General features: G+C 42.2%; 1 protein-coding gene across 3 annotated transcripts; it reads right to left on the bottom strand.

Annotated features, from left to right (window-relative positions):
- Nucleotides 1-52016: 52016 nt before the first annotated feature.
- On the bottom strand, nt 52017-198490 carry tafa1b (TAFA chemokine like family member 1b). Of its 3 annotated transcripts, none has more exons than XR_004501695.2 (6): nt 197834-198487; nt 195327-195463; nt 82467-82607; nt 61903-62027; nt 60127-60218; nt 52017-53406 (listed from the first exon to the last, which is right to left on the bottom strand). XR_004501695.2 is itself a non-coding variant. In XM_033627567.2 (5 exons), exons 2-5 carry the CDS (start codon nt 195448-195450, stop codon nt 53389-53391), a joined length of 408 nt encoding a protein of 135 aa, XP_033483458.1. In that variant the 5' UTR covers nt 195451-195463; nt 197834-198490; the 3' UTR covers nt 52017-53388. The 3 variants fall into 3 exon arrangements, 1 of the variants encoding a protein (XP_033483458.1); XR_004501696.2 differs by lacking the exon at nt 52017-53406 and adding an exon at nt 55739-58930 and having other exon boundaries at nt 197834-198488; XM_033627567.2 differs by lacking the exon at nt 60127-60218 and having other exon boundaries at nt 197834-198490.
- Between the last annotated feature and the right edge of the window lie 40003 nt (nt 198491-238493).

Genomic DNA, 238493 nt, shown 5'->3' with positions numbered 1-238493 from the left:
GACGAGCTCCCTTAAAGAAAAAACAGAGATAGAGAGGTATAACTATAGTGTGTGCGAGAGGGGGAGCGTGTGAAGAGTATTTTAAGTATGTCTTTGTTTATGCGCTAAGCCTGGGTGACTCCCGAGAGGCCACTTGCATCGTCAAACCAAACGCCTCCAATAGTCCATCATCACACTCGTCGGCAATTCACACAATCGGTACCTAGAGAGGGAGAAATAAAGGGATGAAACACTGTTGACTTGGCTTATGCATCATCTTTTGTCAAGTCCAATTTGTATTAGCCTCCAGCCATATCCAGGAAATATGGGTTCAGGATTCATGTTCAGTGAGAATGGTAATCTTCAGATGAAGTGAGTCTGTCAGAGGCAGAGAGATGTGTGACAACTTGAGTCAGCTCTCGGAAAAAGAGAGCTTTTGCCATTGTGGAGGAAAACGGGCTCCACCTCCTGCTGTCTGGAGCTGACATTGATTTAATATAAGTCAGAGGGAGATTAGCTGATGAAGAAGATCTGATCGGTGTTATCAGTGGAGGATGGCAGTCGCTGGTCTTGTCGCTGTCACTTCAGAGGGAACAAATCAGCTCAAGCCAAAATGTTTCCTTCAACAGATCAAATCTTTTTAGTGCAGTAAGCGTGACATATAATTAGTCAGTTGTGTGCACAAAACCTCTCAAAAATACATTATTGAAATCTCATCTAATTGCACTGGGGCCTTTTATCGTCACTCAACACAATGCAGTCAGACCCCCCTCACTCAGTATTCTGGTGCGCACGTTAGATTAGTGCAACATGGTCACGTGAATTTATTGGCTACCACAGCTGGTTAGCCGTCAGGTGATGGTGTGGGGATTAATTGCATTAGCTCCACTCTCTTACCCAGCATAGAATATGTGACAAAACACCACAACACAGCCCATTAAAATTCAATGAAACCCAGCGAGGAAAAAAAAAAGGCAAACAATCAAAAGTGTCTTTAATATTCATTTTGCGGCAGGCCTGCGACGGGCCGATATTGACGGTGGAGTAAACCGGGGAATTCATTAACATCTTCTCCCTCACTGCTTCCTCTCACTGAGCCGTTCCTTGCTGCGTCGTCAAACTCACTTATCTCTCTGAAGCAATTAGCCACTGGAGGCTCCATTGACCTGAGCCTTTGTTAGACTAACGGGCTACATTAGCATGGCCGTAGCCTGGCAGTCTTGGCAATGCATGTGTCGGTGCCAATGTGAGGAGCACTGATAAAGAGGAGCCCCGGGGTGTGCATGTGCATGTGTGTGCACGTGTGTGTTTGGGACAACACAGGAGCTACATGCATGTATATTAACTGACCGCTACCACTGAGCCATGTGTACTGAGCACCTATATACTCCTCGTGTATGTGTGTGTGTGTGTGTGTGTATGTGTGTGGTTGTTGTTTGCACAAGGGGGGTGAGAATAACCAAATGGTCAATGTAAGCATTTCATTTCTGTGTGTAAATGGAATATTGTCTGCCTTTATGCTGCGACATGCAAAAAATCCAAGAGCTGAATCCACAGTAACACTATAATGTAGACAGCAGCTATCAGACACCAGCAATATACATTTCGATACACAATATCTCCATTGTATTGCACGCTATGTTACGCACACACACACAAGACAGAAGTGATAGATTTCATTTTGCCTACTGAAGCTGTAAGATTACACACACATATACAAATGAGAATACGATGAGTTGCAGTGCTTGCAGGGGAGAAGCGTTGCTTGCTGGCACCGCCGAGCTTATGATTATAGAGACCGTGTTGTGCGTGGCCTGTGGCACTCAGCTGGCAAATATGGTATGGTAACAGTGCTATTTAAAGCCTGTTTCTAATTTGGAGAAATTGCATTTACTTTACTGTCACACTGTATTACTGTCAGCCATGTGGAGAGTGCCCTGACATGTGAGAACACAACAACAGAGAGAATCCACATTAAGACAGCGCATAAATATGAATCTAACCGTCAGACAAACAACCCCCATTTATGCTAAGCAGAGAAATAGCCTACTAGTAAGTGTTTCGGTGTTTACACCAATGACAACAACAGCTAAGTATGCATGCATTATTCATAATTAATTATCCAAATGTGCTACTCCTTCCTTATTTACCAAATTAATGATTTGTTTTCCTGAGAAATGTCTCCTGCCTGGTACGTTGGGTGGAGACACCACGTCCTCATAAATTTCCCTGGCAGGTGAGGTATGGAGAGAGTGATGAAACAGAACAAGGGAGGTTCAAACACACAGAAAAACCATTAGTTCCACCGTCTCCTTGGCCCTCTGCTACAAATGTAAAAATCATTACAGACAGAGACCTTACAAGTTCTACAACGTTGTGGCACTTGTAGGGCAATGTGATCTCATTCCTACTTTGTCATATTTTCAGGCTTGGGTAGAGGCCCTCGGCTTTAGTGACACTGGGGGCAGAGTTTTGCGTTGTATCTTGACGTTGCCCTGGAAGTTTAAGAATGATGTGGACAGGCACGTCCCACTGGTAGGAGGCCCAGGGTAGAACATGCTGGAAGTATTACATGTCTCATCTGGCCTGGGAACGCCCTGGGGTCTCCTGTGAGGAGCTGGACAGCGTCGCCGGGGAGAGGGACGTATGGGGTGCTTTGCTTGGCCTGCTGCCCCCGCAAGCAGGCCTGGGATAAGCGCACGAAAATAAAATGATGAATGACTGGATGGGTTTACATTGGAGTTGGTTGAAACACCAGTGCATCTCATACAGACACCAGGAGGTGCATTGTGCGTCCATATCTGACGCCAAGGGCCACAACCCAAGCAGCGTTTTGGATGCCCTGGGAGTGAGACCATGCTTTCTAATAAAATCAACAGCCAAACTCCTTCCCCCTCTGCTAGCTACAGTAGCATCTGTTCCAGCTAGCATCTCCACGTCAGTAACTTGGTCTTTGATTTGTCTTTCCGCAACACTGAAACACCTATGGTTTTGCATCTGCATTATAACCTAAACTGGCATCTGCTGCTGTACTGGGTAGTACATCCTGAGTGCCTTGTCACTGTCAAATACTAAAACATGTTGTTATTTTTCACTGCGATGGTTAGCTTAAAGCGTCTCTTCCTCTTATAGTTCTTGTTAGCTTGCAACAAATAGAGCTCCTACAGCGAGCCAAATTGAAACCAGTGTTGTGTTGAAGTGTGTTTTCCTTTACTTAAACCTGAGCCCAACCTATCCCTAGCCGCAGTTGCTTATCTTTTCCATGCCTTATCAGAGTCTGTACAAAAATCATTGGATGTAGCTTCTGTGATGTCACCCATTGGTATGTGGACTCCCATTTTCAAAGCCTCAAGAATTTTGGCCATCACCATCAAGGCACATTTGTGGAACCAGAGGTCACCATATTTGGGCGAGAGGGTGGAGCTGACTCATAGACTGTGGTGCTGCACACAGTGACCATGCCCTAAATTGTGTGTAGCTTTAAGAAAATTTGAATAAGTGAGTTATCTAAAAATTCACCCCCTGTACAGTTGCCATGATTTGGGAATTAGCTTTACAGACCAGACTGTTTTTTGTACCAGGCTATAAACATGTTTATTTCTGTTGCAAAGTTGGGCATTTTAACATGGGGGTCTATGGGGACTGGGTCACGTTTGGAGCCAGCCTCAAGTGGCCATTAGAGGACTGCAGTTGGCACTTCCGTGTTGGCTTCATTTTTCAGTGCAAAACCATAATCTAGCATAAGTCCAAACATCACTGCTGAGAGGACACTATGGAAAAAGGAGGGAAACACTAGTGAAGGGGAAAACAGACTTTGACAAAAACAGAAACCTTTGGATTTTATTTCAGAAGAAAGAAAACGTGAAGAAAAACGTAATTTGCCAGTGTCTTTCATACATTTGTCTATACCAGGTGTAGGCAACCTGCAGCTCTGGATCCACATGTGACTCTTAAGACCCTCTTCATCGGCCCTGTGGCTTTGACATAAAATTAAATTAGAATGAATGACGTTTTTTTTAACATTCAGACTTTTATTTGTCATTGTTGTAGGCTTAAAGTGATTATTGCATCCTACAACTGTAAAAATGTGCAGCCTTTACATCTAATCAGAAAATATTTTAATGTTTCAGCAACTAAAATGTAGACAAAAATACGTCTACGACCTGGTGCCTTTACTCTAAATTTTGCTGAACTTTAGAAGCGGTGGCTAGTCTGGAGTCTCTCTATAGGCTATCGATTCCAAAATCCAAAAAAAAGGCAGAAAATGGAGGAAAATAGATGATTTAATAGTGTCTGGAAAGATTAATTTGCTTTCACCACCCACACTGCAAAGTTAAAGTTCTAAATAATTATAAACAGTCCACTGCAGACTAGCCACCTTGTACTAAATCATATTAATGAATGCTGATTTACCTGTTTGTAATGTTGATGGGCTAATTTGGACTTAATAGGCTGTTATCTTTTGAAATATGTTTTGCAGCTCTAGACAGATTTTTTTTTCCTTTTTTGGCCAATAATGGCTCTTTTAATAGTAAAGGTTGCTGACCCTTGGTCTATACAGAAAGCGTACATTTTTGAAAACAACAAAAAGCAAAGCAATGCCATTGTTTATTAAATGTTTATGTTTCTGATGGCATTTAACATACTGAGAAGACTCCAGTGATGATCTGTGAGAATGGACAGGGCCGAGGCTGGATCAATGCAAAGCTTATAACTGCCCCAGAAACCCCATGAAGTTAAGTCCATTAATTTTTTAGTTAATTCCATTAACTGCAAATTTACTTCAGAAGTTGAACCAGCCAGTGTGGTACCCAATCAACGTCACCCTGTGTTATCCTGTAAACCCCTGTTTATATTATGCTCATGTGGTACTGTGCATTTTGCTAAATGAAGTTTGGTTTTTAATAGATTTGTACAATTTAACTGGCATACAGAAAACCTGAGGCTAAACAGTATATCAATAAATGAGCACAGGTTTGTTTCTGGGTTTCTGTGCAACATAATGAAGCTGCAATCTATATAGTTTATATCAGCTATGGACAGGGCCAAGAGCAGTTTTTTTCCACAGTGATAAAGCCGTAGAAATGACATGGTGTTTGTAGATATAAAATCAAATTTTCAAGGGAGCTGTAGTTTTGTATATGCAGGGAAAATGAATTATTATTTTTGTTAAAATGAGTCGCTTAGAAAACCAGATGAAAGAAACCCTCAGTAAGAGATTGCATTACACAGCCATTACAGAGGCTGGTGGAACAACAGCTAGCCTGGATATGACATCAAGGCTTAAGCTGCCTTTGAGGTTTTTGCAGTGAGCCACCAGCTATAGAATACGATGCACACAAAAGAACAAGTGAGCTTTGAAAATAATGGCTACTCAAAGTTCAATATCCAGTAGATATACATTTAGCTTAGAGTACGGACAGAGGAACATGTCTGAGCTTCTCAGAAAAGACCCACTATAAGAGGGAGCTATAGGGAGACAGAACAGAGCGGGTGGAACATTTCATTAAAGGCATGCATGGAGAAATGACACTCATATTTTCTGTCCACCAGCTACACTGCTGGTGCTGTAGAGCAGACTGATATTCAGGCACATATTTTCAGAGCCTCCTGAGCGTGGCTGCACATCTGCCGGGACTGGCAGCCAGATGCCGTGCCCTCAGCCAGACCTCAGCCCTGCCGACAAGCTCCACGGGTGGTGACTGGCGTCTCTCATCCCGCTCTCTACCCTGTTTGCCCTCAGAGCTCAGGGCTATCCGCCTCTACGGCTGCCTCTGTGCCAGGCTGACAGATGCCCTGTCAGCGCAGATGGGGGGGTGGCGGGGGATGGCAGAATAGAGCTAAATCACTGTGTAATCAACGTGTGTGGTTGGGAGGTGATGGGGGCTCAGCGGGCACACAAACATTTACAATTGGCCAGGCAGTCCTTGTAAACAGGAGTGGTTGTACAAAAGAGGCAGGTTGAATAATTGATAGGATGTAAGAGGATCTGGCTTTGGGGGATTTTGGAGCATTGATTCTGGCTGAGAGAGAGTGAGCAGGGGGTAGAGAGAAAGGCTTTCCTGGTGCTAACCTTTATAAATGCTTTTCTCTTTCCTTTAGCCCTTACCTCGCCCAGCCGTGGTGATTCTATGCATGCCAGGTATAGTTTTTCCTCTCTACCTCCATTCCTTTTCAGCCTCTCTCTGTGTTCTCCTTTTGTAATGCTTTTCTGTTGTGAAATGGTGGGTAAGCCATCATGCCAGTGCATGACAACAACATAACCAGGGAGAAACAAAAGAGCAGATGGCCGCAAAGAGCGAGAGAGAGAGAGAAAGAAAGGAAGAAGTGATAGAATGGGAAAGATGAAGGACAAATTGCATGAGGAAAAGCAGAGGGAAACAAAACAGACAAACAAGAAGAGCAGAGCGAGATAGCGAGAGGAGAAAAAATGATAGTGTGTCAGTAAAAGGGTAGAGAGAGGAACACTGTCATAGCAAAACATTTCATTCTGTCTGCCTCTGGCGCAAAATGTCAGAAAACAACTAATATAAGTGTGTGAGATTTCCCCACTTCACCTGGATGAAAGTCATTAATAATCCGCTCTCCCACACGCCGAAACATACATACATGCACACACACACACACACCCTGCCGATGCTGTGGTAACCCTTTCATCTCGCCAGCTGCAGGGCTCATGAAACGAGCTGATATAAATAAATTCACCAGCCTGGTTTCAAGCCATACTCTGCCAACAAACACACACACACACACACACACACAAATGCGCAGAAACACACATGCGCACAAACACAAGCACGCACTGTTTCCCAGCGTCTTTTGACTTTGCACACTTCACATTCGCATCATGTCCGCAGACTGAGAAACAAGCTTATCTGTGGTTGTTTCACTTGAGCTGTACTTTGCAGAAGTAGGAGAAAATGTCTTGAAGTCTTATTCTCGTCTCATCAAACAGACGAGGTATCAAGATGTGACATTTCACAACACTGGTCACTGGTAAAAGCGCTGCTGCCTTATTATTGTTGTGGAAGTGATGGGCACTCGCTCCATTCAAATGCAAATTTCTCTTTGAACCAAGTCGTACAGCTGTACCATAAGGTGCTTTCACTGTATATTGCCTGTTTTTTTTCTATCTATCAGAATACATCACAAACATTGCACTTGAATATTGTACAGTACAACACTAGAATAATTTCTACTTCAAAGTCATACACATTCACATTTTTCTTCAGACCCGACTGACTGCAGTTGCCGCAGTAATTCAAAGCCCTGGTCTTGCCTTACCGTAAGACTTTGCAATTAGCTATGATAGCTATGCTAATGCTTTCCCTCCTCTTGGCAACTCTTTGGTTTCCTACAGAGCTCGTGTGTCTGGGGAAAGTGAATAGAGACGAAGCCCTTTTTTTTTTGGACTTCATCTTGCTCTGGGATTTGCTTTATCTTTACTTCAAATGAGGCCCATTTCGTGCATGAAGTAACTGAGAGCAGTGGGTGGCCTCTCCCAGACAAGAGACATGTGTTTGTTTGGCATTGGGTGGGTGGGTTACATCATCTAGCTGTCCGCCTCATGGCCATGCGCTCCTCTGTGCCGACACAAAGACAACGCGCTAAGACCATCATCAGAGGAAATTAGCTCAGTAGCGTTGAAAGCGCTCGCTTCTCACAATAGCCAGTGGCCATGCTAAATCATTAGCCTGTCACTTCGTTGGGGTTGAGTCCAATTATTCTCTCAATCCGCCTCCAAACCAAATTGCATTATTGCAATTATATCCATTGCATGACATATTGTCGTGGCGAGGGTGTATGAGATGGGGAAAGGAGGAGAGGGACTGAAAGAAAAAAAGGGAGGGAGATGGAGGGGGAAAATAATTTTGGTGGCATTATCAAGCACCAGGGAACGTCTCACTGTTTGCAAGCTGGCTCTATAAAAGGGCATATTGATTATGTTTTCTGCTGTAATGGACGTTTGTATTTACCACATAAACATCTCTCCCAATCACCATTTCTCTCTTTTTTTTTCTCATGCTTCCACGTCACACTGTGTTATGGGACCTATTCTCGTTACTTGTTACATACTTCCTCCACTTCTTCCTCTTCACTCTCTCTGCGTCTACCTCACTCTCCCCCCTTGGGTCTCTCACCACAGCTTTTGCTGTCATAGCACTCTTGTCATCAGGCTGTCAGTGCTAATCATGGCGCTGCTGATCGTTGGGCATCAGATCATTATCCAGACCTTCCACACTGATGAAGTCCGAGGTGTGATACAGCGTGGTCCTGTCAAAACCAGCCACCGGTTCTGTTGGTGTCACCTGCTTGAACTGGAGATCATAGTTCCTGCCAAGAGAGTCAGCGCTGCCACTGGGATGTGAGAGCATCATAGTGAGATGTTCAGCCATTACACTGACTGACTTTATACCACTGCACTCCAATTTCTAGCTTGATACGCATATTAGCTCCCAGTTGCAACAGTGGACTCGGAATGATGTCAGAAAATAATATTTCTGCTTACTTACTATAAGATTAGTATCAGCACTCTGAGGGGAAGAAGAGTTAATATTTGTAGCAACAGCTTCACTCTGCAGCCTCCGATCATCCGACGGACAGTTTTTAAGTGAACTATTTTAACGACTGAGTGTAGTCGAGGCTTTTTTTCTGCCTGTTTCTTGCACTGGACAACTGTGTATGTGTGTTTGCAAGTGTGCCCTTGTGTGAGTGCCGGTGTCTGTCTGCAGTGAGACCTTGGACCCAAATGTAATTAGACTTGGTAATTATGTGGCCTGTTTACAGCTTAAGCCCTCTGCTAATGATAAATGCACTTGACATATGTAGTCCAGACTACACTTCAAAAAGAGTGTGTGGGACAAGCTCCATGTCAGTTAGTCAGCCAGCGGTAATGTATCATTCATTTACATCCTGGACCTCGTGCACAGAGACCTGTGTCCCTTAGAGAGGTTTTGGACTGACCATAGCTTTGACAGCTGACTAATCACTCTGGAAACATGCGAACTGCAGAAAACCTAAAACTTAGTGAGAAATCTGTTCTGAATGATACAGCTTTAATAAATGTTTCACTGCTGCTGCTGCTTCTTTTTTTTTGCTATGTTCATGACAGAGTAAATGTTCATAATTGTCCAGTATAGAAGCAAATGCTCTTTATGTTGTTGGTTTAAACTGTAATAAATAAAATTTTTCTCTTGGTGACACTGACATGTCCTTGAGACAAGTGTACTAATGGACTGTACATTTCACACTGGCAGAAAGCCAGGGGATGTATATATATATATATATATATATATATATATATGTGGCGTGTGTGTGTGTGGAAAGAGAGAGAGAGAGAGAGATAGAGAGAGAGAGAGATGCCACGCTATGCAGACCCCTGACCACCTGCTCTCCCTCCTTGCTCCCATCCTGCCTGGGGGTCACCGTGGACACACTCAGCAGACCTCCACTTAAACTCCTCGGAATCTGACTGAAACGCACGTTCCCCCTCATTAATCCACTCAGCATGTGTGTGTGTGTGTGTCTGTGTGGTAGTGTGTAGTAGGCAGTGCATGTATGGTCCCGTGTGTCCTTGTGTGTGTGTGTGAAGAAGCTGGTCTGGCCCCCCAGGGGGTGAGCTGGTGGGATGGTTGGGGCTAGGTGCGTGGTGATGTGACAGCACTAGGGCAGAGCAGGGCCAGTTGGTGCAGCTCCATCTGTGGCCCTTCTGTTCCTTCACTGCCTGACCTTTGACTGTCTTTAGGTGTTACATGACAAGGATATCTGAGCCATGGCCCTTTAGGGCTGCTCGTGCTGCAGACTCAGTATACACAGAGGTTATCTCGGTGGTGTGAATGTGCATAAAGTGGCTCCAGAATAAATCACACCTCCCGCCAAAGGTCAAATGACTGTTGGATTAGGAGTTCATGTGTGTGTATGGATGGGTGTTTCTGCATAAAACTGTGAGGGGCTTTGATTCACACTTGACACTGTGCTAATGAGAGGAAAAACTGTCACTTCACAGCACTAATTTGGGTGTAATATCCCAAAGTCAGCCAATCCACTGAGGAGAGGAGAAAGAGAAAATTAAGCATCTGCTTCATTTCCCTAACTGGCCATAGCCAGACTCATTAACAAGAACTATGCTCATACAGAGAGGCTCCATTGAAGCTAGGGTCCTCATGGAAACATGCACACAGCCAGTTAAGTAAAGCACGTAGCAGACTATAAAGTCTGCATCACAGCTCACCTCCATTTACAGAGTCACAGAATCAGGTTCTCATAGGGAAATCACACTATGGCGGCAGATTAGTGACAACCAATGACATTAATGTGAAGGAACCCATCATTATATCAAAAGGACTGATGCTCCAGACATCACTGCTGATGTGTGTTTCCAATCAGTACGAACATCCTTCATTAACCTCTGTGGTGATGATGGTGAGATGCAAGGCCAGCTTAAACAAAGCTGCCTATCAGGCTGCTGAGCTGCCTGGAAACATTTCTGGGTCACTGAAAGTGAGAGCCGAGCTCATAACAAAATGGTGGCTGTTGTCGTTGTGGAGCTGTGGAACAGATGGGGTGCAAAGACTGTTTACGGCCACAGCAATGGCAATGTTTTCAGTTAAAGAGGTTAGTTAGAGTCAGATGAATCAATTAGCCTGTGATGAGGCGAAGTTCTTAAAATTCATTAGTGACAGCCTAATTACACAGGAACAATGGGCTGATAATTACATCTGCAATAATTAATACACTTATTGTAACAAAAGGAGCGTTGAGAACACAATCATCAGCTAATAGCTTATTACTGAGTTGATACAATCAGTAATTCTGTAATGAGAGAAGATGGAGCTAGGAAACTTAGGCCCAGTGTGGGACAAGAATACTGCCTCTTGTTGCAGGTATCTACCATCAGAACATAGTCTCAAGAGGCTGAATGTTGGAAAAGAAACACAAGGGCGTCCGGTAAGTACCATACTTACTTAAAGGGAGAGTTTGGATCTTTTGATATCGGGTTGTATGAGGTACTTAGCCATGATCATTGTATTACATATGGTAGATTAGGGCTGCCCCCAGCTAAGAATTTTCCTAGTCGACCAATAGTCGTCATTTAGGGCCATTAGTCGACTAGTCGCCTGCATGTTTATGATAATACTGTAATAATTAAATGATATATTTTAGGTGGGGCAACACAATGGTTTGAGTTCAAGGTGTGAGAAAGAATAGTATCAGTAACATTGTTAACACTGTGCTACATTGCAGAGAAATACAAAACCGTACTAATGAACCTTCATTAATATAGGTCTATATTTTATCTACAAGTGCATGTCACACACTGAGCGAGCCGTCTGTTAATGACGCTGTCGGCAAAGCAGTAATGATTGTGCTAAGTGGCTAATGGGCATATAGCTACTTACATGTTTCGGATGATAGGTCATGTTTAGTCGACAAATGAAGATGAGTTTACATATCACCTCGGGTTCGTCCTTCACCTTCTCAAAATGATCCCACACTTTGGATTTCCTGCCCGACATGTTATTAACTAGCCTGTAGAATAACTGCAGGTACCAGCCCTGGAAATTAACGTGACTCCTGTCTGACTACTGAGCGTGGTCACTTCCTGTGTCTGTCCTTTCAAATTAAATTCCCACATGGTCCAGTCATATAAATTTTGATATATTTTGACAAGGCACAGCTTCTCATAGACCTCTTTTTTTCTTTCTGTGACTTCAATCAATCAATCAATCAATCAATCAATCAATCAATCAATTTTATTTATAAAGGCCAGTATCACAAATCACAATTTGCCTCACAGGGCTTTACAGCATACAACATCCCTCTGTCCTTTGGACCCTCACAGCGGATAAGGAAACCCCCCCCCCCCCCCCCCCCCCCCCAAAAAAAAAAAAAACCTTTAACGAGGGAAAAAATGGTAGAAACCTCAGGAAGAGCAACTGAGGAGGGATCCCTCTTCCAGGGACAGACATGCAATAGATGTCGTACAGAACAGATCAGCATAATAAATTAACAGTAATCCGTATGACACAATGAGACAGAAAGAGAAACAGAGAGAGACAGAGAGAGAGAAGACGGTAATGACAGTAGCTTACAACAACATTAATGAAAGTAATAATATTATAGTTATAGTTCTGGCTACTGTGGTACAATACGTTGAAAGTATATATTAATATCTGGCAGTATACATGTGTGACAATAATCATATGTGTATAATAACAGTAGAAGTATGACTAATGACTAATGATAACAGCAGCAGCAGCAGGAGGCATCTGGTGCTATCCAGGCACCGCTGCAATATAAGTTAATCTGAGAGACAGTGGGGCACAAAGGCTCCGGAGAAGAAACCGAGTTAGTGACATCCAGAATGGCTGAGTTAGCAAGATGCAGTAATAGGATATGAGAGAGAGAGAGAGAGAGAGAGAGAAAAGGAGAGAAGGTGCCCGGTGTATTATAGGGGGGTCCTCCGGCAGACTAGGCCTAAGTCAGCCTAACTAGGGGCTGGTACAGGGCAAGCCTGAGCCAGCCCTAACTATAAGCTTTATCAAAGAGGAAAGTCTTAAGTCTAGTCTTAAATGTGGAGACGGTGTCTGCCTCCCGGACCGTAACAGGAAGATGATTCCACAGGAGAGGAGACTGATAGCTGAAGGCTCTGGCTCCTGATCTACTTTTGGAGACTTTAGGGACCACGAGTAACCCTGCGTTCTCAGAGCGCAGTGTTCTGGTGGGATAATAAGTCACTATGAGCTCTCTAAGATATAATAGATTTTATTTATAACGCACTTTACATTTGAATACAAATCTCAAAGTGCACAGTACAAAGGCAAATAAAAGCAACAATAACAGTAAAATCGAGCAACAGAACAAAACAATAAAAACAGTCAGCAGATAAAATCAGATAAGATTAGTCAGGATAGGCTTTCTGAAAAAGGAAGGTTTTGAGTCCTTTTTTAAAAGCATCCACCGACTGTGGAGCCCTGAGGTGGTTGGGGAGGGCGGAAGATATGACGGAGCCTGACCATTTAGAACTTTATAAGTTAACAGTAGGATTTTAAATTCAATTCTGGATTTTACAGGGAGCCAGTGCAGAGAAGCTAAAACAGGAGAAATATGATCTCGTTTCTTAGTTCCTGTTAGTACACATGCTGCTGCATTCTGAATTAGCTGGAGAGTTTTTAAGGACTTACTAGAGCTACCAGATAATAGAGAGTTACAGTAATCCAGCCTTGAGGTAACAAAAGCGTGGACCAATTTTTCTGCATCTTTTCGGGTCAGGATAGGCCTAATTTTCGCAATATTACGCAGATGAAAAAATGCAGTCCGTGTGGTTTGTTTTAAATGAGAATTAAAAGACAAATCTTGATCATCCAGGTTTTTATGTCTTTAAGGCAGTTATGGAGTTTAGTTAATTGATTACTTTCTTCTGGCTTCATCGATAAATACAACTGTGTATCATCCGCATAACAATGGAAATTTATAGAGTGATTTCTAATGATGATTACCTAAAGGAAGCATATATAGAGTAAATAGGATTGGTCCGAGCACAGAACCTTGCGGAACTCCAAAACAAACTTAGTACGTAGGGAGATTCATTATGAACGTCAACAAACTGAAAACGATCAGATAAATAAGATTTAAACCAGCTTAGTGCAGAACCTTTTAGGCCAATTAAGTGATCCAGTCTCTGCAGTAGAATTTGATGGTCAATTGTGTCAAACGCCGCACTAAGATCTAATAAAACAAGTACAGAGACGAGTCCTTTGTCTGAAGCAATCAGAAGATCATTTGTAATTTTAACTGATGATTAGAGACTAATGACCTTTCAAGGTCAACTAACGTTTGGTCAACTATTAGGGAGCAGTATGGAGAAGCAGGCAGGAGTACTGACACAAAGGCTAAGCAATGTACTGCTGTGAATGGGGGCAGCCGCAAGATATATTTCAGCCATCTAAAAAGTCCCACCTAGAAAAGTTAACATAAGTTTAAATGTACGCTATATTTAGAATATTTTCACCTCTTTACGTTGCTGTCAGACAGCAATGGGGAACTGAAGCTGTTATATCACGCTTTTCAAATAGCTGAACACAGGAGGTGCTGGTCTACCACTGCCTCGATGACTTAGGTTGTCTGTGTTACTGTGTGACTTTGGCCATAAAAGGTTCAGCTTCACCAAAGTCACCCAATTACACAAAGTAACTAACTAATGGAGGCAGACGTAGACCAGCAGCTCCTGTGTTCAGCAAGCTAAAATTACTTGTCAGTGGAGTCTGGTGGCTTTGACGAGAGAATAGATGGTGAACTGAAGCCGTTAAGAGCTTAGACAGAGAGTTAAGAGAGGGCTGTCTGCAGCAAGGTAAAACGTTCAAAATATTCTAAACATTGCATACACTTAAACTAACGTTATTTTTTTTAGGTGGGGCTTTTTCTGGGGGGCTAAAAATATTTTGCTGCCCCTGTTCACAGCAGTACATTGCTTAGCTCCTGTACTCCTGCCTGCTTTTCCAAACTGTGGGCATGTTGACTGACATTTACTATAATTAATGCACTGACTATAGATAAGTGCCTCATACAACCCCACTTCAAACTATCCCCTTACATTAGTTTGTGCCAGAAAAGTATTTGGCATTTATCACTTTTACTCAAAGCTAACACATCATTGTATCTAACAGGAATATGGGCACAGCTAACCTGAGCTAATACACTCAAGGATACTGAGGGCTGAGACGAAAACAAGATAGGAGACAAAGTTTAAAAGAATATTTGATATAATACTTTATTAAAGAAAGCACGACTGCCCTATACCTTCACAGTTCTGTCCTCTGATGATAGACAGGGAGCTGAAGGGGACAGTGGGGATGGCAAGGTCTGGAACAAGAGCTCCATGTACATCAGTGATCTTACACACCCTTAGAACCTTGTCAGGGAGGTCCCTGCCAAACTGAGGGAAGCGCTCATCAGTGCGATACCCTGGAGGCGCCTCTATGCTCACATGGGATCCCAAGTGAGTGTCATGCAAGACTTAGATAGCAGACAAGGTCATCCTTGGCTGCAGGTAAGTCATATAGCTGTTGCTATTTCAGCTGAAAACATTGTTGATCCCATCAGTAGGTGTTGCAGATGTTTACACAGCTGGTACTGGATGGAGTTTTGGTGGGTTTGTTCTGATTGGCCTAACAAGTACATGCAAATTGAAGTGGACTACAGGGTAAAGGCTGGGTGAGTTTAAAGTACAAAAAGCCTGTGGCAAAAGCACCATAAATGAAGTAGTTTTATGTGAGAGAGTTTATGTGTCAACCAAACTGTTGATCTGTTTGGTAGGACGCAGGCTCACATTGAGATCAGGTTGTGCCTTTAAAATATTTATTTTAATATTTGTATGCACATAAATAAGACAAAATAAACACCCAAAAATGTTCAGAATTGGCCATCATACACCTGTTCAGCCTTTTGTAAGTTTGACAGTTTGACATTGAAGAAATACAGCAGTTACACAAGTGGATGGAAGTACGAATTAGGCTACCTTTACTCTTGTTACTGTAACAAAGTCTTCATGTAGTTGTACTTGTTGGGGTATTTTTAAAACTTTTACTTTGACCTACATGTTTTATCACAAGCATTGTACCTTGCCACATTTCAAGTTGCTTCCATCACAGAGTAAAGGGAACAAAAGAAAATTAGTATTAAAGGCATCGATATATAAAGTCAGCACTCTGTTGACACCCCGGAGAAGACACTTGTTCAATACGCAAGTCCTTCACTGGCAGACTGTGCGTTCTGATATCCATACTCCCACACTATTTAGTATGACAGAAAAGGGTTTGGTATGTCCCCCAAAAAATCTGTACTTCCTTCTCTCCTCTTTATCAAACAAAACATGCAAAATTCACACATTTCAATAAAAGAAGTAAAACATTTTCAACCTATATGTGGTTCTGTTTATCTGTATCATGCCAGTCTGTCGCCACTTACACCGTCGCTGATACTTTGTTTAGTAGTGATACTTGAGTTGAGTTGAGCACAGAGTGTCGCCACACTACTCTGACCGACATCCACACGAGAGGACTCTCACCAGTAACGAGTTAGGTGCAGGTTATACTGGCTATGTCCTACTACTCATGTATGATAAGAGAACATAGTGCCGTGGAGATCTGGCATGAACAGTCCATGTTAAGCACTGTAGAATAAAGTAACAGTGTTGAAACCTCCATTTCATTGTTTGTCAGCTAATCGGCTATCCCGGAGCTTCTACTAACTAGTCCATGCTGCTAGCTCTCCTCACCTTCACCTCCCACATTACACTGACAGACAGAGGCAGCTGATTGACAGAGGTGGTACAGAACAGGCCAAGTGCCCTGTCTCAGTCAGTACCATGTCTTTCTCATACACACTAACATAAAAATAATAGACACGGCAGTCTACAGAACAATATCAGGCATATTCCAACAAAAAGCCAGAGACACACTCAGGTGCCCAGATGCAGGAAACATGGAGTAAAACAACACATTAATCTGATGTTCTGACTTCATCAGAACCAAAATGTGAGTTATTAAAGATGAATTATTTTTTCACTTACCAGTTTTTGTTACCTGCTCTGTCTGCTAGGGAACTCTGTCAGGGGGCCCCCCGCCCAGATAGTGACACTTCAACTAAATTAAGTGTCCCTGTTAAGCAGTTCCATCTGGTTTCACATGAAAAAGAGGTTCACAGTTCAGGGCGTAATGTTATGAAGACGTAGTATGTCCTGATTGTATCCATACTTCATGCAACAGTACGTACTTTTTTAAGACTATTTGATGAGGTGATATTGTAGAGGGAGGGGGCCGTGGGCTGGAATCAAGCCCGCAGCCATTGAGGCAAGGACATTGCCATTGTACATGGGGTGCCTGTTCTATTCACTGAGCTACTTGGCGCCCTCCAGTACAAACTTTTTCAGGACAGCTGAAGTACATTCTGAAAGTAAAAAGAAAATATTGCGATTAGAAACGCACCCACTATAAAACCTGATCAGATGCAGTAGAACATCCTGTTTTTTTTGGCATACTGCATTCTTCTCTGGCATACTAAATAGAGTAGTAGTATGGGTATTGGAATGCACAGTATGAATCCTAAATATCAAACATGCAGCTCGTGAGGTTTAAGACTGTAACTGTAAACTTGTCACAATATCAGAAAATCTGCAGAATTAATTGTTGCAATCAAATCTCAAGTACCTTAATTAATCTGCAAATAAAAACACTTGACCTTATAAACGTGTTTAAAGAAATGTTTTACAGAATACAGACATTAATTGCTCAACAGCTGTATTAAAAGTTACACAAAATGTGTGATCATTATATAGGCCTGGACACATTAGCATCTTTAAAATCATTATACCTTGAGTCAAGGGTCCCAACATACATTTTTAAAGGCTTAATTTCACATCATATGAAAATGCAAAAACGTACAGTTAAAGACGAATTCTTTCAGAATTTTATATTTCTATTATTATTTTCAATAAATAGAAGCCCATGCCAGTACTAAAGATCCAGCCTACAGAAATCGGATAAGTTAAGGCTAATGGATATTCAAACAACTCTTAAAATCTGAAATAAAGTTTAGATGAAACAATGGCCACCATTACAAAGGAAGGCCAAGGAAAGTGCTTGTTTTAACAGATGGATAGAAACCTGATAGAAATTACATTTAGTCATGGGATAGAGACTAATTTTGTCCATTTTGCCATCCAGTAGTCTGGAATAGGCGCTTGAAACATTACAGGGACAAAACAGGACCAGTATTGCACAGCAACAAATAAGTGAAGATGTTGGCCAGTCAGGTACGTAGCATGTTTTGTGAAATATTTCATTTAAAAGACGTATGAATGGCTGAACTAGTCATATGCCTGCACTCTAATATGAGTATATCATCATATCAGTGATGACCGTTGCCCTTCTCTGTCGAGATCTCAGAATTAACAATGGCTAAATCCAAATGTCCAGACTTCACCACAATTGCAGACTGGTGGACTTTGCGGGCGAGTGCTGTCCAAATCCACAATTCATCCAGTCAAGAAGGGGCCTCAAGCGGACTTTCTGGAGACTTCCAGAGTCTGCTTGGGACGCAGCCTTTAGCAGGCTTTAGCAGCCTTTACTGATTTGATTACCCACGATTCATTGTCATATGGATGTGACGTTGTGGTTCTTTCAATTGCCAAAAAAAAAAACCCATGAAAGTGTAAAATGGTTATTGATAGTTAGACCTACTAAAATGCTACTTGCATTGTGTAGGCAAGAAATAATATTCAACCACATCATGATACAGGAAAAATGTATAAGCATACGCTGTAGAAGGAATGAAAATGCATTGATATTGCAGCCTATCAGTCTAATAGGCCGGAAGGTCTTCTAATGTTAGTAATACCCAATTTATTGAGTTACAGTCCTGTCCTTATTTACAAACATTACTGGTTTTGAATGCGTGTAGCCTGTTATATAGAGATGTATGAACATATTTTTGTTCAGTCACAAAAAAGGCTATACATGGGATTTACATCTTGTTATCTGCAGGGACAGATAAGTAGGCACTGTTCATACACTTACACAACATATATATGAATATGACAGCAGTGACAGTTGACCGTTTCCATGGCAAAGATTAAAACAGTCTCGAGGACTGTTTACATTTGGATTCAGCCAATATGGTAACCTTCTCAGGTGTTGTTGTGTTTATTGTTTACATCATGTAAATCTGGAAGTTATATATGGTCTGATTTTTCTGGTGTGCACTCTCAGGGAATCCTCCAGTAACGTGTAGTGCATAGGCAACTTTGTCACATTCTGGATGCAGCCTTTCACCATGCAAATGCATGGTTAAAAAGCAACTATATCTCTGATCTAATTCATCACATCGCCGCAAACTATCAGTGCAAAAAAATCTCAGTCATTATTATTAAAGGTCAGAGGGATGATCAGTTATTCATTCATACTGCTCATGTTGAAACACAATTTACAAAGTGCTTCACACTTGATAGAAGATAATTTTAAACAATCATTAACAGGAAGATGTTGGCTCAAATGCTGATGAAAATAATCATGAAAAATTATAAATCCGCCTTTTATTGGTATTTTACACAACAGCCTGTAAACTGCAAAACTCCAGCACAATCAGTGAAAGTGGCCAACAACCTAAAACAGTGTTAATTGTCTCTGAATTTATAGCCTATTCACTCTCCTCCTCATCATATCACCCGCAGCTAAAACCATGTGTACGCCTGGTCTTAAGTATGCACACAGCACATTCTTAACACCAATTCATATGTGGAACAAGGCATACGCATGGTTTTTGTGCATACGAATCGTTTATATGTCTGGCCCCAGGGCTCATATTGCTCATGTTGTTACACTACATGTTGACATTTATGTATACATTTATTTTGTAGCCTAAAGTGGTTCTTTAATTTAATTCTAGCATCATATATCATAATAACAATATTTAGTAGTCTTTCCACCTCTGTGGCAAGAGGGATTTTTCTAGTTTATTGTTAATGCAGGGAAAGTGATTTGTTTCTCTTTTTTTTTTGGCATTATTTCTATTTTTTGAACCACACTCACAAACACACCCCACAAGAGTGCAGGAAAACTTGTTTGGAATAAAGATTCATCGGTGGAGTTAAAGCCAGGTCCATGTGCATTCTTCCCGACGCCCCACAGCGATCACAATCTAATTAACAGCTATTCCAGACAAGATTTTAAAGCCCACCTAACAGCATGACAGGAAGCCTTCTTGATGTCTCTATATGGAGTGGCAAAAATGAGTCCCATAATAGACACCACTAATTATCTTTGTATTTTTTTTTGCCATTTCTTCATGAATCCTGCCACTCTACTCTGCAGTATCCATCTTGCTGGTAATTTAAACCCACGAGAGGAGGGTCCTTTTTAATTGATTATTGTATGCTTGGCCGGTAATGCACAGGAAACCCTGGGCCATGATCAAGGGTACTATAACTTCTCATTAGATAGTGTAATAGCATAAGATGTCCACAGGGAAAGTCATAAACCATCTCCTCATTATTACCTCCGCACACCTTTGCTTGTGTGAAGAGGTGACTTCTGCTGCAGTGTAAATGCGTGAAAAGCCCATGAGATCAGACTGTCTGCCCCATTCTCAGCTGCCTTGACAGATGTCAACATGTGAACGATTGTCCTTGGGTAAACCTCCAGTGAGTTCGGGGATATGTGGCTCTATATGATGTAAGCTGTAGGAAATGAAGAGTCCTTGAGAGAACTTGAGGTTTTATTTGAAAAACTTGTCATGTTTGCTTGTGATCAATGTTAGTGCAGTTTTGGAAATTCAAGAGGCAAACACATCAATGTCTGAAATAAAACAGCACATTTAAAAAGAACGAAAATATCAAAAAGTATGTAAATTACAATAACCTTAACATTCACAACACAGAGGGGTAGAGTTTTAGTCAGTATTACTATGTGACATTTAGGGAATGCACTTCAAAGATTTTATTTTTGTATTCGCACATATAGGCTAAACTTTGATGTATTAACTGTGTAAACATCCACAGTTGCTCATTTTCATTCTCACCTGAGATGATGTTAGCCGCATATGTCTGTTTACATCGTCAAGGCTTTTTGAGCAGAGGACAAGCAGGTCATCTCTGTATATGTACTGTAAGATGATTCATATAAATAATCTTTGAAAAAATCTATGAAAATATTTTTTCAGTAGACACAAATGTCAAACTAATTTTACTGTCCATTAAAGAAATGCCAAACACCTTGCTGTTCACATATTTACAAAAGATTTCTGCCACAGCTGTAGTGAGAACAAGAAGCAGCAACGTACAGGAATGAAAAGGATGCGAAATGCAACATTCTTGTGAATTATGGTTTTACACACAGCGACTGAGAGTTTCAGTGTGCTCAGAGGCTTCATTCAAAACCTGAAAAACAACACTGTATTAAACAAAGTGTGTTGTGTGAATATGTAGAGTGTAGATCCTGGAATAAACTTTTAAAGGAGCTTTATGTGACACTCACAGCATTAATATAGCAGCAAACAAATATCCTCTGTGTGTGTAGTAATCCGAGCTTCTCTGTTTTTGTTGTGGTAGACAGTCCGGCCATGCGTGCATGTGAGTTCATGTGAGTGCATGTGAGTCTGTGTGTGCCCAGCTGGTCACCAACAGTGTTGATATTACAGTAGGTTGAATTTAGGCTGTAATATTGGATGACAAAAATTCATTATCAGGATGTAAATAAGTAAGTAAGTAAAATTTATTTGTATAGCACTTCTCACAGAGAGAACTCACAAAGTGCTTCACAGGATTAAAACACAAATCAAGAATACATACATACATACAAACATACAGAGACACACAATGAAATGTGTCCAATGCCAACGTCAATTTGACGTACAATACTGATGACGGATGACAATATTTTGTTGGTATGAAGTTGTGTTGTTAAGCAACCAAAATCCATCGTCTTCCAAGCTTCTCAAGCCAACATCATGTTGACGTAGAATAACAACATTAAGTCATGTGGTATTGAGACCGAAACCCAGCATTTGCAAAAAATCAAAATGTTAACATCAACACAACGTGAAATTCTAACATCGTTAGACATTTAAAATATTGTCAACTTGACTTTCATTCCTACCAAAATTTAATGGCTGTCAAGTGTAAAAGTCCCAACATCTTTCTGAAGACATATTGATGTCTCGTGCCAGCTGGGTGTGTATTCCAATGGCTAAGCTTACAGTTTGTGCTCTGCACTGCACTCATACAGTGTTTACCACTGATAACGGTGTCCCGACTCATGGTGTGGCGGACTAGCTGTGTCCCGGAAGTATAACGCCCACTCTCCAGTTCCCCCCTGGTTAACACTGTTAGCTTTGTCACCAATGTTTCCCTTGTTAGCACTGTTTGCACTGTTAGCACCATTAGCTGCTAGCCACCAGCTCAGCCACGTCCATGTTGAGAGCCATATGCAGAAAATCCTGGTTCAGGCTCTGAATCACAGATGTGCTCTGACTGTTGTGTTAAATTCCTGAGACATATACAAAATCAGTGTCTGTATATATGGACTTTATTCGAGTGGCCTCCCCCACTCCTTTGGTCTGGGTTCTGCACATTGTTGGATTCAATATTTCTGTCAAGGACACTTCAGTTTTCTCATTTATTTCCATAATAGTAACTGTCTAAAAGGTTTTCAAAGGTTAGCATTGGTCTTGAAAAACGGAGAAACAGGTGTGTGGCAGTAAGGGCCCTGCCAGCACTGTCACATCCCCCCACCCCATCTCTCTCACACTCATCTCAACTACTTGTACTGATAGTGGTGATAATAATACTTTACTCCTATAGCAGTGGTAGTGATTAGATAATATTCTCCATTCCCCTTCTTACTTCCTCCTTTACATATTAATAGATCTACAATTGCTTTCTTTCTATGTATACTTATGAATGTATGTCTGGTAGGCGATTTGAGGGGAGGACAAGATCCCCCTAGTTAGCAAAATTACCAATATATGTCCGCTATGTTAACCTGCCATCCCCCTCCACCTGGGTCCAGAGGCTGTTGTAAAGAAGAGATTCTAATGATATCAGTATTGTTTTTGTACTCCTAATATTAAGCAAAATAGGCCACATTACATTGTCACCGAGCCTTGAGTTTGAGACAAAGGCCTTGAAAATTTGTAGTATGGTGGCTACAAATATATTCATGACAGAGCCCAGTGGGCTGCTGTAGTACTCCAGGTGCTCTCCCGTAATGAAAAAAAAAAAAACCACAAAAAAAATGAAGGACACTTTTATTTTGTAGCCAACAAAGTAACAAAAACAAGCATACCCGACAACAAGCTGTAGAAGGATGAGAAAGGTTAGCACACACAGTTAGCAATGGACGTCACGTGAAATCTTTTGATCGGTGGACCCTTGTGGACTAAAGGAATTTAAATAATCAAGGACTGGATTCAGACTTTCTGACTGCTTCAAAGGTCGGGGGTTAGCGCATTTATCCTGCCTGTTTTGTTTACCATGTTGGTAAATGAATGAATAGCCCTTTTTAAACAGGAATTGTGCAAATTTGCAGGAAAGCCCTATCAGTCTTTTTTCAGCATTGGCAGTATAAAGGCAAAATTGAGGAGTGCAGCAAAATGCTGCCTACCTACTTTTGTTTATACAGAATGTGCCTTTTTTGGGGCAATGGGGGGCGTGAGCAAGTAACAAAACGTGTAGCTCAGCGTGTGACGTAACCAGTGACGTGGGAGGGTTCTTCACTGTTCCCGTCATCTGACGGTTAATGGCCTCTTCGTTTGGGAGGGCAAGGAGGGCGTGCAATTCCTTGTCTCCCCAGTTGCTCATCTTTACAGTGTTTGTCAGGTTTGCGTTTCCCTCTTTCTACTAGCTGCTCGCTAATTCCTGCTATCAGCTGTTTCCTGTTTATCCACGTCATCAGCAGCTCCTCCCACAAGTCTTCAACAGCCCCTACCATTGGGGAAGGGAAGTCTGTTTAAACTAAAAGGGTTCCGCCAATATGACTACCCTATGAGGCGGAAAATTGGGCACCTCGGATCAACTCGCCAGTCCAGCTCTGTGTGTCTAAACACTTGCAACTTGCCGGCAAAATGGCCCAACATTCGCCGAAAATCTGGCAGTGTAAAAGGGGCTAATGATACTTTAGTGCTCATGGTTTGAACAGTTGAATTGTGAAGAATCTAACCGAGCTAATGATGCATAGCATGTCCAAAGTCCATTTAACGCTGTATTTTGATGTGTGCCGCTAAGCTGCTTAGAACGAGCTCAGTGGTGAGCCACTGGGGTTTAAAAGATGTTAATATTCTGAAAGCCAAGACAAAACCTACTGTGCTGGGTCCTGCTTGTTGCTATAACGTTAAGGCTTTCATTCATAATTTAAGGGAGACATAGAGGGAGAGTGGTGCTGAGTAGGATCAGAGTGGAGCTGACAGGTGTTTGCCGCATCATGCCTTTACAAGCTTGAAAATTGTATTTATCAACTGAAAATGGCAATAAGAGTTTCATACTATGAAAGCCAAGACTTCATCTAAAACCTAATGAAACTCAAAATAACACAAAACCAAGGTGTTGACAGGAATCCTTGTTTATGGGCTGAAGAACCCTTTTATTTCTATCCTATGTCTCTTTCTTGCTTTTTCTAATGGCTGTTTATACGTCCCTGTCTTGACTTGTTCTGTTATAAATTTATATAACACTTAACAAAAAACAGAAGAGGAAAGAAAAACAATATCACAACCCATTCAGTAGGGGAAGAAAAAACATCTGAAATCGGGGAAACCCAGATACAACAGCGTGGAAGGTCAGAAAATAAAGAACAGAGAAGAACAAACATAAATAGTAAGAGTCTCTGACGAGGTCATGGCACAACATTCTCCTGAACAACATCACCAGTGTAATGATGCACAATCTGACAGGAGAAGGAACTTTTGTACACGTCAGTGAGGGCAACACCTGCAACTGCTGCCAGGAAGAGCGCTGTGCCGGTGAAGGGCTTCAGCTGGCGGCGCTGACCAAAGAGTCAATGGCAGCATCTGCATCCACTGCCAAGCGGCAGCACTGGTGTCCAGCATCTGGGAGAGGGGAAAAATAGACAGCACAGGCAGACACATTCAGCCCGGCACACAGTCACAGACTGCAGACGATCGGTGAATGTAGAAATACAGCAGCAGGGAGGACGCTTACCGTCAAAGGGGTTCAAACTGGTGCTGTCTTTTTGAATTATGGCTCCCTGTAATCATGAGGCTCCTCTGCCACCCAGGGAGTCTGGGGTGAAGTGGACGTGGCCTAAAGTTTAGTTTATTTTTCACTTCCTTACATACTTATTTGAAGCACCAGCACTCTCTGCTGCACTGAAATGAGTAGAAGTCATTACTTATATTGACCTTTTAGTTTCTGCCAGCACATCTTGTGCATCACTGCAGGAGGCTGTTGGAGGCAGCACACTGAGTCATGGATAGATCTGACTGTGTGTCTGCCAGTCTGTCTGTCTATCAGACAGGTGTATTGACTTTCATTCATGGGACATATCTCGCTGTTTGCTCAGGGTAAATGTTAGAGCTATGACTATGCTTGGCTGATGCTGTAGCTTTCCCTCAAACTAAAGTAAATATTCCCCTCATGAGCAGCCCATGGCCAGGTAGCTACTGGCTGTCAGCGGGACATTCATATCTCTATTACAACTGGCAGGGCACGACACAGCTCAGCCAGATAGCCTGACTGCTATTTACACCTACTCACATCCTACATGCTGTATTTCTGACAGCTAGACCTATTTCCACCTCCAGCTCCTTCCATTTCTTTGGGAAAATATGTGTACAGACTTACAGTGTGTATCATCATGTCCGGTCAATACAGTTAATTATGTCCATCATATTCTCATAACCTCACCCTTATTTTTTTCACAGTTCTTGCCATCATTTCTAGCCTGTCAAAGCCAGCCCACCCTTTTTCTGCCCCTGTCACTGAGGTCTGACAAGGCCATGGGTAAATTAGCTCAAGACAGATATTATTTCAAATGGGTTGTATAACAGTTGTACAACCACTTTCTGCTTTCACATAGACATCAACAAAAAACATTTCTACATGTGTTTGGGTAAAATAGGTTTTTGCTAGTCCTTGCATCCAATGTTGAAACTGGATATTCATGGTTTGGTGCCCTGGCATCTCTGTCAAATTTCTCCTGAAGCATCCATCGGACTCAATTTATGAATAAATTGAGACAGGAAATGGGCTATGCAGTTGCCGAATCAGGTTTCATTTTACATCTGAAATCAATCATCAATAATGACATAAGTCTTTCATATTTAAGGAAAATGCTAAATTTCTCCAACAGTGGCCTGTTACATGATTCTTTTTCATTTCATAGATTGCTCAGTTACTTTATGGAGAGCTCTGATTTATGATTCAATGACTACACTTCCTCTTTTGGTCACAGAAGGCTTTCATTCAACCTTGATAAATGTTCCCTCTATAAATACCCATGAATATGCAATTACAATGTGTCATAGCCATGTCTCAGCACATACATGACATCCTATAAATGAAATGGATAAAGAGCTGGTGTTGCCGTGCATAACGCTCTCTGCTTATGACATCTTAATTAGCAGCATCTGCGCTGGATCACCACAGTAGGTGTGTGTGACAAACTCCCCAAGTCAGCAAAGTCTACAGGGACTTGGTTTTAATGGCTGTGGACTATTTTGTCATTCTGAGGCTGGTCTCACTGCAGCCCTCGGGGGGTTGGTTCCCTCACGTGTACACCCCCCGGGTCAGGTCATGACCCTGTCAAGCATACCCACCTGGGAGATTAAACAGAGGGGGGACCGGTAGTTTGGCAACAATGGGGATACTCTAGCTCCTAGCAGAAAGTGTAATCATGTGTTTGGTCTTTATGAGTGTGTCAGTGTGTAAACATGCATGGGTTTGCAAATGGTTAATTGTTTTCATTGCATTTGCATCCATACCATGTGTTTGTGTTTGCCTGTATGCTATTGCATGTATATGACACATCCACCTTATTCCTTCCCCCATAACACCTTGCATGAGGGCTTTACAACATATGACATCCTCTGTCCTTGGACCCTCACAGCAGATAAGGACCCCCCCCCCCCCCCAAAAAAAAAAAAACCCTCTCCCAGGCCAGACAGACGTGCAGTAGATATGTTTAAAGAACAGACGAACATAATAAAAATCATGATAAAAATCATAATAAAATGTTGGGAATATAAAGCAGTAGTAAAATAAATAACTCAAGGCCTTCATAATATTACATTATATTATGTGATATGAAGGAAGTACAGGAAGTCAGCAACACTTTCTCAGCCTAGATGACTAAACACACAATTCAAGGTCTGCTGCTGAGTTTATTTTATAAAGGGTTATTCTCAAATGTAAGTTGAGAATGCAGTCAGACAGGGAGAGACGGATATATCACGTAGTGACATTGAGTGACAACAGACCTGTCATTCTAGGTGTCTTTGTTTTTCTGCGTAAGTTCTTCTCCGCTCTCAAAACTTTTTTGGTATTTATTATATCTTATGTCATTTCAAGCATGTGAAAACATGCATTAGAGTATGGTGTGCACAAAATACAGGACAAATCTCATCCCATATTGATTCAGTAAGAGATTGTGCATTTTATTTTTTAATACAGGACAATCTGGTATTATACGGGATGGATGGCAACCTTTTCCTAGGAAAACTGTACTGTCGGTTACACGAACAATACGTTTTTGTTCTGGGTGCATGTTCAACACACTATTGTGGAAGCCACAAATTTAGCGCAGTGGTTGTTCGTGATGTTGCAGGCAAGGACAGCACAAGTGCCAGAGCTCCACAAGGACATTTTATAAAATACTAATTCAGTGTTAGTTAAATACATAGACTGTAAACATAATGGGCACAGTAAGTGTGAAATCACCCACTGATTTGTCGACTCCCATTTTGAAGCCTCGAATTTGGCATTTTGGCCGTCGCCATCTTGTTTTTTGGAGCCAGAAGTGACCATACATGGACAACAAGCTGAAGCAGTGGAGCAGTGAGGGGCTGATCTGACTGAGCAGCCGAGGACACTTCAGGCAGACAGCTTGTCACTCAAAGCGGCCTGCCTTTAATTATGCATAACTTTAAGCCTTAATAAAATGTAAACAGTTGAGTTATAAAAAAAATGTCACCCACAAAAAGTTGTCATCAATTGGGAAAGTAGCTTTAGAGGAAAAAATCAGGCTGTAAACATGTTTATATGTGCTGTAAAGTTGGGCATTTTAACATGGGGGTCTTCGGGAATAACTGGCTTCCAGAGCCAGCCTCAACCGGCCATATAAAGAACTGTTTTTGGCACTTCTGTTTTGGCTTCATTTTTCAGCCCCAGAGGTTGCTGCTCGGTTAAATATCTGTTAAAAAACAAAGCAGTATTTGTTAAATTGAAGTCGAAAAACTTTTGAAAAGAACCAGCGTTGGCAGTGAGCCACCAACATTAGCCATTGGTCTATGGGACCAACTCACTTACTGCTACTTCAGCTGCACTGGAAGTTTCACCCACAATCATTTCTAGAGTAGTGCCCTCAGGAATAAGGTGGAGACATTTAATAATGCATTACATGTGATTGTAGTTGCTCCTGCATGCGTTCTATGTGCACATGCCGGTGATAGACACCATAACATCTGTATACACATGCTGTACCATTGCCTTTTAATTATTATTGAAGTGCGAGACATCTGTAAGGCAGAGGTGTTAAAGCTCAAAATCAAACATCATATGCTTCTCAAAGATAGAATTTAATATGAAACTAGGATTGCATCATATTATACAGGCGTTATTATGTTTATCCTCTGGAGGGGTAAACACAATAACAAACAATTTATACACCTCCCCTCCAACTTACCTGCCCAAATATAGGACAAATCAATTTGAACCCACAAGAGGAATAAAATACTGTTTGCTTGTACTCAGCTCCTCACTGACAATCACCTGGAGAGAGCAGGAGGTGTGCGGTGTCATATTACAATGACAGCATAGCAATAGACGGGGCATACCCTTCTTTTATAAACCTTAATCTCCATGCTTTTGGATGTCCTATGATTTGTGACCTTTCGAGCCATGGGCCAGGCTCTGTGTGTCTCTGAAAGGGGGATCGCACCACCCATCGTTCAATCCGGGGGCACAGTGATTAATGCCCTGCTCTCATCTTTTGCTCTTGTCCTGCTTTGATCCATCACACAGTGCTCTCAGCTTCTTAAAGTTCACATTGTGTCTGGAATATAGTTTGGTTTTACCTCGCCCTCACCTCCATAAGAGAGTATTATTTTTCTTTATTTATCTATAGAGGTGTTGAGCTCGATTATTCCAAAATAAGAATATTATAACATTGATATTAATTAACCTCCAGGCACCCCCCTGTCATTGACTTTGTCACAAGGCTATCTATCCAAAGTCTTCTTTAATCTGATCGCTTCATGTGGATTGCGAGTGGATTTTTGTTCCTCCCCGAGCCCCCACTATTCATGTTTTATTAATGTCATATGCTGTTGAACTGGGCTCTCCTAACTGACTTACCAAGTCATCCCTTTCCTTGTCACAAATCAAATTAGCCCAGGCTGTGATTAATCATCAGGCGGAGCACCCAGTGAAAGGGGGCTGGCACCTTATTAATTTCCTTAATTACATCTTGTATTAGGTTTCAGAATCGTCCCGTCTAATTATGCCGCCTTTGACTCCCAACTCTTTCAACCTGGCTACACAAATTATTTGTGCAACTAGGGGTATTTAAATGGATTTCATTTAATGTAGGTGAGTGTGATTAATGTAATAAAGAGGGGGTCAGTTCAGGTGGAAGGTTTTCACTCCTTTCATTTGCCACACAACACAAAGTTGGGGGCAGGCCTGAAAATTACACGCCATGTTACACACCATGGCTGAAATGGGCATGACATCATCTTGTGAAGTTGAGTCCGTATTACCAGGACTTTATTGATTACTGTAACCTTGACTTTTGCTTTAATAAATTGAATGAACCTCGGTAATAACAGCAGAAATATTCCAAGCTGTCTTAAAGCTCGATTTGAGCAATGTGCTACCTTGCTGGATATTAAAAAAAAGACAAAGATGATGTGCTTCAGACCTTATGTTGTGTGTTAGTGTCTCCACACAGCGACAAAACATCATGTTCTTTAAAGTACTACTGTGTCTTCAGAGGGTGTAATTTCATTGTCTTTAATATATACCCTGTGTAATAGCAACATAATGCTATTTAGCATGCAGTAAAACAAATATCTGACTGCTGCAGCTCAGAGCTGAGCTTCCGGGTAGCAAAAAATTATGAATCAGCCAAATGATCAACACACTTCATATGAGCTCGTGGATAGACTCACAGAGCTTTGCTGCCACCATCATTATTTGTGTTTAGAAGGCAATTCTGGAGGTGCTGAAATGAAAAAGAGAGATTATGTGGCTGAGTGCACACACCCTGCCTATGAATCATAGCAGAAGGACTGTGCTGTTTAATCGATGACACAGTCCAGGCATTCATTTACTAAGTTGTTCATTTGGGGAGCGGGTTTAAATAGTTTCGCTCTGAGCACTCCTGGAAAATGCACTGCAAGTGTTATGTGAAATGAGAGCAGTGGCAGGGGACATCCCCACGTCAGCCTGCTGTGCACTGTACCTGGGGAGCACAGTTTCACTCTAGTTGAACCTTTCACATTAAAGCTTTGCTATACTGAAAATTAAGCACACAGAACTGCTGTGCACTAGATGGCTTCAGTGAAGCAAAGCTGCTGCTGCTGTAAGTGCATTTTATATCACCATGATGCCCACTCTAATAGGCTATCAGTGCCTTTCATGTCAGGGGTCATTTGAGGGAGCAGCTCAAAATGTAGGTGGTCAGACAGAGTTGAAAGGTGCAACCCACTGACCACCATTGGGTCACGACAACAAGAGACACTATAGTAACTACAGTGTCTTTGCCTCAGGAATATATATATATTTTTGGGGGCTTTTTAGTCTTTAATGTATATTTTAGCCTTTAATGTACACAGACAAGTGTGAAGGGGGGAGAGAGAGGGGGAGTGACATGCAGCAAAGGGCCACAGGCTGGAGTCGAACCCGGGCCGCTGCGACAACAGCTTTGCACATGGGGCGCCTGCTCTACCACTAAGCCACCAGCGCCCCCGCCTCAGGAACATTTATTGGAAAATGAAAATGAACTGCACAACTTTGCAAAACAACATCTGGAGCATCGTGTTGAACACAAGGCTGAACACAAAGAGAAAGTGTTTCTGCGTTTGATATATCATTTCTCTTTAGTATAGTATCCCTAATTAAACATATTTATACTTTGAAACATAAGGCCATTGAGTAAAATATTTTCCAACAAAAAATAATTTCTTATGTCACACAAAACTCTACATTAGACACAGAAGTTTCATAATATTTGCTGAAACTCTCTGAGACAGATAATCTGTTAAAAAAAAAAAAAATCATTCCTCCGCCCATGCTATCACCTTGTAGCACTTCTGATTGCCTTACATAGATTCTAGTGAATGCCTTTGGATGCCTTTATCTGTTTCATTTCATGACATTACATAGTCCTAGGTTGTATGTATATGACATAGGTGTGGACATTTCCAATTACCTCTCTGTCACCTCTGCTGAATTTTTGCGAAATTTATGCTCTTATGTCTGTTTTGCAAGTGTTGGTGGTGCTTTTTGTGGTTGGCGTGAATGGTGGTGGTGTGTGGCTGAGAGTCACTCATCTGGATGAAGAAATCAGCTCACCAGCCTGTTCTCTGTTCTCTTTCTACTTCTGCTTGCTAGCCAGGTCAAGGTTTTCAAATTTACACATCAGTAAACAAACAAAAGATGGAGAAGATGAAGACAGACTAGCTGAACTAGCGTCATGCTGGCCATTGTGTAGGCATTGGAAAATGAACTGGACGACCTCTGAGCCGCACTGGTTTCCAACAGAATTCCAGGAACTGTAATATCCTATGATTCACTGAAACATGGCTGAATCCTGGATAGCTTCATTCAACCAGGCAACTCTTTTTCTGTATGCTGAGCTGACGGAGCAGAGGACTCTGGTAAGGGAAGGAGAGGAGATGTGTGCTGCACAGTGAAAAGGACTGGTGTGATGGTGGCAGTGACTACATTTACATGCACACCATATTCCAATTAAGGTCAATATTCTGGTTAAGGTAATATTCCGAATAAGGTGTTTGTATGTGCTGCAGCAACTGGAATATTCTGCTTACATGTTAATTTGTTAATTGACATATTCCTGTGTTTCAGCATATTCCAGAAAAGACCCTGGGCTACTGGCCTACCAGAAATGCTCTTATTTAATGCAACAATCAACCTGAGGGGGGCAGCGATTTGCCGATAGAAGAAGAAGAAGAAGAAGAAGAAGAGCCCCTCCATCCATGGTGCAATCTCCTCCAACACGCCCCTCCTCCATACATGGTGCCACTCCTTCCATGTCGTATCCTCCAACACGCCCCTCCTCCATCCATGGTGCCATCTTCTCCAACACGCCCCTCCTCCATCCATGGTGCCGTCTCCTCCAAGATGCCCCTCCATCCATGGTGCCGTTTCCTCCAACACGCCCCTCCATCCATGGAGCCGTCTCCTCCAAAATGCCCCCGCTCCATCTATCGTGCCGTCTCTTCCAACACTCCCCTTCTCCATCCATGGTGCCGTCTCCTCCAACACGCCCCTCCATCCATGGTGCCGTCTCCTCCAACACGCCCTTCTTCCATCCATGGTTATATGTCCTCCAACACGCCTCTCCTCAATCGATGGTGCCGTCTCCTCCAACATGCCCCTCCTCCATCCATGGTGTCGTCTCCTGCAACAAGCGGCTCCTCCATCCATGTTGCTGTCTCCTCCAACACGCCCCTCCATGCATGGTGCCGTCTCCTCCGACACGCCCCTCCTCCATCCATGGTGCCATCTACTCCAACACGCCTCTCCTCCATCCATGGTGCCGTCTCCTCCAACACGCCTCTCCTCCAAACATGGTGCCGTCTCCTCAAACACGCCCCTCCTCCATCCATGGTGTCGTCTACTCCAACACGCCCCCCTCCATCCATGCTGCCGTCTCCTCAAACACGCCCCTCCTCCATCCATGGTGCCGTCTCCTCCAACACGCCCCTCCATCCATGGTGCCGTCTCCTCCAACACGCCCTTCTTCCATCCATGGTTATATGTCCTCCAACACGCCTCTCCTCAATCGATGGTGCCGTCTCCTCCAACATGCCCCTCCTCCATCCATGGTGTCGTCTCCTGCAACAAGCGGCTCCTCCATCCATGTTGCTGTCTCCTCCAACACGCCCCTCCATGCATGGTGCCGTCTCCTCCGACACGCCCCTCCTCCATCCATGGTGCCATCTACTCCAACACGCCTCTCCTCCATCCATGGTGCCGTCTCCTCCAACACGCCTCTCCTCCAAACATGGTGCCGTCTCCTCAAACACGCCCCTCCTCCATCCATGGTGTCGTCTACTCCAACACGCCCCCCTCCATCCATGCTGCCGTCTCCTCAAACACGCCCCTCCTCCATCCATGGTGCCGTCTCCTCCAACACGCCCCTGTGCCCTCCATGATGCCGTCTCCTGCAACACGCCTGTCCTCCATCCATGGTGCCGCTTCCTCCAACATGCCCCTCCTCCATCCATGGTGCCATCTACTCCAACATGCCCCTCCTCCATCCATGGTGCCGTCTCCTCCAACACGCCCCAACATCCATGGTGCCCCTCCATCCATGCCGTCTCCTCCAAGATAACCCTCCATCCATGGTGCAGTCTCCTCAAACACGTCCCTCCTCCATGCATGGTGCCGTCTCCTCCGACACGCCCCTCCTCCATCCATCCATGGTGCCATCTACTCCAACATGCCCCTCCTCCGTGCATGGTGCCGTCTCCTCCGACACACCCCTCCTCCATCCATGGTGCCGTCTCCTCCGACACACCCCTCCTCCATCCATGGTGCCATCTTCTCCAACACACCCCTCCTCCATCCATGGTGCCATCTCCCCCAAGACGCCCCTCCTCCATCCATGGTGCCATCTACTCCAACACTCGATCATGCCCCTCTTCCATCCATCGTACCATTTCCTCCAACGCGCCCCTCCTCAATCCATGGTGCCGTCTCCTTTAACATGCCCCTCCTCCATCCATGGTGCCGTCTCCTCCAACACACACCACCTCCATCCATGGTGCCGTCTCCTCCAACACGCCGCTCCTCCATCCATGGCGCTGTCTCCTCCAACATGCCTCTCCATCCATGTTGCTCTCTCCTCCCACACATCCCTCCTCCATCCATGGTGCCGTCTCCTCCAACACGCCCCTCCATCCATGGTGCCCCTCCATCCATGCCATCTCCTCCAACATGCCCCTCCTCCATCCATGGTGCCATCTACTCCAATATGCCCCTCCTCCAACCATGGTGCCATCTCCTCCAACACACCCCTCCTCCATCCATGGTGCCATCTCCTCCAAGATGCCCCTCCTCCATCCATGGTGCCATCTACTCAAACACACCCCTCCTCCATCCATGGTGCCGTCTCCCCCAAGACGCCCCTCCTCCATCCATGGTGCCGTGTGCTCCAACACTTGCTGAAGTGTTGTCACTCCCACTAGACAGACAGCCAACCTCCATACAACCAACTCGAGAGTTAGGATGTAGCATTCTAGCTCCGCTTTTTTTTTTGCAGACCCAATGTGCATATAGTTGAGTATTAGCAGTGAAAAAGCAATGCTTTTGCTGGGAGGAACGACTAAATGACACCAGATTAACAAATGAACTCCAGCTACAAACTTTTAGCCTTCAACCTGACCATTGTTCACCAACTTCTGTTCTACACAGGAAGTGATGAAAACTTCCTACTTCCGGTATACACAGGAAGTGATGCAATCTGACTAAACAGTACAAAGCAGTAAACTATATGAAACACACAAAAAATATTTTAAAAACAAATTGCCTGAAAGGCAAAACACCGTCTCCTCCAACACGCCCCTACATCCATGGGGCCGTTTCCTACACAATTATAGGTTAAACAATCTTTGCTTTCTCTAATTTAGTTTGGATAACAGCAGTAGCCTCATAGTAGCTGCAGCAGCAACAGCGTTAGTCGCCAACAGCTGTCTTGTTTTTATTTCTTAATTACAGATATGTAACGTTATTTGGCCATGGTGATCACCGCTTGCTGTTGGTTTGCAGGACTTCTGTTTTTCTGCTGATGTTGGTTTTTTTTGTTTTATCTAGGCCCTATGTACACTGTCTTGGTTCGTCATGTCAGAGGTAGTGAGTTTTGGAGTATAGACACTTGTTTGTTTTTGCATCTTCAGCACCAAGGACAGTGCTCAAACTATGGTGGTTCTTGTCTTCTTTTGTCATGTGGTGAATTCTACTGTTGACGTCCTTATGGAAAAAATGTAATAAAATTTGCATTTGTTAGAACTTCTTAATGTTTAATTAGTGTGTAGCTTACGGCAGCCAGTCAGCAGCCTAGTGAGTGGTGATGTGTGATGCACTATACAGCAGGAAAAAAAATTACAATGATGTCACTCATTCATTCTTTCATATGGCAGTCCAGCCCCCCCCCCCCCCCCCCCTACTTATTTCGTATTTCTGTCCTTGCTTCTGTTTGTATCTGCCAGTACCTGCTTTTTCCAGTAACTGTTTTGATTACAATAAATGTACACCTTTAAATTAAGCTGTATATGTGTCTTTTTAAGGAAAAGGATAACTAGCCTATTTTAAAAACAATGAATCGCCTAACACATACATAACACAATAAAACAAGATTATTGTGGAACTCAAAATGTTAACTGTACTGTTATTAGTCTATGCACATTAGATCATTAGTAACATTAAATGTAACACAGTAAACCAAAGTATATCAGTAGGCGTTTCCTTAAGTCTTTCTGATAAAATCCTGAAATTTTGGCTTTTAGTTTTGGTGTGCCCCCCCAAGATTTTAAGTGGCCCCACCTGGCCACCCCTATGAAAATTTTCTGGAGGCGCCCCTGGTGTTGTCTCCAACATGCTCCTCTATGGTGTGGTCTCCAACATGCCCCTCCATGGTGTGGTCTCCAACATGCCCCTCAATGGTGTTGTCTCCAACATGCTCCTCTATGGTGTTGTCTGTAACATGCCCCTCCATGGTGTTGTCTCCAACATTCCTCTCCATGGTGTGTTCTCCAACATGCCCCTCAATGGTGTTGTCTCCAACATGCCCCTCCATGGTGTGGTCTCCAACATGCCCCTCCATGGTGTGGTCTGTAACATGCCCCTCAATGGTGTGCTCTCCAACATGCCCCTCCTTGGTGTGTTCTCCAACATGCCCCTCCATGGTGTTGTCTCCAACATGCCCCTCCATGGTGTGGTCTGTAACATGCCCCTCCATGGTGTGGTCTGTAACATGCCCCTCCATGGTGTTGTCTCCAACAGGCCCCTCCATGGTGTGATCTCCAATATGCCCCTCCATGGTGTGTTCTCCAACATGCCCCTCCTTGGTGTGGTCTCCAATATGCCCCTCCTTGGTGTGGTCTCGCCCTTGCTTCTGTTTGTATCTGCCAGTACCTGCTTTTTCCCAGTAATTGTTTTGATTACAATAAATGTACACCTTTAAATTAAGCTGTATATGCGTGTTTTTAAGGAAAAGGATAGCTAGCCTATTTTAAAAACAACGAATCACCTAAAACATACATAACACAATAAAACAAGATTATTGTGGAACTCAAAATGTTAACTGTACTGTTATTAGTCTATGCACGTTAGATCATTAGTATAAATGTAACACAATAAACCTAAGTATATCAGTAGGCGTTTCCTTAAGTCTTTCTGATAGTTTTTTACCAGCCTATACACTACAACAGTATATCAAAATCCTGAAATTATGGCTTTTAGTTTTGGTGTGCCACCTCAAGATTTTAAGTGGCCCCTATGAAAAATTTCTGGTATTGTCTCCAACATGCCCCTCCATGGTCTTGTATCCAAATAAGTAAGAAACTAAAGTTTATTTATATAGCACCTTTCACAGATATAACATCACAAAGTGCTTCACAATAAAAGCAAAACAGATAATAATATAATGAAAATACAACAGACAGCAGACAGAGGCAAGTATTAAAAAAAAAAAAAAAAAAAAATGGTCACAGATAAAACAAACCCATAAGAAGCAATAAAAGGAGGTAAAAACATTTAATCAGTCAGCCAAAGGCCTGTCTGAATAAAAATGTTTTAAGTTGCTTCATAAAAATAGTACAGGAATCTGTGGATCTCAGAGAGAAGGGGAGAGCGTTCCAGAGTTTGGGAGCAACAGCTTGAAAAGCACAGTCACCTCGGGTTTTAAAATGGGTCCAAGGGATGGTGAGTAAAATCTGGTCAGAGGACCTAAGAGTCAGATTGGGCAAGTACAGGAGAAGGAGGTCGGCAGTGTACTGTGGCATCTGACCATGTAAAGCTCTAAAAGTTAAAACCAAAATTTTAAAATTAATGCGGAATTTGATCAGTAGCCAGTGCAGAGAGGATAAAATTGGCATGATATGTGATCTCTTGTTACTACTGGTTAAAAGCCGAGCAGCTGCATTTTGGACAATTTGGAGCCGGTTCAAAGTGGTTTGGTTTAAACAGGTAAAAAGAGCATTACAATAATCTAAACGAGAGGAAATAAAAGCATGAATAATCATCTCCATCTCAACTCTGGTCACCACAGATCTTAATTTAGCAATATTCCTCAAATGGAAAAAAAGAGCTAATAAGCTGACTGACATGACTGTCTAGGGACAAGGACTGGTCAAGAATGACACCTAGATTTCTGACGGTACGCTGAGCATGAGCACTTAAAGGCCCCAAAGAATGCTTAATGACAGGAATGGAGTGTTCCGGGGCAATTATAAGTGATTCTGTCTTATTAAAATTTAACTGGAGGTAGTTGTCAGACACCCAGCTTTTAATAGCATCCAAACAATCATTTAAAATAGACAATTGGCTGGACTCATCAGTTTTATAAGAGCAGTATAGCTGAATATCATCAGCATAAAAATGATAAAAGATTCCACTGTACTGACTAATAATCTGTCCAAGAGGCAGCATATACAGGGAAAATAACATGCATGCATCCAACATGCCCCTCCATGGTGTTGTCTCCTTTTGCACCACAACTTAACTATAACTCTCCTGCTGATCCATTTTGTCCTTAACAATGGAAGACGAGAGCAAGAAGAAAACGAGTGTATGGACTTTTCCTTCTAGCTTATGCTGTAAACGCCAGCCAGAGCACCCCGGAGTCTGTGGATGAAGGTAGGAAGCCAGTTCTGCTGTTCTCCCTGCTTGCCATAACCATAACAACACTGACAACCCAGGATTTCTCGCGAATCGAGACATTACTGAATATTCCAGTAAGGGGCATCCAGTTAAGGTGTATACATGTTACAATGCCAGGGGTCTTATTTGGAATATTCTCCAACCAGAATATGACCTTTATCGGGTTATGCACGTGTTTACATGACTTGTGCACAACTGGAATATTGAGGATATTCCGAATAATACAGGAATATGGTGTGCATGTAAACGTAAAAAATAAAGAGATGATCCGCACACCAATTGAAGCTCCCATATAAAAATGTATTCAATCATAGTGTGATGTTTCGAGCCAGCAGGCTCTTCTTCAGACTTATGACAAGAACATTGGAAATGCCATCTTTAAATACCTATCATGCATTGTCCAGAAAGATATAATAAAATAAATAACTTGTGCAAATATAAAGACTAACAGACAGGTATAAGCAAGAAAAAAATATACAGAGAAAATATATATATTATATACATATGAGTGAATGTCCAATATATATATAAAGAGTGATCTCTAAAACACACATACATAGGAAAGTACACAGAGTCAGACATCCCTTTCCACATACAGTACAGGCCAAAAGTTTGGACACACCTTCTCATTCAATGCGTTTTCTTTATTTTCATGACTATTTACATTGTAGATTCTCACTGAAGGCATCAAAACTATGAATGAACACATGTGGAGTTATGTACTTAACAAAAAAAGGTGAAATAACTGAAAACATGTTTTATATTCTAGTTTCTTCAAAATAGCCACCCTTTGCTCTGATTACTGCTTTGCACACTCTTGGCATTCTCTCCATGAGCTTCAAGAGGTAGTCACCTGAAATGGTTTTCCAACAGTCTTGAAGGAGTTCCCAGAGGTGTTTAGCACTTGTTGGCCCCTTTGCCTTCACTCTGCAGTCCAGCTCACCCCAAACCATCTCGATTGGGTTCAGGTCCGGTGACTGTGGAGGCCAGGTCATCTGCCGCAGCACTCCATCACTCTCCTTCTTGGTCAAATAGCCCTTACACAGCCTGGAGGTGTGTTTGGGGTCATTGTCCTGTTGAAAAATAAATGATCGTCCAACTAAACGCAAACCGGATGGGATGGCATGTCGCTGCAGGATGCTGTGGTAGCCATGCTGGTTCAGTGTGCCTTCAATTTTGAATAAATCCCCAACAGTGTCACCAGCAAAACACCCCCACACCATCACACCTCCTCCTCCATGCTTCACAGTGGGAACCAGGCATGTGGAATCCATCCGTTCACCTTTTCTGCGTCTCATAAAGACACGGCGGTTGGAACCAAAGATCTCAAATTTGGACTCATCAGACCAAAGCACAGATTTCCACTGGTCTAATGTCCATTCCTTGTGTTTCTTGGCCCAAACAAATCTCTTCTGCTTGTTGCCTCTCCTTAGCAGTGGTTTCCTAGCAGCTATTTGACCATGAAGGCCTGATTGGTGCAGTCTCCTCTTAACAGTTGTTCTAGAGATGGGTCTGCTGCTAGAACTCTGTGTGGCATTCATCTGGTCTCTGATCTGAGCTGCTGTTAACTTGCGATTTCTGAGGCTGGTGACTCGGATGAACTTATCCTCAGAAGCAGAGGTGACTCTTGGTCTTCCTTTCCTGGGTCGGTCCTCATGTGTGCCAGTTTCGTTGTAGCGCTTGATGGTTTTTGCGACTCCACTTGGGGACACATTTAAAGTTTTTGCAATTTTCCAGACTGACTGACCTTCATTTCTTAAAGTAATGATGGCCACTGGTTTTTCTTTAGTTAGCTGATTGGTTCTTGCCATAATATGAATTTTAACAGTTGTCCAATAGGGCTGTCGGCTGTGTATTAACCTGACTTCTGCACAACACAACTGATGGTCCCAACCCCATTGATAAAGCAAGACATTCCACTAATTAACCCTGATAAGGCACACCTGTGAAGTGGAAACCATTTCAGGTGACTACCTCTTGAAGCTCATGGAGAGAATGCCAAGAGTGTGCAAAGCAGTAATCAGAGCAAAGGGTGGCTATTTTGAAGAAACTAGAATATAAAACATGTTTTCAGTTATTTCACCTTTTTTTGTTAAGTACATAACTCCACATGTGTTCATTCATAGTTTTGATGCCTTCAGTGAGAATCTACAATGTAAATAGTCATGAAAATAAAGAAAACGCATTGAATGAGAAGGTGTGTCCAAACTTTTGGCCTGTACTGTACATAAAAAAATCTATAACCTATACACATAGGGCTGGGTTTAAGACAAAAAAGAAGGTATTTACACTATCTATTATATCTCAATTTAATTCGTACTCCCAAAGTAGGACTCAGGCTAAGAGCCATCATAAAGTACTCATCTTAAAAAGAAGGCGTCTAATTTTGTAGGGAAATTTATATGCGCTCGCACATTTGAAAATTATTTTCAAAACATATATACAGAACAGGAAAAAGTCACAGAAAAGGTCTAATATCAAAATCCAATGAGTCCCTTAGGGGCCACAATGCCGAGTGCCCCCCCCCCCACCCCCCCACCCCCGATATGGATTCGATACCAGTGTTTCTGAGAGTAGAGATATGTGCCTCGCCTCTGAAAAATGTACAGCCATGGAGCCCGGGTTATGATACCATTCAATTTCATTTTCTTTCCTGTATGAGGATGAGAAAAAAAGTTTGTTTTCTGAGTAAAATGACATTGTTGGCAGTGACCACATGGATAGTTACCAGAAGTAAAGTCGCTGAGAAAGTGAGAAGGTGACTGGGGGGGGAGGTCCGCTCTCACCAGCATATTCTGTAGACTGGGGGGTCGTTTGTGTACCACTTGGGGAGGTCTGGGGAAACATTTCTTCAGGGCAGGATCAGTCTCCACAATATGCCAGTGATTTTTAGTAGTTTTTTCATAGCAAATGTAGTTCCATAGTCTGTTTTTTTAGATCAAGTTTAAGTAAGACATTCAGTTTATGTCATGTTGGAGACAGCTTATTAGGCATTGTGTATCCAGGTTTCCTTGTATCCCCTTTGTCTAAATCGTTTTTCAAGTTCTTTTGTTTGTGTTTTAAAATCCTCATCTGAGCTGCAGATCCATCTGATGTGATTAAATTGGGACATGGGGATACTCTTTTTAAGAAGAGTTGGATGGTATGAGTCCCCGTGTAGTAAAGAGTTTCTGTCTGTGGGTTTTCGATACAGGTCTGTTTTAAGCTTGTTGTTTTCCTTAATAACTAAAACGTCCAAAAAGTTCTTTTGTTATTGTCAGATGATAGTGTGAATTGAAGGTTTTTATTCTTGGAGTTAATGAAGTTATGAAACTCCTGCAGCATCATCTCTGGACCTGTCCATATGAAGAATATGTCATCCAAATACCTTTTCCAGTGAGAGATGTATTGAAGATAGGGGTTCTGCTGTGACGAGAAGATAAGTTCTTGTTCGAAGAAACCCATATACAAGGAAGCAAAGCTGGGAGACATCTTCGAACCCATAGTCACTCCTGAGACCTGGAGGAAATAGTCATTACCATAGAGGAAAAAGATAGCAGTATCAAAACAGATCTTTTGTCCAAAAAATGCTTTGTGGTGAGGAGACCCTCATCAAATGGAACATTGGTGTAAATGGATTCAATATCCATAGTGACCAGTATATGAGAGTCATCCACTTGTGAAATAGATTTGATATTGTTGATGAAGTCCATAGAGTCCTTGGTATATGAAGGTAATGTTGTGACCAAAGGTTGTAAGAAATGGTCTACAAATGCTGAGATTTTTTCTGTTAATGATCCAATAGCCGCGATAATGGGTCTGCCAGGTGGAGTGTCCACATAGGTTTTATGAATTTTTGGCAGAGTATAGAAAACTGGTGTAATGGGAGATTTAACAGTCATAAATGCATGTTCAGCAGTAGCGGCTAGCAGTATCACTATTGCTGAACATGCATTTATGACTATTACATCTCCCATTACACCAGTTTTCTATTATTTTCAAGAGCTCTGGTTCTTTGTCTGCTACTTTATATAGAAAAGAGACAGATAAAAACACACTTTTATTAGCCACCAGCACCCACCCCACACCATTGAAGAGAGGTCTTTCTAAAAGCCAGGATCTGTTATTCTACTGCAGACTTTATGGAAAAAGCGATTGATATGAAATCTAGATTTGTTCAGCGCAAATATCCTGAGTCTTGGGTTGACCAAGCCTACAACACAGCACTCCAGAAAACCCACACTGAACTATTATCTACCAGCAATAGAAACCAGAAAAAAGTTTTCTGTTACTTGTATGACTACTTAATCTCCCAATTCATGTCATCAAGTTAGTTTTTAAAAAACACTGGCATATTCTACAGACAGATCCTGACCTTTCCTCTATTTTTAAAGATCCCCCTCTATTTGTTTTTAAACGGGATCGTAATTTGAGAGATTTTTTGGTACATGCTAATTTTACATACAAGAACAGTCCTGAGCAACCTATATAGACTCTACTCAGTCCACTCCCAAATGGAAATTACTGTTGTGGAAATTGTGCACAATGTAACAATACCTCTAAAGGGACATACTTTTGTCATCCACATACAAGTAAAAAATTCCCTATCAAAAGTGTCATCACCTGCTCCTCTACTCACGTTGTTTATTTATTGCGTTGTCCGTGTGGATTATCTTATGTTGGTAAAACTACCAGAAAACTAAAACAACGCATTAGTGAACACAAGAGTGCTATTCGTAGGAATGACCAGGATTATCATGTTGCTGTTCACTTTAATGAGCTAAAACATGACATTTCTTCCTTAAGGTTTTATGGGATAGAAAAAGTTTTGTTACCACCTAGAGGTGGTGATCATGATCTGTTGCTAAAGAGACATGAAGCCTATTGGATCTTCACTTTACAAACTCTTTCTCCAAAAGGCCTTAATGATGAGTTGCTCCTCAATGTGATGCTCTGATTACTTGATGCTATGTTGCCCAGGGCTGCTTATTTCTTGTTGTATCCTAACCTTGTGACCATTTTGATGTACCTTAAAATAATGCTGTCTTTTTTATTATCCAGATATTGAAGATCCACTTGGCAGAGCATATTACACTGACTGGAACGTCTGGAGTTCTATTTGTAGATATGTTTACTATATTTTTTTCTAAATATTTACCTACTGTATAATCACTGCTCTTTTGTGATATATTTGTTCTGACAGCAGTTAGCCCTTTTTATTTTACTGCTGACATAATTTAGATTTGCTCCTAGACTTAGATTCTAGATCTGCACTTTTTTCTTCCATTTAAAATATTTTTCCTCCCTTTAATACTTCACATTGTATTGGCCTCTTTTGTAGCTTAGTTAGGTTTTATACAGTGTTACCTCTTATCGAGGTTGACATTTATATTTATGTTTTGTTCTTTATGAATTTTGAGTATTAAATGTATTTTTGATGTATCTTTTCTTTCTTTCAGCTGTCTTTGTTCACGGTGATAATTGTTTTCATGTCATCTGGATGGGTTGTATACCTTGCTGATTGCTCCCAATCACACACAGCTTGTGATGCTGATTACTTGGCTTGTGATTGGTTACTCCTGTTGAGTTGTTTATCATTTAAGCCTTGTACTCAGTGCTTCAACACTGCCTGACGAAGGTTGTAATGACCGAAACGTAGCTGCCTTGTCCCATTAAATATTTTGCAAGTTTGGCAACAGTGTGCGGGAATCTTTTTTCTTTCTTGACCTGCTGAAGATTTTTCCTACGCACCCGTTCAGGAGACTCTTCAAAGGTGTGCATGAGCCAGTTTTTTTTTTTATTTTTTAATTGGTGACTCTAAATTGCCTGTGGGTGTGAATGTGAGCGTGAATGGTTGTCTGTCTCTACTGTATGTGTCAGCCCTGTGATAGTCTGGCAACCTGTCCAGGGTGTACCCTGCCACTCACATAATGTCAGCTAGGATGGGCTCCAGCCCCTAGCGACCCCAATAGTATAAGCAGCTACAGAAAAATTAATGAATGAATGATGTTAAACACATGGGATCACATTTTACTGGAGCTGTACCTTGTATATTTCTGTGACAAATAATTGATTGATTTATTTGAGTGAGTTTCAGCAAATATCACACAAAGTTATTTTCATAAATGTAACCAGCTGTGGCTTTGATAGTGGAGAATGTGTGCTGACTGTCTCTTGATGAAACTCACCTTTTATAACAGTGCTTCTATTGAGTTTGTCAGCTTGCATAATGACAGCTTCATGTCACTCACAGGTATTATGTATGCACAGGCACACACATACACATATTTGTCTTCTATCAGCTGTCTGCTAGGGAAGGTAGGGTGGTTAACATCGTGGCAGCCAGCAGAAAAACTAATTAAGAAAAGCACTAATGCTCCACAAGTCACCTGATGGCCAAATGTACCAATTTTCAACCTCTAATGGCAGCTTTGCAGAACTACAGTCTATTTTGAAGCAACTGATCTTGGCATGGCTGATGTAAAGTTGTATGTGGGTGAGTGTAACTAGTTACGACTGTCAAAGTGGTGCAAGTATACATGGAATATGAAATTATTTGAGATAATAATGAGATGTGGACTGCATCTATCCAGAGGGCTGTCAACTATTTCTCCCTAATAGATCCATGAGGGACAAAGAGTGAACAGGGCACTGGCTTTCTGGATGTTTTGCATTGATTTTTATGCATCCATGTGTGCAGAAATACAATTTATTGGCAGCATTGCCATTCTGAATCAGTGTTAGCCTGATTTTCTGCAGTGGTCATGTGGTAGCCTGTGTCAAAACTGTGACCATAAAGGCTTGTCATACAGCATATTGCGATGCTATCATCCAAACTTTAGCTCTATTTGACATCAAAGAGAGTACCATACTCATGAGATGTGAGCCTTTATATTATAATTTATGTAGACTAATTCCAAATCATTTTATCCCTGTAAACATATAGTAAGGAGGAACAGGTTATGTGTAGAGCCGCTGCAATATAATGTAATGTGGCCCTGTCTGCTAGAAATTATTTTTATATACAACTTATGAGACAGCAAATGTGGAAAACATAAATTATAATTTCTATTAACATAATGAGGAAATGTTGCTCATTAATGTGTCTGGCAAATCGCAAAAGTGTATACAGTTCACATTACAGTACAATACAGTATCCACTCATAGTGACAAAACCATTATTTTTTTTAAGTAACATGTAACCCAAATCACAATCTTTCCCTTACCTTAACCAAAGTGCTTTTGTTGTCTAAACCTAAGACATGAGTCTGGACGCGAATCCAAGTTCTGGTGTCAAGATCCTGCACTTTGTACGCCCGCCAGCCTTGCCATCCACCTCATTCTGCAGCCTATGTGATAAATTACATTAATGTAGTGTTTCCTTACCTGAAAGCAATGTTGTCTCTGAACATAATCCAGGCAGCAATTTTGTTGCCACAACAACGTAATTAAGGAGGAAGATTAGTAACATACAAATGCAATTTCCAGGAGACGGGTTTGTTTAATGACATGGGTAATTTGCAGTCCTGAGCACAGCATCATGATGCATAGCAGCCATTTAAGTCATGTGTTACGGCAGGACTTTTTGTATGGTCTGTCTGTTCTAGTCGCACTCATCAATGTGGCCTTAGGAATAAAATGCATTGTGCTGATGGCTCAGGCAGTAGTATCTCACTTCCATTGTGGATCAATGGTCATCGCCTTGAGACACAGACACTATTCTATTTGGGATGATAGCTGGGGGAAAAACAAGGTGGGGAAGGTAATACGAAATAGAAATACCCTGGACAGTCATGCTGGGGCACTGTCATGGGAATGACATCTAAATTGATTTCTGCACCATGCTCATGTTAACATTACATTCTTGCAGCAAGGTTTGCTATAGTGGCTACTTAGATGAAGGAAGGTGTTCTGCCCTTTTGGCTGCCTGTGTGTCTGTGTGCTTGTTGCTGCGTTATGGTGATTTGTTAAGCAGCGTAGGCTGTCTGTGAGTTATATGCATTTAGGGCCTGGATAGCACATTATGGTAATTCGCACTAAATTGCGGTTTGATAGCCTAAACTAGACTTTCAAAACAACTACAGGTCACACACAATTGTCTCTATAGCTTATGCGAGGAAACGCCTGCTTGTGTTCTTGGCACTGTATGGAGTGCAAGCATGGCACTTAGATTTCACCTGCCTAAGTGAAATGATAGTGTTGAATCTAAATGAGGCATGCTTGGCCCTCCAGGGTAGCTCTGTCTCCTCCTGGTCCAAAGACTGTGTCCTTCACAATCCCTGCTTGCCCTTGCACCTCTCATTTGCATAGCAGGGAACGAAGCAGCTCATTGGCTGAGGGTGGAATTGGGGAAAGCGGTTCCATCCTGCACCCATTAGACAATCACCTTAACCATTAACCCAGACTAAACACTCTGCAGAGAGCTGTTTCTAACAGTGTGTTAATATGCCATTAATGGCTTTCTACATAGATAAAATCAATAAAATGCACAGGCAGTGCATTAAACTGTGCAATGTAGTTAACTGCTTAAATCCATTTCCAGATTCAATGAACCAGCTGCATTTTAGTCAGTCTGAAACTTATTGCAAAGCAAAATGACAGAACTCCAGCACTATGTTCAGCTGCTAATTATTGTATTATTATAAATGATCAATGCTGATGTCTCTCAACCCTCTCAAGTGGTATAATTTTATTTTTATTTCAAAGTTTGCCAGATGTCACAATATTTTGATCTTTAACGGTGTCATCTCAAAACAGTTTCTCTGATCTGGATTGTCTGTATTGTGTTAATTATCTTTCTGGGGAAAGTGAGGTTTCTAGTGATGTAAATCCACAAGTTTTTATGAATTATTGTGATTATGGTTTCATGCTTGCCGTTTTGTGATATATTCAATGACAAAGGACAGTGATTCAGTTTCAAAGGCAACAGAATGAAAAGGACTTTCATTGAGAAGTCCTTGAGCGGTGAGGGGCAGACGAGACAGAGCTGGATAATGAATGAACACAGACATTCATCTTAACAGTTTTTCGTGTGAAAAAGGTGGTGAGTTTAAATTCATTAAATGTTCCCTTTGTAGAAATATGTGAGCTGGAAAGTGTTTTTTTTCTCCTCTTTTCTCTTTTAAGCAGGCCAAAATGTCTCGACAACTTAAACTGGCAATCATGTGGGTGTCACTGGAGTCGCATAAAATAAAATATGAACTGTCGCTATACTGCGGCAAAACCTGTTGTAAGATAAAGACTGGGATACGACTTGAAGGTGTTATTAAATAGTGCTACTGGTTGAAAATGTTCTCGCATTTCAGAATAACATTTATGGAAGCTCAGGTACCTTACCAGAGAGTGAAAGAGATGTTGCGTGAACCCAGTGACATGGCAAAACTTTTTCAGTCAGTGTGTAGGCAAGACAAACGCACTACTTTTTTCCTTTCCATCGTCCAAACTTTAGATAAGTTCACCGCATCATACTGTGTGTGTGGGCAGGTTTGGACTGACGGCAGAGTGCTTTGTCTCTGGCAGGCAGCCTGAAGGCCAGGCTGTTGTTGTGAACTCTCCATACAAACTTGGACAGACAACATGAAATTTCATCTGACCTCCGCTAAGAAAAAATAAAAATAAAAAAGAACCAGTACAACCTGTCCCTGGTTATTATTATACCTGAACACATAACAAATGTAGTAATATACTAATGGGAGGAAATGTGCTTTTCCCAAATTACGCAGGCAGGTGATATTTTAAACATAATTTGAATATGAATAAATACATAAATAAATACACCCAGAGACCAGAAAAAAACACTAAATGCTAAGGCTAACAATATGATGTGATGCGATGCAATGCTAGGACACAAGGTGTGTTTTATTTGTGTCAGATTACAGTGCACCTGCACTTCTGGTCACTCAGTATATGTAAAAACACACATGCACGTCTTGGTTTTCACATATGAAATAGAACATTTCACAGGTAAAAGCTTCTTAAGCTTGAAGGTGTGTTTGTCCTCGTCCTGTTGTGTTATGGTCCCATTCTGACAACAGCAGACTGCTCACAGCATCGGCAGTGACTAGAGAGGCGTCCACATCCCCTGTGTACCACTATAAGAAGGTCATGAAAACAAATGACTGAAAGTGAGTGTTTCTGTACATTTCTGTAATGTTTGAGATGTATAGGTACAGTTGGAGTGGAATAAGACTAAATCTCAGTGACTTGAAATATACACTGCATGTTTGTATACTCCCCTCAGGCTGACAACAATGTATTATTAGCTCCCTTTCTCTACCTGGTCCCTCTTTCTTTTTTTTTTTAAACCCAGTTCTCATTCATTCCATCACAAGTGGCAAGAAATGGAAACCTGTGTGCTGACGTCAGTCCAGCTGCATGGATACACTGCTATTAAAATGCTCCCCGTTTAACAGGGCAGTGTTAAGTTTGAAATCTCCCAGTGAGGCTGGTCTGTGACGACATTGCCGTCCCCGACGGGGGCCAGTTGTTGCATTTGGGTCGAGACATAAGGGGAAATAAGGTAAAGAAAATGGTAAGACAGCAGAGAAATAAACTGTCATTATGGCAGCTGCTGACAATCATAGACTGCCAAGTCATTTCGCTGACAAGAGTAGTCGTGGTTGGCGGTCATGGCGCAGTGTCATGGGACCATGACAGTGATTTATTGTGTACCCGTCACTGTGTGTGTTCATTTGTCACAAACAATGGTGTTGCAGCAGAGGAGTGGTGTGCTGTTTGCTGTTTAGTTGCAGACTTTAGAGAAAGTGTAGTAGTGTGCTGCTTTGTATCAACTCTTTGATCTTTATAATGACTAAAGCCACGTTTTCACCAAGCTCTCCAGTTCAGTTCAGTTTTCTTGCATGTTACTCAGAGCTGATGTTGTGAATCATAGGGCTGGGCGATATTGACAAAAATTCACGTTATGGTATTTTCAGGCTGAATGGTGATACACGATGTATATCTCTGTATTTTCTATAAAAAGAGTTACATGTTCAGTTGCATGTTGCAAGCTGATCCACGGCTAAAGTCCCCTGTTATTTTTGCTGCATGTGTTTTCCACAACAGGCAGGTAAAAGAAGTTTACCTGTTGGAGTTGAACTGTTTTCAGAGGTGCAACTCTTCCTCCCTGTCACATTATCAGACTTGTCCTTATTGAAGAAAAGCTGCTAACAAGGTTCTGCTAATGATTCTTCAATAAAAGTCTCCAATTATTTTGTTATGTACAAATTTGTTTTCGAGCAGCAACTTCACACAACTTCTAATAGCGAACATAAACAGTAAAATAAAGCAGATATCTAAAGTAAAAGCAGGACAGAGAAGAGAAACTAAACTCTGAACCACAGCGATTCCGTTAGAAGCTACAAAAGTACTGAAAGCTGAACACACAGAGACTTTTCTCTCTGGTCTCCTGCAGACAGAGGTGAGTAGAATCTCACAACACACACGGCTTGCTTGAGGGGGAGAAGCGGGGTCGTCGGCGAGATATCACTGCTTTCAGCGCAGCATACTTGACTCGATATGGCCAAAAGTGACAGTGGAAAAGGACGTGTGTGTTGTACGTGTGCTACTGCGGTAATTTCATTCATCTCATAGACTGATTTAATGTAGCACATGCACCTTATAGACTGCAGATTAATTAACAGATTTAACAGAGGAGCAGCTCTGTGTCTCTTTCAGCGTTGCTGGAGAACTTTTGAGTGAGCGAATGGGGCGGAGCTGCGCGGAGAGTGTGAGAGAGGAGAGATGCACACTGGTATGCGTTTTATAATGCAACTTGACCCTATAACGATATAAACTGTGTTATCTAAATCTATATCCTGTTTGAAAATATATCGATATATTGCACATATATTGCCCAGCCCTAGTGAATCAATCAGCACATACTCAATCTCAATATGATAATTCTGACCATTCTGTTTATTTTAATTGACTCTTGTGCAGAACATATGGATTAGTGACGAGTGGATCTTCAAGCGCTTAAAAAATATATGAATTTAAACCAGTTTATGCAGATGGAAACTATTCTATTTCCTCCTCAGAAAAAACAGTGGCGGAGCATCGTCCCTGCTCTGCTCTAATCCCTCCAACCTGTCTTTTTTGTTCTGAAAGTGTCATGCGATCCCGTTCCATGGACGATCTGTAAGGTGCAAACATCATCTGTGAAAAGGAAATACAACAAGAGCTGGATGGAGCAGCAAGTAACAAGCCCGCCTGCATTGAGAGTACTTTCTACACTGCAAATGCAGAACCGGTGTAGGTACACATCCGCATGGGATATCTAAGGGTACTATACTGAAAGTGATTGGTGGAAACATGGCTTATGTAATCTTGAAAAGTATTATTCATCATTAACTTGCTAGTTAGCTTGTTAGCTGTAAGCTGTGTGTAATGATATGCAATTTTCCCAATTCTTATGTCCAGTGATTAAAATGATTAATCAGGAATTTAGTCTAAAATAAGATCGTCTAATATCATTACTTTTTATGGCAGATGAGCCTCTGGTAATAATGCCTGAAGTCGCTGAACAGCTTTCACTGAGACTAAGTTTGAGCGTAATGATGATTTTGAGATGCTCTTAGTTGTCCAGCATCAGTGGATGTTAATTGTAAATGCGACATTCACAGTGACTCATGCCCATAATGACTATAATTATAGACCGCAAAGCCCCCACAGGTAAGGAGTCTGCCCTTTCCACAAATTATAGGTTGCTATGCAAAATAATTAAAGAATATGGATGTGATAAAGTGCACAGGAAGTGGTGTCAAAGGGGAGTGGAGGCTCCCACTAAAAGCTCCTAAAAGCAACTGAGCATTTAACTTCAACGTCAGGCAAAAGTTTGTGTTTTACTTGAGATACCCTTGGAAGTTACTAATGCAAGTTTTATAAACAACACAGTCCGGCGTCTTCTGCACACGTCTTGGCTGTATGAAAAAGGTTGTCCTTGCTGTCAGGCGTTGATTAGCCGTCCAGTGTGATGTGGACATGGCTGTCTCTGTGTCTCGGTGGGAGGTCGGCAGGACTTGATGGATGTCTCTCTTCTGAGATTGCACAGCACCGCGGAGAGGGAGGAGGAACTGGCCCTTGTTATCTATTCATGCTGCGTTCCTTTCTGCTCTGCCTAAAATGGAGCAGGACCTCCCTCCACAGCACGACTCTATCATTGCTGGATAGAGCTAAGGAGTGCATAAAAGAGAATAAGAAAAAACACCTCTTCCATTTCTGATCCCCAAGCACCTTTTAAGCAAAAATCCACTTAGAACTTGCATAAGCAGGGAGGGAGAAATCCCTTGATTTTCTACACAAGCACTGAATTTGAGGATAATCTTCACAGTACGCCGTTGCAGGATGCCTGTCTCACAGACTGGGTACTCTCTCTGAAAATACACACAGAAGCATGGTAAAACAGACAAATGCACACACTCACATGCATTCATTTACAGCAACAAAAAAAACACCCAGAGACATTTTCATACACACACACACACACACACACACACACACAAACTCACTCCCTGACTCATTTTCTTTCGCACAAGCTCAATAAGACTGCAGGACAGTGAATCCTATTAGATATGAGAAAACAAAGACGGGAACGGCTCATTGAGGAGGAAAAAACACGCTTTTGCTCCCTCTCTCTTTGCATATTCCTTCACGATTCTGGCAAGACCGCTGGGAGATTGATGCGTCTGTCTTTTTCATACCTTCTGTGACTGCTCAGCGAGGCGCCGGGCTCCATGAAACTAGCCAAATTCCTAAATGATGAATGTACACTAGTGCGTCCACTGGGAGAAGAAACGAATCTCATATCAGCCGAGAGAGGAGGTTGATATTGAAAATCATCTGGAATTTTGCCTGCACTGATATTGGAAATCTTTATTCTAATTGCATGAATGAATTGAATGCGCTGTTCTGATAAATCCTCTGTGCCACAAAGGGAATTGTATAAATGAAGCACCACAGATTTGTTTGTGTGTTTACCACATGTGTGTGTGTGTCGTCTGCCCGTAAGTCATTTTCACACTCGCCTTGCGCTGTTGTTGATTGCTTGTTTACTCAAGCAAAAACTCCCTTCACAATGTTAACATATCATATAAATGAAACTCTGACAAGATCTTCCACCCACATATTACAACATATCAAATTGCCAAAAGAGGAATATTTTTCAGAATATCAGTTACCATATGAAGGAATGGGAGACAGCATATCAGTATAGAAAACCATTTTTATTTCTCATAAGGCTGTCCTGTAATGTACTTATATCTACTGGGGGATAACTGTATGTTTCTCCATTGTGACTAATACTTTCTCACTGTCATTTTGAATAAATCATCTCTCTCTGGTGTGTGAGAAGGAGATCTACACGACAGACACAGTCAAGCAGCTGCCCATGACCACTTTCCACAGCAGAAATGGACACTAACTGTCCGATTATGGTCCTAGTTTGTCCCGCTGTTGCTCTATCTCCCTGCTGCCCTAAGCTCAGAGGTTGTTGTTAGTGCCGCTTTCTTTTGTGAGGCAGTTCTATACAGTGTTTTCCTCATCTTTGCAAAAACTACAAGCGTTTTCTGGCTTAACCAAGGACATTGCTGAATGACAAAAGTGAACAATACTTATTTTAATGACTCTGTTGTGGCTTTTTCCAAAGCAAGCATACTGCAAAGCAGTCCTATACACACTGTACTTAGACACCAGCCTCTGAGTAAGTATGAACTGTACTTATATTCAGTGGCTGATCAATATTCCACCATGGGGCTCGAGCTCCTAATAGAGTCTTAAATATATTTTTCAGCTTCTTGGATCTGTCACCTTATATGTGATGTATTTATATATGTATATATACACAAATTATTTTATATACAAAGAAAAGGAGTGCTCATGAATTTACATCGGGCATGCCCACGAATAAAAGTCAAAATGTCCATTGTGAAGGATGAAGGTGAGGCCATGAGGATCCCAAAGCCTCACAAAGATTCTTCATTAACTCATCATAGGCTGCTAGTGGTGTCCGTCACTGATAATCCAGTGTTTTTCAACCAAACCTCTGCAGTGTTGTCACAGCCACGCTGTCCTGCTGGGGGTAGCGAGTCAAAAACAAATGTCTTCCACACAGAAATAAAAGGATATCAAGGTAATTTCCCTCCTTTTGCCCTCAGTTCTCTCGATCCCATGTTTAGGTCCATGTAAGCTCCTAAACTGGTTTACCTTCAGGCAGGGCGAATGTCTTCACATAATGTTTTAACAACCTCTAAATAACCCCTGCTAAGCTTTTTTTTTTTCAGTTTTCGAGAGGGAGACAGAGTGAGGGAAACGGAGGGAGAGTAGGTCGGAAACTGGCCACAGCTGTGTGGAAGAGGAGAGTCACCAACATGGGGCTCATTGATCAAACAGGGGATTAGTCTGGTTTCAAATCCTTGGCACCACGCGAGCAAAGCTGTTTTATCTGGGTGGATATCCTTTCTGTGGTCCCAGGTAATCCAGTCAGTAGCCGTGGATGTGATAGTTTTAGTCCGTTCGGTGGGAAGAGAAAGGGTAGATGAAGGGAAGAGCCTGGCACGCGGCCCTGCAATGGGAGCTCTCTGTTAGGTCCTGGGATGAATCTGCAACACAGAGGAGGAAGAGGAAGGGAGAGAAAACACACATACACTTAGATAGAACAAAGGCATACAAGTGTGCGAGGATTAGACCCAGAGGAATTGCTCCGTTCGCGTGTTTCAAAAACAAGGGGGAGTCTTTTGAACTGTGGAGGCTTTGTACAGCCCCGTCTCACCTCCCGGTTCCCGCTGCTACTAAAAACAGACAGCTTATATGAGTGGAAACAGCACCGAAAATGGAGGTGTGTTTGGCATTTATAGGTATACTGGGATATATCTGGAAAGCTCTTTGTACAAAAAATCCCTGGTGTGTTTCCATGCTGTGTATGTCTGATTCACAAATTGATATTTTTGACTTTATCTCAGACCATTTTAGCCACATCCCCAACACCCCCAGCTTGCCCAACCCACACCCACAACCACTCTTGGGTGCACCTTCGTACCAAGCCAGCCAATGACAACTGAAGATTTTCCTCCAACCCGATAAAATTACTTTGGCTTTGCTAAATGGGATCAGGGCTCCTGCTGTGGAGTCTGAGCTGTCTCTCTGTGACTCTGGTTCAGGGACACTTATTCAGCCTCAGCTGCAGACCAGGACACATTTCAAAGGTACATTGTGCAACCTTGAGACTGCTATTGAACATCCCTCTTTTCAGCATCCTGCTCAACCTAGAGCTTGATAAAAACTGTGTGCATGATGTCTACAACAGTTGAGTTCCTTGCCCCCTTATGATCGTCTATGCAGCAAAAGCATGTAATTGTTTTCCGGAATATTTCTTTACCTCACTTTCATCACATTTTCCACTTATTTACCTGCTTTAAGATTGAGCAGTTGGACTGGAAACCTAAGTTCCCAGCACACTGTGGGGCCAATTAGAAATCCCATAATCCTGTTCAACTAAGAAATACAGCCATGACATTTCCAGCAGGCTTGGCAGGTGGTAGCCAGGTGTGCGGATTTGACTGTATAGGATGATGCTTGGGACTGTGTGAGCTGTAGCACATAGAGAATCTCAGTGCGCCAATATGTTGGACATGCTGGCGAGAGCGCCAAATGAGTTTACTGACCACGCTCTGTGGGTACCGTGCGCACCTGTATTCACCCACTGTATTGTGTGTTACTGGGAGATTATGCTTCAAAGAACAATCAGAGAGGCAGGAGACTCTCATGCATTATAATTTGGGTTTAATTTAGCAATGAGCGTGTATGAAAACACAATGCAGTGCAGTTATAATGTTGTGAGACTGAGTCTGATTTGGCAGATTTATTTGATACACTACAAAAAGTTTTACTTTTGGCAAATTATGTAGGTCATTAACTCTTTTTTTTCTGCCAATGGGGTGCACTTCTTTCACCAGTTTTAAACTTAAATCAACATACGTAAAGATTTTTCTGAAATCATTTGTGGCTCTGCCTTTTCTCCTTCAAAGGGCACTTTGCTGATTTTCAACCAGCTTTGTATCATAACAATATGGACAGTTTGTGTAAATGAACTACAGTAAAGCGTCCCTCTGCAGCGTCCAGATATCCCTGCTCATCTCTTAGCTCAAATTGTCGCCATTGCTGGCTCTAGGGTTTCTTGAACTTCAAATTGGGCTTCTTTATTTTTGCCTGCCACCACGTACACACACAATATAGAAGCAGCTCAAGAAACATAAACATAAACTAAGATTCTGTTACTGCATTGCCTATTTTTCACCGAAAATGTTTTCAGAAACATATTTTAGTGCACTGTTTGGCAGTAAGATGAGAGTTTGTGAACAGAAAGTGGGCACCATATTGTTGCCTGTTGCCTGGTGCTGATCAACCAAGCCAAAATTCTGTTACTGCGTTGCCTATTTCTTGACTCAAGTGTTTTCAGAAACATATTTTAGCTCACTGTTTAACTGTAATTCAAGATCATTTGTTACCAGCCGGCTGCTATATTGTTCTTGGGGAAGCCTCTTGCATTACATCACCCACCAGTGGGAGCATTTACTGGTCTGGTGTAGTGCAGTGTATTCTAGTTGTTGTAGGTTTTCTACCTCTTGAGCAAAAGCAAATACTGCAGCCCTGTTCCTCTGTTTTCTCTGGTCATGTAGCACCAATTTAAAAAGTAATGTGAAAAAAAAGCATTCTCTTTGACATGATTCTGACATGTTTATATATATATATATTGCTGGAGGTGATCCTTTGTAAGCCCTATGAAGTTTTCCTGCCTTTTAATATTTAGCTTTAAATGTAACCCTACTGTCAAATCCTTTTGTGAGTTATTATGAGTTATACATACATACATACATACATACATATATATTCAATATTCTACAACAATTCTTATTTTATTTCACTGTTGTTTCCTTTTTATTTATTTGGCATTGAACTGTTTTTCTTGTTACAAACATGTTAATTATTTATAGTACATATGTGTTGTTGTTGTTTTTGTCTAGTAGGGCTATATCAATATATCATGTGACATGCATGACATGACCTCTTAAATTGCACTCCTGTTTCTAGTGCATTTTACACCCTGATGAAGACTCTGTAGTTGAAACCCGTTGCTTTATCAATGTATTGATAAAGGATTTTTAACTACAGTTGGAGTGCCTTGGATCCATTTTAGGACTGCCTGCCTGTACTTTGGAGTTTTACAGTTAGTGAGCTGGCCAGTCGTTGTTTTTTTTTTTTTGTTTTTTTTTACCAATTTATAAAAATATTTGTCTTTCTACTGCATAGGCAGCCCAATTTTAGGAAGGAACCATCTTTCCAGGAGTAAAATACTTCTTTAATCAAGGTGTGTCTTCAGTCATGTTAGTTTGTTAGCAGGACTGTTAGTATCTTAAAAACCTGCTGAAAGATTTCAAAGACATTTGAGGCCTTTGTGGAGGAGTTAAGTCTGGTGATATGTCAAGGACCAGAACACAGAACAGAAGTGAGTCCAGGTGCAGATTGAGGAATGTTGTCACATGAACGTCTGCACTTATTTGAATTAATTAATGAGATAATTGCCCATTATCATTTTTGTTTCTTTCTTTCTCATATCTTTTACACCAGTATTATGGACAGTAAACAATGACATATCTAAGATGTCAGAATGAAGTGGTCTATGAAGAGGCATACAAACAATAGGAACACAAATCAAATGAATTCTGTTAACTCCTCCAAGTTTGATGTAATCGAGAATCTACTTCGCCATCTCTTTTTTAGGGGGGGGGGGGGTAGCGCGCTTCTGCTTAAACAACTTGCTTTGTCAGTGGGAATTTGGTGCTGCAGGTAGTGGGGCTCCAGACAGCTGTCCTACAGTAAGTGTGTTAAATATCAGATGCCAGAAATCTATTAAATTTCGAAAAGGCCAGACTATGCGAGTGTGGTTAGTGGGCAACTACTTGCATATTATTTCTATTTTTGATGCAGATTAATAATTTCTAAACATTTCCTGTTACTAAAATAGATCTATCTTGTTTGATGATACGGATTCTAGAAAGTTCCTGAAACAATAGAAGCATCACTAGAAACAAGTGGAACCCCACTGGCAGCTTTCTATTCAAAGAATGTTTTTTTGAAGACAGAATGACTTGTTAAGACAGATGTCAAAATGAGCTGTCTCTCAGCCTGATGTTAAGGAAACCCTTAGCAGCACTGACGCACTCCCTTGCTGACTACATCATGCTTATTTAGTTAGGCTAGTTGTATGGCAGCTGTTCCCCGGTGTGCTCTAAATAGCTTCACAGTCTCCGATTTAACATGTTGATTTCACCTCCAGGTCTTTTGACAGTGTCTCTCTCTGTACGGATTGGGTCCCTTTTTCCCTTTGATCCTTAAACACAGTAATCCTCTGGGCTCATCTGTCCGGCATTTGCATCTGTATCATCTACTGTACAACGACATATCAGAATGTTATAGCAAAGAATGACCTCTGTCAGAACAAGAGCAGTAACAGGTTACACATTACGGCTCACTCTCCATCTCAGAAACAATCCACCAGAGGTTTGTTAGTGGGAGAAGAGGGGTTGTATGCAAATGCTGTCATTTCCACCCATGTGCGTGTGTGTGAGTGCGTGCGTGTGTGTGTGTGTGTGTGTGACTGAAAGTGTCCTCTGTTCTTTTTTGTCCTCTGTCTCTTCAAATGAACAGTGCAGCAGGTAGCAGCGGATTGCTCAAGGATTTCCTGCCTATCCCATCCTTGCTGGCAACTAAGCCGTCTGCATTCTAATTTTCTGGCTGCATTAAATTGCAATTTACTCAGTCTTCAGTTAGTAAAAGGAGCCAAGGACAATTGCCTTAGCAAAAGAATTTAGTGCAAACACAGCCTACCCTTTCCCCCCTTTCTTGTTTAGTGCTGAACAAATCAATCATGCCAGCTGAGAAACCTCTTCAAACAGCACTAAACAGCACCTTCTAAAAACAGAAGACTCAGACAACAAAATACATTAAGATCCATTTAATGTGACATTGACAATGGAAAAAGAAAATGGGTTTAAATTAATCAGTAGCACTCCTCCTCCCCCTAAAACTGTATAAAATGTCAACCTGGCCATTCTTAGCAGCGTGTTCTGCATCTGTCGGCTCATAATTTCATACGTTTTTAAAAAGCATTTTATTACTCATCTCAAATGACACACTGTTTACCATTTGTGTATGGTTTTATGTTTATCATTGTTATGACATTATACAGGACTGAAGGAGGAGGAGAGGTGTTGTCAAGCACAGAGATGGAACAGATGATTTGTCGGTGGAGTTGAACTGTCTGTGGCATGGCCGCTCTGAGTTCATTTTTGATCAACTGCAGCGTGCGGTCTCCCGATTTGACAAATTATAGATGGTGATGCGTCTGCTGGCAGGTCACTTTTGCTCTGAAACTGTCTCGCAGATGGGCTACATCCTGTCACAGTGTGTTATTTTGTTTGAAAAAGTGCCCCTCTGCTCCTTTTAATAAGGGACATGTGGATCTCTGAACAGCAAGTAAATCATGCCAGACAAGTTGAACGGAACACACACTGCAAAGTGTGAATGATGGTGGTGAGTTCAATGCTTAGCACTCACTGATTTGAACAATTACAGACTCCATAGTAGAAATGCTGTGGCCTTATGCAGTTTAAAAATACAATTGTACATGAGTTGCACTGTGAAACAACTAAAAAAAAAAAAAAAAGCCATTAAAATTCATTGAATGCCTGATGAGGATTGTATTACGTGTGTATGACATTCCTGCCTTGATGACAAATTCATATTCAATCTACCACACTAACAGTGAGGTTATCAAATGAGCATAATTCTTCTCGCTATCATGAAAAGCAGGGGAGAAGAACGAATAGGAGAGGCGATGTTTTCATTACAGCCCCGCTCGTTCTGCCTGTCTCTCTTAAGGTGTATAATTGTTCGGAGGGAGCAGAAATGGATTGATCTATTCAGTAAGCAGAGCGGGTAATGCAGATCTATGGTGGGCGAGTGTTTTTGGAAGATGCTCCCCAGTCTCGCTCTCACTGTGACTTCCACAAACAAAAGGGCCTGCCTTGTCTGCTGCTACAGAACAGGCAATGAAGGGCTCCCTCTCTGAAAGACATAAAGAAAGAAAAAGAAGAAACATGGGTGTCAGGCACTGGCTTTGTTTTGGCTTCTTACTTTTCATGCCCCTTTTTTATGAAAGATGGCAATGGAGTCTTTTTAACCGTGAACATGTGTGTGTGTGTGTGTGTGTGTGTGTGTCCGCCTGCCTTATTGTGCTTCACTGACACTTTTCAGAGCAAAATGAAAAACCTGCAGGTGAAATAAAAACGGCTGAGAATTAAAAGAACCCAAAAAAAACAAACAAAAACAATGCTGTGTTGTGAGCTTGCTGGCTTGTGACGGCACAAATACAAATGAGGCAATTTGGCCTGAGAGGCAGGTGAATGAGGAATGTTGATTAAAAAAGAGAGCAGAGTGCAGGATAAAAAGGCCTTTCATGTAGCCTGTGGGCTATGCTGTGCGCTGATAGCTGCTTCAACAAGACCTCAGAGGGGGGATCAGGATATCAAGTGGCCTCTGATAAGAAGCCACACAACGAAAAAGGGAAGAGACCTGCCCGGGGGTCTTGTGCACAAACGTGTGAGCACGCGCACACCAACACACACACAGACACACACACACACACACACACAGACATATCAAACACATCAAACATGTGTGTTCATACACGAGCACACACACAGAGGAGCAAGTAGCATGTCACAGATTAGCGACTAATGGGATTGGCAGACCTGCGTGAGGCACTGTAATCAAGCCCACACAGTGGCCGATAGCAAAAACAGGACATGGAACAAAGGAGGCAATGAAAGGAAGTGCAACTGATCCTGCCATTACACTGTTCACAGACAGCAGGGTTCTGCTAAGGGGTGGACCTGGCGCTGTGTGTGTGTGTGTGTTTCTACAGTACTCCATGAGTGCTGCAGCACATGCACGTTTACCCATCTAGGTATCTTTTACATGAAAATTTGTACTTTTTATTTATGCGTGCGCTGCCTGTGCGGAGTGATAAATATTTACAGTGGGTGGCGGTGCGTTCAGTATTTGTGTCACGCCTGCCTAATCATGCACAGCATGTAAACACACACTTGATTATTTCGCACATGAGTATTTGGGTTAATGAGAAGTCATTGAACATGAGTTGGTCCCACTTCTACCGCCCGACACTCAAGTGCAGTACAGTGATGTGTGTGAGAGAGAGACGGGAAAACAAAAACAAAGAACAGCTTGAGAAAAAGACTAACCTTTACAGAAGCAAGAATGCAGCTCAATTTCTGTTGACCCATCCTCTGCATTTTGCTTCCGGAAGCTAAAAAGGGGAGTATGGCTGGGTGTTCTGCAAAGAGAGGGTCAAGAAAAAAGGACACGTGTGTATTGGGTAGAAAAGCAGCTTCCGGCCTGACCTTTTGGCCCTCTTCTTTTCAGGTTTTAATAAAATTAGACCAAAGCCATTTTACTCATAGATATGCATTAATGCTCCTCCTCCACTTGTGTGCAGAAATGTACAATCTTGATTAATGTATCTTAAAAATATATATAATCTGTTATATAAAGAAAATCACGTTTTCAAGTTTACTTATTTCAAATTGTGCAAAGGACTGAATTGAGAATTAGAGATGCATTCTTTAGAGTGAACCAAGTACCACACCTTACCTTGACAGGATGGCAAGACCACATTCGATCAACTTCTTTCTGAAAATTTTGGGCCTGTGGTGTCTGTGAAGGGGTCCAGTGAAAGCTTTATGTCTATCTGCTGACATATAAATCTGCAGAACAACCTTGGGAAGCCCCGTGTGGTCTAACCTTCACTGGCTGCTCCCTCATTCCCTACCAGCACATTAGTCTCTGCTTCTATTCAAAGTCATTGTCACCAAGCTCTAAGAGAAGACAGGAGGTTTGCTGATCGCGAGCAGGTGTAGGGGGGTGAGTCAATTAAATGAATACAAATCGGGTGATCAACCTGTCACACAGTGCTGGACTGCTGGCTTCGAGGACTTAACTCCCCTTCATTATTTTTGCATGCCGCATTCGGAGTCAGTTTACAGAGCCAAAAGGCAGTGGAGAAGGAGAGTGGCAGTTAACTTTATCTCTGAGAGGAGTGTGGCCTGAGGCAGAGCCCACCTGTTTGTTTACTGCCTGCTTTATGTTTGTTCTTTACTACTATGGGCCCTTAGATAGGTTGCTTACACCTAACAGAGTCCACCTTGTTATATTGAGGGCACAGATGTGCTTTTTAAGTATTCTCTATACAGTGTGACACATCCTTTTAACCCGCAGCTTTGACACTGCGCTCGTTTGATTGTTACATGGCAGAAGATTAATTAAAAATTAAGCAGGCATTTGGCAGGGAAGCTTTGTTAAAGCATTTAATCAAAGTATTCAAACACAGCCGCCTGTTATTTCCAGTAATTTAAAGTCCAAGAAGAGAGGCTGAACTGTAAAGTGAAACCTGTCTGACATTTGGGCACATACTCTATGAAAATGTGTGCCTCTGTGAACACGTTGATATGTTTGTGTGTGCCTGGGTTAGGGCTGCACAATTAATCAAATTATTATCTAAATCATAATATGACCATGTGCAATATCCAAATCGCAGGAGCTGAAACTTTAGAGGTAAAATGTGTTACAATATACAAATTAAGCATTGTGGTGCTAGAGAGATGCCCTGGCCTACAAATCATACTTGTTTGGTACAGTCTCCAGCAAATAATGACATCATCATCATTTTTATATTATTTATTTTTAACATTTTCAGTGAAAATGAAACGCAAAATCTACCAGTCCCACTAAAATCATAACTCATATTGCAATCGCAATATCTGTCAGAATAATTTCAATATGATTGTTTTGGTTTTTTTTTTGGACACTGTGTAGCCATAGTCTGGTTTAAATGTGCATATACAGCACAGAGCATATACAGATCAGGCGTATGCATCTGTGCATTGCGAGTGTAGGTCTGTGCATGCAGGCTGAAGTGTGTGTGTGTGTGTGTGTGTGTGTGTGTGTGTGTGAGGTCTCACTCTTGTAGTCTTGATTTTGTTCCCAGAGGAGCACATCCATCCAGAGTTGTCAGGCAGAGTCTTACACTCCTCTCCCTCCAGACACGGTTCCATCTCACACCACCATTTCCCAATTACAATGGACGCTGGGGAAGGTGAGCACAGACATGTAACAAGGCAGGTTAGTTTATCACACAGACACATGTGTACACACTCTGTCAGAATCACAATAAGAATGGGCTTCATTGGCCAAGTATGTGTGTATGTGTGTATATATAGGTGTACAGAAATATTTATATTACGTTTTGTATTTAAACTACCAAAATATAATGTACTTGGTATTATAGTGTTATTTTATGTATGTATGTATGCATGTATGCACATACAGATGCCAATATAAATACTGATAATACTAACCAAAGAAAAAAAAGAAAAATTGTTTTTAAAACTGAACCTTAGATATATACTATAATTTAAATCCTTTTCAATCACAGTTACTTCACATAGAGGAGAAAATACACACTTACAAGTACAAGTATACATGTATATCTATTTACGGAGAGTGGGTAAAAGAAGGTTAACCTATCAAAATTAGTTTTTAGCAGCTGCTTAAACACACCATAAATTCAACAGATCTGATGCAATGAGGAAGGCTGGTCAAGTTTTGTAGCTTCAGCCACAAAAGAACTGTCACCTCTGGATTTAAGGATAAACTGTGGAAGATTTTCCCTAAAAAAAAAAAAAGTATAGACTCTCTCTCTCTCTCTCTATATATATATAGTATAGTATAGTATAGTAAAGTATATATATATATATATATATATATATATTATACATATACTATAGCAGAATTAACCCTTCTCAGTTATCACTTATGACCTACTAGAAGTGTGTGGTGGGGTATTTTTCTGCAGAGACTCTGTCCTCTGCCTGTATTTTCTTAGATTCTGTGTTTGGGACGTTTATGGGCGTGTACCCCCCACAGCGCTCAGGTGAGGTCGGGGCTTTATTAATAAGGTAGCAACCAGGTACCAGACAGTAAGCAGCAGCCATCCAATAGACACAGCGCCAAAAACACTCTAAATATAGCAAGCAAAACGCCAAATGAGAGTAAATCTGGGGTTTTACTTTCATTCTGGCAAGTGTTTTCACAAACGGTAACCAATAATCTTGCACAGCATACCTTTGAAAAGACGATCAGCATCAGTAGCTGACAGTTTAAATAAGGGCTCAACAACTATACTATATATACAAGGGCGAGGCCATGCAAGGCTTTTAAGTCACTAGAAAAAAATTAAAATCAATTCTGTATTTTACTAGAAGCCAATGAAGAGCGACAAGAATTGGGGTCATGTGGGACCAACGACTAGTTTCTGTTAAGAGCCTCGCCACTGCGTCTGCAACAACATATAATGAGCCGTGAAAGTAAAATAAACAATAAAAAAGCACAATTAAAAACATAAAGAGTAACCAGAGTTTAAAATGTAGGTGGAATCATCAAAAAAAAGTCGAACACATGCCCAAATCTCCCACGCAAGCATATTTTATGTACATATTCTACACAGGCACACATATGCGCACACATACACCAGCACCCACACACTATATTACAAGCTACTCCAGAGGAACACCCAGCCAAGTCTCTAAATGGATGTTTTTCTTCCTTCTTCGGCCTCAGAGCAATTGTATCGTTGCTGCATGGGTACTTTTTGCTGTCGACAATAATGTCTTATACCAACAGAAATTAATCATTATTTTGTTTTGATATAGCTACATTGCATGTAGGGGAGCAATCTCATTTTTAATCAAAACTAATTGCCTCTCATTAACATCGACTGAATTCTTCCTCCAGCTATCTGACAAAAACAAATATGTTCTCATCTTCTCGTCAAGATCTCCCTCCCTCCTCTCCTCTTCTCCACACGTCTCTGGGCGTACAGTGTGTGTGTGTGTGTGTGTGTGTGTGTGTGTGCATGTGTGTGTGTGCTTCTGGAAAAAACAAATCTGAAATGTGTTACAGGTGTTGGATGATAGCACAAAACACCTTTCATGATATGTGAGACGTCCCTACAGAAATCTTTTAAATATGTTTTCCTAATTAACTTACCATCGTCCATATGTTCAATTAATCACATGAGGAAATGCTTGATGCGTTTGTAATGAACAACTGTATTACGTGCTGGAGTATATACAGTAAGCAAGCTAAAAAGCACTGTTGCACAAATGCATTTCATGTAGTTCTCTGGTGTTTCATTCTTTTTGTTAAAACCAGACGTCTTGCATGGTGAAGCTCTCTTTGAATTAAATTATGGCACACAAATCTAAACCATTTCTGAAAGTTCTGTTTCATTTATTAAAGATGATGTCTGAAGAACTTTTTTGTCTCTCGCACTCCCTCTGAGGTTTCTGACAGCAAAAGTTCAAAGCAGTTTTTCAGGTGAGAAGTCATATTTTCCCCAAACAGATTTTTTTTCAGCATGTAGTATGTTTTCTTAAAATTTCCTTTCATCATGTTAACATAAAGAGGATATGAAGGTCAAATGACTGAATGCGATGAGTTTAGCCAGTATCATTTCATTTTCCAAACCCACTTTTTTTTAACCACTGGAAAAATATCTTCTCCCCTCCAGCTTGTGTTGCCAAGGTTACAGACCAACCACCAATCAATTGTGAGTATGAGCAACATGCCGTTTCCAACTGATGAAAGAAGACGGTTAAAGTGCAGTCCCTCACAGCACAGAGCGTGCTGCAGTCCTGTGTGAACAGACAGACAGACACAGACACACACACACACACACACACACACACACACACACACACAAACACACACACATGTGAATATGCCAGAGTGGACACAGAGCAACAACCCACTGCTGCTTAGTGAACTTGCTGCATTTCCTGACTTCCTCCTTCATTTTCCCCTCCATGAGCCCCGAGGATACTCACTGCCAGAATAAGAGCATCCACTAACAGGCTGTGAACCCGCCCTTTGGCTCCCCCCATGGCTGTTTACCTTATCCACTAATTACCACATGTTGGTCCATCATCCACTGTGCTCCCTCTCTCTCTCTTGCCTTCTCTCCCTCTGCCCTCATCCATGGGCTAAATATGCGTTTCACATCATTAATCATGTTTACATTCAGCTGTGGTTTAGGTGCAACACCACAACTAAGGGTTGCCACTTAACAGGACTTAGCAGTCTCCTTGTTAAGTGGCAAATTATGACTAGGCTTGAGGAGATGTGTTTAATCAGTTCCACCGAGTGATGATGATGTGCCGCGACACCACCACTCTGTTTAGCCCTGTCTCCTGGGTACACAGTGAGGAGGGGGTATGGAAAAGTTGTTTTTCATTATGCCACCAACTGAGGAGGATTTATATTTAACAATATGAATGAATCTGCTTGAAATTTAAAAATGGTAAAGTAATAACTGCAAAGCAAAAATCAGTTCCTTAAAATGGAAGCAGAGAGAAAGCAGGAAAAGAGTGAGAGAGAGGGAGAGGGAAGGAGGAAAAACAACGCAGGAGCTGCTTCACATGAGGTGCTGAGAGATGAGAGGCGCTTTGCATGAAAGATGAATGATATTTACTGTATTTCACAGAACTGAAATCACCTCAGCCTCTGTGCCCTGAAATGTGTGCATATGAAGCCTCAGTGATTTATACAAGGAGAGTCCAGGAAATGGCTGAATTACTTTGCATTACACATTTTTTCACAGTTACTGTGTTCACTATTTATTTCTATGTTTGCCAATATTACATTCCTGTACAGTGTTTGTCTTTAATAAGAAAGGAGCCACTCCACAACCTGGATTATTGATTTTTATCTCTACAAGGCATGGAGAGGTTCATGTGTTTGGTAGTGTGTGTTTGTGTGTGTGCGCATTTGTCTGCCTGGAGCTAATTGCACAAACTACTGGACCAGTCAGCCTAATATTTATTGTGCACTGACCTCTCATGGTTGCGGAGATTCAAAACTGTTGAAAAAACAGTTTTAATGACTGTTTTATGCCATCATTGACTGCTGACTCCTCACTCCTCTTAACCTGCCAGTTGGGTTCGTGATTCTTGCGGAAATCAGCTCAGCTTTTTTACCATCTGTTGCAGGCCACATTTTGGCCTTCATTGTGGCTCAAAAACTGTCATCTATAGAAAAGTTTGATCTCATTTTGAGCGACAGCATCTGCAGATTAATTCCATACCTGACATGTCATGACCCACTTTTATCTTTGATGACATCTTCACTGTGAAGGCCAAAACGCAGCACAATAGAAAATACACCCCTATTATTTTCAATGTACAACCTCACACTGGTGGCTAGACGTGCATTGACACTCCTGGACGCACTGCCTTGTGGCACTTTACACCACTGTCCTATTTCTAGCCTTGCCACCCCTGTAATTAAATGCATTTTTCCCCCACTGGGTCTCTGCTTGTACATACTGACTCCTGTAGCAGCTCTTTTTCTCTGCTCCTATGGCAGCTCAACTCCTCTCCTCACCACTGATGTATCCACCTTATTTTCAAACACGGAAGTAAATAGTGATCAACTTCCGTTTTTTTTGTGCGTGACTTCCGGTCAGCCGCTTTCCCTCATGCTTTCTCTTACCGGAGCTAACAGTGCAAGCTATTTTTTTTCAATTTTCAGTTGTTTATGTTAGTCAATCAGTTAGTTAGTTAGTCTGTGTATTTTATATAGATAACCGTGCCCATGGTTCCGTTATAACAGAAATTTATTCCCTCTAAACGTGAATAAATCGCACGTCAATCAAAAACTATGAACCAAAAAAGCACAATCTATCCCGAGTGAGACAAACTGCTTGATCCCCATCTCCAGTGTACCAGCAGAGAACCTGCAGAACCGAATCAGCGAAAAAACACACCAGGCTACACAGCCTCTCTACCTGAGCAGCTGAAGCTGCGGCTCGCACCCTCGACACACAGACACACAGACACACAGACAGTGCTTCTACATGCCAGCCAAACGTGTGCGCAACTGTGAGAAATAAATATGTGAGGTGTACGCTGCTTTTCTATCTTTTTTTTCCCTTTTCTTTCTTTCTTTCTTTCTGTCAGCGACATACACTCCTAACACAGGACGGGTTGTTTTAATTGACTGAGTTGATCATTAAGCCATAGTGATGTGCGGATCGGCTCTGATAGCACCCGAATCAGCATGTACGCATCAACCATCCAGCCGTTACAACATGATTGAGCTAGCAAAGCAGTTTTGTGTTGCTATGTGTGGTATTTATTCAGTTTTGGGAAATCACGATGTCTAGAAAGCATCAGTGGCTGCAGCTGACAGGGACAGCTAACGTTAACACTAGCAGCAAAGCTAACATCAGAACGTCATCTGTTAAAAGCCTCCCATTGTCGGATACGACATGCAACTACTCCAGTTAGCTCAATCATGTTGTAACTAAGACATCCGCTGGAAAAAATATTTTTTTCACGGACCGTTTATTGAGTTATTACAGACACCGCTAACGGCTAACCGTTAGCCAAACTAATCTACAATGACCATGTTAATTACTAAACGAGCACACAGAAATAGTAACGTTTGTTCAATCATTGTGTTTATATACTTTACAAACATCAGATTAGTCTAAACGGTGATATACTGACGTGAAAAAAGGTGGATATGATGGTGTGTTTTCAGCTTAAGGAAGCTAGGAGGGAGAGTTCCACCAGGCGCAGCTCTCCACGGTCCGGCTGGGACCTGGTTTTGTTCCATCTGCTGCACAGCCTCATATTGTACCACATCAGAAGCTTGTGGTGTTTTGCCTGCCCAATTTTGTAGACTTTGTGATTTTGTTGATATGGTTAATTTTTTCCTTGATATTTGTGCTTCTAGGCACATATTTTTATTAGCTCCTGGGACATTTCTAAAATGGGCTGCGCTGCTTCTGCTGGAATTACAAGAATTGTCTAGAGTGGCTGCAGTTAACCTCGGTGGGTGCCTGGCGGAGATCTGCACTCTACTGAGTGCACTTTTCTCTTTCAGTCAGACGACTAATGTTAAAAATGTTTATTACAGCAGCAGAACAGTTAGAGTATCGAACACAATAGTTACAATGTGGCATCTAGACTCTGGCCTCATTACTCCCCGCAGATATTTTTACATGAATTATTGGGGAGTGATGATTAAATATCTTCGCCCCCTAGCCTGGAGCCTGCAGGTGTATGCTGGGGTGGAAGTGGGGCTGAAATGGCAGGCAGCAATATTGATGCAGGGCAGCAGTGGGAGAGCAGGGAATTTTTCTGCATCTTAAATAAACCACTCAATTGGGAGAATGTGTTTTGTGGTTAACATATAGGGAGCAAGGTGTGATGCATGTGTATGAATCAGAACAGCTTGAGTCAACTGCATGAACAAGCTTGCGGGCGTCACTGTATTTATTGTTTGTTTTGACTGGTAACATGTTTCTGTGGTTTGTTTTGGCCATTAGAATATGTTAGAGTATTTTCCATGTTGTTAGCAGTATTTTAATGTCTATGATTTTAGCTCAAGATGGCAATGTGTTTGCTCAGTGGTTAGCGCTAATAACAGTGTGTTGTTCTATCAAATCATTATGATACGCAGTTTAATGAATTTTTAACTTGGTAATTAAACATGGTGTACCGTGCCACTTCAAATTATGTTTCTAAGCATTGTATTTTTGCATGTCTTAAAATATGTAGGGGGTGAACTTAAAAATGGTAGCACATAATGATGTGATATCAATAAAGTTGCCTAATGCCAACATTTTAAAAGAATGGACACTGTGTATTTATGAGGTTGTGCTGAAGTACCTGTCATGACTCTTTAGCTTGAAAATCAACTATCCAGCCACAGTAAGTGCTGCCTCCTTATTGACTACATATTATGCCCACAAGATTAAAGACAGATCACCAGAGTCTTGACAAATTGCAAATTATTAGTCATAAAATATGTCACCACCCAGAAATTGTGAACTAAAGCAAGGCTGCAGCATTATTCCCCAGCACAAACCAGATAATGTGACTAATGCACCATCTTTAAAAGAAAAAAGAAGCATTTTTGCACACCCCTAATTAATACCTTGACAGCTTCCCATCTTGTAGTAAAAGGAGAGTAAAACTTTAATGAGCAGTGGCTATGAAATATATTTTATAAATATTCATGTTAAAAAAATTTGATTCATGCCTTGAATATCTATTTCAGTCAGCCTGTGTGGAATACAGCAGGTCCATCTCAGAAAACTCGACCAAATACTGTTAATGGCATGTCTGGTTTGATGGCCAGGAGGAAAAAAAACAGACGAGTCTAATGTGAACACACACACTTCATGTCCGTGGCTGAGGCCAGGACATCTGGCTTCGACCTTGACCACTGGAGAAGAGCCATCTCTGGGCTGAGATCCATGCATCACTCTCTGGTGACCACTGACCTCCAACAGTCATTTTACTTTAACTACTCCCGCTGCAACCGTCAGCATAGAGGGTACAACCTTTGTTCCAACATCAGCAAACTTTACTCCTCCTCTGTGTCTGCTGCGGAGTGCATAAGGAGGTGGGAGTAAATGGCTGACAGTTGACCACCGTCCCAACTACCCCTTTTGGGTCAACTATTAATTTTCAGATCCATCTGTTTACAAGCTGAAAGCCTTTCGGTGTGATTTAAAGCACCAACACCAATTAACACGATCCTCACATGCTACCATAAAGTAGCTGCTGTATGCTGTCAAAGATGACAGATGGGCTTGGAATAATCAGCAAACAAGGACTGCAGGAGCGTTTGATTCAAGATGTTAGCCATGTAGCAGGCTGGAGTATTTAGCTTTGATGGACAAACAACCGAGAGTGGGACTTGAATTGATTGAAAAACATGAAGCGATGGACCTTTTACAAGTGCATCTGTCAGATCACTGGTGAGCGTGCACTGTGATGGATTGAACCCGCTGACACGTCCCTGCCAGGTAGCAGAATGTTTGAACACCTTGACGGATGAGGAAGTGAATTGATTTTTGTCTGTGTCAAAATGGGAATACGTGTCTGTGGGCTCAATGAATAGTTAATGTTTTTTAACTTGGAGCGGCCCGCGCAGCACTTGGTGGACTTAAATTAATCATAGCAAAAACGATGGCTTTCCAATGGTGTCAGTTGTAGCGTCTGTTTTTTGGTGACTCACTTAAATTGGTCGCTGTCAGCCAAGATCTGGAGCAGAAAGCAATTAGGCTTTAAATTCTCATGCCATTTTTTTGGGTTAAATTTACAGTTTGGGGTGGAGGATCGATGTTTTCCACATGGTAAACACTTCAGTTCTTTCTTTCTCTTTCTCTCATATTCAGGTCACTTTCTAAAAGAAGGTTATTTATTTCTTCCCTTTACCTGATTACCTAGTTTATATCAGTGCTCTGCAAGTGCCCTGATTACCCACTTATTAAGCAAACAAACAGCCAATCAATCATTCATTCACTTAATTTTACAAGTAAGCAAAAGAGTAACAGTGAACTGTACGATGAAAAAAAAAAAAAAAAAAGAAGCAGAGATTTCCATCTTAATGAGACAGAGGTATGAGTGCAAGCATTGTGCAACAGCAGTAAAGTATTGAAAGGGTCACAGGAGCATGAAGCAAATGTAGCGAGTGTATAATTACAGCAGGACTGAGACGTGGACCCTTGAACCTGAGGTCAGCTTCAGAGAGTCATTATTCTGCGTTAATCTTTGCCCCTCTCTGAAACGAGAGAGCCGTGGTTTGATTAGCTATTCAGAAAACATCGTTCGGCTTTCTAATCACACAGCTTTTCTGAATTTCTGAATTTGTAATGGACACTGGAGCACCTGCTGACTTACCACGTAAGTAAAAATTCCTGTGTTTTCGTTTTATTATTATCGGCTTAAGTTTTTTTTTTTTTTAAATCATTATTATTATTATTCAAATAAATTCATAAAAATGCCACAGATTTTCCTCCTGCATGGCCTCAGATTCATTCAGTAAAAACAGTAGTTTACAGACCCATAAAAAAACAGTGATGAAGCAAGTGGAGTAATTCTGGATCACAATTGTTACAACTTAAATATGTGATATAGTGGTAAATGCAATTACAGTATACAGTACAGTGCACTATAAAAGTAAGTATAAGAGTAGGTGTGTACCTATTAATGGTTGAACAATGCCTCCTTTTGTTGTGTGGTTATTTCCTTTCCTTTATGTGGGTACAAAAGAGATTTATGAAAATGTATCTCCCACACAGCTGCCTTATGTTTCTTTACTTCTCTCTCAGCTCAACCACAGGCTTTGTTACTCCAGTAGTGAGAGCAGAAAGAAAATATGATATTGCTTAAAAAAACAGAGACAGGGAGAAGGAGAGGAAAACTAAACTAAGATGACCTTTCAGCTCCAGCTGAGGGTCAGATCCTCTCCTTGCGGGTTAAAGGTTGAGAGTCTAATCACATCATCGATGCTGTGAGAGCTCGGTGGGATGTGACAAAATGGAGGAGAAAACCTGTTTCACAATCATTATCTCCAACTTTTCCAAAGACACAAACATCTTTTTTTTGACCCAGGAGAATTTCATTGTTTGTTAGTCTCTCCTTATGTCTGCCCGTGTGTGTTTGTCAGTAAGAGAATGGAGTTATTGTTTTCTATTGTACAGTATAATGTGCTCCTTCTGTCCATCCCCTCAGGCAGTATCTGCAGCAGGTTTGCCTCCTGCCAACTGCATACAGTAGCAGGGGGGCTGTAGAACAATGAGAGGCAAACTGTTGGAGGGCAGGGATTTTTAAAATAGGAAGACGAGATGTTTTCTTGGCTGTTCTTGGGTGTTATCAGTTTGGACCTTGCTCTCCATACAATCATGTATAGCAATGAATAAACCCTTGCAGATCAGATATGTAGCCTATCAAATGTTTTACATGTTTAACACTGGAAAAACCACATGTATGTGTGAATGCATCACACATGAAATGTCTGAATACCATGTGCCTCCAAATGCATCACATGTAAAAAGTCTGAAACCCACATGTGCCACCCGATCTCCTGTTTATATTCCCAGAGTGTCAAACACTGCTGCTTTGTCATGCCCCTTGGTGTGTGATATCCACGCTTAAGGCGCCCTTTAGCGTTTTTGAGATGCACTGGGCTTTCATGTGACATATTTATATCACGTGACCCAACAAATGTGTTTAGTGTGTTGCCTAAACCTAACCGCGATCGTTTCACAATATTAACCATGTGTCAAAATGTGTATCAGTTCTGCGTCACATAAGCCCTGTTTCCAACACAAACAGTACTCTTTCATGTGGGTGGGGTTGTTGTCACTCACTGCTCCATCCAGCACTCACTGTATTGCCTCCTTTATCAGTCTGCACCTTATTTATCATCCACAGAGCGAGGTTGCATGCTGACATTTTCAGAAAAAAACAAAAAACAAACAGGCTGCAGTGAGAGTCTCTCTCGATAGGATATTTAAAAATTGCAGGTATGTGCATTTAGTCCTTCTGAGGCAAGCTCAGGGGTTTAGTGTTGCCATAGCCCACAGGAATGATGCTCCACAATGCTTTTTTTTCTGAGGGTTGAGATAAACCCAGTTCACATAATCTGGTTGAAATTAATATATATTTCTAAATGCTTGAAGATCCACTCATCACTAAAAGTCTATGTCATCCAAGAGAGTTGATAAAAACGAATGGAATGGTCAAAGTTGTCATATTGAAATTTAAGGTGTGCTGATGGATTCACGTTGTCAGCTTATGCATTGAGTAACATTACAAGTAAATGTTCAACCTTAAAAGGTGCCGGCAGTTGGGGCGTCCGTGGCTTAGTGGATAGAGCAGGCACCCCGTATACAAAGGCATTGTCCTCGCTGCAGACGCTGCGGGTTCAGTTTCAGCTATTCGCGGGTTCAGTTTCAGCTATTCAGTCCTGTCCCTGCCTCCATACTTCACTGTCCTGTCCATTAAAGCCATAAAAGCCCCCAAAAAATAATCCTAAAAAAAAATAAGACTTGCTGGCAGTCGGCTCAGTGAATTAAGTTATTTTTTCTCAGACAACAGCTGCTGCAAGAGGCAGCAAAACATCCTTTATTTTTTAGTTACAGTTTACTAATGTATTAAAACTTGCAATGTATGAACAGTGGTTACATAAGCCACAACTAACGCCTACTATCAACCAATCAACAGACTGCAGACTGTTCATAGCTCAACCTTTTAGTACCAGATCTGTGTGCTAGGTACCCCAACAGGGGGGTGACCAAAAATGGGGATGGTACTGAACGGTTCCATTTGTACCATCCACAACTTTTCGCAGTGGAAACAGAAAAAAAGCGTACCTCACTGAACCGTACTGCTCAGTGGAAACAGGGCTATAGACACAGGAATGGCACCTCTGTCCATTGGTATGAGATGACGAGGGCTGTGACAATATTTAATAGTCTGGTAATGAGAACGGGTCATGTGAAATACTGTACATGTGATAGATCATATACTTTTCTTGTAATCGAAGGTTTGCCAGTAAAAATGAGCTCTGGGTGATCAACTACATTCCTGCTAATAACAGTTATTAAACAATAATCTTTAAAAGACTCCAGCACGCTTATGATATTCTGATTGCATCTGTTTGACCAGTAATGTATGTGGAAGATCTGCAGCACTTCTTGTCCCTCCCCTCAAGTAGCGTCCATGTGTGTCTCCCCCCCCTGGATGTATCTCAAATGTACCATGACAACCTGTCATGCTCGGCTATACACGCCTGCAGCCAAACAGAAGGGTTCATTCCCCATCAGTGATCAGCAGCGAGCGGGCATCTGCGTGCATCCCTTGTTGAAAGAGTTTACTGCTACAGCAGCTACATGACAACACAAAGTGGTAGCATGTGTGCATATTAGGGCATCTGCATGCATGTGTCGAGCAAATGAGTGCATATGTGTGTGTGTGTGTGTGTGTGTGTTTGTCCATACTGTGGCTGAGGGCTTACATGTCTCATACACTGGGATAAAGGCAGTGGTGCAGTGATGAGCGCCTAATCTGAGTGCATGTGATCGGCCCGGCGAGGCTGGAGAGATATGAGCGTTTGACTTGTTAAAAGGGATGTTCTTCACTAAGAGCCTTGTTGGCCCTGACATAACTGGGACATAGTTCTCCTTGTCAGAGCTAATAATCAATTCCCACTACAGGGATAATCTGACAGCAGACCCCCACTGAGCATGACACCTCCCAACGCAAGCTGTCGTCACATTCCCATATTTTAATAACAGCCCAAACAGTTACCAATAGCAACTGGAACAAGCCCACGAGGCCTGCATTCATAAGGTAGTAAACACTCGACAATGGGACTGATCCTCACTGTGTGCTTTGATGTTGGAGTTTGATGCTAATGACCGATAATACAGCACATCAGGGAGACAGCCTGTTCCTGCGAATTTGGCCAAAGATAAAGGAGTGTTCATTCCTCCAGGCTCTGTATGTGTGTCCAAACCAAATGACCTCTGAAGATATACTTTTGATTTGTTCTATCAGAGCACTGGCAATTCTTTATAATCTTTTATTTTTTCTTTTGTGGGAACATAACCCGTGTATGGTACAGGGGCGGCAGGTGTCCCCCAGGGGGGTGGTGAGATGAGCTGGGCTGCTGCATCGTTCCTCATCTGGACGGAACATTAATAATGCCGGGACCTGGGGAGAAAGCTCCATCTGGGCCAGGCCGGTGCGCTGCGGAGGGGACAGACCACTGACTCCACAAGTCTATAATCCCTCACATAGTGCACCGGCAGCCTGCAGGGCCCGGTTGACAAACACATGCAACTTTCTAGAGCACCTTTCCTAGATAATCAAAACCCTTGAATGGAGTGCCCCCCTCGCCCCTCCTGTGTCCATTTATTTCCACACTTACAAAAAAAAGATCCTTTAATTAAATGGCGTGTTTGCAAAGCGTGGCACTTCCGACTACAGATGAGCTCTTATGAATAATCACATAATTATTTTGTCTGCCCTTCAGCCCTTATCCCGTGATGGTTTCAGTGTTAAATAAATAACAGACTGATTCACTTTCAAGCAGGTGGAAATTATCCAAGAGAGGAGGTGAAGGCCCCAGCTAAAGGAAATAAAATAATGAAGAGGTCATGTCCTCTTAACTCTTTCATTGTGGTGCAGTGGTGCTCAATACTGTAGCTTGCTGCTCAGTGACTTGTCGTTTCATTTTTATCATCACTCCCTCGATAAGTGCTTGTTAATCAATACAGAAATAGCAAGGACTCTCTCACTGTGGGAGGCTGAGGCATAGAGGCGTGAAGTGTTAAAAATAGCTCCTACATCTCCACCTTCCATGTCATTTAGGCTTTGACGTATATATCTTTGTCAAACTTCTCCTGGCAACTTTTACAATCACATGGTTTTCATCTTAAAGTCCCCTTCATTGACAACTATGTAGTAATATTATGTCCTTAAACCCCTGGACCAACTGGTGGTACTCCCCATGATCCTCCCTCTTTTTTAGGGTCTGATGTACCCACACATATCTCCGTTTCCCTGCCCAACAAACTATTTGCTGACAGCCTCTCACCCTCAACCATAGCTACAGCAAGCACCCTCTGCCTGAACATTTTAGTAACTTTCTACTAATTACTGGGGGGGGCAAAAAAACGTAGATTGATTACATAGGAAGGTTAGTGTAAGGACTTGATGGGGTGGTTGTCTGGCAACATTAAAAAGGCGCAGCAAGCATTTTTTTTTAAATTAGTGGCATTCAGTTGAAAAACACACTTCAACACAACACCTGCAAAGAAAGCTGAGACCTTCAGCACAGAGCGACTTGTCAGAGAGCGAGAGTCTGCATTATCATAGGGAAAGTTTTGACAGCAAACATGGTAGAGGGTGCAGTTTTTGAATGTAAACCTGAACCTTCACTATCTTCTAAGAGCCCTATCATAGAAGATACTATTATATGTTTAGCAACCATTATACAACAGTTAGTTCCGGCCCTGCAATCTGATTGGTCGAGAGACAGTAAAACCGTGACAATATTGGAGTACAACATCACGGTTATTTCACTGTGTATGTATCACTCCGCCTCACAGCTGATTGCAATCAACAATCAAATCAAAACTGACGGTTAGTGTCAGTTAGGTCAGCAGTTGCATTGTAGGCTAATTAATTCATCCACTGTCAAACAGCCAAAAATATGGATTTATTTCCTAAAATAACTTTTGAATTGAACTATGAATGGTCAGCAGAGGAAGATGAGGGAGAGGGAGGGGGAGAAGCTGAATCCATCTGAGCACACATCCAGGTTTGTCAGTGTTTCATCAGCGGAGCTCAATGACTTGGAGAAAAGCAACATACTGTCAGAAGGCAGAGTCGGCTGTGCCTGTGAAGCGACAGTCCACCATGCAGTCACCAGAGACTTATTTCACCGGCTGCACAATTAATGGAAATGTGCAGATAAATGTGAATAAAGAGTAAGTGCCTGGCGCACCATGTCTGTGTTACATAGCAACGGTGACAGCGGCGTCCTGAGGGAACTATTTGTCGGCGGAAGACAAATAAAATGCTTAAATTATCTATTTTGTCCTCATTTTTCAACATTTCTTAATCAGCCTTGCTTATTTAACTGTTGAACTGTTGTATAAAAGCAATATCACACTCGAGCTCGTGATGTTATACTCAGCTGTGATTGTCTTTGGCACTCAGCCTGCGGCCTCGTGCCTATGACCGAATCACAGCCGTGACGATATACAAGTATAACATCACTCCCTCTCGTGTGATATTGCTTAATACACAGTGTCAGCCCCTGCCAGTTAGCCTTCAAGCTAATAATCTAACAAACAGTATAAAGTAAAGGTCAGGTAAATAATGGCCCTGTCCAAATACCCGCACTTGCGCCCTTGTGCCCCTTAATTGCGCGCTCCCGCTAAGGGGCGCAAGTGCGTAGGGTATCCAAATTGTCTTCTGTTGTTATCAAGGGGTGCAAACCTGCACCCTTAATGCACCCCTTCCGAAAGTGCGCATCAGACCTCACTTCGCTGAAGGATTTTACCCAGAATCCTCTGTAGTGTCGTGATGCCGTAACACTGCACAGCTGGCCGGTACAGCTCACCATCTTCAAACGGTATCTGACGTATCCGGGAGCCGTTAACTCCGACTGACAACAACCGTTAGAGGAACATAACGTCAAACAACACGCTGTGTGGACTTAATAATACATGACAGGGCGTTAATAATGAAATAATATACAGTTTACAGTTGACTGGAGGTTTGTATGATAGTCCACATCACTTTACAGTTTTGATTGTGTCTTTAATTATTATTATTTTATTACCGTATGTCTTTATAGTTTATTTTATATCACAATTTACCACAATTTATCCAAGCAAAAAACGTTTTAATAGTAATAACGGTAATCTAGGCTACGTTAACGGTAGAGTAAAAAAAGATGTTACAGCTAATATATACATTATTAACAGGTAAATTCAAGAGTAAAATTTAATTTAAAAAATTTACCTGTTGGTTGGGCATCAACATCAGTACTTGGATCTGATGTAGATGCCGCCTTCTCCTGCGGCTCCTAATCCTCCTCATCATTCGCTGATTGTATCTATTTATCATTTGCAGCAGCAGTGCTCCTCTATCGCCATGTTTCGTCTCCTAGGAGACGGGCCAGCTGGACCCAAACAGAAGTGACATGTACGCAACTGTCCCAATTCTCCTTTTTAAACAGCGTCGCTCCCTTGTGCACTTATGTCCCTAACTGCACTTTTGGCAAGTGCACTTCAGGGAAGACCTCAGGGCGCAAGTGCGGGTATTTGGACAGGGCCAAAATTTCAAGTGTCAACAAAAGGTGCCCAGCCAGTATTGGCTTACAAGACACTACAAACATAATAAAAAGAAGAGCAATAATATAGTAAGTGCAAAAATACAAATATAATACACCTCCATGCACATTAAACCATACATTGTCAAAGCAGATACGAACATAGTCCTGCCCCTCAGACATTACTGTTCTACAAGATAACTCATCTGAGACACAGACAGGGTTGGGTATAACGCAAAGTAACGCGTTAGAGTACTTTGATTACTTTTTGCAGTAACGAGTAACCTAACGCGTTAGTTTGCTCGTTTGGTTCTAATAACGGAGATAACGTTAAACCTATCAGTCTGAAAGAAGCCACGGAGCTTGTGGCTTGCTACGTGGTCGGAGAAATGCTGCCATTGTCTACAGTGGAGTCTAAATAGGTGGAGTAGGACTCGCTGACAGACATATTTCAGACTCAGGACTTGCATTATGCCTGGTACATGCTACACGCTGGTACTCACCAATTATCCCCGGTCGTCTTTCACGGCATGTGTGATGTCATCGGGTTATTCTTGTCCTATTTTTATTACTCTGACTATTATTTGAGTCACTGTGTCTGTTCCTGCGCCAGCCAACATGTTGTTGTAGTCACCTAAAAGCGTCAGCAGATGGCAGGAGCAACATTTGAAGCACCATATGTAAACTGTCAAGCTACTGTATCTTCCACAGGAAGTTCTGACAAATGTTTCAGAATAAAAGCCTATTTAGAAAATGGAGGGATTCTCTGGTCGAGGTTATAAGGGGCTTTTAATTTGAAACAAGTGTTGAGTTTGAAATGATGGTGCGATATGTTAACTTTATAAAGACAATGGAGCGGATAAAAAGTAAATATATAACCACACAGAGGGATTAATAAATAACGGACCGTCTATAATGTAGTCTGTTTCAAATGAAGCTGGGAGCCTCTGCAGTTGTGGTGAGTAAAAGCCCCGCCGCTATTTGTTAATGTTATTACTTTATGTCCGACCATGAGGATGTACCATTGTTTGCTAGCTTGATGCTAATGACAGTAAGGTTAACTCAGCGGGTTGACAAAGTGCCTCTGCTGTTTCACACCATCATTTCCCCCTTTTACTCTGTGTGGTAACATCCCTAGAGGAAATATTAAAAACGCTGGGGTGTTGTTGTCATACAGTTGTCTACGGCAGCAGATCGTTCTGTGTTTCTACTGGTCAAAGTGACGGCTGTGATGGGAGAATTGGATCTCCGTGAAGGGCAAGTGGTCCATAACTTTAATTTTGGAGACAAAATAATGTAGGCTTAGCGCCCTGTGGTTCATTGCCCAATAGGAAATGCAGAATACTCAAAAGTACTTTAAAAGTGCTTGAGTTACTTTTCTCAGGGAGTAACGTTGGAAGTACTTTTAAAGTAACTGAGTTACTTTACTCAGAGAGTAACGCAGTAAAGTAACTGGTTACTTTTTTAGAAAGTAACGCAGTAACGTACTTTGATTACTTTTTAAAGTAACCCTTACCCAACACTGGACACAGACTATGTCTTTAACACGTCAATCATAAAGCAAATAAAAAATGCTTATTGCACTTAGCATTCTGATATGTTGGCTAGTCACTGATTTTGGTGCATGACAGACTCCAAATCTGAGTCTGGGTCTGTACGAGGCACTACACTAACTAGCCTAAAACCTTCTGCAAGCAGCAGTGGTGGGCTGGGTGAAGGCCAGATCCAGAATTCCTTAGAGAGATAAAGAGTAAATCTGCTTCCCTTTTCAGATTTTTTTTTTAAAATAACTTTTTATTTGGAAAAACCATGTTAAACAAAATATTAGAGTTAGTATAAGTAAAACAGTCTGGAGGGGAGCTTTAAGAACTGAGGTGTCATTTTTAGTTGTGGGTATGACAATATCTCAGAATAATGTTCTCAGTAAGTTTTCAGGCATTTTATTTTATTACGTTTGTCTTAAGGCCATGAAACAGACACAGTCTGAATAAATGCTGTATAAAAAGAGTCCACAGTCCCTTGTCTGTTAGGGTGCAGTGGAAGAGACAGTGTCTGGTTGTTTGCAAGGACAACAAAGTCTGCATCTCAAGGTCAGAGCTCTGTAAATGTTTCATTCAGGAGATGTGTCCAACCACAGGGCAAACACAACATCCCTTCCTTGAACAGGATGTCTCAAGGACTAAAAACTTAAATGTTTGCTGAAAAGTTTTGCAGGGTTTTAGGTAATTTCTCATCAAACAGAGAGAAAGTTTTTCGCGTGTCATCCTTGGCTCATGTCTAATTTATATTCTAGGATTTTCTTGAGTGTCAGCTGTGGCTAACCAACCCTGTGAAGCCCACTGAGCAGGCCTGTCTGGCCCTTCATGTAACATCCCTCATAATGAAGATATTTTGGTGCCACTTCTTGGCAAGAGGGCAGTCGGAGAGATGACTTTGATCTCAGCTGAAGGTGGGGGTGTAAAGATCAAGACTGAAGAGCAATAAATGAGCTCCGTGGAGTGATAGGGGCATCGCAGTTCTGTCTCAGTAGACTTGTGACTTCCTGTCGGCTTCTTTTTTTCCTCCCATGGAGCTGCCTCTGCCTGATTGTTTTTCTCAGCTGAGGTAATTCAGGTGCACTAGCCTGGAGCTTCCCTGACTTGTGTTTATTAGTTATTCATTTCCATCAGCCTGAACCGCCTTAGGCAAAGTGATCTGCAACGTGCTCCCTGCTCAGGTGTTCAACAGCCCAAGTGGATCATCCTTTATCTCCCATGATGCCACGCAGCACACCGCTACTGGGCTTCTAATAGTTGAATGTATGTTTATTATTAGAAAAATCACTGAGAGGCAACGGAGAAAGTTATATTGGAATAAGCTGCAGCTCTCTGTCTGAGTGTTTATTAAAGAATATGAAGAATAAGTATTTTTGAACTTGCTAATCTCATCTTGGAACCATCTTCTGTTTCTGAAATGTCATGTTTGTCTATTCTGCACGTGTCATGGCAGAATAAGTGGATGAGAAATATCTTATATAGTATTTCAATAATACACGTATCGTCAGAGTAATACTATAATTAAAGATATACTATACAGGAATTTTAAACACAACTTTCAAACGTTGCCTCTCCTCTCTACTCTGCTTGTATGTTCTGCTTGTACTATTATAAGAATGTTACGTTTGTTGTAATGGAAAAGCCAATATTTAGCAAGCTAACTAAGCTAACCACTGGCACCTACCTGTCCGACAGAAAACAGGCCAACTCCATGTCACTTTTTATCCCAACGCTCTCCTTCAGTGTCCGCCAGGGAAAGTGAAAGCCGACCCCAGATTCACTATCATTTTGGAACGAGCTTTTTCAGTTTGCTGTTTCGCAGTTTTCAGGGGTGCATCTGCTGTTTTTGTAGCTTCATCTTGTGTGCTGCCTGGCTGCCTTTTTATAAGTCCTGACCTGTGTGTTGTTACTGGCTGATGGCTATACAACACTGCCCGAAGGTTGCAGCCCAGAAACACCCTGACCACAGCAATATAAGAAGAAAAAATTTGGGCAGATGGCAGGGTCTCTGGCAATAAAGACACTGCTGCAGGATTCTAGTGAGTCATAAGTGATCATTGAGAGGGATTACTTTTGTAAAAGTTAAGTCTATCCATTACATAACTATTATTTAGATGGTCTGCCTTGGAATAAAACTTGTAACATCATAATCTAGTTTCATGACAGTGAGTGGGTTTACATGGACAGTTTATTTCCCTTCTCATTCGTAATGAAAGTTCATTCCTATTAAAAGTGATCTTGTAAACACCTAATTCGGAATGAAAATGGCCAATGCAATTGAAAATTCAATCCGATGTAAGGGGCGTGACGTATATAGCGCGCATAACGGGCTGAGATAGAGCAGTCGGACTTGTTGCACTCACCGGTTTCCATTCACCACAGCACAGTCCTCTATGTCCCTTCTTTGACCTTCTACCTCTCTTCTCCTCCTCAACAGACGAAGCATTAGCAGAACAAGTTTGTTGTCGTACTGCTGTTTCAAGAATATAAGCAAAACAAGTCCGAAAAAGGCACTAAGAACGGCGTCGTCACGCATCTTGTGATCCGGAGCGAGGACTACAGTGTTTTCTTCCGGTAAACGTAAACACGTAACATCCGCCTGTCCCCTATCCAATCAGAAACCTTCCCTGCCCCAAACCTTGCGCGGACCCAAATACAGGCGATTAAAGGTGATTAAACTGATCTCCCATGTATACCCTCATTCGGAATGAATATTTCCCATGTAAACTACCTGGAAACTTTAATTTGGAATCATTTCATTTATGAATTATAGTATTTCTAACTTCTGAAGAAAACATCGACGGTAAAGAATGTCAATATTGGATGATTCTGCAAAATGCTGAATTACGTTTAACTACAACTGCTTTTAACATTGAATGCCACTTTTTTATTCTTGCTGTATCTGTTCATCGCAGCTGTAGTATGGTTATGGTTATGGTTAGGGAAAGACAAATTATGGCAGATAATCAGGTTATGGTTAGTGTTAATAAAATGGTGAATGCTAAATTGCAAATTCCAGCCTCTTGCATTAAAGTCAAACGGGCTGTGTGCCCATAAACGAACTCAATGCTGTTATTCTCTCTACAGGGCACAGTACTTCCTGTGCTGGCAGAGAATGTTGGCATGTTGGATGTAATTCGTACATAACTCCTAGGGATACTGGGCTGGGCACAATAGCAATATCACAATACACAAGGACTTTTTCCCTCACAAGAGTCTTCAACAGTCCATCCTAAACAGTCCGCAGCAGCATAACGTTAAAACACAGAAGACTTCCTCACCATCCACACAGGAGGGTTTGTTGCGTGTCGTCCCGGCCACTTTCCCCGGTAAACAGGAACACTTGACTGTCTGCGAACGCTCCTCGATGCGATTCTTGTTACAGCATCGGTGGGCGGCAATCACCTCACACGTACCTCCCTCTGCAGACAGACAGACAGACAGACAGACAACGAGGTGCACGGTCAGTTCATGTGAGAGAGAGGAAACATGTCACTGAAAATGAACTGAAGCATACGACAACAGTAACTTTTTATTGACTATACATACATTTTTATCAACATTTAAGATTTGAATAAGCAACAATAATATGAATGAAGGATGGGCTTAGGGAAACTCGACTACCTCGGCACGCTGCAGTACAATCATTGAGCACTTACACTGTAAGTATGTGTAACAAATTGGCCCTCGAGGCATCTCAATTATGTCATCTAATTGCCTCTCACTCAGTGCTGGCTGTCCTCACTCCATACCAATCAGCCTATGATGAAGATCACATCATGCACTTGCTGTGTAATAATGTGCCTGTCTTTGCACCCTTGGTGTCTTTCATTTGTTGTCAATATGTATGTAGCATTTGTCTACGCTTCTTCTCCAGGGAATCCTGGCAGTCACAGGCCTCAGACGTAGACTTAGATGGGTGACACCTTTGAGTCCCATGACTGAAACAATACAGTCTTAGGCTATACTACACTAAAGCATTAACTCTGAAGCATAGGTGACATCGGTCAGAGCAAATGCTGTACAATAGGTCCCAGTCTGACAAAAGAGGATGTCAAAAAAATTCTGTGAAAAGAGAAGGCGAAATGTGCCCATGGCGGTACTGGGTCAAAATAACAATAGGGAGGATTGCCCAGGGGAGTGAGAGGGGGTGATGGAGCGGAGGGACATCCTGAAATGAGTGAGCCAGGCACAGAGAGAGCTAGAGGACAAGGTGTGTCTGGCTGCCAGGTACTGGCCATGCCAGTGAGTAATGAGGGAGCCACTGGAAGTGCCCCCTTCACACAATTATAAAGCGTGGGGCTAATGCAGCCAGCGGAGCTGCAGGAGAGAGGCCCTCCATCACCGCTCTCCCCTTTCCTTACGCCCCAGGAAAAACTCTTTATCTTCCCTTGACAGCCACCGCAACAGACACCAGCGTCCAACAATTAAACTGGAGCTCATCCCTGGACAGAGGAGAGGAGGAGGGTTGAACTTATCCTCTCCAATACACAGAATAGAGGATAGAGTGCAAAAAGAAGGGGAGACAACCAAATGCCACATTCCATCTTGTTTGTGCCTTATTTCAATCGGTCGTACCAAGTTTTAAGGAGGGCATCCTTCTGCGGTGAGACGATGCATTTGCTTCCACTGGCATGACAACAACCGGTGTGTGTTTCTCTGGTTGTGCAAATGTTTGAAATGGCTCGGGTCATGAATTACGAAACTGAGCTCCCAGCAGCCTGGACAAGTTTGGCAACAGTTTTCGTCTCCCATTCCCATCAATGTCTGCAGTGGCCAGACCAAAGGCCGCCGAGTTCTGGATTAAAAAGGCAAACATTTGCAGTCCTGCTGGACCGCGCTGTCGTGCAGTATTAATGTCACTCTCTCAGCGCTTGTTGTTAGATATTTCTGGGCAGGAGGAGGCAGAACATAGACTATAAAAGTGAGGAGAAATATCCCCTGAGTGTGCTAAAACCCCAAACCCCACAATGAGTTGGCTTGTTGAATATTTTACTGACAGCTTCCTGACCTGCAGACTGGCTTTCAAGTCAAAGCAGATCTCTGAATAAGTGAGGACTTTATGTTGCATCACAGAATACTAAACTGGCTTGAATTCCCTCAGCTAGCTTCAAAGTCTGATTTGTGAGGTAACACTACAGAGGTGTAACCAGCGCACATCTGACAAGGGTCAACAAAAGGAAATCCCCATCATATTAATGTTACTCGTTTTAATGTGATGGAATTTGTCCCACTCTGTGACTTTTGAATTCGTTCTGTCAGTGGGACTTAAGCACAGAAGCGAGTTTGTCTATCAAACTTGAGTCCATTGTCTATATTAGCTCAGACTGCAAATGCTTACACAATTTCCTGTAACACACTGATAGTAACACATAGTCAGGGATAGCTGTAAATGTCTATACATACAAGTCAACAACACCAAAGCTTCAGTTACATAGAGGTTGTTGTTGGAGGGAGTGTTGGAAAGAGTTTATTAGAAGAGTTATATTTAATGCTTAGGGTTTAAAAAGATGAAATTGTTGAATAAATGGTATTGGATGTTACTAATCAGCTGGTAGGCAGAAAGATAAAGCACCAATTTTACATTAACAGAATAGCAATGTCAAGCCGCTGATTTGAGTGCACTTCCTCAGCTGTACTACAGCCATTCTCCATTCCAAAAGTTGCACAGGAAGTACTGTAAAACTTTTGAAGACATGCAATAAATGAATCATAAGTCATGTTCATCATTTCAGATGTACTGTAGTTTAGAAGAAAGTCTGCCACAATGGAAAGGCAGACTAATTCAATGTGTGAGTCATTTCAGCATTAACTGAAAATTTGCCCCAAACACAATTAAGAAAAAAAGGAAATAATGTCTTCTGAAGTTATAATAATAACCTAAAGTAAAAACAGAGCAATGATAACCTACAGTATATCAACCAAGTCCCAGTCTACTGATTTTCAAACTTTACTGAAAGAAATGGCTCCATGTCATTGGTTCGACAGCCCATTGGTTCGACATCCCATTAGTCCAACTGTCCGCGGTGCTGAACGGCTCGCGGCGGGCGTATGGTGCGCCGCGACCGGCTTGAGGCGGAGCAGGCTCACGGCTTATGTGTTTGTCACTTTCTTTTTCATTGTAACCCACACCATGATCTTTTCCTGACCCTAACCAAGTGGTTTTTGTGCCTAAACCTAACCAGACCTTAACCACAGGGCATCATGATGATTTCGGAACGGACTCAGCAACAATGAGTTTAATACGGTCGGAACAATGGGATGTCGAACCAATGGGCTGTCGAACCAATGGGCAGTTCCCAAAGAAATAATATCAGCCCCTCCAAAATGTTCTGCCATGATGTCACAAATTCAGCCAATCTGTGTGAATTCTGCATGACCATGCAGATTTGACCCATCATTTTCTGTGAGTTTCATTGATCTTAGCCAGTCAGTCCCCTGCATGACATCCCCCAACTTGTTTCCTTGTTGTGAGGATGCAGACCTGTGCAGCATGAATGTATCACATTTACCAACCAAAAAATACTGCTAAAGGCCGTGCACGGCGATTCCCTGATGTTCTGCACGAAAGCGGGGCTAAACAGTTTTGCACCAGATGCAACCACAAAACACCTTGAGAATGGCTGAAACACGTTCACAGCAGGCAAGACAGATCACCATGACAGGCTGCTGCATCTACATCTATTGCAAGTGTTGAAGGAATAAAGGTGAGTTAGATTAAATATGCATGGTTAGTGATAACGTTAGAGTAGTATAAATCACAAACTAAGAGCAGTGTGGTTTTATTCTTCCCAGAACAATGTATTTTTGAGTTTAAATACATTGTAAGAAAAAAACAACACAATTTTCATTTGCCCCGCAGTTTCATTGGAAAAACAAAAAGCCTAAAAGCATTGCAATATGCATCACAATGTTTTAGAAAAGCTGCTGTGAAATCATTCATTTTAGGCTGCAACAATCCCAAAAAAGCCCACAAATGTTGGTAATGGTTGACCCTAAGGCACATTCAATAATCTACTGTATAAAAATGATGCTGCATTTTCCAAACTGATCATTAGTAATGTGAGGGATACATGGTTTGTGAGGCTTCAGCTTGAAAAAATGACCAAAGTTAAGTTTCAGTGAAATATGGTTGTGTTTGTTGTTTTACTTTTGGACATTGACTGAATACACGATATTCAGATTTTGATTATTATGATCATTATGGTGATTATTATAATTTTTGCCATCAGAATTCCGGATTATCCCTAACACACACATGCACACAAAAGTACATGCTTGTGTGTGTATCAGCTAGAGGGTGAGGTCCAGCCATCAGCCAGGTGGACATTAGGCGTGATCACTATGAACCATCTGGCATGTGGAGGAGAGAGCAGTGTAAATGGCTCCACGATGACTCTACTGGGCCAGTCACGAGAGCCACTTAGACAACAAATGGCCACTTGGACGAGACATAATTTCATTCAGGTAGCTGGGAGCTCCGGGTGGGGTAAATGACCATCCATTATCTGCGTCTGAGTATGTGTCTGGGCCACTATGAGTTTGTTTGTGTGTTTATTTGTGCATACGATATTAAGTGGCGTTCCATAATATATAGACGGTGCGTCTTCTGCTGAAACGCTCAAGTGCACAACAGTAACTGTGTGCGCACTGTGGTGAAGTGCAGGATCACAGCAACTTAAGACTGCAGGTGGTGATGGATGTAGTGCTTGGAGCTTGTCAGGCAGCGAAAGGGGTTAAACCAACTTGCTAAGATGGAGTGGGTGGCTGTGCACTCTAGCCTTTGGTGAGGGGAGGTGAAGGGCATCGATGGGACCACTGACTGGTCATTTTTCTCTTGGTGGCCCACAGTGACAGCAGCCATTAAATGACTGGATGAGGTGATTATGTTTAAGGAAATCAATGCTTCATTGTTTTCAGCTTAGCCCAATGGCCAATTAGGAGCTGTTAATGAGGTAAGGTTGTAAAATGTGGAGATAGATAGTGGGAGAAGGAATGGAAGCTCAGGATAAAAAAGGCATACTGCATATCAGAGTATTTTCTGCAGAGCACTCAGAGGTTAAGATTTGTAGACTGGTAACATTTACAGGCAGCAAAGTTGCACATATACATTAGATTGTACTTACATGAATGCACCATATTGGCCCAAATAAGTGTAATTAATTACAAATAGACAATTAGTGTTCAAAGAGAGTAGCACTGTAACACTGACTCCTACAGAGAGTGTTGCATTACGACTTGTTTGTACCCTTAATCTCGCAAGCCTAAGGTCTTTTTTGTTCCTTCATGGTGTGACTTTTAGTCAGCCCTTAATGTGTTTTTTGAGCCCAGTTTAACCCTAAAACTTTCTGGAGGCTTGTGTTCTGCTGCCATGGAGGAAATAAATTTATGATAAGCACAAACGAGTCCAAAGCGTCTCCAGACGTCTTTACTGCAGAAAGCGGACTGCGTGGACCAAATCATCTGTCAAGCAGCCGAGAATTACGGCTGTCACAGCTGATGATGAGCTCAGAAAGACTGCCGGAGAAAGTTATTCTGACTGCTCCAAGAGCCTGACAGAAAAGTGTGTGAGTAGACTGATAGACAAGTTACACAAATGTGAGATTTATATTAAGCCTTAAAGCTGTAGTTGGTAACTTTAAAAAAACTTGTGTCATATTTGCTGAAACGATCACTATATTCACACAGCACCAAATGACACAGATAACCTCTGAAAAAATATATATTCCTCTGCCTCCTCTTTTGCCTTGTAGCGCTTCCAATGGCATCACTGCACATGAACAAAAACAATCAATTAGAGCCGAGGCGTCTCTAACGCAGCTGTCAATCATGCCAATCACTATTGTCAATCACTAAGTGTACTGTTTAATTGTAACATGACAAAGTTGGTCTGGCTGGAGGGCGGTGCTTGGTACTTCAGTTGACTGTTTCCAACATAACGGCCGGGTCACAAACATTCTCATTTTACAGTTAAACAGTACACTAAAATATGTTCCTGGAAACATTTCAAGTGAGAAATAGGCAATGCAATAACAGAATCTTGATTTATATTTGATCAGCGCTGCCTGATTTGACAGTTTGACCGCAGCTCACGAGTAGTGATTGACATGATTGACAGCTGCATTTTTACCCTAGTTTCCCTGAGAGATGATTAAAGGAAATGGCCACGTCAGTTAGCCTGCAGGCGTGCTGTGTTTACATGGCAGCTCGTGCGAGACTAGCTGATGGCTAGTGGTGGTGCTAGTTCTTGAGTCTCGCGCGAGTTGCCATGTAAACACAGCCCACCTGCAGGCTAACTGACCACGGTGAGAAACTATGCTATAAAAGTGGAGTAAATGATGTCTTTTCAAGTCAATTTTGCATGCCACGGTTTCAGGGCACTTGGATTACGACGGACGAGCCATTCTGACGTTTTTGAAATGCATTAGCTGAGTTTTATTACATTTTCAAAATGTGGGTCCATGCACTTCAAGTGTAGCTGTTATTCCGCCTAGCTGTTATCCTCCGATACCCCGAATGAGTTTTGTGGATTAAAAAACTACACTGGACTTCTTGTCGGCATGAGGGTCAGTAAGTACTGTCTGTATTTTCATTCTAAAGTGGCCAGTCATAAATATCACATGACCCACAAACTCACAGGAAATGATCCACAAATGCACAAATCCAGTTTCACATGTAGAAATGGATCCACCAATGTGTAAATATGACTTCATGTGTATTTGCTGTGGTAAAACTCTTTACATTTGTAAAACCTGTAACTTTTTTGTGTGAAATTAAAGTACGTGTTTACAGATTAAGTTATGCGCATCTGCAAATCACGCTGTATTTTTGTGGATATGACTTTGCACAGCACAAATGTAAAAAGAGTGGATCATAGTACACATTTGTAGACTGTCTTGTGTGGGTTACGAATAATAAAGTCCAATAAAAACTTCCATACAAAACAGGTGTTTGAAAAAACAGGCATCTTATAATTAAGGATGTCTTATATTTGGGTCGGTATGGTCAACTTAAGATGCTTAAAACCCATGTTGATCACCATCGAGAACCACAACACTTGAATCATGATAGGCTGTGCATAAACTCAAGGTCACGACAAACCCATGACAGTTTATTCGACCAAATACTCCGCGCTCACAGGAGTAAAAGTGACAGTTTCTTTTCATCCTCTGAGTGACAAAGAACGTACTCTGCTTCCGTCTGATCTCTCTGCATCTGGCAATTTTTGACACAAAGATAAATGCAGGTGCTCATGACAATGTCACCATGGGAAAAAACCCAAACAAACAACATTTTCCCACTACATCTTGGCTCAGCTTCAGCGTCAACAACTATAATCTATGCAGAGTGGCCAAGAGCAGTAATCACTGGCTCACCATCAGCAAGCATTTCTGTCACCTCCTCTCTCTCCAGCTCTCTCTCTCACACAGCTCCTCTCGCTGCTACAGTTATTAAGTAATGACATATGGCCGAGGGAAGGAACACAGCAGCCGGGAAAACTTAAGCCTCTCAAGGACTCGTCATAACAACTTAATCAGTGCACACTCAGGTGAAAATGAGCCGTTTCCGCCTGCATGCTGGAGTGCCTGTTTTGTTTTGCCAGACAGGCAGCTGCTGCATCAACCACAGTCCATCTTTCTTCACCATTCCTCCTTATCCGTGGGCTTGTTGTTGTTCCCCAGTGCTTCTGTGTTAGCTGTCTTACCACTTCTAATTGTCAATTTACATCTGAGATGGCAACAGGAATTATGGTTTCCATTGTCGGTAAATAAATGTAGACATGTGTAGAGCTAAGAAATGTAAATTCGACACCGTTCTTATTCAAGAAGCCGAGCGGGAGCTGCATTTCAAATCATCGCTGAAAATGATGCACATTTGAAAGACAAATTGAGACTCTCGCGGCCGTGAGTGAACAAAGTTACTTTGTACCGTGCGCCAGAAAAGTCACTTCAAACCCACGTAAAGTTTTATTAAGCATCAGATTGTTTATTGAGTTGTTTTTTTTCTGTCAACTTCTCTCTCTGTGAAATCATGCATAATGGAAAATGACCCCCTTTTTTAATGACTTGTGATGCACAGTTTTAAACATAATAAAACACATCTGATTGAAAAGATGTCAGATATGTCCAAAATTAAAAAAAGCTCCATTCTGTTTGTTCCGATTAGTTTTATGTTGTTCAGATTTGAGCGAAGGGAAAAAATAGAGGAAGAATATTAATGATCTGTTTCAAGAAGCAAAAGCATCAAAGTGGCTGTGGGGCAGCTGTCCCACTGCATATATGTTTAATGATGCTCATCAGAATTTAGCTTTTCATTACTTAAACATCAAGTTAGAACTTCATGAACACTCCCCCTGATTACTTAGGATAATGTTTAAACACGCTACAAAGCACCGTTGAGTGGATTCCAAATGGAGGCCTCAGAGGCAGTGCCAGGGAACAACTTTTCATGTCCTTCCTCTTGGCAACTGATACGGTTTATATATTTTATCAGAAATTACACAACCCTCATTTACTGCTCGAAATCCTCTACTTCTGTAACAGAAGCAGTTAATAAAATGAATAGTTTGCAAAGAGAAATCTCACTGCTATATCTTCAGGATTGAGTATATCACATCTGTGGTGCTAATGCTCTCTGAATCACACCTTGTGGAGTATAGATATGTGTGAAGTAGCAAGAATAAGAGACAGGCAGAGAGTGACTGCGTGCATAGTGCATATATCTGTGTATGTGACACATTACAGTCATACTGTTAAGCATGTCACAGACTGAGGTGTGAACATGAATGCTGACTGTGTGCAATCCACATGAGAAAGAGTCCTTTGTTGGTAAAAGACATGAAGAGACAGCAGTCCTCTTAAGGTTTGGACATGGAGTACTTGTTTTTGCGCCACTGAAGTTCTCCTGGCCTTTGAGAGTAAATCGTCCACTAAGGCTTGAGCCCCAGCCACTTGTTCTCACTCTGAAGCCCTTTCCCAGAGGGCTGACTTCCACCAATGAATAATAAAAGGTATAGCCTCAAGGAGGGACGCCACCGGAGGAGCTTGCACAACTCGCCACTAAAACCCTTCTGAAGAAGAAGCAGGTAGAATGCCAGCTTTGGGACGTTTTACAGTGCCGACTGTCTCCGAGAATAACAAACAAATTAATCTCAGCCCTTGTTAACCATTGTTTATCCGATCTTAAAATCGTCTTTGACCCGAGTGTCACTGGTGCATCAGGAGCTGGAGTGGATTCTCCATTTATCAAGCGCCCATCAGCACCCTGTTGCAGTGATCCGCATGGCTTCTCTGACCTCAGCCAGTGTGAAGGCTTCAGGCTGGTTTCTCACTGACCCCTCTGTGGCCTGGATTTCACTTTCCTCCCAAGGCAGCATCACCCACAGTAATGGGAGTAGACAAACAAGTGGACATAGCAGCTATAGTAGCGCCTGGAGCTACCACAAACCTGAGGGAGGGAGGGGAAGACGGGGAGAGGAGTGGGGGAGAGAGGGGAGAAAGACACTCCAGAGCTCAAGCTGACTGACAGGAACCACTGACCCAGCTATAGTGGAGTCACACGAATCAATGTTGTGTTTTTTCCCCTCTGCTGGTATGGCTTACCTCTGAATCCAGCTGTAGTTACAGAATACTAAATACTGCTCGACTACAGCGGCTCCAACTTCCAGAAACCTACTCTGAATGGGTTTGATGAATGAGGAGAACAAGGGGGAAATCTTAATATGCAGCTTGTTTTTAACACGTGTTCTTCATGCAAGGAGACGTGAAAATGAGCTCCAGTTTACTGAATAGGAAAAGTATAGTGCAGCAATTGCACCATTGGTGGTAATAGTCTTGACATCTTTAACAGGTAATTCCATTAGTATGAATAAGAGATGCGAGGTGCTGCTGGCCACGGCCCTGGTCGATTCTTAATCACCTGTATGGGTTTCCTCTCGTGGGCCTGTATGACTCCAATGCTCACATCTTTATGGTTATTAAAGTTAACGATTGCTGCGTGCCTCATTTACCAAGGCTCTATCAATACCAGTTCAGCACCATGAAATTACTCCAGTCCAGAGGGAACAGCGTGACAAACCGGATTAAGAAGGGCTCTGTAATGCCCTGGCATATATAACTCGCCGTGTCATGGACTCAGCCCGCTGCAAGAAGACCCACTGCCAAGCTCAAGCCCAGTGAAGGGAGGGGCACTTACAGGGGCTGCCGACAACCATTATGGCTTAAATGTCAATTCAAGCTTTTATTACCCACATGGTTGTTCAGAAAAAGCAATGAAAAACTAATAGCTGGCAGGTTAGAAAATAAAAAAATAAAATAAAAAAACATCGCTTTGGAGAAAACACATTAAAAGTTCTCAGAAGTTACCTCACAGATGAATGGAAAAAGGGGGTGATTATGGTAAATATATGCAGGATGTAACCTACTTCTGTGGTCTTTCAGGTGTAAGGATAACTTTGTTGGATACTCTTTTATACGCATGACAGTTAGATTTTGTATGGAGAAGAGCTTTATTGCATTTTAAATGTGGCATCAAAATAAAACCCCGCAGTAAAGGGGAGAGATGGCTTGTGTCCCTTCGCTTACATCGCGCTTATCTTATTTCCATGACAGGAGGGGGAAGCCAGAAATAGTGCAGCGCAGTGGCAGTAACACTATTGTATGGAATTTACTACATGCTGTCACAGTCACATAAAAAGATGCATTAGATAAAGTCTGCAAACTTCCATTTATCACTTCTTGTTTCATACTTTATCCCTCTCTTCTGCTGTGTGTCTGTACGCTCCTGTGTCATTACAAAACAGCGTGCAGGTATGGCCGCACCTCTCTGTGTTTTACTGCACTCTGCAGTACAGTTGGCGGTGCCTGACCTCCATCCAATGTCCATATGACACAGGTCACCGCTCGCTCTAAATGAGAGTCGGATGGCGAAATGAGAAACTAAATTGTCCATTCAAAATCACAAAACTGACTTTTTGAACGGCACCATAGAGCAGCCTTCAAAAAAGTATCATTCCTTGGTGGGAAACAATTGGATGCTGTGAGCCCCGGAAAATGGCTTGAATAGAGACCATGAGTTTCAGTTCACCTCTTCTAAAAAGGAAAAAGAAAGGGAAAAGTTCTGCAAATGGCTAATAATAAAGTTATGAAATGCTATGTAGGGTTGTTGAGTATTATACATCAGACCTTCTGTCTGGTTTAAGGTCTGTTTTGAATGTTACACAGAGTGACACGGTTGAGGAGGTGTGATGTGCGGAACATGGTGGCTGTCTCAAACAGCAATCACGCCACACCGGGGCTTGTGCGTGTGGGGCCTGGAACGATATGTCACTCTAGGTTCAGGCGAGGTCTGCCTGTATTACACACAATGCATTATCTAATATGCATAATGCATCAGCAGGCACTTAACATCAAATTATGGATGCATGGGAAAAATACCCAGAGTAGTGTATGTGGAGAAAGGGCACTTTACTGTGCAAATAATCTGTCTGCTTTCTGTAAAGCTGGGCAATCAGGGAGTTGTATGATTTTTTCAAAACTGGGCTCCATATGCAATAAACATTAATAAGCTCGTATCCCTCTCACTGGCATGTTTGCATGTTTTAATGCTGCCTTTAAGCATTAAGGCAGGTGGCTGCGGCTCACCGTCTGTCTGCTAATGCTCTCTCTTATTAATACATCTATTTATTTATTGTATTGTAAACACTTGCAGGAACAAACATCATCTTAAATGCGCTAGCACATGTGCTGTATCAACACATAACTCCAGGCTATAAATATGTCTGGAAAGCTGTGAAAAGCTTTGCCAAGCAACTGGTAGAGGCCCATCTGAGCCAAAGCAATCTGGTCTCAAGCATGTACAGCATGAGATGTCTCGCTGACTACATATTCTACAGATGTGTCGGATGTTGGGGATTTATTAACGGAGAGCTTACAGCACTTGCTCATGTTCCGCGATTCTCTGTGGGTCCAGTGTCATGTGCCTGACATGTACATGATGAGCAGTTTTCCACTATGCCCCTTATTAAAACGGATATTGGCTTTTAAACGATGCATTTATGAGATGATAATTGTATGGCAGAACATTGATCACTTTCACAAAGACCCACTTCCATGTGATGATCAATCCAACGAAGAGCAAAAGGGAGGGAAATCAATGTGCTAAACACTTAGCTCCGCTTTGACAATGCACAGTAACGATGTCAGATGATGCATTAAGCGCTGACCTTGCTCTCGTCAAGGACAGAAGAGTGTTGTGTACAAGACAGGAGCATGAAGCTGTCACCAAGAGCGATATGTCATCGTGGATGAAGACATTTTATTTAATTTGATCATGTCCCTGCCATTTGTTAATGCCTGCCTGTTAGAAGATAGGTCATACACTACAAAAAACACTTGAATCACATTTTTTATCATTAGATTAATCCATGAATCACATGTTTAATCATTAATCATTAATCCATGGATCATATAAAGGACATGGGGGTTATTCCACAGAGAAAACTACCATTAGTTCCACTAATTGCATTGATGGCGATTTTTCTAAGTCTACAGCTCTTACTTTTGCTATTTTATATACAGTATATATTTTGAACTAGGGACGGAGACAGGATGATTTATACTGCGAGATTATCTAAATTTGTCAACCATAAAATACTTTGCCATAGTGTTTATAACTTGGGACTTCAATGGGGGGGTCCACGACCTCTAGGGAGTCCTCAAAGTTACGGCAGAGGAGCCCCCAAAATATTGTTTGAGAATTAATTCATTTTAATCTTCTTTTTTTTCTTCAAAAATTCAAATATATTTGAAAATACACTGTAACATGATTCCAACAAAGTAGTGCAGTACAGTTCACAACAGTAACGTTACCCATGAATCCAATCATGTTAGCTAGCTAATGCTAAATCAACTTGCACACTTATCAATAATAATTGAGAGTGTTAGAACATTCTAATGAGCCATTATGGATTGTAAAGTAACTTTCTGAGCATGACACTCTGACACACCCTACATCGAGGATTTCTGCACGTTCTGGTTTTCCCGGTACTGTTCTCTTTTGTTGAGTGACTGCCCTGGAAAATGACTATCCTTTCCCAGGATCTGTTTTCTTGTGAAAATGCACTCCTAATTCAGAATGTCAGAGTTCTAAATAAATCTTTTCTACTGCTATTCCATCCTTCCCTCTTGACGCACAGCAATGATTGGCCATATGCCTATACTTATATACGAGAGTTTACCTAGCAACTGCTGCATGGGCTGTCACTGTCTTAGGTAGGCTGTCCAGTCATTTACATTATCATGTGCAGTCGGTAGACTACTGTATTCCCCGCCGTACTGTCAGAGCTATACACTTTATAACTGCCACATCAGAGTACAGAGATTATTTTGTTTTGAAAGCCCCTGACCGGATGTTGCAGTTAGGCTGCTCTCATGTGTCCTGCTGCTGTTGGGATGATTTAGATGTCTAATGTCAGTTCTGACAAATCACTGCATGAATCAAAAGTCTGGTTCGCTCTGAAATGACTTGACAAAAATGGTTCATAGGTGTCTGTAAGTTTGTCTACTTTACTGATGTTGCTCGGTCTGTGCATGTGTGTCCATGGCAGCCAGTCTCTTCAACCCATTACAGACTAATTGGAGATTATTCGTGCCTGTTTTTGTCATCACAGTGGTATAAACCCATACTTGCATTACTCGTACATTAATGACTTTTCTTGTTACTTCAGTAAATGGTAATGTGTAGTTATTGAAGATAGACCCACAAATGGTCAAAGAGGAGGGCAACAGCTACGTATATCTGACTGCTGAGTGTTGTCAGCTTGGCTGCATGTCAGGGCAAATAGAGGTAACAGAGGCAATAGGGAGTCCTACAACTGTTAACATAGTGGGCTCTAGTTTCCCGGCGCGGAGCAGGGTGGCGCAGGGTGGCGAACCCCGCACGGAGCTAGTTTCGAGCAGTGCAACCTGAGGCACGCTCAGTTTGGTAGTTTGGCAGACCGAGGTGCGCTGAGATGGGTGTGGCGGCGCAGCAGGGGGAGGTGTCAACAGATCCATTTTGGCGCAGTGACAGTTTTGTGCCAAAAGGCTTTGCCGAAGGTGCGCTAAAAGCTCGCCAGCTGAAACCACGTCTACTGTCAGCGCAGGCGGAGCACAGCCGGTGTAAGCCAAAGTTTGGCTGACCAGCGGACAGTGCACACACGTCACTAAAACCTCACAGGCAGGTTTCCAGAATGTCAGGCACATTAACGATGCAATAAATAGCCACAAAACCACTATTCAATGCAACTATCTGCAATCAGCACATAAATGTATCTCTATACCGACTGTCCCGTCACATCTGATGTCAGATCAAAGGGGATTGGCACCGTTTGGCACATTTGGCACGTGTAATGGAAACCCAACTTGATTTGATTAACACAGCTACAAACTGATGAGTTCACATCCCTCTCAGCCAACCACAAACAGCCACAGCATCAGATAGGGAGTATATATTCAGCATCTGTCATCTTAGAAAAGTCAAAAGAAAAGAAACCAAGTGAGACTGCGAGAGAGAAAGAGAGAGCGCACGCACGAGAGAAACACAACATTGATTTACAATTGTGGTGACCTTCTCCCAGGCTACCTTTGCATCATCAGCCCATGGAGGTCTGCTCACAGTTCCATATATTCGGACAGTGCGAGCAGACCTCCCGGACCAAAACATCAGTTTCCTCCTGGGAGAAGTTTGGCCGTCTGACGCTGCTGCTCTCTTCTGCTATGGCAAATTGAGTAAACTCTCATTACGCCTTCGCGCGGCGCATTTAAGGGCGAGGAGAGGGGCTCATTTGATTGGTGTGATGTGTGTAAAACCCACTCCACGCCTTCTCTCCTCCCTCTTTCCAACTTGCGCAGGTAGGAGGGACTGAGGTGGGGAAGAGGAGTAGCTGCGCCAGCGCGCACGGTGTGCCAAACTTGCAAAATCTGCCTGGCCACACTCAGTTGGCGAAGCGCAGGTGCGCTGCGCCCCCGCCTCGCCCGGTCTGCGAAACTAGAGCCGAGTATGTTTGCAAATGTGGTTTAACACCCTGTGTCACGCGTCAAATGTCCTGGTTTTTCACAAATCAAATGTGGTAACCCTGCGCACATGTCAGAAGCACCTGTGATAGTGCAGAGGGTGAGGCTAACACACCTAGCCATGCTCCAACTGCTGCTGACTTAGCAGCTACAGGCAAACACAAACAGTAGAAGAAAAGAAAATATTCAGAGAGCTATCTCAAAGGCAATTCAGTTTCTTTTTTTACATGTAGGGGGTCCCTGCTCCATCTGTCTTTGAGCTATGGGGTCATCGGCCTAAAAAGCACTGAAGACCCCTGGTGTATATCTGATTGTATGAGGTCATTATGGGAAATGTTGCAATGCAGGACTGTTTTGTGGCAATGTTGGATTTCCATGTGATTGTAGCATCAACATGAGTATTGAATAGATAAAATAAAGACGTGTCAGGTATTTATATTGCTGGATTAACTCAAAATGGACATCTTTTCTGAACGAAACCATCCTCAAATTTCCACCAAAAGAAAGCATCGCAAAAATGGGACTGTTGCCATACACTCCCATGATGAAATGTAACTGTAGCCAGTGAGTGTGTGTAAGATTATTTGACAAGAGGAGTCTTCACTGTTAATTCTCACTATCCTCACTGGTGTTTCTTTACTGTAGAAGCTAATTATCCTCCTCATAAAGCATTGCAGATACCTTTAGAGACAGGTTCTCAATCCTATCAGAGAGCAGAATGGAGACTATTGCAAATCCAGCACAGTACACAATGTGCAACAGATTAACTAGAGGCCAAATAGACATCGGACAATGATAATCTATTTTTGTGTCACAGGGCACTAAAATGGGTTTTCAACCCATTTCTCCACCTGTGGGAAAGAATCACAGCTATGACAAATGACTAAAGGCGAGACGAGAGATGGGTGGGGGGGCAGGTTGGTGGGGGTGAGAGCGAGCGGAGAAGGGGAGCGCAGTTATTTGCAGACTCTAAAATCGGAACAATATGAGAACTGGAACACAATTTGGCATCAGATTACTCACAGCGATATCCATCAAAACACACAATTCAGTCACTCAATATCATTACTGTCGCCTTGATTAGCTTTTAAGCTGGAGATAACATCTTGATGTGGTAACACAAGTGGGAGAAGAGTCTCGGTCTCATCTGTTTCTATTGTTGAGGCCACAACAGAGAAAAATGAACCACGTACCAGAGCAATGAGTGAGATGATTCATTACAAAAATGATTGATGAGTCTATCATTAACATCCTCTGCCTCACGTCCCGCAGAGATGAGGACAACAACAAACTTTTCCCACTCCTGACATCTCTTTGAACCAATACTTTTATATTGTCAAAGTGTTTATTAAGAGCGTTTTTATATGAATTGCATGTTATGTTTCTCTGTGTGCGGAGATAATATTGCAATCAAATGTTTTTAAGCTTCCTGTGGCTTCTTATCAAACCCTGTAACATTCTAGGAACACACTGAATTGACTCACTGGATGCTGGAGCTCTGGAAAAAAAAAAAAAAAAAAAAAAAAGCCCCAACTTTTCACTCTTTTCTTTTCTGACTGAGAGTGATTACTTCATCTTCCATAGCAATCCTCCACAGAGAGGAATCAATCATGAATTGAAATATGCCATCATTCAGTCACAGAAACTATCCCCCCCATCTACGAGATTAAATATCAGCCATAATGAATGACATAGGCTCTTGTACCCATTAATTATAAAGATTAGAATCATGACTTTGTTTTGAACTGGTGCCCGTGCTGATTCTCAAGGTCACTCCCTCTTATAAGAGGACTTACTTGCAAAAAACGCAGCGACAGGAGGGATTAAATGTTTAAAAATAGTTTTCCGTGCATCTTCCTGTCGTCTCAAAAATTGCTTAAGCAAAGTTACGGTGACAAAATGACCAAAATGATCGAATTCTTAGAGTCTTGCTTGAGCATTATTCACAAACACTGCCTGCACCTTGGGCATTATATTGTTTGGTAACTGTGAAACCCTTAAGTAGAGATGAAATGAAAACCTGAATCTCGTCATCAGTCTTGCCTCTACATACCTGTAAATTTGATCTGTGCCACCAGGGTGGACTGTGAAATCATGTGGCTGCACATCAAAGTGTGACTGAACTCAGTGTGCATACTAATGCCGGAGCAATGCATGCGCTGAGCTCTGTGATGGAGAGAAAGAGAGTGAGGAGAGCAAGAGGAGGGAGAGGGAGAGAGAGCAAGAAAGCAACCAGAGAAAATCTCCCTTCAAAGAAAAATAAATATATTGGAAAAACTGAATTGTGTTGACATTTAGTGAATATTTTATCCAGGAGAAAAATAAGGTTAAACACAATTTTCAGGTACATAAAGGTCCACCTTAACTACGTTTCCATGCTGGTATCTACCTTTCATCCATATATTATACCCCCCACACACACCCTCCGCCCCTTAACACATCAACTTGAAAAGAGATATAGCTGGTATGGTGCCAAAAGCAGCAGTCACCGTGTGTATCCTCTTTATCCATCATATCCGCTGCATCATTTCCCTGGTCATTGCCTGTTTACCAGTGGTGCTCCATGTCGTGACTGTGGGATTAGAGCTATAGGAGATAAGTGATTGTCTCCAGGTAGATACAAGAGCTGCCTTGACAAGGCAATGAAGAAAGGAGTCTGAGCACAGCACTTCAGTAGATGCTGTCCCTATTTCTCTCTGTTATGTCTTTCTCTATCTATCTGTCATCCATTCATCTGTCCATCCGTCCATCCATCCATCCATCCATCCATCCATCCATCCATCCATCCATCGCTCTCCAAGGTAGGTCAAAAGAAAGATCCTGCTTGGCAGCTCATTCCTCACTCTGATGAAGCCGCTTGTTAGAGACTCATCAACTTCTCTCTGTGTCTCTCTCTCTCACACACACACACACACACACACACACACACACTGCAAAGCTATCTTTCACTCTAATACTTGTCTTAGAATGTCTCCATTTCACTTTTCTCGCTGCCTGCCTTCCCTTCTCATGTCTCAGGTCTTCCCCTCATTAAAGACATCTCCAACAGAGGAGTGTAGGAGGGAGGTATAGCATCTGACCGGACTGAACCGTGACATGTTCAAAGAGGGCAGAGCGCACCACGCAAGGGCTCTCATTACCCCAGTGGCCCTTGGTGGCTGGCAGTTATTGCAATAAAAATGCACCTTCGCTTTTCAAGTGCATGCATGGGGGTGTGACGCATGCATGCCAAAATGAAGTACATGCAGGAAGGGGACAGAAAAAAATGATTTGTTACACACACATACACACACAAATTAGACTTTCAAATGACTCTCATGTGTTATTATATACAATTATTGCAATTAAGTCTGTCATGCAAAGGAGGCATTCAGCACGGTGCAAGGAAATGTTCCTAAATGGAACCTAATGGAATTGTACTGGATGTCTTTTGCTTGACACTGTTGCAAAGAAGTATGTTTTTGATTAATTTCATCATGGGGTAATTTGTACATTAATTTTCACATTATTGCTCTGATCCGTCAACACCTATGCACTCTAAACGGAGGAAAATGCAATAACGATATTTGCCAGCTGTTTCTCGCACACAAATCAAATTAGAGTGCCGCTCTCAAGACTCAGCAACAGATGGTTGATCACAACAAGAGGAGAGTAAATCCCCAGTAGTTACTGTACTATGACACCCCTATGTTTGTCTCTGCGGACCTTTTTGGAAGAGCTCCATTATTTATCCATTTTCACAACTGATGGCATTTTGTAACAGTAAACCGCTGTGTGTTTTAAAGCAGACAGACTCATTCAGCTGCACACAATGGCAGCTTGTTTAAATGTGTTTGAAAGGTCTCCTATCTTTCATTTTCAGAGTTGCTGTGGCTGAGGCAGATGCCAACTCTATAGAAAATACAAATGTCTTCAGACCCGCCTGTTCTCGTTGGAATTTAATTAATCACCTTCAAATTTGGCATGTGGCCTTCTGAGAATAGTGCAGATTTTTGTTGACGTCATGAGTGGAGCTGGGCACCTCCTCTCCGATAAGAAGAAGAAACAGGGCGAGGCACAGATAATTGTTTATTCTCAGGTCTGTGAATTCTAGAGCAACGTATCCTCATACAGTGGTTTGTATGATATCTATGAATTAGCCCCTCACAGATGATGTTACGTCCTTAACCTGAAGTTATGTAATTAATGTAAAGTTGCGGAGATTAGGTTGGGGCAAGTAAAGTTACTGTGGTTACGTTTAGGAAAGGAAACATGGTGAGGACGTACCCTAAAATGAGTCAAAGTTTACTTAAGTTTTCTCACAGTTCTAAACACTGTTAAGGACGAGGTTCAGAAGGAGAGGTCTACTATCATGTGCGTTGGTCAGAATACATCATTGGTGAAACTCTCTTTTGCACACAAAGGTTTATTTTCCCAAACTCAAGAAATCACAGTTAAACATAAAGGGGGAAGCAAACACATGGGTTGTGAATCAGCACTGCCACCCCATGTGATGACAAAGAAAGAATGAGTGAAGGGGTGTACAGAGTTTAACTAGGGGGTGAGCAGGTGAACTCAATCAGGTTAATGAGAAAACAAAGAGTGAAAGGAACTAGGGTTGGGTCGGTTCTTGGTAATACCAATTCGGTTCGGTACTCCGTCTTGGACCAGGTTTTTTTTTTTGAGACCGACCGGACCGCATACTCGGGCAGAGCGTACGCGGAGCGGACTCCGCGGAGGTCCACCCAGTAAAAGTGGACGTCCGCAATCCCTGTGCGCGCAGAGCACGACCACGCGGACTCCGCTCCGCGCACCAGTGTCACACAAAAGACTGCTTGGCATGTATTTTTCAGATCGTGGGGATTTTTCACAGACATTTTTACAGGAAACTACAACGCCGAAGTGCGCTCGACTATGGAAGCCCGAATGACTGCGGACATTCCGACATTCCTGAGTCCACTGCGCTTATAGTACGCCCGAGTCTGTGAGCACCTGTGTCTGCCTCTTCGGCAAGCACATAGCAAGCAGGAGAGAGAGGGGGGTGGGGGTGGGGGTGGGGCGGGGACTGAGCTAGGAGGTGCGAGTGCGCATGCGCCGAGGCCTATACTGTAGCCTGGGGAGTCGATAATGGCGCACAATTTAGTCTTGAAGAAATCAAAGAATGCGCCACTATGGCAACACTTTGGCTTTGAGCCAGACGAAGGAGGCAACCCTTGTTTGCACTGATTGAGTAAGCTGCAAAATTTATTTGTAAGGAATAAAAGAAACATCGTGTTACTGTCACCTCTGTTGTCCTATGGTTGTTTTTTTATTTTAAATGAGTCACTTGTGCCCCCAAATGGCAAAAATCCGGTATTACAGACTTGATGGGGTTTTTCACAAAAATCGGACTGTTTTTTTTTTTTTTTTTCTCATACCGACCCAACCCTAAATGGAACCAATCTGTGCTGAGGAAAGGGGAGGAAAGAAAGTAAGGGTAGGTGAGGGAAAAAAGTGACAAAATAAAGGAAAATAGGAATCTTTACTACAAACACCATACTCGTGGGAAAAGTCCTGTGTATTGTGACCCATCTACCACCCCAACCTGCCACCTTAAGGATTGCTCAGGACCTTTCCCTTCTTAACTTCTGTCAGTGCATTGGTCACATAATTGCAGCCTTCCAAAATATGTGGGTTATCATAAATTACTGGCCTATTATTATGTGGGATATAATTTTGGTGCTTTACTTTTAACAGGAAAATGTACAAACACTGCATGCTTACAACCTGGAGGATATGCTTGTCAACCATAGAAATAGAATGAGAGTAGAACAGACATCCATCATTTGTCATCTGCTTATCTGTGGCTGGGTCGCAGGAGCAGCAGGCCGAGCAAAGCACCCCAGACGTCCCTCTCCCCAGCAATGCTTTCCAGCTCCTTCTGGGGGACCCCAAGGTGTTCCCAGGCCAGATGACGTAATCCCTCCAGCGTGTTCTGGGTCTTTCCCGGTGCTTCCTACCAGTGGGACGTGCCTGGAACACCTCCAGTGGGAGGCGCCCAGGAGGCACCCTTATCAGATGCCTGAATCACCCCAGCCTACCCCTTTTGACATGAAGGAGCAGCGGCTCTACTCCGAGCTCCCTCCAGATGTCTGAGCTCCTTACCCTATCTCTATGGCTGAGCCCAGCCACCCCAAGGAGAAAACTCATTTCGGCCACTTGTGTCCATGATCTCATTATGTCGGTCACTACCCAGAGCTCATGACCACAACAGTCAGGCGCAGTGTCCACATCACTTCAGATGCAGCGCCAAACCGCTGATCCATCTCACCCTTCATTCTACCCTCACTTGTGAACAAGACCCTGAGATACTTGAACTCCCTCGCTTGAGGCAGTAACTCTCTCCCAACCCAGAGGAGGCAATCAAACAGACATATTCATTCAAATGAACAGAGCAAGATGGTGAGCTCAGCAGCCATTTGTATGTGTACCATTGACATTGCAACCGTTGTAGTGGGCTAACTTCCATATGAACAAGCCAAGTCACAGCTCACTGAGGTGAGGTTTTGCAGTAACAACCAAATGAGCAGTGGAGTACCCCAGTACATTTTCAAGTAGGTAGCTTGTTACTCTTAGAATATTACTATCTATATATACCTAACTGTTATTTCCCTGTTTCTTTTGTTGCCATTCATTTCATGTTTGTTGAAACCTAATGTAGGCTACTGTGGCTGCCTGCAAAGAATGAGTGAGAGCCGTTGCTCAGCGTACAGCTCAGAGGATGAGAGACTACGGGATAAACAGTATGTAGATCAGCATATTTTCACATCTAACCCTGTGTTTTAAGGGTTTATTTTGATCAAACCAGAGCTGGTGTTTGTTGGAAGAGTAGACTAACTAGGTGACTAACTTAGACGATTATGGTGAGTTTTATTTTGTTTCTGTAGAGTTTGAATGAAGTTTGTTTTACGATCAGTTAACAAGGTAATTATGCACTCATCTTAGTTGTGTCTTTTCCACAGTTGTATTTTTTCTGTTTAATAGGGAAAATTTGTGTAAGAAAAACGCAGTTCTCAAACTAGTGAGTGTGACACTTTATGGCCCCACTGTCACTAGCTGTCATCATAATAACGGGCCTTAACAGCAATCTCAATTTTCTTTTGAGCTGGTCAAATGTCCACAGCAAACAGTTCAATGTCCTCTCTGTCCATTCTACTTCTATGGTGCCTACTCTCAGTGCATTGTAGCACAGCAGCATCTTTTACAGCGGAAGTAATAGCATAAAGGAACAAGGATGACAAATTCTGATATGAATATCAGAATTTGTCATATTTGTTCCTTCCTAGTATTATGATGTCACCTTTCAGATATTGGCATTTTGGTTATTACACTGTTGTCACAGCCAATACAAATGTGCCATTACACATGGTAACTAATTACATACAGTGACACCACACACACTTGTATCAGTCTATTAAAACTTTGTGTTTTGCAGGATACATTAAATTACAGGGACTCACCAGTCCTGCCTCCTTTCCACTTTTCTTTAACTATTGTATTATTTAATGTTTTATTCATGGAACGCATAAGGGTGCAAACGTTGTTGTGTCACACTGCGTTAGATATCATCAGATTGATGCGATCACATCAACAGCTTCATCAACATTTTAATTCCTTGTGTCTATCATCATTGTACAAATTAAATAAAGAAAGCACACCATCTGCCTATGGCTGCAGAGATGTGGTCCTGTGTGTTCACATCACGCTGCTCTGTGCCATACAGACACAATGTGATTCCCTGAAGAAGCGTCTTTTCATTTGTTGAGATATTATTGTCATGCATCCCTGTGATTGGCACAGCTGTTCCAGAGCGATGAGACCAGTGATGCCTCTGGCTTAGAGCCAGCCCTTTTGCACTTTGCGGTGGTGTATATGCATAAACCAAAATAGCGGGTATGCTTAGAGAAGTTCACACAGTCCATGCCAATTAGCACGACAAACAAAGTAAGGCTGAGGCTGGAGGAAAAGTCATTAGTTTAGTTGGACAAATTCAAAGTCTGACCTGATTGAGCCGCATTGAAAAGTTGAAAGGTCACCAAAGTGATAACAATTCCTTCTGTGAAAATCATGCATGTCTGAGCAAAAATTCAAGCTGAACCAAAGTGGTGGATCAGCTGACTGACTGAGCTTTGCTGGTTGGAGCAATTAAAATGTGAAGATGCTGGTTTTTACTTTTACATGTTGTTAATTGAGTTAGAAAAACATGGAATGTAAGGATTTGGGAATTTGGACCTCTCCTTATTTTTATTTCTTTAGACTTAACATAAAACACACTGATGAATGTCTAATGAATATAATCCTCAGTTGCAGCCTGATGAAAGTGGCAGATGAAAAGAATGAAAAGAGACGGAGGAAGAGGAAGTTGGATAAAAAGACAGATGGAACAGGTTACCAGCCAGCAAGCTCGCCATACTGTTGTGTCTCCTCATATAACTCATCACAAGGCACATGCCTTTTTTTCCTCCTTTCTTCATCAAGACTTGGTCTCTCACTGACCTTGTCACAACATGCAACTAAAACTTTTCTTAGAGGACACAACAAAACTTCCCCACTGTATCTATGTGCTCCTCTTTCACAAGATAAACAGAAGTGTGAATATGGGTCAGTCCTGCAAGGAGTAGCTGAAGACTTTCAGTCACAGATCTATTGATGCACAATCTGGCTGTAAGGGAGGCACCTGAAAAACACTTGGAAATCACCATATCAGATCAAAATTTGCAGAAACCATTTGATTTTTCTCACTAAACAGAAGAAAGGACATAAGCTACCTGTAAATCTGACACAAGAGACATTCCAAGAAGAGGAGAGAGGCAACAGGGAGGAAACCTGGAACTTTAGCCATCATAAAATCAGCTGGTAAATCTCTCCTTAAGAACTGTCAGACTGATTTTTCCTGTTGTGCGTTCAAAGGTTCTATATGTTACACTCAGAGCATTAATATAGCAGCAAACTACTATTTGCTATGTAAAGATGTAGTAGAGTAATGGCGTCCCAAGCAGAGAATGATGTCAACTCCCTCTTGTCTGTGTTGAAATCAGAACTTCTCTGTGCTTTGTTGTGGTAAGCTGGTCCAGTTGCACGTACATGTCCCACTGGCTAGCTTATTGCCGCTGCTTTGCACTTCACTCATACAGTGGTTATCGCAGATATCAAGATATTGTCATCGCAGAAATGTAGCACCCACTCTGTAGTTCTCCAGAGTTAGCACCATTAGCTCTGTTAGCACTGCTGCCATTATGTATTGCTGTTTATGGAGTTAGCACGGTAAGCTGCTATCCGCTAGCTGAGCCACCTCCATGTTGAGAACCGTGTCCATTTCAACACCCACGACAGCTGTTGTGGGTGACTTTTTATACAATTTACCCACTTATATATTTTATTTAGGCTTAAAGTTATGCATATTTAATGGCGGGTGGCTTGAGTCACAGGCCGTCTACCCCTTGCCCCACTGCCCCATGCTCTTGTCCAAATATGGTCACTTGTGGCTCCAAAAAAACAAGATGGTGACCGCCAAAATGCCAAACTTGAGTCTTCAAGTCTCCAGAACAAAAACCAATGGGTGACTTCACAGTAGCTATGTCCATTATTTTATACAGTCTCTGGTCCAGACAACGCAGATCCTCTGAATTTTGTATTGAATCCCTCCAAGAACACTGCAGTCTTGGATATGACAAAGTTTTCACATGAAAGTGCATGCGCATCCCTTGAAGGACACTAAGTTGAACACATCGGAATTTCTCAGCTCACTCAAGCAAAGCTTCAAAGTATTGATCGTTTCATATACGGTACTGTATAGGGCATTCATAACTGTCATGTGTGACTCAGTGTAGGTCTTGCATCAGCCATGATACCAGAAGTAATTCAGCCCTGTTCACTTTGCAGTGTCTCTGAGCAAAAGCTCTGTTAAATCAGGAGGCCTTGTCATACTAAAAGACATTCTCCATTATGTCGGAAGGCATACGGGTGAACTAATTAGGAACTCTTTGTTCATTGCCACAAAGTGCTGGCTCCCAGCTCCGGGCCACTGACTACACTGGCCAGGTAATGAGCTGAGCTGGCCACATAGGAGCCCCTGTACGCAGCTACAGGGAACGCTCCAGCAAAGACCTCCATACTGGAGACGTGTTCCTTCAACACGTACGGCGGAAGGCAGCAAGGTATGCGCCGTGCTGCCCCCACAGCAAAGCACTGTTCACTCAGTGTTAATGAATCAGTCAATTTCTCCCAGATAAATCACAGTGAACGCCTCGCAACGGCCGACTGTCACCATGATGAATTCCTTCATTTCATGTAATAAGCTGGCTGGGAAGTGATTTATCCATGGTGCGCAGGCGGCTATATACAGCAGTGGACAGAGGCGAGAGATACAAAATGAAGTGTAATATGTCATTGAAATATTTCCCATGCAGTCAGTGAATAAGGTTGAGCCGGAGGAAAAACACTTAAGTCCAAAATCCAGTCGATATCAAAAGATTTCACTCAATCTCTGAAGCAGCCAGTTGGGATATTCGGTTGAATGGCCGGCCTTGTGCTGCGCTAAGCGATCCCTGAGCTGCTGCGGGCCCCAAACATATTTCCTGACATCACCATATAGCTTGCTGACATTTGGCTTGAATTATGCACTGAGCCTTTTCAAGACCCTGTTCTCTCTACTCCTTATATTACAGAATGAGACAGAGATAAGTGGGAGTGAGAACTACATTCTAATGCTATTGATTGTCTTTGCTCTGCCCTCGTTTCAGGGCCAAGATTAAAGGCTGTTGTGATTTTTTTAAATGCACACCTCCTCTCTGGCTAAGTAGGAGACACTGCGTGCTAATCAATTTAAACCACTGCCAAGCTCAAAGCATCACGCATAACAATCCCCTCCCAGTTTGTGTAAGGGGATTGATGTGATTGTCATGGTTTTGTGCTGATCCCGGTTAAGTGATGCTATTACTAGACTGAAATCCATCTGCTATTTGACCCACAAAACTTCAAATACTATCAATAGTGGAGAGAATAGAACATATCAGTGAGTATAATTTTCACTTTACAGATGGTGTGATATCCTCACCCTGCCAACTGATACTTCTTTCCTGGACTACTTAATTTATATACATTGAAATGAGCTTTGCAAAACTTGACAGGGGCAATCAAGATCTGAAAAGGAACAGAAGGCAATAGAAAGAAAATGAAATAAATTTAAGTGAAAGTAAGTGAGCCCGATCAAACTAATGGATATTTCTGTGTGGATAAAAATGCCAACATCCATGATCATTAATCATATTTATATTAACAGTGCTAAAAGATTTATACTAACCAAACTCCACTGATGATTCCATTTGTTGAAATGGGAAAAAAGGCTCTCGGCATTTTTCTCTCTGTTCCACATATCAGAAATATCCTCCACTTTAATTTATGAGTCATTAGGAATCTATAATAGTTAAAGTAATAATAGTATTTCACAGTTTTCTGCAGCGGGAGATAATTGGAACTGAGACATTAGGTAGCAAGTGGTCAGTAAATGAAAATAATATTACTGGACGAGCACTTTCAGAAGGTGGTCCAGAAGCTTCACCCTGACTAATCTGTTTCAATTAAGCTGCTGTGCAGGGGACCCTTTGTACACCTGTCGACCGGATGAAAGCTTGTAAAAATGTCCACTGTGTAGCCTTAAGTGTTTGTCCATGTGTTACCAAAAATAGGGTTTTAAATAGATATCTCTTTCATATGAGTAACACAGAGTAACAACTTTTTTGATTCCACCTCACCCAAAACTCAAAGTTCACCAATGAAGCCCCCAGAATTAGCCCCCGAAGAGCTGTCTAGCTCTCTCCCTCGTCGTTACCACCACCTTTATGGTGCTATCTGATAATTAATTAAAAATAAATGAGATATTCCCTGAACTTATGGGCTGCAGAAATCGAAAGGTGATGTAGGAGGCTGCGCCTTAACGACTTAGGCAGGGTGATAATTAAGGAGCTGTCACCATTTGTTACCTTGTCGTCGCATGTGTGCGTGTTTGACTGTGCATGTCTGCGTGTGTGAGCATGTGTGTGTGAATAGATCCAAGCGCCCTAATCTCTTAATATGCGTCTGAGGTCTCATTTGAGTTCAGAAGTCACCATTTAATTATACTGCGGCAAATACTTAATTTTCAATTATGATGGCGCTGGGGAGCTCACCTTGGAAAAGGACGACTCCAAGACAGGCGGACGGGGCCCCCTCTAACCTTTTCAGAAATGGTTTTTATTTTTTTATTTGAAACACTGGAGTTTGTCGGTGTGGTTGATTTGCATGGGGCTGAGGTATAATGAAGGTCTCGTGTTGGTGACCCTTTTTAGTTCTGACTCAGGGGTCATGTTGGAGGGATAAGCTCCTGGCTGCAAAGGAATCTGTCTTTCAGTGGGGTAATTAGCGCACACACACACACACACACACACACACAAATAACTATAATAATAACAGTGTGAGTTTCCACAATGATGAACAATAATGCTCTGTAAACAGTGGTGCCAAGCATGAAACCAACACTGTGTTACCAGAGTTGTCATCTTTTGAAGACAAATTTTATTCATACTTTGGTATGACTTAACATTAACCTGTGGTGTCGTAGAGACTGCGAAAGAGGACGTTAGTCGAGACAAAACAAACCTCGGGTGAATGTCTAAGGTAAAATAATCTCTATAAACTGTATTAATATGCAGAATCTGAAGGTGACAGCACAGGAGCTTGGTATTAGAAGCGTTCTGGTTTCTGTTTGTAGTCGTAGTAGTATGGACCAATAGGTTTTGAATTGCAGGTAAACAGTCTGTGAGGTGTGACACATTGGCAAATGCAAACTTGGAACCCACTGGCTATGGTCTGATGACAAGTTAGCTTTATATTTTTTCATCTGTTTAAAGAGATTAGCCGAAATGTGTAATTTGCAGCCTAATATTAGGTTATATAAGCAAACATGGCACCCTGTAATTTGGGATGGATATTGATTTCCTGTCAGTGTTTCTATTGTTCATCAAACCACTTTGAAAGTGATACCAATGATATCGTTCGCCATCATTGTTATATGTAGCTGTGGTCTAGACTCCGCCATCCACCTGGGTTAGAATTATTTTTAAAAGGATATATTTAGAGTTATTGCTGTCATTGTAGTCATTCTTGGTGTGAACGGCCCTTCATGCCTGTTTTTAGCAGTTAGAAAAAGCCACATTCCTCCCCTGCAGAAAACTGAGTGGTGAACAAAAGCAAATCGAATTTCGAGCAAGAAATGCTGACACAGTATTAAAGAAACAGGGTCATGACACAGTAGGGCAACTATTGTTTGAGTCATTATTCAAAACATAATTTTCACTATGGGAGGTCACCTGCAGTGGTGAAACTGCTATTCAATTATAATGTCCCATGTTTGAATTGAAGTGAAATAAATTGAAACACTAAGTGGCAAGTTTGACAATGCACTTGTAACTGCAGCTCAGTTCAGAGGCGCTGAACCACATTAGCAGAAAACATTAATGTCCAAAGGCTGAAAGTGGCAGTTTTTTATGAGGGTTTGACTTCAATATAGAGCTGAGAAGTTTATAAAATTTCTCCTGCAGAAATGAGGTTAGCATTATGCAAAATTGCTCATTTTATGTTGCCTCAAATCTTCTCAGAGTGGCAGCCAATAGACAGCACTCAGCAGGAGGCTTTCCTCCGAGCAGTTGGCATCGCTGGGCCTGAGCAGTGGGACAGTCTCACAACACAATGAGTGATGAAATGGCTCCCGAACCAAGCTCACTGCCTCGTTCACTTTCCCTCTTCCTCCCTGTCTGTTTCTCTCTCACTCGCTCTTTCGCCTGAATACTCCACTTCAACTGAAAGCTTCCCTTGTTCTCAGCATAGAGGAGCGGATGCAGGTTGAAAGGCATTTCTTTTTTTCTTCATCTCAGTGAGAAAATGAGCCTGTGTCTGGCATTGGTAGGAACAGGGCTTCTACAGCTTTCTTCTACTGAGAGCAGGTACAGTATGTGAGTGCCAGTTCTCAAGATTTCCATTTTGCCAGACATAAAGATGCCCCCCTACACTTTTTTCCCAGCTCGAGTAGCACCATCACACGTTGTCACCTATCCTGCTCAGCTGTTACAGTCAAAGAAGGAGAAGGAAAAAAAAGAGTGAGTGTGGAAGAGGAGAAGGATAAGGAAACTTTTTTACTGTTGAATGCAATTTCCTCTGCTCTGTTTGTTCGATTCAAATGCTGCTCATTTATCAGGCAAAACTACCTGCCAAACAGGAGAGAAAATACACAATAACTAAATCCCCACAGAGTTATAGAGTGGAGGAGGAGGAGGAGGAGGAGGAGGAGGAGGAGGAAGGAAGGAAGGAAGGCAGCAACCAACCCCATTTCAATTGGCTGACTCACTTTTGTCACAACTGGACCCAGTCTGCATCTCTCCCTCTCTCCTCTTTCAATAACACCTACGTTCCAACACCTACACTCTTTCTAAGGTGACATCCACCTGCATCATGAAGGCAACCTGCACGGAAACAGGAAAATAGCAGCGGTCAATGATGCTGACTAAGATTTTGTATATTTAGGCTCTGGAAATAACAGTCAACACAGGGTGGGTGTATTTATACTTGACATTATATTTAAAAACATGCATATTAATGCTTTTGTTGGGAGAAAATAATACATGACAGCTCCTTTGTTATTTATCAGCTTTAAAGGATAGGATCAGAATTTCCAAAGTCCATCCTTATACAGTTCTGTTATGTTGAAGTATGTGCACTGAAAGAGTTGTAGTCTATAATCATTCCTCCTCCAGACTGGCCATGAAGTGATCTTGTTCTTATGCAACTACGCTGTAAACATGCCTGTAGCAAGAATTTTAGAAATGTGTCCACTCCTCCCAAGTGGCCCAAAAAACTGCATTTGTAGGTTTAACCCCCCAAAATATCCGGGAAAAAATACAGAGGACATGACCTAGTATCCTTAAAGCTACAGCTCTACACGTAAGATAATAATAATAATTCTAATTGTAATAATAATAATAATAATGATGCAGTACTACGTGGTGACAATGGCCAGTATGAAGAGGACGAATGATATTACATAATATTAGAAAGGATTGTCAATTTCGTTTTCATCTTCAGCTTGACATTGCATCCACTTTAACCAATTATCATAGGGGAGGGTCATCAATTTTCCCTAACCAATTATGAAAGACCCACATATCCGCCTGACTCTAACGTCATGCTAAGTCCACACTGAAGTGTAGCCATGCCAACATACTTGTTTTGCCAGGGTTTTAACAGTGGCACTCTGGCACAAATTGGACCCGTCGTAAATTTGGAGCGCTGTCTGAATGTACCGTTCGGTTCTCCAGAGCACCACACTCTCAGAGTGGCGGAGTGGTATCTGGGCAGCAGAGTGCTGAGTGGAGTGAATGTGTGATTAACTTCACCGTTCGTTGGTCATGTAGAAATGTAGAAATATAATCAGGATTCCTACACATTTGGAATTTCAAAATTCCACACTTTTCCATACCCTAATTTCCAGACTTTTTTTCAGAGAATATGCGACATCTGAGTAAATATATCAGTTTATCATATTTCACATCATATTTACTTATTCTTAATAGGCGATTGTAGCCAAGTACCATAATGGCATGCAAATAAAAACTCAGGTAAGTTCAATGTCTGGACTGAGGCAAAAAGGTTGGGACTCTGGGTGCAAGCGATGCAGTAACGAGACGTCAGTGTTTTTTCCTTTCATGTGGCTCAGAATCGCCTTCTCCCCCATGTTGATGATGTCAAACGATCTCACACAAAGCTTGCATCTAGCTCTGTGTGTGAATTGGGAATCCTTGACCACAGGGCCGTCGCAACTGGACAGGCAAACTAGGCAATTGCCTAGGGCCCCGAGCTGGAAGGGGGCCCCCAGAGACGGCTGACATTGGTCCATATCAATGTTCAACTTGATAGTCATCTGTCTTGGACACCACATATATCTAATGTATGTAAGAAGCTGGTTCAGATTGCTGTTATGGTTGGTAGAATAGCCAAATATTTATCCACAAAAATATTAAGACAAGTGATCCACGCTTTAATTGCGAGTCAAGTGAATTATTGTGCTGTGGTTTGGGGTAATGCTGGAGTGGGAGAAGTAAGTAGACTCCAAGCTGCACAAAATAAGGCTGCAAGAATTATTCTTAGATGTCCAAATGATACTCCTATTGAAGAGCGATACAAAATACTAGCGTGGTCATATATCAGGGACATAATAGCTAGAAATGTTCTTCAGTTATTTCATAACTTATATGTTAAAAAGAAGCCAAGACTGTTGATAAGCAGGTTCCAGCAGGTGAAAGACAGACATTTAGTTAACACAAGAGCAGCTAGCACAAGTGATTATGTTTTACCCAGGACTAGGCTTGTAACTGGTAAAAGGATGTTTTGTTTTCGTGCTGTGAAGTTATGGAATGGTTTACCTGATCTCATTAGGAATTTACCAGAAAAATATTTTAAACAAAACATTAGGGGTATTTTTTAAGGAGTATCTGAAGTTTTATTGTAACTGTATGACTGTGATTGAGGGTATAGCTTCTATGTAATATTATCTGTATAGGCTTTGTTGTGTGTGTATAATGCCATCCATGTGTTGTATGTATGTTTTTTGTTTTTTTGTCTGTTCTATATTGTATTGTGTTTCAGTTATACTGTATTGTGTTTCTATTATATTTTGTAATGTTTTTATGCTATGGACTCTTATAATAGAATAGCCCAAGTGGGCTAAAAGAGATCCAAATAAGCAAACAAACAAAATATGATGGAACCCCTATAGACACTGCAACAACGACAACACGTTGGAAGCTGCTGCTTGCGAGTGGCTAAGTAGGGTGATCAGACGTCCCACACTGTGCGGGACTGCACAGCATTTCTGTCTCTTTTCACGCGTCACGCAAATTGAGACCATGTCCCGCATGATTGGTTGCCACCCGCGCTAGCATTGTTGGAGTACCGTAGTACTACGGTACCACTACTGTGGGATAAGTTCAAAGTCCAATCAAACACTCACCCTCTTGCGCAAAACAAAACAAATCATTCAGCACGCTATGCAAGGACAGATTTCAACCAGCAGCAGAAATGAAAGGCAAATCCTACCAGTTGTGGGTTGAACGGGGGTCACAGACGCCGTATTCCTGTCAAATATGCTGCAAGATAAAGCTTACCGGTGACGGGGAAGTCCGGCTCCAGGTCCAATAATTTCTTCTTTGTTGATTTCATGACTGCCCAGAAATACCTGAACAGCCGAGCCGTGGCGGCACACAGGTATGTGATGTGTCAGAGGAGAAACAAGCTGTTCACATCTCTCTCTTTGTGGCAGGTAACGGCCCACAAACCTCACCGCACTTTAGGGACGGTTCTTTACTTATGAAGGGACTGTTCTTTACTTATGAAGGGACTGTTCTTTACTTGTCAGGGGAGGAGGGTGGCTGGTTGATTTTTATTTTATTTATTCATTTTATTTTGATCCCCCCTATGTTAATCACTTATTGATGCTGTTTTTGAAGTATGAATAAGTCAGTAAGTAATTTATTCCATTGAAATATCATTGATGTATAATAGAAAAGTGATTTATCTTTTTATAAATGACAAAAGGCACATCTGCCTCATTTTTGCTGTGGTATTGTGATACTACTCAGAACCATGATACTTTCACTGGTATCTGGGGGGGGGGGGGGGGGGCTCCAAGGTGCCTCTTGCCTAGGGCCCCCCACAGTGTCTTGAAACAGCCCTGCTTGGCCAACCAGTATTTATATACGGTATTGTCAAGCCATCCATCCAAAAACTTGCATCTACCCATTGTGAACCACATGAAACTCGTCTTCTTGTTGAAGGTGCGGTGTTGGAGTGAAACTTGATACCTGGGGGGCTGGAGGAGGGTCATGGGGCAGCGGACTGGACAAAGCACTTGTCAATCATGTAAAAGGGGCGATATGTTTTCTGAGATGTTTGCTCTCACACAAACTGTGCTTGGCCCGGCATAAAACATGGTCCGGATTGATTAAATTATTTTTGGAAATACCTAATTTTCTGTTTTAAAAAACAGTATTTTAGAACAGTGGTAATAGTCTGGAAACATAAATATTTTTCCATACTTTATTTTTCATTTTCCATACTTTTTAATACCTGGAAATTGATCAAATTTATTTCCATACTTTTCCATACTTGCGTAGGAACCCAGTATAATGCTCCATTGCTTCGACCAACAGGGCTCTGAATTTACGAACGCACTATGTCAGGTCACTCACTTTCCTGTACTGCGAGTGTTACCTGAAAAAGTAAACACTGACCGGCGGGATCAGACTGGCCAACCTGTATGCTCTCATACAGTGGATGGATGATTTGACAGGACTGATGAAGGTGGGATGGCTGGCTTTGTGCTTGATCAATCTTACCACACTTGAACTATTTCCTCTATTTTGTTTTGCTATCGAAGCTAACATTAGCTAATGCACTAAAAAATTAGCATTACAGAGTAATCAAATATTCCTCTTAAGACCTCCCCAATTTCTGTTTGGTGGACATGATAACTCTTAATACACATAACGTTATTCATCCCTACAACAGTAAACACTTTTTCCTAACCTGATATGAGGTGTGCGCTGCTAATGTGAGCATTTCTGATCATCGCCTCCGTCCATTCCTTTCGTCTTATCGTACTTAACCATAGTTGACGGGCAGTGGCGGCTGGTATATGATGAAATTTGAGTTTTGAGCCATGACTCCTTCTATTCAGGCTCCCAATAACACAACAAGACCACATTTTAAGACTCCTGTGTAGCCTACAGCCCTTGGTGGAGAGTCATGTTTTGCCTCCAGCCAATGAAATGACCCATGACACTGATTGGCTAATTGTAGTCCCCCCGTGGTGCTTTTAGTTGTTTATTTTAACCAAGAAACTGCATGTCATGCTGCCAGATGAAGCAGTCAACTCGGTGGAGTGGTTGAATTCCAAGGTCAGGACCCAGGCAACAAATGATAACCAATAAAGATGAACTAAGTGTTGTATCAAGACAGACTTGAAAAACATCCAAGCTATACTTTAGTGAATTCTCTGACTGCCAACACTATTTACGACATCGTCCTCACCCTTTCCTCTGACTGAAGCTGTGTACCAGCTCTTATTTGGAACACATTCTCACTGGAGGAAGAGCTCTGCTGCTTACACCAGCTGGCACTTTACCAAGCAGTCTCAAGTATGTACAATATAACCCCTGTTTTGCTTCACTTTGTTCAAAATTGTTTTTTTAAGCCAAACAATTTGGAGAATGTGTATTCTTCTGGGACACGGCAATTGCCTGTACGTGTGTGTGACTGAGCAGACTGCTACTAATTTCCTTTTTCTGTTTTCACCTGTTCCCCTTCTTTATTGGCAGAGGAGACCTTGAGGCTCTGCCTTCTCTCCAGCACTGGGGAGCCTTTACACAATCTAACAGCACCTGGATCGCATGCTAAAATGGCAGTGGCAGCTGTCTCTGATATTTCAAAACTGAAAGAAAGGCAGCAAAAAAAAAAAAACAGAGAGAGAGGAAAGGCATCTAGTGAGTTGCAGGCTACTGTTCACCATTTACCGAAGCGTCAGTAACTGCATGTATCCACTGAGGTGTTTGTGTACACTGGACACCAAAACTGTGATTTTCCTGTTTGTAGCTACTCATGTGAGTAAACCCACAGGGGTGTGAAATTTAAAGAGGTAGGGGGTCCAATAGGGTCTCGAGTGGACCGCAAATTGAAATGCACTATTTAATATAATCAAAGCAAATAGATGGAGTCCAACTGCAAGTGAGAGGAGCAGGCGAAATGATGGAGAAATGGGGGTTCTTGTTAGATTCCCATAGAGGTTTATCCCTGGGTGGTCAGAGCGTCCCAGGGTGCTCCCTTTTTCTCATGTTAGTGGTTTAATTGGAGATTCAACAGCAGGGGGAGAGGACGAGGGAAAGTGGGGGAAAGGGCCGATGTGGTATGAGATAGAGGGAGTTGCTGAGCAGAGGAACTCTTTGTGCTTGTTCTTGAGGCAGAAATTGCAAGGCCTTGTTTGTACTGGATTAATCAGCAATTGTCCTACAATTGAGAGCCAGAATATTTATTCTGCAGACAAGCTGATAGCACTAATGATGATAATAATAACAACAATAACAACAGTTGAGTCTCTTGGGACAGCCTTTTCTGTGGGCATTTCTTCAATAATTACATGATGCATACCCATAATTCAGCACTAATGTGTTCAGAAAAATAGCGGGGGCTGAGAGGTAGGTTACACAACCGAGGGAGGCTGAAGTCTGAAAATAAACCAGGCAGAGCTAACATGAGGCTGCACTTCTGTAGTGGCTGTGTGTATTTAAGAGATAAAGCAGCTGAAAGGCAAAAATAATAATCCCACTGAGACATGGGTGGTCCCTGAAAATGCAAATGATGTTGTTAGTTTCTGTGGATCCCACTGTGGAACTGGTGTGCCTGTGACCCCCACGCCCACCCCCGAGGTGAGCCCAAATCGCTTTAAGAAGGGCACTAGTCCTTTTTTTTTATCTCATGCTTGGCTTCTCCAGGCTTGTGATTGATGCAGGCCTTTCTGAAGCAGCAGCACTCATTGTTTTTAAGACCACATACCTGAGTTATGAATGTTTCATTCAGGAGACTAAATATGAACTGGCCGGGTGAGAGCCTCCCCAAGAGCACTGAGGAACGGAAGACTCATGCATGCTAATAATGGCCTTAGAGCGGGTGGAGGAGAGGAAGAGGGTTATAGCAAGAAAGAGAAAACAGGCAGCGACCACATCAATTCACTGGTTTCTGTATTTCTCACTCTTTCTTCCGTACATTTCCACCCTTTCCGTCAATCACTCAATTCTTGTTACCAGCTACAAAAATTTTGCGACAAGCTTCCAAAAACAGAGCAATCACACAAACACTTTTGACTAAAGCAGCACAGCAATAGATCCATCTTGCTTGACTTGGGAGACGTGGGGAATAGTGTTTTGCTGCAGTGACACGCTGGCCTGTCGTATCTGAATTCGGGCGAGATTTATCAATATAACATGTAGTGCAGTGGTGGCTGACAAGTCCTCCTGTGTCCCACTGTGAGGACTGCACGGGGGGAGGTCTCATTGTGACCCCCCTCCAATCCCATGCTGAGGTGAGAAGGAGGCCCCGGCACACTCCGTGTTAGGAGCGGAAAAGATTGAAAAAGCGGTCATCCATGTACCAGGAAATGTCACATCAGCAGCAAGACAGTGATACATGTTTGGTACGGGGGGATGACATGAGTGTAGGTATGATGGGTGTTAGGTGTGACATGCAAATAATTCAGGTTGACTGTCTCTGTCTCTCTGAGACACACACATACACACACACACACTCCCACACTTAAACTCAATGTGACTCTCTGGCGTCAAGTCCCGTCCACGCTGAATAGTCCCTCTCACCATGAGCAGATTATGATTTGTGGTGAACTGAGGCACACTAGCTGCTTAATGGAGTTGAACAGGATGGAGGAGTCTCATTCTCATCTGCCAGTAAGAGACATACACAGACTGATTGAAAGAAAGGGAGCAGGGAGAGAGGGAGAGAGAGGGAAGGGGAGATCCACTGGGATGTGTCAAATGTTGCATGAATCACTAAATGCTTCCAGCTCTAATTGGCTCCATTGAGCAATGGTGGATGAAGTACTCAGACCTTTTACTGAAGTAAATGTAGCAATAATGCAGGGTAGAAATACTTTGTTACAAGGAGAAGCTGTGCATTCAGAATATACTTAAAGGTATATAATGCAGGAATCGTTGGCTACTGTTTATTAACACATCGTTCAAACCTGGTCCCTCCTACATATGCTGCAAGTTACTGTACTGTTGTATCAGTATTGCATTTGTGTAATGGAAAAGCTGATATTTTAGCAATCTAACTACAGTCCAACAAACACCGACTTTCACTCGGTTGAGTGGTATTCGCGTTCCGAAAGATTATAAAACCAAACTCTGTTCTTTTTTCTTAAACCCAACCACGTGCGTTAAAGCTGTTGAAGGAAAAAAAAAACATCAACATAGTGCTTTTATTTTGAAAGAGACTGTATGTAAATGGTAAATTTCCTTTGAAAAATGAAGTGTATTTTGAAAGAGACTGCATGTAACAGGCGGAACTTGACATGGCGTCCCAGAACGTCAACAACCAACACACCCAAGGTACCTTTCATGTTGTATCTGGACGTGGAAAGTCCATGACAAAACGCTGATATATGATAAGGTCGGAGTGAGAACATGTTGCCCAGTCCCCTCCTTCAGTGCTCGCCAGTGAAAGTGAAAGCCAACCCAAGATTCACTCTGGTTTGAGAAATGCTTTGTCCACTTTGCATTTCACCATGCTATATTTACGATTTTAGGGCGCTGTGATTTTCGCAACTATCTCTTGGATGCATGCCGCTACTACCTGGTGGCTACCATCTGAGTGCTGTTATTGGCTGGAGGCTACAGGCTCATAAAAGTCCAGTATTACTTTAAGGGTGCTGGTATTTGTACTGGTATTTTAATTTTTTAAACAAAACCTTCTTATACCTTTGAGGAAGGGTACATAAATATTAGGATCAAAATACACTAATGTAAAAGTACTGCAGAGTGGCCTGTTTCAGACATTATTGGATTACAATTAGAAGAAGAAGAAAAAGAGGATACACCACATTAATCCCAGAGGGGAAATTGCATTAAATGGAGAGATGTCCTGTACAGGCGCCCTGGGCAGTTAGGGGTTTGATGCCATGCTCAAGGGCACATGTCGTGTCCACAGTGTGAACAGATGTCTCTCCAGGTACCAGTCCATGCTCCATGCGTGGTCCATGTTGAGCTGGCGACCCTCTGGTTCCCCAGCTAAGTCCCTATGGACTGAGCTACTACCACTGCAATTACTGATGCAGTCATGTGTTAATCACCTTAATGCTGCAGCTGGTACAGCTGGGGGAATTTTAATTATTTTACATACTAGTAGTAGCTTGAATTTCTCCTCTTGAATAATGAAATCTCATCTTAATGATAAGAAAACATAAATTCATCGTTGAGTATAATTTATATTACTAATCTGAATCTGCAAAGAGGCAATGTAAGTTATCAAATAAATGTAGTGCAGTAAAAAGTACAACATTTGCCTCTAAATTCTCGTAGTTTAGAAGCATAAAGTAGCAAAATAATGGAAATATTACAGTAAAGTACAGTTACATCTACTTAGTTACTTTCCACCACTGCTACTGAATGCATCAGTGTCCCCTGTGGAGGGGGCAAAATGCCTCCCATTGTGTCTGTGTGTGTCTCACATCCAACACTCAAAGTGATGGGGATCAAAGGATTGCCACTGTGCGTACAGTGAGTCATGAAGTGATATTGTCAGCCCCACTAAGGCTCAGATCCTTGTATGCAAACGTATGGCAGAGCTCAGGGCTACTGTGCAGGGGATCTACAATGTTTTATTCCAGCAGTTGAAAGGCTGACATCAGTGTTGAACAGACATTCAAAGTGAATACCAAAGGCTTTTGTCCTGGACCGTCCATATAGAACTCGCAAATCTCAACAGCCCGCATTCATTTACATTCTAAAGTACACACACACGCTACAGTATGTTGTATGTACAGACACCACTGAAGCACAAAGAAGATTCATAAGGACACTACCAAAAGGTGAATTGGAGCAGAAAACAAGGCTCAGGTTTAACTGTTCTGATTAATGGCTTTCAGTGGCTTACATCACCATTACATCATTTTTTTTACCAGACACTTATTAAGTATTCATGGATTCTCCAATCCCTACATTGTTAAAGTAGCCATAATATTCCTGCTGTGTGCGCAACAATTGAAAGCGACGGAGCAAAAATGCAGAAACACTCCGCATCGAACATTTATATTTTAGGGAACACGGGGTGTACGCAAAATGACAGCATCTATGATACATTGTAATCCAATGGAATCATTAGGAAAACATGCATTCATCATTTGTGTAATATATTCAGGAATATGTAAGAAATGTCATATGCAATGATTTTTGCAACAATGGCCTGTGCATTGAGTTGGACAGTGTTTACCAATAAACACGTAAACACTGGGAATGCAAGTGATAAATAATAATTTCCTTCTGCGCTTTGATGGCTTGTTTTAAATTCTCTCATTTTGTCTTCTTGTTGACTCCAAGTCTTACTTTAAAGGCTGCTCGCCGTCACCACATTTCACCATGCATCTGGTGTTTATTCACCTGCATTACTCACATGGTGTTTTCTTTACACAGCACTACATGGTGCCTATAACATAGACGCTAATCAAGTTGAAGCTTGACGTGTACAGGTCCTTTTCTTATTGCACAATAACAATGTGCCTTGTTAAACGTGTGTGTACCTGGAGGCAGGAGCTCATTGTTACTGTGAGTGGGAAGTTGGCGTATGGTGAGCGGCTGTTTTCAAATCAACATGCAGCACGATCCGCATCCTCTCCTGTGCTGATGGGCAGCTACACATCTGGGATGTTGCATGTTGGTCAGGGACAGGGTCTGTGTGTGTGGGTGGAGGAATGGAGGAGGGACGTGAGGTCACAGCGACAACATGGACATGATAGACAGGCTTGCATGCAACTAATGGGCCAGACACACTCATAAGCATGTGGGCAGCGTTCTCGCACAAAGGAGTTGGTTGTGTGAGAAATTTACAAGTATATCTGCAACAGCTTGTTAAATGAGGGCTGTTATCCAACACGCACACAGTTCATGGAGTTTGTGCAACCTACAGTGTATACAATAATTTTGATAACAGAATACTTAACATAATAGTAGATGTGTTTATAGCCAGTGTATATTGTGTATGACATTGTACAGTATGCATTGCTATTGCATTTGTTAGAAAAATCCTATGAAGACACCCTTAATTTTATTCTGGTGCTCTGTGCCTCGTTTCAGAAAAAGGGAAGCCTTTTTCTCGTTGCCTAGGTACAGGAAGATCAGGACACAGGATTTGTTGCTTTCATAAAGCGACTTGCAACACAAGAGATAATTGCCAAAATATTGTGCTGTAGTGTCTCGTTGTGAATGAGTAAACCTACAATTTCAGCTAACAATAAGTCCATTTACCCGGCGGGGAGATGGGGGATAAAGAGAACACAAGGTGCATTTTCTTTGTCCCCCATCTCTCTGGAAATAAAAAAACAAAAAACCACAAGGCTTTTTAACACTGAAAGAAAGGGGGATGGGAAACGTGTGATGTGCTGTCACCTGCTGTCACATGTGTACAATACAGGTACCTTAGCTATTGTGTTAAAGGAGAGAAATCCAACAGTTCCTTGTTGATGTAACATGAAGCAACCAGTTATCAGTGGCAAAGTTTTTTAGTTTGCTCTGTCAAACTGACAGGCTGGCTGAAATGTCAGTGTAATGCCAAGATGGAAAAAAACAAAAAACAAATTAAACTAATTCACAATTTATTTGACAATTTCAAACATCAAGAACACATAACCGATGACAAACGAAGCTGTTAGTCATCCCAATATTTATTTTACAAGACAGATTTGTTTTTGACAGTGTTGTACGAACTGCAAATTGCAGTATAACACATTCCATATGAGCGCAGATGGCCCATGGATCAGAATATCTAAAGAAGAGGGAGCTCAGAATAAACTGAGCTTTCGTCTGGCTCTAAATTAACAGAGGGCTGCAGTAGTCAGTGCAAAATTCAAACAGCATAAAACAATAGTGTCGGTTCCCTGTGTCCACCTACGAAGCCTGACAAAAGTGGCGTCAGGAACATTAAATGATACTGTTGCTTTAAATGAGCTGAAAAGCGAGTGTTTTGGGGCCTTTTTATGTCTCTACTGGGGAGACGACAGTAGGGAAATAACAGGAACTGAGTGTAGAGAGAGAAGAGGGATGATATATATAACAAACGTCGAACTGCGAGGAACCGGACCAAATTGTTCATTTCCTTTGAATTTGAGATGCATGTAGAGTTTGTAGCCTTGTTTTTTCCCCAACTAAAACCAAACCTGTGTTTATTTTTACCATGCACCCCAGCTGTTATTGACCCATCCTCAGCTGTGCAGACTGTACTCAGGTGAGTGCGTGATACACTTGCTACCCATCTTCTGTTGTGCTGTTATGGCTCTGGTCTCTGTTTCCTCACATTCCCCAGCTCTCTGCCAAAATGGCCAGGGGGAGTCAATTTAAGAGGTAAGGGTCTGACTCTTGGGACTGCTTGAGTGCACAGATAGCCCACTGATTGACAGACTACACTTAAACCTATGTAGGGCATAGGCTAGTGCACGAACGTGTACATACACAAACACACACACAAAACATTGTCATACAGTGTAAGATAGTATACTGTAGGAAGAGGCAAGGAAAAGGACCACTCACTGCTGGCAAAAACACATCCTTTTCTCTGATGACTCTCTGGAACTCTGGGTAATTCTCAACCTGCTGACCTCTCCCCTTTCCCGTATCTCTTGAGGCTGCTGAAAATAAACCTAGAGGACTCATGGAGTACCATGACCACTCTGTCTTAGCTAAAACTGCCAGGCCTCACCCCAGGAGAGGCCTAACATCCTCACATGTACGAAAACTGAGCCCTCCAGGCATTTGGCTCTCCTTTACCTATCTGAAAGCCCATACAGTCGTCACAAACGTTCAGTAAAAACAGCAATCTGGGGGATAAACACTCTGCCAAACCCACATGTGTGCACAGTAACCCTGCTTTGTGACCATGAACCTCTAAAACTCCATTTAGTCTAACTTTGCTAACTCAACTTGGCTTCCCTCAAGCCATAAAGCTGGCAATGATCAGAGTGCAGTCATTAAAGGAATAACACTCGGGGAACATCAATAAATGCCCAGAAGGCTCTTGGTTCAGGTCAATCATTCTAGTCAGTTAACGGTCTCCAAACAACAGGGCAAATTCATCATAGGGCCTAATCACATTGGGCGAGTCCACACTTCGCCTCAGAACAATATCCGCTAACTACATTAGCGAAGGGCTAGTAATATGATGTGATTTCCTGCTGTCACACAGAGGTGCTGATCGATGGTAGCAGAGCTGAGCATAATTCAGGGAAACCCAGTGTTCCCACAGAAATGTTACCTGCTGCACATTCACAGTCATGTGTTGGACTGCATGCAGAGGGTTTTTGTGGGGTTTTTTTTTTGAGCCAGGTACCTATGAAAAATAAAAAGATAGATGCCTCATTTTGGTAACTTTTGAGGAAAACACATGCTAAATACCACTCTAGTATGGCTACAAAATGCTGCTATATTGCTTTGTCTATTTTTGCTGTTTGCTGGTGGTGAAACTAATATGTTTTTTTTCCGGAATGAAAAAAAAAAGAGGTATTTCTGGGTTCAACAGATTCAATTAACCTTCAAGAAGAAAAGCATCATACAGAAAAAACAGCAAAGAAACCCTTGAGTGAACCCATGGATGCACTCACACACACAGTATACAGTATCAGCTCCCTGTGAATTGAGCCCAGTCACCGTGTTTCCCTCAAAGAAAGCAGCTCCTGCCCCTCCCTGAGTCCCATAGGGTGTACATCACTTGTGGCAATAATTGCAAGGTTTGCAGTTGGATTCTCGGGCGCTCAGATCAACCACAGATCCCAGATATATCCTCAATTTGCTCAACACAGACAAAGCTCTAATAACAGTCACAGTTTCCCACAATATCCACAAAGATTGCAGCAAAAGCCCGGGCAGTGAGACATGAATTGTAATTTTGCTGTCATTGTTAAAACCCACATCATCGGCCATGAATCTTTTTCATCAATATGACTGGATCCAAGGTGCTGTATTATCAATTTTCAAAAGGAAAATGAGTCATTACCACAATATGCCTTTCTGGGTTTCAGTGTGGAGTAAAGGATTTTTATTTGAACTGAGGTTCTTTATCATGGAATCTCAACAAAAGGCAGCCATTTTGACAGTTTCTTGAGTTTTGAAATAGATGGTGACCACATTTATTTATTATCTCCTGTATTAGTTACACTTCCCTCTGCTGAGCCCCTGCAGCCAAGAGGCGTCTCAGATGTGTAGTCCTGTGCTGAGCAGTCACTGAGCAGTAACGTTTTTTTGGATGTTCCATGGTGTTTAAGCGTTACTGGGCTCTTGAGCGGGGAGAGCTCAGCACAGAAGCAGCCTGTCCGCTCTGCCACCTCACTGACAGGCGAGGAATGGTCTCTGGATCCACAGCTTCTCTGGCTCCCCGCCTCCTCCTCCTCCTCCTCCCCCTCCTCCTCTCCTACCAAACACCACCCACACCTCCCCAGCAGCACCTCCATCCATATTCACAGCCGCCTGCTCCCTGTCATATTCGCCTCCCTGAGCCTCCTCTGCTGCCCAGCCTCATTGTCACTCAGCTGGGGATGGGTGACCAGGCAAGCTGGGAGGAAGCCAGGGCCTGAATAATGGCGACTCTATCTCCTACCATGAGAGACCAGTGGCCCGTTTAGAGGCAATTTTACTGTGCCTATGAACACAGACTCCTGAGAGACACACACAATCAAAGTGTGAAAGCAACAGGGGGAAAAAAAAAAAACACAAAATGGTGCAAAAGGATGCCAGCAGAGAGCGGACAAAGAAAACAAAGAAAATGTGTTTTTCCTCTAACATTCACCACAGCTGTTATTATCTGTGGCTCCATGCAATTACCACATCATATAGTTATTCAGGAAAATGGAAAGCACGACACCGCAATACGCTGCCACAACATAGACACCAACAACATTTGAACGCAGCACAGACATTCTGTGACAATGCAGCAGGACGGCCCTTTAAAATTAAACAAACAAAAGAGAAAGAAAGACAGAAAAACAGTATGTGGGGTTTTCTTCAATCCTCTTGCTCTGGAGATCTGATGTAGTGAGCAGTGTGGTGCAGGACATCCCTGCAGCTTACGTCCGAGCACGGCTGCCCTCTGATGGTGGTCCCATGCTGATTGTTGAGCATTACTGGCCGGACTCCAGCTGATGTCCCTTGACAGCCTCTGATCAATCACACCAGCTCATTACCCTGCAGACAACAGTAGGCAGTGGGGTACCACCTTGGAGTCACCTTGGGTATTTAAAGCAACTGTTTACACTAACACTGTTAGTAGATGTCGTACGTAGGCTTGATTTTACACAGAATTAGTCCTGCTGAGTAATTGTCGTAAGGCTTGTGGTCCTACTGTAGTACCAGAAGAATGCTGGCAGCTCTCTGCTGCCTAATCCAGCTTTGTGCCTGGGCCAGGTAGCTGTCAGCTCCAGCCTGGTCAGCTGGTGGGCTGGCAGCTAGCAGCACCATAGCAGAGAGGGCCCACTGTAGTTCACCTGGGCATGGGGGCTCACACCTATCCATCTTCAGCACTGAGTTGTGAGGCAGGGGGATGACAGAGGACCCGTCACACCTCTGGTGGAAGGGCAGCCTTGATTGAGGGTACCATGCAGCAGATGCTCCAGGAGGATGGGCAAGGTTAATGTGCCTGGCTTTACCCTGGGGTGCATCGCCTTGTCAAAAATTAACAGAGGACAGCTTGATTGAAACTCAAAGCAAGGCAGGTTGTAGAGAGGTCTAAATTTAGAATGACCTTAATTGCAACCTGTGCTCTGTTCTGTTTTACAGAAATGTGTTTACTTGTAAATGGCTCAAATATGGTTTGGTGCCAGGGCCAACTCCAACACCAAACTATGATGCTTTAGTTACCCTTCCAGTGTCAGTTTTGGATGTTCAGGGATGGCATGCCAATTAACGCTCATTACATGCTTTGTATCTTTTCACAAATAAACTAACTCCTCACAGCTTACACTTGTTAAATGTATACGGTCTCATTTCGAGATAACATTTGATCATAGCAACAACAACAACAACAACAAATCGTGTTATGGTACTTAGTTTTAGGCAAAAAAAGCACATGCTAATGTTTAGAAAAAAACAGCATGGTTTGTAACATCACATGACACAGGTCACTAGCATAGTATGCTACACAGCACAGTGTTTAAAATACATCAAGTGACCTTTGATCTCACATGGAAAACAAACAGTGGTCTCCAGGGTGAAAGTCCGGAATCTGTTTGACCCATTCACCTCCCCTCCTGCCTGCCCTATGTAGACGTTCTTGCTCCAAAAATTCTGCTCTCCGGTGTGTCTCATACTGCTGTGAAAGGGTGCCTCTGTCAGTATCTGCTGCTGAGGGACACTGACCAAGCATCAGGTATTTGACTAGTTAGACCTTCCTGATCCACTAAACATTTCAATGTGGTTTTATCATAGTTCAGTTTCATGCTTGAGTCACTTCACTTGCAGAAATAAATAAAATACACAACGAAAAAAATATAATTGATAGGCCTAAATAAATCTGTTTTTTGATCTGACAAGGGTCTGTTGGTTTGGACACAACAAACAACTGAAACTGCGTGATTTGGGTTGAAATAACTACTTTGTTAAGGCTAGGGGAGCTTTGTTGCCATGGTAACTATAATAACTAATTGGTTAAAGTTTAGGTTTGGGAAAGACTGTGGTCATCATCAGAAGAAACCACCCCTGTCTGTCGGTAGGAGACAGTAAACAGACAACTGTCTCCCAATTTAAAGTCTGATGTTTTGTTGACCCATCCATCCACCCCACTTTGTGGCTTTATAACAATGTCACCTTACTTCCTACTTTGACTTTGTCACTTGAACATAGGCATTTATTGTTTCAGGTCTCTTGCTGAAACGACTGATGCTGTTGTTATTTTTGGGAAGACAGTGTCTACACTGACTGCAGCCATAAAGACCACATGCTCCCCTACAAAGAGAATTTTCTGTAAATGTTTTATTTAACAATAAAACTGCTACTTTATGGTCCACACAGCAGACCTATAGGCTTACTATCAATAATAAAACTGCTGAATGAATACAGCAGTTATCTGTCACCTGTCAGGGCAGCTTTACAGCAGGAAAACCTCTGCTGCAGATGTCAGCTCCATGACAAACTCTTTTCAGGTACAATATGAAACTTTTTGCAGTGAAATGTATCTCTGTTGGTCATGTAGAGTAGGACTGGATGAGGGCATTAGACACACACAGAGCAAAGACCTTTCTAAAATATCGTTCACTGTGAGAATTAGTATAAAGTCTTATTTTTAGTCTTATTTACAACTGAATATTGGCTGATTGTGGTTTCTGCTGTTTTTATTATGGTCAGTGTGCACCCTTGTTTAAGAAGCGGCTGCATGTTTGCAGGATACAAGAAAAGGACAAGATATCAGTTAGCTCTTAATGGAGAGGATGCTGGGACTAATTGTGCCACTGGGGAATGAAAAGTGTTCACCAGGGGTTATCTCAAGAGAGCAAGGAGAGGTTCTCATGTGGAGGACTGATAACTAAACTGTAAAAGACATAAGAACCGGAGAGTTCCTGAGATGGATAGTAAGTCTACTGTAGGTTATACACAGGTGAAGTGGGCATCAGGGTTGATAACATTTCAATTTAGATTGGAATGAGATAGTAAGATGATTCCAGATTTTACATGGTCATTGTCAGAGTCAATCTGAAGAGGACTCCATTGAAAAATTTAGCAAACCTATTAAGGATTTTTTTATTACAGGTCAAATATGAGCACATGACAGTATGAAGGTTCTAGTGTAATTTGAGCTGACATTCCTTCTTAATTATCTAAGAAAAAAAAAAAGGCACATAAATACAGCTTCACATTTTGCATGATCACTGTCAGGGTCATGATGAACAGGATCATACTGAAAAATATTAACAAACTGCTGAAGGAAAACATTTATTTTTTAATTTAGGAGAGTGAAAAAAGGAATATTTTTAATGATGTAATTTTGCTACTGCTTTAATGGATCTAAAAGGTTGGGACGGAGTCATTCGTATACTGTATATTAGAGCCCTGCGCGAGACTGTTTTCTTTATCCCGCTCCTGCCCACTCCCGCTGAATTTCTGACCATTACCGCCCGTAACCGCAACGTGTGTGTTACACTACCGCCCGCACCCGCAATGTGTATGTCCACTCCCACCCGCTCCCGCAAAACTGAGAATCTATGCCCGCACAAGAGATGCATTGATTTTGTGTCTTCTCCCGTCCCGCAGGAGAAAACACGTCATTTTATAGGCTATTAATAAAGAGATTCATGGGATTGTTTGTTTCATTTCCCTGGCCCGCATGTCTTTTGATGCACTGGTCAGGAATAGTGCTCCTATTTCGTTGTTTTCATTTAATTTTTAAGGAAATAAAGGCTGTTTCATATTCTATACTCCTCCTCTGTATTTTATTTATTTTCCTACGTTTATATAATCACGCAGTGATTAAGGTTAAGGTCTCGCTCCCGCAAGATTTGGGTTGGGTCCCACGGGACCCGGTGGGACCCAATCCCAATGCAGCCCTCTACTGTATATTTCATATTTCTATATTTTGTAATTTACTCCAATCATAATTTGCCTTGTGGTAACCCTTTTGCATCCAGCTGGCTACCTGAGGCTGGTGCTGCACGCATATTGAAATCATGATGGGAAAAAGAAAGTAATTTTCTCTGAATGAAAAACATAGTCTCCTTGAAGCTCATGACAAACTGTCAAAAACAAGCCAACGAGATGCAGCAGAGATACTTGGTGTTCCTCAGGCTCCCTTGGGTAGTCCACTCAAACAAAGAGAAACAGTCATGGCTGCTAGTAATAGACAAGGAGACAAATGCATACATGACAAGCACCCATGCTTAAAGACGCCCGATCCAAGTCAATTGATAATTTCAGGTCATGCCCCTCGTAAATGCTTCAAACAACCATCAGTAAAATTCAGTAAATAGTGAAGCCGTCCATTTCATTACATTATATTCATGTAATAAATGTACATATCAATTAGATGGTAATCACATGAGAAATGAAGAAAAAGACAAAATAAATCTGTCATAATAACAATGTATCCTCATACAGTGGCTCGTATGATATCTAACGAATCAGCACCCCACAGATGGCGTTGTCCTGTCACATACTTTTATAAAGTTACGTTCTTTCCCTAAAGGCAAGTACAGTAATGTAGATAACGTTCAGGGAAAGAAACATGGTGATGACATAACTTAAAATAACTCAAGGTTCCCTTGGTTTCAGGCAGTTTAAACATGAGTCTCGTGGGGGAAAGTCCTGTGTTTGTTTGACCCAGTGATGTAGTTGTAGTGAATGGTGTAGGTGTACTGCCAGGTAGATGAGTAGATTACCAAGGAGGAAGTGGGTATACTTTCCTATATATTCAAATGGCTTTTTGGCTGATGGGTACATGTACTGTAAGCAGCCAGTAAAATAAGTAGTTATACCATGTATACCTGCATATACTCCACTACACTACTGGTTTGACCCGTCCACCACCCTTACCTGCCCCTACCTACTACTTTTTTTTTTTTACTGCTGTCAGTGCATTGGTCATGTCATCACAGCCTTTCCACTTACATGGGTTATACACTAACTACTAGCCCATGCTATATACAAATACAAATGCATTACTTTTGTAGGTATATGTACCAATAGTGCACAAGAACAGCCTGATAATAATCATTCGTTTACAGTGATCAATTTGACCCAGACAGATGTGATCACTTTAAGAGATTTCCACTGTATTTGATGTGATGTGACCATAAAAGCATGAATAGTCACACATCAAATCCCAAGCGGCCCACTTGACCACAGTGTTTTATCGTGTTGCACTGTGCTGCTCTGTCTCGTCTGTCCATGTCCTGTCAGTGTCCTCTTTTTGTGTCACGATGTTATCAGTTATAAATTAGTTTTTCGTTATTGCGTGAGAACATGGACGTGTGGTGTGAGAGTGTGTGAAAAGTGTCAGTGGGGTGAGTCTTAAGAGTCAATATGAGTTGGCAGCCCTGCTGGGCATGGATCTGACAAGTTTCAGACAAAAAGAAAAACAGTTCATTGCAATGATGATGGCAAAATGATTTGGTACTCAAGAGCTTGGCGATACCTAACCAAGTTATTTTCATCAGAGATTTGAGGCTTGCCTTGTTTCTACTCCCATGCTCATCGCTTTGTCATTGTGTTCTATTCTGGGACTGTCAATCTGCTAATGTGTGTATCAGCTTGTTTATTTATATACTTGCCAAAGCTGGAGCTATGGGTTAGCAGTTTTACAAGAGATGCCACTGTCACATTCCCCACATGCCTCCCTGGGACATGCAGAGATAAATACAAGTAGAGTGTTCCACTTCCAGATAGTTCCTCCAGAGATGCTTAGTGCTAACAGCATTATCATTATGCAGACATGTGCTGCTGTAAATTAACACAGCTACCAGACTGAAAGATTTATAGGGAAATTGTTAAAGTTAAGTCCTCAGCAGTTCACTGTCCTCATCTTTAGAAAATGTTTTATATACGGCAGCACTGGTGAGGGAGACAGTAACCAGAAAAGGTGTGTTTTACACAGCGTGCTGGAATAGAATGGTAAATACTGCAGCACCAAGCCAATGAAATGAATGTCACAGTGGGACTCGTGTGTCCACGACTGTAGCCTGAAGGTACAACAGTGGAGTTCAACACCAAAGGGAATTCACTTTCTCGCTCTCTCCACTCTGAAGTCCAGTCTGCTCTATATAAAGCACCATGTCAGTGAAATTCACTCGGACAGTTACACGTTTTTCTATTTTTTTCCTAAGGCTGTATCATACTCTCAGATCATTTATAAATGAGTTGGCGGGATGTCTGCATCACGAGACGTGCCTGAGCATGAGAGCATGGTAATAGACACGTTGGCTCTGGCTGGGCGTCAGTTTTTTTCTCCACTGAAGTGGGTTACGGTGAGGGTTATTATGTAGAATCACACTAGCAGCCATGTAAATTTTTCTCCTCGTGTTGGGCCTCTGTGCCAATTTTCGGTGCGAGACGCAACAGCAGCCGAAGAAATAATAGGCACGAAAGATGTTTTTGTTCTCACACACACATTAGCACACACTTACTTACTGCATGCATTTGCACAGCATCCAGTCAGCTTAGAGGTGAAACATATCTAAATAATCCTGGCAGTTACTGCGGAAGAGAAAAAAGAAACATGGAAGAGCAGGTCAGTATAATGACTTCCATGGCTTACTGGAGTCTAGGATTAAGGCAATGAGGCACTGTCAGATTGCTCCGGCTCAACTGTGTGTGTCTACACATTCATATACTGTATGTGTGGTCCACTGTGGGTTTAAATCTGAACTCAACAGCAGACATCTGATGCTCCAGTGCCAAGACATACTGTAATAACTCACCCGGATGAAACGTGTGTGGTTCACGGCAGGAAAGGGGTCACGTCTGTGTGTGGGAGCAGCTACCTGAAGGTTGAAGGTGTGTAGGTGTCAGTCATACTGCGCCTCACATGCTTTAGGGGGTTTGGTGTGCATCCCCCCTGCATCATCAGTGACCTCTGGCCACAGTTCTGCCATGACAGCTGTCTGTATACGAAACAGCTTCTGCAGTCAAGGTCATGTGTGCCACAGGGGTCGGGGGATCGACAGAGCCCACGAAGGGTCTCAGGCAACACCGCAGAATATGTTCAGTTTGCCTGAAAAAGCGGCTTGTCAGCGATTTGCTACAGAGAGCATGGTTCACTGCATCTGGACATTCTGCTCCTGCTGCTGCCGCTGAACATAAGTGGGACATGGGAGGGAGCCACTGCAAAGGACACATGGTTCATCACAGGAGCGGTGAGGGCCCCGACCTGAGAGAAATGACCATTCCAAGGCTGTCTGAGTAACTTCAGCATCATGTGATTTTTGTCAAGGGCTAGTATGATCAAAATTTAATTTCATCATACATAACTGTTTAAATTTTAATGGGTAATGTACGTAGTCGACTGGGGGAATACAAGGGAAGAACGGAAAATGCTTTTTAGCAAAACTCTGGACTTGCAAGTATCTAAAAAACTGTTCTGGGGATATCATTTTTACATATGTAATCGAATGTAGTGAAAATATTATTGACAAACAGGTCAGAGAAAAAAGTAAAACCATTTGTTTGCCACAGCTAAACACTGAGTCTATTTGTGACGGAAGGAAAAGGTGGTTATTTGTTAGCAGAGAAAAAATGCTTGTTTGCTGTTCCAGATTCGAAGGGAGTCTTTAACAATGGAATTTGCAATGTGGATATCCGGATTTGGAGGGAAACTGGGAAGCTGTACTGTCGCTCCATGAGTGTTCAAGTTGGGCCTACTTTGTTGGAAAATGTGCCGATCCAGTATAGGAATTGGGATATGTTTGCTGCCCGGTAATAATGTAGGAAATTGGGTCAGCCAAGTCCATCCTCTGGCTTTGACCTTTCTAAATATACCTTTGGCATACGTGGATTAGATTTATTCCAAAAAAACATAGAGATGTATTTGTCCAGTTGTTTAAAATGACTTGCAGAAACAAATATATAAATCTTGGTGGCAAAGTCATTTCAACAGAATAAATGTGCTCTGCTAAGGAAATTAGGACATTTGACCATCTAGCTAAGTCTGTCTTAGTGCTGTCTAATAATGGGTTAAAGTTGTGTTTAAGGAGTATATTGGAGTATATGTCCATGTAATGATATACATTGTATCCCCAGATATGTATTGTATGTTTCTCTGCTAGCTTGTTAATAGGGAAAGGCAGTTTTTTGTAAGGTTCAGTTTATAACCGAGAATTGCCCAGACTCTTTGGAAATTTCTAGCAAATGAGATATGGAGTTTTCTATATTGGAAATATATTGTTGACATTTTAGGACTCATGTGACTCCTAGATGCCAACAACAACAACAAAATAAAGCTTTTAAAACAGCAGTGAGTTCTCCTGGTCTCTCTTCATAGCTGTGTATTAGCTCAATAAAATACAGCAGGAGAAGTGAAACAGTTGCATAACAATTGATCAGCCCCCTCATTGTAAATGGCTGAGCATCGCTGTCTTGCCAAATTTAACTGGAGGCTTGGGACTGGAGTTGTGGGTGGACGTAGGGCCCGCTCTCCCCGCTGGCTCTGACAGGGGCCCATGGGCTGTCCAGGGCCACTCAACATAATTTCAAGGCCTAGTTCCCTTTCATCTCCATTATTTATAGACTTAGAGCAGAGGAACAATCTCCCTTGCGGCAGCTCATTGGGCTTATGTCTCCGCTCCCCCCCCCCCACCCCCATTACACAGAACCTTTATTTACACAGACATCACTAGTTAAGCACTGGCCTCACAGGGACAATGCTGTAAGCCTTCCATCTTTGCCTTCTGTGTAATACACTACAAAAGGGCGGAAAGGGAGCGGGGACTTAGTGTTTAAGCTATTCACGGTGAGCAGCGAAAGAATTTATCAAGTTTTGAGAAACCACTCTTTGTGCTCTGTATCCTTGCAATAGCTCTCAACTAGATGTCATCATCCTGCGATGTCCTCATGTTTTCAAAGTCTATTATCCTTAAGGGAGAGAGAAATCAACTCTGAAAAAAGCGACTTCAACTCCAACTTTCCATCTGTCACGTATAGATATCATAAACAAAAATCTAATCAATGGACTATGACAAACTTTAAAACGGAAATAGAAGGCTCATGGGAAGGAGAGCTGGGTGCGGGTAAAAAAAGAGGGATGTGTTGAGGATGCTGTTGCCAAGTCTCTTGGAAATACTTGAGACAAAGCAGACTTTTAAAGCCAAAAAGAGTGATGATGGCAAGAAAGAGGAAGGGGTAAACAGACCAAGGGAGGAAAAATGCCAGCATGTGTATTGTGCATCCCACTTTATCTTCCTCTGAAATATCAAAGGGTAATGTTTGGAGCTTTTGTCATCCTGATTTTAATACAAAACAGCAAGCTTTGTAGGACAGCAGGAAGACACAGTTGTCCCCCTCAGGGTGACACATCCAAAGCCAGCCCATCAATCTCCAGACCCTGTGCGTCTGGATCTGCTACTTGGGAATTCTCTGTGAATGCCAACACTGATGAAACCTGATGCTGGCCAATTCTACTTTTCTACTTTGAATAATCAGGTGAAATTGTGTGATGTATTACGTGTCAACTTAATTTCATATGACTGTGTACGCATGAGTGGCTGACTACGTGCACACACTGTATGTGTCAGTGGCTCCATGTGTTAAACCATGTATGAAAGTAATTACATCTCTGGAATGAACCAGTGTAAAAACTTGAGGATGCAATTATGCTCCCATTGAATAACTCATCCTTCCTGGCAAGAGCTAATTGCATTAAAATGGATTGTGTATAGTCCTCTAGCATGAGGCATTAAGATTAACGCCAGGAGAGTTAATAGTGTGTCATCTCCTGAGCACCCCCTCCTCTCCCAACCAACCACCCGCCCTCTCCCCACATCTCTAATATAAGATTAGAGGCAGGGAGAAAAAGAGAGTGCAGGAGGATAGAAAAACATGTTCTGTTTCTCCTCTCAGCATCTGCTCTCCCAGCTGGGAAAAGACCCAAGCTATTCATCAGGCTCCACGCTGCTGTCTGCATGTACTCAACTCACTCAAAGGTCACAGCGTTAAAACACCAATCTGAAATCCTCTGGCCTGTTTTTAGAGCTCCGTCCCTTCAGATAGAGCAAACCTGTAGGCCAAACTTATTTACATACAACACAGACGGGTGTGGGTAGATAGTATATGCGTCCCTGCATCATTTATCAACCTCTATTTTTCCTCTGTGTTTAGTGGCCTGGGGTCCTGTTGGCACTATGTCCTCTCCCATTTATTAAAATTTCATACTCTGTAATGATAATTTATTTGTTACGCATTTATTTAGATAGAACACTCAACTTTTGAAGGTGTGTCCTACATGCTATTGCTACTAAAAATCGGTCATGTTTGTTTATGCACAGCAGAGCGCTTCAGAGCTACCTGCTCTCTCTGAGGTATACAAGTGTTAGGTGTGTGATCCGTGCCGTAGCTTACACTCACGAACACTTGGGGTTCAAGAAAACGTGTGTGTGTTCAGTTGTAACACTCCCAAATGGCTCAACGCGCTGTGTCATAGTTCCCTGTCAGGCCCTCAGCGCTCCACCAGGCAGCTAATGCCTTGAAGAAATGGGCTTCCGAGCTCAACATTAATCCCTACAGCATTTCTGTCCTCACTTCCCTCCTTCCTTCCTGTCAGGGCAAATTTAACGTGACACATATTCACAAGAACACAGGCCCTTGTAATTGTTCGGGCTCTGGTGGATCCAAAGTCGTGATAAAGGCTGTTAGCCGTGTGGCTGTACTGCCGGAGTACCAAAAACTTCTTGCTAGCGGGGGCAAATCCTCACTAATGGCTGCGGAGATATGTTGAAAAGAAAACACAATTTTTCAGTTAAATGGTGTGTATAACAGATCCCACACAGGGGATGTTCCCTCTCTGTCCTAGGAAGAGTCATCTTAGAAGTTCTTGGCTCACATCCACAAAGCATTTTCTCACCCATAAATACTGTATATAAAATATAAAATATATATTCTGCATAGCATTAAATCGAGGAACTAAAGCTTTCTCTGATGTTATGTGCACAGCTAGCAGTTTTTAACAAGCAGCTCTAATCTTAAAGGGTGGAGTTGACACTGAGAATTTAATCAGGGAGGCGTTACAGCTTGTCAGACGGTGACACTGAGACTAAAATGATGAAAAATATTGCGAGTGGCTCATCTTTTCTGGTTAAAAGAGTGTCAAATATTTTTTTCATTCCACTTTAAAAACTGAGCTGTTGCTTAAGAGGACAATAACAGTGATTATATGTTACTAGTGACTATCTATCTATCTACCTCAGGCTGAGGGCAGCGATGACATGAGGACCTCTGTCTCTCACTGTATCTTGTTGGATTTTTGTCATTAGGACTTAACTCCTCACAGCTGAACATAATTTGCAATTAATGGAAATATCATGGACATAATCATGAACATTTTGTATTAACCATGCACTCTTGAACTTTAACACTGTGTCAAATTTGACCCTGTACAAACCTATTTATAAGCACCCTTACTATATTTAACATCCATACTGTTAACCTGTTTTTGGCAAGGTGTGTATATACACTGGATCGCACCTTATTTGGACCTCACTGTTATCTAGTTTTTATATTTTGCACTTATTGCTATTTCAGTCTTTTTGTATACTTTGCAATTACCCTCAGGATAATTAACATGTCTGATATGAAACCTTAGTGGCAGTTGACCAGTGTTGATGAAAGTAGCTGACTGACCAAACAGAAAAAAAGCTTAGACAAGTGTGTGCAGCTTTTGATTTTATATGTATATCAGGGCTGCCCCTTAAAATTTGGAGATTCATATCATCAGTCAGAGACCCCTCAGTTGACTGAGATTGCCTCAAGTTGAACAGTTATTTGTTGTTGTTGTTTTTTTGCCGGTCAGTGTGCTTTTCAGTATACTTCTGGGGACGTTTTGGTCTCTTGACTTTCACACTACTCAGACAGACAGCTGTGATGCAGCAGCACAGAGGAAGAGAAACTATCTACCGTAAGACACTGAGATAACATTATCTTCTCTCTACTGCTTGGAAGTGGTGATTTACAGCTACTTTACAGATACTTAATATGACACAGTCTCTGTATTTTGTTTGATAACTAGTGTCTGGAAGAAATAATGTTGCACATTTCCAATCCAGTGTTAGCGGTTTTAGCTTGTTTACTACAGTATATTACCCACTGAGCCACATTCAAACTTTAAAACTTTATATGAAAAACAAAAAAACAATGAATGAATCAAATATTCATGTAAAATGGCTGACTGACATAATTCTGAGTCGGGTACAGCCCTAATGTATATAACGTTTGCTGCAAAAAAATGGAAGAATGACAGTCCTGCCTGTATGAAAGTAAGGAAATTAAAGTGTTATTTACTAACCACCACCACTGGTTTGATTTACCTAAGTTAGTCTACTTCATAAGGTTGGGTACTGTTCACATTTGCACCAATACTGGTACCAGTTCCAGTACCTAGATTTGGGTAACAATATCTAACAGTAGCTTTTCCATGCTCTTCAAGATTTTGAATAAGCTGCAGGGGTGACATCTTAGACTAACATGCAATTCTGTTCTAATCACACATCAAGCTAATCTTCTGTCTCTGTCCGTTTATCTGCTTGTGTGTGTGTGTGTATGCGTGTCTATGTGTGTCTCCTCATCCAGCAATGACTCTGGGCTATTACTAAAATAATATAAGAAAAAACAGAAGATTAAACTATTGCAGCACATCAGCACTGCAGTGGCATTTCTGCCTCTTGTCTAATCACAGCATTCTCACCTACATATGCTCTCACGTACCGACATTTGGCACCAATGGATTTAATGTCAATCAGTACTCAGTTGTACCAACCTAATTTGGCTAGCACTGAGTTTGGTACCAAGCCCTACTTCGTCAGGGGTCAGTGATCACATCAAACCTATCTAGTATTTTTTTTTTACCACAGGGTAATATTTTACGGGGTCATCCCTATGTTTCCCGGGTTCTGTGTTTCCTGGGTTCTATGTTCCCCGCTCAACCAAAAAGGGTTCTATGTTTCCCGCTTACTAAAAAAACCCGGGAAACATAGAACCTTTTTTGTGTAAGTGGGGAACATAGAACCTTTTTTGCAGGGTTAAGTGGGGAACATAGAACCTGGGAAACATATTTTACAGCCATCCACAATGTACGTACATTTGTATGCTTTTAATATGTTTAATTCCTTTATTTCTTTGAGTTAATTTGAAAATAACATGTATATGTAAAACTGTTTGTTTTGGGATTGTATCAAAGAGCAGATACCATTTCATCCATTAATAAATCCAGGCTAACAGAGGTACAGCAGCTTATGTTAATACTCAGCTGGCACAAAAATGACTCATATATGCAGATGTATTTTCTGTGTTTCACTGCAACACTTGAGATGGAACTGATATATTCTCCACATATGATTAAAAAAAAAAAGTGGGCCGCTTCATTTATAGTTGAACGAAAGAAATGTTTTGACATAAATCTAATCTATTCAGGCTTAAGCTGTGGAAACAAAACATTGTTTTAATTTAAGGGGTACTTGTTTTATTTAAATGAAGTGGATTATGTTATTTAGTTGTGTTATACTTCTGGGAGATTTATTACACGTCATATTAGTGCTATGCACAGCCTGATGCAGAGTGAGGAGCTTACCCTGCTTTGTGTGCCTCTCCTCAAGTGGGGATAAATATTGCTGTTGGAGGGAGTTGGCCTGTTTGCCACTGTTTGCCCACCACTCGTCTCAATGTTTCCTCATGTAACAGTTCATATGATATCTTATGAAAATGCAAATACAATGGATTGTATGATATCTAATAAATTAGTGACATATGAATTATGCTATGTTTTTAATGTAATATTACTATTAACCTACTAGGATAGGTTTAGGAAAAGTAGAGACTGATGCAGGATGATGATCTCTTTTAGATTAATACGTTACATCATTAAATGGAATGAACTGCATTTGTATAGCACTTTTCTAGTAACCATTCACACACAAATGGAACAACCATTGTGAGCAATTTGGGGTTCAGTATCTTGCCCAAGGATACTTCGACACACGGACTGGAGGAGCCGGGGACCAAAATGCAGATCTTCCAACTGGAAGACACCCCGCTCTGCCTCTGAGTCATAGTCGCCCACTAGTAACCACAGTCTAGTCTGGCTCTTGCCTTAGTTTGATTTTCTGATCCAACATCTGTAAAGGTTTCTGGATGTGTATACCCTCCACCCTTTAGGTTTAGGAAAAGAATCATGGTTGGGCATATTTAGGTTTTGGTAAGTTAAGTTACGTTGGTTAGGTGTAGGAAAAGAAACGTGGTGATGACATACCTTAAAATAACTTACTTCCAAACACCAGTCTCCTGGGGAAAGTCCTGTGTTTTGTGACCCATCCACCGCCACAACACAGATGTGTTTCAGTTTTGGGAGTCAAACTATGGGTTGGACTATGATTCAAAACTGCGTTGCTCTCAGTTGAGTTTCAAAAAAGCCTTAAAATCTAAAATGATTAAAGTGTAAAATAATTGAGGATTATAATTTCATTATAATAATGTTTTTAATTATTTATTTATTTATTTACTACTTTATTACTTTCTTTGGTATTGTTGATATTCTGGGCTATCCTTTGGTTGATGTAGGATAGGTAAAACTAAACCTGAGGCTTCAGCCTATTCCTTATTCAGTTAATGAGAGTGAGAAAATTTGTGTGAAATAATCTTTGTTCCTCTAGATTTATGAGACCGAAATTAAAGTCATTCATTCATTTATCATAACTCCCATCAGCGCATTGGTCACGTGATAGCAGCCTCCCTGATTATGTGGGTTATACACAATTTACTGGCTCATGATTACGTGGGGTTATGTACGAATTGTGGTGTATTTCTTTTTGTAGGTAAATGTACGACCAGTGCATGAGAACAGCCTGGTCATCTATATATTCTGGAGTAGGGGGGAAAGATGCATTGTAATCTATAGAGCTGTATGGGCCCAGATCTTTTGTTATATATGAATACACTTATTCTTCCTCTTGCAATGCTTATTATTGGTTAATACATCCAGAATGGGCCCAAGCAATTACCTTGTTGAAGATAATCAAGGTAACTGTAATGTGTGCATGCTGATGTACACTTGAGTGCTGCACTGTGCCTACATGGTTGAATTAAGCCTTTTTTGTCAATGCTGTTGACAACATACAAGAATTAGTCAAAACAATCATAGTGCACAGTGGCACACGCTGCTGCCTCTGCTATGCATTATGAATATGTTTAGAATCTAACATTGCACCACCACTGTATTATTCATTAATTCTGTATCTACATTAATATAATGTGACTGCTGGGTCTGACTGTCTGAGCAGTGCTCTCGGGGCGAAGACTGACTCCTGACTGCTTGAGCTGTTAGGCTGAGGAAACACCAATCAGCGGCAACAAGGCTCTGCAGCTCCACAAGGCTGTGCAGCTTTTTATTGGACTCTATAGGGGAGCCATCTATACTTGGTTAACATCTTCTGGTCGGCTGATTGCTGCTGACAGCGTGTGTCTTTGAAGTCTGAGGGTGTATGTGAACATACATACAGTGCCGATATATGAACCTCTTGAGAGGGAATTTAGAAACGGGCAGGGGAAGTATATTTCCAGCCACCGTAAAATCAACTAATGTGGGAGATTTAAAAGCTGAGGGGGAGGGAGATAACCTTAATAAAAGCTGTAAAATTATTTTTCCAAGGTGCAACAACATCCTGAGGAAGAGGAAAATTGCATTGTGCTGTATCCTGGCTATTAAGTTAAGAAGGAGTTTAATGAATTCATGCGATGTTTGTGCCATGAAACAAATCAGGTCTTTGAGGTTGTGTAAAAATAAACCACTGAAAATGGAGTAGAAATCAATCAGTCGTCCCATAAGTTGGATGCACATTTTGCACCCTGACTCTCACTTTACATCTCTAACTGTATACTTTGCTGTAAGTAAAACCTTACTTAGCCCTCTAATTGCTGGATGACGATGAGAGAGGTTAGATAAAAAAATCCCATGCTTTTTAAAGGAAAAAAAAAGCAATTGTTCCTCTATGATTTATGTGATATCTTGTCCTCATAGGCACTGGTCCTCATAGGCATTGTCCTACGAGTCTAACAGCACTTTATATTCCACAAAAGCTCAGTGTTAACATGCTGAGAGAGAAAAGAGAGTTATTTTCAACAACATCAGCATAGTAACTACATGCCTGAGTGCATCTGAGTTCACCGTGAGTCACTCAAAGCTCAGTCAAACTTCATCCAGCCAACTGACTCCCCAACATATTTGGATGCATCTTTTCCTCTCATTTCCAGTCATGGAAGAATTGCAGATTTTGCAAGTTGGCATTCAACCCACGAGACATAAAACACTTACTTTCCATTTGAGAACATCGTACGCTACCAGATAAAACAATACCGGTTCAGCGAATTAGATGTGTTGTAGATGTGTGCAGATGTGATTCCCATGTGTTGATTTGAATGACCTGACAGCAATCACGCCCAAACAGGCACTGGGGGATAACAGCTGTAGTTTTGGGCGAGCGTACCGACTGATGCCACACTTTCCAGAGAAGACATTTGCAGCCCACAGCGTGTCACTTCCATGTCGCTGAAGCGGAGGTGCGTGTGAATGTACCGCCATGAGTGAGGAGCAGGCGAGCTTTTATGTGATTAAGAAGATCTCGTTACTAGTACAGAGAGAACACATGGTCTCGCTATTGATTTGGCCCTGGGTTCTCCTGCTGTGGTTGTTTATTGGCCCTTGACTTTGCTTTTGTGCTGAGGAGACACCTGCCGAGTCTCAACTGCCAGCTGACAGACCAGATTCCTGAACTCATGGCTGGATGGCGGCCCACCCAATAAAACCTGCAGGAGCACACATGCTCCGGAAAAGGTGTGAAGGCTGCGTGTGTGTGTGACAGTGTATCTACCAACTGTCTGTCTGTGTCACTGGACACATTTCTGATGTGTGCGTGCAGATGTGTGTATTTTTGTGTGCACTCAATTCATATTGACTGATAGCAGTGTGATGAGAGTTAAAGCTAAGCAGCCCAGAGAAGTGTGGATTAATCGAAGGAGCTGGCAGACAGAATCTTCTGTGGCTGCAGACAGCTGGTCAGTCAATGCCTCTTTTTCAATATATGTCTGTGTGTATGTGAGAGTGTGTTAAAAAATACCCTATCCCTCATCCCCATGCACCATGGGGGGTGTAGGCACGGTGTTTCAGTTCCTCTGAATTAATAATGCAGTCAAAATGTATCTATTAGTTGGAAGCAATGTGATAACCCAAAGAGAAAGTGAAAGACTTCATTTTGAATGCAGGATTCCCAAACAAGCTGAGGCATGAGACTCCTGTTTTCAGGAGGAAGGCCCAGTTTTGTTTTTTTACGTCAGAAGAAAACCTTCTCTCCAACTGCCTTTTAGAGAAGAAACCCATTAGGCTTGGGACAAATGGCTGATGGGACAGGAAGGACTCAATAATTCAGCAACCATTGTTTCCTCTGATGTGCACCTCACTCTCAATTGACCTCTGCTCCTCTGTTGTTTTTCCTGCTTGATGGATCCCTTCACTATGAAACAACTTAAGGAAGACTCCGAGACCTAAATAAAAACACAGCTAGAGGAGGGGGCAAGTGTAGTGACTGCATTATGTATAAACACGCGCACATGCCAAAAAGAAACGAGCAGACAGAGAAACACATGAAGATAAGCGCACATGCCCTGGACTTGTGCATAAATCAACTCCTATCTGTTTATCAACGACAGGCGAGCTTCTGCCCCACAGCTTAACTGTCACTCAATGATAAATTAATTACTGGAGCACGGCTTGTTTCTTCACTAGCTAAGGGCTTATCTCCACCATACGATGAACTTGCATGTGAACAGACAAGCTCATACAGAGGTCCAAAGCAACATAACCCCAGTTGGAAAGTCATAATCAAACAGCTTTCTCTCCCATTAAAGAGCTTATTAAACTGCTGAATACACTGCTGTTGTTGACTTCGGTAATTTAATAAACATATCAACAACAGAATGCTGAGTGTGTGTTTGTGTACTCTACAAAAACACAAGTGAGGTGACCATTAATATGCAACCGGCAGTCCAACAGCTCATTGGAGGAATGTGCTGTAAGAGGCTGTAATGATGTGGCAGGGCATTCAGAAATCACTCACATTTTTACTCAGTTATCCAACAGCCATAACTGCCTACTGACAACTCTGACCAAATTAAGGGTTGCCATACAAGATCCAGCTCTAAATAATGGATGGGTGATCTGCGCGGGTAACATTTGGTCCTGTCCAGCCACAAGAAACATCAACTTCAAACCAGAGGCTGTGGTGAACATATTGTATTTGTCTCTAATCAGCATGTGTGACTTACTCCCACCTCTGCTGAGTAGTGTTGGCTAATTTCCACATTGCGACTCCTCATGGGGAGCTGAAATCCAGTGTTTTAGGTGGAATATAATATGAAACACAGGGCCATCTGGGACATATAAGCTGCAATAAGCTGTCACTTATTTAAAGGGATACTCTGCTGATTTTCAACTAGCTTTGTATCATGACAATGTGGGTCGTATGTGCAAATGAACTGTGGTTAATTTACTTAACAGCGCCCAGATCTCTCTGCTCATCTTCCAGCTCAGATCCACTGAATGAGGCGATTTTTGCTGGCTGTAGGGCTGTTGCTCGAACTACGGATTGTACTTGTGCATTTTCATATACCCGCCACTCTAGACACAAAGAGTAGAAGCGGATCAAGAGAGACCCACCCCCTATTTTAAACTTAAACAAAACTCAGATCAACTGTGGCTGCAGATACACTATAGCCAAGCTCACATTACGTAACCCACCAACAGAAGAGTTTATTGGTCTGGTGTGGTGCAGTGCATTCCGGTTGTTGTAGGTTTTTTACCTCTTGAGCAAAAGCTGATGCCACAGCCTATCTTTCTCTGTTTTCTCTGTTCGTGTAGCACCAGTTTCAAAAGTATTTGCGTCCTTCTACTGCATAGACAGCCTTACTTCATGAAAAGACCATCTTTCCAGCAGTGAATTACGTCTTCAAGAAACAAAAGAGCGAGAAAAACATCTACACAGACGACCTGTGAAGTTTGTTGATCTCCACTTGTCCTTCAAGTTGGACGTTATTCACTTCAGCACTTTGACAATAAAATCTTATCCACTGGCTGAGTGTTGTGCAATTCAGCATGGGGCTGGTGTAATTATTGCTTTGAGTAATTATTTTTTTTCTCCAGTAGGCAAAGACTAATCCATCATATTGATAGTCCACATAGATCCCTATGGGGAGTGCACGTTGACTGAATATTTATACACTGTGTGGTGAACCATGTTTTACTGAGTCATTCATTGAAACTGTGTGAGGTGAGATTCTTTTCCTCTGTGCCACAGCACCAACTCCTTTTGACAGCAGCCTTGAAACAAACAAAGACCCCCCCCCCCCCCCCCGAACTGAGAGTATCACAAAATCCACCATCTGAAAAATAGAATAACTGTTTTTAGTTTTTTTCCACCCTCCTCCCACTTGTCGGGGACAGGGCACTTGGGAATGATTTTTAAGGATTATTCAAGGCACTTAATACACCAATACTATCACTAGGGTAGATGAAAGCGCACTCTCCCACACAACCCAAAAAGAAAAAGAAGAAAATCATTAAAGTTCAGAGCTCAAAGTACTGTTAGATAACGCAGAGACATGTTTCTGCTCCTGTCTAGCCATGACCAATTGGATTACTTGAACCAATGATAAAGTAGGAAAGTGAAGGTCTTTCTCTGTGTAGCACCAGCATGTGCTACATTAAAAGCCTCTTCCTCTTCATGGAAATGCAAAAAGGCAAACAAGTGAGACAGAGAGAGGGGAAAAAAAATCCTTTTAGTAAGAGAGAGGCGCTGGCTGCTCCTTTAGTGGCAATAAGCCTGCAGAAGACCACTTGGCTCACAATACATAATGTAAAACTAGCTGGCTGTGGAAGTTAAGCTATCATGGAGAGGTGATGCATGATGGATGGAAACACTGTTCTGCCCACAACGTCTGAACACTGTGAGGAGCTCCTAAAACCCTGCAGCCAGCATCTTAAGTTCCATCCACCGCATCACTATCGGTTAACGATTTTTCACTGCGTTCCCGCGGGAGCTATCAGCTAACCCGTGGTGCGGGGTCAAACTCTGTGTCACTGTTGCCCCCCAACTCTTTAATCTGCACGTGCATAAAATTTATTAAGAATGAACCTGGAAGTGCTCTCACTGCATAATGGCAGCTTGCTTCATTTCACACTCTGAACATCTGTTGAATATGCAGACATATAGTTTTTTTCACTGTCTTGCACAGAGTGAAAAGCAGCGTGAAAAAGCCTTAATGCGCTCCCAGAATCCTGATTGACTTCAGACCAAAACCTCATACACAGAGGCAAAATTTACATTTTTATAACCATAGTATTTTAACATGCAGTACCGTATGGTGTAAGACGATCACAGCTTAAAAGAAGAACATAATCATCTATCACTCTGAGGATTTACATAAGGCTTTATATCACTCTTTTATATAATAATGTATCTAAATATTGCACATGCTCACCAGTGAAAGAAACCTAGATATAGCATCAACCACGCAGCCCAGACACCAACCTACACCAACTCATTCACCCACACACACCCCGGCAGTGTGGGTTTCCATTACACACTTTTGTTCCTATCTCCTGTTGTGTTCTCTACTGTAATTGGAAAGCCAGTGAAGGCATTCTGGGAAACATGACCGTGCAGCTCAGGGAATGCATCCAGGCAGAAGATATTAAAATGTATAAGTTTCACTTTTTTGTCCTTTTTTTTGTGATGGCAGTTCACAGTGGGGTGGGGGTACGCCACCACCCGGGCAGAGGGGACAGTCATCTTCTCGCATAGCCCTCCGGTGTCTTCCTACGTCTGTCCCGGACGGTCATTTTGTGGGTATGCTAAAGTTTAACGCTGATGAAAGCTGACTGACATCATGAGAAATTAATGTTACACATCAGCCAGAGTGCTCCTGCAGCTCAGGGTGGAGGAGTTTAGATCTTTTACTTTTCCTATAGGGAGGTGGATTGTGGGTTGACAGTTATGAGTTTATGTGGGTTTTGTGTGTTGGAGGAGCAGAATGGTTTGGAGTGCAGTGTGTGCTATGCTATTCATGTGGGGCATGTGAGTTACGGGCATGTGAGGTTAAAGGTCTCAAAGTATGGCACACTATAATAGCATTTTGCTTCTGTTCATATCAGTTTCCCTGAAAATGCATGGATTCATTAGCAAAGATTCATGGCCACAACCATGTCAGTGGTCTCTGCAGATTAATTAGTGCATTCAGACTAACACCTAACTTTGTTCTCATTATGTACCCAGTCTTTAATTAGCCCAGAGGATTTCTGTTCCATGCTATTTTTACTGTCAAACATTTTTGTTTTGTTATCTCCTCCTTTACGCAGTGTCAGCCGGCACAGAGGCCACACAAACAGTTCAAACGGTGGCGTATCTGCTAAAGACACGTCTGAAAACTTACTGTGTTGTGTCTAGCTTTTTCTTTCTTTTTTTTTTTAAAAAAAGACCTCATTTCACAGAGGAACATTACAAGTTACTTTGTTGAGCAACTTACACACTTGACTTAATTACTGCTGCAGCCAAACTGCCCATCGTCAGCATTCAGTGGGAGAGATCAGAGAGCAGACTTCTTTGTTCTTCTGGCTAATTAGCATGTATATATAACACTAGTGGAAAATAAGTGTTGTTAAAATTATTATCATGAGGCGCATAAATCTCAGAATGCATGATTATTTTACACAGTGCTCCCCTCTAAACAACTCTAATGTCTTAATTTCATCATTACACATGCGCACTTCCAGCTATATAAACATAACTGCATGTACATATTTCTAACTGTCAGTCTTTCTACTTTCTCCCATTCAGCCAGATGAAATCACTCATTCAAAGAAACTTTTATAACCCCCCTTTGCCTTATTAACTAATGCCCTGTTTGCTTGTGTGGCAGCTGGTGAGACAAGAGGGTGGAGACTCCTATCTCCTCTGCTCATTGTGTAGCTGTCTGTGTATTACTTTGTAATCTGTTGGTTTTTTTTTTTGCTATCTACAGCAGGGTGGGGCTGTCATGCAGGGGTGTGTGTGTGTGTGTGTGTGGGGTGGGGGGGTGGGGGGCATGGGGGCGGCGGGTTGGATGAAAGCTGGTTGGACAATTTATCATTCTGTTTCTCCCTTGTCAAGTCAAAACCCAAGACTGTTCTTCTCTTTGCCAAAGAGCAGTGATAACAATAGGCAAACAGTCGAGCCATTTCTAACATCTGTATTTCACACACAATCCCCCGCTGACTGGGGTTTGAACATTCCCCCTACAGCCCTTGACACAGCAAGCTGCCTGCCTCCTTACTTTGGCAGTTGCAGCACACAAACATACACAGAGACGCACGCCAGGAGCTTGCACATACCCCAGCAGAGATGCAGATAAACAGTTGAATAGATAAAGAGCCAACAAGATGAAATGTAAAAACAATTTGACTTGACATACCGCATACACGCACACACACAGTCCTCCTCCCCTCTCTCCTCCATTCCTGCAATAAGAGCATCATCTCGGCTGTTGTGTATGTCAAGCTGTGGTGCTGTGAACAGACGCTTTCAGAAATAAGATGTGTGATTACAACAAATTAAGAGTGAAGACATGGAAGAAGAAGTGCTGCTTTCCTTTCTGTTCGTATATGTAGAAAAAAAAATAGCCACTAGTCTTGTAGCAGTGGGAGATCAGGAGAGCCATGCAGGAGTGGAAATATGTTCAAAGACCCACACACATCGCTGTGGATTAAGTGTCAGACAAGCGCCAAGGACCCACCACAGGAAGAAAAATGCAACTTTGCTTGAATCTAAGCATAATTTCTGCTCACTATTCAACTATATCATTTCCTGTGGACATCATTTTATCATTCACCTCACAAAATATGCTTGGAGACATTTTTTCTCCCCCTTGAGCACACACAAGTTCTTTTCTACGCTGGAATTTTCTAGCACTGAAAGTCTGGATGTTTGTGGCAACTTTACCCATGTCAAAAAAAAAGTACTTGCTGGGAAGAAAAAAATCTGACTTAAGATTTTGATCCAACATTTTTTGAGACTCTGGCATTTGTAAAAAAAAAAAGTGTGTTCTGCGGTGGGGAATAGCAATATAGTCCAAGACGTGAGTCTGAATAAATTTTTTTCTTGGTCAAAGGGCTTTTACTATGTATGCTGTTGACATCTTTAGATATTAAGAAGTCTGCTGCATAGTGTGCCCTACTGAAAAATGTATAGACTTCTTCAGAAAGCTCTGTACTTAAAGGTAATTATCTAAAATATCTTAAATTGATACAATAATCAGCTCGAAGTGATGTTCAGGAACTGGGCCACACAGACCTTTGATTTAAGATTTCAACATCAAAATGAATCGCTAAGACATCTACCACTTTTTATATTTGTATGTTATCCACTTAGGACACACCTGATAAGTAAAAACATATTTTTTAAATCATATTCACCACATCAGCCCATCATCTTGTTATAGGCCTGTTTGTAAAATAACTACCAACAAGTTGCCACACAATTAACATTTAAATCAATGGACACATGGGACGCAAAATCTGATTTGGAAGTGATCATTATCATTGAACAACATCAGCTGATAAGGCTAAATATGACAGAAAACAGAGGCTTAGATGTAAAAAAAATTAAATAAAATAAGTGATGTGCTCTTGTTGCCAGTGGTGGAGTGTAAGTACATTTACTCAAGGACTGCTCTTAAAGGTCCAGTGTGTAGGATTCAGTGGCATCTAGCAGTGAGATTGCTGACCTGAAACTTCTCCTGTGTGCCAAGCGTGTAGAAGAACTACAGCGGCCAACACAAAAACACGAAAATGTGAATGGCCCTTTCTAGAGTCAGTCAGTACGTGTACATGCAGCTTGAGAAAATCGAATTATTGACTTAGTCCGACTGAAACCGGACTTTTAAATGCATGTAAACTGCTTAGTCCGACTGAAATTGGACTATCCGTAGCTCGACTAACACACCGAGATAATTCGATTGAAAATCGAACTATGCTGCATGTATCCACTTAGACTGACTGGAGTCGGACTCGGCGTTCTGTGCATGCACCACTTTTTCTTTCGCAGGCTTTCACCCGGAAGAAGAAGGAGGTGACGTAACAGCAGTTCAGTAACTCCCGGAAAGACAAACAAACAAACAAACATGGTGACCGAAAAGCAGAAGACGCACTTCTGGATGGACGAGGAAACTACATTCATGCTCCGACAGCTTCATTCGTCATTAGCTTCCTCTTTGAGTCAACCAGAACTAGTGCAGTACGCACTATATTAAAAAGGACACAGCGCTGCCTATCGAGGCGGAGTCAGACGTACTTAGAAACTGTAGAAATACAGAAATATATACTCAGACAAGACGAGAAGTCCGTTTTGACTGATTAGCCAAGCTATGAGCTTAGCTGCACATGGTAGACTGTGGGATAGGAACTGCTCCATACCCAAATTTAAATGGCTCATTCTAACCTGACAAAAACACAATTCTTATTTTGAGATGATTATAATCTAATGAAAAAATTGTGAATGAATGAATATTTTATTCCATTTCTGCAAATAGATGCCCCTAAATCCTACACACTGGACCCTCAAGTTCAGATTTGAGGTACCTGTATTTTAGTTCAATATTCCATTTTATAAATGGCGGCATGGTGGTACTGTGGTTAGCATTGCTGCCTCACAGCAAGAGGGTTCCTTTTTCAAACCCAGTGGGGGAGACCCTCTGTGTGGAGTTTGCATGTTCTCCCCATGTCAGCATAGGCTTTCTGTTGGTACTCCGGCTTCCTCCCACAGTCCAAAGACATGCAGGTTAATTGGTGACTCGAAATTGGCCGTAGGTGTGAATGTGAGCACCAATGGTTGTCTGTCTCTATGTGTCAGCCCTGCGACAGTCTGGCGACCTGTCCAGGGTGTACCCCGCCCCCTGCCCATTGCCAGCTGGGATAGGCTCCAGGGACCCCGCAACCCCAAACAGGATAAGCTGTTTCTGATTCCATTTTATGCTTCTTTATACTTCTATAACATCTAGGAAATGCATCCTTGATACTAGTCCAATAATGTATACATATGGTGCCATTTTGCCTTACGAGTACTTTTGCTTTAGATACTTGAAGAACATTTTGCTGGTTATACTTATGTACTTCTACTTGGGTAAAATCTGAAATCAGTCAATGAGTATTTCATACTGTGTCACTGCTAATTAAGAAAACTTTCTCAGTACTTTTCCCACCACTGCTTGGCACACATCATTAAATCTAGTCAAAACATATTTAATGTATGAAAAGGAGAAATGGAGCGAAACGTTCACTTAAACAAGAAATACAGAAATTCAGAATGCAGGTGACCATGCTGTGTCCCATGCGCTACGTGACCCAGGTCTGAGCTGACAGCCATTGTTAAAACACTGCTGCAGCGGCCGGCTTTTTGATAATTCTTTTGCCTTATCTCTTAACATGTAGTGCAGTTAATATGCTACCTAAAGAGTGCCCGAAGCACGTAACCTCAATTCTCAAGTAAGCGACAGAACAGATTCTGTAGTGCTTTCACTGGGTTAGAGTTTATCAGCCAGAGTTCTTGGCTACATATTCCCTGCTTAAAGAGTTAGAGTGAAGTGAAGGTGACAACACAGGTGTAGTTAGTGGCAGTAGATCTGATCCATGAGAACGCTAAAGGCTCCTCTCCTGTCTGTTTCCTCTATCGTGCTGCACTTTGCCAGATCCTGCCAATACCAGACACTCCTCCTCTTGTTGTATTCTTATACCTATCTATTTTTTATCAGCTACTTTATTTATTTATTTATTTATTCATATATGTATTTTTTTATTTATATTTTCCCAATAGCATGCAGACTATGCAAACACTTTTTACTGCCTCTGGCAGTTTGGCTGAAGTTTGTCTACTCCTCCTAAAATGAATATACTGTATAAGTATTTTTGATTTATTGTTGAAGCTGACACATGAATTATTTAGACATTTATAAGTTAAGTAAGTCCCACAACTCTAAACTGTAAGGGACAGCAGACTGTTGTGGTTTATAACCATTGTTCAAGTTGTATCTTATTTCGGTTTTGTTCATATTCTCATCACAAAGACAGTTTTTACAGGACAACTTTAATTTGGACTCACAAAGCTGCATTCTCTCTACCACTCTCCACATGCCATTGCACCATCAAGTTCATAAATATGCATCAGCACATCAAAACACACTTCCAAACTTCCTTCAGTCTCGTCTCTCACTTTTATACATTTCCGATTCCACCACGGTGCAATATACTGAAGTCAAATAAACAAGCAGAACCCTCCAGTTAGCTTTGTGACGTTGCCCCATCAAGTGAACAGTCTGTCTCTGCCAAATAGATGAACAACGCAAATGGTACAAGTTTCTGCCAATTTGCATGATGAGAAAATGATATGCTGGGCAATGGCCCCGGTGTTGATGAAAAGAAATGTGGAAAATGGTTTCTATATTTAGCATACCCATGAGCATTCAGTTGGGGGTGGCTCTGGCTCAAACTCATGTTGCTTACTGTGAGCGCTGGGATGAAACATTGGTCGTGGCTGTTTTTAAACACCACCGTTCGACAGGCATGGTAATCCACAATTTCAGGAATCACTTTCTTGTCTGAAGTGGCACCAAATCAAACAGCAGAGATATCTCAGGGTCTAAAATGAAAGGAGGAGGTGTATGAGGCACGAAACACATGATTTTGCATTTTTATGATGGACGTGGTCGGGGGGTATAATATGTGTCCGGCAGTGGGGCGTGCGGGGCCAGGAGCTGAGGTCTGAGTGGGCCCCTTCAGTACCATCAGGTAGTGATTACGACTCAGGCCATCATCAGTGCAATATAGTCTCAGATTGCTGCCTGATCCAGCTCTTCTACTCACAGGAGCGAGCCAAGCAGCCTGATTTCAACCTATAAGCACAAGTGCAGTGTGTGTACGTGTGTGCTTGTGCTGCATGTGTGTGTTTAGGCAGATTATAGTGTATACTCTTGCAGGCATACTGCTGGAGCCTCCACCTCTGATTAACACAGTAGGGGTAAAATGACTGTGAGGGCTGCATGGGGACTGGGATGAAGAGGTCTTGGAAAGGAAAATAATAGTGCAGAGAAGTGGGGCTGACTGTGGGAGTGGGTGGACAATTTGATGAGATTGTCCACTTTGTGTGTGTGTGTATACTTGTGTGTCAGAGTTGAGCTTTACTCTTTGATTCAGAGTGTATGGATGGTATATCGTCTGGTAGAATGAGCCAGAAACTTGGAAGTGAACATAACTTTAAGGTTCAGTGTGTAGGATTTAGGGGCACATAGGCATAAAGGGAATATAATACAAGAGCCATGTTTTCTTTAGTGTAGAAGTATCACTGTGTTTTTGTTACATTCGAATGAGCCATTTATATCCACATAGGAAGTATGTCCTCATCTATGAAGATCGCCAGGTTGTACTGCCATATTTCTACAATGGCCCAGAACAAACAAATCTAGCACTGGCTCCTGATAGCACCATTCATGTTTTTGTGTTGCCCACCATAATGAGCAGACCCTCCACAACAAGGGCATCAGAAAAACACACATTTTAAATCGTTGAGCACATTTGTTTTAGAAAGGAAGAAAACATGTAATTTTGCCAAACACTTATCCTGTTGGAGGTCATAGGGGGGCTGGAGCCTGTCCCAGCTGACACTGGGCGATAGACAGGGTACACCCTAGACAGGTCACCAGACTATCACAGAGCTAACACACAGAGACAGATTCATGCTCACATTCACACATGGACTGAAGACCAGTTCAGACCAAAGATTCCCAACGAGACGAAACCGCTTTAGAACTTTGCAGAAAAAAAAGTTGCAGCGGTGTGAACTTGCTGTCTGAACTCGACTCAAGCCGGCTGATGGTGTCACCTGCAGCTCCACTGGTCAAATCGCCGGTAGCTGGTTTTAGAATGTCAGGCATGTCACCTGTTTCTACAGCCAGTCCGCTTGTAGTGAAGTCCGCTGGTCAAGTCAAAATGACTGCTGCACCAGGTGCTCTGTCCCCACCGAGCCCTGTTTCCATCCCCATGTGTTATGCCGCTTGCTGTATGTGCTTATGCCCCCCCACACACACACATTGTCATTGACTAACTAATTGGCACTGTTTACTTAGATTATTGTGGTGTATTTATTATGAATACAGTCCTTCTGATGCTTGTTTTAAGTTTATCGCCGTTTCATCACTACTACAAATACAACTGTAGCCAGTATCTCACTATCACTATCTTCTTTCATATTTTAAGAACTTATATTCAGCCACAAAATCAGCCTGAAAAGCTGGAAAGCAGAGTGGAGATACAGAGAGTTGTTGCACAGAGATGATACACGATCTCATCTAGTTGCATTGAACCAGCAGGTTTTTGGAATGTTGCAGGACAGTAGTTTGTTTCAGCTCCTCTTGTCACAAACCTTTGGTCTTAACTGGGCTTTACACGCATGTTTTTGGACTGTCGGAGGAAGCCGGAGTACCCTGAGAAAACCCACACTGACACAGGGAAGAACATGCAAACTCCACACAGAGGGGCGCCCCTACCCCGTGGTATGAACCCCCCACCCCAGAGGAAGAGACCTCTGCAGATAATTCAGCTTCGGTAAAAACCTCCTGGACATCTGGATCTTAACTTATTAGAGGAAAAAGTTGAGCACACATTAGCAGGTGCTGGGCTAGCGGCCCGTCTCCCACATGCCAAACAGCTGGGAGAAACACTGATTTGTAATGTGAAATTGCTTAATTCTGTGTTTCTCCCAGTTTAAATCACTGGGTCCATTAGTTTTGGAGAGAAGGAGACCTCTGCAGATAATTTGGCTCAAGGTAAAAACTGTGTTGTTTCAGCTGGTTGCAATCTGCAATCCTCACAGCTAGAAGCCACTAAATCCCCCTAAATCTGACACACTGGACCTTTAAACACAACAAACTCTCTATAAACACCACCATATTTCACCTTACACATTTTCTGTGTATTTGTACGCAAATTCAGATGCACACAATATTGCTGGTAATTTCACTATTTTTGTTCAGCTACAGTCTTTTCACGCAGGCGGAGCATGATGAAGTGACTGAAACTTTATAAATATTTTCTGTTGCTCCGCCTGTGTAAAACCATCATCGCAGAACTTGGCATTTTCCATTACAGCTTGACAGCTTCTCTCTGAAGTTTGAAAACATCGCCTCATATTTTTCTCAAGCCCTTTAGTCCTCAGCCTCATAACGGGGGCTAGGAAAATCCAAGGCAACAAGTTGAGCCTAATAGGCAATTAGCTTTTCAATAAGCCCTACTCACTGTGATTACTGGACTACATTAGTATGTGATTCTCAGTAAGAAATGGTTGCGAGCGAGATAATCACGGCCATGTTGGAAAGTAATTAAAGTTTTGGTGCAGTCAAAAGTATTTCACATGTCAAGGTAGAGCTTATATTTATAGAGTGTGTATCTGCACACAAATGCTCCGGGAAGAAAATTGAATACACCAAATTTATTTATATTTTTAGTTTACCACTAGACCAAGAACAGAGCATTTCTCCAGGGGTGCTCAGTTCAGGTTCACTTCACACATTCCGTGTTGTCTCTACACTACACTCGCTGACACGGCCCTTCCTACTCTCATTTGGAAAGACTTCATAGTGCGTGCCTCTGCTTCTCAGTGTCCCTGGCCTCTCCTTGGCCCCCGTCTCTTCCTGTTTCCTTGCATCAGCTCCATTTCTGTCTCGTAGTGTCTGTGAGAGCTCCACTCGTTCACCCGCTCTAGCCTGAGCCGAGGGATCGATGAGCGACCGGGCCTCTTACTGTAATCACTGACCCATTCCCCAGCCACCGTTTGGCCCCTGACCTCCTTTTCCTCAGCTCTGAGCACGGAGCTTTATTTCTGCAGAGCCAGGTCCAAGAGGTCGTAATGATTCCAGTTCACTTGGGTTACAGCCCCTGAGCCGACTCAAACTCCAAAAGTCCTGACAGATTTTGCTTCCATTATTATCCATTGCTCTGACTTCACACCATTGGCATAACTCAGACCAGGTTAGCAAAATAACATAGTTCACAACAGCCAGGATGTAGTTTTTCTTTCCACTGCAAGTCTCAAAGGTCGACTCTTAAACTGCCACGATGTTTGCGAGGGATTTAAAACCCACTCCTGACTGACCAGACACTTTTTGTGGGCAAGAAGTTTCTTCCTCTGAGAGCCTCAAGTATCTAGACTACATACCTGAGGGTGTTTTTATAAATCATAACTTAGGTAGTCCAGATATCTGTCTCCATGGCAACCATCAACCTTTGTGCATAGAATTTGCTGCACTGCATAGCATTGCATGGTTCTTAACATCTGAGGGCAACAATTACAAAACACTTACCTAACAACGGATGATGGTGAGGATAGGAATGTGAAGTCTAGGGTCAAATATATTAATTGTTACATTCACACGTTTTGTAAGCAACTTGCGTGTCACTGGACCTTATTCTGTTTCTAGCTCAGAGATTCATCGGGTGAAGACCCCTTGGGTTAATGGTGTAGTGTTTGCTCAGGCCCAAGGATGCTCTTCTGAAAATATTCATTGCTCAATAGCTGGTGAAATCGGATGGCAGACAAAGGCTAATTAAGTGTTAGGCAATAAGAGCACGGCTGTCAGAGGAAGCTTTACTTCTGGCGTAGCAGTGTGACAACACTACTGATGTTGAATAACAGAACAGGTTTTGTGCATAATGCGGGAGGTTGATAGGGTCATTATTTACAATAACAGCACTCTCCCTGAGATGTTGAATACTTAATTTCTCATCTGTGAATCATCTATGCAGAGTGATTTACTCCTCAGTGTCTGCTGCTGCAGCTCCTCTACAACGAGAGCTGATAGCAATCATGTCAAACCCTGCTGGCTTTAGGAAATACGTTTGTGACGGCATGTTGACACTCTCCATAGCACTCGTGCTATTTTCATGTGCAGTGAATCATTAAATTATGATGTGAAATGAAAGGAGCTCCCCACTGACGTGCACAGTCATATGTGCAGATGTGGTGAATCCTCATCTCAGCTGAATGTGAAGTAATCAGCGAAGGCTCTGTATTGTGTATGCGCCTTTAATCTTACACACATTCGCTTGCTGCTTGTTGCATGTGACTTAATTCGGCCGAATCTTCAAACAGACTTCGAAATGTGTGCTGAGAGAGGGCTGATTGAGTTAAAAGACTTCACTTGACTCATGCAAAGTCAGGAGGCAAGTTTGCTTCACCTTGAACGACACTGATTGGCTCAGTGCTCTGCTGCTGGTTCATTTTGAGGTTGACATTCATCTTGTTGTTTCCTTGATTGTTATATTCTATTGTGTCATGTTCCAATACCAAAAACATTTAACATGGTCAGTGAAAAATGCAATATTTCCAGATTTAAACTAAAACACATTTATCATGTTGGCACCTCTTTAATCACATTAAACAACCTCATTATTTGCACATAGAAATGTTTGCTCCAGTAACATCTATGCCTGGGTAGGTTTAAAAATATTAAGACAGTAAAAACTAATTTAATGCTATACTGTGATGCGTTACACTGCATGTAACACTGAAATGAGAATACTTTCTTTATGAAATTATAAATATTTGTATGACAGAGAATGCATGGTGAGAAAGGCAGATTCTGCTTTCAGTGTAGTCACCAAGCGTGTGAAGGGGGACGCTTTGTTTAGCTCCCATTAGCCAATGGGGCTGCTGTGTCACTCAACATCAGCATCACCCGGTGTCGACCAGGCCCTCACCCTAAGGTGAGTCAGAGTCAGAGCTGCCATTTGTCACTATGCTGCCAAGTCTTAGTCACTTTATTTGATTTTACTCATCTCCTTTATGCTTCCCATCTATAGTCTTCCTCTCACATTCTTATGAAATGGTCATATAATTGCAAGCAGACAGCACATATGTTTTTAATATTACTATCTCTTAGACTGCAGCGAGTGGCAAACACAATGGAAAGGAAATGCAGAGACTGAATCCAGAAATGGAGGACTAAAACCAGCCATTGTTTATTCTCCGAGGAGCCTAGCTTAGAGGTTGCATTAGGTGCTTAAAAAAGATTTTGTTTATCCCGGTGTATAGTCAGTAAATAATAAATAATGAATTAATTGATTCCTTTCTTCAGGGGTCCTTTGCTTTGAAGCAAGGTGGGCTTTGAAAACTTTGGCATCAGAGAGAATTTTGCCAGGTAGCTGCCTAATTACACTTCCAAGGCCTGGCTGTCTAATAGATTTCAGTTTTTAACTATCACAAAAGCTGCAGTCTGCCCTCTGAGGCACATATGTCCTTTTAAGAACCATAGTAGGGATTAATAACACTTTTTTTTGCCAAAGTATTATTTTTAACTGAGCCCATGACTACACAAGCACAGCAAAGTCAGGGTATTTTTACCTTTTTGTCAAGTATAAAAGGTGACACGCTGTTTCCTCTTGAAAAAGCATACAAGTTAAGTTTAGATGTTGATCATTTATAGCTCTGGTGTTGAATGTTTGGAGGGTTGGGAGCTGGTTGCACATGCAGGATGTTTCATGTTTAAAGGTCCGGTGTGTAGGATTTAAGGAGACATATATGGCAGAAATGGAATGTAATATGATTTCTTCAGTTTATAATCACTTGAAAATGATAATTGTGTGTTCGTTATCTTAGAATGGGCCATTTATATCTACATAGGGGGCAGGTAATTTGGTCTCTGGTAAAAAAAAACCAAACAAACAAAAAAAACACTGAAACACTGAAGAAATTCTAACCAGGAGTTCATGCAGGACACTTGGGGAAAGATTCAATTGATTGCAATCTGCATTCCCCAGCGCTAGATGCCACTAAATCCTACCCATGGCTTCTTCACAGCCAGATTCAGTGCTGAATTTTTATCTGACAAAGACACATTCGACCATCAATACAAGTATCAGTTGTTCTAAAACATTTATAGACTACATGCTCTGCTCTCTGTGCTCTTTATTTTCTCTGGCCTGTCTCTCTTTCCATCAGCAATTTTCTGCCCCACTATGATATCCAATCATATTTTCGCTCTCATAATTTGCTCGGGACAAATCATTCAAAAAGCAAATTACACAAGTGCTTCCTTGTCTCTGACAGGACTCCTCTTAGCATAATGGAATCAGAGAATTCACAGTATCCTCTCTGGATAATGAAGAGTTATTTGTGTGTTTCTGAGAGTGAGGATTTCCAGTGCAATGAATGGACTGACTAATAAATTGTGGCATTCAGGCACAGTGGCCGGGCGTTGTGCGAGATATCTATCTCAACCAGTAATCATCAGGCTGTTCTTGAGAGGAGAAAGGTCTTTATGGGACATCACCAATTATATTTAATTATATGTAACTTCGTGTCAAAGCACATGCCTTCTAGAATTAAAAGCAGAAGGACAGTTGCGGGGGTTCTGCATAGATTGCATTTGATAAAGAGGCAGTAATGTGACTGTAATGTGACAATAATCTGATATAATTACATGTAGATGAGTCATTATTTGTGTGTTTGCACATCTCTTAGATAACGGCGGTTGTGAGGCAAAATACGCCGACACATTTAATGAGCTGGGAGGCGCAGGCAAACAGAATATTGCCGACTGAATGTGAGCAAGCGTTAGAAGGAGGTTGGGGGGGGCAGTGTTTGCAACCAGAGTGCTGCACTGAAATGTTGCAGTTACAAAGGATGCATGCATCGGTATGCAAAAATGTACAACATGAATTTGCATCTGCGCCCACACACACATAGACATCACACACACACGGGAGAAAGCGCAGCATGTCCACTCGCAAGTTAATGAACCAGCAAATATCTCAGCATGCACACATCAATGTTAAGTGCCTCTCTTCAACAGGAAAAGTTAACTTACACCTCCCGGCTGTCGTCAAAGAGGCAAGAGAAGTGACTGCAGCATCTCTAAACTGAGTCTGAGCAATGTCAGGAAAAAAGGCATTCAATGATACGTTGCTGCGTTTTACAATGGCGTCAGACATTCCATTAACTAGCAAGCACTGCCCAAGTTCAAGTCTGAGTCATGCTAATGTGAGTGAGTATACCAATGTGGGTGTGTTTAATGTCCCCACAGTTAAGACTAGTAGTGTAAACAGGCGGCCTATAGCACCATCTGTTTCTTTATGAACCCTGGTTTGATTGGGTCTAAGTTACTACATCCTTTTGCTTCCTTCTTAATGGCAGCTCTCCAGACGACTCTGAATCTGAGGCCTTATTTAACGAACCACATCCATTGTATACCATAAACCATAAAATACCATAAAAGGCTTAAACTGTCTCCCATTACACCCAACCTGGCATGTTGGTTCATCCCATAAGTGCTAATTGATTAGTACGAGGACCGCATGTGGTATAGAATCTTAGTTAACATTATGAGGTGGGGTTTGTGCGCCTAAACCTGCATTATTTAGAGTTTGTGTGTTGAAAGACTCGACTGTGTTGAGACTCCACTCCAGCCGTGTGCAGTTTACACTCCCGTTCCCATCTCCCCTCCCTTTCCCTCATCATGTGTCTCTAATTCTGATTTCACTCACGGATCTCTTGGATCTCCCCACCACCCTCTGTACCACCAAGAGTCTCCTTGTTTAATCTATCATTTAAGAGCATTAGTTAGAGAGGGGACTATTAAGAAAGAACCACCCCACCCGATCTCTCTCTCTCTGGCAAGTGTGGTTTTTACTGGAGGGATAAAAGTCTGCTGTAATCTCTCACCCTTTCCGGAGGTGCTAGGTTAAGTAGGTTAGCAATGATTTGGCATTTTAGAGTGCAGAAACAGGAGACATTAAAAGCCCTCACTAGTATGCTACATATTAAGATTGGATTCCTTCAGAGTGAGGCTTATTGTAGACAACTAAAGAGCATGGGGGGAGGAAATGTGGCAAGTACTGTAGAGCAGTGAAAGAGGAGCCGCATATCAGGGTGTTGCTGATTATCCTGTTGTTCTGTTCGGATGTCTCATATCAAATGGATTTGCAGCTTACAAGCTCTGATAGCTCTGTTGCTCATAATATGTGTGAGCAAGCATGACTGTATATGTGAATGTGTGCCAGTCGGTGTGGAGTTTGCATTTGTGTTTGTGCGCCTGAGTGCCCGTAGGTAATATCTGTGTTTTCATCTCCAAGGGGTCTCTGCGGCTCGTATGTCTCCGCCCTGATGGACAGGGCCCAAGTGGTTTTCCCAGCGTGCTGCCGATCCCGTCACATCAACATGAAATGTTGATAGTGCGGCAATCGGGAAGTCGAAGGCTGTTTGGTTTGTGCGCTCCTTACAGGCAGCTCTGCTCATTGATTTGTGCTTGGGTTTTTGAGGGTTTGGATTTCTTAACGATTCACCTGCGGTTCTTTTCCTCTTTGACCAGAAAGAGTGTACCCTTGGGATGATACTGTATGCTATATCGGTCTATCTGTTTGGCCTATCTCTGCTGCAGTGAGGCCGAGACACTCCCGGACACTGTGAAATACAGATTTGTCTGCACAAAGTATCAGCCTGGTACCCCACAGGAAGGCCAACAGGCAAAATGAGCATCATGCGTTTTACATCTACGAGCATTTCTGTTACACACAGATAAATTGTGACGAAACTGGTTGCTGAACAGCATGTCTAGAAAGAGAACTCATTCAGAATTCATGCATGGCAGTCATTTCAGTTGCTCACAACAGCTCTGGATGTAAATGCTACGAAAAAATATCCAATTATCAGCTATTTTTTTAAAGTCTTTTGCAAACTTAGAGGTCTTCAGCAGTCACATGAATTTAGAGGATGGAAGCGAGGAGTGTGACTTGCTTTCATAAAAAGCAGCTGTTGTGTTTTTAATAAAGACAGATATGACATCCAAGTTGAAAGAGAAGTTAGGTATCTTGGAGACCGGAGACTGATTGACACAGCCGCAAGAGCCATCTGATAATTGCATCTGACTCCTTCAACAAACACAAAGACAAGGTGTCGAGTGGGAGGATAATGGTAGAGGACATCAAAGCATTAGTGGCAGCTCTGTAACTTTGTATACAGAGTGCTTTGCTATCTCTGTTATCGGCGCGTCGTGTCGCTCACACAATCCGCACCCATTACCAGCCAATCATACTGTAAGTAATGCTCTGATTTGAGGTGACTCTTTGGATTATTGACTTCAAGGTAATCATAGTGGAATATTTTTTTTTTTTTATCATCCATGGAGTAATCATCCTGTAGCACACAATAGCCAAATAACCCCTTTTAGTTGACACGACCTCTGTCTGAGACCAAAGATCTTTCATTTTTTTCTCTCTTTGTGCTATTAGCTGAGCAAAAAGGAGTCTGATATAAGTCTGTCTGGTTTTGTAATGGCTTGCTGCCACAGGGACATGGGTTTGTTCATTGGAAATCTTAAACAAAGCACAAGGTCCTTTGGCCCTGTCTGATTTGGGAGTGGGGAGAGCGGGATTGGCTATTATCTCGCGGGGGCTGCCGCTGAGGAGCATTGGGAAGCTGCAGCCAGACCCCAGGTGCACTGTCGTACACAGAGGAAATTGAGCAAACAGGAGATAAGTGAGATGGAGGGCTATCTCTCTCTGTAGGGCCGCGTCACGGAACCATCCCTCACTATTAGGTTTCCACTCCTCTCTGCTCCTGGCCTCTGCTTCCCACTCGGCACTCCTCTCCCTCCCTCTCCACTGCTATCTTAAACATGGGGTGAAACATCAGGCAGACTAAGTGTTTGGCGGTGAAGGACATCTTGGGAGAATGGTCCTTTTCGATTTCCCCCTCCATACATAGCATCAAATTGTATTACCGTGAGACATCAACCTAATCAAAAGCTAGCACTTGCTATTATGCTGTGCAATGCATACTATAAATATGACATATTGACATGGGTGTAGGTGGGAGGCAGCGACAGAAACGGTGGGGAAGGCATTTACAGTCTATGCAGCAGCTTGTGCTGGAACACCCCGAGGCGAGTGAATAAACAGACATTGCTCAGACAATGCTCAGTCAATGCCCTTTGTCGGCAGTACAGAAATGTAGCAGACAGGCAAGTCAGAGTGCAAGACAAGTGGCATTATGGTGGTCCACCAACGCCGATCCTGGCACATAAATGAACCGAACATTATTAGAACTAACACATACATAAACATGGACAGCATCCGTGTCAGCTGGCAGAGGTGTAAGCCCCCCACCCACCCAGAGGAGATGGCAACGACAGGGACACTGGATGAGGGGTGGCCTGTGGTGGTCATCACTGCAGCTCACAAGCCTGCTGGATCAAAGCGGTAGTGGCAGGCTCCAGATGTGGAAGTGCCCGGGGGCCTTGAGCGCACGTCTCCAACCATCACAACATACCCCCCAGAGTGGGTGGAAAGATGAACAGGGATGGTCGCTGCTGGCTTGAATATATCACTTAGATGGAAAAGAAGGGAGATGGTTGCACGCCTCAGAATGTATTGTGTCTCATTTTGGGAGGAAATGTGGGGGCAGTTAATGACTTGCGTGTTGTACGCTTGGGAGCACAGACGTGAGTGTGTTGCTCTGTGTGGCAGTGCAATAAAAAAAAAAAAAAAAAAAAAAAAAAAAGCAGAAGATGAAAGTTGTGAAAGTTTGGTGACTTATCTCAATAGAAAACAGCACTGTACCTACTGTATTCAGGAACAGCTTATGTAAGGACTGATGATAAAAATGTCACTGTGTTTCATCATACTGGTGGCCAGCCAACCTTTACTTTGTCCCAGTGATAAAAAGCTTTCCCCGCTAGCTAGCTATTTTCTCTCTTTGCCAGACTCTGTTCTGTTAACCTCATTAAAAATAATTAAAATGAAATAAATGAAAAAGACAATGAAGAAGATGGCTCGGCATGCTTGTGTCTAGCCCCATGTGTGTCCACCATCCTGGCGAGAATTTTAACTTTCCTACTCAGCCATGTGTTAAATGCACCAAGGGAGTAATTGTATGTTTTGTGCTCAATCTAACCGACAGTGGACACTTGTGCTTTTCCTTGGCAGCCATGTTAACTTGTCTCGCTTGTGCGTGGGTGACATTATCATGACAACACTGCACAAGTGGGAGGATACTCGGTCTGCACTGACACATGTAGTGAGGTGATGGACAGTTGATATGCTCATTACAGCGATCACGTGCGGATGCCGTATGCACATGCCAGACCATGTCAATATTTCCCTACACTTTTTTGTCTTGTGAAATGTATTACTTTTCCAGCCCTGCAGCAAGTGCTATCATGGTCTTACATCACATATCAGCACATTTCTGGCCTCTGACACACATAAGTCCATGCTATCCCACGGAAAACATCTGCAGCACAGTTTTCCCTTTTCCTCAACTGAAACCCCAGAATAAATGTTGGCATTGTACAGCTCTATTTGTAGGCTATTGTGTAACAGATATGTTGAAACTGTATGTTTTGGCAATGCTGTGATTAACATGTGGTTATGTTAAGGCACAAACCACTTGGTAATGGTCAGGAAAAGATCATGTGTCTACTTAAAACACCTGGTTTTGGTGGCACAATCACAGCTGGAAATGCTGCTGATGTCCTACCAAAAAAATTGAGTGTAGCGTTAGTTCAGGCGGGATACGATGTCAAGCTCAGCTCACATCCCGGCTACATCAGCTGATCTCAAACAGCCAAACAACTGATGGAGGAGCTTATTGATGGAAGGGAGTCAGCTGATAGATCACATGATTCCTTTCTATGCAACCAATTGGCTCTGGCCTGCCTACTGTTGCTGCTTCCTCTGCAAGCTGCTTTGCAACCAGCCTCCACCCAAGCTCCTCCTTTTCATGTTGCGTCTGACTTATCAGTGTCATCTCTGTTTGTCATTGATGTTGCTCTGTTCTGTTCTGTTCCTGGGAGGTCTTTGCTGCTGCTCTCCCTGCCTTAGGCTTTCCATGTATGCGCATGGAAGGGCAGTGGGGTTTGCTCTCTCTGCGTCAGGCTTTCCTTATTTGAACGTGGAAGGGCAGGGAGGTGTGCTCTCTCCACCTTATGCTTTCCACATAGGTGCGTGGAAGAGGCGTTCTGCATAGGCCCGAGGAAATGCGGAGAGGCCCCAGAACAGAGCCATACCGCCAAATATAATACTGCAAATGTAAATCAAGTTTTCTTTGACTAAAATGGTCCTGACTGAACACAGTTTTGGTGGCACAATCACGGCTAAAAAAGAATAATTCAAATGTCTCACTAAGAAACACACAGTCGTGGTGGCACAGTCGCCACTGGAAATGCTGCAGATGTCTTGCTCAAAAATAACTTTTTTTTTTTTTTTTGTTAGTCTCAAACAGAGGTCTTTTGCTTGGCAGCCCTCTCGCCTAGATGTCACACCATCCACCATCCCCTCCACTTCCCGAAGACAAAGCTCATGTACATGTAATCAGAACTATGTTATTTTAGAAAAGTCGATATGATACCTATGAAACATACAAATGTATCCTAGGTTTGGAGAAATGTACAATGCCAACATGTTCTTCTGGCCACTGGGCTTGTTTTTCCTACCAGCATCTCATTTCGTCTTTGTCTTTCTGTACAACAGCACCAGCTTTATTAGCTCCTGGAAGTTGTTATACCCATAATATCCTGAATCAATCTTCATTGGTCATTGGTCAGCATGGGTTCAGGCAGAGGAAAACAAAGAGGCTCCTGTCACTGGCCAAGATATCTTAGGGTCGGTTGTTCTGATGGATTCTCAGAGGAACTGACCTTTGCCGTAGTCAGTAGGGCTCGGGGGGTGATTGAGGAGCCACTTGGCCCTGGTTTATTGAGTGCTTCTTGCTAAATCTTTGGGCTGATTGTTCAGTTGCTTTCCTTTTTTCAGAAATCACAATAAGATGCAACTCACTCTGAAGTGTCTTCTACGTATTAGAGATATGGATGATAGGATCATTCTAGTGTGTAAATGATTGATGATCAGCAATATTCAGTACATTTTCTATTCATGAGAGCGATATAGGAGGGAATTACAACAGGACTGATAATTCCTGATGAATCCTTGAACGAAGGTGAGCGTGACTGAACATACACGTGGCAGACTTTGTATATGTCCTTGCATCTTATCCACAAGGAGGTCTGCAGTCATGTGTGTTCTTTTTCATGCTGAATTCATGTTTGTTTGATTCTTCTACTTCGACATGAATGGCAACCCACCTGCTACACAAGCCTTAGCAGCTTACCCCTCATTACATGTGTGTGTGTAATGAGGGAGATTACGGTAAAGCTCATCTAAAGCACAAATGTATGCTCTCGCTGAGTGTAGACACGTCACCATCTAAAGCCAATCAGCTCAACGAGTTACACGGAGACAGGCAAATAAGTGGAGCTCTACGGTTTATTACTTCACCTATTATTGTAAGCAGACACCCAGCTGGTCTTGCAGATGAGCCAGTTATGCCTGTGTGTGTGTGTTTAGCTGTGTGTATGAGAGAGCTGAAAGACAGTGTAAGGTGGTGAGAAAAAGCATCTAAAGCAGCCAATCTCCTCCCACTGGAGATCTCCTGTCCAAATATTAATGTTGCCATCTCATAAAGTGTTATTGAATCACAAAGAGAGCAACGTGAGGGCTAAGGGACCGAGAGAAACAGCAGATAAAAAAGCTATAGAGTGAGAAGCTTATTTTCTTTTCATTTAGTCCTAAGTGGTGATTCCGTGGCTCCGATCGATGCCGGGTAATAAATAAATAAAGCAAACATAATGTGAATCTGTTTCTTTTAGATTAGCACACATTAGAGTGAGGCCCCGTCATATCTTAATGTGAGGAGAGAGAGAGAGAGCAAGAAAAAAATATCTGAACTTTCCCCTGATAATGGAGGGTTTATTACAGTAAATAAAGCATTCCCTCGTTTCCTGTCTGCTAAAGCTGATATTTTGTAAGGTGTCACTGGCAGTCTGCGGCGGTTTTCCCGGCCAAATACACAGCGCGGTTCAGTGTCGGTGTGAATGCTAAGAACACATTCCCAGGGAGAGCATTTGTTCATGAATACTATTTACTGACATTATGATCCCTCAGCACTTGCATGCGGCTTGCTGAAATGTGTGAGGAGGGAGGAAAACTTGATTTTCATCTCATGCTCCACACACTGCACTTTTTTTCTTTTTTTTTTAAACCAAGCCAACGGTCCAATTATAAGGAGTGGAAAGTAGCGACGAGAAGCAGAATGGCGAGTATCGGAATACAATTTATGAATCATTAAGAGAGAGGGCGCATTAATATTTCATAGCCCTTAGACCACCAACAAGTGTTGGGAGTGGATTCAGTAAACAGGCGTGTGCACTCTCTCACACACACACATCTGTGCATGCACCGCGGCAGCAGCCTCCACTGCATTTATGCAGCATTGAATGGATTCATGCACAACCGCACCCTGCACCATAATGTAAAAACACATATGCTTAGCCTCTCTCTCTCTCACACACACACACACACATACACACACAACAAACACACATACACACACACACACACAGAAAACCCTCTGGAGAAATTTTAATTGCTGTCTGTGGGGGTGACACAGTGGGAAATCTGAAATCAACCCCCCAGCACAGTATTCCTCACCCTCACCCTGAGCCTCCTCCCCTCATTGGCTAGTACTCTAAAATGCTCACTCCTCTCTCCCCTCAACCCTTGAGCATAATTACTCCTCTATCTACAGACAGAGTATTGGTTTCCTCTAACTAAAGAGCAGCAGGCTCCTGCTTCCTCCTATCACTCCAGACCTTAGCTGGGTCGCCTCTCCTAATCACCCACTAAAAGCCTGGAACTATATCAAAGGGGATGTGTGTGTGTGCGTGTGTGTGTCTGTGGAGATGTGTGTGTGTTTGTACGAGCATTTGTGGGTGAGCCGTGCGCTCATTTGCGTACGCACACTTTTCCACCTCACACACTGGGTATTGTGCGTTAGATCAAAGCCATAAACCCCTCTGGGCTTGACACACTCTAGCAAGGCTGCTGCAGCGTTGAAGCCGAGCCGCAGTAATTCTGCTGATACTGTATGCTGCTATTATAAAAAAAAAAAAGTTGAGTTGGGGGGAGTTAGCTTTTTTTTTTGCACAACAGGGGATCACAGAATCCTCTCATTGTTCTGCAGAGGTGACGTGCACGGGTGTGTGTCGACGGGATAGGGGAGATAGCGGGGGCGGATGAGGAGAGGAAAGCGATACGTGTTCAGTTATAGATCTCACCTCTTGTGCTCCTTTCCTGAAACATCCCCCAGGGTGGCGAGGACACTGGGATTTCTAGAGAGGCTGCATAGCGCGGGTCACTGTTTAGATAGAGCTTTGCTGACGGCCAATGCTAAGCCCATGGCACCGCATAGGAGAATAAAATAAAACAACCTGGAACAGCTACAGCATATATTCTCCGCAGGGAATACAATAGCTGAACAGAATGTACAACAAGGGCCCCAGACGTATTTAGATTTCACAGGAAAAGTGTGAATGTGTTGGGGTTTTTTTGTCACCCCCATCTCAGGCTTTGTGTTTTCAGCTCTTTTCTATCCTTTAGAGAACATATAACAGGTTAAGAAAAGGCTTAGATGACACAGTGATATTTTCGTGGTGGTGGTGGTGCTGCTGCTGTTGGTGATGGGGAGAGGCTGGAACATTTCAGGGGAGCCTACCCAATGAATATTCTCTCTGTTCTTGGCAACTCCACTCATCTTGGCCAGTGGTCGAGAGTCTTGGAGCAAAGTGGAGCCGGGAGCCGTGGACATCAAGGTGACATTGCAGGCGTCATATTTGTAGAGATAAAGGACATCTTTCTGTTTTGGTCTCCGACCTCAGAGAGGTGCTGAGAGACAGGAGAGGTAGCTAAATCAAGTGATGTGGTGTTTGAGGTGGCGGTTCAGGCCACACAAGAAGGAGGTGCTCTCTCTCTGCTACCTCTCCCTTTCTGCTACTCCCTCATGCATTTTGCTTTCACCCTTTGTTCCTTATCCACAGGAGAGCTGGGGCTTTTGGAATAGCTAAGGAGGACTTTTTGGCAGGGGTCTCTGTGGGAGGACAGGTATAGAAAGGGGTACGCCTCTCTAAATCAATCTCTCGATCGCTCCCTCGCCTTCTCTTTTCTTTCTTAACACTCGGCGGCTTTAGCATGGGAGCCTGATGAATAATGGAGTGAACCGTGACCTTTGCGGTGTGGGTTCAGGCCTGCTCTGGCATCCCTCTGATCTGATGAGGGCTTTTGATCCAACCCACACCAGAGCGCTAAGAGACCCGGAGAGGTAAAAAGCCTCTGATAGACTGCACTGTACACGACTTGCCACTCTAATCCCACAAATGACAATATTTACCTCAAAGTGAATCCACGAAAAAATCTTTGCAGGAAAATAGAAGAAAAACTGAATCTACAAAGAAGTTTTAACTTGTCATGCGACACCTATAACTTTGAAAAAAGTTTGCTTTCTGAGTTGTTGGCACAGAGCTATTATGACAGCCTTGCACCTCTATGTGAGGTGTTATACAGCAGAGTGTGAACATAAACTAAAATCTCACACGTCTTTTACTTTAGCATCCTGAGCTATATGCCTTTGTTCACAGGTGTCAAACTCTCATTCAAGGTGGATGATAGTGGCAAAAAAAAACACAGGGTTAAAATAAAACAGAGGATGTGATTTTAGTGATGATTTATATTTCAGTAAAGACTTTGCCCAGCTCGATCGATGTGCATTACCCCGGCTTTACCCTCCATCACGTAACTGACCTCCGAATGGAACCTCTCTGTCGTTTCACACCGTACACCTTTTCTCTACCCTTTACCTGGGGAGTCCTCTCACAGCGAAGACTTAAATAACATGCTCACACTTCAGGGGAAAGCAAAAGGTGGAGGGAAAAGTGCAAGGCAAAAGGTGATGGAGGGAAAGTGAAAAGGACAGGACATGTTTGTCTCAGGAGACCCAAGTGGGGAGATGATATCCTGATTAAAACCAGATGTAGAGTCTGGAAAACACTGATCACACAAAAAACACGGCTCACCTCAGCCACGGAGGCCCAAGATGTGGGCGATATTAAAAAATCATGGAGAGTCGATCTCCTCAGTTATGCCGGGGCTGGGGAGAGAAAGCGGAGGTGTGGGAGAGGTGAGAGAAAACAGCAATGGATGGAGAGAAGTCTCTAAGTGTTCCTGCCAAGCGGAGCGTGAAGTAAGGTCAGGGGAGCCGCAGGCAAGAGTGCAGGGAAAAGGTAAGGAGGAGTCCCTCATTCAAAGAAGGGAAAGCTCCACCACTTCCAGTGATAAACTCACTGATCCTAAACTGATTCTCATAACACAGTCACTGGAAAAGGATCAGAACAATACAAAACTGTGATTAGGCCTAATAATAGGGTCGGGATAATAGATTATCCAAGAATTCATTTTCACATTTTCCAATAACAGCTGAGATGTTTTCTCAAAAAAAAAAAGAAAGAAAAAAAAAGAAAAAGAAAAGCTTCCTTGCTGAGCTTCTGTGTTGGCAGGTGCAGTCTGGATTTTGCGGCATGTTTTCTGACAACAGGTGATGTTGTAGCAGTAGTAGCTGGGGGGACTGTTTGTGCTCCTGGATTGTTAGGGGTGTTATCAACCTTAGAAAAGGACTGATGAGTCATTTTGGTGCAGATGGGTTCATTCTCTCCCACTCTCCTTTCCATTTAAAACACAGGGAGGGAAGTAAAAAGAGATAAGGCAAGACAGTCTAACACCTGTGTTACTCTTCTTCCCAAATTGTACTAAGTAATCAGTTGTAGTGAAACAAGTCAGAAGGGTGGTAATTTGACAGCTGGAGAGAGGGCAGGAAAACCAGGCTGAGAAACAAAAAGAAAACATTGTGGGGGCGAAAGAGTTAAAGGTGTGTTTGCAGTGAAACTTCGACAGTAAATGCTCCTATTTGAAAAGCTGTGATCTTATGCTCCTTTTCAGCAGAATCCCCGAATCTTACCGAGAAATACTATTTATTTGTTGGTGCGTATTACCCTCAAACACACATACATAAACACACGCCAGTCACAAATGGGATCAAAGGCCTGATGGAGTTGAACAGAGTGCCCAGTAAGTGTTGCTGCCCCTGAGTAAATGAGTGACAATTTACTAGTGTTGTTGTTGCTGCTGTTGAGCCCTGTGAGCTGTGTGATCATGTTCAAATGTGGGGAAATGGAGGGAGCAAATGGATTTTTTAGGAGAAAGGATAGCTCTCAGATCTCCACCGCACCGCTCACAGCTGAATCCACCGGCCACTGAACATTGCTCTGCGACAGGCGCTCATTGCCAGTGAAACGTGCCATCTGTAATTTTAGTTGCAGGTGCATGTTCGCTGGAAATGTGAGCAGTGACATTCAGCCCCACAACCGCTGTTACACACACATATTGGTTCCGCTCTTCCAAACTGTGATTGCAATGGAAAGCGTGACAATTGCATGAGTTCAAATGCGCGGCACAATGCAGACACGCCGTTCTCGTGACTTTCAGCTCCTAAGAGAAATTTCAGTTTGGGAAACTAATTGACGCTGACATTTGTTGCTCAGTGTGAATTAAAGACTTTGTCCTGAGTGACTGTTAAGCCAATAATTCTTCTGGATGGCCTGGAATTCTCGTCTTCTTGGGGGGAAATAAATCACAAATTTCTAATTGATGTATGGTTGCAAAAACCTTGATGTCTTTACATGTCATGACTAATTCTGCCGACCCCTGCCTTTATGCTGTGCTCAACACTATGCGCCATATGTTCCCACTCTATTCCTGCTTAGTCCGTCCACTCCTTGAGTTAAGATCCTGGAGAGACAATTTGTGCAGTCCATTAAGGGCTGATGAATTGGATTTAGACCAGAGGACCGGTGTGAACGGAGGGTCCAAGCACACAAGCTGACAGCCCCCCCACTGCCAACACACTTCTGCAATTGTGCGAATAGCGTTGGCTCGGTGTCGGCTCGTGTTTTAAACACACATACAGTAACTCATTAATGTCGTCCAGAGCTCAAGGCTGTATTTACAACACAAGCACAATAGAAAATTGGCTGTCTATCAACTGGCATCTATGTATGCAGTACACAGGGCTGAGCGGTGAGCATGCTGTTAAAGAGACATAAGACACTTTAATCTCATCAATGTGTTACTGACTGACGGGGTCTCAAAGAAACGTCCTCAGACCACAAAACTCAAGTTGTGTCGTTAATATGATCTTGTACAACCAGCAAACAGCTTTTAATCTAAGCTCAGGAACGATGAGGAGCTTGGTACTTTGAAATGTACGTTTTACATGCTGCTATAGCGAGTGAAAAGGGTAACAGATAGTGAGAGGAAAAAAATAAACGCTTGCTTCCATTTCCCATCTTTTCTGTTCCTTTTTTTGAGGCCTGTTTCATGTCAAAGAGTTGTTTGCTTCTGAGTAAAACTGAAAACATGGCTAAAAAATTTTGAAATATTTAAATAATTCAATGTCAGACCGCTGCATGGTTTGCTAAAAACCCACATAAGCACATGTAAGGGCAAAGGCTTTGTTTGAACATCAGAGGGGCAGAAAAAAAATGAGCATCAAGCACTTAATTTCCTGCATTCTGTGGAATTTTTGCATCAATTTTTGCCTTTTCTGTATCAATTTATGGTGTAAATGACTTTAATGTTGTCAAATAAAAGCCCTCTGCCACTTTCATGTTTTTATTAGGGGAGACAAATTCACACGTTCTAAATATTGAAGGGAATATTTGCCTTACATCCCCCCTGAAATCTACACCTGTGTTTACAAGTAGTGTCATGCAAGCACTTGTGAGGCACTTCTGAGCCGACATAAAGGCCTGCTATGTATTAACACCTTGTATTGATCTGTTCAAACCACACACATTGTTGTTCAGACTTGAATCATATGATGGCATTTTGTTAACAAGGCTAAGATCTTATGTTAAATTTCAGATTTGAAATTTATAATACCCTCATAAAGCACTAGATGCTAATGAATTAGACATGCATGATAAATGCTGTGTCAATTACCCCTGGCTCTTAAAACTGCGGTCCAGTCTGTCTCTCATTTACAAACAGAGCGAACGCTAATTACTCATATTTAAATACTGAGGGTGTGTTTGACACTGCTGCCATTGTTAGTGCTATAAAGTACAGCAGCCATTGGAGAAACTGCCAACAGTTAATGTGGTTTTCTCCACAGTCTGATGAATATGTCTTAATTAAAAACAACTAGAATGACTTCCTGTTTGGAAACAGTTTCCATTCTCCTCTGGTTCATCGGTAACATGGTCATCAGCGTGACCCTTCTTTTAGTCATTACATCTCAAACTGTGTTGCTGATTATAGTGCTATTAACAGCAGCCACTTGTGTGTTTGCTTCAGAACATTACCACATTTGTCAACAAGCTTAACCAGTCCATGTCACAAAACTGCACGTTTAGCACCACACCCATAAGATAAATGAAGAATACATGGACATGTCAGTGTGAATATATATGTAGTCATGTTTGTGCGAATTGACAAAAAAAAAAAAAAAAGATAAATGTGAAAAGGGGGCAGTGCTAAGAAATGTTGGTTATAAAGGCATTTCAAGGTTTAGATGAGACAACTGCTGGGAAAGGTGAGTCAAAAGGTTGGTTTGATGCTGTCAAACCTACTGTGAGTTGGATGTAGTCACCCAGGAAGTGTGTGTAGCACTCTACCAGAGGCATTAAATATTAATTTCTCCACTTAGGATCCACTGATTCAGAGAGAAAGTGGAAGCAATAGGGCACTTAATGGGATACTTATCACACTTACTCTGATAGGCCCAATGCTTATCTTGCTATTTAACATTGACTATACTCAAAATCAAGCTGCATAGTTTTTCATCAACACAAGGATGAAACATGTGATTTGGGTCTGTGTGTGTGTGTGTGTGTGTGTGTGTAAGTTCAACCATGAGTATTTTCTGTCTTCATTTAAGCACACAGATGCTGCAAAAGCGAGTGTGTGGGAGTGTGCGTGGGTGCATGCGCATCTGTGTGTGGTTTAGTGCCTGACTGAAGCTGTTTTTTTTTTTTTTTTACAGTGGCCTGTTAAATGCCCAATATCAAAATTTGGCCCGGCAGAGCTGTCAGCCACACGGCGAGCATAGGCCTAATATCTCCCATGGACTGGGGATTAGTTTCTGTCTGTTGCTCAGGGTGAAATGTGTAATCTCATATCTGAGAAGTGGGAGGGAGAAGAGGAGGAGGAAGGAGGGGATCCTCGCCATTAATGTCTAACCTTTTAAAAATGGATTTATAAGTGTGACGAGATAAGGGCCGAATGTGATCCTAAAAATGTGTCCGCCCCGTGACAAGTAACAGGGAGAAAAGAAAGGGGAGACAATCACAGTGTAATAGAGAAATTAAACACACTGCGCTTAATGCCTTTCATCTAATATCAAATGTGTGTACAAGGAAAATTAATACTCTGTGTACTTAGCATATGTTCTGTGATGGATTAAATAAACTACTGTGACAACGCAGCACAAAGCTATTCCCATTAAAATCTAACATCTTTAAAAGAAGCCATCTGTATAAGTGGTGCTGCTGGAAAATAGCGAAAACAAGCTTGTTTGGGTGACGTTACCAAACAACACTGTGGATAATATCTCACTTTTACAGAGAAATTAATTGTTCACTTTAATCTGCCTACAGATCCTACAAATAGGTTAGGAATCCAGCATAAGCTCCCCACTGTATCACATAGCACATTCCCATATTTAAAGGATAAGCCTGGTGTTGTTTTATCTTTATATTACATTGACCAATTCCATTAAAAAATACCAAAACAAAGTGAAATACACTTACTAGTATGTATTGTCTGTACAGCCACAGTCTATATAGCCCACCATGACATACAACTTATCTAAAAACTATTAAGAACATATAAAAGATCATACTGTGAAATCTGAGAGAGCCATGTCTTTATTACAGTGAGAACTGGCCAGCATAGTTTATTCATCTCACCAGTATAAGCCACAAAACCACATCTTAGAGTAGTTAAATACCATCCAGCCAACATGGAGCTACTCTCCAGAAATCACAAATGCAGTCACAGAGATGTTTCGCAATAGTATACACAGGTCAGACTCTTTGTGGTGACCACCCGATCCAAAAGTATCACTATTTTATGCGCTCTCAATTCTTTTTAGCCATGCTAGGGGTGTGACTCTGAGGAATGTCTGATTTTCTATCTATCTATCACTTTGTTTCAGACATAAATATCTTGAAAATTATCAGATGGATTGCCCTGAAAATCTTAGCAGACATTCACTGTCTCCAAAGGATAAAACCTACTGATTGTGGTGATCCTCTGACCTTTCATCTAGCGCCACCACAAGGTTGATATATTTGATTTTTAGTGAAGAGTTTAGCAAAGATCAAGAGCTACCTAAAATGACAGAAACTTTGTTTGGGAAAAATTTATTTGACGTGTACTTTGAGTTTTTGGTTTGGCCCATGTCCCATCTACTTACATGGAGGGGGAGGCTTATGACCTGTACTGCTGCCAGCCACCAGGGGGCAATTAAACTGTTTTGGCTTCACTTTTGGGGAGCTGTCATGTTGTCCATCTTTATAAAGTATGGGACAAAGATGCTAAACTAAGTTGGTGACCATGGTAAACAATTAACGTAGACATTCTCTGTGTCTCAGGTCCTTTCAGGTCTGATACTGCTGCTTTTTCCTCTGGTGTACCTCAGAGCTCTGTCTTAGGTCCTATATTATTTGCTTTATACATGCTTCCACCAGGTCAAATTATTAGCCAGTTCACGAGTCATATCACTGTTATGCTGATGACATTCAACTGTATGTCTTGTGTAGGCCTGTTAGCACTGACAAACTTCTTGCTCTTCACAACTGTTTGATTGCCATCAAGGACTGGATGACAAACAACTACTTACAATTAAACATAGACAAGACGGAGGTTCCAATAATTGCTTCAGATAGCTTTACGGTTGCCTGCGTATTGGGTCCCTTTCGTCAGCTATACAATCAAATTTCAGGAACCTTGGTGTTATTTTTGATCAGGCCATGCATTTTGATCATCATGTTAAATCACTGACAAGTACTTGTGTTGTTCAGCGAAGAAATATTGCAAAGCTCAGGTCTGTGGTGTCTCACCCTGAGCTAGGGATGATTAACCATGCTTTTGTGTCCTCCCAACTGGGCTACTGTAACTCTCTCTTTACTTGCCTGAACAAATCTTCTCTGAACCACCTTCAAATAATCCAGAAAGCTGCTGGTGCTATATCAGATTAATTTTATTATACTATTATTTTTTATTTTTATTATCATGTTTTTCAACTCATTATGAGCATACCAGCATCCTGATGCTAAAATTTAATATACTGTAGATAATGGCATGAAGCCATAAGTAACATCAGGATGCGGCTACATAGATACATTAGTTTAAATTAATAATTGATTTTGGTCCCACAGAGGTCTTGTGGATATTATCAGGGTTAAAAAAAACACTAGCATTACCTTTGAAAGGTGGACAGACACACAGGCATGTCCACATGCAAACACTGATGAATATACACACTGTGAACTCTGAGACAGTCCTGATAACGATCTTGCACATCAGCCAACAAATGAGTGGAGCAGTAGGGGAAAAGAAGGTAAGCTTTTAAAAAGGTTAAAGTTGTCACTGGCTGGCAGACTGGAAGTATCGCCTGCTCATGAAGACCCAATAACAGCCTCTCTTAGCCACTCCTGGCCCACCATTACAGCATCTCCCTGATCAAATGGATGCCATCTGTCTGGCCAGGCTTCAGCAACAGCACCGCATCAAGCTGGTTGGCTGGCTCAGGCAGACACATCCCATCTCGTTCTTTTGCATACACATAAGCTCATTCTCTCTCCCTCCCTCTTTCTCACAAACACACAGACGCACACAAACAGGTGAATCCAGCCAGACATGCAAATTTCCACAGGAAAATGTTACGAGATGGCAACTAGCATCTTGCTGGGAATGAGATGTAACGTCTAAATGATGATCGATGGTAGTCTAGTCCATTGGACGGGGAACGTGAGATTGATCGGCCAAGTCTTCTCACTGTTCAAACACATTGCTGCCATCTCCAAATGGAAGCAAGCTTGAACAGGATCACTTCCACAGAAAACATGGATTTAATTGTCTTCACTCTTGTATTCAGCAACAAAGCATAGGGACATGCACTCTGCCCGGCTAACAATAAGAGGTTGGCAAGATTAGCAAGTAACTACCTTATGGTTTTTTGAATGTTTTACACTGCTTTACTCATGTTAAACCATGTCATTCATGCCTCTAGTGTTTATTTGCATTCACAAGTACAGTATGAGAGCCACATTCCTCATTTAAGTCTACACAATCCCTTCTTCCTCATGAAAAGGAATATGAGACTGTTTTATGGCTGCTGTCCCATGTGTAAGGCACCTATTACAAGTGCCCTTGCAGAGAGAGCCATGACTCCTAGAGGGGACTTACGAGATCTGTACTCTGCGCCTCATCCAATTCACCTCAGGATGAGATGGTGTGTTCACAAGAGCCTGTAAGACCTTATGAGGGGCTCGTATTCACCTTCCAATATCACCAATACTACTAACATTAGCACACCACTCCTCTGGCTAGAGAGTGAGATAGAGGTCCCTTCACCTCCAGCACTGATGTTGGACAACATCTGTTAGGCACACCTGTAGGGCTTTCATCTCCTCCAGCTCCAGCAAATCTTCCTTCATTGATTCAGCGCTGAAGTGGTAATTCCAGGTGTCTTTATTGTATTCTAGTGGTGTTAGGTGAAACACTGATCACACAAACAGCTGACTTTCTGAAACTGAGAGTATGGTTCCCACCATTTAGGACCAATGACACAACTGAATTCTTGCTCAGTATGTTAGTGAGCCATATGCTTTGATACTGACATTCTTTACACTTAAAAAGGCTAAAGCAGTGATACAAAAAAAGCATGAGCATCAAACATCAAACTGTCACTAGGACTGCAACTAATGATTGTTTATTAGCTTAATATAATTTTCCTGATTTATCAGTTCATTCTCTTTTTTATTGGTCTATAAAATGTCAAAGTGTAGTGAAAAGTATTCTTTCCCAGAGCCCAAGGTGACATTTTCAAATTTCTTGATTTATCCGACCATCAGTCCAAAACCCAAAGATATTCAGTTTACGATTATATGACAAGGAAAAACATAAAATTCTCACACATGAAAAGCTAAAACCATCAAATGCATTTCTGCTTGAAGAAGTTTTGAAACAATTAAACAATCCTGATGAAAGATAAACCCTTAATTTGATTTGGTTGTTTTTTTGTGTGTGTGATTTCCTATCAGTTTATGCATCTTCAGATCTAACTGTATTGATAGTGTCTCTGGCAGACTTTTGATCAAAGCCAAAACCAATATAAATCTAGTTTTAACCAAACCACTGCAGCATGTAATGACCTTAATCCTGATTAGAACTACATAACACTTAAATAACAAAGTAAAAATTGTTACTGTATACCAGAGGTGGAACCAAGTCATTGTTTTGCAAGTCACAATTAAGTCTCAAGTCTTTGCACTCAAGTCTAAAGTCAAGACAGGCAAGCCGCGTCAATTCCTAGGTCAATATGCGTAAGTCCCAAATCCTAAACTTTAAATTTCGAGTCCTAAACCAGTCATAATGCACTCTTCATCAAATGTAATGCAATTTTAATAACAGAGTAATAATATGTAAACTTTACAAACATCATTAATGCTTTAAAAATGTTGTTCTCTAATTTGTTTAAGAAAAAAAAAAGTTTGTTGGAAGTTGTTGAATCTGTAAATTCTGACCAACAGGATTTGTTTTTTGATTAACACTGTGTAGTTTTTGTATGCCAATGAAATTAACACTTATGTCATTTTCAAGCTGGTATTCAGTAATGTAATATTAGGGTAACACTTTACTTGAAGGTATCTACATAAGGGTGACACTGTCATAACTATGACATGACACTGTCATGAACTTGTCATAAACATTATGTACATGTCATGAACGTTTATGACTGCTGTCATTAAGTGTCATTCATTTTTTGTAATGACAAGTTGACATTGTTTGGGTTGTCTTGATTATGACAACTTGACATTAATTAAAGTGACATTACCAGAAGTTGCCTTTGTCATGACAAGTTGACATTAAATTTGTTTACAAAAACCAAATGACACTTAATGTCATAATGACTTAATGTCACTCTTATGTAGATACCTTCAAGTAAAGTGTTACCAATTTGGGTTCTTCCTGGCTCTCTCCTGCAACTTGATTGGATACTGTCAGATTGGCTCAAACAAAGTAGTTCATCGACATACTGGGAATGAATAGAGTTAATGTTAATTCAGGAAATGATGGGACATGAAATGACTTGATGCTCATTTTTGAAAAAACATACTTTTTAATCTTTGGGTCTGGGGGGAAGATATCAAGTATTCTCAAGTCAAAGAGCTCAAGTCCAAGTGAAGTGATGAGTCACTGGTGTTCAAGTTCAAGTCCAGTTGTACGTCTTCTTTAATTTTGTCATGTCAAGTCTACAGCAATCAAGTTTGTGACCTAAGTATGACTCGAGTCCAAGTTGTGACTTGAATCCACACCTGCTGTATAGAACATATATAGACAACATATACATACATGAGTCAAATAACAAAAGAAAAATGTAATAATTTCAAACACGACTTGACGAAACAGAAGAAAATCAGAGCCAATCTTGGCCCTAATGGTTGGAGTCTAAACCACACTGATTGTTGACATATTTGGCGACTGTGTTTCACTCTCAGTGCTTTCAGTTTCTCATAGGAGAACACGGTCTCCACAAGCAATAACTCTCCTCAAACATGCTGCCATAAACTTTATTCCCACATCCCTTTATCTTTATTTGAGGCATCTTTCGGAGCCAGAACAGCAGTTAATTTGAAGATTGATTTGACACTGTAAAGTTTGTCCTTTGGTTAAGCAAGACAAGTAAATAAAAATAATGACACAGAATGAGATATGAATCTGGTATGCACTGTGAAATTACTCAGTTATTATTAACTAGACACAAACAGAAGTGACACTGCTGTTCTGCTGTGAGAAAAGTCATCAAAAGTCAGGATGTCTGACAGTATTTTGAGGGCTGAAATCTGTATGACACATCTGACACCGAGTTATGAAAAGACTAAGGTTCAATCTAACAGAAAGTTCGAGGTTGAAAATGAAAACACTGTTGCACCTCTCTGGGTGCTTGAGTGGAACTGATGATTTTCTATTTGCACATCTCAATCCCAGACACAATGTTGTGATACACAAAGAGCAGCATGCGCATACACAGCGCACACACATTAATTTCCTTAGGGTGGATGTCACAATGTCAGAGCAGAGAGCAGCGTGTCAGAAACAGATATTCTCAAGATCGAACTCATACTTGCAGCTAGGGCCAAAAATGATCAGGATAAAAACTAGAAGCTCATATCGATGATTACGCTATCAATTAATCATAAAAATCATTATTTCTTTGAAGTTTAAAGCAGATTTTTGCTTCTGAGTAATGTTAGCCGATGTAACGTATCAGATAAGTTAACTGACATTACCAGTAGGCCTACAGCTACTGTTGCTAACGTTATGTGGCAAATTCATTAGCTCAGTCGCCAAGCTATTGCATTATGTCACAGTAAGCCTTGATTGCGAGTTTCTCTTCCCCTACTCCTTCTCTCTTTAATGGCAAGGGGCAACTAGCGTTTCAGGGTGCTTTCAGACCTAGAGTTGTCTTGCTTTGGTCTGAATCAGGAACTAATTTTGTCACAAAGTTGCATAATTGCCTAGAGTTGGTTCGTGTTCTCATGGCAGCATTTACAAATGGACCAGATCAAATTCCTTGCATGAGAAAGCTGCTCTTGATTGGTCAGAATTTCCATGCGGGAAAAATCCAGGAAGTAAACAAAACGTTGAAGAAGAGTACACTTGGAAGATAAATGTGACACTTTCTAATGTCACAATGGAGGGATGATGCAGGTAGATTTTAGCGCTGGTCATCGTGTACTATATTGCTGTCATCGTTCATTTTAGGCAAACCATACAGTTTAAAAACAACTAGAAAACTTGCACAAAATAAGGCAGTAAAGGAGGAGGCGCACATTAATAATCCTTCAGGACTGTAACATGCTCATGTTTAACCCAAACAATGCGTAATGCGACTGCAGTTGGTTCGGATCGAGGTCGGAACACGTTCTCACCACAAATTAACTGCACCAGAGCTCAACTGTAACCGGACCGAGACCACCTCTTCAAGAAGGTCTCAGTCCAGTTGTTTTGGTGCGCACCTGACTGCAATTGCTGTGTTCACACCTGCCCAAACGGATCGCACTTAGGTGGCAAACAAACTTGAGTTTGAATGAACTAGACCAAACAGGGCAGGTGTGAAAGCACCCCAAGCTACATAAGCACCCCCTTTCTTGCTGTATGGATGGTGTAATTATAGAACATTTGTTATATTTCTATCAGGAAAATTGTCATTATCATTTCCACCCAGCCTTACCTCCAGTCCCTTAAATGAGTCTTGCTCAGAGGTTTTTATCTTCCTCACCCCTCTGTTCTCCCAAAGTATTCCTTTACCGCCCACCCATCCTGGCATGTATTCCTCTATCCTCCAGTGTATACCGCCAACTACATTACACCAGTGGAACAAATAGTCATAGCTCTTTGAATATGTACCCCCTCAAGCCTGCCCCAGCTGCAGCTGTGGGTGACATTTCTCATTTGCTGAAGAGCCGAGAAAAAAAAAATGTGTTGTCTGCCTGCCTGCCCTCTCATGTGAATCATCCAAAACTGTAATAACATCACTACAGCAACATGCTGCTGAACAGAGACCCGGTGTGGTGTGACTGCCCTGACAGAATGCGCACAGCTCCTCTATATATCCCAACAAACTGTGAGAGGCAGCAACTCCTGCAGAAGCCATGTTTCATGTAAAGGTGGTGCTTTGTCATGTACAGAATGTAATTATCATGCTAAGAGCACGTGAGCATATCAGACCTCCAATCACTCAGGTGATAAAGATATGAAAGTATGACATAAGTGACTAAGATAGTGAATGAATAATATTGGTGACTGTGACTAATATGAGTGCTGAGACAGAGCCAGCTTCTTCTCTGTCTGCCAGCTCTCTGCCTGACACGCATTCTTTAAATAAAAAAAAAAAAGAGAGAGAGAAAGAGAACTGTAACATTCAAGCGAGACAGAGGTGCTGCTCACTCCATTGAATGTATCACAAAACATTTCTGTATTTTATTCATGGTTAAATCAAAGGCTTGCGCTTTGATTGCACCTAAGAGAAGAGGGGGAGTCGTGTCGAGATGTGAGCACAGCTCTACACGAGGCTTGCACTCAGCAAAACAGGGGAAGAGGTGGAATGTAATACGAAAAGCTAATATACAGTAAGTGAGCCAGAGGTACTTCTTCTCTCTTCAGTGAAACATCACACTGCTACTGTGCTTCTTTGCGTCTGCTGAGAGCGAAACTAAAGCCCTTGATCCTGACGAGAGCAGAGCACATTGGCTCAGCTCAGTAGACGTTTTATTACACGCTTACACCAAGTCACACACATTTACAGGAACACAGGCCATCAATTGGAGGCGTTAGAAAGATAAATAAAGGAATATTTAGCTTGTCTATGGAAATTATTTTACAGCACAGAATTGGTAAAATATCAGGATCTGGAGATTAAACATTGATTTATTTTTTTAGCTTTAACACTGGTATAAACAGTATACATTAACCCGCACAGTTTAGGCCAGATGCAGGGTACAGACATGTTATTTCAGCTGACCATGCTTCCCTTTTGTGGCTGCGAAGGATGAAATTATTCTGCACCCTGATTTAGCCAGGATGTCCTACAATGTAAAAGCTGTGAGATTATAAAACTCATGTTTTTTGTTTGTCTTTCATGAAGGAGCTTGAGCTCACAGGCCTCGATGCAGATTCAACTCTGCAAGGACAGAGAAAAAAAATATTATGATAAAAGCTGAGGTGAGGGATCCAGTTATACATCAGTACAGTTCCAGCCTTCTTTATTTAGCATGCATATGTGCCTTGCAGTTTATGCCTCGGAGAGGACTGAAATCCTTGAGGAAGAGGAAAATATTTCATGATCAAAGACAGCATGTGGAAAGGTATTCAGTTCTATCAGCTCCGTTCCAATCACACTTTTATTTTCTACATGTATGCCATCCTCATACTTCCCCTGATGCCTTCAGGGAAAAGGTTGAACAAGTTCCTCGGAGCAGGCATTAATCCTCATTTAAACTCAACTCACAAAACTTACAGAAAGCAGGTCAAAAGGTCTTTTTGTTGGAAAATCTCAGTAGCTCATACCACTTAAACCTCTGGGACGTGAGATGAGGAAGAGAAAATCCTACATAGCCTGCCTGGCTGCCTGAGGTTCTAAATAATATTTCCTTGCAAATACACACTGCCAACTTTGCTCAGTTTCCCCATGATCATTGAAGTTAAACGTGTCTTTCTTGGCAAGTCCACAGAGGGAACTGACGCATAGAGGAGCTTGTGAGTAAAAGAATAAGATTGGGATAAGACCCGCGGCAGATGAGCTGCAGAGCTAATAGGCAGACGAGGTGTCCAGAGAACGACAAAGACAAAGAGCATAAAAGTGAGGAGACAGACAGTGTGTGAGAGAGAGAGAGAGCTCCTCTGGGTCATTAGGCTACAGACAGACACATGCAATTGCCACCTCATCCTTCATTCTCTCACCCTCCTGGCGCCGAGCAGGAAGGTATGAGGGCATTGAGCCATGTTCAGTGAACCTGACATGTGCTGGAGATACTGTGGCAAATGAAGATACATTGCAGGGACAGTAGCTACTAATTGTCCAGCTACATTTTCAACAGTCTGTCACCATTCTCGCTGTGTACAGTAAAAGTGACTGGCACATTCATTGCAAGATGCACAATAGTGTAAAAACCACAACATGAAGATTAAAATAAGATATCCTTCCCATTTATTCAGGTATTGCCTGTGTCCATCTCATTTGTCGTATCCTGTACCGCAGTGATGAACAGTTAACTGTGACATCTCAACCTAAGTTCCATTATTAGAGCGTCTGCTGTCAGATAAAGCTGTGATAAGACAATACGGTGCTGCCTCGGCACAGCAGCCGCATAGATTCATCCAGACACATCAGACAAGACAAATAGACCTCAGCTAATGCTGACAGAGCACCCCGGGTGGAAAATTTAGACAGACTTTCAATCATTCGTTTGACAAGTGGGGACATATTCAAGCAAGAGGATTTCTGTTTCCATAATTCCGAACCCCATAATCCATTTTTGTCCCGTCAGGGCTCGAATGAATGATTCACTGGGCCAAACTGATAAAGCAAGTCACCTTGGCAACAAATTGAATATATGCGGCTCAAATTTCATGTTATTATGAGTGTGAAAACAATCCTGAAACACAGAAGGTACAAAGATAGAGTGCTTTTCACACATTTTGAGTGTATGTAAGTGAGGTGTGTGTACGTATAGAGGGGTAACATGATAGCAGAAGAATATACAGTAGATGCACTTAAAACCAGCATTGAGTAATTTTGCAGAAAACAAGCTCGTATGCAAGTCTGATATTTACTCCCTTTTAGCTCTGTTTTTGGTCTCCACCACCAATTTAGAACAGAATATATGGCTTCTATAGTTGCGAAATGCTCTCTTATATATGTTTACCAGATAGTAGCTAACTTTGTTAGTCTGCTGTATGGTGTGAGGCATACAGTGGCCTTTTTAGCTGAAAAGAGTGGCCATAACAGCATCATAAGAGCCCTGTCACTGAACCGAAACAGTAAAGTTGTGGACCAGAAAATCAAAACACTGAGCTGAAACCACTGTAAAGTTTTGTAGAACTGAGGAAAACTGCAGAGTCGAGTCATAATTTTCTGTGGGTTTTTCCACTACTTGCAGTAGTCTTGTGATCCATTATTAATATTAAAATATTTGTTACACAGACATTTAACATTAAATATTTCAGAAGCTAAAATGTCAGTGAAGAAGGAATTGATCAGTCCAAAGGCAGAAGCTTAAATTTAGAATCAATGATTCTATCTGTGTCTGTCCTAACATGTGAAGCCAGAGAGGAGAAAAACATGGCTAAAATATTAATTTGGCTCTCTGAAAAAAACAGTTATATGGCTAAAAGTATTGGGGTTTTCTTTAGATTCTGCCAAACCAAAGTGGCTCCAAAGACCAGACCTATAAGTTATTGAAAGATCTTGTATTTCTGGTCTGATAGTGGTCAGCATGTTGCCTGTTGCATTGTGCAGGCTGCCTCTTTGAACACCTTGAAACTGAGAATTTCAGATTTCAGCTGTATATTTTATTTTCCAAATGTAATTCCTAATGTAAAAGGATAGTTCAATGTATCATTTGGTTTGTAATGTGATGCGTACTGACCCAAAAGCCTCATACTCTACAGCTCAATACAAATACATGTATTGTTACACCCAATAGATAGATAGATAGATAGAGGTAACATGTTCTACAAAATACAAAACTGATTGCAAAAAGACTACAAAGACAGAAGTAATGCAGCAAAACGATTTGTAAAGTAAATTAGTAGTATGGTTAAGACAACCTAATTTGACTGCCACTGGGTAAATGAGTTGCTGGGGCAAAGTGAGTCCTCTGCAAACAAAACACTCAATGAGTAACATTTGTCCCCCGCAGTGGTTCTAAATGATGCCACGAAGTAGCTCTGCTGCATCACAATTACCTGGCAGTGTGTCTCTTTGCTCCATTAACATAAGCAAGCTATTTCACTTCAGCAAGACTCTACTAACGGGCTTGAGGGGCCTAGAGGTGAGAGCGAAGCTGCATAAGATATTGTATGAATAAAGATGGTAATGATGTACGATACAGTAACTTTCTGCTGCTCTGTTTAGTATAAATAAAATGGAAGTGCTGTGAGGGGCTGAGATAAATAAGAGCTGACAGAAAAAAGTACAGATAGAAGACTATTTAAAACAGACAGCTGAAAATAGACTAACTGTGGCACACAGACATGTATCTCAAGGTATTGCTAAACAGATGTTTGAACACTGTGTGAGTGGTTTGTCCATTTTCATATTCTTCCATTTATTGGAAATAATTGGGGGAGTGAGCCACCTGTGTTAAATAGCACCTGTGCACTCTGTCTGATACAATTATCTGATATCAGAGAAGAATAGGATCTAATCTACTACAATCTAATCTCACTCAAGGAGGGTGAGAATGCACAGGAGTACACTCAGTTAAAGGCTTGAGATGAGAAAGACCGCTGAGTCAATAAATACTAATGACACGGCAATATTGCCACAGGTGAATCAGGATCTGTTTGCCAAGACGGAATATGAAACAGTGAGAAAAACATAGATTATTTCTCACTGAATAATTTATTGCTGTAAGAGGCACTCGAAATACAGACTGCACACATTTGGCTACAAATGAGTAGGTACAATTCGGGGGGAAGTTTATATTGTAATAATCTTAAAAGGCGAATAACATCCTGAACCTCATACCCAATCAAACTTAACAACTGTAACAAGGCAGGACAGGTCTGTCAAGCTTTACCTTTCTCCACACAGAGAAGCAGTGTGCATGAGCCTCTAATGAGAGTTACACTCTGTGTATGTATGGATTTCTGTTTAGCCTTAACAAAACAAAAAAACACAAGAGCAAACAAAATGGATAAAGCTATGCATTTGTGTCAAACCCACAGACACTGTGGTGGGCTTTGAAACCAATTTTACATAATGGCCAAACGCAGAATTAGAACTTCCAGGTCCATCACATGATGCGATGGGTAGGGTGGGGCCACATACCAGTTTGATATTTCACCAAATACTGGACCAAACCGGTATACCAACTTTCACCAGGTGTCCTACTTAACGGCTCCACCTCTGAGTGGAAAATAATAAATAACTAGCAACTGAATTTCGCGTAGCATCGCTTAACATCAGAACTCTCTGTCCACATTAACTCCATTAAATATGTACTTCTGTTATGTCATTTAAACCAACCATATAAATATCAGCTGTGTGCTTGAGGTCAAACTAGAGACGTAATCACTTGGGTGAGTAGTCTAGTTGCTATCTTCCTATGTACGTACTGTTAACTTTTTAAAAAAGAAAACACGTTTCATACGGTGATATTTACTGACAATGACAATACAGCCAACAGCAAACAGCCCAGCTTGTCATTCGCGATGGTCATTTACCTTCCCAGAAACTTTTAGCTCCCTGGCGATTGCTCCCATTCAGCTGGCCCCTTATTTAGGTTTTTGTAGTAAAATAAGTCTGCATCATTTACATAATTCTACGCTTCAGCTTCATTAATCTTCCGTTCTTCATCCATTTCAAAGTGAGCTACATAAATGAAAAAAAAACATGGCATCTGACAAACATTTATCTCAGAACAGCGCATTGCATAGCTTGCAGGCAGTTAGGGCGTATCTTTTGTCAGCTTCAAATTCAAAATGTCGCATAGTGGTACAGTTTTAGTTTTCTTGAGAGACTTACTTTGCCATGTTTCCTTTGTCACTCCAAAAATCAAATGAGCGTGTGCTGCTCGTCCCCCTCCAACATCTACTGAAATTTGATCTCCTTCATGTTGCCGATGCCAGCCTAATAAATTGTGCAACACCTGGCAGACACCAGTGGCTCCATTAATCAATTTATAAACATAATATTATGTTTATCATGTTGTCATATTACTTTTTACTAATGCAATACAAGTTGGATTTCGTGCAGTGACGGTGTCAGCACAGGTTGCTGATGTGGACCTCTTTGCCAGAATACCAACACCAGACTGGACCAGCAAAACTGGATATCAACCAACTGTAGCAATGGAGCCGAAAACAGTTTTCCCCATAGATTTTATTGTGAAAGAGACATCTGTAAAACAGTGGATATATTTTTCTGAGTTGCACAACCCTCGTTTCACTATGTTGATTTGATACAATCAGTCTGATGACATTTCAGAAGTCTATAGGAGCCACACAATTAAACCATTTTTTACCCTATTCAAGTTAGCGGAGGAATAAACTGGAAGTTAGCTGCTTAGCAGGTGGAAATTAGCAGCTTGGTCACCTACTGCGCTTGCTCTATGCCCACCAGAATGCTGAAGGTCAAGGTGATTTCATCCCAAGCTTTTTTACCTTTACACGCCACTAAGCAACTTTCATAGGAGTGAACAGGACCCTGTCTCTGACACTCTATCCGGTTCTCTTTATACGTCCGTGGTTTTTGTGCTCTAACGTAAGCTGCAAATGTTAGCATGTCTGGCTAATTAGCTTACTACTTACAATAGTAACCTAGCATTTTTGTCCAAAGGTAAGGAGCATGTCTTGGGTTACAGGTTACATTAAAATAATTCCTGTTCAAGACTGGAACATTGCACTGCATGGGAACTAAACTGCAAGTATATCAGATTTTAGAGTAACAACAGCATATTTATGACCCCTATATGGGTCTTGTTTTAAAACAAATAAAACGGAAACATTAAAAAATCATTTTAAGACTTTGTTGTTAACCAACTCTGGCTTTTAGCATTAGCTTACGGTTGCTAGTCCCGCTGATCATATCAGTTAGCAACAGTTGGCATTCTAGCAGATAAAATCCAACATAGTCAGCCAGGTATACAGAGCCTGCTTTTATTCACTTTCATGTGAAATCAAAAGCCCATAGTTTCGAAAATGACTACAAATTTTAAAAGGTACATCTACCACTGTTGTCATTGTAAACTGCTAATGTGCTGTGCAAGAACAGAAAGCGTGGCAGCCGTAGCGGGGCTTAGCCAACAGTCAATGAAATAGCAACATTTTGAACAAGTGGTGAACCGAGAAAGAACATATAACTTCTGTTCTACTTTCCCAGTTTAGACACATCAGTGGCGCTCACCTCTAAGTGAATATCTGATTATGTGCGCTGGAAAAAGTCAAGAAATGGCACACAGGCCATAGAAAGTGCCAATTCAACCTCCACTCCTACCTCCCCTCTCGCTGGCCATAAAACGCAGTGTAATAGGATTCCTAAGCTTTTCCAGTGACTGCTTCCACTATCACACAGACATTTAAGTGCACTAATCCATGACAAATTGTCTCATCTGATCCATGACAAATCGTCTGAGGGGCCGATAGAGACGAGGAGATGGAGGGAGGAGGGAGAGGTGGGGGCGCAAGACGATGGAGGGCTGGGGGAAGAGGCCAGGCACGGAGAAAGAGCTGCTCGGCACCTGAATGATAAGGCAGTTATTGCCTAGTTTTTTAGAAAGGTTGCTTTCATTACCTCGAAGGGCATGCTGTGTGATAGAAAGTGAGATCACATAGCGCAGATGAGCTCTGTACCTAAGCCCACAGTTTTCAAAGCAATTATAATCCCATGTGGAGGTAGATTATAGGATTCTACTTCCTTAGTTGGCAAACGGCAGGATTTAGATGCTATGTTCCAAAAAATGAATGTTTCTAATTAAATCTGTATCATATATATCATACATAATTCATGATTTCTGTTGCCCTATAGGTTAATTTAGCGTGCCTACACTGCAACCACATAAAAGGCTATCCCACAACCCTGGACAGTAATGACATGGATGTGATAGAAAAATATGATTAAGGCGTCATCCATTCAAGTGACTGTGATTTAAGTGAATTTTCTTTCACCATCAATTCTCACACTAATTAGTCCCCACAGTTTAATGAGGGTGTAAATAAAGCTGATTTAATTGCTAAACAAAACACAGAGAGCCCATACAGAAAGCTGTTCCTGCGGGTAGTATGGATGGGTACGCTGTTCATCAAAGCTCTCACGCCACAGAAGAAGCGAGGCAGCAAGATTACCACTTTGAAGATGACTGCGTTGGAAAAAAAAGTGCGTGTTCACTTTTGCGTCTCTGCCGCTAACACTTGTAATGAGGAGTCTGAGAACTATGGAAATGAGTTCCCAGTTGAAAACGGTACGTGCATTCAGTTTGTGAGCCAGTGAAGCTAATTTCTTCACATTCCCAAACACTGCCAGAAAAATCATCAATCTTCTGAAGCAGCCATCCGTTCGCCAATGGAAAGAAGAAGGAGAAAAAAAAATCAATTCATACTGTGTGTATGTATGGCTTCCAGACTTCTACCCTGTCCTCATTTAGCAAAAGACAGCAATCCTAAATCAAGTTCAAGGTTTATTTCAACACACTGTATCTTGTCAGATTTATCCCTCCTTAGAAAACTCCAGCCCTTAGATCTAAAGTTAAAAAACTTGAGCTTCAATAGATACATAAAGCTAAAGTTGAGCACTACAGTATTTTGACATGTTGTGTTCTTAAAGTCAAAGATGCATTTCTTAATTTTCCCAACACATCCTTGCTGATGCTCAGGCTGTTGCTCTTGTTTGACCATGTGATGCATCTTGACTAATCAAAGTAATTACATGTTTTCTTCCACCTCAAAGATTTTTCCACACTGAGGGAGCATTATGGCACATTGAACAATGAGCTCATTAAAATGCCTTCCAATCATCTGCGATTAGACTTTACAAGCTATTTCAAATCAGGGGATGAAAACATAACAGCAGCACCACTGCATTAGTTATCATCCTTTTCAGCTATACCATCACCCATTTTGTGTACTGACTGCACAACGGTCTTTTATGTACATCCAAGAATCAGCATGGCTATGGCTACCACTTACAGATGAATCATTTTTTCTGAGCCTTTGATTATGATATAGCAGCAGGTAACTGAAAGGAGCAGTGTGAACTTCTGGTTAGAATTCTTTTAGGACTTTTGTTTTGGAGGTTTTTACCAAGCAGTAACCTCTCGTGCTGGAAAATTAAGCCAATGCGGAAGTCCAAAGAACTGCAGGTTCTCTGAATGGCCACTGAAGACTGGCTCTAGAAGTGAGTCAATCCCCACGGACCCCATGTTAGCATGTCCAGCTGGTGCAAAAAACAGTTTTGGTGAAACCACCCCTCGCTTCTTCACAGCTATGACCTCTCGTCCAAACATGGTCACTTCTGGCTCCAAAACAAAACAAGATGGCGACGGCCAAAATGCCAAACTTCAGGCTGCAAAACAGCAGTCCACAAACCTATGGGTGATGTCACAGTAACTACATAGTTATTTTATGCAGTTTAGGGTTTTTACTGGGAGTTAAATTATCTACAGAAGTCTCTTCCACTCAAAAACAAATAAACCAGGTGATTAAACTGGTAAAACACTGAATAAACCAGCGTCATGTTACAAATCTGACACTGTTCAGCTCATTGCAGATGGGCTGCTCTCCCGGCACCTGCTAATGTGTGCTCACCTTTTTTCTTTGATAACATAAGATCCAGACATTCAGGAGGCTTTTACCAGGAGCTGAATTATCAGCCAAATAAACAGATGAACAATAAAAACACTAAATAGAGCAGTTTCACATTAAACATCTGTGTTTTTCTTGACACTGTTTGGCTCTTCACTGAGGGGCCAATTGAAAAAAGTGACTGCCCCTATTAGAGCCAGTGTTTGGTTTGTCTGTTCTAGGCTACTGCAAAAACATGGCAGTGCAACATTGTGGACTCTGTAGACGAGGACACGCTCAGATATTCAGCTCATTCAAAGGTAACGAAAATCCGATTCTTATTTTCAGGTGATTATGAACCAAAGAAAACACACTTATTATATCACCATTTCTGCCAATATATGCCAATTGTATCCCCTAAATCCTATACACTGGACCTCTAAACAATAAGGTATTTAATAATATAGTTCTGTATGAGTGCACATATACACTGTACTGCCTTGTCATCATAGCTCACACAAAAAAAAGGTCAAGCAAAACGTCAGCGTCAGACTGCTATCAAAGTGTAACAGGCGAGAAGAGTTAGTTTTACAGCTGCACCTGGAACAGGAATCATGTTGTTCTATTAGATCTGAGACTCTCTTAAACTGCCCTGTCAGAGTCATAATAAAACAAAGCAGCAGCTAAAGTGTTGTTATATTCAGACTGCCCCTCTGGGTATTCATACATTATGAACATGGCTACTGTATGCATACTGCAGCTGAACAAGGGTAAATAAATACAGTACCTGCCTAATGACAATACTGTATCATACTGAGGAGGCGCCACATTAGGGAGCGCTTTCAATTTAACACCAATCTACGGTAACTTCAGCGATGCACTGATGATGTAAATTGGTTACACTTTTACTGACTTGTGATGGAGTCCGGTACTATGTGCTGTCAAGAGTGGCCTGGTTTGTGCAGCAGCGGTCTTGGCAGTGAACACTTCTGCTCACTGTGTTGGCAGGTGGGGAGAGTGCAGAACCGGGCTTGTGTGTGTCATGTCACATTCAGCTCATCTGTCAATGTAGTGGATTATTTCTTGAGAGACCAGAATTGGCTGCCCAGAATCAGGCCGCCATCAATCTTCAGCCGCTCTAGCTGGGACGCAGGGGAGGGCTGTGTGAAAGCAGAGGCTCATGGGAAAGAGAGCAGCGCCGCTTCCTGAGCAGGTGACGAAGCAGTCAGGCAACTCGTTACTCAATCTCTGCCTCAGCGGTGACTATGCCGATTTGTCACGGAAACATTTGAAAAAAATAAATAAATGCGATCTTGAAACTTTATCTCGGCAGTCGCATTTCTTCTGCTTTTTTTTTTTTTTTCCCGGTATGCACTGTCAGCTCACTGTTGCAGGAGGCAGATAAGCTGATTTCTCAAACATTGTTAGATGCTTCAACAGGCCGGAGGATTACATCTGTACCTAGCTCAACATGACCTTCACTTCCCCTCGTAGCCCCTTGTCTGTGTATCTTTGTCTATGTGGGATGGTGTGTGAGTTTTTGCACCACTCAGTCTTTCAGACAGTCAGCCGGGCTGGACGCCAAGATCCTCAAAAAATTTATTTCAGGACATGTTTTCTTACAAATACCAACCCCCTATTTCACTTCAAAACTTGGCCTGTGACCCTCCAGAAGACAATGCAGTAGCAAAGCATGTCACATTGCAAGGTACAGGAAGGCAGTTTCACCTATCTTGTCATCAAGCAATAAAAAGATAATGAATCAATAATTTCAGGAAAGGGAAGGCATGTGTGAGTCTAAGATAAAACACGATTTCTATTAATCCGTTTATCAGCAAAGACATTTTGAATCTTGTATTTCTCACGCTTCATTAACAAAAGCATTTTACAACTTCATTTTCTGTAGGCAGAGTGTATAACACTCATCTTTTCATCGTGCTGTAGAAACACAGAAATATTATTTGATTATGGAAAAACAGAAAAGCATGAAAGCCAATGGATTTTTTTCAAAGCAAGACATCTTTCTTTTTTTTTTTGCTACGTCCTACATAGCCATATCTATTTATATCTGAAGGGCTCTGGCCTCAATGAAACCAGAGAGCTTCTCAAATTATAAAATCAATTCTAATTCAAATATTCATCATAGCATTTCAATTCTGAGAGAGCAGTTCTGGTTAGATCGGTTAACGCCACTCCACAGCTGAGTAAGACTGATGTCAGCTTAATCCTCTTAAAAAAAACATGATATACTGTAAATTGTACAGTTGCTGCGCAGCAATAAGGAAAAAAACAGACAGAGATGTGTTCTCTCCCAGCGCCCAGGCCATTATCCCTGGGAAGCCTGCTGATTAAGATAGTAAAATATCATAACATATACTCCGATTATGAGTGTCAGCACCAATTATGGCTGTCAGCCTTCAGTTTGTTTGGTTTCAAAAGTTTTCTGGAGAGTGCTAAACACAGTAACGCTGTAACAAATCATCAGTCGCAGTGGGAATGTTGGTTTATTGTAAAACATCTCTCTTTGATTACCTCTCGGTGACGCAAGTCAGAATTGAGTGTTTCAGCCTGAATCAGTCTAATGAAATAAATGAAATCTGAGACTGAAAAGCATCAAATCAGCAGCGTGTGTGTTTATCATCCATCTGTACAGTGTAAGCTTGCATCCTCTCAGACTTGATGTGTCCTGAACACAGCTCCAGTATCCCCAGAGGGCCCATGAAAATGCCACACCATAATAGCCTCAGTGAGAAAATGGTGTGTAAATGTGTGAGCATGTGCGTGTCCGTAGACGGCTTAGCGTTGTATGCAGTCATAGTGTGAGTTGATCTGTCTGACAGCAAACCTTCCAGAGAACCCTCAGCCATAACTATCTTTTGCCTGGATGACTTTTCTAGATCTACGCCAGGGGTGGAGGTTAGAGGATGGGGGTGGCGGGGTGGGGGCTCTTATTTTTTTTTTTTTTCCCTTTCTTTTCCTTTGGGACCACTGCATTATTCAAGAGACACTTACTGAGCCTTGCACTTCCTTGTATATCTTTGGCACCAAGCTCGACTTGCCAACCAGTCAAAAAGAAAAAAAAAAAACACAGAAAAACTGGAAGCCAGGCTTTAAAAATTCATTCGGAGCTCTCTGTCGCTCATCCCTCACCCTCTTGTTCCAATTAACGGGACCGAGATACTTTGAGAACTTTCTATCTATCATAGCTGGGATTTTCCTGTGTCAGCTGTTCCAAAGCAAAAGTAAGCCAATTCTCCGACATGCTGCTTAAAGTCACCAATGTTCAACACAAGTAGGGAGGATTCAATGCTGGACTTTTTTTTCTCCCTCCCTCACTCTTGCTCTGCTTCAATTACTGCCTCTTTTGCTTGGCAACGCGACGCACACAAAGGGAACCAAGCAGAAGATAGCATCAATGTTTAACAGCCGCTTGGCTTCTGGAGAGAGAGCCCCACTCTGTACGAGGGTTCAGCATGGGAGTCACACTCATTGTTAGAAGCTTAAAGAAAGCCTCTGCTTTGCTCAAGAAAACCTTTGCCTTCCCTGTAACACTCCCACATACACCACAAGCAATGCTGGTAAGCTTTTCCATAATCAGAGAATTAGATCCGCCTCGGCGTCTACCCTCCCCTTTTGCCCCTACGGTGCAGAAGGCGCCAGGCTTAATTGCCAAACGTTCCTAGTGCAAAAGAGGGAAACATAATTGTCATTTCCATCTAAGCCACAGTGATCAAAGCTCCCTTGGCTACTAGCACAGTAACAGGGATTTTTGCCTACAGCTTGTCCTACTCGTAACAGTCTGCCAGCTAGATTCAGGGTGTAGTAGTCAAAAAGTCTTTGCTGCACACACAGATCAACTCCCTACCAGCTAACTCACAATGTTTGAAGATGCTCCTTATTTGAAAGCATTTTGCAGCTCAGCCAAAGAACCAAAGTCAAACACTCTGTCCACGTATTCCTTCTATTAATAGCACAGAATGTATACGGATAGAAAGATGAAGTATGACTAAATATAAGCACATGCAATTAGAAGCACAATTAGTAGTCATCGCCTTTGCCTGACTGCGAGCACAGTGAATCATCACGATACAGTACAGTGCCGTGGCAAATCATTCTGACATACTGCAGCAGTCTCTCGCTGTTGCTTTTAAACAGCCAGGGCTGAGAACTGCTGCCCCATCGAGGGCAACCGTCTCGCACTCTAACACTGGTACTGTGAAGCCCAAAAATCTGACAAAGAGGTACACGTACCCAGGGTGAGAATGTCGGTGCGACCGGGCCGGGCCACATGGTGCTGCTGGATGGTCTGGTAGAGTGTGGCCTGGCACAACAGCAGGAAGCCGAGGCTAATCCACATGGCCAGCAACCAGGACATGGTAAGGCCGTGTCTGCAGGACGGCACACAGCGGGGGGAGAAACAACAGGGAAACAGTTGTATTACAGCATGTCTCCATACATATTTACAACACAGACATTGGGTTTGATTTAATGTGTTCTAAATAAAAGACACAAAATAGTTCACTGCTTTATCTGTAGATCACCTAGAAATATTCAGACCAACATGTCTACTAGTGTGATTCATTCAAAGGTATGTGCATAGGTATTTCTTCATAATAACACTAGGAGTAGACATAAAAAGAGGAGACAGGCTTCAAGGAAACAGAAAGTTAATCATGTCAGTATCTGTCTTAAAACCTGCTGAGGTCTGAAACAGACTTATACCATGCAGAAATACCAAAATGCAGAAAAAGGAAAATAACCTCTGCCAGACTGTAATAATTTTATGGTGAAAATTACAGTCCTATACACAGCAACACGACAGCCTTGAATATTCTCAGAGTTTCTAAAAGACTGCATTTCTAAGCACTAACAGCTTCTCGCAGATTTGTTCAGTGACTGCCTAATGGCTGGTGAGGGCCAGCATATGGAGACACGCCTTAGCCCTCATTGAATAATGAGGCTCTCCTCCTTCCCAGGTGTTATTAGTGCTTCTCTCCATTCAGGACCCCGCAGTGGGAAATTCAAAAAGCATCAACCCACCTCCTCCAAGCCAAACTGTGGCTCTCTGCCGACTGCATCCTGTTTAGCTGGACTATTTAGAAAATGAATAATCCCTGGACTGATCATCAGTTTTGAGAGGAGTATATTGCACCCAAATCACTCACCGTGTCACTGAGATATCACAGGCACTGACTGTATGTTTTACATGTGTCATTTTTCACTTAGGTGGTGACTCTCTGAGTGAATGCGACGCTCTAATGTGACAGTGTGATCTAACACTCCTTTAAAGTTGGATTCTACTATATCTCAATACACAAGAGAATATAAAGCAGACTGTGAGCCCCAGGGAGTCTCTTGAATATGAACTTCAAACCATGGAAATCTCAGAGTGAAATGAGGACTCTGTATACATAGGAATGTTACAAAGTGCCATGAAAGCAGGCCTGATCCAGTAAGTTGTTTCCAAAAGCCACTGCTTGCTTTGTGTGCTCCAACTAGACCACATTGTGTTTTGATGTGCATCTGAGATTAAGGCTATTAGGCTGCTAAATGTTACCCGTGTGCTGTGTGCCCTCAGTGACATTGAGACTGCTTAATATTCAGTGAAAATTAAGCATACAATTATGAACAGCACATTGTAAATCCCCACCCCTGTGCTAAATCCAACATAATCCGCGGTTTTGTGGAAATGTGAACTGGTCCCATGGGTATGTTTTCCTCTTCTTCCTTTTTCTCTAACCACACAGTATTTCTGTGTGGTTAGAGAAAAAGGAGCTTTCTTCATATTCACAGGAATATCGTTGCGCTTGCATGGTTAACAGCATATTCTGAGCTCCTCCCGGTTATCGGGAGGCATTCTTGCCGAAAATAAAATGTGGGTCTTACCAGCGGCGTTTTTACCAGAGGTGGAGACGCACGGTAGACTTTAAATAAAAACGAACAGGCATGGGCATAATTTTTTTAGCGGCAACTTCAGAGGGAAAGAAAGCAGCTTTCAAGAAAACACAACTCTTCCTGTCGATGTTGCAGCTTCGCTTCCATTGCGCACGAGAGCTTTTGTAGAAATATCCATCTTGTTTATTTCCACGCGGGTAAGAAAGAAAAGCAGTTTACTCTCACTTCTGTAGTGTCATGTATAAAGCGAGGGAGGACAGCTCCTCTGTGCGTAATTGGTTAAGTCCAGCGTGAGAGAGTGGATGCGGTCGAGGAGTGGAAACAGCAGTCACACCTGCAGGCGCATGATGCACCTGCGTGCAACATTGATTTAACAAAATGAGACTCGTTTTGTTTCTCGCAGCCTGCACTACTTCTGCTGGGGAGACAACTTCACTGATGAGTCCCTAAAAACCGCCTGTGTGTGGCTGTCATGCAGCAGGGTGAAACCACAGAGGATGATCGAGGTGCCATAACATTATTTAGGCTGCCATCTTATATTTACATCTCAACTTTTTATTGCATTTTATTAGATGTAATGCACTTGCAATGTTGTCATTATTAGAAGTCTATTTTACCCACTTGTTCAAAAGTTATATAACATACTGGTCATGTATATTATTGTGTAATGATATATTTCTGGAAGCTGTTTTTCATATTTCCTCACATGCATACAGTCTCCCAGTCAAGTCACATCACCTTTTCTCAATTCATACACATTTTTCTTTACCTAACATACAATTGCCCTCGTAAATCAACCCCCCTACCCCACCCATCCCATCCCCAAACACTAAAGGTATTCCTCGAAAGTCCCACACCCTTACCTGAGCAGTGTGTTCACAAGGAAAGGAGCTCAGTCAGACTCACTCCTCTGTCTTAAATCCATCCATACTTTGAAGCCAGGGTTTCCCGCCTGAAATTCCAGTACCAGGTAAGCCGAACACCGCACAAAAAGATCTAAAATGCTGTTTTTTTTCTCCCCTCCTCAGTATTCACCTCCTCTGGACCCCTGCTGCTCGGGTCCTTTTGAAATCCTTGGCAGCACAGTCACCAAAAGCAAAACACCCAGGGGTCTGTGTCACAAACTGGCCAGGATCTGAGGTGATGGGAGGCTGAACATGTCACTGCTGTATCAGCCACATACGTGCAGATCTCTTGTCCTCTCCTTCCTTCAGTCTGTGCCTCTTCTCCGTCAGTACAACTCCTATGTTGTGATGACAGGGAGCTAATTTACCCCCCCTCACTTGTCGTCTCCTTCTCACGCGCGCAGCGGAAGGCTCCAGTGGAATGACTGCTCTGTCTGCTCTTGGCTGCGTCCCCCCATTGAGAAGCTGTGCTGATAGTGTGAGCCTCAGTCCTCTCTCCAATGCACTAAGTAGAGAGTCTGTGTCAGAGAGGCAGAGCGAGTGTGTGAGTGAGCGTGCGTGCGTGTGTGTATTACAATGTAGCCCAGCTGGAAAGAGAGAGAGAGAGCTGTGAGAGAGTCAGATCACATGTCTTAAAGCAAGACTGCCCACTTCTGCATCAAGACTTCATCAGCAAATGAAGAATGCTTTATTAACCCACCCCTCCTTACATCACAACCTCCCCTTCCCACAATGTCGGAGACGTGTGAGTATAGCCTTCAGCTCACTTTGAATGTGTCTGAGTGTGTCCGTCTGCACATGCATGTGTGTTAGTTGGGAGAGGGTGTGGAGCGAGGATGACTGAATGTTTCTCTTTTAGTCATCGCCTGCCAGCGTTTGAGGGGTGAGAGTGAGATATGCTCCAAGCACAGCACTTTTAATAGAAGGCAGAGTACCTCATCAGGGCACCGCAATCACCATATTACCCATTACGAGCTGGCTGTGGCTCTTTCTACCTGTTTTTGTGGTGATGAGTGGGGATTTGTTTTCACGGCCTGCCCTTTTTTGGGATGTTTCTCACCACCGAAACAAACTTGTATCTGCAGCGGCAGCCTGAGAAGAACCTGTGAGCATCCTTCTGTCACATGCTCACAAACTGAATCTGCTGGCATCCACTGTCCACTGTCTTTTGTACGTGTGTGCTTGTGTGGGTGTGTGCACGTGCGCTTAAGCCATGCAACCAGTCCTGTTTGTGTGGAATATGTTTTCCTCCAACACATTTCCTTCCATGTGGAGGAGCTCCCCTTTAACTCATTATACTGTTAACCAGAGATTTACAGTATATGCCAATCCCACGCACCTGCCATGGCTGACTCACTCACAGTCTGACATTTCACAGAAAATGAACCCTATGCCACTCACAACAATACACAGCTGAGGGGCTAAATAAGCTGGCAGACAGTGAGGATAGTGTTGGTACTGTGGGGGAGTACAGACAGATGAACTTGATGATAAATATCGGGGAAAACTTTGTCTCAGAACTGCAGCTTCACCATGATTTCTTTGTATGCTGTGATGTGTGAATATAGTCGATGTACGTCTCACAAAAATATCTCGATTGCTGTTATCTGGTTGTCTAGTAGAAAAGGTAGAATTTTTTTAGATGGTTAATAAGCCCTTGCTGGTCACTGTGCCATGCCACAGGGCATCCTGGACCATCTCTTCTTCTGCTATCACCTCTGCTCGTTCTTTACACACCATAGTGTGATTTGACAGCCAGATGCGCACAGCCCCACAGAGTTACAATCTGCTGGGGAGGAAGAGACTGAATGGAGAAAAACATAATGTGACAAAATGGAGAAAGAGATGTAGGAGGGATTTATTATTCACTCTGTTGGATTACTCAGTGTGTGATACCTGGGTGGGTGAAATAGTAGCGGTAAACAGAGACCTCCTCATATGGATGAAAACTGGCTGAAAAATAAGAGTGGTGTGGTAGCTATTTCTGTTTTATGAGCTGATGTGTGTTTTTGCCTTTGGACGGCATCCTTTGTATTCACATAGTTTTCTGTAATAATCTAACGTGAACGCCATTATAAATGGTGAAGCCGCCATCTGGATCTCCATTGGGTTAAAGCATGCCACATGTTAAGTGACCAGATTCACATTAAGCAGGGACTGCAGTGTAATTACCGCATTGATTAGTGCTTCTACACTGTCAAGCTATATTTGCACAAAATGGCTTGATTATCAATAAATAGGCTTATTTGTATGTGTGCTTAGTTGTGGATGTTTCCTTTTGTAAGAAGCGTTAATAGCATGCACGGTTGAATTTCATTTTGTCTTCAGCGCTTAATGTCTCTATGATCTGTCCCATTGGACTGAGATGAAGGCGTGAAATGAAACAGGGCCCACAAACAAGCCTCAGAGGAGAACTTAAGATTGAAGGCATCCAATTACTACATGTTCCTTTCAGCAATGTGCAGTACCAACACGAGTCTCCCATTTGTATCTTAATTTTTTCCTTTTGTTGATTTGTTGCGGTCTCCTATTTTCCATTCTGCTTCGGTCTGAGCTGTGTTGGGAGAATGGACTGGGACAACAGAATTTCACAGTAATTCTGGATTGTTGTTGTGGTCCCGCTCTTCCCTGTTTCCCTTCTCGGGGGCTTCCATCATTTCCAAACAGCTGTCGCTGCAGCCCGTGCCAAGACCTAACCACAACCGACCAATCACTGGCCAACTCTGTGTTTGGATCTGGGCAGCCCTGTTAAACAGCAGGGTTTGCCAATATCGCTCTCTCGCTCTCCGTCTTTTTTTCTCATTCTGTCATTCTCTTTCTTTCTGTTTCTCCCTCTGGCTAATAAAATTCTTCCTACCAGTGCAGCCAACAAGCTTCAATATGCACCCGCTAGCTGTACCGAAATACCATTTTAAATCCCCCCCCCCCCAGTCGCTTTCTGCTCCCCTTCAAAAAATGAGCGCTTGTCCACTATTATTCCTACATACGTCTCAATATTTCTCACTGGAGCAAACCAAGCGTTTCTTCATCTGATGAGGGGAGTTGTTGTGTTAGTAAACCTGCTCTCCATAGACACTTGCTCCATAAAACATTCTATCAGAGAGAAAGGCAGAGTGACACAGGGAGGCAGAGACACGGGGAGAGAAAGAAAATAGCAAAAAAAGAAGGAAAGATTAAGGCAGTGAAAGAAAATTCATTTGGAAGAAGTATGAAGCGGCAACTCTTGCTCAGTGGTGGATGGTGAAGGGAAGAAGATGATTAATGAAACGAAGGAGCCTGATCTGTAGAAATAATTTATTTCACATTTATCAGAGCGCCCTTTTTCTGCTTTTGCTCACAGGTGTTCATTACTGAGGTGAACCTGGCTTTGAGGATATTGTCGATTTGTAACAGTGGAATTTTAAGTGGGTAGAGGGTAAGGTTCGTGGATATACAGTTCTTCACACATAAACCTCTTGGGCTTTACCTCTAGCTTTTTTCTACTGTCAGCAGATCCTGGGAGAATAAACTCTAACATGTCAGTATGAACTCTAGAAGGGAAGCACAAAGCCAAATTGTTATTTCATAGCCATGAACATAAATTATTTTTGCTGCCGCGTCCCTAATTACTTTCTCATTTTCATCAAGAGGCAAATTTGAGTCAGTCACTCACTGACACACTTCACTCCTCTATAATTGGGCCATTTTTTAATTCACTGGTGTTTATGTTTATATTAGAAACAAAGGCAGAAGTCAAGTGACATTACACCACTGTGTAAAGTCTTAGAGAGAGGATCAGGTGGTGGTGGTTTGGCGCATTATGTGTGTGACTGTGTTATGTTGTGGTTTGCATCCCTAGCTATCACCTGTCATCGGTCTGTGCACCTGCCCCTTACTATCCCATTAGTGCCTGGCACATATATAGTTACTAGTGATCCTTCTCTGCCAGATTGTGTATGTTGTTTCGGCATTCAATGTTGTTATGGCCTGCTTGCTTGCTTGCTATAGCCCTTTCGATTTGTCTGCTTGTCCTGACTGCCTTCACACTAAGCCTGCCCCTGAACAAGGTAAGGACTGATTTTACTACGGCAGCTCTGTCTCTTGAGTCTGCTTTTTTGTTTCCAGCTCTGTGATCAGCTGTTGTACTGTCAGCTCAAACATGAACCTCTGTTTTGAGACTTCTAACAGTATGACCATGTCAGGCCTCAGCGACGTCAATGCAGTGGTGTCAGATCTGCTTGCTGAAGACCATATACACCTGCCAGTCAGTTGCTGGAGTGAGTAGACCTGTTGGCAACCTGAATTGGAGTTGAGGCTGCTTCCCTGCTTCCCTGCTTCCCTTACAGCAGTTTGCTTCCTTTGCTGTCGCTGCATAGGGTCATGAGGCCAGTGCCAGTGGTTCTCTTCCAAGGCCTTTGGCAGGCTGTTCTTATGCCCTGTTCGTACGTATATGTACTACAATATATCTCATGCAATCATGAACCAGTGATACATATATAACTCACATAATTGGGAAGGCTGTGAACACATGACCAATGCATTCACGAGAATAAAGAAGACAGTAGTTCACCCAAGGAGGCAGTAGGATGCTGAATGAGTCACAAAATACAGGACTTTCCCCAGGAGACCAGAGTTCCAAACTGTGTAAAACCAAGTGATTTTTTGAATCATTTTAAGGTACGTCATCACCATGTTTCTTTTCCTGTACCTAACCAAAGTAACTTTACTTGTGTATTTATATGGCACTTTTCATACAGTAACACAAAGTGCCTCACAGAGGTTAAAAACAACAAAGATCCAAAGCAGAAAACAAAAAGAAAAGAGAAAACCCAACCCTCCCACCCCACATAGAGATACGTAAATATACATATACGCGCGCACACACACACACACACACACACACACTAGCTGTCACTAAAGAGACATGGTACGTAACTTAATGTTAAGTATGTAACGTGGGGTGCTAATTCGTTGGATATCACGTAAACCATTGAGGACATGTTGCCTTTGGTCAGCTGCTCAGTGCTCCAAGATTCCTCGATCAAGGCAAAGAGAAAATTTTGGTGCTTAAATCTTGGACTTGCTGTGGTCCTGCCTGCCAGATATCAAACCACAAGTGCCTCCTCTATAACACACTCTCCCACCTACTTCATGCTCCCTGCTGCCACATACTCTGCTGGTGATGCTCTGTACCTTGTTCTAATAAATCAAAGGCACGCTGCCAAGTTCAGCGCAACCCTTCATTAGAAACAAGATAAGCTATTTTTTTAAAAACTGACTAAGGATCTCTTCCTGTTACTGATGCTGGTGAGGGGACTGAAAAGGAGTCTCAGGCACAGCACTCCATTGGATGGTTCTCTATTTCTCTAAAGGGTACCTGAATGTTCTGCATTCTCAACTGACACTTAATGTTGAGGAGTTCCTCTTGGCTCTGAAGTAGATCCCCTACAATTTGTATTTGTATGCTATTTAGCCAAATAATCCAAAGAAATTCATTTCCACCACAAAAATGCCACATGCAAATTTATTTGTGTCTGAAGTCCGATAACACCAAATGTTTCACTTTCCTGCAAAGCCATATGGCTGGTTTTTAATGTTGGATATGTAATGACCTCTGATGGACTCTGTAGGACACCCTTATGCTGCTGTAAAAAATCTCAATTGATAGAGGTCAGCTTGTCACTCACACACCAGAGATCACAGTTTTGCATCCCATCTAGATGATTTGTCTGCAGGCACCAGCCATTTCACCCATTCTTGTCACTCACTCTTAAATGAATGTTTATGCCTCAGCTCTCACTACATATCAGACACACAATCTGTGCAACTTTAGATACTGTTTGCCAGTGCACCAATTATGCTGCTATCTGCATATGCATTTATATATGGTCCCTTATCGCCGCCTGGCATGTGGGCATATTTATGTTGATGAACATATGACTAGCACTATAAATTTCAAGCAGCATCTAGTAAGCCATGGGAACATAATTCACAAGTGGTGCACTGAGCAGATAATCTTTGACACTGTCCGTATGTTAATTAGCGATCATATATATAAAGAGCTGACCAAGACAACTGACTTCCTTGCTCACTTTAAGACCATCTCAGTGTAAGTAAAATTCAAGAAAGGCACATTTTCTATTTTTATCATCTTTTTATATTATTCTTTTTGACACTTATTCAAAGTCAGTACCATTATAATCAAATATGTACTGTACACATGAGGACCAGTACAGCAGGCAGGAAATATAACCAAATCATCTGCATACAAAAAAAAATAAGTCTGGCATGGATTCATTTTTTTTTATTTTTGATTGTTTGAATATAAAGTGCTTTTTTTTTAGGTCTATGTTGTTTTCTAACATGCTATACAAATCATAGCTATTATTACTCTGAAAATGGCTTTCACTTGTTTTTTAATGCGCACCTTTGAGATAATGTATTGCTTATGGCATCTTTGCGCTCAAATATTGAAATTGCTTTAAATGCTTTTTTATGTGTTGTATTGAAAAGTATGTTATTAAAGAGTCTGTGCGCTGGGGCCTCTCTACCCAAACTCCCAGGGAATATTACTTGCCACATATTCAATCATATACTGTAGGTAGCAGTGAAAATAAGTTGTGGGGTTTTTGTGTTTGAAGTAGGTCAGAAATTCTGTGCTGGTAATGCGCTGGGACTCACCAGGTCTCAGCAGGAGGCATTTTCTTCCCCTTGCCAGTTCAGGATGGAGGAGTAATTGAGCGCTAGACGACTCTACTCCTGGAGATGATGGCAGCCATGGAAATGTCCCCTCACAGACCAATAAAAATGTCCTCTCCTTCTTGCTGTAATTGGACCGGGGACAGTGGGGTTGGGTTCTGGCCCGAAGAGACCACCTGTGGAAATGCTTTGCTCAATACACCACTATTAAACTGATGAGACAGGGGACTCGCTGAGAGAAAAAAGCGTGATAAAGAGAGTGATGCTGATGAGAAACAAGGAGACAAAAAAAAAAAAATGCACCCGCTGTTTTTCACTTTTCAAATTGGAAAAGTAGTCAATATATAATTGCTCAAAGCACCCTCAGAATGACAGCTGTCAATGTCCCTAAACATTACTTAACTAATTACAAATCCGTCGAAGAGTCTGAGTGAGTTGGAGTGATTTATTTATTTGACTGTTTTCTAATACAGATATGGACTGTTTGGTGACAAGACTCTGGTTTAAGATACCATATTAATCAAGTTTCACCAATGAAATGTGACAAACAGTTGAATGTTGAATAAGTTATCCAGCAACAAAATGCATGTCACATTATTTTCACATCTATACACTAGTGTTGATTTTTAAACCTGCACTAATTGCTCTTTTGGGCCACCTGGTGTGCAATGCAACAAGCTGTCAACTAGACAGCAACATATTAAATACAGTTAATAGGTTAGCAAAGAGTTGCCTATTCACACATCAAGCAGACATGGATGGGCTGACATTACCATTTATTTGAAAACTCTTGATTTAGTGGTAGTTTTGTGTCCAACAGCTCCTGAGGGAAATATGTTGCTCTAAATGCTCCACTGTGTTCACCAGGTAGTCACTAGCTTCCTTTGTCTGATGTTTGATTCCGGGCAGGCAGTGTATAGTGGGTTTATGAGAGCTCTTCCACTGAAAACAACTGCCTGCTGTGTCTGGAAATGACATTGACGAGAGCCAGGAAAGTGAACCAATACAAGAAAAGTTGCGGCAACAGAGATGTCTTTAATCACAAAAGAATTTCACACAAGAGAGATGACAGGACTTGACAATATCTGAGTTAAATTTTAGTTTCTACCTTCAAGCTTTCTTATTTAGCAGTTAGCCTACCAATACCTCTGTAGAGCTGAGGGGAACTGCAAAATTGTGTGGTAATTCTCTGTGGTAATTCTCTGTGGAAAGTAATTTATTCCATTGTCATATTCAGGTAGATCAAAAATAACTATGTCACACCACAGAGAAATGTGTCACCCACCACCGAGCCACATTTAAATAAAAAAAAAAAATCGCCTAGAATTAGGTTTCAAAATTGTGGGGAAAAAAACAGTATTTTATGCTCCGAGACACTGGGGGCATGTCTGCTGAAGGAGCTGGAACGAAGAACAGGCCACCGCGAAGCAGCACAAAGCACACACACAACCAAAGAATGAGCCGCCACACAGCCACAGACTCACGTTAGAAGCTAACCCAGCAGCACAATCCATACAAACTCCTTGAGCCTAAGAACAAGCCAGTGCACACCAGTCTCTCTTTTGGCAGCTAACAGCAGCTAACGTTAGCACAAAGTGCATGCCCACAGCAATGAGCAGTACCTGACGGTGGGCTGGGATGCTGATTTCGTCTAAATGTTTAAAACTTACTTTTCTTTCAGCTATTTGGCTATGTAATTATTAGAATGAAAGAGCTAAGAGAGCTTGTTGAATGTAGTGAATTCACTGCTCACACACAGGAGGTCAACGTGACAGCACTGATGCTATAAGCTCTAATGTTACTTTTTATAAGGGCTGTCAAGAGATTAAAAAGCTAATCTAATTGATTACATGCTCTGTGATTAATTCATCTAAATTAATCGCATACATCAACTTTTGCTGTGAAAGTATTTAAAAAATGTCAATTCCAATGAATTTCATTTTTTTGGACACAATTTGGACACCTATCCTCTACTACTGAAACTTGTTTGCAGTCCATTGCAATCCATCTTTTAAGGGAGTTAGTTAGGGGAACTGCCCATTGGTTCGACAGCCCATTGTTCCGACCATATTAAAGTCATTGTTCCGAAGTCCGTTCCGAAATCATCATGATGCCCTGTGGTTAAGGTCTGGTTAGGTTTAGGCACAAAAACCACTTGGTTAGGGTCAGGAAAAGATCATGGTGTGGGTTAAAATGAAAAAGAAAGTGACAAACACATAAGCCGTGAGCCTGCTCCGCCTCAAGCCGGTCGCGGTGCACCATACGCCCGCCGCGAGCCGTTAAGCACCGCGGACAGTCGGACTAATGGGATGTCGAACCAATGGGCTGTCGAACCAATTACATGGAGCCTTAGTTAGTGGGCCACAGGTAGATTTACTCTGCATCTGAACGCTTGGTCGAGTGTGGCTTGATGAGGCGAGCTGCTAGCGCTAGCATCAGAGGCTGTGTTGGCTTGGACCTCGGGGTTCGCTGCTAAATGCTTTGCGTTGAGATGATATTTCAAGTTTGCAGTTCCGACGGTATGATAATTCCTTAGTGCAGAAATTGCAGAGAACGGTGCTCCTATCAACAGTTCCATCCGGGCTTTTTTAAATGTAAATGTTCCATTCATGCGGCCAAACGGCGTCATCTCATCTGCCTCCATCATATGACAAAATGTATGTGTTATTTTGACAGCCCTAGTTTATGTGATTATGGCATTCAGCAGAGTTATTTTTTCATGTAACTATGAGAATGTAGGAGCCAAGAGAGCTTGTTGAATGTAGCGAACTCACTGCTCACACACAGAAGGTCAACCAAATCACACTGATGCTATGTTCTCTGTTATTTTTACCTCCGCTAAGGTTGGTCTGTTTGTCTGTTTGTCTGCAAAATAACTCAAAAAGTTCTCAACGAATTTTGATGAAATTTTCAGGAAAGGTTGATAATGGGATAAGGAACAGATGATAAAACTTTGGTGGTGATCGGTTGAAGCGAAGTGGATAAAATAATAAAATGACAGGAAATCCGAGTTGCTTGGCGGAGGTCTGCGCTCTCTGAGTTTAATGGTCTAATTCCACAATTATTTGTTGTACTATATGGTTTATAGTCTTTTCACATTTTCGGTAAGTATTGCCTAACATGTATAATGTGTTTTATAAAATGGGTTGATCCAAGCCTTGATTGTGATTGGCTGGAAGCCATTGTAAAACCACTATAACCATACATCTGTCACCGCATCAATGTATTACTTCGCCTACTTAATTATTAAACCGTTTGCAGCTGTTACCTGTTTTGTTACCTATCACAATGTCAGACTTTGTTGTGAATTTTGATTTACTGGGTGGATTAAGCATGGATGAGTGGCTGGAGGAGATGGACGGGATCGAGAAGGAAGAGCAAAAAGAAAGGAGACACGCTGAAATTAATGAAAGAGAGACTGAAGAGCTGGAAAAGGCAAGAGGTGGAGCTGGGACCATTAAACAGACTCTGTGGTCAGTTCGCTGTTTTCAGACCTGGTGTGCTGAGAAGGAGGTGGCTATTGATTTTAAAACGGTCACCAAGATTGAGCTAAACCAGGTTCTCCACCAGTTTTATGCCACTGTGAAAAACGAGAAAAGTGAAGCTTACGGTTTCAGCAGTTATGTTGGCCTTTGTGCGGGGCTTAACCATCACATTAATGATCCGCCCATCAGTCGTTCCTGGTGTCTGATGAACGATACCGGGTTCACCACCAGCAACAACGTCTTCATTGGAGTAGTGAAGAAACTTCACAGAGAAGGTCGCAACAAAACATCCCACCACCAAGCGTTAACACACGCCGACTTTCAGAAAATCAAGCTCTCTTGGGCACTGAATCCAAACACACCTGAGGGTCTTGTCAACAAAGTTTGGTTTGATGTGCAGCTGCATATAGGACGCAGAGCTAAGGAGGGCAACCGCCAAATGAAGCCTGACTCATTTATCATCCGACAGGATGAAAACAGTCAGAAATATGTGATGCTGTCATTTAATGAATGCACCAAAAACCACCAGGATGCCAGCGAACGAAACAAAGAGAGTCTGCGGGGATTTATGTTCAAGCAGCCAGGGAACCCACTGTGTCCTGTCGCTTCACTGGAGAAATATCTGTCACTGTTGCCACCCAATCCACCGGCCTTTTATCTCCATCCAAAGCGGAGAAACTACAACGATGTATGGTAAGTTAACATGTAACGTCTGTTTGTTTTGTTACAGTGTAGCTTAGTTACTTTGAAACGTTTAGGGGACTTATTTTTCTCTCTCCTAACGGTTAGGTATACTAGAGAGCTCATGGGGGTGAACTTTCTCGGCTCCATGTTGCCACAGATCTGTAAAGCAGCCGGCACCGAGACCATCTACACCAACCACTGCCTGCGAAGCACCACTGTACAAAAACTTTCTGACGCTGGCTTAGAGGCGAGAGAATCATGTCAGTTACGGGGCATAAATGTGAATCCTCCCTGCAGTCATACTGGTGCCCAAACTATGAGAGAAAATGCTGGAGCAACATCCTTGCTTCTGGAACAGCGCAATTAAAACGCACCTGTCCAGAGTCAGACACCCCCGTACTAGCAAAGAGGAGCGCTTACATAATTGAACACTACTTCAGCAATTGCACAATTAATGGAGATATCCAGATAAATGTAGCTAAATAGTCAACCCACATAAATAACCTTTAAGCATGCTTTCCACTGCGTTTCTGTAGCTCCTGTGTGTTTTTGCGTCCGTCTGTTGCTTGTTGAGGAACTATTTCTTTGGCGGAAGAGTGAAAGAATGATTATTTCTCATTAATAAATTATTGCAGCTCTTATTAATGTGTGATTATTTTATAAAACCCAGCCAGGTATATGTAGTAGCTTTAAAGCAGCAAAATTTGTCATTATGTCTATTTCAAGGACCTGCATTTATTGGAGAATCAAAACAGCAGAAATGAGAGTTGGCTCAGACAAGCCTCAGAGTCCCTGAATGTTTTCTCAACTAATATTGTATCCGCCCAGACACAGTGTTGCAGTAGAGCAGGTTTGATCTAAAGCTGAACTGTACAAAAAGGCACGATCCCTTTCAACAAGACTCACTCTTCGCTCAGGTCATCTTAAAAACACACAGATCAGAGCCAGATTCAATTGCCTGCACATACAGTTAGAGAATGTGCGGAAGAAAAGATTGAGATAAAAGTTAGAGAAAGGAGGAGGGAGGAGAGAGAGACACAGGCGGCAGATAAAGTGAAACAGGTAAGGCATTCACACTCCGAGCCCCATTCAGACATTCATCTGGCTTCTCTCTTCTGCTGCATTCATGCTGCACAGCCAATTCCAGGGCGATAAGCCAGCGGTGTGCTTCTCAAGGTAAGAGAGTGAATAGAGCAGTACAATCTTTGGCTGATGCTGAGGAGGGACAGAGCCTACACGCTGACCTTCCTTACGCCAGCTTTACTTCAGTGGGGGAGGAGGGATTCATAAAGGGATTATTCTGCTCGCTCACCTTTGACCTGTCTGGCTGCGTTCCATAACGGCTCAAGCTGCCTGTCCATCACTCAAAGAGAAGCAGAAAGAGAGGGAGATAAGAAAGGAGATGGGTTCAACCTGTGGGAAGGGATTAAACCCTCTGTTGCCTGGCCGTGGAGAAATCGGTAGAAAAAACGAGGGGTAGTTTTCAGCCACGGTCGCTATATGTACTGGTGACTCAGCAGGTTGGGGTAATATGGAAGAACTTAAGTGACTTTTTACATCAGCCACAAGACAACGGTGTTCAGCGTTTTCCTTCCGCTGACAATTATGATGTGTCAGAAGCAGCGGTGAAGCCCCGAGGAAAGATTCAGCCACGGCTGAATGTCAAACACCAGAGTTCCACCCACATAGGATTGCATTTTTCCAATACGATTCACTGGAGTTGGAGAGAGGGACTTCTCGCTGTTCATTGAGAGGTACTAGGGATGACTCAGCCATACTTGAAAACGGCATTATAGAGCACACATCTGTTAGAGTGACTCACCAAATCTAGATAACAATGACTGCAACTGAATCCAGGACAGGACAGAAAATCACAACAGGAAATTAAAAAAAGAAACATCTTAGCATGTCACAGATGAATCACAGTCTGCTAAGTGTATGTACTCAATGACGTGATGGATGGATGCATGTTTGTTGTCCTGAATGCTTTGAACTCTCGAGGGTCACATCTGACCGTGACAGACAGTTGATGTTTTGGATGACGACGAGCCAGTGAGCTGTAACAACTCACTCCAGCAAAACAAAATCTCCTACAAGTCTCAAAGGAAAGCTCTGTGAAGGAGGCATCCAATTCCACCTTCCTTTCAGCAATCGTCCGCCAGGCACGCAGAAATGAAAGCAGCAGGATTGAGAGGGCAAGAAAGCAAAGGAGATTGAGACATACAGAGGAGAGATGGGAGGGGGGGGGGAGAAACAGGAGGAAATGAATGCACGAAGTAGCATAAGTAGGAAGCAGAGGGAGACAGAACGAAAGGAAGGTAGTGAGAGTAGAGGAGATTTTCTCCACTCCTCTCAACTCGCTTCCTTTTCCCCCCTCTGGCAATGTAGTGGTTATTTACTGTGGCCTCTCCTCTCCCGGTGGAATGGGAGGGAAATGGGCTCTTAACTGGGCTTCCATACATCACCCGCTGACACTGATGCTTGTAGTTTTGGAATGCCTACATCTGATGTTTCTTTTTAAAATCAATTATTTACAGAGCATCTAAAGAGTCTTGCAATTCATCACAGCTAATTGCAGTGCATCACCCCTGTCATCGATCATGGCAGCAGCAACTTGTTCTATTTCAACTTTGTTCTAGATGAAGGAGAAAAGGTAGCGGATGTGTCTGACATTGTGAAATGGTAGAAACTGAACTGAGAAATGTTCGTTTTAAATTACAAGGACACCTCGGCCTAGCATGTCATACATGTAGGTTTATGTCCTTGTGTTTTGTTATCTCTGTAGTATGGACTGCAAACTATGAGACTTGTGAAGACCTCTCTTGAATTCATAAGGAATCTGGTTCCATCTGAAGCCTACAGCATGAATTTAGTTGTCACCCAGTGTAGAAATATGGTTTATAATGCAATTCTCCTCCTCAGAAAAACTACAGCAGTGCTCAGTTTAATCACTTAAGAACGGTTTTCCTCACAAGGTCAGAGGCCAAAGAGGTGTGGCATCTTATTAGCACCACATCTTTGTATCTGTGTGCATTCTGTGTTCGTTCAACCCAAAGAGCAACTGAAATGACTGAATATTCGCAGTTAGGCTAAGCAGGAAGCTTGATGCAACCACGAGGGTCACGAGTGTCCACGTGGTCAAAACGGCATCACACCATCAGACATGCCCCTTCACATGTCTTCTGTGCCTGAATTTACCTTTTCTTAGGATAGCGAAGGCATGACCAGCCGTACTCTGCCTTACTCTGCCTCTGATTGGCTGACCCTGACATTCTTACCCTAACAACCCATCCAACAAAGACAGCCAATGGCAGGGGAAGCAGGTCATGCCATCGGTATCCTAGGCAACACAAATTTGCGTCCAGTGCAAGGGGGTTTTGCCTATCTGTGCAAATGTGGCACCATGCCTTGGAGTTTTTGATACACTGCTACAGCTTGGGAGAGTATTGTTTTGTAGCAAGGAGGAACCTGTGTGGAGTATAAATACTGAATGTTTCCCCATCACGATTCCACATCATGTCATATCCGTGTGACTGTCCATGTGGAAAGCAGAACAGAGGCGTTAAATGGCAGTTGCAGGTAGTAATGAACGCACACAACAAATGTGTAGCCCCTTTTACACCGCCTGTTCAAGGTGGGAATGTTGCACCGTTATTCAGCCTCGCTGTTCTTTACAAAAGGTACGATCATGGAATGGGGTGACAGAGTTGTTTTGCCTTTAAGCCAGCAGCCGAGGTAGTAACAGCGCCGATTCGATATCGGTGTGAAAGGGACAGTCAGCAGGATGAGACCATGGATGTGATGGGTTTGACATTTTAAGATGTGTTATGTGTAAGACCTACCACCAGACGATCTAAAAAGCAGCTAGAAGCAGTTAGCAGCTAACTCCAAGAAGAATAACAGCAGCCAAAAATGTCTGCAGGGGACGAGCTCAGCCACGGTAAATGATTGTTATTGCAAGTTTAATGCCATAGTTTTTGTTTACAAAGTGCGTTATATGTCACACTAGAGGCCAGTGCTGTTGTGTTACATGTCACACCTGTCACGTCTCTTTTGCTGCCTTAACAATGCTGATGCAATCACACACTGGGGTGACAAGATGCTGCTATTATTTGGTTCTGTGTAAGAAAGTAAAGTCACAGTAATGAACTCCATAGTGGCCCTATTGCATGATCTCTGTGTAAAATGTGTGTGTGTGTTTGAGTGCATTTGTGTGGCAACTCTCTTCCTGCTGTCAGAACTTTAGTTGTTTTTTTCTTCAGTCTTTCTCTTTTTCCTCTCATTTGTTTGCTAATGAAGTGGAGACTAAAAGCAGCAGGATTACCCTTACTTTTCACCCTAAAGCTGAAACATTTTTAATTAGCACGTACACGTTTTGGCCCCAGTTTGCGCTGCATACGTTAGCACCCGCTTGTCTCACTCCATTGACTTTATATGCATTCAAGTCACATCTAATATATGTTTAGTTTTTTTCCAGAACACACCCTAAGAGAGAAGGAGTCACTGTTTTTGTCATTAAGCTTTGAAATTAAATTTATTCCCAGACCTTGACCAGGTAGTTTGTTTAGCCATATCTATCATCTTTCAGCAACCTTATCGAAGTTGCTTTTGTCGCCTAAGTGTAAACTCATCCTAACCTTAACCATAGGAGCTTCAGATCAGAAAACACACATATGGCCTGCTTCTTGAGTATTGTTTGGCACGAACTAATGAGCCTCATGAAGAAACCCCTCTGTTTTGAACTTAGGTTGGGTGCACCTGTAGCCCACAGGGTGGATTAAGTTGTCATCCGGTGTGGAAATATGTTTAATTTTCTCCTCATTGTGTCTGCCCCCCAGCAAGTGCTTCCACAGTCTGATTGCTTTTACATGAAGCTAATGAAATATGATTGCATTATGAGGCAATCCAATAAATACATTAACCTTTACAAATCAAAACATGTCATCTCCTCCTAGCTGTTGCTGTTCGCCTAAAATGGTTGGATTAAACAAAAACATAATTATCCTCTTTCATTTTTGCTGGTCTGTCCAGTGTTTATGGAGTCAGTGGACCTGTTACTCCTCTCGCCTCTCTCAGTAATAGAAATGCTCGTGTAAAATCTTCTGTTTTTATTTCCCCATGATTAGAGAGGAGGGATGCTTTTATTTTTTAAAATGCCACAGACTCTAACGTGCAGCACAAACACACAAAAATGCATCCTAGACTAGTGATGCCTCCTTTATAGCTCACATTACTATGTATTGATGAATTCTGCATGTACATGACCTTCTCCACGCTCATTATTTTATTCACCCCGGATGAAGTTCATGTCAATATCTTGGGGGCAGATCGAGACAGGCCTGACATGTGAGCAGGAGGTGGGACTAATATGTAAAAGGATGTAAGAAGAGGAAATGGGAAGTAAGTGCAAGGTGAATGATGGCAGGATGATCACGGGGAACGAGGTGAAGACAGCAGCGAAAGATGGGAAGCACGAGGGGAGGGGAGAGAGGTCTGATTGACAATTTGCATCCTCTTCAAAGGGTATCAGGGGACATGATTGAATCCAGTCAGGCTGAACCCATTAGGGGAGCGCTGCTGTCGGAGGCCGAGCAGAGAGCCATTCACCGGCACCCGGTCCCTGCTCTTCACCGGTCTCCATTTATATTCATGCCAGGGCTGAGTTATTGAGGAAGAAGAGTGAAGAGAGAGAGAAAGAGGGACTGAAGCAGGCCACGTCCAGCCATCCATTTGCTATTTGTGAGCCGTAAAGTTCTCACCCGCTGCCAAGATCGCTCACTTAACCTGGGCGCGACTGATCCCATTTGCATGTGATTTTCATGGGTCAATATGTCTATAAATTGGATTCAAATTGTAGACATGTAACGTCTCAAACCACTTAAAAGCACTGGGAAAAAGCATTTAGAAGCTCTGGGGAAAATGCAAGGGTCATTTGCATTTTAATCAGTTTAACCTGTCTCTTCTCATTAGCCTGCCTTGACAATGTTGCCATAACTGAAACCTATCTGGTGCATTTTCTTGGAATACAGCCATGTGAAACATCTTGGCTAAAGTGAGGCGATCGTTTTGCTGAAGGTTTCTCTTTGTACTTTCCAGTAGATCCCTGGGCGTGATGAGAGCAACGGAGATATAACACACTCGAGGGCGTGATAAGCCGCAGTGGCCGAGGGGCTGCTGGGAACAGTTCCTGACAGCCATCCCACCCCTCATGTCTCCATTCACCTCAGCCAGACAGCTGATCCAGAGCAGCCCGAGAGTTTGACTAGGTGACAAAGGAGGTGGAGTGTTGTGGAGAGTCTTCCACATGTCGCCATTTATCTCGCAAACACAGCACACACGCCCAAAGCTACAATACTGCAGCAGTCTTGGTTTGCACCAGCCAGCTGTCAAAGCGGGGAAGGTGGAACCATGCCGACAGACTTCTCTTTCTTCTCAGGAGTGAAAATCAGGAGTTAGTAGGGAAGATTTCATCCTTTGTTTGTGAATGCTTGGATCGGACCTTTTGTTGTATTCAGCGGTTGTGCGTGACTCAGAAGTAAGTAGCAGAAAAAGGAACACTGTGGCATTTGAAAACAGTTATATTCATATTTTAGTCTGTACCTTAGAAGTGCACTCAGTAGGACGCCAAATTGCCTATTAGGCTGTTTTCATAGAAGCTGCCATGGCGCCACTAATCCAGTTTTTGTACATTTGCTCCTTGCTTTGATGTAATTATCAAAACACAAATTTGATAAGCCTGTTCGGAGCATTTTAAGAATCCAGCTGCAGCTCAAATAATATTCAAACTCATAAATATAAAGGTCATTTGAAGGAGAGGTAATTAGATGGATACTTGTACTCCTGGGACTACTGTGGAAAGGAACTGGCTATAGAGGCATACTCACTTTTCCTTTCACTGAACACGCAGCAATACTTCTGTTCCAAATGTGACCGTCTGTTTTTACCTCTCTCTTGGACTGTGTCTCCTTCCTCCTCTCCTGCCTCTTCCTCTGTGTCCCTGAGGTTTAAAATAGTCACAGTAGGGATCATGTTCGAGTTATGAATGTCCCAATTAGCAGGAGGTGGAGTGGGAGGGTCTTGAAAGTGGTACTCAAGTGACTGGCGCAAAAAACATCACCAGGCCATAGTTTTTATTTAGGCAGGCTTAATGCAGGCTATTGACTTCTCAATGAGGACCAGGATTAGGTCAAATATACTTCACTCACTAATGCATGCCTAATGGTTCTGCTATAGATTGGCCATAAAAGTGGATGATCATAAATACTGTTGGATTTTAAAACATTTATGAGTGAAATTCAATGCTCTGCTTCCAAAATTGTGAGTCACTAAGCGGCGGTGCTGCATCCAGATATATGCTTCTTGTTGAAAAGACGTGGGGAATATTTGGACTCAGCACAGTTACATTGATTCCAGCATCGTTCAGTTTCACTCTACAAGATGTGTTATTGTTTTGGCTGTTTTGAAGTCTACTTTGTGGCACTTTCTCCAGCTGGCATATCCATACTAGAATAATGATAGAGTAGGAACAGTGCGTGTTCAGGCTTCCAGTGCTGACATGTTCACTCTGGATTGCCATGGTTACTCCTGTTTCTGTGGCACAGCTGCCAACAAGTGCCTGTGTCACCTGTCACAAGCTCATCTGTCACCTTTGACCCCTGGCAGAAATTTAAGCAAGGGGCTGCGAAGCTCAATCTCTGAAATTCCAGACTCTTCACAACCTGTCAGAGCTGTATGATACGCCTTCAGATTCAAAGCAAGAGTGAAAGCTGCAGAACATGGCGTTGCACTCAGCAAGAATTTCCTACCAGCTGTGATTTGACAAATGTCGCTGCTGGTGCGATTAAAGGAAGACCTTCTGTAACCATCCTGATGAAGGCTTGGGGTCCTTTAACACCAAACCTGATTGGTTCTGTTAAACAAACTCTGGCGCATTTGCCTCATTAGTACACAGACTTTAATCTGTTGAAGTGTTGAGTACACACATTAGTCTACGAATCTATAACCATCAGTGACTGTACTGAACCACCATTGTCATTAAATGAATCAGTAGCTTTTAGTAGCGGAGCTCCTCTCGCTGGTATCTGTAATGCTTAGAACATACCTATCCTCATTAAAGGTTTATTAAAAGACCAAGCCACAGAAACAACAATAATCTGATCACTCAGACCTTAATAATAGGCTATTAAGCCATTAACCTTATGTGCTGTGCGTCTATAGGCAAGTCTGAAGTGAATATCACAGCAACTACCAACAGACTGAACTGTTGTACATAGTGAACTGTATTTGAGGAGTGATGCAGCCACTTAGCTTGGAGCAAACAAGTGAACAAAGTACTGTACATAGTCAGTGACTACAGTCAAATTCTGGTGCAGACTCAACAACTGCACTAAAGTGGTGGATCTTGGTCTGCTCCCAAGCAGACTCTGGTGTGGCTCATTTGTGCAGGATTTTATGATAGTAGATATGTGATTCTAGGAATTACTATTAAATTTATGTACTGATCGTGAACCCTCAACCTGGTTTTACACCCACAGCGCCAAAATACGCCACTTGGGCAGTGCCACTGGCATCACACCCTGTGAGACGCACCGGGCTTTCCACAAACTCCAATGTAAACCCATCTGTGCCATTATTGGACGTTTAGAGAAACAGACATAGTTTAAAGACTGTGAGTCTGCTCAGGGCAGACAGGTCAAACACACACAGGACTTTGCCCCAGGAAACTGGCATTCGAGACAATCAAACAACAACATCGGTTGTGCAGTTTGCGCCATTCATAGCTGGCTGTTTTTCGCAACACACTGCTGCCTTACCAGACATGTTTGTACCAGTCAAAGACAGGTTTTTTAATGGCATCCCCAGCCTTTCCCTAAAATAACTTAGTTGTGTTACCTAAACCTAACTGCCAAACCCTTCTACTGCCGACCCCTTCTGCATTAAGATATGACGCAAAACACTTTCCCCAGGCTTCATTTCAGTAAAATATGACATGAAGGGATGAGATCATGCTGGAACCCCTAAGACCCCGATTACACAGAAGATGTTTAAGCAGCTGGAGGTGGCTTTTTGCTTGCTGTTTTTGCATTGTTACATGTATGGTGTTTCTGTGCTGTTGGGTTAGGGTTTTTTGTGTGAGCCTTAAGTCGAACAAACTTAATTGTCCAATGAGATGATTTGAAAGGCGGGCCTCCTGTGGTGGTCACTGCAACAAGTTTACAGTTTGGGTAACAATGGAGGAGACACTGGTGGTATTCCCCATGATCCACTCTCTGTTTTTAGGGTCTCATGTACCTGCACATATCTCTGTTTCCCTGTGGCCAGCAAACTATTTGTTGACAGCCTCTCACCCTCAGTGACAGCTAGAGCAAGTTCGTTCTGCCTGTCCATTTTAGTAACTAGCTGCTAATTACTGTGAAAATAAGCAGGTAGTTTTAGCTAGCCAAAATAAAAGGTAGATTGATTACATGGGGAGGTTAGGGTAAGGACGTGATAGGGTGGTTGCTGGCATTAATAAAAAAGCCCAGCAAGCTTTTTTTTGTTTTTCGCCTCACTTTTTGCAATGCGCAAAACAGGGCCTAAGAATGTAATCTTCCAAACCAATGTATAACGTATATTTAAACAGGATCATTTTGTTGCTATTAAAAAAATGTGTCAGTGCTTAACCGTGGGGATTTACCTTGATACATAAGAAAACAGAAGTGTCTGGTCTTTGTGTCCTACTTCATATGTTTAAGCAGTTCCCCAATAACAAGTAGGTGGAACAAGTGAGATGCAGCAACCACATGGTGAGTAATACAGTAATGTTACAAAATGCCTGTTTTTTGCCTCTTCGTCACTAAAAAGTACAACTGCAATTGACTAAAAATGCTCACTCATTTTTTATAAGCTCTTTGTGACCACTAGAAAAGATGAATGTAATCATAAGGTGTAGTGATGTGCTGCATGACTTTGTCCCCAGGATTTGTTTTCCCTACATGAAGTATTAGTGACACCAAAACTGTCCAATCATTAGCTACCTGAGAGTTCAAATGACCTCTTGTTCACCTGTCTAGGTTCATATTTAAAGGTGTTTCACAACTAAAAGTGTAGGTAATTTCTGGAGAAGTACAGTGCAATAACTCTACTGCTTTATCTGCATGTCCATAGCATCCTGTCGAACAACTGGAAAGATAAGAGGCCGCAGCTGTCTATGTATCATTAGAAAATTAGACATGTTCATTGCATACTCTCTCCTTTTATAGAGCTATGAATCAGCTGCTGACTTACATTAAGCACATTCTGCTATCCACATCAATCTTGCCATACCGTACTTTTCTGCTGCTGATCTCATCTCCCTGTTACTCGTCCTGCTCATTATCCCTGCAGCAGATAAAAACATCTTTGTCTCTGTCTCTCTCCCTATCTCTGTTTTACACACACAAACAGGTACCTGCACACATGCCACAGACAAAAACAAACAGTTTGTTTAAACAATGGCTGCTCTTTTGTTCCCTGCCGTGAGAGGGGTCAGGAAGAGGCTGGCAGCAGATAGTGTGTGTCCAATGGATCGCTGCTCAGGAGTCAATTAACCGGGGTCTGTGCAAATGAACAGAACAAGGGGCGCAATCGGCTCCAATCTCCCGCTAAGTCCTGCCTCCTGACTCATCTATTAAAGCATGCTGGTAAATTGACTGTTCTGGACTTTAATGGGATGAATTTTAAGTGGTGGAGGTTGGAGACGGTTAAGAAACACGGTACAGTGTTTTTAGAGGAGGCTGATAATAACAGTAAGAGAGATGTGGAGAAAAGATGCAGAGGCATTGATAATGCCGGCCTAATGAAATGAGTTTCTGGGCACGGTCTGCTCAGATAACCTCCTCCTTCACTACATTGCATCAGCATTGGCGTTATCAGACGGAGCAGGGTGCGTTACAAACGCTTTTAATTAATTACCGTCCCGTAGCCACAAACACAGCTTCAGTAACTCTGCACCACTGCCCCCAAACACTAATCCAGGAAATCCATGTTGACAATCCTCTCAAGGCTGTCCTCTCCTCTTAACATTCCATTCCCCTGCCCATTTTACACGTGGAAATCCACTGGTGACATTTTAGGTCAAAGATGATTTCCCAAGTGTGATTTAGCAGCCCCTCCTCAACATGTGAGCAGATCAATGAGTTCACTGCAACGCTGCCATGAGAGGCATGGGATGAGAAATGTGTTTACTGCTCACTACCTGCAGTTTACCAACCACCTCACACCTCTTTCTCCCTATACATTAATGCAATACTAACCTACTGTACTGTATATATAATGCAGTGCCCCTGGGCAAGGCTGGAGAGTGTCTTCTGCTCTTAGAATAATTCCTCCACATTTATGCAACGTGAGGTCTGAATAATTATTTTATATACATAATGTAGCATGTCATTAGAGGTAGCTTTCAAGCCATTTTCCTCCACTTCCATCACATCCAGTACAGTAAGTAAATGCATCATAACTGTGTGTTATTGGCATCTTGTCTCAAATGGATCTATATCTGGCCTCACTCTGTCTCTTGCTGAGACAAAGTGACTGCTTTGGCCTTGGGGTTTTTTTTGCATCCAATTAATCTGGAGAAAGTGAGAGAAAGATAGAATGGAGGGAGATGATCAAAACACGGTTCTTCGCTTAAAACCTTTCATGACCGTCTACTATATATCAGTGTCCTTTAAAAGTGCTGCCCATTTCCCCTGTGAAAATAGTAAAATATATTTTAACAGCCATAGCAAAATGGAGCTTAAAAACTAAAACAATGAAAGTCTGACCCCGCGCTGTGTGCCAGCTGTGACATTAGAAGTGAGTAAAACTTTCAAATAAAATATGTCTGCCTTGTTCCTCCGATATTTCATTTCAGTGGTGTTCTGTTCAGTGAGCAGTGCAATAAAAGTTTGAATCATTTTTAAAGGCCTGTAAATCGAATCTGTGGATTGGACACAATGGGGAAAAGGGGAAGAAAGGGCACAGTCATCAGCAGGCTACGAGATATTAGGAGCTCCTCATATAGGAAGGCTCAGGGCTTCCGTCAATGTCAGCTGGCACAATGGAGCTGGATCTGGGCTGGAGGACTCGCCGGTTATTTCATTGTTATTTGGTTCAGCCTATGTTCTTATTCTTCACTAGCTGCTATCCCCAAAGAATTGGAGGGTGTTGCTGTGTTGTCTGTCATGTGGTGACCTGCATAAAAATACAGTACGTGCACATACAGGTTAGTCCTGCACAATATAAAAAGAATTTCTTTAAAATCAGCATGTCAACATGCACAATAAACACATTAAGAAACACTGCGATACTGCACTTTGAATGTGGTAACAACATGATAAATTTGTTGAACGCTGTTGAACAGAGCCCTCTCTGTTAGACATCCTCTAATTGAGCAAGATGAGCGCAGGCAAAAGTGTGAATGCCAGAGAGGGGCTGGCTTTTGGATACAGAAAACACGGCGTGGCACAAGCAGAGGTGCTGTGCAAATCTGAGTCAAGAACTGACTTCACTTTAATATCTGCGTAGTTATTGCAAGTCATATCATTATAGTGGTATTCAAAAATGTCATTGCATATTGCATATTTTCCTTGTGCAGCCCTAAGGCCTGAGACACATGCTGCATTCTTCACCACCTGGGAAATGCGAGGCACATCAGTCAGACACTGGATGCCCACGCTTGTGCCAACTTTCAAGGGTGTGGAGGCAGATTGTGCCTGATGATGCTTTGCAGCATAACTAGCTAACTGTATCGTTTCTTTATTCACATCTGCGCAAAACTCTTGCAAATGTCTTGCTTTTAGATGTGGATAGGAAGCAGGGGTGCATTTTATCCTACAAGTCTATAATGACATGGCAAAATTCACCGTTTAATCCAGGAGCTGTGATTTGATTGGGAGGTTTTAAGTCATGCCAAATAGGATCTGACATTTTTGTCTAAAATTATAGTATTTCAGTTACTGACAATAAACTGTTCTTTGACAAGGTATTAACATTTTGTTCAGGTTCATTTTTAGTTTAAACCATTATTGGCCCAGTAATTTGAAAGAAGAAAGGGTTAATCAGGTTTCAGAATGACCATGAGATGACCGATCGGGTTCTGCCTCTTTACTGTGTCACCTCACTGCTCTGTGAACGAGGTTGAAGGAACTAAAAAAATATGAAATTGTGTGAAATCTGACATTTTCAAACCTCACAGCTGATGATTCTAATGAAGTTTAGCGTAGGTTCAGTTAGGACGACTGGCTGTCTTCAGCTGACTGAGGGCGTTCTTTCTCATTTCATTCATTCATTTTCTGTAACCGCTTATCCCCTTGGGGGTGCGGGGGTGCTGGAGCCTACCCCAGCTGACATTGGGCGAGAGGCAGGGTACACCTTGGACAGGTCGCCAGACTATCACAGGGCTGACACATAGAGACAGATAATATTCACACCTACGGACAATTTAGAGTCACCATTTAACCTGCATGTCTTTGGATTGCAGGAGGAAGCTGGAGTACCAGGAGAAAACCCATGCTGACACAGGGAGAACATGCAAACCCAGCACTGGAGGGGCTCCAGTGTCAAATCAATGCAGCCTAGAGCTTAGATCGGGCCCAAAAAATCCAGCCCGACCCCACCCGAGCCCGTGCGTATTCTGTCTGAGCCCGACCCGACCCGACCCATCCCTTTAACTGTAATTACGAGCCCAAGCCAGAGCCCGGTTTAAACCCGACATTTTTTTTAAGGATACGAACGTGGACATTGAAGGCTGACTCTCATCTTTCTTTCCATGGCAAGCCTTCGTCATGTGCCTCAAGTGTCGAGGTCCCCGTGTTTTTGCTCCCCGTGTTTTTGCTGTCATATACCAGCATTTTGCTGCACTTGGTATACTCGACGAAGCCGACACACATGTTGTCACTGTCGACAACTCACATGTGCGCGGCCAGTGGCGTGATAAGTAGTTGGTCCCATAGCCTAGGTCTATTATGAGGAGCCCGAACCGTTCAAGCCCGAGGATAGTGGCGGGAAATTACAGCCCAACCCGGCCCACGGGCTCAGGTAGAGAATTTAAAGGGAAATTTCGGTTTATTTCAACCCGTCTCCTATCATCCTAAATTTGTTTCAAGTCACTAGTGACATAGAAATAATAGTTAGCTTGTTAGCCATTAGCCTAGATACAGCCGTAGCGTCAGACCTGTTAAAACTTAATTAAACGGGCATCCTTTCAAGTGCAAAGTTAGTCCACTAAACAAGCTTTTTCTCCACAAAGACCGCCTCATATCGTTAGGATAAATGTCAGAGAACATATAGAAAACGACATGTAAACGTGTTGTCTTACCTTACCGGTGTGGTGCCATGTTTGTTGTTTACCATTTAGCTAAGGCTGCAACTGGTCCCATTCCTTGCAGCAGAGGTATTCCTCTTCTGTGGGCATTGGGGTACAGCATTCACAGGTAATGTTACACCACCAATCTCCAGAGCTAAAGCCTTCCAGCAGCCATTCCTCCTCTGTCGTCCTCTACCTGTTGCGCCTCTCTCTCTCTCCTCCTCCGTTCTTCAATTTCACGAAGCTCTTCTCAGTGTATTCTGGCTCAAATAAATAAGGGCGGAAAATTGGAATACCTCTGTTGCAAGGAATGGGACCGGTTGCAGCCTTTAGCTAAATGGTAAACAACAAACATGGCAGCACACCGGTAAGGTAAGACAACACATTTACATTTCGTTTTCTATATGTTCTCTGACATTTATCCTAACGATATGAGGCGGTCTTTGTGGAGAAAAAGCTTGTTTAGTGGACTAACTTTGCACTTGAAGTATGCCCGTTCAATTAAATTTTAACAGGTCTGACGCTACGGCTGTATCTAGGCTAACGGCTAACATGCTAACTATTATTTCTATGTCACTAGTGACTTGAAACAAATTTAGGACGATAGGAGACGGGTTGAAATAAACCGAAATTTCCCTTTAAGCTCTAATGCAGCCCTCTTTCAACCCATTCGCCCCTCATTCCATCACAACAAGATGGTCCTTCCAGTGATTTCATCAGAAGCTCTGCTCCACATCTCATTCAGCCATTGCTCCTCACCCCTTCACCACCACCAGTGTCTGTACTTCATCTTGGGAAGACTCACATTCAGCTCATAGCATCACTACCCCTTTAAAATATGACATCACCATTGTGTCTTTGTGCCAAAGATTCATTTTTCTTCAACTTTCCTGTTGCGCATTATCTCAATAAATTTAATTTAATTACTCTTTAAGCATCTCTTTCAATTAAGTCTCTCCTGATTGAATAACATTGTAAACAGCACTGTTACAGATGCCAGCTAAGTTAAGAGTAATTTTTTATCTTGTTTGAACTTGAAAAGTGGATTTTTAACATTAGCTCTCATGCTTGAAAGATAGCTTGCCGAAGTTAATTGCACTGCTCATGGTAATGTTTGTTAAAGATTAATGTTATCATTAATAACTGAGATGGCAGCAATTATAACTGGGGTTTTAATATGTAGAAGTCTGACATTTAATTTTTTTTTCGCTGCTAGTTGTTAAACATGGCTACGTCTACTGTGCTCTGAAGTGGGTTCATGTCTGTTTTGCTTGTAACTTGTGTACTTCAGTAGATTAAAACTGATTACAGGGATTACATTCATACTCTAGCTTATTTATGTAGCATTTTTCTAGTCGTAGCAACCACTCAAAGTGCTTCACAACATAAGCAGCAGTCACACACATTCATACAGCGGTGGCCAAGGCTGTCCTACAATCCACCTGCTCATCTGACAGAACATTATCACACACTGACACACCATTTGAGGTTCAGTATCTTGCCCAAGCACACCTCCACATAGTGGCCATGGATCAAACCACTGACCTTGGGATTGGTAGACGACCACTTTACCTTCTGAGCCCTTTATCCAAGCAGAAGAGTGGAGGCAACAGAAAAGAGAGCAGAGGAGCAGTGAAAAGATGAACAGCAGACAAAGGGACAGCAACTAATGGAGAACCAACATAAAATGAAGAGATAAAATATCAGCAAAAATCAATAGAACATTTTATTCCTTTGTATTGCTTTAAATTGTGTTGTTGGTGAAACGTTACAACTGTACAGCTGGTTTAGATCTGTCCCTGTCTGATGTGACTAAAGCTTTTAGTGTCTAAATTAAAGCATGTTGCTGACTTGTTTTCTTTTCCCAGATATCATAACTTCATTCACATATTGAGGTTCTATAGGCAAAACACCTGCTCTAAAAACAAAATATTTTAAAAGTGCTATACATCTAAGGTTCCCTCAGGATGTCTGTCATTTTGACGAAAGAACACTGCTGTGCATCCGTTTTTCTATCTCAGATGTGAAACTTTAAAGCTCACTATCTCAGAGTAGCTCAGAATGCAGACAAAGCCTTAGAATTCCAAGGTCACAAATGTTTTACATGTAATATCTTGTCTCATTTAGGCACTCCCAACCAAAAGGGTTAGTGTCTCCATTTTCACGCTGTAAAGGGTTGTTTAACAGTAAGTAAAGCAACCCTGTAGAAACATCCAGACCTATTGAGCTTGTCTGTGTCGCACTCGTATACACGAACCCCACAGGATCCATCTATCCGTTACACCGGCTCCCTGATGAGCTGTGCATCTCCGACCCAATAAAAAACTCACGGAGCTCCGCTGACAGCTCTGTGCTGCAGAGGACTCTGATCAAAAAGAGCTACAGCCATTCTAATAGCCACATCTCATTGCATTATATTTCATACAGTAAATATGGCATCAACCTGTCAGGGCCCAGTGAAATTTAGGACGCTGAGCCGGCAGCCCATTTTTAAACCCAGCCAGAGTTTTTCCATGTAAAAACAGGACAGAGTGATTAGATTTATGCTCTCATGGTAAAGAATATCTGAGGCACTGAGCACCAGGTTCATGAGATTGACAGTCTTAATTGATCTTCTGTGTAAGGTCTTTACATATAGGGTAGACGTCATACAAAAACTTAGAAGCTGTAAAATCCTCCTTTATGTGAACCACAGTCAGCCTCCTGTTGCTCGCACTCCGGTGCACGTACTCAGTAGCCATGAGAGAGCACCTGGGTGTAGACAAAAACAGTAACAAACACAGGGCTGAGTTGGAAAATAAATTTTAATCATATTTAGAGTAATGTTAGGTTACTGTCTGCAATGTTCTATATTTCATTTGGACCACTGGATCCATGATACTAGTGGATAGTGACTGATTCATCCCATATTCTTCATTAAGAATATGACCTCCTACCCTCGGGCAGACGATGTAGAGTCCCTAACTGCAAACTTAACCGTTTTAAGAGTTCATTTGTTCCAACCTCCATCAAACTTTTAAACAATTCTGCTTGAGGCCGAAGATTGTGCAATCATTTTTATAGTGCTTTTATTATGGTGATCTTTTAGCATGTGTTATGTACAGTACAGGCCAAAAGTTTGGACACACCTTCTCATTCAATGCGTTTTCTTTATTTTCATGACTATTTACATTGTAGATTCTCACTGAAGGCATCAAAACTATGAATGAACACATGTGGAGTTACGTACTTAACAAAAAAAGGTGAAATAACTGAAAACATGTTTTATATTCTAGTTTCTTTAAAATAGCCACCCTTTGCTCTGATTACTGCTTTGCACACTCTTGGCATTCTCTCGATGAACTTCAAGAGGTAGTCACCTGAAATGGTTTCCACTTCACAGGTGTGCCTTATCAGGGTTAATTAGTGGAATTTCTTGCTTTATCAATGGGGTTGGGACCATCAGTTGTGTTGTGCAGAAGTCAGGTTAATACACAGCCGACAGCCCTATTGGACAACTGTTAAAATTCATATTATGGCAAGAACCAATCAGCTAACTAAAGAAAAACGAGTGGCCATCATTACTTTAAGAAATGAAGGTCAGTCAGTCCGGAAAATTGCAAAAACTTTAAATGTGTCCCCAAGGGGAGTCGCAAAAACCATCAAGCGCTACAATGAAACTGGCACACATGAGGACCGACCCAGGAAAGGAAGACCAAGAGTCACCTCTGCTTCTGAGGATAAGTTCATCCGAGTCACCAGCCTCAGAAATCGCAAGTTAACAGCAGCTCAGATCAGAGACCAGATGAATGCCACACAGAGTTCTAGCAGCAGACCCATCTCTAGAACAACTGTTAAGAGGAGACTGCGCGAATCAGGCCTTCATGGTCAAACAGCTGCTAGGAAATCACTGCTAAGGAGAGGCAACAAGCAGAAAGATTTGTTTGGGCCAAGAAACACAAGGAATGGACATTAGACCAGTGGAAATCTGTGCTTTGGTCTGATGAGTCCAAATTTGAGATCTTTGGTTCCAACCGCCGTGTCTTTGTGAGACGCAGAAAAGGTGAACGGATGGATTCCACATGCCTGGTTCCCACTGTGAAGCATGGAGGAGGAGGTGTGGGGGTGTTTTGCTGGTGACACTGTTGGGAATTTATTCAAAATTGAAGGCACACTGAACCAGCATGGCTACCACAGCATCCTGCAGCGACATGCCATCCCATCCGGTTTGCGTTTAGTTGGACGATCATTTATTTTTCAACAGGACAATGACCCCAAACACACCTCCAGGCTGTGTAAGGGCTATTTGACCAAGAAGGAGAGTGATGGAGTGCTGCGGCAGATGACCTGGCCTCCACAGTCACCGGACCTGAACCCAATCGAGATGATTTGGGGTGAGCTGGACCGCAGAGTGAAGGCAAAGGGGCCAACAAGTGCTAAACACCTCTGGGAACTCCTTCAAGACTGTTGGAAAACCATTTCAGGTGACTACCTCTTGAAGCTCATGGAGAGAATGCCAAGAGTGTGCAAAGCAGTAATCAGAGCAAAGGGTGGCTATTTTGAAGAAACTAGAATATAAAACATGTTTTCAGTTATTTCACCTTTTTTTGTTAAGTACATAACTCCACATGTGTTCATTCATAGTTTTGATGCCTTCAGTGAGAATCTACAATGTAAATAGTCATGAAAATAAAGAAAACGCATTGAATGAGAAGGTGTGTCCAAACTTTTGGCCTGTACTGTATGCATGGCATATGTATGTGTTATGTGCAATGTTATGGGATATGTGCAATACTGTCATGTAATTGTTGTTGGGTTGGTATGGCTGCTGATGTATTGTTTGTCGTCATTTTGGCTGTCAAGGCATTTATGGCGCAGTTGCTGAGTCCAAGACAAATAAACAATAAAGTATATCGTATCGTATCGTATCATCGTATTGTATCGTCCTACCTTACTGTGTGCGAATTACATTGCAAGCTGTTGTTTCGAGGTACCATGTAGAATAGTTAGCAAGCTGGCTAACATTCGTTCAGGTTACAGTCATTTCGTCAGCCGCTACTGCATCTCTCAAAGCACTTTGTGCCATTACATCTGTTATTGTCGGCTAAATTAACACCTACTGACTTAGTATCATGTATCACATTAGCTTTTGGCAAGCTAGCCATCTGACAAATCCATTCAGTGTTTTGCTAGCGATTAACGTTGAGCTAAGGTAGCAAGCTAGCTGTAGGCCTCACTTAACTATCCTGCACTGATCGGGTGTTGGATTGCTTCCTCACATTAGCTGACAAAGTAATTTGCAAACAGCAAGATAGCCAGTAAAGCAACCAAATCATCCCTGGAGTCTGGATGACTTAAATTATGTTTATTAGCCAAGACAGTACTTTGGTTTGTTAGCTAGCTAGCTAGCAAATTGTCTGTGTTAGCAACATTAGCCAGCTAAAACCACAATATCACGATATATTCCACATGTCAGCGCTTCCTCTGATGTTGGAGTTTTTTCAGCACTGTGGAGCATTAAATTTTAAGGATTTCCTGTTTATCAAACCACAAATTTGACAACCCTCCATCTCACTCCCCACCTCATTGGGTGCATGTCATTGGTCCGACAGCCCATTGGTCCGACATCCCATTAGTTCAACGGTCCGCGGTGCTGAACGGCTCCCAGCGGGCATAATTCTGCCTTGATGGTGTGCCGCGACCGGCTCTGGGTTAGCTGGGAAAGGCTTGAGGGGAAGCAGGCTCACGACTTATGTGTTTGTCACTTTCTTTCTCATTTTAACCCACACCATGACCTGGCCACACCATGGCTTTCAGAGCTGGTAACAGGGAGGAGGTGAGAACAATACAGGGGGAGCTGAAGATGAAGATCAGGGAGGCTAAGGAGGGGTACAGGAGGAAGCTGGAGAGGAAACTCCAGCAGAGCAACATGAGAGAGGTCTGGAGTGGAGTGAGGACCATCACTGGCTTTAGGACCAACAACCACAGAGGAGTTGAAGGCAGCATGGACAGGGCCAATGAACTGAATCTGTTTTTTAACAGATTTGACACTGCTGGACCTGCCCATCCCCCCCTGACTCTTCTGCTGTCTGTCTTGGTCAACCATCTCCCACTCCGCCCTCCTCCCCCACTCCTCCCTCTCACACCTCAACACCTTCCTGCTTGACCCCCCCTCCTCCTCCTCCTCACACCTCCTCTCCCTGTGGTCAGACTGACTGCTCTCTCCATCATGAGGACTACACCCCTCCCCCACGTGTCGTCACCTCCACAATGTGCTTCACTGCTGACCATGTGAGAAGACAGCTGATGAGACTCCACTCAAATAAGGCTGCAGGCCCTGATGGTGTCAGCCCCAGGGTGCTCAAAGCCTGTGCCCCCCAGCTATGTGGAGTACTTCAGCATGTCTTCAACATGAGCCTTAGTCTCCAGAGGGTCCCCTTGCTGTGGAAGACATCCTGCCTCGTTCCTGTGCCAAAGACGTCGCGTCCCAGTGGCTCCAAGGACTACAGACCCGTGGCATTGACCTCCCACATCATGAAGACCCTGGAGAGACTCGTCTTGGAGCAGCTCCGGCCCATGGTCAAGCCACTTTTGGACCCCCTCCAGTTCGCCTATCAGCCCCGACTTGGAGTTGAAGACGCCATCATCTACCTGCTCAACCGCGTCTACGCCCACCTGGACAAGCCGGCGAGCACTGTAAGGGTCATGTTTTTTGACTTCTCTAGTGCGTTCAACACCATACGTCCAGCTCTACTGGGTGACAAGCTGACAGCAATGCAGGTGGATGCCCCCCTGGTGTCCTGGATTGTAGACTACTTGACTGGCAGACCACAGTATGTGCGCTTGCAACGCTGTGTGTCAGACAGAGTGGTCAGCAATACCGGGGCCCCGCAGGGGACTGTCCTCTCTCCCTTCCTCTTACCCTCTACACCACGGATTCAGCTATTGCACTGAGACCTGCCATCTTCAGAAGTTTTCTGATGACTCTGCTATAGTTGGATGTATCACCAAGGGTGATGAGGAAGAGTACAGGGCTGTTTTGGATAACTTTGTCACATGGTGTGAGCAGAACCATCTGCAGCTCAACGTGGCAAAGACAAAGGAACTGGCTGTGGATCTGAGGAGGACCAAGACACCGGTGACCCCTGTTTCCATCCAAGGGGTCAGTGTGGACATTGTGGAGGACTATAAGTACCTGGGGGTACACATTAACAATAAACTGGACTGGGTTAAGAACACTAACGCTCTCTAAAGGAAGGGCCAGAGCCGTCTCTATTTTCTGAGGCGACTGAGGTCCTTCAACATCTGCCGGACTATGCTCAGGATTTTCTATGAGTCTGTGGTGGCCAGTGCTATCCTCTATGCTGTTGTGTGCTGGGGCAGCAAGCTGAGGGTGGCGGACGCCAACAGACTCAACAAACTGATCCGCAAGGCCAGTGACGTTGTGGGAACGGAGTGTGACTCTCTGATGGTGGTGTCAGAGAGGAGGATGCTGTCTAAGCTACGAACTATCTTGGACAATGTCTCACACCCACTCCACCATGTGCTGGTCAGGCACAAGAGTTCTTTCAGTGGGAGACTCATACCACCAAGATGTACCACTGAGCGCCACAGGAAATCATTCCTGCCTGTGGCCATCAAACTGTACAACTCCTCCCTCTGAGTGGCCCTGAGACCTTTTCACACACTGCAATAATTTAACTTGTGCAATAACCCCATTCACCCTGACTGTATATATTCTGTTTGTGTAAATAATCTTGTTCATGTTTACAATATATATGTATATTTATATATAGATATATATATATATATATATATATATTTATTTACGTTTATGTTTGTTAATAATTCCTGTTTATTTAACTATATATTTGTTAATACTATTGTTTAAATTTCTTATATTTTCACGTATCTTTCCTCTCTTGCAAGGAGCACCTGTAACATAAATAATTTCCCTTCGGGAATCAATAAAGTATTCCTGATTCTGATTCTGATTCTGATGATCTTTTCCTAACACTAACCAAGTGGTTTTTGTGTCTAAACCTAATCAGACCTTGACCACAGGGCATCATGATGATTTCGGAACAACAGGACTTTGGAACAGTGGGTTTAATATGGGTGGAACAATGGGATGTCGGACCAATGGGCAGTTCCCCACCTCAATGATACTACTTCCCTGGGACAACAGCAGATGGCAGCTCAGAACTTGGCCACTGTAGCATCTTGAATTCAACTAGCACAAACGCCAGCCCCAATGTTTACCGCTGGCCAATGGTAGCAACAAAGTGTGCTGATCTGGTACTTGGGGTGATCGAGAGGGTGGTTTGGGATCAGACGATTGGCTGAACCTAAGTTTCTAAAGGGCCTACATGAAGGTCTGTTTCTGCTGGACCACTGCTGCAAAATGTACATAACAGAAACAGCATGCGTGCATTCTGTGTTGTGGTGAGTGCCAGTCATTTGTTGATGTTAGCGGTCTCCATCTCTTAGCCCACGCTAACTACTGGTACGCACTTAGCGCTGTAGCGGAACTGAAGAGAAGCAAGGCATTCAGAAATGTGGATGTCACATGCTTTGGATTTTCCAGGAAAGAAATTGAGTCCTTTACTTAGAAGTCAGTCCACAGGCTGCTACAGGCAACCGAGAAAGTATGGAGAAGTCTTTTAGACTATGTTACAACCTGTTCAGCCACTGGCGATAAAAAAGAATTAATTCTAGCAAAAAGTAACATACAGAACCTTTAGGAGTGCATATCAGTGTGTGTTGTTGTTGCCTTTGAGCAGTTAGCACCAGCTGTTTTATTTTATTTCCAGGAGCAGGATTGAAAGGAATTCATCCTTATGCACCCTGAAGCACCCCCTCTTCAGCCTTTGCTTTACTGGCAGCCCAAGAATCTTACTTCTGTATTTTTCTGTGCTATCATCAGCTCTGATGTTTTTGGGGCTGCAGAGTCAGTCATAGCAGATATCAAGGGCATAAGCAGATAACCAGATAATCCCACTTCAAGCTTCATTCCGGTGAGGTAGCAGACAAAGTGTTCAATTGTCTTCAAGAGATTTGGCTCAGAAAGAATCCAGCTGCTCCTCTGACAGCTCGGCTGACACAGCCCTCTAGTCTGAGGATGGTGTTGTTAGGGTTCATTTATTGGTCGGGACTTTACACACAAAGACAAGGCTCCTCTCAGAAACCTTAAGCAGGTCTGTGTGGGATCAGATTTTATACTGTGATGCATCAGAGTTTTCCTAGTTAGGAACGCTAACCATGCGTGTTTTAGGCATTTTAGAACTGTACTTGTGAAAGATTCTCTACTGGATATTAAAAGCCTGGCAGTGAGAATCTAATGATTTCTAAATTGAGCTGAAATCGGGCGATGTTATCCTTTAATGGAAGCTGTGAGGAAAGCATTTCTCTAATGAGGCAGATGGGCTGGAAAAGGGAATGATGGAGAGCTCAGTCAGGTGTGTTGCACTTTGTGGGAGTCTGGTTAGAAGTAGTGCTTTGAATATAATCTTGTACGGAAATAAACAAGACAGTAAAATATGAGACAGATATATTTCCTTGGTGGAAACACCTCATTAATTAAGCAATTGCTATATTCCATCTAATCATAGTCTCTATCATTGCAGCGAAAGATGTTTGATTCAAAAACAGCAATGCAAATCAAAAATTTTAACTTTTTTTTTGTCCTCGTCACAATCCCTACTACTTTATTTTTTTCTTCCTTTCTTTCACCAAAACCCAAATATATCAGACAGTGCTGAGCTAGGAGTGAAGGAGCCAAACTGATTTCATTACTCGCAGAGAGGATATGACAGGCCGAGGAAATGCCACTTTAGGAATCCCGCGGGTGCCCCGTGTTCTGCCGCCACGCACCCTGCACACTTAATGGAATCTGTGCACTTCTGGTTTCCATATCAGTGGAGCTGAAATGTCAGAGGAGTAATATGGACATCCCCTCCTGACACTGCAGACTTAATTAAAGATCCTGGACACATCTTGGAGATGCCAAGAAAAAAAAACAATAAGTTGATGGGGGTATTTAGTTTTTGTGATGGTGGCATGTTCTTCTGGTACATGGCACTTGTGGCGGCGGCATTGGACATGAATGAAAAAACAATGTTGTAATTTCTGAGGACACAAGTCTCACTTGATGTTGATGCTGCGATTCTTTATCTTACATTGCAAGGATAAGTTTGTTTAAGGAGATACCACTCTCGTATCTGCACGGAAGCTTAATGGGAGCGGGGGAAACAGTTCAAAAATAACGAAGCAACTCTGAAGTTTGCTGATTCATAGGATATATCTTGGTTGTTTGACTGTACGAAAACCAAAGTGTGAAAAATGATAAATCACCATTTTACAGATGGTTGTGACAGACCATTTCTTGGATAGTAGAAGTAACTTGCTGGTGTTGCTGGGCAACTGGTTGTAGGCAGATTTTGTTACCTTTGGGCAGCTCCGTCAAGGCTGGCTGTTTCTCCTTGTTTCCAGTGTCCTGAGCTGAGTCAGTTGACTGCTGGTAGTAGCTTCATGTTTAGCACACAGAGTGCACAGAGACAGAAGAGTATTATCCTGCCTATATCTGTGATCTGTTAATTCCCCATGAGCCTGATTGCTGCCTGAGATCCTCCTACAAGGTTCTACTAATGGTTTCAAAATGTTGATTTGTCAGTTAAGGTGACAGAGCTCTTGCTGTTCAAGCCCGTCAGCTGTGGAACCCCCTGCCTGAGGATCTCAGGCAAACAAACTCAGTGACCTCTTTTAAATCTCCTCTTACAACTCACTTTTATCATTTTTTTTTATACTTTTATACTGTTTTATACTGTTTGCTGTCTTTTACATGTTTTTGAGATTAAGTTTAATTTTGATGAATCATTGTTTTTTATTGATAAGCAGTTTGCAGCTTTGTTTTGAAAGGTTCTATATGAATAACCTAATGATCATCTTCTCATTTAGTTCTTGGCAAGAAAGTGATTAAGCGTATTTCCCAAAATGATTAACTTTTGCTTTCCTATAAATGCAATGTACACCAGTGTTGTGCATGTTCACACTTCGCAAGTTCAGTTCAAACAGACTTAAATAAACCAGTTTATGTTCATAGTTCACAGTCCAAGAAATTAACAAGTTTATGCTTATTTCTCCCTTTTAAAAGAAATTAAATAAAATCGTGTGATCATTATTTACTCACAGATTTGACTGGTTGGGTGCTTCAACTCAATGTGTAGTTTCAGATTGGTTGCCAATGCAACTGACATTCTGACTTGTTGGTGCAGATTCTCTGTCATCCAGGTCATGGTAATCTTAAGTACTATACTGTCGGCAACTGGACTTGCTTGAGTTTCTTGAAGACGTTTTACCTCTCATCCAAGTGGGTGTGGGTGTGAACCCTTACACCATCATTGAGGTCACATGTGAGACGTTGACCCACCCAGCCATCATGTGTGTCATTAGGGTTAGATGGGTCCAGGTGAGAATAGGTGTTAACTCGTCTAGGGATGGATCCCAAGACTGCACTGTAGGTGGGTGATAAGTGGTGACCATTAGAACTGAAGAAGCTTCTTGGATGAGAGGCGAAATATCTTTAAGAAACTCAAGCAAGTCCAGTTGCCTACGATATAGCACTAAAGACATTTGGACTTGATTTTTCATGCCCAGTTTGCATAAAAAATGTGTGTGTTTTCATTTTGAATCTGTACTTATTTGTTAATAAAACAGCAATAACAGTAGCTGCGTTGTCAGAATTGCCAGTTGCACTAAGTATGCTGGTGTTGTGTCAAAGGCTGTTTAACTGTCGTATGGTGTTCCCTCCTGTTAAAATGCATGTCTCCCCCCCTTTGTGGTTAGGTTAGGGTTAGTGATAAGGCTTGGTTCATGTTTTAAGCTAGGGGAAAACATATATTGATGGGTAAACCATCTTTGAGGCAACAAAAGCATGCCGGGTGCCTTAAAACTTAAAACGCAGTGTGTAAGCATTGTTAAATGTTGCAAGAGTCGGATGCTCCCATTCATGTTCATTACAGACTGTAAAAAAATAGGGGTGTAGCTACTGAAATGTCACTCATTAGTTAGTGGATTCCCATTTAAGAAACCTCAAGTTTGGCCTTTTGGCAGTTGACATCTTCTTTGGAGCCAGAGGTGACCATACTTGGACGAGAGGGTGGAGCTGTAGAGGAGGGAGGCGTGGATCTGACTAAAGACTGTAGCGTCGCCTTGCAGAGAGCCTGTCACTCATGTAGCCCACTCTTGAATATGCACGCAAACAGGTGAGTTATAAACAAATCGACCCCCTGTACAGTTGTCGTTAATGTTGAAATTAGCTACAAAGACCAAAACCATTGTTTGTACCAGGCTGTAAACATGTTTATTTGTGCTGTAAAGTTGGGCATTTTAACATTCGAGTCTACGGAGATTTACTGTGTTTTGGAGCCAGTCCAATTCTTTTTTGTGTGTGCGTGTGTGTCTTTAAACTGAGGGCCAAGAGAGACAGAGCAGCAGTGGTTTTAGGTTTATGTCAGATTTAAACATGAGTGGAGTCCAGAGATAAAGTTGAAATCGTTTTAAGATTTCAGAGATTTTAGTACACATTTCTGATACTTTTCCCTGATGTATTGATTTAGAATAAGCTCTGACTCAGCTCGCACCTTGTTATTAAATAGCAGCTTCAAAGAATAGATAAACCAGCTACTCTCTGGTAAATGCACGCTGGCTCGCTCCCTCTTTTGTGCGGCTGGGTTTTAGGCATGCACAGTATTAGAGAGCTAAATGGCTGACCAGCTGCTGGACACTGGCTGTACTGCAGTAACCACCCTGAGGTTTCAACACCCATAGTGGATTTGCAGCTACACTGATATTTTTCCACTTAGAACCGCCAGTATACTGGAGCACCTTTTAGCATATGGTGGGAGACCAGGAATAGTTCTGACCTAGTTGGAGCTTCAGTACTTCACCATCAAACTTCTATCTCCCTCTAGATTCTGGGTTCCCATGCACTGGGTATGAGAGCCAAATAACTTCACTAACTTCACTCTGCAAGTTTTTCTGTAGTTCTTTTCAATAAGTACTCAGTTTTTACTGGCTGCAGCTGAGCTTATAATAAATTTGTCCAATCAAAGCATGGTGTTTTAAGCACTTGCACTGCAGGCCTTGATTTAGCCTCAGATATAGAGAAATATAGATTTCTTGTTGATATTGAAACATATTTATTGATTTCATGCAATATATTTTCTTGCACGTCAAAGTCCCTATGAAATGAAAAATGCATTTTTCCAGATAAATCCTGTGTCCTTGTCTTAACTGACCATTTATCTCTTGTGATTCGCCAGATATATGACAAGAAATCAGAATCAAAGTAATTTTTACATCCATGTCTTTTCTCTTTCTGTAAAACCAGGTAAAATGGTTTCAAATGTTTGATGACTCATCCTGCACTCAGGGGTGTTTACAGAAGTTCATTCAATTAAATGAGACTTTGGGTGACAAGCTGGCCACACTGTCACATCACTTCACTGTTTGTGGGTTGTAGTAGCTACTTAACAGAGCACTTTGGAGAGAGACAGGAAGAGATGTGTGTTTGGATATTAGTTTTTTTTATTTCCCAAAGAAAGGTGGCAGAAGTGAAATCCATTCATCTGTCCCTCCTCCTCCTGAAGGTGTGTGTGTGGAGCAATGATTGTATATAGATGGATGTTGCATCTCCGGATATGGCCGCTTCCATCTTGCACTGGTGACCTCTTTTGGAGCCAGTGTCTGCATATAACAATCTTTATGGAATTGAGTTCCCACCTGTACACTGAATGGTGCTCACAGCTGTCAATCATAGATAGACAGATAGATAGATACTGTATTAATCCCCATAGGGAAATTGTTGTGTCCAGTGACTAATGCACATACAAAGTACAAGTATAGATAGGTCAAGTAAAAAACAGGGTATAAATGAGTAATATAAATATAAGGTAAAATAAAGTAAAATAAGAATAAAAATAATCTACATGGAAACAGTCAGAGTTGGGTAAGGGTCACTTTAAAAGTAATCAAAGTACTTTACTGTGTTACTTTTTTAAAAAAGTAGCCAGTTACTTTACTGCGTTACTCCCTGAGTAAAGTAACTCAATTACTTTAAAAGTACTTCCAACGTTACTCCCTGAGAAAAGTAACTCAAGCACTTTTAAAGTACTTTTGAGTATTCTGCATTTCCTATTGGGCAATGAACCACAGGGCGCTAAGCCTACATTATTTTGTCTCCAAAATTAAAGTTATGGACCACTTGCCCTTCACTGAGATCCAATTCTCCCATCACAGCCGTCACTTTGACCAGTAGAAACACACAACGATCTGCTGCCGTAGACAACTGTATGACAACAACACCCCAGCGTTTTTAATATTTCCTCTAGGGATGTTACCACACAGAGTAAAAGGGGGAAATGATGGTGTGAAACAGCAGAGGCACTTTGTCAACCCGCTGAGTTAACCTTACTGTCATTAGCATCAAGCTAGCAAACAATGGTACATCCTCATGGTCGGACATAAAGTAATAACATTAACAAATAGCGGTGGGGCTTTTACTCACCACAACTGCAGAGGCTCCCAGCTTCATTTGAAACAGACTACATTATAGACGCTCCGTTATTTATTAATCCCTCTGTGTTTTTACCGTATATTTTTACTTTATATCCGCTCCCGTTGTCTTTATAAAGTTAACACATTGCATCGTCATTTCAAACTCAACACTTCCTGATTTTCCTTCATATTAAAAGTCCCTTATAACCTCGGCTGAGAGAATCCCTCCATTTTCTAAATAGGCTTTTATTGTAAAACATTTGTAGGAACTTGCTTGTGGAAGATACAGTAGCTTGGATGTTTGCCTACGGTACTTCAAATGTAGCTCCTGCCATCTGCTGACGCTTTTAGGTGACTACAACAACATGTCGGCTGGCACATGAACAGACACAGTGACTGAAATAATAATAAAAGTAATAAAAATAGGACAAGAATAACCCGATGACATCACACACGCCATGAAAGACGACCGGGGATAATTGTTGAATACCATCGTGTAGTGTGTCATGTCTGTCGGCCAAGTCACGGCACAATTTTATGACTCCACAATCGTGTAATGTGACATAGTGACTTTCAGAAGGGCAGAAAAGTCATGTAGCGTGTACCAGGCATAATGCAAGTCCTGAGTCTGACCTGTCTGTCAGCGAGTCCTCCTCCACTTTTTTTAGACTCCACCGTAGACAATGGCAGCATTTCTTCTACCACGTAGCGAGCCACAAGCTTCATGGCTTCTTTCGGACTGACAGGTTTAACGTTATCTCCATTATTATAACCAAACGACAGTCGTTGCTGTTTCGGAGCTGAAGGACCAGCGTTCTAAAAGTAACGGAAGTAACTGATGTCTTGTTTGAAAATGTACTCAAGTATTTGATTACTCAGACAGCAAACTAATGTGTTAGGTTACTCGTTACTGCAAAAAGTAATAAAAGTA

The sequence above is a fragment of the Epinephelus lanceolatus genome, chromosome 1 (genome assembly GCF_041903045.1).
Source record: "Epinephelus lanceolatus isolate andai-2023 chromosome 1, ASM4190304v1, whole genome shotgun sequence".
NCBI classification, from domain to species: Eukaryota; Metazoa; Chordata; class Actinopteri; order Perciformes; family Serranidae; genus Epinephelus; species Epinephelus lanceolatus.
Note: the sequence above shows the minus strand (reverse complement) of the source record. Positions and strands in the feature narration are given on the sequence as shown.

Coding starts and splice junctions, on each gene's coding strand:
- tafa1b (XM_033627567.2), bottom strand. CDS start 195,450: ATGTCCTGGTTGCTGGCCATGTGGATTAGCCTCGGCTTCCTGCTGTTG. Junction 82,608..195,326: donor CACCGACATTCTCACCCTGG/GTACGTGTACCT, acceptor GTCTGTCTGCAG/AGGGAGGTACGTGTGAGGTG. Junction 62,028..82,466: donor CAAACCCTCCTGTGTGGATG/GTGAGGAAGTCT, acceptor CACCTTCCCCAG/CGTCCATTGTAATTGGGAAA.